The sequence below is a fragment of the Lepidochelys olivacea genome, assembly GCF_965140295.1.
Source record: "Lepidochelys olivacea isolate rLepOli2 genome assembly, chromosome: 4".
Classification (NCBI taxonomy): domain Eukaryota; kingdom Metazoa; phylum Chordata; order Testudines; family Cheloniidae; genus Lepidochelys; species Lepidochelys olivacea.
This window is the reverse complement of record NC_140414.1, coordinates 36606093-36849885: the sequence shown is the minus strand read 5'-3', so window position 1 is coordinate 36849885 and position 243793 is coordinate 36606093. Positions and strand designations below refer to the sequence as shown.

Genomic DNA, 243793 nt, shown 5'->3' with positions numbered 1-243793 from the left:
AGGTGGGGAGTGAGAAGAGCAGAAAGGGAAGGGCTGTGAGAAAAGATGGAACAAGTCCATGGAATATTTAAAAAACCAAAAAAGGTAGTTTGCGGATGGCACCAAAATTGGAGAGGTGCAAATAAAAGAAAAGTTCAGATTGTAAAGTGTCATGGATAGAGCAGTAGGGATATCAGCTAGCATGAGGAGGTTTGGAATTAACTAATATAAACTAATATATAAAATACTACAGAAAGGGAGAGGAGCTAGAGAGCACTGACACATAATAGGGAGAAATAGCCATGCCGCTGCCACTTGTCATATTTAATTGAGTTTATTTTCTCCTTAATACTAATACTTTTGAATGTAACCATGCAGGTTAGCTATAGCAAGGTATTAGGATTGGAAGATGGAAAGGGAAAAGTGCCCATGAAAAGATCTCCCTCAACCTTAGAAAGTGTTCTGCAATATGAAAGAGTTTGAGAACCACTGTCCAGACAACTCTCAAAATATATTGCAGAAATCTGAATAAGGAAGAATCAGCAAATTGGTAAAAAGGACCTTTAACTTTACAAAGATGTCAGTTCCTGAAGACACTGGGAAACAGTCCAAACAATGAGGTGTCATTTTGTTCTGGAGAAAGTAAAGAAGGAAGTGTTATTTACTCCTTCTCATAACACAAGAACTTGAGGGCACCAAATGAAATTAATTGGCATCAGATTTAAAACAAACAAAAGGCAGTATTTCTTCACACAATGCACAATTAATCTGTGGAACTCTTTACCACAGGATGTTGTGAAGGCCAAGACTATAACAGGGTTCAAAAAAGAACTAGATAAATTTATGGAGGATAGGTCCATCAATGGCTATTAGCAAGGATGGGCAGGGATAGTGTCCCTAGCTTCTGTTTGCCAGAAGCTGGGAATGAACAACAGGGGATGGATCACCTGATGATTACCTGTTCTGTTCATTTCCTCTGGGGCACCTGGCATTGGCCACTGTTGGAAGACAGGATACTGGGGTAGGTGGATCTTTGGTCTGACCCAGTATGGCCATTCTTATGTTCTCTTAGAGTTTAGCTAGAGAATGTTGTCTGCTCCTCAGGAGGCTAGAATGACAGACTTGTGAAATTCCCAGTTTCTGCTTCTAAAAAGGCTAATGGTAGTGAAATTATAGGGAGAACACAAATAGATTTTTAAATAAGAAAATTAGGAATAAAGCCAAAGATCAGCGAAAACCTATTTATATAGCGTCAGAGGTGCACCTTGTATTGTAAAAGAGGGAAACCATGCTAATAATTGGATTTTTTTCCCCGCTCCCCAATGTTTTTTTTAATGATCTTGGGTCCCAATACTACAAACATTTAGCATGTACCTAACTTTATGCACATGAGCAATCCCTTGGCTAGCCCAAGCCTGAACCTCTACATCACAATTAAACAGCCCCTTAGCCTGAGCCCTGCAAGCCTGAGTTCACTGGTATGGGTCAGCCACAGGTGTCTAACTGCACAGCAGACATATGGACAGTGTTCTATTGAATTGCTGAAAAGCTTCAGGAAGCAGGTGGGTTTTCAGACATTTTGCAGCACCCACTTAGGGGATCCAGCTGCTTTCCACTCCCTTTTGCACTATAACAGCAGCACAAAGCAGGGGCAGGGGAGGTGGGCGGGAAGGGGCCTCAGGGTTCAGGCCACTAATTTATCCTATTTGCCTCTTATTGCTATTTACTTTCATTCAGCATCACGGGGTCAAGTTCAGCTTTGATTTTATTGGTTTTATCCATTTGTTACAACAGCTACCTAATCTTGCTTGTCAGTCATCCTTAGGGAGAGTAAAGGCCTCCTTTTCTGGATGGGTCGAGCCTGAGGGCACAGAGAATAAATTTTACAATCTGGAAGATCACTAAAACAAAGGAGCATTTTCCACTTTTCTACAATGAAAGGAATTACCTGCACTCACATGAAAAGTAGACAATGTTTACAGAAAAGTTACATTACTTAACAAAAGCTATGAATTTTGGAGGGGTTGGCCACTCAAAAATTAGGTGTTAATGAGGACAACTAAATAGATTTTAAAATAGCTTTAAATGAAGTGATTAAATAACTCACAAAAACTGGTCATTGGTCACAAAATTGGGTGACTGGGCAACAAAATGGCAGATGAAATTCAATATAGATAAATGCAAAGTAATGCACATTGGAAAACATAATCCCAATTATACATATAAAATGATGGAGTCTAAAATTAGCTGTTACCACTCAAGAGAGAGATCTTGGATAGTTCTCTGAAAACATCCACTCAATGGGCAGCACCAGGCAAAAAAAACTAACAGAATGTTGGGAATCAGTAGAAAGGGATAGATGGAAAGACAGAAAATATCTAATGCCACTATATATATCCATGGTACATCCACACTGTGGGCAGTTCTGGTCACCTTATCTCAAAGAAGATGTATTAAAATTGGAAAAAGTACAGAGAAGAGCAAAAAATGATTAGGGGTAGGGAACAGCTTCCATATGGGGGGAGGGGGGGTGAGAGAGAAAGAAAGACTGGGACTGTTCAGCTTAGAAAGGAAACAACTAAGGGCAGGATATGATAGAAGTCTATAAAATCATGAATGGGGTGAGGAACATGAATAGGGAAGTATTATTTCCTCTGGGTCACCCAATGAAATTAATAGGCAGCAGGTTTAAAACTAAGAAAGTACTTCACACAAAACACAGTCAACTCTTTGCCAGGGGATGTTGTGAAGGACAAAAGTATAAATGGGTTAAAAAAAAGAATTAGATAAGTTCATGGAGGAGAGGTTCATCAATGGCTATAAGCCAAGACGGTCAGGGACGCAACCTCATTTTATGGGTATCTCTAAACCTCTGACTGCCAGAAACTAGGACTGGATGACAAGGAATGGATCACTCAATAATTGCCCTGTTCTGTTCATTCTCTCTGAAGCACCTGACATTGGCCACTGTCGGAAGACTGCATACTGGGCTAGATGGACCATTGGTCTGACCTAGTATGGCCGTTCTTATATTCTTAGCTTTGGTACTGGTCTTTTCTGCATTGCACTGGCTCTTCCTTTGCCCCCTTTTTTTTTTTAATATAACAGATAAGTAGGTCCATATTTCATGAAAATCATAGTGGTGGTGTTCTGTGCCTGAACATTTAAACCAACCTCTGCATGTAACAGTCAAAGAATTAGCTGAATACCCACATGCAAAAATAGGAAGTCTTGATTTGCATTCAATAGCCCAGGTAATTTATCCTGAAATCCTATTATCCCTATATGTAAGGGCTGTAAATCTACTTGCAACGTGAGTATTTGGCTAAAGCTACCCTCCAATATAAAGAGAAGCTTCTGTTCAGATTACTTAATGACAAAATTCAATGTCATTAATGCAACCAGAGGGCCATATTCAGGGAAAATGTGCCTTTTTAAAAACATGTTGTTTAACTCTTTATATTCAGATATAGATACTGAATACTCTGTAGTCCCTTACTGGGCAATAACAGAGCTGTAGACCGGTGGTTCTCAAAGCCGGTCCACCACTTGTGCAGGGAAAGCCCCTGGCGGGCTGGGCCGGTTTGTTTACCTGCCGCATCCACAGGTTCAGCCGATTGTGGCTCCCCCTGGCCGCGGTTTGCTGCTCCAGGCGAATGGGGGCTGCGGGAAGGGCAGCCAGCGCATCCCTTGGCCTGCGCTGCTTCCCGCAGCCCCATTGGCCTGGAGCAGCGAACCGTGGCCAGTGGGAGCCACGATTGGCCAAACCTGTGGATGCAGCAGGTAAACAAACTGGCCCAGCCCGCCAGGGGCTTTCCCTGCACAAGTGGTGGACCGGCTTTGAGAACCACTGCTGTAGACTATTCTATTATAAAGTCTGCTCATCTGATGTCAATGTTGCTCTAATGGTAGCCTGTAGACTCCACTGCACCAAAATGACTGTATATTCAAGAGTTATGTTGGGACTCAGACCACTGTTTGCACTGCAGACCCCAAAGGCAAGAGTGCTACATTGTCAAGAGATACAGACCATTGGAAAAGACACTAAAATATGGCTATTCTATAAGCCATGGTCAATGTTTAGGGATATGATTGAGATCTTGGGACACTGTTACATGAGCAGGGCATAATCTTGTGGTTTTAGAGCCTAACCCAACACTCAATGAAGTCTACCAATGACTTCACGGAGATCAGAATCAATATCTACTATTTTCAGTGAGATCACTATAGGTTAACTGTGAATAATAATAATAACAACAATACTTACAGCAGCATTTACATAGCGCTTTTAGTAGAGGATCACAAGCATATTGCAAACACTTAAGTTTATCAAAAAACTTCAGAAAGTCTCAGTTTCATCCAGAAGCAAAAATGGGAGGAAAAAAATCAAATACTCAAAAATATTCATTGGATGGGAAAACTGTTTCATGCCCAGCTCTCGTCAACACTTAGTCTCTTGCTTTAACGGCCAACCCATAATTCCTCATAAGATTATACATAAGATCACAGAAGAATGTGTAATATGTTCAGGCAATTATGGCATGTGTGTGACCGTATCCAGCCTCTGAACTATTATTTGTTCAGTGCTTACACAAGATACAGAATTCCGTGCAGTCCCCTGTGGCTGCGTGAACACAATTCAGAATTTGAAGCCATTTCTTTTTGTGAATATATTAAATCTGTGCTCCACAATCAGTCTATTGGTTTCTGGGTTGATTTTAAGATGTTGGATTTGATGTACAAAGTCCTGTTTGGCCTGAGACCCACTTATCTAACAGGCTGCCTCTCTCTCTGACATACAGTTGCAGTATGGAGGTCAGTAGAGGAGTCTAAATTTGAAATCTAGTGGTAAAACAGAGAAGCAATTATCCATTAGGTTGCTGAGCCTACAGAACTTGTTTCTACCCTTAGTCCACAACAACTTGAATTCGTTAGCCTGCGGCAAGGAACATCTTTTTTGCCTTGCCCATAAGGACATGGGTATTGAATAAGACTGGCCAATGCAGGGATGAGAGTCTGGTTGGGATTTTGTAGAGAGGTTAATTATTATTTGCTGGGTTATTTTATTTGATATTGGTGTAATTGACAACTCTCTTTATTTATACATGTACTTTTAAAAAATTGCCAAACGTGCCCCATTGGAGGGATGCTCTTTTGCAGCAGAGTAGAAAAATTTACAACACAACATGCACAGACCTAAAATGGGTATTTGCACATATACACAGGCAGTTGGACATCATAACGTGTACACATATTATAGGCATTCGTACATATTCGCTAGGAGCATGCAAAAATAATGTGCACAGTTGCATGCAGCTATTGTAACTACTGGCCGCTAGCTGAAGACACATAATGTTCTTTTTGAGTAGTTCTTGTTGAATGAACCTTTATTAAAAAAATTAAAAATTCCAGAATTATTGCCAGTCTGCTACACTCTCATAGCTTCCATCCTACCGTAATAACATATATTATAGTTCACGAACTCTAACAATTGGAGCATGAAAGCTAATATCCATCCATAAATAGAATCTACGATCTATGCTGAGGTACATGAAGAGAATGTTAGCCGTTCAAAAATTACAGTACATTAACAGGGAGCAGCACAGTTTAAAAAAAAAAAAAGGATCCGTTACTGTAGGCTCCAATTAGAGGGGCATTACAAAGAACAGAACACCGGAATTGCCGCAATGGATCAGACCATGGTCCATCTAGTCCAGTAGTTTATCTCCAACAGCAGCCAGCACTAGTGCCCTGCTTCAAAGACATGTCCCTTAATCTTTGTAATAGACAGTTGTGAAATAGCCAACCACTTCCAGTATGAGCATGAAGACTTATATCCCTCATAATTCTGTTCGCCTATCTATTGTAACAGTGGATGTTCTATATCCTTAAAGACTATTCCTTATTAAAAATCCTGCCAAGAATTCAGCCGCAATGATATCTTGTGGCAGTGAGTTCCACAGACTAAGTCTGCATTTTATTAAAAAAACATATGTTTACTATATACAATTCTTTTATTCTTTACCTTTTTCTTCTTTTTAGGACCTCAGGCTCATGACTTCACTCCATATGATGCCACGGTATCCACTATGTTGGCGATGTTACCACAGATCATCTTTTTGGGATATTTTCTTTGTAAAACTGTAAGAAGATCCATTGGATGTAAGCTGTTAAAATGCATATACATTATTTTATTTAATAATCTTTAATGTGCCATTGCATCTGCATGCATGACAGACTGAATACAACCAGATCTTAAATAAATCTAGTTATAAAACTGCATAAGCAGCCCTTCTCACTGTTCCAACTCCAACAGACATAAATAACCCACTACTGACCATAGTCCAGCAAATCGCAGAAAGCTATGTTTTTAAATGCACAATGAAAATCAGTAAAGCTGAGCTTTGCTAGAGAGCGTTCCTCTCAAACAACTTCCCTCCCTCCCACCTCCAATCCATATACAAGAAGCACCTCACCTCATGTGATCTCAGCTGTCTGGCAGCATAAAGGTCATGCAGTACATTTGAAAGATTCTCTTCAATGGAAAAGCAGTTGCTTTCTGGCTTTCTTCATTATCCATAGATATGACATTTTAATACCAGACTCTTCCACATTTATAACTTAACCATGAAAATCCATCCATTTCCTCCTTGCTTAAACACATTTCACATTAAGACCTCATATCTTAGCCATAACATGTTCACCCAAAGCCTGGGGAACCTTTAGAGTCCATCAATGCCTCTCTTTCAGAGTACAGAAGAGTCGCTATTGTGTGACACATTCTTTAATTCCTTCCTCCAAGGGACTGAGTATGCTCCTTGAGGGGAACGTAAGCCTGGATTGGGTTTTCCACACAGTGGGTCACAGTACTGCCATTGGGGATGGATTTACTGTCCCATCACTTCTCTCAAGAACTCTCCAAGGGTGACATGTAATGCTTTTGCAATTTTCTGCAACATATATTTTACATGTTTCTTTTGCATGTTTTGTCTTAGTTGTTTCTTAAGTCTTTCACATACTGTAATGTACTGTTTCTGTGTTAATTTTTATTAGCCTAAGGATGTATATATGAGATGTTTCCATTTCAGCTTTGTAGGGGCATGATTTTAGAATTGCACTATAAGAATTAATGTATAATTTGATTTCATCCTGCTAGCCACCCCATGTGAATAGCAGAAAGGAATGACCCTCTGGGACTATGAGATTCTGTTTTCCCATATCCATTACAAATTGGGCCCTCTTTCGTTGTTTTAAGGTTTAGTTAGTAAGAGACAGGATTCTGTATTGTGTCTATGTTAAGTAGGTTAGAGGAACATTGAAGGCCTGGGTCTCAATGTAAATTGTCTTGGTTATTGATTGTAAAACTTAGCAAGGTTTAATTTGCAATGCCTTTTTGCTCGATATAAAATACTACTGTTTGTATTCTCAAAGTCTCTGTAAAAAACTGTTTGGTCTCTGTAAGAGACTGCTTGTGTGAATAAGGAATGCATGGATCAGGAAAAGATAAGGTGCGAAGGCCATTGTTAACCAGATGATCAAGAAAGGAGGAGCGAAGACACTTATCAAGATTTGTTGACCCCAAAGAACCATCAACGCGTATCCATGATTGATGAAGGGCAAACTGAGAACCCTGAGGTGAAGGCTGGCACCCCTAAGACAATTGATTAAAGCGAAACCAGGACAGGATGACCCTCTCAGAGGTGTTTTGGAATGTTAACACCAAACAAGGAGTAACCGGTCAGACACTGACACAGCAAAATGTATAGACTTCAACAGAGAAAAAGGACTATAAGAACAGGGTGCTTTGCCATGGGACTTTGGGTTTGTCTTGCCACACTCCAGGAGCATCGGATTGCGACCGACAAAACCCTGCTCCCCTCTGCAACCAATCTGGCAGGCCACTAGATTGATCCAGACTCTGGACTGGTAACTATAAACATCAACTGGGCAGGACTGTGTGCGTGTGAGAGAGAGATTGAAAAGCATAAATGCAGCGTGCTGCCTTCTTCCCTACAAAGATCCCGTGTGCTTCTTATAAGTATAACAGCTTTACTGATATAACTTGGAATTTGGAGTATATAATCATTATGGATTGTGACTTCCAGTGTAAGGTTGGTATCAGTTCATGGTAGGCTAAGAGACACTCATGAGAATAACTTTCTCTTCTCTTTTTAAAATGTGTCTTCTACAAGCCTCCTGGTCAAATCCGAATTACAGTCTGAAAATAGAAAAGGAGTACTTGTGGCACCTTAGAGACTAACCAATTTATTTGAGCATGAGCTTTCGTGAGCTACAGCTCACTTCATCGGATGCATACCGTGGAAACTGCAGCAGACTTTATATATACACAGAGAATATGAAACAATACCTCCTCCCACCCCACTGTCCTGCTGGTAATAGCTTATGATCACTTTAGATAAGCTATTACCAGCAGGACAGTGGGGTGGGAGGAGGTATTGTTTCATATTCTCTGTGTATATATAAAGTCTGCTGCAGTTTCCACGGTATGCATCCGATGAAGTGAGCTGTAGCTCACGAAAGCTCATGCTCAAATAAATTGGTTAGTCTCTAAGGTGCCACAAGTACTCCTTTTCTTTTTGCGAATACAGACTAACACGGCTGTTACTCTGAAACCAGTCTGAAAATAATATACACAAATAGCAACAACCAAATACTTTTAAAAGTGTTACAAATTATGATTGCTAAGTAACAAAATGACTTGCTAAAATAAAATACAGTGCCCTACAAGTACATGGATGTGTTATCCTAAACTAAATCAGGCTTTTAATACTTAGAAAAACTGTTAACAATTAAAAAAATATTCATGGCATGAAATTTGGCTTAGAAAACATGTACTGTGAGAAGAAACCGCCCCCCACAACCACTATTCAAAAAGCACACCACCACTTTGCAGATGAAATTACAACCTATGTAGTTTGGTGGGAATTTTAACATGAACTAAATATGTTGATGCATTACAGTAAACAGACAGACAGACTGTCAAAGAGCTTTTCTGAAATTAGACTTAAATTACAGCAAGTGTGATATACATAGCTAGGAAGCGGAAATGCCTTTTCTTTTCTATGCACTGTATCCTAAGGCTTTTATGTCTATGAGACTTTAGTTTTTCATCAATTTAATCTCAGTTTCATAGCTACATGTATCGCTGCCTGAAAATCTAAATTGTTTTAGTGCGCAAACAAAAAACCTGATAGGGCTCGATTGTCCAATTACACTGTGTAACTCAAGTTGGACAAAGAAGGCATTTTTAGTACCAGAAGAGGATAATTAGCACCAAAACTGGTAACCTTGGCACATCAACCAAGGTGATAATGAGGAGCTAACCATGCTCTGAGAGGGCAAATGCACTGAAAAGAGGGTGTGATAAACACAACAGTAGGCATAACAACATAACATAACAGGGACAGCATTAAATTATTTCTGTGCTGTCAGATCAGATAATGATGATGTTGTTGCCAGATAATCATGATGAACTAGAGCTGGCAGAGGAAGTGTGCATACATAGTGGATCAACAATGACACTGTCCTGTCTTGTAGTATCTTACAATCCCAGACATCACCACAGAAAAAGTGAGCTGAAGTTGGGCTCTGTGCAATGTGCATCTGTGTCCTTGAATTGGTAGATATGATGGTCATTTTATGAGATTTCTATGGAAGATCTGGTTAAACAGAGTTGCAATACAATGTAATATATGTATGCCCCTAGATTATTTTATGATCGATCTGTGAAATAGCTAGGAATTGTTAATACATTATTGACTTTCCACTGTGTGCTTGTGTCTTATTTGCTTTGGCCACACTCTGTACACAGTTGCTGGCTGTGTTCTCCAGGTTGTCACTGTGTTACACATTAGCCTTGGTGCTTGTGTGAGCAATGGCCCATGTTGCTTGGGTGTCTGCTCCATTCTGGTATCTCATACTTTTTACCAGATTCAGCCATCTGTGACCGTGCTGAGAGCTTGTTCTGGGTTCATACCATTTTTTCCAGTTCCGCTGCATTCCAGGGCCATTTTCCTCTCCTCTTTCACTATTAGTCTTGGCAACCTGTTTGTTTAAGGGGAGAGGGTTTCTGGGTGATGCCATTTAGTCAAGACACTTTGCAACAATTCACACATGCTTTTAGCTCCTTATTGGAAATTCTGTGTTCTTTGTAATCCTTTGTTAATTTAACATCTCGTTTGTTTAAAGTCAAAGGGTGATATTATGGTCCCATTAAAGCCAATGGGAGTTTTGCCATTGACTTCAATGCAGCCAGGATTTCACCCATCGTATATACTGAATAGTACTGTTCTAACTCTTAAAACCAGAGGGAGGAATAAGAAAAGGAGTACTTGTAGCACCTTAGAGACTAACCAACTTATTTGAGCATAAGCTTTCGTGAGCTACAGCGACACTGACAGTTTATCCCTGTGACTTTAGCAGGGAAGCTACCAAAGCCATATGGGGAGTGCACTGGACAGGGGAAGGATAGAAGATGATATCTATTTGAAGCAGGAATGCATGAGGAGTATTGGAGGTTAATGGCTCAGGGCCTGTGATTGATAAACAAGACAGAGTTTTGGCAAACTTTCAACTCTGGTTCCTGGCTTACATTTCTGAAGGATATTGGACAACGCCTAGAAACTTATTTTTATTAAGTTAGTTACTTAATAGGTTAGTACTAGAATGACCACTAATTAATATTATTGGTATTCATTATTTGTATTAGTATCACGTAGGGACCCCATAGCAAGCATCAGGCCACACTGAAGTAGGTGCTGTACAAACTAGTAAAAAAGACAGCCCTTGACCTAGAGAGGTTCACAATCAAGGCTTATAACAATATGCAACAAGTAGACAAAACAGACCAATGGGTGAGGGCCAAAGAGTCAATGAAGAATTTAATCTCTGGAATCACTGACTGTTTAATCAGTTAACAGAAAAACCTCAAACTGTTCAATTTTGCTCCAAATGATCTCATCTCAACCACTAGTTCTAAGGAAATAAGAAAGTATGTACAAATTTAAACTCTTGAGCCCATGCTTGTTTTCAATTCCCAGTTAGCAAATAAACAATTTGACACACATTATAAAGTCAGAAGCCTGTCACTTTTCCACTCAAAAATGGTTTGAGTGATTTATTTTAATTTACCCAAAATATGTTTCCTCAAGCCTGAGATTAACCGGGAGAATTTTCAAACATTTTCAATCATTTTGAGTGGAACAAGGGATTGGGGGAAGGGGCAGCTTTTTACACCCTTAACTATGGAGTCAATAAGAGAGATAATTAAAAGTCAAATGAAAAAAGTTTTCAGCTTCACTTTTTGCATATAACTTTAATCAGTTATTCATTTAGGAGACCTAAAGCTTCATTTAATGTTTTGGTATAATTTTGGAACTTGCTAGAGACTACTGAATTTAACCCATGAAAGCCACTGATCGTTTCAGTGAAAGTTTCTGTATGTGGAATGTGTTTTTGTGTGCCTCCTTTTTGTTGAAAAGCTAGCCTTGTAAATAGGTAAAATGTTATTAATGGCCTTCATTCTTTTCAAAGTAATAATCTGGGGATAATCTAGAGCAGCGGTTCTCAATTTGTGGTCCGCAGGCCACATGCAGCCCAATTAGCACATAGCTGTGGCCCAGCTGTGTGCTAAAGACTGCTGGGCCACGCGACAGGATCCAGGTTCCCGCCGCCCAGGTCTGGGCTGCTGTCCGGCCCGACATGGCAGGTGTCCAGGGCTGCCAGCTGGCCCCACGGGGTCGGAGTCTGCTCCTGGCCCCACCCTGTGGAGGGGTCTCTGGGCGGGAGGCGCTAGGCATAGGGATCTGTCAGGGGCTATGTGGGGAGGGGCGGGGGGGGGCGCTGTGGTTCTCAATCTGGGGCCCACAATGATAAATAGGTTGAGAACCACTGATCTAGAAGAACTCAGATTGAGTCACACACCAGCAAACATGGAATCATACACAATGATCACAGGTTCATGGGCAAAAACATGGTTGCTGTAAAAATCACATATGGAATTTTCAACTTTACTATTATCTGTGCTTACAGAAAAGATTTAGGAACATTTGCAAAAGTGATGGACTGTCACCTTAGGTATCCAATAACCTTTCAAGGAACAACACATTTCTAGTTCAATATGGTTCTAATAAATGAAGAACGGAAATCATGGGCAGAGCATATTCACTAATCCCAAACAAAAATCTTAACTGAAAAACAGTTATAGTAGATTGTTTGTATAAGAAACAAGATTCATTTTTTTTACAATGAGAATAACTGCGCCTCTTGGCAGGACCTGCTGTTTGTCACAGTTATATCATTATATTACAATATCATATTAATCCTTTGAAGTCTGGTATCCAAAGTGCCATTTCTGCTATTGATTCCATAAGACTACTTTTGAAAACATGTTCCAGAGGTCCATCAGACAACTAACTCGAAGTCAAGCATTCACGTGCCTGGAAAAAATCCCAATCAAGAATTTTTGCAGCCCCACGAACAAAATGTTTTACATGCATCACTGTAGAAATAGCTAATAAATAATTTGACAACATATGTGTCTTTCATAATTAACTACTAGATCAGTTTAATGGAACAATATCAATGTCATCATCATGCATTTCATTAAGATTAAATTAAGAAGATAGTAAGGAGGCATATTGCCCGCACCCAGGATGTATGCATTTGTGCATTAGTTCCACATAAATACAGCAATGCTAAAATGTATTGAGAGATTTAGAAAGCAGCTAACTCACATAACAGAAACACAGAAAGAAAAGGGGCAGAAATAAAGACACCCGCACACAGATGACTACCTTGATGTTTGCCCAGAATTATCTCCCCTGCTTCCTAGGATTACTGTTCTTTTTTCCTTTTATTCAATGGCCATCTCCTAGGCAGATGTCTGCAGATGTTAACTCAATGTTAGCTCCCAGCCCCAGCCCCTTCTTGCTTATTGATGGATCCAAGACAAAATGACAGGTTATTCAAATAGAAACTCCAGAGATTTTATAAGTATGATATCAAATTATAAATGTAGGTTCATAGAAAACCATCTGTTACAGTAGGATACTAGACAAATGTGACCAGCAAAGTCTACTCCTTAAATCCACCTCTTAGCAATCACCAGGCTTAAAACCAACAGCATAGGGCTTGCCTAGATAGATGTCTCTCTCTGATGCAAGCCTCTAAAGTAGACAAAATGGAGCTTGCACCGTGTGACTTACCCTGGTGAGTCCTTCCTTCTGTGCAACATGCAGTAAATAACAAATTTCCTCTCTCCACACTTTATTCCTGGATTCAGCTGAAGTGAATTTAACTGAGATGGTATTCAGACTTGGAACAAGTTACTGCTGCCTCTAAAACTAACTTCTGTTTGAGTATGCTTGAGAAATTACAGGAGGCATCGGATGCTGTTATATATTTTGAGCTAGATTCTCAGCCCACAATGTGCAGTTTCTTTGCTGTTACTAGAATGATACAAGAATAAGATCACACTTCCTTCCCTGACCTGTCAAGAAGTTAGTGTAAAAGCATCATAGTGTAGTCAAAAATTCAAGATGCAGGTATGAAGTTATATCTGCTTGTGTAGGCCTGCATCTCTAAATGAAGCAGCATGTAGGCTTCCACTGCCATTCACACAGAAGGACACCTAGACCCTTTGGAGATGTAACCATAAAATAGAAAAAAATTCAGAGGATGGCTTTCCTTTCCCCATCTCTGCAAACATCGTGTAGATTCGTGTGCAACACTCATTGAGAGTTAAGGTGATAGCCACACTGACAAAACTTTAGTTATATTTTAAATTAACAAATTTCAAAATTCATAAATGCACCAAATCAGTAAACCTGTCAAGCAAATTCATTATATTCTATTTTGATTTGTGTTAATGTCAATGAATGATGCTACTAATTTAAATTAAGATATAAAGATGCTACTACACAAGAGGTTCATTTTCCTTTTACTGTAACACAGTGGTTCCCAAACTAGGGGTATCGCTTGTTCAGGGAAAGCCCCTGGCGGACAGGGCCGTTTGTTTACCTGCTGCGTCCGCAGGTTTGGCTGATTGCGGCTCCCACTGACCACGGTTCACCACTCCAGGCCAATGGGGGCTGCGGGAAGGGTGGCCAGCACGTCCCTTGGCCTGCGCCACTTCCCGCAGCCCCCATTGGCTGAGAACAGCGAACTGCAGCCACTGGGAGCCATGATCGACCGAACCTGTGGACGCAACAGTTAAGCAAACCGGCCCGGCCCGCCAGGGGCTTTCCCTGAACAAGTGGCGCCCCTAGTTTCAGAACAACTGCTGTAACATATATATGGGAGATATTTTCACAGGGTTCCCATAATGCATCTGTCTACACATTTTAAATTTAGTAAAAATAAGTGAAGATGACAGATAAAAATTCAGCATTTCCAAATATAACCATTACTCTGTTTTAGGAACAGCACAGACATCAGCCAGCACTGACAACGAGTTTCTCAATCTAAGATGAATAGCAATCCTTGCCAAGGTAAGTAGTGAGGTATCAGGCATAGGTAGGTATCTCTTTTGGTGAAAAATGCATAGTCAGCAACAAACACATTTTGTGAATTCATGTCAATTTTGCCAAAATTATTTTGTTTAAAAAATATCTAAAATATCTAAATGTTTTGTTTTGACATTTTTGAATGAAACATTTTGATCTTTTGATTCAAAATTACTTTTTGTTTAAAAATTTCCTTTAATTTTACTAAAAACATTAGATGCTCAAAATGGAAACACCACATTTCAATTCAGGACAAATAAAACATTTCATTCAACCCAAAATTATTATTATTGTTACTATTATTATTATATTAACCAAAAATATTGAATAATTTCATTTTCAAATCAATCCAAAACCTTTTTTTTTTTTTTTTTTTTTTTGCCAGCAACCAAAAAACTCTGTCATATATCCAGCTCTAATCAGGAGGCTCACACAGTGTCTGCCTCTGTCTGTCTGTTCAGTGGATAAACAGAAGGATTTTGTTCTAAGAGGCTGTCCACTCTTTCAGATTCCTCAGCACAGAATTCTCATGCCACACATCCAAAGAAATTTGAAATGTTAAAAACAAATTAAGAGATTAAAATATGTATTTTGATGAGTAGAATGATGCAGAAAGTATTTCAAGGATCTTTATCAAAAACAATACTGTTACAGCAGTGTAGATTTTTTATAACAAAAAGTCAACTAATGCCATACAGTATGTACGATCTATTATTGTACAGACTGCCCATAAAAAGTCACACCATAAATATGTGACTAGATTTTTCAAATGTAAGTACAAAACATTCAGCAACTCTTACTGTCCATCTGGAAACCTACATTGCTGTCAGATAAATACTCAACCTGTGAACATAAACATGGTTTTGAGTTGTAATTTCAAAATGTGAAAAACCAGCGGAGATGGCTGTACTGAAAAGAAAATCACCTTTCCAGCAATGAAACCAAAACTTTTCCAACCTTTACTGGTGGATATTACTCTGTGGACAGGTGAACACTTCTGAGGATTCTCATTATGAAAGGCAGCAGTCATTTAATAACATATTACAAGTAGGATTTGTGATGCTCTGTTGGCAGCCAACTTTCCAACCCTTTTCCTGCTACTTCCTCTTCTGAAGACCATGGGTTCAGGATGTTTGATGTCTGCTTCCCAGCAGTTTGAACCCCTGGATGTTATCAGGCGTTGATCATGATTGATGCCTAAATTAAAATTAAATATAAATCTCTTAACCTAAATAGGGACACCCACTACCATGTTGTTCTTTGGGGAGCAACTCTCTGGCTCCATGGACATCACTTGGACAGAGTAGTTGCCTCCTTCTGCAGCCCATGCCCGATCCAGATCCACCAGCCCCATACAGTGTTTTCCTAGAACACCAGAACAAAAACAGAAACATTAAAAGACCTCCTTAATTTTTAGTAGAAACATATGATGTACAAAGAAATGTACCCTTTGGCATAAGAATCATAGAAGATTAGGGTTGGAAGAAACCTCAGGAGGTTATCTAGTTCAACCACCTGCTCAAAGCAGGACCAACACCAACCAAATCAACCCAGCCAGGACTTTGACAAACCAGGCCTTAAAAACATCTAAGGATGGAGATTCTACCAACTCGCTAGGTAACCCATTCCAGTGCTTCACCACCCTCCTAGTGAAATAGTGTTTCCTAATATCCAACCTAGATCTCCCCCACTGCAACTTGAGACCATTGCTTCTTGTTCTGTCATCTGCCACCACTGAGAACAGCCTAGCTCCATCCTCTCTGGAACCCCCCTTCAGGTAGTTGAAGGCTGCTATCAAATCCCCTCTCACTCGTCTCTTCTGCAGACTAAACAAGCCCAGTTCCCTCAGCCTCTCCTTGTAAGTCATGTGCCCCAGCCCCCTGATCATTTTGGTTGCCCTCAGCTGGACTCTCTCCAATTTGTCCACATCCTTTCTGCAGCGGGGGGGCCAAAACTGGATGCAATACTCCAGATGTGGCCTCACCAGTGCATAATAGAAAGGAATAATCACTTCCCTCCATCTGCTGGCAATGCTCCTGCTAATGCAGCCCACTTTGCCGTTGGCCTTCTTGGCAACAAGGGCACACTGCTGACTCATATCCAGCTTCTCATCCACTGTAATCCCCAGGTCTTTTTCTGCAGAACTGCCGCTTAGCCAGTCGGTCCCCAGCCTGTAGCGGTGCATGGGATTCTTCCTTCCTAAGTGCAGGACTCTGCACATGTCCTTGTTGAACCTCATCAGATTTCTTTTGGCCCAATCCTCCAATCTGTCTAGGTCACTCTGGACCCTATCCCTACCCTCCAGCATATCTAACTCTCACCCCAGCTTAGTGTCATCCACGAACTTGCTGAGGGTGCAATCCATCCCATCATCCAGACATTAACAACATTAATGAACATTGTTCAGTTATTAGTGATGTCAGAAAAACATAGCAGTAAATAACTTAGAATCTAGAAGCAACCTAATCCAGATGTACCACATCTCTAAATCTGCTTTCCCCCATTTTACCTATATTTTTATTTATTTAATTAAATAATTAATATTTGTATGGCAACCATTATTTTACATGTGTGCCTCACAAACCTCACATGACAAAGAGGTTGGATTATTATCCTTTTTTATGGACGGAGAAACACAATGTGTTCTTTTCTATTACCCAAAATTACGGGGTGTGGGATACATCACGTGTACGTGGCAGGTAAAGACGGCTCCTGGTACTAGGGAAAGATTGGCACCAGCTCTCCTCATGGTGGGGTAGGGGTGGTCCCCACTTCCCATCAGCCATAGCCATTTTCCTAATCTCCTTCACGTCTTGTCTAAAATCTGGAAATCTTCAAGTGTTTAACAGAAATATTAGCCCATTTCCATAGAAAATACAAAAATAAAACAAAACAAAGTTTACTCAGGGTGACTTGCTCACCAGCAAGATCCAGAAATGTTCCACACCCACATCAATGGGCGGGGGAACTTGATGGGGCCAGTTATGAAAGGGGGACAGTCCTAGTAGAAGGGAGGGAGACACTCGCCAAGAGACAGTAGGTAACTCCGCCCCATGGGAGTCTCTGGAACCCACTGGCTGCGGGAGAAGGGTGCTGATTGGCCAGCACTCCCCAGCTCCCAGGATTTAACCCAATGCAGGGGCCATACAGAGCCTCTTTCAGCTCCGTTACAGCCCACTCTACCCACCTGAAGTAGGAATGGGAACTTGGCCTGACAGATGCTGCAGGTCTAGCTAATCGCCTGTTTAGGAGGTCAGGATGGAATTTTTCTGCAGTGAGGCAATTGGAAGGGCACCAGGGAGTTTTCTGATTTCCTTGCAGCATGTTCAAGCCAAAAGAGGTTGAGTAGGAACACACTTAATTTCTAACTGAGGTACTGGGGTGGAGTTGTTTATTCATTGCAACTTGCAGCCAGTTTCCAGTACAGTTAAGAGAATAAAATGAATGGTCCCCAACCTTGGGCTCATGTGATAAGGTGAACCTTTGTGGGTCAAGGTCCTCACCCTGCTGCAACTCCTGTCCCCCTTGCAGGGGGGGAAGGAGCTAGCACTGAGAGAGAGCAGAGTACTGGGGGGGGGTAGGCTGAGGAGAGCCTACCCTGCATTATGAGCCTACCTAAGGCAAATTATGATTAGAGCCTACATAATGCCAATTATGATTATATGGTAAAGAGCCCTGTAACCCTTCTATTGGAGCCAATTAAATGCCTGGTATTGGAGAGCATGGATAGTGGCAGGTAGTGCCCTCTCCCTTGTGTTAGAGTTTAATACAAATTGCGGACTGCCGCTTAATGCCATGCATGTGTCTGCCCTCATCAGTTACATAGAGTTTAATTACTTCTAGAGATCAGAACAAAAACTTCATTTTCAAAACATTTCGGAATAAATCTGAGCAACTGTAGAGGAAAAGACTGAATTGTTCTTGGTTTAGAATTTTGTAGCATAGTAAAATAAAGCCAAAGCCATCTGTTTTATTTATAGATTTCAGGTGATTGTTATTCAATACATTTGCTTCCTATCTATGTCCAAACTATCTGAACTGATACTTCACAGAAAAGTTAGAACTTTTAGCAGTTTCACAACCCTTACAAGAAAGTTTCACCAATATCTTGAGATGTATTAAAGATTCATAATTATAAAGTCCTGAACAAGATGCAAAAGGTACTATAGTCTCTCCTTTTCATACTCCAATGCTCTTATCTATGGCTTGATAAAATAACACAATTTAATGCATTTGGGATCAGCGAGTCACTACAGTACATTTCACAAAAGCTGACACACAGTTTTTTAGTCACAGATACCTGACAGTAATTGGTACTATATAACCACCATTGATAGATAAACAGACTGAACTGTTGTGACCAGGCCTTTAAGTTTGAGGTGTTTATCTGGTGTCACACGGGCAGCATGACAAGCCAATAAACCTGTACTATTTTACAGAAGTTGTGTGACCCACAGTAAGCATTACTACATATATAATTTTTTCTCAATCTTAAAAGACTGGAAAAAAAAGCAGAATAAGCCACTTTCTCACTATCTACAAATATAGAAAAAAAAGACACCCCGCCCCTCCAAAATTGTTTCCATGCTTTCAATCATTTAAAACGCTTCTTTAAAAAGAAAATCTGAAGTGCATTTGATGTAGCTTTTCAATACCTGATCTTGTCTTGTCAAAAGAACATGAATCTGACACAAATGTAGTCTGACTTAAACCACAGCAACCACACCCCTATAAAGATTTTCAGTAGAACAGAATAGTCTAATGGAATAGAATAGAATACAAAAATAATGTTCATTTTAAAATAGAAATCCCAATGAGGTTTTTTTTTTCTTGGGGAAACAAGTTTGTGAGGAAAAGTGTACAATTTCTATGAGACAGAGAACATACAAAAAGTTGAAATGATTCAAAAACACCTGACATTTTGTATCAAAACGCAGACAGAAGCTCATTTGATGTCCCTTCCCTCTCTTTTGAACTGGCAGTTTCCTTCCCATCTCCCATGGCTATCTCACAAGCAAAAGAGAAGACACCCTTCTCACTGGGTGGAGTATAATTGTCAGCTGTAACCCTGACCATTTTTTTTTTCCTGTCTAAATATAACAGGGATAGCAAAACAATCATATCTATTTTTAAGTAAAATTGGAAATTATCTCAGAATCTGCAGTATTTCCTTTAGTAGTCTGAACTATAGAAAATACCTTGAATACCGTAAGTGCAGCTTTTTAAAATGTATTTAGATTAGTTGTTCCTACTGCCTTTGACGTATTTCATAAGTGTTTTTGAGCCAAGAATATCTACCTGCACTCCCCAACAGTGTCTGCCCTACCTTGGCTTGAATCGTTTTTTTAACTTGAAAACTAGTTTGTAGTCTCCCTTTTCCCTTTGGAAGATTAAATATTGCAGATGAATGATACATCCATCTGCCACAGTTAAGCTAATTCTTTGTCCACTCTTGAACATCTGTCATTTGTAACTACCCTACACAAGAACGAGACATGGACTTAAGCTGTAAGATGTGGATCTAGGTTCAGATATCAACCTAGCGAATATCTATGTTTTTGGGGACATTTGCATCTGGGATCTAGTAAAAGCCTTTCCTTAAAAAAGTAATAGCCTTCCCCTTTACTTTGGATTAGCCTCTCCTTTTTAATTAATATATGGCTGACTTGAGCCATAACTGCCAACAGGTGAGGACATTTTCCAGCACTTAATGAGTAGCTGAAGGAAGCGAGAGACCAATGCACGTTAGTCCAGCTGGTCATTAATTGCATGGAAATGCTCAACCTGCAGATAGTTTTTGCTATTATATACCATGACAATATAAAAATGTAAAACAGAAAAACATAACTTACCATTTAATACATCAAATAGCTAAAACCTGAACTGCACATTGGCACAGACATATTATTGGTTTTTTTCCTAGGAGTTGGAAGCCAGTACACTAACCAAGTAGCTTCATTCTCAGAATGCTGCTAGATTTAATTATCCTTAGTCTTTAAAAACGCACTCTGACCAATGTATCTAGCTTGTTCTTACTAGTGAAGTTGAGTATATAGGTCTATCTTCCTGTATCTTTCCTTGATAATTCCCTTTATACAGGGGTTACAGCAACTTCCTTTCTGGTCACTTAAGTCCTTCAATTTCAAAGAAGTTTTAAATATCTCTGCTAAAGATATTCCTATCTTTGCTACTTTCTGCACAATTCTTGGACAGTTCCCATCTGGCCCTGGATGTTTGTCAGAGAGTTTTTTAAATGATTTATCACCAACTACTATATCATGTTTAATATATCTAGGGGTTTCATACTGCCACCCATTGCCAGAGTATCTAAATACTTTTCACAGGAGCTAGATTGGCTTCAGGAAGTCTTCTCCCTTTTCAGGGTATGGAGGGGGAAGGAGCTGGTGCAGAGACATAATGATCAATAAAATGTCAAATTATACTCTAGCTCATATTTTAAAAACTTCAACCAGGAAAAATGCTTCACTACCAGAGTGAAAAAAGATACAGCAAGAGAAACACTCAGTGCTGTAAGTGTGCTGAGAAAACAGCAATTTAATTCCCTATTGATTAATGTACCAGTGTTTCCCATATATCATAAGCTCAGCCCATCACTAAATATAGTGCATATATTCTACACAACAGCTGATCTGTGGAAATGCGTACCTATTAGTCTGCGTTCGGGTGGAAGCTGAACAGCTGTCTGATCTGCAAATCTGCAAAGAATCATGTGCTCCTAGAATTAAAAAAACACAGAAATATGGTTTTATTTCATTACTCTTTAAAAGTTATTTAATTTCAGCATAAAAAACCTATTTAAACATTCAATGGTACCAGAAAACTCTGTGTGTTGAATATTTTTCTATGACAATTAATTTATACTTGTACTTATTTCAGCTCCAAGTCAGCCTTTGAAAGTGTGTACCACTTAAGTTTGAATAACCACACCCATACTTCTACTTCCCTATATTTTTGGGGAAGTGAGTTTGTCTCTGGATCAGACTTCTCTATTTCCATTCAGCAGGGGACTTGGACACAGCCCCCAACAGCAAGGCAGTTTTCTTGAGTGGCATACTTCAGGCTGCTTAAGCCCTTCCCGTATGCACCAACCGGCAGCCAAGTCATCCTACTGCTACTGGGTCAGACTTGGACGTCCTCTCCCCATTTGTGGGTAGCATTCAAACTGCAGTGTGGAGGCACTCAAACATCCTGCGTCTTCTAGCGGTAATGATTCAGAAGCAGAAAAGAATCACCATCACTCTTGTTGGGGACAAGGCAACGTTCCACTGCTCAAATCCCACCCAAATCAGTGTAGAATCAATTTGAAATTGGAGTCCAGTGTTCCAGACCTTGACATGGGGAAACTCTCTCAACTCTATAGCACAAAATAAATTTAAACAAAAGTAGAAACTTCCCTATAAGATATCAAGAACTGACTCTGACTTCAATTTTTAGCCTTTGGCTAGCAAGACAAATGAAGCAGGGGTAGGTAAGTTAACCATTCTCACAGTGGGATGGGGAAAGATTGTGATGCAATGACAACTGAAAAGAATGCTCCTGAAAGCTATACTAAGTGGGACACCTGAAATTTCAAGTGCTAAGACCTAGCAACCACAACCAGAGCCAGCGCTAGCCATTAGCAGACTAAGCAACTGCTTAAGGCCCCAAGCAGCAAAACGGAGCCCCTATTCACTTTTTGTTATGTGTTGGGAGGAGCAAAATATTCCTGCTTAGGGTCCCCAGAGGGCTAGCACCAGCTCTGGCAAGAACTATTTCAGAATTGTCCAGCTTTATAGAGCCCTCTGTAACAACAGATGGCAATACAGACATGAGAAACTTTTCTACAGAACATAACAGAGAACCAAAGTTAGAGCTCTGAAAATGAGTACCTCTTTCTTAAATCAAACTAGGTTATCCTTTCATTCTTGGTTAATATAAAGAGATGATTTGTAAAGGTTCAGTCCCTGCATTAGGTGAAGGGACTGCAAGCTCAGATGTGTGTGTCTGACTTCTAACTTTTTACCAGCTATTCGGGCTGCTGGAGCAGCTGTTTGGGAAGCTTGAAGAAGCTGGAGCAGTTGGTCAGAGCAGGAAGAGCTGCTAAGAAAAAAACCCCAAATTAAGCCTCCAGGCAGAGGCTTCCAAAAGCACCTGGCTTTGGTACAGGAGGGGCAGTCAGAGCTAGTGGGAAAGGTACTGGAGGAGGCTCCAAGTAAGGGAAAGCAGCGGCAAGTAAAAACAACTCTGAGCTGGGAAGCTAAGCTATTGTCATTTCAGTGAATGAATGAAGGGTAGCTCCTATATCTCAGGCTGTAACATCGCCTCGGTAGGGTATGGGGCCACACTCAAAGTCTCCAAAGAAACAGGCTCAGCTCAGTTTTCTCATAGAAAAAATGAGCATACACAAAACTCCCTGCCTTCATCTGGTTACCCCACCCAACCCAGAGAGCCCACTGCCCCTGCCAGTTCTGCAGCCTGTTAAACCAGATCTGAACTCTGAGGTAAGCATCATCACTCAACTAACTTGAAAAATGAGGACTGGCTTGTGAATACACAAAAACATCTCACTTTGCTGTGGAGACAACCTGAAAGTTTAACTAGCGTCCAGGTAACGACTATATAATTTCCCCTTCAAAAGAACAGCAACCTGTCACATTTCCTGATGGTAGATATGGCGCAGCCATTATCAGGACAAAGAACATCATAATTAATACTATCCAGCTTTCTGTGTGGTTAACTTGCTCTCTAGAGAGAGCAAATTCTACTAAGTTGTCAAAGCTAAATATGAGAAGTAGTTTGGTTCCTACCTTCCAACCATCCCTCAGGGAAAGATAAAAAATGTGGCCATTGAGTGTCTTCTGGCGCAAGCCTACAACCACCATAGCCCTAGTTTTGCAACTTTAAACTCTAATGAATCAAGGCAAATGTTCCCATCAGAAAAGTAAAATGATAGCAGATAGACCAAGGTGACCAACAGTGAATGGATTCCATGTAGACTATATCCCTGTTGGTCTATTATAAGTCTTGTTATGTACAAATAAAGTAAATTGGTTTAAAAAAAATCAGATCTATCATTATATGGGAATTGTCATTCTTCTTGATGTCTCCTTTGATCTCTCAAAGGAAGTTAAGAAAAATGAATTTAAAATGGGAACTAAAGGACACAGGCAATGTCTGCCCACCACATTGAAACTTTAGTCACTAGTCAATAATTTTAACCAATATACTAACATGACATACAAAAATACTTATAGCTATCTGTATAACCAAAAGTTAATTATAATTAAGGCTGTACAAAAATCTCAGGCCATGATTTTGTTGTGGAAACCATAATTTCCAGCACTCACTGCAACTATTTTTGCAATGCCCCTCACTGAAATTTGGCCTGACCACCCCTCTGTTATGACAGGGGGGCAGCCAGGTGAAATTTTAGTGAATGATGTTGCGATGTGGCACCACCAGGGCTTCCCCTGGTCCTAGCCCTATTGGAGGCCCAAGCACTAGCACCGTCCCCACACACCAGCAGCCACGGTTGAAGTCTTCGAGGTTGTGCTTCTGCTCCACAGGCTTGGCATTGCGATCTGGCACATGGGGTCATAATGCCACTGAATCATGCCCTTCTGTCATGATGGCAGAGTGACCAGGCCAAATTTCAGTGAGTAGTGTTGTGCCAGCCTTCCACAGGGCCTCCAGAGGTCTCTGAGCTGAGAACTGTTCTAGGGTGCAGGGGTTCAGGCCCCCTCATACCCTGGGCATTGGAGGAAAGGGGCTGTATCCAGAGGTGTGGCCCCTCTCCCCCCCAACCACCAGGCCTCCAAGCATGGACGACAATCTCAAGGACTTTGCTTTCCACAGCTGCCAGTAAGAGGAGCTGGATGGAGGGACTTGTGCCTCCTGCATGGGTGGGAAAGGGGACTGGCAATACCAGCCCCCTCACAGGGGCTCCAGAAGTGGGGGCTGTGGGTAGATGACCTTGAGAGTTTCAGTCCTGCACCCACCTCCACTTCTGCCCAGAGTGGGCCCCTGCCACAGCAACACTGCAACTTTAACAAACTGGTTGCAACTTTTGGAACCTCTCCTCCCGACAAAAATCACAGCTTTCTTATAGCCTTATTTATAACCAAAGTTATTTGAGGTACAGTAAGCTGTATTTATTATGTTGTGGTTGACCTAGGCACTACGGCAAATACAAACAACAACAAGAACTAGCCAATACCTCTACACTAATTATAAGATTCCTTATCTAAACTTTCTAGGGATGAATTAATTTAAAAAAAAAAAAACATGTAAGGTAGAGTGGCTTGTTAACACCTCTGCAGTCATAGGACAAAAAGATGGGATAAGTGGATTAGTGCAATAAGCCATAAATCTAGTTTGTCTGTTCAGTCCATGATTTTTAGCGTCTTGCAGAGTTATGAATTCAATTTCCCAGGCTTGTCTTTTGAAAGTGTTGTGCAGTTTTTCTTTGAGGATGACTAAATGCAAGGTGGAAAAGATTGTTTAGCATAAATAGTTAGCATTTAGCTGTGACACTTGGAATACCTTTCCCTATATTTCTCAGACCTGAAGAAGAGGTTTGTGTGGCTCAAAAGCTTGCCTCCCTCACCAACAGAAGTTGGTCCAATAACAGGTATTACCTCACCCACTTCATCTTTCTAACATGCTGGGGATGACACAGCTACAACTACAATGCATGTGACAACTTAAAAGTCCTCAGACTTATTTGTAAATTTGTCCCAACATTGACAACTAGTTCGTCAAAGCACTATGAAAGTGACATTGACACAGATATTCAGATTATTTATTTATTTCTATGGACACAGAATGCTAGGGGCTGAAAGAAACATGTGGCGTTTTCTTCCTACTGTTCAAGTACGAGGAGGTTTCTCAAGGTTCTAGGGACTTTCTGCAGTTAAGTTACTGTACAACATCAAGAGTCCTAAGATGTCCACAGGGAGATCTGAGAAGACAAAGCAAAAATGCTGGTGAGCATTTCCAAGGTAGGTCCTCCAAATACAGGATCATGACAGACAGAGGCGACACATACCTGTTGGTAGTGGGAGGTAGGAGGGGAGAAGGGGAAGAATTTAAAGGTTTTGGTGGTATGCAGCGGGATTCAGGGAAAGGCATATAAGCCCTGGCAGAAATCTGAGAGAGCATGTTATCCCGCGTGACCCCCCACATCACCTCTGATTACAGAAGAGGTGAGAACTGGCTCAAAAATCACATATAAGGAAGCAAATTTAGGCAAAAGAAACAGTAAAATCCATTTGTCCATGAATGAGAATTCATTATTGAACAAAAAGTCCTCTCATTTTGAGATCAAAAATTTTAGTTAACACTACACCCAGTCACACACTGGAGAATGATTAGAGAAAGAGATACTACAACTATTCAAAGGTTTGTTGATCAATGACATTTTAAACTCATCTTAAATCATATATAACATATTAAATGTATATTAAATACTTTAATTTTAATTAAAATTTAATTAAAATAATTGCTAAAACAATCTTAGTAAAGAATTGTATTTATTATTTATTTCTATTTAAAAAAGTGCCTATCCAATGCTCGAGGTACAAATTAAGGAGAAGCACTATCATTAGATAGAGAAAAATCTGAAGCTTACAATAGAGTGTATTGACTTTAATAAATAAGTTGCTGTACAGAAAGCAAGCTAGTTCTTTAAATATTTTTCAGATAAGAGCTATTGGAAAATGAGTTCTCTAGAAGCAAGCAGTCTACAAAAATGCTCCTATACATTTAATTAGGTCTATATACCTAAGAACAATCAATACTTACACTAAAGTCTATAAAGTGAGTGGTATCCAGAAGATTTTAAATGAAGCATGTCAAAACACGAATCTTAGGGGTGTTTTACTTATCTTTACTAAGGGATAAAGTTCTTTTATGGAGAAATCATCTGATTTTATTTTACTGAAAATAAGCCTTTTTTTTTTAAAAGTGGAAGGAATGTGAGTAGATCTGAATTATTAAACATCATTTACATTGTGTGTTCATCCTCATAATTAAAAGATAAACACAGATTATTCATTCCACTACAAACCGCAGGGAAAATGCAGAAAAGGGCACACAAAGAAAACCTAACCACTGAAACACGTTTACATACCTTATAGGATAAAACTTCCTTGAACCGTTGACTGAAACAGAAAAGGAGATTGATTCAATCAACATTAGAAATAACCAAGATTGAAAACAGAAGTAATTTTTAAACACTTGATTGAATTCTAAACAAAATATTTTTATCTGGAGGCTGTGAAGCTATATTCAGAAGCAGAAACTATGACAGCTTTAGTTCACTTGAGTAGAAAAGGCACATTACAAGTAATTTTATGTTTTACTGTACTATTTATAGAAGTTTTTTCTTTAACCATTATAAATACTACACATTTTTATAAAACTGGCTTTGTCTATATTCTATATAAATACTCTGTGTCATAGCCACATATATCCCCTACAGCAGCCGTTCTCAAACTGTGGGTCAGGACCGCAATGTGGGTCACGACCCCGTTTTAATGGGATCGCCAAGGCTGATGTTAGACTTGCTGGGGCCCGGAGCCCAAGCCCAAGCCTCACCACTTGTGGCCAGAGATGAAGCCCGTCGTGGTGGGGCTTGGGCTTTGACCCCCTCTGCTTGGGTGGGGCTCAGGGGTCACACAGTAATTTTTGTTGTCAGAAGTGGGTTGCAGTGCAATGAAGTTTGAGAACCGCAGCCCTACAGTATATATACACATGCCTTTTGTGTCTGACGTACCACAAAACTGCATTATTTTTCACTAGAATTGAATTAAATACTTTGTGCCCAGTTACTGTGGAATGTTTTCTAATATTACCAACTTTAAAAAAATTAAATTGTAGTCCCCAAGCTGAGCTGCTGCATTGAGAGCTAGATAGTCTCCTATATGCTTTAGAGCCTTTAAAATTGTAAATGTTAATAAAAAAACACGACACTTGGCATTTCTACAGCACCTTTGAACAAAAGATCTCAAACATCTTCACAAACCTTAATGAATTTCCAGTCTAAAATTGTAATTAACTTGAAGTTAATGATAACTTATTTTTTAAAGGCTGACTAGATGCTGAAAGTAGTTTCCAGTATTACATCTGCCCCTATATCCCCCTGCCCATCTTTGCAACTTTACAATTGTATTATCCTGTTTTTTAAAATATGTTTTCCTCCTTCTTGCTATGTGAAAGATGCGAACAAACAAAAGAGGAAACATACTATACAGGATATAGAACACAACTGGAGGAACATAATGTGCTGTCAAATGCACAAAGTAATCAAACTGAAATAACAAATAGTTATTCTCTAATCACTTTCAGTTACAGCAATCTTAGATGTTTCTTGTAAAAGTAGTAAGAAAAATATTTTCAAACAAAAATATATTATTTTTAGGTTGATGAATCCCTTTTAAGATAGAAAGACTTATTTATGTCAGCCAATATAGATCCAAAGAGCATTGTATTTTCTAATAAAACCCGAATTTTATAACCTTGGAAATTCAAAAGGTAAAAGTCTACTTCAAACTATAAACCAGTCTGAAAGTATGAAAATACACGATTAAAGCTACTCAATCTCAACTCTGCCCTGAAACACTCTAGCCTTCATTCCCATATACCTACTTCTTAAAATGTGTTATTTTTGGATCAAGGGCGTTAAAAAGCCCAAAGCCTAAGGGTTATGAACATGAACATCTTAAATCTGGAGAAGACAATAAGTACAGTTTGTGGTAGAAATATCAAAAAGATTAACCTAAGAGCAGTGGGCTTGATTGACCAGGTATTACTTTAGTTTTATGCTAGTGTAAATCCACCTAAATCAATGGGGTTTCACTGGTGGTGAACTGCAGTAACATATTTGTCAATCAGTCCCATTGTAACTGACTGCATACACATTATGTGTCTAGCACTGAGCGTGATACTCCCCACACCACACACACACTTCATTATCCATTATTGTTTTAATGAAATTTCCATAAATTCATTATCTTGGAGTTGGAGGTTAGTACAGTACATGTTAATTCCCTAGCACTATATTTAATAACACTTATGTAATTGGTGGCATATAAAATCTTTGTGAACTGTGTTGAATGACTGTCTTTGACACGGAGTCAGGAATTAGTAAAGTATCCCCTTTCTCAGTGAAGTATGTATTTCTGGAAAGAAGGCTGTAGGTATCTTTGTGGTCACTGATGAGGTGAACCTGTTTGTCCTGGATAGTTAAAGTCAACTTACAGTTTTTCAGTGTTGGCACAGAAACTTTATGGGGCAGAGTTAAGATTCTTTGGGTGACATTGTCTATTTACATACTTTTGATTTTTTCCCCTCTTTATAGTGGAAATTTAACTTTACATTTCCAGTCCCTTGTACAACTAAATTCTTCACCTTCGTGGAAATGTAAATTTCACTGTATTCTGAATGAAACCATAACAGCAAGGGCAGATGACAAAGGCTGCATGAGCCTCGATGCAGTGCTCAATCACCATATCTGTTGCCACGCCACAAGCATGCAGAGCCACCTAAAATATATAAAAAAAGAAACCTTAACAGCACTGTTCTGTTAACTTACAACTCTATTTCTTAGCAGTTTTCTGGCTGACTGAATTATCTGAACATCTAAAGAAAATTCCCATCCAAGCTACCGGGTGAGGCAAAGGCCTATTCCCAACCACTCAGCTTCTGTGTCTCATGGCTCTGTCAGACATTTCTTTTGCTCATTTTAATGCCAAGGGAACTTCATGAACCATTCATGTTGGTGGAGAAGCTACAGATGCTGAACTAAAGTTACTTGCCAATGACATTTTACAGGACATACCATAACAATTCAACTGAAGATACACATAAAATACATTTTAAAACAAACTCTCATGTTAGTTAGTAAAGAATTTCAGTCCAAGTAAGAAATCCTTAGAAATGTACAGAAATATTTTAAAGCTAAATTTTATAATAAAAACAATGTGTGAAACACAATAATCAGGAACACACACTGTGACAGAGTTCCTCCTCTGCCTTGGTGGGTCCTGCGCTTATTGGTGGATTTGCTCGCCTCAGAGATTCACAGCAGCCCTCAGTTTGGCCAGTTTTGCTAGTGGCTCAAACCTGCCATTCACTCAGCTAACCTCATCACTGGTCAGCATGGGGAAAAGGAGGAGAACAATCCCCGCAGTCTCTGCTGACCCACCTAGTGGTTTGGGGGATAGGCCAGGGACCTTCCCCTCTGGTGGGACCCACAGTCCAGGTCACCTCCTCTTGTCTCAAATAGGGAGTTGAGGGGGTTGGGGGGAACCTGGGCCCACCCTCTACTCCAGGTTCCAGCCCAGGGCCCTGTGGATTGCAACTCTCTATAGTGTCTCTTGTAACAGCTGTGTGACAGCTACAACTCCCTGGGCTACTTCTCAATGGCCTCCTCCCAACACCTTCTTTATCCTCCCCACGGGACCTTCGTCCTGATGTCTGGTAACGCCTGTACTTCGCAGTCCTCCAGCAGTATGCCTACTCACTCTCAGCTTCTTTCGCCTCTTGCTCCCAGCTCCTCACACACGCCTCACTAACTAAAGTGAGGTCCTTTTTAAACCAGGTGCCCTGATTAGCCTGCCTGTCCTAATTGATTCTGGTAGCTTCTTAATTGGCTCCAGACATCCTAATTAGCTTGCCTTAATTGGTTCCAGCAACTTCCTGATTGTTCTGGAACGGCCCATTATCTTACTCAGGGGAAAGGGACCTGCTTAATCTGGGGCTAATATATCTACCTTCTATCACTCTCCTGTAGCTATCTGGCCTGGACCCTGTCACAACACATATAGGTCACATTATATAGCATCTCTCATTGTAAGAAAATCTTAATACACTTTTGACTACTTGGTTTCTGTAAAGCCAAGAAAGAGGAAAAATATATTTAATCAAATTTAGGTTTGTGAGACAGCACCTTCGTAGCTGAGGTAGTTGATAAACAGGTATCTGACTAGTGATTCCAGGTGTACTACTTGAGAAACCTTACCAAAGTTTGATTTTCAAATGTTGGGTGCTCAATACTTCCCACTTTGTCTGTCTTGTCTACTTGGACTGTGAGAGCCCTTGGGAAGGAACTGTGTCTTACTATGTGTTTGTACAGTGCTTTTCACAATAAGGGCTGCAATCTTGGTTGGGGCCTCTGGGCACCATCTCACTACATATAATCATATCCATATAAAATTTGCCAGTCTGTCACAATCTTTTTGTTACCAGACTAAATTTTAAAAATTAAAGGCCAGATTGTGCAACTAACGCAGAACCTGGCATTGAGGCAGCGTGGAACCACAGTGCCCTATTTGTCCTGGAGCTTCCCAGAATTCAGGAGGCACACACCCACTGCACCACCCCTAGTGTCCATTCCCCTCCATGACCAGTCATAACCCTATATCCTCTCCATGCTCTTTGGAATGAATAGTGCACCAGGGAGCACTTCCCACACTAGTGGAACTCAGAGACTGCAACTGGGCTTGGCCCCTGTGAAGGAAGCACCTGGTTCCTGTACAGGGAAAGATCCCTATGTGCCAGTCCCTATTATGTAGCCACACAGGGGACAGAAATAACCTGGCCCTAAACAAATATGTTACAGTGACATAGGCAGCTACTACTGACTGATTACATTGACTTTACCATTTTGACGAAGGCAAGTTAATCATATACAGTATCCACATAAATGGTAGACCTTGTTATGGTATTACATGCAATAACTATACAGGATTCCAGTCAACGTATTACTGAGACTGGTAATTAAATAATACCCCTCCCCGCCACTATAAAACATAAACCTAGGTACTACGGAAAAATATCTGCCCACAATAGACTACATCAAAAGAACATTAAGGCTAAGGATACCAATTGATACAAGCCATTCGCATGTAGAGGAGAAAAGGACCATATATGCTCAAATACTTGAGCACAATAGGTGACCATATTAATGGTTGTTAATTTTCTCTATGGTCTCTGAGCAGTGGAGAAATTACAATGTGTTTTCCCTTTAATTGAATATTGTGCACACAGACATGCATTTGTGTGTGCTTATATAAATGTGTTTTAATCAGTCTTTAGCATAGCAGTTTTGAAACAAGGTTTAAACTCATATTTAAAGGTTCACAATAAGATTTTTGACTACAGAAATCAGAAGGCAAAATAACTTAAATCCCAAATTGGTGTAAAATCAAAACAGAACAGATAATGTGCTACTGTTGTCTGCAAATTGCTTTATGTAAGCTCAGTGAACAAAGCAATCAATCAGTACCTGTAGTTAATACAGTTGCAAACAGAAGGATCAGAAATATGCTTGTTAGTGTAGGAAAAGGTGTTATGGCTGTATCAAACAGACTGTTCATCATTGTATATAAAAACAAAGTATTTGAACAAAAATAATTTAAAAACAAGAGAAGATTTTTAAAAATCACAGCTACCAGGTTCAACACTGACTAATTCCTGTCTTCTCCCAGTTCACTTGTGGGGGGCAGGAGCTCTTCTTTCAGTGTAGTGATAAAACACAGATCTGGTACATGTAAAAGAAACATTAACTGCTGCTAACTAATATAGTAGAGAATTATTTTATTGATCCTGCATGACCTTTAAGCCCACTGACTTCTCCTTTCAGCTCAGCAGAATCCACAGAGTTGAAAACTGGATGTCATTAACAACATCCAATATAGAGTTTTGTCATGATGTCCTATTCTATTGGACTTCATATGAATCTGTACAACTAATTCATTTAGTCCTTAATGTATGCCTTACAGTCACAAAATTGTATAATGATGGAGACACTTCCCCAAACACAGAAGCAACACAGCTGATGTAGTGGTAGTGTAAATCTACACGCTGTGCGTCACATATCCTGAATGTCGGGACACCTCAGCATGGTTTACCATCTGCAGACAAGTGGCAGGAAAAGGAGGACTTATCAGGAGACCATATTTCTCTTTAATCTTTAATTCTTTGCTGTATCTTTGCCAGATTGAAAGAGACTCTAATGAGCCAGAAAACCAAGCCAAACTTTTCAACTGTTTTGCTTAGGTCAGCTCTGACAGTATCAGTATCATCATTAAAAATAGCTAAGATCTTAAGGGGTATTCTGAATCTTGACATTTAAATGAGGACAATTCCGCATTACGAAGGCTTTTTCTACTTTTAGACTCCAGACCTTTGCTGTGCTTAGTAGCGTGAACTAGATCATATGTTAGAATACTCTGTTTTGGAACCGTGTTTTTCATTACTCCATGCATTTAAAATATTGCAATTTGATCTCATGAATAACAGCAATTATTTGGCAGACAAGTTCTTCTTAACTTACATTTGAAAATGTGAAGCTAACAATAAGCTAGCAACCAAATAGAACAGCACATCTTTATCTGAAGGTAGCTCAAAACAGTTACACATATTCCCCACTAATAAAAATCCGGACAGGTCAAGACTTCTTTGTCAGGTTTATACAAAATGTAATTTTTTGCCTCTTCCTTGTTTTCCAAGTACATAATATACAGCAACAAAATGAACAATGACAGGTTATTTTCTGCAGTGATAACAAAAACAATCTTTATTTTGATATTCATCTGGATGTCCACAACAAACTGAACAGCCTGCTTCCATGTTTATCCTCAAAGTCATGACCAATGACTGCCTCAATCAGGAATATTTCATTGAGCACAACTAAGTTACACAGTGCTTAAAGAACATTTGAGTTGTGGCGGATTGGTTTAAAATGTTCAGTATGCAAACACTGTCAAGTAGTCTATACTGTCTGTGCCGCTGCTATGCCATTTTATGAACAATACAAACAGTATTTCAAATAATATGCTACGAGAAACTTAAAATACTTCTTTCATAATCAACCATATTCAGGGTACATTGAATTATTTTATTTGAGAAAGTCTTTCTAGGACCTTTGAAGAACCGTATCAGTTGTCAATTATTTCTATACGGTTTTATTTCTGTGTAATGATATTACTTGGCTGTTGCATTGTGTTTAACATTTATCATTTGCAAATTATAACAATTTTGTCAATGTAACATGATTATTACTCATGAAATAAGAGTGCAAATGTATGTAATGTGAAATATTTGCACTACACTTCTGTTCCTTAAAGGCAAAATTAGCCAGCTTGAGTCTGAAGTGAAGCAGACTCTCTAGGAAAAATGACCTTATCCTGAGAAGTGAAGAGTAGCACATGATCTTATACTGCAGTCTTAGAGCCTAGGCTAAAACTTCTGAAGTGACATTGGACCCAATAAAAAAGCAATGTTCCAGGTTTTCTTTGTAAATAACTTACATAATCAAGTCACTGAAACATGAACGAAGACCAGCACTTGAATAATTTTCAGCTGAAGGTCTTCTGACATATCCTGTAAAATTCCTCTAGTCACAAAACTCAGAAGTATAACAATTACTCCTATAAAGTACAACTCTCATACAACTCTCACTCTCATTTAATTTAGCCTTAGAATCATAGAATCATAGAATATCAGGGTTGGAAGGGACCCCAGAAGGTCATCTAGTCCAACCCCCTGCTCGAAGCAGGACCAATTCCCAGTTAAATCATCCCAGCCAGGGCTTTGTCAAGCCTGACCTTAAAAACCTCTAAGGAAGGAGATTCTACCACCTCCCTAGGTAACGCATTCCAGGGTTTCACCACCCTCTTAGTGAAAAAGTTTTTCCTAATATCCAATCTAAACCTCCCCCACTGCAACTTGAGACCATTACTCCTCGTTCTGTCATCTGCTACCATTGAGAACAGTCTAGAGCCATCCTCTTTGGAACCCCCTTTCAGGTAGTTGAAAGCAGCTATCAAATCCCCCCTCATTCTTCTCTTCTGCAGGCTAAACAATCCCAGCTCCCTCAGCCTCTCCTCATAACTCATGTGTTCCAGACCCCTAATCATTTTTGTTGCCCTTCGCTGGACTCTCTCCAATTTATCCACATCCTTCTTGTAGTGTGGGGCCCAAAACTGGACACAGTACTCCAGATGAGGCCTCACCAATGTTGAATAGAGGGGGACGATCACGTCCCTCGATCTGCTCGCTATGCCCCTACTTATACATCCCAAAACGCCATTGGCCTTCTTGGCAACAAGGGCACACTGCTGACTCATATCCAGCTTCTCGTCCACTGTCACCCCTAGGTCCTTTTCCGCAGAACTGCTGCCTAGCCATTCGGTCCCTAGTCTGTAGCTGTGCATTGGGTTCTTCCGTCCTAAGTGCAGGACCCTGCACTTATCCTTCTTGAACCTCATCAGATTTCTTTTGGCCCAATCCTCCAATTTGTCTAGGTCCTTCTGTATCCTATCCCTCCCCTCCAGTGTATCTACCACTCCTCCCAGTTTAGTATCATCCGCAAATTTGCTGAGAGTACAATCCACACCATCCTCCAGATCATTTATGAAGATATTGAACAAAACCAGCCCCAGGACCGACCCTTGGGGCACTCCACTTGATACCGGCTGCCAACTAGACATGGAGCCATTGATCACTATCCGTTGAGCCCGACAATCTAGCCAGCTTTCTACCCACCTTATAGTGCATTCATCCAGCCCATACTTCCTTAACTTGCTGAGTAGAATACTGTGGGAGACTGTGTCAAAAGCTTTGCTAAAGTCAAGAAACCATACATCCACTGCTTTCCCTTCATCCACAGAACCAGTAATCTCATCATAAAAGGTGATTAGATTAGTCAGGCATGACCTTCCCTTGGTGAATCCATGCTGGCTGTTCTTGATCACTTTCCTCTCATGCAAGTGCTTCAGGATTGATTCTTTGAGGACCTGCTCCATGATTTTTCCAGGGACTGAGGTGAGGCTGACTGGCCTGTAGTTCCCAGGATCCTCCTTCTTCCCTTTTTTAAAGATTGGCACTACATTAGCCTTTTTCCAGTCATCCGGGACTTCCCCGGTTCGCCACGAGTTTTCAAAGATAATGGCCAATGGCTCTGTAATCACAGCCGCCAATTCCTTCAGCACTCTCAGATGCAACTCGTCCGGCCCCATGGACTTGTGCACGTCCAGTTTTTCTAAATAGTCCCTAACCACCTCTATCTTCACAGAGGGCTGGCCATCTCTTCCCCATTTTGTGATGCCCAGCGCAGCAGTCTGGGAGCTGACCTTGTTAGTGAAAACAGAGGCAAAAAAAGCATTGAGTACATTAGCTTTTTCCACATTCTCTGTCACTAGGTTGCCTCCCTCATTCAGTAAGGGGCCCACACTTTCCTTGGCTTTCTTCTTGTTGCCAACATACCTGAAGAAACCCTTCTTCTTGTTACTCTTAACATCTCTTGCTAGCTGCAGCTCCAGGTGCGATTTGGCCTTCCTGATATCATTCCTACATGCCCGAGCAATATTTTTATACTCTTCCCCGGTCATATGTCCAACCTTCCACTTCTTGTAAGCTTCTTTTTTATGTTTAAGATCCGCTAGGATTTCACCATTAAGCGAAGCTGGTCGCCTGCCATATTTACTATTCTTTCGACTCATTGGGATGGTTTGTCCCTGTAACCTCAACCTTAATCTCAATAACAGAAAAATTGAACAGAGATTACATTGAATGCAAAACCTAGTGATTAATTTAAATGATGAACTACAATTGCGTGTTTTGTGTACAAGTTCTGGATTGAAGTAAATTATAAAGGAGATTCTGGCTTTTGGAAAAACATCTTGGGCTCCCAGTGTGAGATTTCTGTGATTTACCATAGCACAAATAGTTCAGCTGTACAGCTGCAAATGAATGGGCCTAAATAATCAATCCTTCATACTTATTCCTGAATTACAAGATTAAAGAAAAAACAAAAACACACTGCAGAGCACTGAGGATGTACCACTGAGCCATATGAACCACAAACCTGCAGTTATGTAAGCAGCCTAAGCTGTGGCCAGGACTGGCCTGCAAAATGGGTGACTTGTATGGCAGTCAGAACACTGAAAACTAGGAGTATTCCAGCCTGGGTATAAAGTCTGAGCCTTTAAATGCAACCTTTCCCTTCTCACTCACTCTGATACATATCCACTTGTTCCTTCTCAACTTCACATCAAATTTAAGTTCTTTAAAGATCTTGACCTTTGAGGCCTTTCATAACTCCACTCTGATCTTGTCTTATTGTTCCCACTCTTCTGCTCCCTTTACTCTCCGAACACCTTACCACCCCTTTGCCACCTTACTACCCCTTTGCATCCTTCTCTGAATTCTCTCTATATTGAAAATATTTTTAAAGTTCACATCACCATATATAAAGGTAAGTTTTTTACACCATCTTCCATGCTGCACCTTTCATACCACCTTGAGTCCCGGTGCAGTGAATATTGCTTTTCCATCTTCAAATCCTTCCTCAAAAAAGTACTGTTCTTTCATGAACCACTCTAACCATGAAGTGCTATGATAAATTAAAAAACAAACAAAAATACTCACCCTGCTACATCACAATACATCTCCACCATATAATCACACAATGCTAATATACTTTAAAGATCTTCTTAGACACCAACCTCTTTGGAACAAGAATATCTTCCTCATCTGTATTTTGCACATTGCAGAGAATAGTGTGATCACTCAACAAACAACTAAGAGCAGGGGGATAATATTACCTTATCTCCTAACTGTAATAAATTCAAAGCTGATTTCCTGCTGACAGAAAAAAAGTTTGTATAGCATCAGAAATGCCTGGCTTCATATTCCCAAGTACTGGAATTGTTTGTAAGGATACTCAATCACCTACAGAAAGAAACATTTTTTCTTAATAATCAGTAGACTCTAACGTTGAAAAATCAATCACTTACCCCAATGTTAAAAGTTCCTTTAAAATAGTCCAGGTTTGCTTGAATGAACCAAATATTGTGTAATCCTAATTCATCACTTCTGTCTTTAGCACGTACCAATGACAACTCCTTATTTTCTATCAGCACGACCTGGATTTCATATACAGGAAAATAAGTCAGCAATATTGCTCTAAAATCAAAATAAAATGATACTCACTATACAGTACCTCAATATTCTGGTGTAAAATCTTTACTTAATTTCTTGAGACTGGTGATGAGATCTCCCCGAAAGTGATATGCTAGTGAAATAGACGGAAGGCGCTCAGTATCTGCCAGTACCAAGGGACTGACAGATATGATCTGTTTTTCTGAACAGAATTTTTCTTTTTGCAGTCAAGTCCCACATCTATTTGGAACTAACCAAACTTTGAAATTCTAATATTTGCATATGTTAGAAACTAAAGGTACTCTGCTGGTAGGGGTTTGTTTTTGTGAGGGTAGGTAACATTTTTTTTTTTTGGCACAAATATATTACAGAAACATGTTTAATAAGACTGTATGATACAATTCCACCAGCCCCTCCTTGTCTCCTGCACTAAGTTTGACATTAGAATACAGAACCATCTGTCTCTAAAAATCAGTGCTTTCAGTTGGGTCAGAGTTGATAGGGATTATTTGTGGCCCTGTAAAGTTCTTGGGGATACAGTACTGCAGTTTCAAACATTGTTAGTTTGCCCCTTTCACAACCATAAAACATATATATGAAAAAAGCACATCACAACACTATGTTTTGTGCATAAAAATATTGAGAACTGTATAAAATGGGTGGACTTTGCAATTAGTAATTACCTGATTAAAAAGTTCCACTGACAACTGCTTTCCAGAGGTAGCTTAATTTTATCTTCAGTTCTGTAACTCATAGTTCTGTTTTGTCTACACCATATATCAAGACAGAAGGTGTCATTTTGTTCTTTTGATGTAGCCTCCCTAACTCAATCACTTTTTAAAGCAGATATTCTCAATGTAATCTGTGTCCTGTTCCTTCACTGGGCATGACGACTACTCTGAGTTAGGGCCCTGTTAGAACAGTATACGTTACTATTAGTACTAATACTTAGCTCCTAGAAAAGGAGTAAACCTTGAAGGGATTTATAACAGCTATCATATATAGTATAAGTAAGCCACTTCGTTTTCAGTTTAAACTGATTTTTACTGAAAAAATCCTGGGTTTTACAAAAAGTATTGTTCGTTTTTTCCAATTTTCACTCTACTTTTGTATCATTCAAATATATAAAAAATAACTTGTTTTCTTAGAAAAATATAATACTTTGCATGAGATATATGCATTATGATAATACAATTGTCTGTGCATATACAAAGTTGCCTGTTGAAGTAAGGCAATATTAGTCTAGAAGATACACACAATAAACAAACAGGCATGCACACAAGCTCTGAAGTGCGTGCATATCTAAACATACTGATGAATCTCAAGCCCACCATGCACACTTTTCAAGCTTTTAGCACATAACTGTTTAAAGATTTAACACACGAAAACAGGAAGAAAACAAAGATCTGTATCATCTTCCATCCACCAAAATAGACCCTATTTGCCCAGAAAAATTACTAATAGTGTTTTGCACTGATTTTCACCTGTTTTTGTTGTTGTAGTAATAAAACAAACACCGATAAATTATTGGGAAAAATTAAATAAAAACCAAAAACAAAGGGCCATAAGTATAGGCTGCATCTAATCTCCACACAAGTTTGAGGAAATGGGGCTTGTGAGCAATTACAGGTTTTAGTTCCCAATGTCATTTGTTATCTGAACCCTACCGTTCGTGCTGAAAGTGGCTGGAAGTGAACCAACCCTTTCAGGTTCACTTGGAGCCTCAAGCACAATGATGGAAACATCCTCTCGAGACTTAGGACAGAGCTGCCCTCAAAGGGAAAGGCAGTGCTTACCTTTTTTTGCTGTCATGAGCATATGTAAGTTGGGGAGTCAGACTTTTTCCCACAAAATGACTTTAGGACTGATCAAAAAAGTGGGCCAGTGGTTCCTCCAGGAAGCCTTCAATTCAACACTTCAATTCAGCAGAGAACTTAAATGTGTACTTCAGTGCTTTGCTGAATAGGGATACAATTCACCATGTGCTGCTACAAGTTAAGCTTGTACTTAAATGCCTTGCACACCAATGAGATGATCAGGCCCTGAGGACTTGGCACTGTTTCTAGCATCTTTTGAAAGCTGATTCTTCGAAACTATCTTTTTCATGGGTGACACACACTGCACAATTCTGTAGTACAACAAATATTGATATATGCACAAATTCAGAGCCTCAAACTAGAGTATAAATAAAGTCTCTAAATCATCACTGTTAGCAGTCTTTGTGCTTTCCATGTAATGGAATTTTTTTAAAAAAAATGTTGTGAATTATCAAAGTCTGGAAGACTGCATTGTCCATATATTTTTATTGGGACTTTACCTGGCATGATGGCAACATGTGAGCAAGAACAATTCCGACATGGCCCTGTGAAAACCAAAAAAACATGAGTCACTTTTCAAACCCTATGCAGCTGACCCCCTTCACAATGATCCCCTTCAAGAGTGACAGAGTCTTTGTAAAGCAGCTCAGATTCCAAAGTTTGTACCTTTTCCCTATGTCATCCCCAAGAGCCACCCCTTCAAGCTCTCAGGATGGCTATGTAGGCATCCTTCCCCAGTTAACCGATTTCTGTACTCTTTAAATAACTCAACTCAGTTCAAAGTCCCCATTGGGGTCTACACTGAGTCCAAATATACCCCCAAAATAAAGTCTATTCCTTCTCTCTGCTCCAGCCTCAGGCTGTCACTCAACGACCTTCACTCTCCTCAAGTCAGAGACCTCAGCCTTCCTTCCTGGGGCTGGGTTCAGTTCAGTCTCTTTATTCCTTATTCCTTGTAGCACTCACCTGAAGCTGCTTTCTACAGCTATTTGAGCAGCCCAGGCTTTTGTGCTGTTGCTCAGCCAGCTCCTCTCTCTAGGAGCACACTTTCCAGGCTCCTTTCTCTGGTGAACTTGCCTACTGAGCTCTCATGGGAGCTCCTCTCCTCAGGAGCTTCCAGCCTCTAGCATCCACCTTAACAGGACCCTGGTAATTTTTTATCAGGTTTGTTAACTAATTAGCTGCCAGACAGCTGCCTAGCAATTTAATTATTTGCAGGTCGGTCTGAACTGGCTTGTTCTCCCTTACAGGCGCCTGTCACAGGTAGGCTGGTCCCTGACTCCCCTGAAAGTTCCATCCTCCATGAGACTCTGTTTTGTAGTCATGTCCTACTGGATTTGTAAAAGATTTTAAAAAAAAAAAAGTTGTATTTTATACAGAGAACATATATTACCCCTCCACTGCAAAAATCCACAATCACATCTCCGGGTTTAGATAATTTTGTCACCATGGACACCAGATTGTTCAATTGCTGCTGTTTCCTCAGAGCACGATCACTGGACATCTTTCCTGAGGATGATGACAAAGGAAATAAATTAATTTATTTGACTAATGTTTTGACTAATTTTTAATAACTATTCCACAATATTTCTAACTTTCTAAATAGTTATAAGAAAACTATCGTGGAAATCCTAACAATTAATTATGAGATTTTCAAAGATGTCTAGACAATTTAGACAACAAATCACATTTGGCAGATTTAAAAATCTTGGCCTAAATATTTTAAAATTGTTCAACGTATTTCTTTAGCACATTATGGAACTACGTATTCATGTTGTTCCTGTTAAGGCACCCAGATGGCTTTGTGCACCAACAATTACAAACTGAAGTGAATTGTTATTATATAGTAATCAAACCCTCCAACTCTACCTTAAAGCGTATTTTTACCTAGTTACGCAGACGCAGAAACTGAGCTTTGACTCAGATCAGAGATTTTACAGGATAAAATCACGCATGGTCTTTAAGCACCTTGTCTTAGATTGTGATGCTCTCACTCATGTTGAGTACCACCTTACACTACAAGTAGTAGACATTTATTTAAATGACTCTATTTGTAGAATAAGATGTTACTCGTAGCTGTCTGTAGAACAACTGGAATGTCCTACCTCCATACAAAAGAAAACTAAAACCTCACTTCTTTCAACAGTACTTGATAAAGGCCATGATATAGCTTCTTGAGATGGAATGAATTTGTTTGGCTAACATTTATATATTCCAGACATGCTCTTTGTATCAGTGAAACTAATGAAGTGTTGAGGGACCTTATTATTTGTTCAGATAAAGAAAAAGTCCATAACATCCCTTTTCTTTGCTCAAAAATATTCAGAGCTGTAGACATTTCTAGTAGTGAAAGTGTCATTCATAAGCTAATCTTTGAGGTAAGAAGAAAAAGTACATAGACAACTCTTCCTTCTTTTTTCTTCTCATTAAATTTTCATGCACATCACATCACATTTGTTCTACATCCTCAGAAATATAAATACAGGGCCTTCTTTGAGCTTTGCATTATGGTTTTGCGCGCTAGATATTGCTTATGAACTGCAGGCTCTGTTTGTACTTGAACCACTGAACAGATCTGTCTCTATTTTTCTGCAATATTCCTTGCTTGTCTAGTCTACAAAAAATAAGCTTCTTCTCAGAATTAAGGGAATAAAGTTTTAGGGATATCTTACTACAAGAGCAAAGTATCAAATAATGACTTCTAGCATGTTTCTAAAGAAAATGTAAGCTTCCTGATCACTGCATCCACAGGAGTATATTTCCCCTACCAAATTGGGGCAATGCCTTTGTAATTTAAGGCCAGATTGTGATATCTTTTCTCATGGTAAGTAAAGTCAATGGATCTACTTGTGGTAAAAGAGTATCATGATCTAGTTCTTATTTTTCAACTAAAATATAAAAGATCGACTTCTTACAGTGTCACATTCTATGCCATTTATGCAAAAAAAACAGAAAAAAGCTGTAGAAGATGCTACAATAAGCAATAATATTGAGATGCTTACAGTATTCATCTATGCTAAATAAAATATTCTGTGTTAAAAGTATTCTTTCAGAGTTTATAAATAACTTGAAGCAGCCTAGAAAGGAAAAGAAGAGTTCAAAAATTACTTACTGAAGTAGAGAAAGTAGTATTTTGAGAACTGTGACTAATTTCAAAAAGTTGAATGTTTATTTCTTTTTTTGGTCTGGTACTGATGCCTGAAACTCCAAAACACACTAATGAAAGAAAATGGCTTTACGATCCATTCCTGTCTTGGCTAGAACCAATTTTCTTGGTTTTCCAAAACAATCAATCTGAGAAAGTGCTGCTTTTGATGAAAGGTCCTCAAGTAGTCCCCTGGCATGTAACTTACCCTCCTTGGGTAATTTTCTTTTTCCCAGCCTGGCTTCCCAGAAAGTTAAATATAAACCATTTTTATTGTCATTCAGGCACTGTCCTTGATTTCCTGCAGAGCACGGGCCTTACTTTCAAAGTTAAGAGATTTTTTTTTTTTTTTTAAAAACAAGCACTTTTGCTCCAAAGTCAGAAAAATGCAAAGAAATTCTGCACATTCTGATCAAAAGTGGTAGCTCCAATTTGTAACACGAGAACTAGTGCCAGGCATAACATTTCATCCAACAATCTGGGCATTTGATTACATTTTTTTCATTTTTTTTTTTTTGCCTAAAACAATAAATCACCTTACAAATTTAATTTAATTTAATTGTGCATAGAGAAAGATAAGAAAACATAAATTACACTTCTGCGTTAGGAACATATTGTTGTGCTTTTTAAAATCATTCTTATGTGACATCATACCTCAATGACGTATTCTAACATTTGGCACTTCTTGATAGGAAGTCAAAAGGTAAAAACACAAACTCCAAAAATATATTAAAGAATATTTTTTCCCATTTCTGTGAGTGCCAGATATTGGGACTAAATGACAAGGGATGATGGATCACTTGATAATTGCCCTGTTCTGTTCATTCCCTTTGAAGCACCTGGCATTAACCATTGTCAGAAGAAAGGATACTAGGCTAGATGAACCTTTGGTCTGACCCAGTATGGCTGTTCTTATGTTGTTATGTAACAAAGAAAGACTCAACTACACTTTCTAAAAATGATCATGAACACCACACACACACGACTTTCCTTTTAGGATTCAAAACCCAACAGGTCTTTTTTCCTATTTTGACCTTGCTAGTTGAACTGTTGATACAAAAATCCAGAAAACTATGGTTTAACCTGTATAGAATGTTAAAATGGTTGCCTAGTGAAATACCAGTCTTTCCCTGAGTACAACAGACAATTAATTGAACTAAATCATGCATGCCTAAATACTCCTATTCATCTATTCTTTATTAGTCTTCATAGGCACTAGAAGTAAGCAATGTATATGTTTCTTAGAGCCCAATAAGACAGTCTCCTGACACGTTTTTCTTTGAAGTTTACTCCTACACAGTAAAACCTTCTTGAAGAATGTGACCTTTTCTCACAGTACATTGCAACACCAAAGTAAAACATTTTTCTCTTTTGTAAAACTCTGCTGACAGACTGCCATACATGCCCAGCAGGCTCTATTTTTCTTTTTCATTTGTGGTCACAACAAAAATAATTCTTTTGGATTCATAAGCTGAACATGGTTATTAATCCAGATCCTGTGATTAGGAATATAAAAGTCTACACAGCCTTAAAGGGCCTCTTGGTTTGGCCCAGAGAATTAGTACATTTTAGCATGCTGGAAAACTTACAATTTGACATTACTTTTTTTGCAACATTTGAGGCCATGTAAAAAGTCACTCAGTGCCCCAAAAATATTTTCAGATTTTCCCATACATACTTTGGTTCAGTATCACTTTTGTTTTCTTGAGTAGGCAAATTTCACTAATTATATGTTTGAGAGCTTAACTCTCTTTAATTTTAATTTTGAAATCATTTTCACTGAATGACATACCATACATGCAGTGTTGCTGCTCTCACAATTTTACCTCAAGTCTCAGAACAGCTTCTGGACTCATGTGATTACATAGGTATCTCAGTTTTATGGAGAAAAGCTTGAAAACATGACTCCAGTGTATCCTAAAGTCTCAAAAACCAGAAAGCAAATAAAAAGAACCCCAAATTTACATATTTATAAGTGGCATGATTTTTTGAAGCCCAACTCATGATTTTTTGACACTTGAGACTGGTAACACTGTACTTCTAATTATTCTCTAACACACAACCGTGCCTCTTTCACCTTGAAGATTTTACCTCACAACAATTGAAGTCATGGCTACCCATGCCTGTCAGTAGTTTCTACAAACACATCATTTGTCATTTCAAGCCACATCCACAATTCAATACCCCTTACAGTAATTTCCATGCAATAATTAAACAAAGCATCATTCATTCAGCGATTTTGCTAGGTAGCTGATGAAAACTGACAGCCCTGCTGACATTTAGCTGTAAATAAATATGCTTCCTGCTCAGAAGAAATACCACTTTAACAGAGTGTTCAGCTAACTTCAACAATTAAAGAAAGTCCATCTATCAATTACCTAAATGCAGCAAGAAGAATGTCCTTGCTATGATTTTTTGAGTAGATTTGGTGCTAAGTATGTATTACTCATGCACATATTCTTCCTTTGACTGCAATGAACTCCATATCCAGTATACATAAATTTGCAGAAGTAGTGTGAGGGGCATCTATTAATTTGTTTTCCTATTTACACAAAAACACTTTCTTTGGTATAGTTATAAAAAAGGAGGCAAAAAAGTACATTAAGCTGCACTTATTTAGAAACATTTACACTTTCTTCCTGATAAAAATGCTGGCTACGGTGATAATACAGCAGAGTGCGCAACAATTGCATGTGTTATACATCTGTCTGTGCTCATATACCCAGAGATGGGGGAAGAAGGTGAGTATCCATGTCAAAAGGTTGGCAGCATGCACTGTCTGGATTTTAATTTAAGTATCTACCACTTGATACAACAACCTAGCCCATTCCAAAAGCAAAAAATCTGTCCTTTAGAAGTATTTTATGAGCCTAAGGGTTCAGCCATTTCTGGATCCACAGAGTGGGTGAGAGTCCATCAGAGGCAGACAAATGACCTCAACCTGCCATTTACCTTCTGGGACAGTGCAGCTCTGTACTGACCCCCAATGCAGGGCTGTGCCTAAAAGGCACAGCATAGTCCTTAATGATTTTGGTAGTATGTTGCTTTTCTTATGTGTAATTATATTACTGTTGTATTGCTTTATGAGATATATCTTGATTTGAGTAAGGCTTTTGATATAGTCCACATGATACTCTCATAAGCAAACTAGGGAAATGTGGTCTAGATGAAATTACTATAAGGTGGGTGCACAACTGGTTGAAACATTATACTCAAAGAGTAGTAGTTCATTGTCAAACCGGGAAGGCGTATCTACTCAGGTTCCTCGGAGGTCAGTGCTGGGTTTGGTACTATTTTATGTTTTCATTAATGACTTGGATAATGGAGTGGAGAGCTGGGAGGGGTTGCAAGCACTTTGGACACAGGATCAGAATTCAAAACAACCCTGACAAAGTTGGAGAATTGGCCTGAATTCCATAAGATGAAATTCAATAACAGGTATAAAGCACTTCACTTAAGAAGGAAAAATCAAATGCACAACTACAAAAACAGGAATAACTGGCTAGGCAGCAGTACTGCTGTAAAGGATCTTGGGGTTATAATGGATCAGAAATTGAGGATGAGTCAACAATGTGATGCAGTTGCAAAAAAGTCTAATATTCTGGGTTGTAAAAAACATGGGAGGTAATTTTCCTGCCCTACTCAGCACTGGTGAGGCCTCCCCTGGAGTTCTGTAACCCATTCTGGGCTCCACAGAAAAGGAAAGCTGTGGACAAATTGGAGATTCCAAAGGAGAGCAAGAAAAATGCTAACAGGTTTAGAAAACCTGACCGCTGAGGAAAGGTTAAAAAAAGGGGCATGTTTAGTCTTGAGACGCCTGAGGGGGATCTGATAACAGTCTTCAAATATGTTAAGGGCTGTTATAAAGAGGACAAGGATCAAGGTAGGACAAGAAGTAATGGGATTTATCTGCAGCAAGGAAGATTTAGATTAGATATTAGGAAAAACTTTGTAACTATAAGCTTAGTTCATCCCTTCAGGTTTTTAAGAACAGGCTGAACACACACATCTGTCAGGGATAGTCCAGGTTTACTTGGTCCTGCTCAATGCTGGGGGCTGGACTTGATGACCTCTCAATGTCCCTTCTAGTCCTTCATTTCTATGAGTCTATGATTCATCCCTGGCTGTCCATGTTGGTGACGTATTAAAAAGGAGAGCTCTGCAAGCATGTCCCTTATTAGTATCAGATTACATATTTTGAAATTTGTAACAACTCTCTTACTCACATGAGTAACTGCTCACCACAGTGAGTAAAAGGTTCACAGATTACCCTGTATTGAGGGAATCAAATGGAGAGTTTGGAATGGGACATATGGGTGATTATATGATCGGAGAAGCTTACACTGATGTATGAAGTGATGTTACTAGCCAGTAAGATACCTGTCTCTTGACCTTGAGAAACATCTACCTCTTTGTTGCTAAAGGAATGATACCATAGGAAGGAAACAAAAAGAAAATCAAAAAACATTTGAAAACTGTGCATTTCTCAGTCACGTCCAGACCTTGAAGTCTGACACACATCAGTGCTAAAAACAATTTGGTTTGACATTTTTAATGTAATTTTAGAGGCCTATAAAGATGCAAAATAGACTGGAAAAATGCAAGAGGACAAGCTTATATCTGGACCAAATGTCCAGGATCAGAAAAAGTTACAAATTCTGCTGAGCTTGGCAGTAGTAAGAATATCCCAGAACAGGACAGGAATATAGTGTAACTTTGGAACTACACAAGTTCATACTGATAAAAGTCAAAGCCAGACACAAATTACCAAAAAAGGCTTTACTGATTGCAGTGTGGGCTTGCCTTTAACAATCTATAAAATTAACTTGTGAAATAGATGAATTTTCAGAATATTCCTCCTAGCATGCTAAATGGAAGCAATTCTAATCCTACAGAGCTTTTTTGCACTAACGTAATAATTTATCAAACACTTTCATGGGTAACACTGGATGCAGGAAATAAAAAAAAAAATCACACCTATATTTTTGGAGGGGTAAATATCAGGATTGCCCACAAAAAATAGCATTTTATACAGCCCCAAAACAAATACTTCCCTGGCCAAACTTCCTGGTGAAAAAGAGCATTTGTATTACAATAAAACATACCATGAAGCTTTGGTATTTGCTTTTCCCCTTGCTACTCCTTGTTGCTAGCTCCTTTCAGGGAATTTTCTGATTCAGCTTCCTTTACACTACATATACTGAAGAAGGAGGTATTGGTGGACTACGGCAAAGAAGTGCTTAGCATTAGCTAGCAACTTGCTTGCAAATCCATTGTAAAACTCCCATTGATTTTAACAGGAGCAGAGTTAGGCTAATGCTTGCCACCCTAACTGTTTAAACAAGTTAAATCTTTCATTTTTCAACATTGGAGTTTCAACAGATCAATGGTGCCATAAAACATTGTTTGGATTGTTTTATTACAATGATGGTCAAAGTGGAAAATAAGTGAATAAATAAAAATAGTAATATTCACTGAGAGACTTTACTTTTATTATTCTTCTGCCTCTCATCATATACTCTCGGAGCAAAAACATTATACAGAAAGGAGAAGTCATTTTTGTATAAAAGGGAGATAATTTTACTTACATCCAGAAACATAAAATAAACACGATCTTCCAAAATATCTACCAATGTTTTGCCATTTTATAAAATGAACTCCGTACTACAATATGCCTTTTTCATGCAGACAGAAAATTATGTTATGAATAAAAGTATCAATTTGCCTTCTAGGAAATACTTTTTCTTAATATAAGTAAATTGTTGGATTGAAGTACCCAGTCACTGACAAAATGATCCAAAAAGCTCTGAAGAACGCTTTTTCTGAATAGCAGTTTATTATGCACGGTGAAACTAAAAAGCTCTGAAGTCCTGAAAGGACAGAGGGCTTGTCTATACCATGGGGTAATGAGCTCTATGGGGATATCATTTCTAAAGTGCACTAACATGCATTAACTGATCCGTGTAGGCCCTGTTGGTGTGCACTACAAGTTCCCTAGTTCGCTTTAACATAGTACTGTTTCAAACAGCACTACAGTGAAGTGCACCAGCAGTGTCTACATGGACCAATTAACATGCAACAGATAAGTGTGCTTTAGAAATCACACCCCCATAGAGCACATTATCCCAACATGTAGACAAGTCCTTATCTGTCAGTAACAGAACAAAAGTCAATGCCTACTTCTTCTGAAACCTCTTGATTTCTTGCTCTCTATCACACACACACACTTTTCTCCAGCTTTAAACACTCCTAAAAGTCCCCCACTAAATGGAGAGAAGACAGTAACATGTGAATCTCCTTTAGACTGGCTTGACAATCGAAATTGTTTGGCTTCTTTTAGTTTTTGCTCACTGGACACCTTCCATGGTCATTGTGTGTCTAAGCCTTCACCACCTCATAAAAGTGAAATAGATACTTAGAGGAAAAACCCCGTGTTCTATACAAACCCAGCATTCTATACATCATCAACAGAAAGGCCAGCACGTGTTGCCAGCTGTCTCATTAGACATAAAGGTAGATGCCTGCCTAGTAGATACACACCAACTAGAATGCTTAGGCCCTGATTCTGCAAACACCTGAGTAACTTTACACACTTAAATATTCCCATTGACTTCTACAGAACTATTAATGTACATAAAGTGACTTGTGCACAAATGTTTGTTGGATCAGGGCCTTAGACTGCACACATTTAAATTTGTTTCAACATCACAAACAAGGAATGCAACAGAGGAAAAGGCCTAGGTAGGGAGCGTCGAATCGTGGAAGTCAACGAATGGCTACGCAGGTGGTGTCGGAAAGAAGGCTTTGGTTTCTTTGACCATGGGATGGTGTTCCATGAAGGAGGAGTGCTGGGCAGAGACGGGCTCCATCTTACGAAGAGAGGGAAGAGCATCTTTGCCAGCAGGCTGGCTAACCTAATGAGGAGGGCTTTAAACTAGGTTCACCGGGGGAAGGAGACCAAAGCCCTGAGGTAAGTGGGAAAGCGGGATACCGGGAGGAAGCACAGGCAGGAATGTCTGTGAGGGGAGGGCTCCTGCCTCATACTGGGAATGAGGGGCGATCAACAGGTTATCTCAAGTGCTTATATACAAATGCACAAAGCCTTGGAAACAAGCAGGGAGAACTGGAGGTCCTGGTGATGTCAAGGAACTATGACGTGATCGGAATAACAGAGACTTGGTGGGATAACTCACATGACTGGAGTACTGTCATGGATGGTTATAAACTGTTCAGGAAGGACAGGCAGGGCAGAAAAGGTGGGGGAGTAGCACTGTATGTAAGGGAGCAGTATGACTGCTCAGAGCTCCGGTACGAAACTGCAGAAAAACCTGAGTGTCTCTGGATTAAGTTTAGAAGTGTGTGCAACAAGAGTGATGTAGTGGTGGGAGTCTGCTATAGACCACCGGACCAGGGGGATGAGGTAGATGAGGCTTTCTTCCGGCAGCTCACGGAAGCTACTAGATCGCATGCCCTGATTCTCATGGGTGACTTTAATTTTCCTGATATCTGCTGGGAGAGCAATACAGCGGCGCATAGACAATCCAGGAAGTTTTTGGAAAGCGTAGGGGACAATTTCCTGATGCAAGTGCTAGAGGAGCCAACTAGGGGGGGCGCTTTTCTTGACCTGCTGCTCACAAACCGGGTAGAATTAGTGGGGGAAGCAAAAGTGGATGGGAATCTGGGAGGCAGTGACCATGAGTTGGTTGAGTTCAGGATCCTGACGCAGGGAAGAAAGGTAAGCAGCAGGATACGGACCCTGGACATCAGGAAAGCAGACTTCGACTCCCTCAGGGAACGGATGGCCAGGATCCCCTGGGGGACTAACTTGAAGGGGAAAGGAGTCCAGGAGAGCTGGCTGTATTTCAAGGAATCCCTGTTGAGGTTACAGGGACAAACCATCCCGATGAGTTGAAAGGATAGTAAATATGGCAGGCGACCAGCTTGGCTTAATGGTGAAATCCTAGCGGATCTTAAACATAAAAAAGAAGCTTACAAGAAGTGGAAGGTTGGACATATGACCAGGGAAGAGTATAAAAATATTGCTCGGGCATGTAGGAATGTTATCAGGAGGGCCAAATCGCACCTGGAGCTGCAGCTAGCCAGAGATGTCAAGAGTAACAAGAAGAGTTTCTTCAGGTATGTTGGCAACAAGAAGAAAGCCAAGGAATGTGTGGGCCCCTTACTGAATGAGGGAGGCAACCTAGTGACAGAGGATGTGGAAAAAGCTAATGTGCTCAATGCTTTTTTTGCCTCTGTTTTCACTAACAAGGTCAGCTCCCAGACTGCTGCGCTGGGCATCACAAAATGGGGAAGAGATGGCCAGCCCTCTGTGGAGATAGAGGTGGTTAGGGACTATTTAGAAAGCCTGGACGTGCACAAGTCCATGGGGCCGGACGAGTTGCATCCGAGAGTGCTGAAGGAATTGGCGGCTGTGATTGCAGAGCCATTGGCCATTATCTTTGAAAACTCGTGGCAAACCGGGGAAGTCCCGGATGACTGGAAAAAGGCTAATGTAGTGCCAATCTTTAAAAAAGGGAAGAAGGAGGATCCTGGGAACTACAGGCCAGTCAGCCTCACTTCAGTCCCTGGAAAAATCATGGAGAAGGTCCTCAAAGAATCAATCCTGAAGCACTTGCATGAGAGGAAAGTGATCAGGAACAGCCAGCATGGATTCACCAAGGGAAGGTCATGCCTGACTAATCTAATTGCCTTTTATGATGAGATTACTGGTTCTGTGGATGAAGGGAAAGCAGTGGATGTATTGTTTCTTGACTTTAGCAAAGCTTTTGACATGGTCTCCCACAGTATTCTTGTCAGCAAGTTAAGGAAGTATGGGCTGGATGAATGCACTACAAGGTGGGTAGAAAGCTGGCTAGATTGTCGGGCTCAACGGGTAGTGATCAATGGCTCCATATCTAGTTGGCAGCCGGTATCAAGTGGAGTACCCCAGGGGTCGGTCCTGGGGCCGGTTTTGTTCAATATCTTCATAAATGATCTGGAGGATGGTGTGGATTGCACTCTCAGCAAATTTGCGGATGATACTAAACTGGGAGGAGTGGTAGATACGCTGGAGGGGAGGGATAGGATACAGAAGGACCTAGACAAATTGGAGGATTGGGCCAAAAGAAATCTGATGAGGTTCAATAAGGATAAGTGCAGGGTCCTGCACTTAGGACGGAAGAACCCAATGCACAGCTACAGACTAGGGACCGAATGGCTAGGCAGCAGTTCTGCGGAAAAGGACCTAAGGGTGACAGTGGACGAGAAGCTGGATATGAGTCAGCAGTGTGTCCTTGTTGCCAAGAAGGCCAATGGCATTTTGGGATGTATAAGTAGGGGCATAGCGAGCAGATCGAGGGACGTGATCGTCCCCCTCTATTCAACATTGGTGAGGCCTCATCTGGAGTACTGTGTCCAGTTTTGGGCCCCACACTTCAAGAAGGATGTGGATAAATTGGAGAGAGTCCAGCGAAGGGCAACAAAAATGAGTAGGGGACTGGAACACATGAGTTATGAGGAGAGGCTGAGGGAGCTGGGATTGTTTAGCCTGCAGAAGAGAAGAATGAGGGGGGATTTGATAGCTGCTTTCAACTACCTGAAAGGGGGTTCCAAAGAGGATGGCTCTAGACTGTTCTCAATGGTAGCAGATGACAGAACGAGGAGTAATGGTCTCAAGTTGCAGTGGGGGAGGTTTAGATTGGATATTAGGAAAAACTTTTTCACTAAGAGGGTGGTGAAACCCTGGAATGCGTTACCTAGGGAGGTGGTAGAATCTCCTTCCTTAGAGGTTTTTAAGGTCAGGCTTGACAAAGCCCTGGCCGGGATGATTTAACTGGGAATTGGTCCTGCTTCGAGCAGGGGGTTGGACTAGATGACCTTCTGGGGTCCCTTCCAACCCTGATATTCTATGATTCTATGATTCAGAGGACTTAACACATCTTGCTGGAAAACATATAACATGCACTGTCAAAATGTTAAGCTAGAGGAAAAACCTTAAAGCATGTAGTGTTATAGTATTTGTTTATTATTATTTTTTACAGTCAAACTAAGTAATATTTTTAGACAACCAAGAGGAAAAACAAACTACAAATCATGATTTTTGAATAAGTGGGTCAATAATCAAAAGGTCAAGAGGGACAACTGAACAACATGAGAATTTTTTCTAATTTTTAAACTTACTTGTCATCCCTTTTGATCCTGTTAGTCAACCTGATCTCTGTTAAGCTAAGCTTTGTAAAATGGTTCATCATTTCAGGCATAAAAAATTAACCTTGTCTCATGTATACCTTTTTCATGATTTCCTGAAACGCCCAAGCAGCTATTAAACTGCCCTTAAACAACCCAAACAGGAACTTGGGCAGATTCTTTTTATAATTTAACTGTATTAGAGGAACTTATTTGGACAAAAACAAACCAAATCAATCTATAAAGAAACAAGTACCAGTGGGAGCCATTAAAGAGGCATGAAGACTTATGCTAAGCTTCCACAAAATTAAATGTAGCTAATTCATGCTTGTAAAATTTTTTTTCTCAAATTGACATCTTCATGTTTCCCAAAAGACATCTGTTTAACAGCTGACAAGAAGCAAACTAAACAAAACATGCTGCTAACATTCATTTTAGATTTTGCTCTCACTGCAGCACTTTTTATCCTCTGTAGTTTTTGGTCTATACTTCAGCTGATTATGAAGAATCCTAACTGAGAAAAGTCAGTGAGTATTATCCCCACTAGCATGTACCTGTGAAAAAGTCACAGGTTAGTGGGACTGTGACATTACATGTACAACATTGTCAATCGCAAAGTTTCAAAAATTGTAAGTCAGGGCACACTGGAAATCATGAGATTGGTCTAAAACTCCTCAGATTTTATAACAACTATTGGCATCTTTTTGTCTGCTTCCTGATCCATTGAAGTTCATATTTTCAAACTTTTCTCCACAACCATGAGGACTAGGAATTGACTGTTTTAAAATGAAAGCTGAACATTTCATATAATCATGTGACTCCTTCTTCATCCCTTCTCTTTCTCCTTCCTTCTCTCGATTCTCTTCTCTCTCCATCTTCATCTCTCCTACCGTCTCTTCTTCAGAGCTCCATGAGCTGCAGCCACCAGAAGGCAACATAGTCAGACATCTTCAGGAATTGACAGTGTTTGTGAGGAGAAACAGACACACATGAACCTATACATTATATTTTACAGAGGCTAAACTGAGCCAGAGTTTAAATGGCTCGCTCAGCGAATCGTTATCAGAGCTGGAATTTAGATCTCAGAAAGCTTAATTCTGATCTCACAACAACTTTTCGCCAATCTAACACCACTGACAACAATTACTTTTGATTTACATCAGTGTAAATGAGATCAGAATGAGACCAAGTGATCCTGGCTTCCAGTCTCAAACTGTATTCAAGAACATATCCCTCCCTCTTTTTATTCAGTCAGTGTTTCATAGAATCATAGAATATGAGGGTTGGAAGGGACCTCAGGAGGTCATCTAGTCCAACCCCCTGCTCAAAGCAGGACCAATCCCCAATTAAATCAAGTTTATATGGGCTTACAGTGTAGGTGTTAAAAATTATCAGTCCTATAATGCCCAACCTTTCAGATAGAGAAGTTACACTAAATTAAACTCTCTGAGTTACACCTTATGCTAGTTCCAATCTTATAATCCCTTTATGACCCATTTTATTAGACTTTGGAAAGGGCATGTTGTTTGATTTTGGTATTAGCTTTTAAGCAGCTTAAGCTCCAGTCAACTAAAGAAGTTTACTTTTTAAGAGAAAACCCTTATAAACTACCAGAACATGATTTACCCCTTACAAAAAACCAAAAACAACCCCCCCATTAACCCTTAATATTAAGAGCAATTAAAAAAAACTATTTTTTGGAAATAATACTAAGGGAAAATATTCAAGTAAAGGATTGCCAAAATTTTTCCATTCAAGTTAAAATAAACTAAGACTCTTAGCTTAAACAAGTAAGCAAAATTGATCTGCATTAGTTTATTAAATAAGAATGCAAACAGTACTGAAGAAATCTACATAGCTCTTCAACCAATTTAATTTACTTGTTTTATGAAACAACATGTTGCTGTTAGGGAGAAGATTAAAAACAGTAGCATAGAGCATACACTGTAAGACTTGTTCTTACGTATAGGTGAACACTCCTGTGCAGAGAGAGAGCACAAGGCCTGTATACCACTTTAGTCCCACTAAATGGGACTTAAATGAGGCACAGACATCATGCTGGCCTTCTGCATTGAGGTGTATTTTATTACACTGTAAAGCAAAACATTAACCAATGCACTTTACTGCAACACTGCAGCTTTATGTTAGCTTACTTATATTCCAACACTTTAAATGTTATTTTTAAATACTGATTTTATTAAATGACTTACTTGGGTATTTTAATGCATTAGCTTTTTAGCCAATGGAGACCTATATATTTATTATTATTTAGATTGCATCTGGCGATAGTTTGAAAAATAATCATCTTCCGAGTCTTTAGATGAAATGGCTTTTCCACATTAGAAAATTTTTACTTAAAATTTCCCACGGTTGCTATGATCAATTCACTTGCACCAATGGCGGTAATAGCAGGAGTTATAGTACACAAGGCACCTGCCTCATCTGCCATTTTAAGATAGACTGAACATGGTTAGAAAATGAACCAGTGCTTTAACACTGGCAGCTGCTTGGAGCCCTGTATACACTAGCCCTGCCATAGTTGCTATCACTAGCAAAGCTGAACCCAATGTAGCAAAACAGCATTTGGTATCTGAACAGATTGTAGCAAAAATTTTCTAGCATGGACATAGCCTATAAGAAACAATGCTTCATACAGATATTATTTCAGTTTTACAGATATGTAAAGAGAGACTTGCCAGGAACAGAACTCAGATATTTTCATACCATCTGCTGATCTAACTACTAGAGTGTTTATCATTACTGAATATTAAATATATTTAAATATGTATTTTTGTGTAACAATTTAAGCATTCATGTATCTACAAGACAGTACCTAAGCACGTAATTTAGTATTCTGTATCTCCTTTCCTTTTGTTTTCTCTTTTTATTTTTCCCTTCCATTATATAAATTTGAATTTCTCTTCCTCATTTTGTCCTTGTCTGTCTTCTCTTCCATTTTCTTTTTCATCCCTCCCTTTCCTCTCCTGTCTTCATAGTTTCTCAGTATCATCGTCTTATTCCTATCAGTTTCTGTTCCTCATTCCTAATCTCTCTTCTGTGCCACATTCTGTCATTTCTCTTCCCCAGACCCATAAATCTCACTACTTTTTGGTAACCAGTGCTCTTACTCTTTCCTTTTGCTTCTAATCTTGCCAATCCACCCTCCATTTATGATGATTTAGCAAAGGTGCTTGAGTCAAGAGGTAAAAGGGAAAAAAGGAAAATCAACACAAACAAGAAAAAAGACTCAAAGGGGAGAAACAAAACCTTAATCTAGGTTTAAAGTAAAATGTAGTCCTCAGTAATAATGAAAGAAATAAAGCATATCGCATGAAAAGATGAAACAGAAGTCCATGCAGTACACCTTCACATAAGATAAGAAAAGCCATATGCAATGAGAAACGTCATCTCACCAGTACTGGATGAAAGGTCTGAAAGATACCTTACAATCCTACAGTCATCCACTGAGTCTCACCACACATTTAACATACAAATCACTTTAATAGGTTTTTTTGTTGTTTTTGCTCAAACAGACTCTCACCATTTTGAATTCTCCTCAGCAGAGAGCACCGAAGAGTTTGGGAGACAGAAGAAAAGGTGGGTGTGGAACAGTTACCGTATTTGCAGCTATAATGGCATGAAAAATCTTGGATAGTGACAGAGAATCTTCAGTCACTACCAAATGAAAACTCAGTGTGTGAAGTGTTGTTGAACATAGAAATTTGAAATTAACTGGGCCATTCCAACAACTGAACAATATATGCAACATGTCAATAGGGCTGTTTTTTTATACACAGACTTCAGAATGAGACACTTCAGTTACACATGTTGCATGAATTAAACCAAATGCTCCTTATCTTCATATTCTGTGGAGAATCCAAACTAGTCTGCCATCTCATTCAGTGCACCACTGCAATTATCAATGCTTGTTTAGCATGATCCTGTGTAAATATGAGATTTATGGAAACTGTTAGGCTGGATCAATACTGATCTATAAAATATAAAATACTGTTTAATTAATAGTAAAACTGTTATTTATATAGTTTTAATTAGTTAAAAGGATCAAAACACTGTTTCAAAGTTCATGTGAAATTTTCAGTAATGAAATGCTTCCATCATACAATTTTCATTTAACATGCAATAACTGATTGGCTACTTGTAGCTTTTTATATTTTTTGTCCAGTTTGAAAGAAAAAATACTGTAAACACCTAATAAAAGCTAGGAATGTTTTCTAAGTGGTTTTAAACAACACCACTGAGCTTTGACAAGTGCTTTGTGATCCTATGACTTCTAACAGCAGAATCTGTTTTCTCTTGTGCCACCTACTCCTACTGTAAAAGCAGGCCTTCAGTATTAAAGCTTGAATCACCTCCGGGATTGTATCCTGAAATAAATCAGTTTGTATCACAAAAAGTATGCATCAAAGTGTGTTTTTGATTCGTACTTTTCTTTTCCTCACCCTTACTTAGGCCTGTGTTTTCTGACTCTCCTTCATATTACGAAAGGGATGCTGAATGTGTAAGAAGGGCCAATACCAAGTGAGATGGCAGAGTGTCATTTGGGTATAATTAAGTTCTTAAATTCAGCTACTGAATGCTGGACATATACTTTTTCATATCGTTTACCACAGCTGGGTATGGTTACCTGGTATTCCTCAGATATTTTAGTTTCTCTGTGAGTATCCAGGTTGGGTCAGAATCAACATTTTAATACCTATCCATTTTAATATTTATCTTAAGAACTTTTTGAATAATATCTCTCTGTCTTGACTCTTCTGATCCAAGGGTTTGCCAAACCACCTTGGTACACAGCTTCCCTGCAAGAATGCTCAGAGGCCTTAATACATTAACATTTATTCAGAAAGATAACCTGTAACTATCTCTGCTGCATTTATATTTGCCATTAATACAGTAATTATCCATATGAATAGAATCAAGACATTTGGGGGGTTCATTTGTTCAGCCTTCCCCCTCCCCACATTAGTTTTTTCATTGTCTTCAGTTTGCATATATTACACCTGCACATCTGATACACCACACCCAGAACCAGATAAAGCATACTAATAATTCAAAAACCACAAATGATTAGAATCTATTTGACAACAAACTAGTGCAAGAAACTTAAAACAAATATTTCCTTGTTCTGTTTAAATACATTACAAAACCAAAGTAATATATGGTTAAACTACAGTTCCGTGTACTATGTGTCAATTGATGCTTTCCAGTGTCTCTTGGCTAATACACATTGTCTCATTGTGCATCCTTCAAAGGAAAGGCTGTGAAACAAGACAATTCTTTCACACAAAGGAAGCAAGAGGTGATTTTACTGATTAGCCACAAACCAACCAATGTGTGAAAACTAAATATTTTATGCCTTTCCTTTTTCAGAAAAGCGTATTTTTTTTAAACATGTAAAATTTTCAAATAGTAGCTTTGTTTTATTTTTTAAAATTATATGTGCCGTACTCCAGACAGGGGGAAAATACCTCATATCCATAACATAGATTATGCAGAGTATGCTATCCCTGATTTATTTAAAAAAAATCACAATTAGCTATTCTTTAAGAAAATTTTAGTATAAGCATAAAGAGCCAATTAAATAGGGAGAAACTTTGTGTATATCATTTCTGAATGGTGCATGAAGATAACAGTGGTATTTCTGATATTTCTGGTATTGTTACACAGGATTAATACTGATTAAAAATACTTTCAAAGAAGCTAATTGTATTTGGGAAACACATAGACAAACACGTATTTTTTTTTTTTTTTTACATAAAAGCAAAGAAGAGTCATCCTTATTGATATAAATTTAACAGATTTTCAAAAGAACATAACTCATAGCTCACACAAATTTCCACAGGTTAGCTAATCCTGTTAAAATCCAAAATAAAGACAAAAATCAGCCCAAGTTTCCAAGACTGAGTTTATACAATTATAATTTAATAGGTACTCCCTGCCTAGCTAACAGCTAATCCAACTTCAAAAAGATTATAGCTCTCTTGCATTGCACAGCTTTTTTCAGGGTGGGCCTTTGCATTACTTTTAGACAATTTATGAAAACAAAGTGTCAAGAAATCCATAAATCTCTTTATTGGCCTTTGAAATAGAGACAAGGGTCTGGATGGAAATAAAAACTGTGTGCTCTGCTGCAAATGTGGACACCACCCCAGTTCTGTACTCAAATCCTCTTAACTTCACATTTAAAAACTGAAGGAAGAATGGAAAGACTTGGACAGTTTGGTCCTCATATAGCAAGCTTTTCCAAATAAAAGCTGGCTGATGAACAATGTAGCAATTCTTTACGTGTCCATTTTCATGCTAGTTACGGATGTCCCTAACTGCACCATTTCTATCTGTGGCTAAAATGTAACTAATTTCCATAAATTGCCGCAAATGCAATATACTTAATAAAACCGCATTGTGAACATATTGCACTAGTGCTCCACAAACTCCACTGGCTGCCTATCCACTTCCAGATTGAATTAAAAGGCCTGGTCTGCACCTAGAAGGCCCATAAAGCACAAGGCTATCTCAAAGTCTATTATCCCACAAAGACAGCTATGATCTACAGGGATGATGCAACTAAACTGATCTATGACAAGACTCTTTGGTCAATAGGGCAGGCTATTTTCAAGAGGCAGGAGCCTAGCTATGGAACACTTTACCACAGATCATCAGACTAAACCTAATCCTGACCATGTTTGGGTCTAAATGCAAACTTACCTTTTTGAGGGGGACCATCTTCTCTCAGGACCAAACAACAACAGGGAGTATGGATGGAAGTAGAAGAAGGTGGAATGGTAAGAAGAAACATCCCAAGAGGAATAGTTGATTTCCCTGACTGGTTTTATGAAGGCCCACTCTTTCATCTGGTTATGTTGTAATTTTGTTTTGTGGGAACCTTTCGTTTTACCAGCTGTTGACTCTTCTAATAGGTCTTATATGAAGTATATATTTATGGACCATCTGCTCAATATCCTTCTTTGTTGGAACCCATTGCCTATTTCAACAGCAAGAGATAATTAACTCAAGTAACTTAACAAAGAGGTTTGGCCCTCACTTACCAAACAATGCCAGAAATGACAGGAAACAGGACACCTCTCAAGCCACCTTTCCCTCTTTGGCTCTCTCATCCCTCCAGCAATGTAACTTACTGCACCCAGGCACCCAAATGCTTACTCATTGCATTGATCTCAGGAGTTGAGGAACCACTGGATGTAGGGACATGGAGGCCTCAAGAGTTGTACTGGGGTGGCGAGGATACCGCAGCTGATTTCCTCTTGTAGAGGGACGGGAGGCTGCTGTATTAGACCAAACCTTGGATTCCACATCCTTTTAAACGTACAGTGTGACCAGCATCCAGACACTGGCTATATATCTGGCCTTCAAGTGCACTCCTGGCATACACATTCCAATGTTGCTATCCCTTCTTAGGAATGGGGCCCCCACTAGCTGTCCTAAGGCTCAAAACCATTAAAGACCCTCCAACTCTCCTTAATAGCTCTCTCACATGCTCTTTCCCCCATAGGTACTCTTGGTTACTGTTTCACCCTTCAGAAACTTCGTGACAGTTAAAGCAAGAGGGACACAGATTTTACAATGGTACTTCTAAACTACACCCTTTTCCCTCATAGACAAAACACAAAAGTTATACAGATCTACAGAAAAATGAACACTTATATGCAAGATCCTGCCCTCAGCTTCCTCACCCCTCCCGAGACTCCTTTGAATCTTAGTAAAAAGAAAAGGAGTACTTATGGCACCTTAGAGACTAACCAATTTATTTGAGCATGAGCTTTCTTGAGCTACAGCTCACTTCATCGGATGTATGCCGTGGAAACCGCAGCAGACATTATATACACACACACAGATCATGAAACAATACCTCCTCCCACCCCACTGTCCTGCTGGTAATAGCTTATCTAAAGTGATCATCAAGTTGGGCCATTTCCAGCACAAATCCAGGTTCTCTCACCCTCCGCCCCCCCGCCCCCACAAACTCACTCTCCAGCTGGTAATAGCCCAGCAGGTAATGGATGGGCTTTTACCAGCAGGAGAGTGAGTTTGTGTGTGGGGTGGGGGGGGGGGGAAGGGTGAGAAAACCTGGATTTGTGCTGGAAATGGCCCAACTTGATGATCACTTTAGATAAGCTATTACCAGCAGGACAGTGGGGTGGGAGGAGGTATTGTTTCATGATCTGTGTGTGTATATAATGTCTACTGCAGTTTCCACGATATGCATCCGATGAAGTGAGCTGTAGCTCACAAAAGCTCATGCTCAAATAAATTGGTTAGTCTCTAAGGTGCCACAAGTACTCCTTTTCTTTTTGTGAATACAGACTAACACGGCTGCTACTCTGAAACCTGTCATTGAATCTTAGTGCCTTCCAAGGGGGCCAGGATTCTTTTGCACTCCCCATCCTACCCACTCTTCTCTTCTGGCTCTGGTCTCCCCAAGGATGGCCAGTGAGAGAAACAGCTCAGAGCAGAATTTTCCGTTTTATAAAGTTCCAGTTCCCTCCTGAGTGGCTTCAAGGTCTTTATCAGGTGATTTGCTGGTTAGTTCCAGACCACCTGCAGTATCAGACTGGGAAAACTGGTTCCCCTGGGCTGCCGCCAGCCCCTTGAACTAGAGTACTTCCATCTGAATGGAAGACTATCCAGGCTGACAACTCTTAATTGCTCTCCATTATTAGCCCTGTGCTAGATGCAAGACACCTTTTGGGTGTTTCAAGACTTCAATGTCAAAGTGAAGGCACAGTGCAGTTTTACAGTCAAAGTAGTGTTCACAGAACAGAAAGGATTTGCATATTAATATAAGCATACAGAATTACACTCATCTATCACAGATGCTTTGGCAGGATGCATCTGAGGTTACCATGCCAGCTACCCACTGCACAATCCCCACATCCCTGACCTTACCTCTTGCAGCCAGGTCCCCCACTCACTGACGAGAAATAAGAGTCCCTGGCAAAGATGGTAGCCCAAGGAAAAGATCGGTTCCCTTCCCAACAAGGGCTGACTTATGGGACCAGCAGTAGAGTGCTCAAAATGCTTCAGATTCAAAATTCCTAGAGACGAAAAGCCAAATGCTTGTATCTCCAGCAAAATTTTGGAGACTTGGTATGAAGAGATATGTGGAAGGAGGAATAAGTTTGAACGTCCTCACACTCTCCCATCTAGCACTGGGTTCTCTCCATCAGAGAAGGGAGGAAGGACAACAGAGTCCACACCCATCTCTCTCTAATGTATTTTAATTGTTGTGTGGCATTAAGATAGTATGGTGACAGATGCATTAGAAATACTTTCACAGGGAGAAACTGGACCTGAGTCTTTAGTGGGGAATTACAGATTGATATATTATGAATGAATTGCATATATTCAGTCATTCATACATTATCTGCTGCATTTTTATAAGCACTTCTGGAATTGATTAGAAGCCAGCAGAAATTAACAAACTCCTTTTCAGCAGAAATGAATTTCTCATTACCATACAGCTTTCTAACTTTTCCATTGGCTAGATTCCTGATAGCAAATGGGGTCCTAGTGGTATGCCCACCCATTTAACTTCAGAAATCAATTCTGAGATAAAATTCAGAAATAAACACTAACAAAGTGATAGGTCTAAGCAGACTTGGTCTAACTTTCAGCACATAGTTTGAACTTTGCAAAATATCCACCTTCTGGAAAAGAACACTACATCCTTTCTACGGACAGTGAGAAGACATGGTCCACCAGTCCACCTGTCAAAATGAAATGAACACACACAAAATTATGGATTAAATAAAAGATCTGTAGCTATATACCACTTGACTACCTCAAATTCTATCTGATTTCTAACACTGGTAAATTAATGGCTTATACTCTCTCCATCTATCAATTATCATTTTAAAATGTAATTTCTGATTAAAAGATTCATGGAGCTAATGACCACTTATTCTTATACATATCTGGTATTCTATAAATTGAATAAATATTAAGATATAATTTATTAATAAATTAGATTATACATATCTGTTCAGCTAATTATTTGATTCCATCTTGTGGTAGTGCCTATTATAATTATTTATAAATCAAGAAGTTTTTCAAAATTCATGTATAAAACTCCATTTAAATGAAAAGTGAAAGATATTCATTCCTTTTGCAGAGAACCTTATTTAATTTTTACTTTTAAGTTTATGGATTGTTAGTAATATGTTTAGCATCTGTAGTTTTCCCCGGACACTTATTTATATTGTTTTTGTATTTATGATGTGAAGTTATAAATAAATATCTCAATAAAAATAAATTACAATTAGTCTAAATATGGACCCCACAATATTGGCCAAAACAATAACCAGCAGGACACAAATGCTATTCGAAGGAGATCAAGGAATGTTTCTACAAGGAAGATCAGACTATAAACATCTCAAAATATCCACATTTCAACCAAAATGGAATGTGTATCATCATAACAGATTAGGCCTAATAAGGAATCAAAGACAAAAGTAAGTTTAGACACATAAAGGCTATTTGTCATAGGGACTTTTGTTTGGCATATTTGATGGGAAGAACTTTGGCCTTAATATATACAATTGGATTAAACAAATGTACACAAAGCTAAATTTAGAATTAATTAAACTGCCTATACAAGTTTTGTTCTTGGGGAGCATGCTGTCACCTCTTTTCTGTCAAAGATTCTCTCACTAACCCAGAATGCATGGGAAGACATGCAACACCTGTACTTCAACTATACAACTCATCAGATCTGGAGTTTAGGCACAGAGAAAGAATTAGCTGTAAATAAAATATGCTTGTAGGTTCATAAACCAATTTATAACTAGACATAGTAGAGGCATTAGTATGAACTTCCAACAACAGTTATGAGGACAGTATATATAGTTCTCCCTCAGTGATTGTATCTAACGTATAGAAGACCTCTCAATATCCCTTATCCATTCTTTTAATATGCTACTGAATCATTTTAGCTTTGGGAAGAGGGAGAAAAGACTCCAAGAAAAAAAGTAGCTACTATGATATTTACATCACAGGCAAACTAGCTAGCCTCAGGGTCCAGATATAAATCTGTATGCTAGTGGATAACAAAGACGCAACACATAGTGTGGTATAAAACCCTGTCTACACTAGTAAGTGTTACCAGTTATACCAATAAAGCTATACAGCGATAACCCCTCATGTGGGCACTCTTATTCCAATATAAGGGTGGGCTCTTTCTGGCATGAGAGACTACATGGGGTTTTTACCAATATAACGATAATAAGTTTACATTCACATGTCAGATTCAATTACAAAAAAAATTTCCATTCTAGACAAGGGCTAAATTAGGAGAATGAACACCATTTGTAGAAATAGGATGTGCACTGAACCTTCAATAGAATTAAAAAAATCAAGTGATATTCAACTCTAAGAGAATGTATTTGTTGCAATGGTATTTGGCCAGAAGGCCACCTTGCCTTCCACAGATATCACACAGTAGTGAACTCTAACAGTCTCTACACAGAAAATTCTGGGGAGAGGTAGTAAAAAAGTCTCAATGTCCTCAACTCTGGAAATCACTTCCCCCTTTGATTCAACAGAGACCAAGTCTCCTGACCTTCAAGAGATATTGTAAAGCTCATCTGATCTCTCATGATTTTGCTTCAGTCGAGTAGTGGGCAAAAGAGCGGGTAGGTTAGTATAATGCTTGTTTGGGAAAGGTCGTATTTATCCCTAATTTATTTTCATGGTTATAACAGGCAAGTATAACAATTCATCATCTTGTGTAGTCAACTGGAATTCAGTTGTGGATTAGGTGAGCATTTTGAAGCTGATTCCGTGGTTTAATCAAGCAATAAAAATTGTCACAATGGCAAAACATTCCTAAAATAAATTCTACTTATTAGGTGCATAGGTCTTATGCTGGCTCTCTGCTCAAAGGTCAGTTTCACCCAAGATGATCCACATGCACAAAGGCTTTGCAAATGTTTGTTGGCGGAAATACAATACTTGCCTGGTAACCAGGTTCCCAAAGAAATATTTGATGTTTTATTTTTCCTCTTCCCAACCTATCCACATATACATATCAACTACAGCTGATAAGTAACATTTCATTAAATCTAAAAAAATTAATCACAGGATCATAAAAATTCTGCATTTTCCCCATGTTCCCTTGCAAAACACTTCACGTTATTTTACAATGCTCACACCATAAAAATGACAATGAATTTTCCCCTTATTTGCATGTCTGCCAATGGGCATGACAGCATGGAATAAATGTTCACTTCTGAGGTAATATTTTTTTTAAAAGGTCGGGGAGATTTGTAGTAAAAAGGCTCTCAATTTGTAGAAAATTGTAAGTATAAAGGGTATTTCATACTACTAGATAAATTCACAGTTCAATATCTTACAAAGAGCTTGAGCATTCAACTGCTATCAAAGTGAGAAGAGAGCTCATTGGATTTATTTGCTGCTTGTACTATATTCTCATTTTTTAAGTGTTTAAAAATTTATTTATTACAGGAAGAAGCAGGGGAAACAGCTTCAGAAAGCTCTGTCTGGGAGTTACAAGACTGGGTATGAATTGCATTCCAAATCCTGATTTCCAGATGGCATAGATATAAATCTATTGTGGATAACAAATTATTACTACAACAGTCTTCTTGTTTTTATACTGAAATTACATTCACTTGCTGCAACTACTCAATTTCAGGAAAATAAATTTTCAATTTAAATATGACCTGCAAATAATTTCTATAAATGCAGCAGTGACAGTCAGGTTTAGAGGGGCCTTCTGTATATAATTAGTTTAAAAGTTAATGCAACATAAGCATATTTTAAATTTGAGGTCCATATTTTACTCCTAATCTATGTTGACATTAGTGGAAATTTGGAGTAGAATGTGACCCAAAATATGTTGAACGTTTCTCTTAGCTATTGGTGACATACAAAACATAATTCTAAAGCAGAGGAAATGTTTAAAAAATGCAAAATCATCTTCATTCAAAAAAGAGAAAATGCCACAAGGATATTAATACTGCACTTTTCTTCAGTGTTATCAGTGTACTGTAAATGCATGAAAAACTAGCAAGCAAAATACACTGGTGATCACAAATATGGAAAAGGAATGGCAAAGAAGGAGAAACTGTAAATGATAGAAATATCCCCCTCAATCCCTCTCCAGGAGGCAGCGCGGGCTTGGGATCTCTTTTTACTCCCCCTCCCCTCATCACTGGTGGCAGCCCAGGCTCAGGCTCTCCTTCCCCTGCCCTTCAATCCCCCCCCGGGAGGCGGCGGCAGCAGCAGGGCTCCAGCTGTCAGCCCCAGAGTGGCAGCAGCAGCGCAGAAGTAAGCGCCCCATTGCCACCCTTACTTCTGCCAGAGGTGAAAGTAAGCCGGTATGGCCCGGTACAGCGTACCGGGACCAGCTTTCCCAGACGGCAATTTAAAGCCCTGGGGTAGCGGCGGCGGGGCTCCAGCACGGATTTAAAGGGCCCCGGAGCTCCAGCCGCCGCTACCGCCCTGGGATCCTTTGAATCCCCGCCTGAGCCCTGCTGCCCGAGTCCTGAGGTAGCGGCGGCAGGGCTCTGGTGGGAATTTAAAGGGCCAGAGCAGTAGTGGTGGCTGGAGCCCTGGAGCCCTTTAAATTCCCGATGGAGCCCGGCCACTGCTACCCCAGGGCTCGGGCAGCAGGGCTCAGGCGGGGATTGAAAGGGCTCGGGGATCCAGCAGCTGCTACCACAGCGGAGCCACAGGCCCTTTAAAGCTCTGCCAGAGCCCAGAGCCCCAGGGTAGCGGTGGAAGCTGGGAGTCCCCAGGGCTCCTCAGTGATTTAAAGGGCTGCGGTAGCTGAAGCCCTGGACCCTTTAAGTCGCCCCTGAGCCTTGGGGCTCCCAGCCGCCTCTGCAGCTGGAGCCCCAGGCCCTTTAAATCAAGATGTAAAGGGCCCCGGGGATTTAAGGCCCTGCCTCTTCCGGTTGAGGCCACACCTCTTCCAGTTGATGCCACGCCCCCCGCTCAGGACTCCAGCGTACCGTAAATCCCCTAACTTACTTTCACCCCTGACTTCTGCACTGCTGTTGGTGCGGTATTGCCTTCAGAGCTGGGCACCCAGCCAGCAGCTGCTGCTGTCCACTCTGCCTTCAGAGCTGGGCAGCGGTATATGTACTTGTGGAGGGGGTAGGGCATAAGCAACTATAGACACAAAGAAGGGAGGCATGATCAAATAAGTCTGAGAACCACTGCTTTATATAGTTGCCTGTGATAGTTTGCTATCCAACACTGGTATAGCTGGATGCAATTTAAAAACACAGATTAAGGGTGTTGTAAGAATTTAACAAGTGATTTGACCTTACTTAAACATCAGATTCATTATTTTTAAAACAAAAACTATATTATATAGTCTTAGTTTCCTTGGCTGTTCTGTTGTCTAAGAATGTTAATCTTCAGACATTCATTATGTTTAAAGTAATATTATGAACGTGTAGTTAATTAGTTTCATAACAGAGATTTACAGGAGTCTGTCCTAAAATCAATCCTGCATGCACGAGTGACTTCATATAATATCCAGTTCAATTCAATGAGAGTACTCATATGAACATGTGTTTTCAAGATTGAGGCCTTAGTATTTGTCATGAAAGCATACTACCATACCTAACTGATTAAAATGATACAACAGTTGGCCCTATATAGGATGAAGTCTAGCATTCAAGTAGTCTCATTTTATTTTAAATCAACTATCTTGCTTTGTTTCATTTTTAGATATGAGGTGACAAACACTGATAATGTGTATACAGTTGGCTGTTTAGTCCTAAACCTACATGCTATCTTTCTAGGGAAAAAAATATTTTCAAGTTTAGATTTCTGAAATGGCAGGGTTTGTTTTTTGTTTTGTTTTTGATTGTTTGATAAATATGTTTGGGCCTTTTATTTTCATTGAGTCTATAAATTATTTCTGGTAAATATAAAGTAAGCCACAGTATAAATAAAATAATCTTCACTGGTTAAATGTTTTAGAACCAATATTTTAAGTTGTACATACTGTTTTAAAGGACGTATTGTGACAGCAAAACCATCCATGACAAACAACAAAATGGAAAATACATTTGTTTGAAATATTTTTGCAAAACACAATTCAACAAATTAGTTCAGAGATGAAGTGTCTGAAATGTAATTACAAACTGAGAATTTAATAGATCTATTATTAAAAACTAATACATGTAAGTTAAACATTTATTAGGAATGGGCATCAGCTGTCTAGCCCACTATATTTTAACTCACCATCCATCTCAATCTCTGTGGGGATGAAATCTGGGGCATTATTATTGACTCCAGCTTTTAAACAGAACTCACAACTGGCTTCAAAGAGAAGTTCTACTTAAAGACTGACAACATGATACAGCCCCAACGCTCACAGAAGACAATGGAAAGACTCCTATTGACTTCAGAAGGTTTTAGATGGGCCCTAAAACTTTGCCTGTGGAATACTGGGATCTACAGAGTACTTTATACAGTAAAAGTATCACCTTGTTTCTGATTCTACCTGTCTGCTAGAAGAACTCTCTTTTAACATGACTAAAGGGAAGCTTTCATTGATTTTCGCAATAACTCCACAATACTCTTTCTTAGCAAGGTTCTATATAGTCGTTCTGTTTAACACAGTACAATGCAGATCCTTGCTCCCCACCTAATTATGTTACATTTTTCTACAATCAACTGCTTTTGCCAAAAGCTGGCCCAAAGCTCCTTTGAATCTGATTACATATCCTCATTATCTGCTCTGTGTCTGAGCTTTATTTTTGTAACAGTTCAATTGGCACAGCAATTGCTGTTGTGTGTCAAATGAGATGTTTGACTACTCTGTCTCTACTTGCAAGAAGGTAAAGGATGGTCTTGCAAGTGGGGAGTACAATGTTAGGTGTTCTTGCTCTGACCTGCCCAATGTAAATGCAACTGCTGATTTGTTTTCCAAATGGCAGGAAGAGGACTCTTAACATGGTGATTCTCTATTGCAACTTCCAATACTTGCAGTGTGTAGACATCTGTGAAGCTTTTTTATTTTTAATGTGATTCCACGATACCTGAGACAAATTTTTAACGATGATAATCACCAAGCATAAAGCTTCTGGAATCAGAATTTAGCTGACTGATGGTACACGAGACAAAGTAGAATACAGTTTTTCTTCTGCAGCTAACAGGTCCCAGTCCTGCAGCTTGTGACTGGGAGAACACTATGCCCAGTTGGAGCCCACTGAAGTTAATGCGTGTCTGGCTGCATGCGAGAAGTTGCAAAATCAGGGCCAGAGACTGCAATGAAGTGCTGGGAGGAAATATTCAGAAGCTGATTAAGCCGTCTTTATGGCCACTGGAACAGGGGCCAATGATTTGGTCCTTTGTTTTTGAAGTATGGCTAATTATTCAGCTACTATTTAGTTATGACTGAGAATGTTGTTATAGCTTCAAAAATACAGTTCTTTGAAATAAAAAAAATCCATTACTATATTATAATCCTAAAAACATTTTAAATGAAGGGAAAAAACTGCACATGCAAGATGCTGAAAAAACAGATACAAGTCTGACTGTAGGAAATCTGATTATAAAGTTTTCCAAATATAATAAAAGTCTGCATAAAAGCAGAGAAGACAGTAGGTTTTGTTTGTTTGTTTGTTTTATGTTTGTTTGTTTTTCTGCAAAGTAATTCCCCCTGGAGGAATCCTGGACTACTGTTTACTTTTAAACAACAACAAAAGTCTATAGTGTGTTTGCGTGCATACATAAACACACTCCCAAAGCCAGCTCCTCAGCTGGAGTAAACTGATATAGCTTCACTGCAGCCAGTGGAGCTTTACTGATTTATACCAGCAGAGGATATGGCCTATACACACTCTTTTTCAAAGCTAACAAATTGTCTTAAATTACTTGAAAACAACAAGATTTGCTACAAACAGGCCTCATTATTGTAAGAGTTTATTATTTATTTCATCATATTTATTCACTTGGAGGTTGACACATTCCATTTTAGCAACTCTTGCACACACACAAAAATTGCTGGAATGACAGAAGATAAGTATGCATTTCATTATCACAAGCATCAGTAAAAAATTCACAAAATATGCTTTTAATTTTATTCATGCAGCATCAGCTAGATGTGTTATGACAGGACTAAGTAGCCTTTTGTGATACTTAATTTCACCCTAAAGCTGGTTTTAGTTAATTTTAAAAACAAAGTAATCTTCTCATCAGTAACAAATATCACTGCTAAATTTAAGAGACCAGAAATAACATAGCAAACAGAAGTTAAATGAACACTATGCTAGATACATAGAAAGATGAAATCCAATAGGAAATTAATATATTTTGGAGCACTTCAATATGTGGCATATTTTAGGTACAAAACAGACATTGTGTATTAAATAAAAAGTAGACCTTAAAATTATCTCACAATTTTTTAAATATGTTACACAGATATTATTTTAGATAGATACATTTAAATGGACACTAATAAATTAAGGCCCTGATTCTACTAGCACTCACTTGCTTAAATTTTACACATGAACTCAATGGCACTACTCGTGTATAAACCTAAGCACATGCATGTTTGCAGAACTGAGGCATTAATTAAGCTCAAAGCAACCATTTTATAAAAGAAAACTTTAAAAAAAAGCTAAGAATAAAATAAATGTTTCTATGCATTTTTCTGAAATTTTTAAATATACTCTGTTCTTAAAGAAATATTTCCCCAAAGTGTTTGAAACACTACAGTACTAATGTGAAACGGTCCTGATTCATTTTCATTGTTCAAGCTGAGAAAAATGAAAAAAGTTAATAAAAGGCATACATGTTGACAAGTAAAATATACTGTAAAAATTCTTTCACTTTAATAACTTTTCAGTGTTACTAATGAATTTTGTTTTCTTACAATATATGAGTTTCCAAGCTAGAAGTATCCCTTTAAACATATTCAAATAAACTAATATTGGCAAGTAGAAATATGATGCTGTAGAAACCAGAATGTTTTGATGCACCATCAAAACGTTCAACATACTCTAGGCCAAGCAATGGTTAGGTCTGTGTTAAAATAATAAACTCCAAAGAAACTGCATTTATGAGAAAGATAAAAATGTATATATTCATAAACTCTCTTCCTAGAAGTTAACTTAAGCTTGCAAGAGAGTCAGGAAAGATTACAAACAGAGGCATAAAATCTTCTCACCAGCCCCAATGATGAAAAATTAGTGAAGACATTTTAGAGGGCCCAATTCTTGGGACTCAAAAGACTGGCCACATGTGGTGAAGTGAAGTGTGAACAACCAATGAGTTTTAGGATAAATCATTGTGTTAACTATACTGATCATTTTATATTGTGAAGGCTAGTTCCACAACACAAATAGCTACAAACTTTGTTTTTTTAGGTTCTTTTTTAAACAACCCTGATACCATGCCCTGGGTGAGAGTATACAGTACACAATGTTCTCTATCATATACTCTACAATGAACAATGCTCACCCGCTAACTGGAGTGTGTAATTGGTAGACCCATAAGTAATGGAGACACACACCCCACTCCCTTTCGGTGTGGGGCTCCCCTCATCTCTCCTACCTGTGGCATGGATGAGCGGGACAGGTTGGGACTCTGGGATCCACTGGGGTCCCTGAGCAGGCCAGGAGGTGTAGAAGTGGCATTGCCTTCATATCCTTCCTCAAGTTTGTAGAACTGGGGGCCACTTGAGCCCAGCTGAATTCTGTAGTAGAATGACCCTGCTGACTAGTTCAGGAAGGACTCCTCACTGGTTAACAGTTTAATAAAGTTGTGGACTCTGCATTTAACCATACTCTGGCTTGTGTGCCTTGTTGCTTCAGTGTCTGTGTCAATATACCCTGTCCACTGTATGCATGTCCTATCTCTGGTAAAATATTTACACCACAGTTTATAAGCATCAGTAAGGCACAGATGGTGGAAAGTAAACAAATCTGTTAACTATTAAACAACAAAGAAGATTTTGGTGGTAGAATATGAAAATAATACCACCTCAATTATTTTGTTTACAAAGCACTTAAACTCTAAGATCTAAAAAAAGCCTGACAGTCTTGAAGATTTGATATATCATCTCTACAAATGTAAGTAACTTCATCCAAATAAATCACTTCAACCTATATTCCAACATAGATCAACAGGGATCACAACTGCATCAAAGTGTCCAGCACAAGTATACAAGGAGGAATGCCAGATATGTATTGCAGATAAGTTGTAAAGTTGTATGTCTGGCACAACTGTTTTTCAGTATCACATAACACTGGCTAAAAATTGTTCCATGTCAGCTCAAGTTTATTACAGTGAGGTCTTCTGAGTGTGTCTAATTTTGTAATCAATAAATCATTTCTAGTCTTTCAAAAAAGGAAGCATGAATGAACTAGAAGGATAAAATGAAAGGAATTAAGATCTGACTACATCCACCATGAGACCTATATACAGCATTACACCACATTTAGGTCTTTTCATTCAGCTCATTCTTATTCTCCTTCCTCTTTTCCAACAGCACACTGTAAAAATAAAATAAACATGAATAAATGTAACTTCAGGTCAATGGTAGCCTCAGACTAACGGTTGAATCCCCAGTTATATTGGCTTTTATGATTTGAAAAAGCTAAACTCAAAGTCGTCACAAGACCAAATAAAGCCCTGTAACTAGCCCCCTAAAAACTCAATTTCTACTTCTATTTTTTTATCACTATGTTTTTCTATTGCCATAGTAACACTATCTACACAGTAAAGGGCTTGATTTTCAAAAGTGATTGTGGTTAAATTGCATACTAATTTCCATAAGCAGATGCACAAACTAATATTTTCAAGCGCAAATGGCCATTCAGGGAACAGACTATTTGCATGTGCGAGTGGACAGTTTGCATATACAATTGCTGTAATTGTACATTAAAAATAAAAATGACTGAGTTACTTTTTTCATCATGATCTTCATTTAGGCACATCAAAAATCACCCATTACTGTAGTTTCTGAGTGCATCACAATATTTAAAGTATCGCAAATGTAAAATGGAGATAATAATATTTCCCTATTGCAAGGATAAATACATTAAAGACTGAGAGGTGCTCATATACTACAATAATGGGGGTCACATGAATACTTAAGTTAGACAGACCATTTTATTAACACTAAATAAATCAGATTGAGGATCTAACACAGTGGTGGGCAACCTGCAGCCCGCCCATCAGGGTAATTTGCTGGCGGGCTGCGAGACAGTTTGTTTACATTGACTGTCCGCAGGCATGGCCACCCGTAGTTCCCAGTGGCCACGGTTCACCGTTCCCAGCCAATGGGAGCTGCGGGAAGCGGCACTGACCATGGGGAAGTCTAGCTGTCGCTTCCCGCAGCTCCCATTGGCCGGGAACTGGATAATAGTACTTCACTCTCCAGGGCCTTATGAGGATGAATACATTAAAGATTATGAGACATTCAGACACTATGGTGACAGGGCCACAAAATATTTAAGATAGATAGAAGGAGAATTAAAACATGTAGATCCCATTTACACTGTAATACAAGTAATAATGACAAATCCCTCACCTTAGAACTCTAGTCCAACAGATATGTAAGGGTACAGAATAACCTACAAACAATGAATCCACAGTACATTACTACAGATGAACTTTGGATACAGAGTACCTATAAGTTTATTTTGTATTTTTTTTTTAAATTATAAAATTATATTAGAGCACCACCTTCAGGTCAGCTCAAATCACTAGACCTAATTGGCCAGATTCTAACTTACATTACCGTGATGTAAATACAGAGTACTTCCAGAGAGCTGAATGGAAACACTATAGATTCCAACCAGTGTAACTGAGATCAAAATCTGGTCCAATGCCTCAAATTAAAATGCAACAATGAAATATTTTGGTGATGGTCTGAATTATCTTCTGCAAAGAAACAGCTTAGCTAGAAGTAAGGTCACACAGGTTGCGCTAAGTAACTATTACAGAAGTGTATAGACCTACTTGTGTTGAAGAAAATGAATTAATGATCATGCACATCCAATTAAATGGAAGTGTTAAATACAGCTATTCATAAAAATTGAACAAAGCAATAAAAGGGAAGAGGCTTAGTGATTACCCTTGAAAAATGAGGAGAAATTGTAAGTGCCTTATACTGATTTGGTAAAACAAAAGTTATGTAATTCAACAGCTAGCTTGTTCCCTCTGTGGGAAAAATTCTCATGGGGCAGAACTCTCATTGTTTTCCCTTCAGAAGTTCCTCCAAATTGTCCTATTGGTAGAGGTGACAAGTATAATGGGGCTTTTCCTTTGAATGGTCTGACGGAGCATTCAGACTCCAAACCTGTGACTATCCAGAGACACATGCCAAAACCAAGGGCCACTATGTGGATTTTCAGTTCCCCATGGCAGCAGAACTCCTGCAGGAACTCTGCATCCACTTAGACCCTCCTTGCCACTTTCCAAACAATACCATTTGGACAATGGGGGCTTCGCTCAGCAAAGCTGGTTAACCAAGAGAATGGTTACAGGGTCAAAACAAACTTACTCTGTACAATGCCCACAGGCTTTCAAGGAGTGAGTGGCACACTGTCACACAGAGCAACAGTTTCTCCTCCCCACATCTGGGAACCACTCATTCCTGATGCTTCTGTGATACTAGAAGCAGAAAAGAGGAGACAGACCTTGTGATTCATTTGCTTGTACATGTCGTTTATACAATATATTATAGTTTACTGAAAATATGAGTACGAATGTTTGAAAATACGTTGAAGATGGATATCAAAGATTTTTGCAGGTTATTAGACTTCATAACTTGAACTTGCAAAAGTTATTCTTTAACAGGCAGAATTTTGTAGATTCTCAATTACAAATTTTAAAGGGGGGAATACATATATTTTGGTTTGAAATTATCCTTGTTTTTTCTCTCTCATAGATAACTAAATATTTTTGGAGTTTGTTGCTTTGGGCCTAGTTTCTTTTCTTAGTATATAAATTATAAATTTTCTTAATATATTTTTTCTTTAGAAACATTGACCTATTCCATAAGAAAATAAAACATTTAAAGACTAGTAGTCCATATAATCAAATCTCTGGAGTTCTTAATAATTGTTAAGACTGCAAAATAGGGTGCATTAATATTTTACATAGATTTAAAGTTTCCATATCCCAAATTCCAAATTTTATTCTCATGTAAATAAGGAAAAAACCTCCTCAAGATTTCTCTCTGCCGCATCTTTTTTGATCAAACAAGTATTCTCAGTAATATTCAGTCTTTACAAAGGGAAACCCTGCCTACTGAAAAAAGTTATTCCCTTAAACTTGCAGTTTGATAAATACTGTGGACCACTTAATGACAGAAAAACCAAAAGCATTCATTCTCCAGTGCTGTCATTTCCCATTTAAAAGGATCTCTTGCCAACAAGAATGGCAGATTTACAGTAACCTCTTTGTTTTTGTTATCTGTCAGGTAATGAGCCACGAAACTCTGCTACATATCAAACCCATCTCATCATCTGTTGCCACAGGCTTTAAACTTTTCATTGGATGGTCTTTGTCTATGTTCAGATATGTTCAAGATACAATTTAGTCACAAATATACCTAGGAAATTATTGGACTTTTGTCAAGTTATTGCCAAAGAAACCAATATCTTGTAATGACTGTCTTAACCTTTTACTAATTTAGCTCTCTGTCTCTTTATATATAAATATATTCACATTCAAAAGAATGAAAACACATATTTCTGACCAAAATTCAATATAAAGCTGCTACTACAAATATTCAAGCTGTTATGGAGAGATTTACCATTGATGTTAAAGTAATTTGTCCTATGATTTTCTGATTTGAGTAATAAAGATTTTTTCTTCATAACTTTCTTGACAAGTAACTATAACAGAAGTTGAAGTACCTGAATAGAAAAACATCTGCTTAGTTTTAAACACAATGAAGTTGCATTTGATCTCACAAAGTCCCATATGTAGGCAACTTTTTTACCTACCACCCTAAGCAGTAATAGCATGTTCTTAGAGTCATATTCCAACAGGACTTTTGAAGTTCTCTTACTTATAGTTCTAGAGTAGTCTCAGTACATACTACGACTGAAATATTTTGGGGTATCAGAATGACAATGTCTATCAAAATCAAAAAACAACATTCACACTGCACAATACCTGGTAAATACTGTCTGTATAACTAATTATTTTATTTGTATAGTACCCCTTCTTCCCTGCTGCACAATAAGATCCTCCAAGCTGCTTTATGAGGACCATCACTTCTTAGGTAATAGCACAGTGATCCTCCCTTAAAAGTCTTGACTAGCTTCAGATAGTCAGATCCCGACTCCCACTAGGAGCTGGGTTGTGGAATATGGGTTGTGGAATATGTGGATCTGTTTAGGACTCTGGGTGAAAACTTGCCCCCCTGAAGTCCATGCCAAAACAACCCACTGATTTCACTGGGGGGTCAGGATTGCACCCAGTACCTTATGCTGATTAACGTACAGTTAGAGGTAGGGTGAAGCCAAACTTCTCAAGTGGAGTCTGGAAAGCTGATTATGTATTTCAGATCCATTTACAAACTGAGCCAGGTTTCTTTTATATAAATCAAGATATTAAAATCAAGGTCTATATTAGCAATGAGTGTAGTATCCTGCTGGGAAGTTTGAGTTTTTTTCAACCTACACTTGTTTAGAAAAGAAGGCTTGCAAGAGCATGGAAAGCAGTTGAGAAGTGAGATTAGAGTTTTGTCCAATTCATCATATTCCCCTTGTTCCAGAATAAGCGTTGGCCTCTTTCAGCATTCTTTGTGGAGACTGTCAGAACAGACCAAAAAGCTCTAAAGATCTAAGTTTGTAGGGCCAAGAGGTATCAGAGTCAAAAATTAATCAATAAATGAAATAGTCCATGTCCCATAAGGTCCAAAAACACAGGAATGAGTTTAGGGGTAGGATTTTCTAAAACATCTAAATGACTTTCTACCTTTGGTGTTCATGGGGTTAGTGGATTAATGTTGACCAAGTGACTTCAACACCAGTGCAAAGCCCAACATCCCAGTCCTAGATGTATTAAAGGCTTAAAGCAAATTGCTAGCATAAACTGAAGTACAGGCTTCATGTCATCTCCTCCTGCATCAATGGGATTTAAAAAAAAAAAAAAAAAAAGCAAGCATGTCCTACTGCTTTAGATTATAATATAATTGTTTTTAATACTATTACTATTTTCCCATTTCTCTATAATTCAAGGTGATCATATATGGGACTAGCTCAATTTCCTGTTTGTTTGTCTTTGCTCTTGAATACTTTAAAAGTCAAAAAAGGATGTGAACTCCTTCTGATAGTGCTATGGGAAGATGCCAGACATGAGCCAACAATTAACTTTTCAGAAGCTATTCCAGAGCATCTGGTCAAGAGTGTTTTAACTAGGAAATAATTAATACCACCTTCACTAAAAAATACTGAACACACAGTAGTCTGGACTTTACTTAGCACAATTAAAAGCTTTAGAATAACGAAGACTACTTGGAACATATTATGAACTGTTCATAATAAAATACTTACATAAATTTGATATGTTCTTACAACAACATTGCCTTCTCCAAAACTACTGATTAGAATTCTAAATGCACACACAGTTTAAGACCTCACTTTCAGGAAAAGCCAGGACAAAACTCCTGACCTTGTCTAATGTGGGATTGTACCCCGTTCAAGCAATGTATTCGTGCTTCTTAATGTAGAAATCTAAAAATACTGCAAATGCAGATGGAAATAATAAGTAAACTTTAACAAGCAGAAGAACTCTTCTTGATCTCAGACATTGTCATAAATGATTGAGAGTTTGAAACAAAATCTGTCCCTGAATTTTTAACAAAGACCAAGCTAAATGAAAAAAAAAATGTATGTACAGCCATTTGTATAATGCTTGCATTTACAGCATCTATTAAACCTACATTTCTAGCATAAGCATCAAATTACAAACTAAGTATATTTTAGATACAAAAGGCCTTGTACTATGAGATTTGTTTTACTTCAGTAAAATGCAATATACAATATATGATTCATAAACTCCTGACCAAATTTTAATAAACAGTCCACACAAATCTATTGACATTGCACAAAACTGAATGGTAACTAGGACTTTTCAACAGATGCCAGCTCATGCCAGCTAGGAATACTTTCCAAATAAGGAGAATTAAGTTGAAAAATTAAGTCTTTTGAAGCAAATCTTCCCACCTCTCTCAGAGAAACAGGCTAATTTTTAAAGAATTTAAATATTTCTAATTACTGTGATTATATATGTCTCTAGTAAAGAGTCAGGACAACTACATGTGATAAAAGTAAACAATAGCTTTACAAATAACTTCCTTTTTCAGATGTTGGAAGTACTAAATAAAGTAAAGGAGGAGTCAAATAGAACTTCATTAATCCAGCAAAGACCCCAGCAAAAAAAAGGTTTCACTGTTAAAAAAATGTTCTGACAATTCAAAAATTGCTTTTATTTTGAACTGGGGAACCTGAAAACCCTCAGAAAAAGTACTGTCAGCTACTTATTAAGCTAATATTTATTCATAAAACTGTCCCAATGTTACATATATACTGTACTTATCAATCAATTGTAGTGTTTCACAATGTTTTTTCTATAAAAATTTTTTATAGTTCACTAAAAACAAACAATAGAAAAAAATCCACATTTTTTCTCAGTTTGAGAATAAATTCACATCAATAATTATTTGATAACCTGACATGGTGTAATCCTGTTGAACAGATGATAGATAGTGAAACATGTTAATAAGGTTAAAAAGATTAACACAGAACACCCAAGTCACACAAATTACCATGTTCTCTGAGCTATGATCAAAATTCTCAAACTCCAGCGCTATATGTAGAGCCGTGCGCAGATACAAAATTTGTATCCGCATCCAATACACAGCCATGGTCTGCGGATATAAAGTGGATATCCGCAGATCTGCAGGGCTCTACCTATATGAGAGCCTGACCATGCTCCCTGTGAAGTAAGCTAGAGTTACACCATTCACCTGAATGGGAACAGGATTAGACCCTGAATTTGCAATGAAAGGGATATTTTTTCCTTAATACCATTTCAGGAGATCTAGACAAAACATTAAATTTAAGAGGTGCCTACTGCCTCGAAGATCCAATGCACTGCTATGAAATTCTTAAATATAATTAAATTACCCTCACCACAACTTTCACAAATTCTTCTGCGTATTTCAGATATGGATACACCCTAATACATGCTGAAAATACAGTAAGGTGGCTCAAAATGTTAGCTACCACCTGCAACATTGAGAGAGACTTAAGAGATGCTAAGAATTGCTTTTTAAACAAAGTGAAGCTTTTAAAATGCCCAACTACAAATAACAGTAACTGATCCTTTCTTGGCTACCTCTGGAGAGAGGCCCAGGATTGGAATTGGAGACTGTAATATTCTCTCTCTCTACAAGCAGCCCTTCCAGGACAGGGGAAGTGAGTATTAAAATGCAGTAAAGTTGATGTAAGACACACACAAAGCACTGTAATCCTCAACAACAACAAAGCCCAAACATACATGTGGTCTTTAAAAAGCTCCCCCCGAAGAGGTCATGAGTTCTATCAAATAAATAAGTTTGAATTTGTCCCATATGACATTTGTTCCTTTCGACATGTTTGGAGTATTTTATTAGCCAGGAAGGGAGGGAGCAGTGTTTTTCATTTATCTTTAGTCAGTTATGCACAGATTATTAAAGGTATTTAGGCATTGCAGTGTTCGGTGTTGCAACGCCTAAATAATTTAGGAACCTGAATCTCATTTTCAAATCTTCAAATCTCATTTTACCTCTTGTCTTATACTAAATTGTCAGCTCTTCAGGGCAGGGAGCATCTTTCTATTCTGTGTTTGTACAGCACCTGGCACAAGAGGGCCCTGAGCCATGATTAGGACAACAGGAGCTACCTCAATACATAATTGTTTAAGGCACCAACTGTACCGACAAAAAAATCTTGCAAGCATTCTCAACAAATGGACACAAATGGTTGCTGCAGCAAGAATTGCAGCTAGCCCCATTAAAATGTGGCACGTCCTTTGGAGAGTTCTTTGTCTGCATAGATGTTGTTTTCCATTTATCTCTGTATTAACAGCTTGTCATCCAAATAGATCTTGCTGCCCTCTAGTGGCTTGTGAAGATATATAAACTATAAAAGTTAGATTCCCGGAGGCTCATGGAAACTCTAAAAATCCACTCTTAATTTGTCGTTCAGCTTGAAGCAATTTATATTTTTCTCTCGCTTCTATTTAAGAATAAATTGTGCATAGTTGGACACTATACCTACAGGGATCAGGAAGCCTGATGTCTTGATGCCTTTTCTAAAAAAGGACTGCTTCAGGCACTATAGCAGAAATACAGAGAATGACTACCCTCAGATAGCTGTTGCACTGATAAATGAAAGGATTACATGAATATACTTGCGTCTACCACACCATATGGAAAAAATGAAGTTTAAACAAGCCAGGGAAAAACTGTGAAGAGTCAAAGAAAAAATCTTGATTTAAAGACTTTTTGTGCTGGTAATTAAATGTTGCCATACCAGCCTGTAAATGATGGGACCTCATGAAATGAACACAGCCAGAAGTGTCAGTGGGTGACACAGAATGCCTCGAAGAAAGGAGAGTCAGAATAATTTTGGACTTAGTTATATAGTAGTTAACTCCAAAACATCAGTAAAGCTGGATTTGAAAATCTGATGAATGAATATAAACAAAAATGCTCAGAAAAACAGGAAGGCTCTTTATAGCAGTAAATATCACAGCACTAATGGAAAACAACCATGAAGTGGGCAGAGTAACTCATTTAAAATGAACACTGCCAGAGCAACGTTTTGCATTAAATTATATAGCATCCAGAATACTCAGGTCATTACAACATCACAGCAGAATGTAAAGGAAATTAATGTTCTTAACACTTCAACGTTTTTCATCAGATAATAAATAGTATATTCCAAATCTTTTGCGACAAAATAAAGATAGACATTAAACATAACAGATTTTTTATCGGAAACAATAATATTCAGGTACTTATATGGTCTTAATCACCAGTATCTGAATACCTCATGCAAGTTACAATGGAGCTTAAGTAAAGTATCAAAGATCAAATCCTGATCCTGAAGTGGCAACACTCTCATTGACGTCAATGAAGTCAGGGTTCAACCCAAAATGTGCAGAAGGATTTAAGTGAGTTCATGCCCCCATAAGAGGATACCCCATTTCTAAAGAGTCAAACTGTATGTTAAATTTTATTCCACAGTTTAAAAACACAGAAGATAAATATATCCCAATTAAAGATCTGATTAAAGGAATCTTGAACTATACAGGATATTTACATAAAAATCAGTTTCCTGTAAGCTGGAAAGGATGATACATGATCATCAAACTGCCAGAAGAATGTTCACACCTACTACTGGAAAGTGTCTTGATGGCTGATCTAAGTCCAGGTCAGGCGGCCTGGTACAAGGTAGAGACTAGCGAGGCCTAACTACATAAGCATTAGAGACCGTAATTACTTCCCAGACCATTTGCCCATTCTGCCAAGATCACATGCTCCTGTCTGACTAGGAAGAAATAGCTGATCCCACCAGTCATAAACATACCGCTAAGGGTAGCATAAAATCCCTCCTTTACTGTAAAGGGTTAAGAAGCTCAGATAACCTGGTTGGCACCTGACCAAAAGGACCAATAAGGGGAGAAGATACTTTCAAATCTGTGGGGGAAGGTTTTTGTTTTGTGTTTCTGTGTGTCCTCTAGGGAGGCAGAGAGGCATCAGGTCAGGGAAATCCATCTCCTCCAAACAATCCTGAAAGGAGTCTCTGATATTACAAAAAGTGTAAGTAAACAAGGCAAGGTACGTTAGGTTATCTTTCGTTTTAGCTTGTGAATTTTCCCTTTGCTAGAGGGAGATGTATTCCTGTTTTCTGTAACTTTGAAGTTAAACCTAGAGGCAAATTCCTCTGTGTTTCAAATTTTTTGTTACCCTGTAAAGTTACCTTCCACCCTGATTTTACAGAGGTGATTCTTTTACCTGTTTTTAAAATAAAATTCTTCTTTTAAGAACCTGATTGATTTTCAGTGTCCTAAAGACCCAGGGGGTTGGGTCTGTGCTCACTTTGTAACCAATTGGTTAGGATATTATTCTCAAGCCTCCCCAGGAAAGGGGGTGTAGGGGTTTGGGAGATATTTTGGGGGAGATAGGGCTCCAAGTGGTCCTCCCTGAATGTTTGTTTAAATCAGTTAGTGGTGGCAGCGATACCAAAGGCAAGGAAGAAATTTGTGCCTTGGGGAAGTTTTTAACCTAAGCTGGTAGAAATAGGCTTACGGGGTCTTTAATGTGGGTCCCCACATCTGTACCCCAGAGTTCAGAGTGGGGGGAAACCCTGACACTAAAATCCATAGTGGGCAGGCATTAGGTCCCTGTGAGCCAGTTAGAGGAAAGCTGGAGAAGGGGATACACACTGGACGTAAGTGAATGAATCAGAAGTGATAAAGGATGTATTGTATGCATGTGTGTATACACTTGGTTAGGGAGCAAGCCTAACAACTGATGCCTTCATCTGGCTTTGTACATACTTTGCTAGTGATGTATGTACTTTTCTAATTATGAGCTTTTCACTTTTTGCTGCATTCGATGGAAGTGCAGTTCTGAAGAAGGGCAGACAGTTGCTGATTTTATATGAGGACCTTATGGAGGAAGTAAGACAAACAAGACTGCGTCTTTGTAGTTCTTAATACACTATTCCAGCTGGACAGCATATGAAGCCAACGCTATGAAATTACAGCATTGCAGGAAGGGCCCCACTGAGAACAATCAAAGTTTTCCATTAGCAGTGCACTGTCTCCTTAAGAGTAGGGATTCCGCCCTGGATAAAGAGACCCAAAACAGTATGTTTCACCACCATTTTTCTACAAGCTTATGCGCCATGCCACAGCACTACCTCTGCATGCTGCTGTTCCGCTGTACCAAGGTAGCACCATGTTAATGAAGTTGGTCTCACTGTTTTCTGGCTCCATCTAACCTGCCAGGCTGTCATTATAGTTCAGCCATACTTAGCAGAAGGCTTCTTTGCAGAACAGATTTGTCATTTTCCCTGGTTGTCCATTTTCCAACCACTAGACTCCTGGAATCAGTCTCTTTCCCTGATTGCTATCCTCTGCATCAACTGAGTCAGGTTCTCTCTGCATTGCAAAAGCAGAGCTAGACCAGCCAGCAAACCCCCTTCCTTTAGATATTTGGCTTAAAAGAGACCTTACAATAGCTATATAAGTACACGAATTCTAATAAATACTCATTCAAATAATCACATTTTGGGACATAGAGCCCTAGAAATGTGCAAGGAACAACGCAATTTAGAGTATGAAACATATAAAGACAACAAAAGGACACCAGGTATGCTGGAATCATAACAGTACCATCCAAAGGAGGGGAGGAAGAAAGGTTTAAGATATTTCATTACTCAATCCCACAACATACATGTCATAATATCGAATATCAAATCTACTAAATTATATCTAAAATTAAAGAAAATAGATATTTCTTTATTATATTGTCCATATTATATTTGCTGTATAGTATGTCATGTTGCCCTAACAGGTGGAATTGTAATGCATGTATTTAAGGTCAGAGATCAGGTTCCCGTGAGAACTTCAACTCTGAATTTCCTCAGTATTGTGACTAAAATCTCAGTAACTTAACCTTATAATAATATAGGGCTTTTTTTTTTCTGGATGCAAAATCCAGGTGTATGAACTTTACTGACAAACAACCAGGACTAATTATCATCTTGGGAGAAGACCTGAAAAAGTGCTTTTCCAGAAAAGGAAACGTGTCACTTTCACAACAGGAACTGAAGAAATGAAACTCTAGTAATGAGAAAGCTTGAATAATTCAGAGTCCTCAGAAATGCCAGCAGCAGCTAATAAAAGCATCACCACATCATCAGGGACTAAATAAAGGAAGTCATCATTCAGTAAGAAAGGAGCCACCAAAAATGTGAAAAATATCATTCTTAGCAACTAATCTAGAAATACCATACACTGTGTACAAAAACACTGAATAAATTAAGGGAATCAAAGGCTGGAGATAAATAGCAGACTATTTGTTTAACATTTATCAAATATTTATGAGGAGGATAAGAAGTTTATGAACCAGAGCAAAGACTGGGCTATAGTTTAAAAAAAAAAAAATCAAAAAAATCTCCTCGCAATCTCTGATGGATGAGCCCTCCCAATGAAGATCATACCAAAACTTTATTTCAATTGGTCTAATCATGTCTACACATTACAACTTATTTTAAAGTCTCAAGATGTAATTTCAATTCTGCAATGAATGATAATAAGAATATTGTTTAAGAAATACCAAAGGATTTTAGAGCAGATTATCTTAATATTTAACAAGTCCACCGACTAAAACCTAGTCCTGCAAACATTTAAGGACATGCATAACACTTATGCAAGGACTCTTGATGCCAATTGGCAGAGGGTACAGGGCAGTGATACTCAATAGGCGGCCCACAGGCCAAATGTGGCTTTCTGCGTGGCCCACCAGCTCACCTTATAAAAATAAGGCAGCTCTCATGCCTCACTGCACAGCCCACATAGAGAAACTGACCTGGATGCATAGAGCGCCTGGTGTTGCCATTCAACCCCCACCCCATGAATGTCCCTCCATGCCCCCTAGATACATCCCTGCCTGCACACAGCCCTTAGCTACCCCCTTCCTGAACTTCACCCTCCCACCACACAGCCCCTAGCTACCCCTGCCTACACCCTGAGCTACTCTCTGCACACAACCCCTAGCCCTGCCCCTTGCTACACCCTAAGTGGTTTTCATACTTTTTTAGCTGAGTTCCCGTCCCCCCCTTTGAATTATAATTTTTGGTTGTGCCCCCCCCAATCCAAACAAGTTGGGTGGCCTGCTGAGATGAGTCAGGGGGTGGAGGTGGTGCTCCCTCCCTGGACCCTGCTGCATGGGGCTGGACCGAGCCCCACCGGGCTCTGCCCCCACAAATACAGAAGTCAAACTATGCCTATGCCCACCACCCAGGGCTGACAACTTGAGCCCTGCTCCCTGGGGCTGAACTCAAAGAAAGGGCACCAAAATATAAGTTTGCCCAGGGTCCAGATGTGGACACTGCCCATTTTTTCATTAGTGATGGGACATGAAGCAAAAAATGAATGCGAATGTGAGTAAACGTCACAAAGTTGACAGTGAAAAACAAGCTTTTAACCCAAACTGAACAGTGGATTTCCTTTTTATTATGCCACCTCATTTAAACACAAAACCTTTGTGTTTAATATGCCAGACCGCTGTATCCATCTGTAAGGTTGTCAACACAAGGTGCCATTTTGAATCAAGCACAGTAACTTCAGCGTGGCCTAGCCTCCTGGCAGTGCTGCAAGACGTGACAAAATTGAAAAATCTGAAGTAGTCTTTGGATCACACTTCAAATGTTGTTCTCACAACATCAGTGACTGTTTAGGAAAAAGCAACAGCTGCTTTTCTTCGGATAACGTGGAGCTAGCTAAAAAGAAAAAGCCTTTTAATGTAAAGGAGTGCACACTGGAAATGCTGGAGCAGCTTTATGCTGGAGATAAAAACAAATATGACATTGTGACCCATGTGAAGTAAGTTCCCCTGTCTGTTTCCATGGCAGTGCAAAAATTGGAGGTAATTTATGAGGATTGTTTGTCGACACTGCTTTCTGATTTAAAAAATGGCAAATATATGCCTTTTGCAGGGGATAAATCAAGCTATTTAAGTGACACTGCCCACTGTCGCTATTGTTAGATTTTATGATGGTGAAATTTTCAAGGAAGAATTTTTGCACTTAATACCATTAGAAACCTACCCCACAGGAGATGTCGTTTTAAAAAAGGTAAAAGGCTTTTTTGAAAAAAATGGTTTAGATCTGCAGAAAGTAAACTTGCTTGTTGCTTGTCTTACAGAGGTCCCTCCATGACAGGGATAGAAAAGGTCTTTGCTTCATGTTTGGCAGCGATACACCCTTCATTAAATACATTTCACCACATCATTCACCAGACAGTCCTGTGCGGTGAATTGTCTGGGGACTTGAAAAAAACAATAGGTATAATGATGAGTAGTAAATTATATACACTCAACTTCTAGCTTGCAACATTGTCTTTTTAGAACTCTTTTGCAAGACATTTCAGCCAAATACAGTGACCTGTTGCAGCACAACATTCACTGGTTAAGTAGGGGGCACATGTTAGAGACATTTTGTGCAGTTCAAAAAGAAACAGAATTTCTTTCAAATCACAAGACCAACAAGGCTTGCGAGTTCCTGGAATTTTTATGAATGATGTCCCCTCTGTGTCACAGATAGCTTTTCTGTGAGATATTACTGGTCACTTGAATTCCCTCAAGTTGCAGCTTCAAGGCCATGCAAGCAGTGTCGGGGATCTGTATGTGTCTTTCAGAGGAATCTTGAACGCTTTCAGACAATCAGAAAGATGTTGCATTTTCCCACACTGTGTGTAGTTGCTACAGATGATACTTTGATGAAACCAATACAAGAACTCCTGAACACTCTGACAAAAATCTTTAAAATGCAAATTGAGAACTTTAAAATTCCAAAGGATTTGCTTTTATTCGTTCTTGATCAGTTTGTTGTCTCAGCTGATGGACCTTGCCCTTCTGAAGCAAAGAACATTCTTGATTCAATTGATGAGGGTGCTTTTCAATTAGAAACTATAAGGTGCCAGAGCTCAGATGTCTTGCAGGCAAAATCCAGAGAAGTGGGGCTTTGTGATTTCTGGACTGAATATGCTGACCAGTTTCAGAATACCCAGAATCTAGCCGTCTATCTTTTAACAACGTTCGGCTCAATGTACTTCTGCGAATCTGGGGTTTTCTACCAAGAACATTATAAAAAACCAACACCACAATCACCTGACAGATAAGCGCTTCACTTGGGCATGCGCCTTGCCCTGACTTCTGACAAACCACTCTTCACAAAGCTTTTCAGAGATCATCAATGTTACTTTTCTGATTAGAGATTGCCACAAACACAGATAAAAATGTTGATTTATAAAATTTGTTAAAAGATCGAAACACTAATACTTATGTTGCAATCAAGGTCTTTATTTATTGGTAGCTGAACTTTTCTTTGGGGTGGGGAGGGGAGGTCAGCCTTCTGCGCAAGTGACGCGCCTCTTGTCATAAAATTCTCAAACTGGCCCACGATAGATCTAATTGAGTGTCACTTGCACAGGGGGTATACGGGTTACAGGGATTCTCGGGGCCTGGTATTTTCTACTGAAAGTTTGTGTCACACTGGCTATCATAACCTTTATTAAATGTATGTGTGGATAATGTGTAAGGAGATACCTATCTATCTATAGAAATTATGTTCTTAAGGCCTTGTAGTTAAAGGCAAGTCACACACAGGTAGTGTGTCTTGAGACATTTTTCCAAACGGAGGCAGGAGACACTTATCTCCCTAGCTGACCGTTGTGTATTGTGTGCCTTACAACAGAAATCTATTGGCATACTGATTTAAATGCTAATTAGCAGCTTGCGGTAAACTTCAAAAGAAAATTAACAAGAGTGGGGGACACCCTGTTTTCAGGTGAAGATCAGTGGCCTTGTCTGGTATATCTGGGGGTGCAGAAAGACACTCTGGGATTTTTCATCTGGGGAGAAAAGCTGCCAGTGAACTTAGCTTCATGAAAGAAGGATCTCAATCACCCTGGTAAAAAATGCTATGAAAAGCATTTAGGTTAAGGAGTCCCTTATTAGACAAGCGGGCATTTCGTTACTTGAGTTTAGGCACTGCAATGCAATGATTTTGTTTTATATGTAACCAGTTATTGTCTTTGCTATCGTATGCATCTCTGACTTTGCTAAGCAAATGTATACTTGATTTCTCCATGAACATGTGTTAAATGGAGCTATGTTCTAAGATATAACTAGTAAACTCAGTGTACTGTTCCTTTGGGAACAGCAGGACTGGTAATTTTGTGAGTGTTTAGTGGATAAGGAGCTGGACACCACAGGGGGATACTTGGAAGACTCAGGGGTTGGAGTATGCTTATCATAGTCTGCGTGAGGGATAGTGAAGTCCACAGGGGCTGAGAGGGGAGTTCTTGTGTTGCCTTTGGCTGGGAGAGTCTGGGAGCTGACCCTTATAGGTACAGAGAAGGCTTCCTCATGCAAGGAACAGATGGTAGTGAGAAGACTCATAACCCCGGGTACCCCTGGGAAGCATCATAAACATTCACTGCACATGTGAGTAAAGTTGTGTGTGAACAGGATTGGAGCCTACATTCAAAGCAACCAAAAAGTGTATCTTCTATATTTTTAAAAACAAGCATTTTTTTACTCTTTTAGTTTTAACAGAAATGTGAGATAGGCAACAAACATGGAAGTTATTTTTACTAAATATGAAATGTAAAATAATAATATAAATATGAAATGGTTCTATACAACACAAACATTCATTCTAAACCATCCAAAATGCTTCTTAAATTGAAGACATAATTGCACAAACTTAAGACCTTATATCGTAAATACTGAGGTACATGAGTAAAATTACATTTTATTCAATAGAAGTAAAAATAACATGACGTGTGTATATATATACATATATACATATATATATATTATAAAATTACATATACATATAAAATTTCACATAGAAAAAGCTATGAAATCATCTTGCCCACCCCCGTACCTATGCAGAATTATTTGCTAAAATATGTGCTCTCTCTGTCTTTAAAATGTCTCAAATGACTGGATTTCCTTGGGAGAATATCATATTCCCCATGTCTTTGTTTAGTCAGGCTATTCATTTTTAGCTCTTTTAATCCTTCATCGTAAGTAAACCTCTCCAGATCTTTAACCAACTGGAGGCAATTCAGAGAACAGCAACAAGAAAATTTAGTATCTTTGAGGCTGACATGCCCAAAGCCCAGCACAGCATTCAGGTGCCCTGTTCACTAGGTGCTCTTCGACCAGCATCACACAGAAAAGCACTGCCACCACAGCACCAACCGTTTTCCTGCTACCGCACATCACAAACTGTCCACTACACCCTTTCATTGCTTTTTGGCATGACTCCATTGCTACCCAACTATCTCCTTCCCACTGATTAGCTAGTTTTTGGATTATTATTATTATTATTATTTGTATTACAGTAAAAGCTAGGGGCCCCACGACCAGGATTCCATTGTTCTAGGCACTGTACAAACAGAACAAAAAAGACAGTGCCTGTATTCTCTAGATATTCCTACTGCGTTTTTCCCAAGCTGAAATCTCATTTTGTTACTTACCGTCCATATTGCCAACTTCTCTAAACCTCTGGATTTTTCTTTTCTTGCTCGTGCTTGCATCACTCCTGTTTGTCTGCATCTTTGAGTTTCATTAAGATGTTGGTTAACCCCTCTTCTGCACCACTAATAACGTTTTAAACAAGAACTGACTTAACTCAGTCTTGAGTCTGTCATTCATTGGCCAAACTCCTCAAATCAAGCCATTACCATTTATCATTACCCATTATCTAGAATTTTTCAGTCATTTTTCAGCCCACATGACATTATTTAATATCCAAGCCTATCTGAATATATTTTGTGAGGAAGTTTGCATGAGACATTATATCACACACTTCACTGAAGTCTAGTTCTGTTACTGTATAAGTGCATATGTTATACATTACATCTACAGTACTGCATTCCTTCTGTCCACTATTTATAATTTAATCAGATTGTCTAGCATGATTTGTTCTTAAAAACCATAATGCTTATTGCTCATAATTCTTATGACCTATAGCGGAAGTAATGTTAAGGGGTGCTGAACCTCAGTAGAGCCCTTTGACTTGAAACAAAGCTGTCAGTGCTCAGTGCTTTCGAAAATCAGGCCCTAGATTTTTATGGATTTCTTTTCAATAAGTTCCATGATTTTACTAAGGACTGAAGTTAACACTTTAGACATATAGAGCAAAATATTTCTGTATTGTTATTACAATACAGTACTTTAAGACTAAATTATCTTCTACATATTACAAATTGTATTACAAAAGCTATTGCATTAAAATAATCCTAAATCTTCATTCCAAATTCTCCAATAATCTTTCCCCAGCCTTATCTCCAAGTAAGTGAAGTTGTTACTATCCCCTCAGAAAAATAAGATCTACTACAGCAAATATCTTTCCTCATCATTCACATTTTTGATTGCACAATATTTTCCAATTTTTTTGCTTTGTTTTTAATACGAAAACCAGCTACATCTATTCAGTGGCAGATGTGGCCTAGAAGATACAGGATAAAAGAGAACATTCAAGGAGACATTTTCAAAAGCACCTAAGGATTTTAGGAGCACAAGTCCCCTTCAAAGTCAACAGCATTTGGGCTCCTAAGTCCTTTAAGTGCTTCTAAAATCTACTCTGAAGTTTCAAAGTGAAAAAGCATTTTTAAAACAAACTTTACAAATGAATATGCAATTATTACCACCCCACTCCACCCCTCAAAAATCAACAGTTTATTGTGAAGGAATTTGGTGGGGGGGGGGGTTAAACTATTGTGCTGGGGTTATAGAATGAGGATTCTTAACATTTGTCAGAAATATTAACTCACATTCACTATGCCAAGAGCTAATCATTTTATTGTGTTGTAGTTGTCTCTGTTTGACAAAGAATAGCATTTTCTGGTGCTCACATCTAAGCACGTACATTTGCAAAATAGCACTAATAGTGAGTAAAAAGCACAATATGCTGCATTCAGAATTTTTAAGTAATGAAATATGATTGCATCAAGCATTTATTACTACTTTGTACATATATATGTTCCAAAGATGAGTGCCAGAAATTGTTTTCACTTGTAAATTCTGCTATTGTATGGCATTTTCCCCAGTCAGAGTTCCCTTTTACAGAAAAAGGGCAGTGATTAACTTCAATTCCTTAGATATATGCGGTACAAGCATAACACTGCACAAAGGCCAGAAAGAATATACTTCCTACTCTGTATATAAGAAACTTCTGGGAAACATGATCTTTTACACAGTTGTGAAAACAACTTGTGAATCGTAAATGCTCACTTGTGGTGATTAGCAAATTTCAGATTATCAAGAATTTAATCTTGCATTAGAGCATAACTCACATGAAGAATTGATCCTCAACATTCCTCTATGGATTTAAAATTACTCCCCAAAGCATTCCATTAAAACAGACACAATGCTTTTCAGATGTGTCACAGCATGACTGGTCATCCTACGTACAAACTGTGAACCATTCAACCTCATCACAGTACTATTCCACCTCCTCCCCTCTCACAGTTCAGACCAAATACCACCAATGAATTTGCCACTAAGTCTACAAATATAAATCTTCAAAATATGGGCACTAGAACTTACTAATACTCTTTCTAGCTTGGTTTTCAACACGATATTTTAGCAACTTGTATATTATACTGAGACTATGAATATTTTCAATGGTAGATAAGAACCATTTAGTTTGCATCAAATCTTCATTTGACCACTAATTTTCATCCCCAGTAATGTAGATCCATTTACTTTCTTTTGTAACAAGGATTATTTCCAGTGAAACAACATGATTAATGGATCACTAGTCCCCACACCTTTAAGTAACAGACTCTGGGCTGATCAGGTTGGCATGTAATGCCTGGTACCATGTAGCCCAGTACAACCTGCTGAGAGTCGCGTCCCCAGCAACTAAACTGGAAAGACCACTGGTCACTGCATGAGGGCGGCACACCAAACTCTCACTGGAATGAAAATAAAGGAGTAATCTCCATCTTGTGCTGCTGACTTCCAGCTGGTTCTTGGTTGAACAAAGGCTAGGAGAAGAAACCCTGAACCCAATCTGCTGTGAAGAAAACATTACGTATTTGGCACTGCAACTCAGTTATGTCATCTGGCATCTCCTGCAGCTGTCCTGGCTTCCAAAGGTCTTGGTCTTCAAGCCTTTGGGTCCAGTCAGCAATGCTGAAAGTGGGACTTTGATCCTAAGACAAGCATTTGCCTCCTTATATGCATTGCCTACACATACACACAAAAGACTCGGGTACGATGGTTGCCCTCTTCAAACTTTGCTTGTGGGAATGCAAGGACAATGTGCACTCAAATGACTTAGAGGAGGTCAATGACCCTAGAAAGTCTGCCATCATCAACAGAGAGCTGGAGAAGTTTGACATCGACATGGCCACTCTCTGTGAAACCAGACTAGCTGACACAGGTTCTCTACATGAGACGCATTATACCTTTTTCGGGCACGGAAAAAACAAAACTGCTGTGAACATGGCATGGGTTTTGCAGTCAAAAATTCATTAGCATTCAAAGTTGAATCTCCCTTTACCACATCAGAATGTATATCACTAACAATATGTATATCACTAACAATAGGTGGCTTTGCCAATATCATCAGTATATATAAACCAACATTTCCTCCGTTTCTGAAGGGAAGGACTTGCTCTGTCATAACTCAATAACATCATTACTAAGCTACCATCGGCCACACAACTCTATCTGTTGGGATTCTTCAGGGCTAGAGTCAGCTCAGATCACAAGATGTAGCCACTATGCATTGGCCACCACTGAGTGGGAAAAATAAATGGCAATGGGAAAAGACTACTGGAGCTCTGCCAAGGAATATGCATTACTAACACCTTCTTCCAAGGCAGTCACTGCTGGAAGGTCTCAAGGAGACACCACATATCTGGACACTGGCACAAACTGAATTTAATGATCACCCATAGAAAACACCCCAGGCTGTGCTCCAAGGTTGCATTTTTCAGAGTGCAAACTGTGACACAGACCATGGGCTTCTATCCTGAAAAATAAGGCTTTCACTGCAGAAATCTCATTGTACTAAACAAAGATGTTGTCCATACATTAACATCAACAAGATAAAGACTGGTTTGCAGCATACCCTGAAGAAATGCTCCCAGTCACTGAAGTAAAACACTCTCCAGCATACCTCCACCACAACATGAACCCCCCTCCAGAGAAGTGTTTATTCATAGTGGCCAAGAACATAGTGGCCAAGAACATATGAACAGTAAGGCAATGTGCTCAATCACCCTTGCTTGATACAAGCATCCTTTGAGAATGGAGATCTAGAAGTTATGTGATGGAATCAACAAAGCAATACGTCCTTTAGCCAAAAGATTAGCTTTACTTAAATTTCTTAATGGAGTTATCATAATTTCCAGAAGCAAACAGATGCAACACTGGGTGGAACACTATCACAAACTTTATTCACATGAAACCACTGTTTCTGAAGTGGCTTCAACTGTGAACCCCAGGCTCCAAACTATCTAAGTGCTTGATCTAGAACCACCTATAAATGAGTTTGAAAAGGCAATCTCCTTCCTAGCAGCAGGAAAGGCCACAGGAAAAGATGGAATTTCAGCTGATAAGTACTAAGGACAACAGGTTGTGCTTAAATAACTGCACAACAACATCTTGATTGCCTGCTGAAGGGAAGGAGGTGTACCACAAGACATGAAGGATGCCATCATAAGATTATATAAAAATAAAGGAAATGAGAGTGATTGCAACAACAAAAGAACCTCTCTCCTTACTATTACATAGGTCATTCTCAACGAACCAAATTCTTGATTCATAGATATCAAGGTCAGAAGGGACCATTATGATCATCTAGTCCGACCTCCTGCACAACGCAGGCCACAGAATCTCACCCACCCACTCCTGCAAAAAACCTCTCACCTATGTCTGAAGTCCTCAAATCGTGGTTAAAAGACTTCAAGGAGCAGAGAATCCTCCGGCAAGTGATCTGTGCCCCATGCTACAGAGGAAGGTGAAAAACCTCCAGGGCCTCTTCCAATCTGCCCTGGAGGAAAATTCCTTCCCGACCCCAAATATGGTGATCAGCTAAACCCTGAGCATATGGGAAAGATTCACCAGCCAGATACCCAGGAAAGAATTTTCTGTAGTAACTCAGATCCCACCCCATCTCACATCCCATCGGGCCTATTTACCATGAAGATTTAAAGATCAATTAATCGCCAAAATCACGTTAACCCATCATACCATCTCCTCCATAAACTTATCGAGTCTAATCTTAAAGCCAGATAGATCCTTTGCCCCCCACTGCTTCCCTTAGAAGATGTATATCCAGAAAGTCAGCACGTTTTCTCTCTATGACCTCCATAGATATTCCAAACACTTCTGACTAGGTTAGCAAAAAGGACCTTTTTCAATTGCTAGAGAATTGGCTTCCCCCTAATTCCCCACAGTATGGTTCAATATTTTCATGATGGCATGAAGGCTACAGTCCAGTATGATGGTGGTCAATCTAACAGCTTTGAAATCTACAGCAGAGTAAAACAAGGGTATGTTTTGGCACCAGTGCTCTTCAATGTATTTTTCCTTCTGTTCATTCACCATGCTTTCTCATCTAGCACTGAGAATATATATCTCCATATAGGAACAGATAGAAATCTATTTAACATTGCACATCTAAGAGCAAAAATCAATGTTAAACATCTGTTGATAAGAGAATTTATTTTCACCCATGATGCAGTGCTCAATGTACATACTGAAGAGAAGCTCCAGAAACTTTGCAATAGCATTGTGATAGCTTGTGATGAATTTGGACTAACCATCAGTCTAAAGAAGACAATGACTATGGCACAAATATATTGACTGCACCAGAAGTTTTAATAGCTGGCACTACACTAGAAATTTTGTACAAGTTCCGCAATTTAGAATCAACTATACTGAATAACCTAATAACTTGTCTCCAGGCTAACTCTTGCATCAGAAAGGCAGCTACCACATTTGGTCAACTGAGCAAGAACATGAGAGGTAACAGGAAACTGACACTGAACACCAACATATGAGTTTACCAGATTTTCATCTTGAGCATGCTGCTGTATGGTCACGAGACCATCTACAGCAGACATGAGAGAAGGAAGGCTAACCACATTCCATTCCTGCTGTCTTTGTCATATTTTAAGAAGCAAGTGAGAAACCCAAGTTACTGATACTGAAGTACTTGAAAAAGCAAGATTGCCAAGCATCTTTAACAGATGTCTGGGCTGGCTTGGCCATGGTTTGGATGAATGCATTCCATAGGACCTCCTATCTGGAGTGCTTGTGGACCCTCCACCTTAGGATCAAGGATGTTTGCAAGAGGAATTGAAAACTTTCAACACTGACACTGCAAGCTGGGAAGAGACAGCTAGCAACAGGCTACAAAGAGGCAGAAAAGGGGCAGCTGAGAGAGAAAAAAGTTGAGAGAGAAAAGAGGAAAGTGCAGAAGGCCTCAAGCATTAGTAGTGTGCCAGTTTCATCATCTGGCTCTGCACCTTACGCCTGCACATCTGCAGCAAGGACTGCCACTCAAGAATTGGACTTTTTAGCCACTCATGACACTGCAGCATGACACTTAGTAACTGAACTGCTTTGGTGCTTACACCATTGTCCTTTGAGATGGAGGGATGCCTTCTATACATCTAGTAACAGACAAATTTAACTATTATTATAAATTATTTATATTGCAGCATCACCAAGAGGTCCCAGACAGGTTGAAGTCCCATTGTGTTAGGCACCGCATAAATATAATATAAACAACAGTCCCTGTCCCAGAGAGCTTGCAGACTAAAAGACAAGGATAAAACAGGTTGGGCAAACAAACAAGAGTTGGATGGGTGAAGATAGGATGGAAGAGCAGTAGTAATAGAACATTTTAGAAGAGATTAGCTGCATACAATCCATAGGTGTATGTGCAATTCATAACTTTAAACTGCTTAGAGAAAAGTTAGTACTGTATGTATCTGAAATTAGGAGGAGGTATCAGATAGGGCTTGTCTACACAGCACAGCAAAGCATGCTACAAAGGTCCAATTTGTAAAGCATACTTAACATGCTGTGTTCCACGGGCCCAGTGGCATCCTCTATAAGGGACCTAGTTTGCTTTAACATCAGAACTGTTAAGATTAAATTAATCTGAACTAGGTACCTTTTAGAGCACGCCAACAGGGTCTAAACAGGGCATGTAGACCACAGCACATTAGTGCATTTAACTAATCACACCCCACGGCCATGCTTTGCCAGCGCCATGTAGACAGGCACTCAGTTACAAACAAAGTCTCACCCTGCCAAAGGCCAGATGTGGGGCACAATATGTAACAAAGTGACAAAATGAAGAACAAAAAAAAAATCATGCACAAAACTAAAATTCTGTGGGAATCATTCCTTAAGGATAAATAAAATAATAAAGAAACTGAGGTGATAAGAGTTATTTCAGATAAATAATTTTCAATAATAAAAGTGAGGGGGCAACAAATTCGTGTGGACCACAGGTAACTTGGGGATCTGAAATGATGGATATCTGCGAGTTATTGTTACAGAAAGGGCTTATTAAGAATTTCTGTCATGATGGATGCAACTTTCCTAGGGTGATAGACTGAGTTTTCCAGACTTCAGACTGGAAAAATACAATGCAACTGTAAAAGTCGTTCAGACTTTTAAAATAAGTATGGAACTGAACTGCAGCAGTAGGGAGAGGTTAATGAGAAGCAGTTCTTCATTCATTTAAGCTTCACTGGGATTGTTACCCATGTGGTTTGCAGGCAAAGAAGTGACTGATATGGAAAAATCAGCTGAAGAAGAAGGATGGAGTTCCTGCTTTAGGATCCCTGAGATGGAAAAAGGCTAGTAAAACTATAAAAACAAAACTTCAAAGCCCTTCAAAAGTTCTGACAGGTTTGGAAGGGAAATAGAGAACTTTCAAGTGCTTCTTTTAACTCTTTTTTTTAATAGAATAAATGACTTCCTGGATCTCATTTTAGAAGCACTGTTAGACTTGATTTTTAAAGCAAAACACCACATTTTAGACTCTTCTGCTGCAATCCTGCTATATTTTTCTTGATTGGCAGGAATTTTAATAAAAGATCAATACCTTCATGTATTATGTGCCCTGAAAGCCTCTCCCATGTCTAACTTGTGCTAAAAATGCCAAAATAAAACAGTTTAATCTGTGACACTAAGTAAAATGGTGTTACTGTGTGACGTATTATCAACTTCAGTAGGTATTCAAAAGTCACCTATATTTAACAGACTAGAAAAATTATTTTTGGTTTTTTTTTCGACCAACCCTCTAGCACTCTCAGTCAAGGTTAGTACAGCAATCTGCAAGCAGAAGTGCCTTTTCTTGAGTGGAAGACTTATACACACACAACTTTTCTGATGTGTCTGAGGTTTGGGGAATGTGACTTGAGTCAGTTTTTCATGACCTGAATTCAAAGCCCACTGAAGTCAATGGAACAACTCCCATATTCAGACACAAGTCCTCGCATGAAAACACCAATGAAATAAATTCCTTTGTTGACCAGCCTTAACTGAAATTATTTTACCACTTCCAAGTTTTTCTTGCATAGGTTTATTTTCAGCTACTTATGGGAGGCAGTAACAGATATCTGTGCATTTAAATACAAAGACCAAAAACTCTACAGGTGTAAATAGGTCATTACAATCAATGGAGCAGCAGCCATTTACCTCAGCAGAGAATTTGGCCCAGTAGGTGTTAAACTAGTTAAAATGACAACAGAATTACTCTTTTAGGTTTGTTTATTTTATTTTCCTATCTTATCTCTGCAGCATTATTTCTTCCATTACTCTAAATTTCTACTAGATAAAAACTGGAGGCAGCTTATTATCTATCCAGAATGGATATTCTCCAAAGCATTTGGGAGCTGTCAGTCACTGAGGTTATTATGTTGCCTTAAGACCTCTCTCTATACAAATTAAGTTTATAGTCAATATAGCAACAATATGAATTGACATTAAAATAACAGTAATCTAGAATAAAAGTGAAGTTCCACATAAGAGAAAGATTGTTCAACTAAGGTAAATCCTTAGGAATATAGGACCAGATCAAAAGTTCATAGAAGTCAACAGGAGTTTTTTCATCCATTCCAGTGAATGACTGATCAGGCCCATAGTCTCTTCTTGATTCATGAACATTTCACCACCACCACTAAGGCTAATGCTGTGAGTACTGAGAAAAGGATTAAAATTATGCCAAGGTTCAGTCTTGGCAAATTAAGAAGCCTCAGTACTTCTTCCAGTTGAAAGGTCAGACTAAATTAAAGTGATCCCATACTTCACAGTACTGGAAGCTGAAGTCTAGCAATGGTCCTAGAGGAAAATATACGACTTAGATTGTTTTAGTGGAATGTTATTTACTTCTGTAAAACCACATCTCCTCTTTCCTGCCTGCTTGTTATCCACCAGTGTTTTTCATTTTTTACAAACATTTCTACATTAGAACACTTTAAACACTTTAAACTATGTACTTATTGTTCTGAACACTTCATATATATGGACTTAAAATATGTCTATTTACCAATCAATTCTCATAAGTCTATCAGTATATTATTTGATATTGTACTTCCTATATGGTAGCTATACCTGCATTAGATGTTTCCCCCGAAAATATCCAAATTAGAAGTATATTCTCCCACATGTGAGATTAATTGAATATCATGATCACATAGCCGTATCTCTTATTTTTCATTCTTTAATGAGGCAACATACAATTATTATTTAAATCAAGATTTGATGTCTTTCTAAAAATACATATTCTAGTTCAACCACAAATTGGGATGGGTGCAAGCTGTGGGGGTTTTCCCTTGTTATGTTGTACGTTAGTCTTACTGTTGAGTCTATGTGAGTTTTACTGTTTTGCATGAATACTGTGTGTGCCTCAGTTTCCCTGTGTGCTACAGCAATACCTTGGTGGTGGGAATAGGGGTGTGTGACTTTGGCGGAGACCTCTTGGGCAGGTGAGGCTGCTCCAGCTGCCTGCACATATTCTATGACCAATGCCCTTCATAACCGGAGAACCAGAAGGGGAATGTAACTAGGTGACGACCAGGTGACTCTTTGCCCGGGAAGCGAGACAAAGACAAGGAGAAGGAGCAACGGGGGTGTCTGAAAGCTGGCAGTCTGCTTGTGGGGACTGGAAGAGGGGGAGTCCAGGGCTTCTGGCCCAGGACTCCCCAAGATGGACTTGGCTGAAAGTCACTGATTTCTGTACTAACAAGTTCTGTTCTACACTGTGTTGCTGTCGACTAATAAACCTTCTGTTTTACCAGCTGGCTGAAAGTCACATCTGACTGTGGAGTTGGGATGCAGGGCCCTCTGGCTTCCCCAGGAGCCCTGCCCAGGCTGACTCGCTATGGGAAGCACACGGTATGGAAGGGGATGCGGAATGCTGAGGTCAGACCCAGGAAGGTCGAAGCTGTGTAAGCTTCTTGCCCTGATGACAGTATGCTCAGAGAGAGGAGGCATGCTCCCTCAGAGTCCTGACTGGCTTCACACAGAGTAGTTCCAGAGCATCACCTGGTGACTCCGTGACACAACCATTACTCACTAACATTTTATGGCCCATATTAGGCAGGGGGTTGGGCTAGGTGATTGCACCGGCCCTTTTAATCTTAAAATTCATGAATCTATGAACATAAGAGAGACAAAAATCAGTCAAGAAATGAAATATAAGTTAATATTGCTGATGCAACCAGGTCAAGAAGTTGTTGCCATCTGGTGGTTTTTGGTGTCCGGTGCCCAATCAGTTGATTCTACCAGACCACTAGCAGACAAGTATAGAAATCATAAAAAGCACAATCACTTGCCCTGTTGACAGTCTCTTCAAACACTAAAGGCTGCATAGAGGCCAAGTTCTCTGATGACATAACTAATGGAGTTATGCCAGCAAAAAATAGCCCAGAGACTGAACTACAGAGCGGGTTGTCTAATCTAGGTCTGGCCTGAAGCACATCGGCAGAGCAGTGTTGGGAAGCTGGCAAGGTTGCTGCTTTTGCTGCATCTCTTCTGTGGTTAAACAGAGCCCTTCAGTCTCCAGAGTTGTCAATCTGACAATTTTAACATGCACTACATCCAGTTTTTTAAAACACAATCTTAGAAAAAACAAGTCCGACTACTAATATTTATTTTATTTTTTACTGGCTACCTCTAAACAAAGAGCAAACCAAGTATTCATATGCCCTCACACAAACCTATTCCATTCCTCACCTGAACATTTTACTTTATTTTCAAGCTACCTCCTAATATAAGAGACCTCCACGTACTTTATCTAAAATCTTGGAATCTGAAGTTTCCCTATGGAATCAGCACTTAGGGTGAGGATATGTGAATGTGTGTATGGGGAAAAATAACTGATATGATGCTCTGTATTTACAAAACACTAAAGGTGGTCAATAAGTTCAGTCCTTGAGAACTGACCTCAGAGGAGAAAACAAATTGCTTTGCAATACTGAATCTTAAAAGAATGAGAAATCTGCCTCCAAGATCAATGGTTGCCTGACCTTCAAAAAGCATTTTTTGCCCTCCAAAGCTAAATGCTCTTCTGTTTGGTAGAGATTATTGTTCCTGATGGATGCCATTCTAGTGCCTTGAAAAATACAAATCAAGATGACCATGTGCTAGGCAAATATCTCTAATAAATTTTTCCTTTTGTTGGAAAAAACCCTAACTTTATTACGTCTTTAAATGCTGATCGCCAGAGCATAATTTACAAATAACCCAACGCCACATACAGATAATATCAGGTAAGCAAACGCTGTGTGGGACCCAGGAGGTGAGTTTTACTTCCTCAGGGCTGTAGTGATGTTTTTTTTTAAAGGTGCAACTTTAAATGCCGTCAATGTCGAGGCAGAAAGATTTGTGGCCTAAAAACCTTGATAATGTCTCTGTAAATATATAGTGCCAAATTCTCTAGCAGTGTAAATGAGAAGCCAGTGGATTTTTTTGCCCTTCCATATTCAGAATTCATAACTACTTTGACTACGGATAAGAAAGGGGCAAGGGAAAATTATACACACTTCACCTACTTATTAATATTCTATTTAATGCCTCTTCTCAAAGCATAGACATCCTGGACTTAATCATTTAAATCAACAATTCATTTCACATCATATACAAATAATTTGAGACTAGTAGCGACCCCTACATCATCATATGTTCACAAACAGCTTCAACATATTTTTTGCTACAGACATGCTAGCAGGAAAGAATCCTAAAATCAGACGAGCAGTTCCCTCTAGAAAAAATATTGAAGCACATACCAAATGAAAAGGAGAAGGAAAGTAAGAAGTATCTTCTGCTCTAAAAATTTATGTATAAGGCATTAAGTTAAACTTTCTCCAGTCCACAGTATTTGCCAATATTTCTACTCAACATGCCTATGACTAACCAATTCTGGAACCGTTAATGAGAACTAAGTTACTGTAAAACATTACAATAAAGTAAGCTTTCTCCCCAAAAGACATTCAGGACCAGAGCCTCATCTGGTGTAAAGCATGGTTTATTAAAAGAAAAGATAGACTACAGCTACCTTTAATATGTTGGATTACTCAGGTTTCCTGAATTCTGCTTCTTACAGAAGTTCAGTTACAATATGATATGAGCAAAAAGAAAAGGAGGACTTGTGGCACCTTAGAGACTAACAAATTTATTTGAGCATAAGCTTTCTTGAGCTACAGCTCACTTCATCGGATGCATTCAGTGGAAAATACAGTGGGGAGATTTATATACACAGAGAACATAAAACAATGGGTGTTATCACACACACTGTAATGACAGTGATCAGGTAAGGTGAGCTACTACCAGCAGGAGAGCGGAGGGACGGGATAGGGACGGGGGGGGGGTTATCACCTTTTGTCATGATAATCAAGGTGGAGGCTGCTAGGCAGCTCTCCAACACACTTTCTACAAGCCATTACCCTCTGATCCCACTGAGAAAAGAAACTACAGCATTTGCTCAAGAAACTCCCTGAAAAAGCACAAGAACAAATCTGCACAGACACATCCCTGGAACCCCGACCGGGGTATTCTATCTGCTGCTACCCAAGATCCATAAACCTGAAAATCCTGGACGCCCCATCATCTCAGGCATTGGCACCCTGTCAGCAGGATTGTCTGGCTATGTAGACTCCCTCCTCAGGCCCTACGCTACCAGCACTCCAGCTATCTTCGAGACACCACTGACTTCCTGAGGAAACTACAATCCATCGGTGATCTTCCTGAAAATACCATCCTAGCCACGCTGGATGGAGAAGCCCTCTGCACCAACATTCCACACAAAGATGGACTACAAGCCGTCAGGAACAGTATCCCTGATAATGTCATGGCAAACCTGGTGGCTGAACTTTGTCCTCACCCATAACTATTTCATGTTTGGGGACAATGTATACCTTCAAATCAGCAGCACTGCAATAGGTACCCACATGGCCCCACAGTATGCCAACATTTTTATGGCTGACTTAGAACAACGCTTCCTCAGCTCTTGTCCCCTAATGCCCCTACTCTACTTGCGCTACATTGATGACATCTTCATCATCTGGACCAATGGAAAAGAATCCCTTGAGGAATTCCACCATGATTTCAACAATTTCCATCCCACCATCAACCTCAGCCTGGACCAGTCCACACAAGAGATCCACTTCCTGGACACTAGGGTGCTAATAAGCGATGATCACATAAACACCACCCTGTACCGGAAACCTACTGACCGCTATGCCTACCTACATGCCTCCAGCTTTCATCCAGACCACACCACATGATCCATCGTCTACAGCCAAGCTCTACGATACAATCGCATTTGCTCCAACCCCTCAGACAGAGACAAACACCTACAAGATCTCTATCAAGCGTTCTTACAACTACAATACCCACCTGCTGAAGTGAAGAAACAGATTGACAGTGCCAGAAGAGTACCAAGAAGTTACCTACTACAGGACAGGCCCAACAAAGAAAACAACAGAACGCCACTAGCCATCACCTTCAGCCCCCATCTAAAACCTCTCCAACGGATCATCAAGGATCTACAACCTACCCTGAAGGACAACCCATCACTCTCAGATCTTTGGAGACAGACCAGTCATTGCTTACAGATAGCCCCCCCAACCTGAAGCAAATACTCACCAGCAACCACACAACAGAACCACTAACCCAGGAACCTATCCTTGCCACAAAGCCCGTTGCCAACTGTGTCCACATATCTATTGATGGAACACCATCCTAGGGCCTAATCACATCAGCCACACTATCAGAGGCTCGTTCACCTGCACATCTACCAATATGATATATACCATCATGTGCCAGCAATGCCCCTCTGCCATGTACATTGGCCAAACTGCACAGTCTCTACGTAAAAGAATAAATGGACACAAATCAGACGTCAAGAATTATAACATTAAAAAAACAGTTGGAGAACACTTCAATCTCTTTGGTCACTCGATTACAGACCTAAAAGTGGCAATTCTTCAATAAAAAAACTTCAAAAACAGACCCCAACGAGAAACTGCTGAATTGGAATTAATTTGCAAACTGGATACTATTAACTTAGGCTTGAATAAAGACTGGGAGTGGATGGGTCATTACACAAAGTAAAACTATTTCCCCATGTTTATTCCCCCCCGCTGTTCCTCAGATGTTCTTGTCAACTGCTGGAAATGGCCCACCTTGGTTATCACTACAAAAGGTTCCCCCCCACCCACCCCCACTCTCCTGCTGGTAATAGCTCACCTTACTTGATCACTCTCGTTACAGTGTGTATGGTAACACCCATTGTTACATGTTCTCTGTGTATAGAAATCTCCCCACTGTATTTTCCACTGCATGCATCCGATGAAGTGAGCTGTAGCTCACGAAAGCTTATGCTCAAATAAATTTGTTAATCTCTAAGGTGCCACAAGTCCTCCTTTTCTTTTTGCGGATACAGACTAACACGGCTGCTACTCTAAAATAGGATATGAGGTAATTCAATGAACTCTACCCATATGTGAAGGACAAATATCTATTAATGACAACCACTTTGAAGAGTAATCTTCTCTTTCAATCTTGGAATTGTTTCAGAGTAACAGCCGTGTTAGTCTGTATTTGCAAAAAGAAAAGGAGTACTTGTGGCACCTTAGAGACTAACCAATTTATTTGAGCATAAGCCTTCATGAGCTACAGCTCACTTCATCGGATGCATACTGTGGAAAGTACAGAAGACCTTTTTATACACACAAACCATGAAAACATGGGTGTTTACCACTATAAAAGATTTTCTCTCCCCCCACCCCACTCTCCTGCTGGTAATAGCTTATGTAAAGTGATCACTCTCCTTGGAATTAGTGTTCTCCAAATTTTGTTGTTTTTAAAAAAATTATTGAAGTACTTTACAAATCTAGCAACGCCCTTAGAGGCCAGCAAGGTTAAACATATACAAAGGATGAGCATCAATCAATACTTTCTCTCTTTTCTAAGATGAACAGTTCCAGTTATTTTAGTCTCTCTTAATATGGAAGCTGTTCCATACCCCTAATCATTTTTGTCGCTCTACTTGTTTCCCCCGCCCTCCCCGTTCTAATTTTTTGAGATGAGGTGACTGGAACTGCACACAGCATTCAAACTGTGGGCATACCATGGATTTATACAGTGGCAAAATCTTCTGTCTTATTATCTATCCTGTGCCTAATGATTCCTAACTTTGTTAGCTTTTTTGACTGCCACTGCACATTGAAAACGTTTGCTCAGAGAACTATCCAGGATGACTCCAAAATAATTTTCCTGAGTGATAATAGCTAATTTAGAACCCATTGTTTTGTATGTATAGTTGGGATCATGTTTTCCAATGTGCAGTAACTTGTATTTATGAACAGTGGATTTCACCTGACATTTTGTCACACAGTTTAGTGAGATCCTTTTGTAACTCTTTAGTCAGCTTTGGACTTAACTATCTTGAGTAATTTTGTATCAGCAGCAAACTTTGCCACCTCACTGTTTTACCCCCTTTTCCAGATCATTTATGAATATATTGAACAGCACAGGTCCCGGTACAGAGTCTTGTGGGACTGTGCTATTTACCTCTTTCCATTCTGAAAACTGACCATTTATTATCATCCCCTATATCCTGTCTTTTAACCGAAGAGAACCTGCCCTCTTCTCCCATGACTGCTTACTTTGCTTAAGAGCCTTTGGTGTGAGATCTTGTCAAAGGCTTTCACATGCTTGTTGACATACCCAAAGAATTCTAATTGACTAGTAAGGCATGATTTCCCTTTACAAAAGTTGTGCTGACTCTTCCCCCACATATTGTGTTCATCTATGTGTCTGTTCTGCTCTTTGCTACAGTTTCAACCAATTTGCCTGTACTGAAGTTGGGTTTACAGGCCTGTAATTGACATGAGTGCCCCTGGAGCTTTTTTTTAAAAATCAGTGTCACATTAGCTATCTACCAGTTATCCACTACAAACAACGATGAGTACTTGTGGCAACTTAGAGACTAACAAATGTATCTGGGCATAAGCTTTCATGGGCTAAGACCCACTTCGCCGGATGCATAGAGTGGAAATACAGTAGGAAGATATATATACATAGTACATGAGAAGATGGGAGTTGCCGTACCAATTCTAATGAGACAATTCAATTAAAGTGGGCTACTATCAGCAGGGGGAAAAATCACTTTTATAGTGGTGATCAGGTGGCCCATTTCAAACAGCTGACAAGGAGGTGTGAGTAACAGTAAGGGGAAAAATAGCATAGGGAAATTAGTTTTTATAGTTCTTATAGTGACCCATCCACTCCCAGTCTTTATTCAGGCCTAATTAGATGGTATCCAGTTTGCAAATTAATTCCAGTTCTGCAGTCTCTCATTGGAGTCTGTATTTGAAGTTTCTTTGTTGAAGAATTGCCACTTTTAAATCTGTTATTGAGTGTCCAGGGAAGTTGAAGTGTTCTCTGACTGTTTTTTTAATGTTATAATTCTTGACGTCTGATTTGTGTCCATTTATTCTTTTGCGCAGAGATTGTCCAGTTTGACCAATGTACATGGCAGAGGGGCACTGCTGGCACACGATGGCATATATCACATTGGTAGGCATATATCACCCATTATTATTGGCTTTTCTGTTTTTGTAGTCTCCCTAATCTCCCTAAGCATTTCACAATCACCATCACCATCATGGTCAGTAGTGTATTCCTACTGCTTTACTCTTATTATTCAAGTATGGAATTTCGATCCATAGAAATTCTATAGGACTCTAGGAATAGTTTGATTCATTTAAGATTTTTACTATATTTGACTATATGATCTTTTTCCCCTCTCCTGCACTAGCGCAATATAGTCTGTCATTCCTATGTATTTTGCACCCCAATATTACCATGTCCCATTCATTATCATCATTCCACCAAGTTTTTGTGAAGCCTCTTATATCAATATCCTCATTTAATACCAGGCACTCAAGTTCACCCATTTTAGTATTTAGATTTCTGGCATTTGTATACAAACACTTACAAAATTTGTCAACCTTTAGTTGTCTGCCTTCATGTGACGTAACTGAATGGGACTCTTTTTCATTTGACTGTCTCGCTTCAGTTCCTATCTGTACGTTATCAACTTCTATCCTATCCTCTTTACTAGGATATAGAGTATTTCTTTTAATAAATCCTCCCCTACAGGATGTCTCTGTCCTAACTGTGTACTCCTCCACACCAGTCAGCTTTCCCCCAGCCCTTAGTCTAAAACACTGTCTACAACCTTTTAAATTTTACATGCCAGCAATCTGGTTCTTTTTTGGTTTAGGTGGAGCCCATCCTTCCTGTATACGGTCCTCCTTTCCCAAAAGGTTCCCGAGGTCCTAATGAGCTAAATCCCTCCTTTTAATGCCAGGATCTCATTCATCATTGAGACCCTGTATTTCTTCCTGTCTAACTGGCTCTGCAAATGAACTGGAAGCATTTAAGAGAATGCTACCAAGGTGGTCCTGGACTTTAATCTCTTACTTAAGAAGCCTAAATTTGGCCTCCAGGACCTTTCTCTATATCACTGGTACCTACATATACCATGACCACCAGCTCTGCCCAAGCACATAAGTCTGTCTAGATGTCTCGAGAGATCCACAACCTTCACACAAAGTATGCAATTTAACATGAGGTTCTTTCAGTCATCAAAAACCCAACTATTTGTATTTCTGATAATCAAATCCTGCATTACTTTTACCTGTCTCTTCTGAAGAACATGAGTCTCTTCCCCCAGAGGGGTAACCTCAGTGTGAAAGGATGCAATGATATCATCTGGAAGGAGAGCCCCAACAGTGGGATTGTTTCCCTCCACTCCAGCTCGATGCTCTCATTTCCCAAGACTTTCATCCTCCTCAACAGCCCAGAGGCTGTCAGCCTGGAGGTGAGACCTCTCTACTGCATCCCTGAAAGTCTCCTCTATGTATCTCTCTGTCTCTCTCAGCTCTGCCAGTTCAGCCACACTGGTTTCAAATGCCCATTCTCGGTCTCAGAGGGCCATGAGTTGCTAGCACTGAATATACATCACCTACCCACGAAGTAGGTAATAGTATATGCTGCGTTCAGTGCAATAAACAAGACAGTCCTCACACTGCTCTTCTGCCTGCTTTATTTTTTCTCCTGCAGTATTTTTTTTTTTTAGGACAGTTATTGACTTAAATTTAGAGTATGTTTTTTAGTTGTATTTGCCACTAACACTCCCTCACAAAACTCCTGTTTGTTGCTCCTATTCGCTAGCTCCACTGGTAGCTGGAGCTGGCTTTTTAACCCCCTGTTCTCCCTGAATAAGCCCAGCCTCCTTGTCAAGGGGTCATAAAAGGGCTATGGATCAAAGGATGGCAGGCTAGTCTCATTAATTAGCTCTTAGCCTAGTCTAGCAAGCTGCTTGGCTCAGCGCACAGACCCACAACAGACTACACTATAATCTTCAAGCAAGCAAGCCATTATACAAACTATCAGACAACAAGCTAATAGACAGTCATCCCAAAAGACACAGTCTCTCCTTCACTAGGAAAACTGCCTCGCAAAACTCCTGTTTGCTGAGCTGGTTTGCCAAATTTCAAGTTTTAATTAAAAAAACTACACTCATTACAAACTATGTTATGAAATCTACTACCTCTATGCCTTGCCTCTCCAAGCTGCAAAGTTTAGCTAGCACTTCATCCACTGTTTCAGCGCACCGTTCATTCATTCATTTGCTAGAAAATTTCATTTAAGGAAAGCAATTCCCTCTTGCCTGGGCTCCATCTGCCATGGTAATGGCTGTGCCTTCTGAGGAAATTTAAGGCACTCAGCTCTGTCCAGAAGGACCCCCTAAGACATTCACAAACTTACTAACTGCAGTTTCTATATGTTACATACAGCTTGTAGTCCTACACCCAGGTAAAGTATGTCCCAAGCAAGCAGACTGAGTTAGTTACTGTCTGGTTTTGAATTTCACAACGGAATTAAAAACAAAGAGAAATGAAAAATGTTTGTTTTGAAAAAAAATGCTTTCCTTCTAAAAATAATTATAGCCTCTCTCTCCTTAACCTCCCCTTCTCCTTTCTCTTTTCAAAGTGAATTTAGTGCTTAGGAAAGGTGATAGCCTTGGAGACTCAAATCACCTATCTCCCAGTAGAACAAGGGCAGTTGTTGTGAAAGCTCCCCATACTTCCAATATGCTTCAGGTGAACCTAAAGGAATCACCAATACTAGTTCCAGGGTAGCTCAGTGACCCTGGCTCTCCCAATCTTCTTCTTGGAGACAAGGTCTGGCATAAAAAAAAATGAAATTCAAGGTAAAAACACTTCCACAAAAACAGAGCCAGGAGCACAGACAACAACTCAAATTAAGACTTCAGGATCCAGCTCAAGACCAATTACAATGCTAATAGGGTAGAGAACCCTGCACTGCTGCCTACCAGAGACTAAGTCTCCCTTAGTTCTTCATCTGGGTGAGAAGCCTGTTCAAATATAAAAAGAAAAGAAAAAGGAGGATTTGTGGCACCTTAGAGACTAACAAATTTATTTGAGCATAAGCTTTCGTGAGCTACAGCATCCAAGCTGTAGCTCACGAAAGCTTATGCTCAAATAAATGTGTTAGTCTCTAAGATGCCACAAATCCTCCTTTTCTTTTTGCGGATACAGACTAACATGGCTGCTACTCTGAAACCTGTTCAAATATAGTCTCCTACCTCTCATCCATCATCTTAAATCTTCCAGAGAATACCATCATCACACATACAGTTATTTCACAAAAATTAACTTTTCAGACACCACCCTGTCAGAAGAAATTTTTCAAACAATGTCACATGACACTTTAAGCTTGCTCACAACTGATTTTGCATTCTTATTGAGCTCAGTATTGTTTTATTTTATGACACTCTGCTTCCACTGTTGCTACTAATCTATATATTGCACGATTTGCTGATGTATTTTGTAATACACCCTCTATTCTCATCTTTACCACCTCCACCATGTTATCCCATCCTTCTATTTACTCTCTACAACTCTTATATCCTCTTACTTCCTCTCCTCCCACCATCCTAGCCTTCTAATCTATTCACATCTACTGGGCTAAAATGCCCGATGTGACGCTTCTTGGGGCACCAAGAGGTTTGAGTCATTTTACCACCTGAGGGGGAGTCTTGCATGTGCCACCTGGTTGTTAGCACAGTCAGCCACTCAAGCACACTCCTCTAGGCTACACCAGCCCTGTCTTTTCCTTGCAGATTGACAACAGAAGCCCCCCAGCCCACGAGTCCCTTCAAAATGTCCCCTGATCACTGGATACTCACAGGAATCCCACATCCTCTGTTCCCAAAGGAACAGTGTGCCACATTGAATCAGTTTTACCTTGGACCACTGTTCCTGTATCACACACAGCACTTGAGTTCAATTACAAAACAAAAGGAAATGTATTTAAGACAGAATAGAGATTCAAATAAATATCAGTGAGAGACAGGAACAAATGGTTACATATAAAAAGTCATAAACACATATTCTTGAGCTTAAATATAACTAACAAGTTATGGTCCTATCTAAAGGAGCTTATCTCACCCCAAAGTTCTTTCCAGTGTTTTCAACCAAGCTTGGCTAAGATTCCTTTTTCATGAAGCAAACCCACTGTTAGTTTACTTGCTAGGTGAAGGATGCTAGAGTATCTCTCTGCACTCTCAAACATACCAGAATAGACCTCTGATGTTCACCTCAAATTAGAGGTCCCTTCACTGTTTACTTCTTACTGTTAAATTATTTCTGAATTCCCTACCAGATGGTCATTAGCATTTGACTTAGAATGCTAACAGACTCCTAATGTATGACATACAATACATACTGGTCCACCATGGATATAAGCATCTCCCATCTCCTGTCTGGAGAAGTTTGTCTCAAGACACACTAGCTATGAGTGATCTGCTTTTAACCACAGACCTATAAAACATAATTTTTAGAATACATACATTACCCCTCACATATATTCCATATATACATCTCTCAATGATTATGATGACCAGTATGAAACAGGCTTTCAGTTGAGAATTTACATGACTGCTCTGGTGAACCCATGGGATCTCTGTACCCCATGCCCTCTGCCAGCTGGCATCAGAGATCCTGGAGTCACAACCAGGCCCCATGGCTCCTGAATGCCTAATTCATCTCATCTTTGCTCGCATTTCTCTACTTAACTTCTCTTCTTCTTCTGCCTCACCAATAAGACAGAGCAAGGGCACAGTTTGAATGAAGAGCAAAAAAGCATTTAATTATAAATTTTGCAATGTAAGAACCATGTCTACTTTTATTTTTGTACAGCACTTACCACGGCAGGGTACCTGATCTTGGGTGGGGCTTCTGGATGCCACAGTAATATAAATGTTTAATACAAAGCAATAATATCAGGTTTCAGAGGAGCAGCCGTGTTAGTCTGTATTGGCAAAAAGAAAAGGAGGACTTGTGGCACCTTAGAGACTGACCCATTTATTTGAGCGTGAGCTTTCAACCTAAATAAAATGTGCTAGTACTGCCATCCTCAAAAGCTCCTTGCTGTAATGAGGAGCTATGACAGCAAGGCGGTCCAATTAAACCTCTGTAGTGAAAAATGCATTCTACGAACTTCAGTATGTTCACAACAGAATACAAAGTATGAATGTTTAATTTAAGATAGTTTAAAGCTAGTACCAAGTATATTTTTCATACTATTAAATGAAAATACTATTTGGCAGCAAATTAAATTAACTGTGGATAAAAACAAAGTGTATCTGAATTGAAACATTTGCTCCCATTTCTCAAATTTATGAACATTAATAAAAGGAACTTTATTTACCAAACTATAGGAGTAATCTGTTTGAAAGCCACTTTATACAATAGAAATGCATTATTCAAACCCAGATTTAAAATCTTGTCACATCCAATCACTTTGTTTTCCTACATGTCAAGTAGGGTCTAATAATAAAACACTGAGAATTTATATAGCCCCAATCAGTCTCCATCTGTAAAAAAAAAAAAAGCAGATGACATACAGTGTAGTAACAGTCAGAACAGCAGAGCTGAACTGGTAGCTAAATCTAATCGAAAGGCAACACTAGTTCTCTAACCTATATATTTTTTTCTTCAGTATGGTTCCACTGTTCTGTACAGAAATCATAATCCATGGGGTCCCTCTCCAATCTTGCTAAAGAAGGTAGAGTTGTTTTGGGAGGGAAGGGAGGCAGAAACCTCCCACTGCTGGCACACTTGGTGAGCTAGCTACGCATTCCCTAAATAATATTTCCAAAGATGATACAAAACTAGAAATGTTGGAGGTTTTTTTGGCAAACTAGGATTGAATAAAACACTCATAACCATTGTGCAGATGCCATTATTGTGACTATTTCAGCAAGCCTGCCAGCAGGAAAAGGTATCCACTTCCAAAAAACCCCAGAAAAACCTCCAACTCTTCCTCCATTTAGCTATCCAGCTCTCCAGATGTTTTAATCCAGCCCTCGAGTTCCTGCCGGGGTGGGGTCTGGGGTTTGCCCTGCTCCGCATGGCTCCCAGAAACAGTGGCATGTCCTCCCCACTATGGCTCCTACACATAGGAGCAGCCAAGGGGCTCTGCATACTGCCCCCGCAGCTCCCACTGGCTGGGAACCGTGGCCGATGGGAGCTTCAGGGGCAGCGCCTGCAGACAGGGCGTTGCGCAGAGCCTCCTGGCTGCACCTCCATGTAGAAGCTGGAGGGGGGACATGCCACTGCTTCTGGGAGCGGCTTGAGGTAAGCGCTGCCTGGAACCTGCACCCCTGACCCTCTCCCGCACCCCAACCCGCTGCCCCAGCCCTGATCCCCCTCCCTACACCTCAGTCCCAGCCCTCCTGCACCCCCAACCCCTCATCCCCAGCCCTCACCGCCCTCCCCACCCCCCACAAACACCTGAACACCCAATTTCGTGAACATTCATGGCCCTCCATACAATTGCCATACCCAGATGTGGCCCTCAGGCCAAAACGTTTGCCCACCCCTGAATTAGCTGGATGGGCAGGATACCCTGTCAATTATGACTGCTTTTTTCCCCCCCAGAAAACTGGATCCAGCACAAGAGAAATTTCCAAAAAATAATGGCCCCTATGAATCACCTCTTCAGACGTTTTCCTATCCAAAAGAAGGAATCAGCCACCTAGATACAGTGTGAATGGAAACTGCCAATCCAATATTCAAAGACAGGAAGCAAACAAAAAAATCAATTTGACTTCCACAAACGTTAGACTCTTTTAATATAACTTTTACCTGTCACCTTTATGCAATTTATCAGCCAAACTAGAAAATTATTTTAACACAAGGGCTCTATCCACAAACTGACAAGAAGTCTGAAACAGCATTATGTAATACTGAGAGATTCTATCTTAAAGGTTAGGAGTACTTGTGGCACCTTAGAGACTAACAAATTTATTAGAGCATAAGGTTTCGTGAACGACAGCTCATTCACTGGATGCATACCGATGAAGTGAGCTGTAGCTCACGAAAGCTTGTGCTCTAATAAATTTGTCAGTCTCTAAGGTGCCACAAGTACTACTTGTCTTTTTACGGATACAGACTAACACGGCTGCTACTCTGAAACCTATCTTAAAGGTTATTTTTCTTTCAAATATTAAAAGAAACTGGGCAACAATAATGCAAGCAGTTGCATAACTTTCCAGCAAGAGAATTTCTCAGCAGGAAACCAGCAACAGAAAGTTAATCTTAGGAAGACAGATATATTAAATTATAAACCATAAATCTATTCATGAAGCAGCTCAGGGCTATCAGGACTTTGAGGATCGCACCTACATCAAACACAGGTGCCACCAATTTCTGAACTGAAGGGCACCACAAAATAATATTACATGGCAAGAGATCTTATTTCCACATAAAGAGGAAATGTTTGCATATACGCCCTTGTGGGTCTTAAGTGGATTGAATTTGTTATTTCAGTGTGCTGGCCATTCAACCAGTCTCTAAAATGATGTTTGTGCTTTTCAAAAAAGAAAGCAAACCTTTCCCACTTTTGCAGAGGGATGTTACCTTTCACTAGCTTCATGGGGGTTGGCAGTATATGTAGGACTTAAGAGAAACTCTATTATACAAGTTTATATACAAATATATAAACTCTATTATACAGCAGTCAAACCGCCCATGAAAAGCCTAAAAGTACTTCAGGACCAGTGACCTGTTTCTAAGTGCTCTCTGCCTACACAGAATCCATGTACAGCAGACTGCCAAGGTCCTAGCAAGGCAGGGGTGCTGGAACAATTTTTATAGTGGGGGTGCCGAGAACCAAAACTGTAAACCCTGTAAATAATGGAAACCACTACAAGCCAGGGGGTGCAGCAACACCCAGAATTCCAGCACCTATGTTTCAAGGTAAAATAATATTGTTAGGAAAGGGCCAAAATTATCATCATGATTCCAACAGTCTGTTTAGAAAGCTCACATAAATACAGAAGCAGTATACTGGCATTAAGATTCTAATATGCTCTTAGGCCATCATCTTTAGAGTACCTTCCCTGAGAATTCCCCATTATCTGGATATGTATTTCTTCATTTTGCAGTTGTAAATCTGGAATAGGCATGTCCCAACAGCTGTTTTACGACATCCTAATGCAATTCCCATTCAGAATCCACATGTTCTGGAAATGTCTGCTCAGGAAACTAGCCTGTAAATTAGAATCTCAAGAACAACCATCACCAGCAGGGTGGTGGTGTGAATAAAAAAATTCCAGAGGTTACTAACCTACATGAACAAACACAGAACCTGCTACCTGTATCAGTTGATATAGTACAAGTCCATGACATCACCTGCAAGCCTGTAAGTGAACTAGATTCACACAAAAATTCCCTGCAATTCCAATGGCTTTATGAATAGTTTATGGTAAGTGTGTAACCATCTGGAAGACAATGGATAGTATATGAGATGCCTGCAAAACGTCACCATGACTTCTAACATTACAAACTGTTTTAGTGCACTCCTGAAAACACATTGTATCCTTCTGGCCACTGGGTTAAGCAATCTAGATAAAAAACTAGGTACATAAAATAATGTGGGGTGGTCAACCACATGCAGCTCTTCAGAAGTTAATATGCGGCTCCTTGTATAGGCACCAACTCGGGGCTGGAGCTACAGACGCCAACTTTCCAACGTGCCAGGGGGTACTCACTGCTCAACCTCTGTCTCTGCCGCAGGCCCTGTTCCCAGTCCACCCCTTCCCGGCCCCTGCCCTGAGCCTGCAGTGCCCTCACTCCTCCTCCCTCCCTCCAGAGCCTCCTGCACACCACGAAACAGCTCATCAGGAGGTGCAGTAAAGGAGGGAGCTGCTGATCGGTGGGGCTGCCAGTGGGTGGGAGACGCTGGGAGCGGCAATGGGGGGGAAGCCGATGGGGAGGCAGCTGACGTATTACTGTGGCTCTTTGGCAATGTCCATTGGTAATTTCTGGCTCCTTCTCAGGCTCAGCTTGGCCACCCCTGAAATAATGTATCAGTTGGAGACAAGATGTCATACATCTCAGAAAGAATAAGATGACAATCATGTTCCTGTTCTGAATTCAAACACCCAGTTGCCAAAAAGCACAAGTCTTTCCTTCTAGCAAACACTAGCAGCTCATTTTTTGTGGCTGAAAGCAAGACCTAGATTTTTTTTTTAAGATTTGGTGGGCATTTTCTGTTGGCACTGCCTAATTTTCTCTGGCCTTGCCCAAAACTGAAGCCTTGCCAATGTAACTAGATAGCCATCACAACTATACTTTTAATGAAGATGCACAGCAAGTCCTTGAGACCACAGAGAACACTTTAAACTGACAGATTCTTCCTGGTTTCAGAGTAACAGCCGTGTTAGTCTGTATTCGCAAAAAGAAAAGGAGTACTTGTGGCACCTTGGAGACTAACCAGTTTATTTGAGCATAAGCTTTTGTGAGCTAAGTGAGCTGTAGGGCACGAAAGCTTATGCTCAGATAAATTGGTTAGTCTCTAAGGTGCCACAAGTACTCCTTTAGATTCTTCTTGGTGTTGACAGCCTGGGGAACTTCCTCTGGGATTACATCACAGTGACATCAGAGAACATAAACCTTTTCAATCTATTCCTGTATCCAGTCCCTAGCTTGCATTTGAAGCAACTGGAAATTATTCCATTTTATGTGGCAATTAAGGTTTCTAATATTCAAGATAAAACTCAGAAGTTCAAGGGAGTTTTGTGGACAAGGAAATACTAGGATTAATGCCTTAAGACAGACTGATTTACACTTCTGTCCACGCCTCCTCCAGTGGAGGTTTGGCAGTTTACTTTTTACTTCCTTATTTTTAAAGCAGTACCGGTAAAACAATGTTGAAGAATTACTTATCTGAGGAAAATTTGCCTTAGCCACAGGACACAGGAGAAAAAGGAAATAGACAGCAATGATTTTTGTGAAACAACACTATGTCTGGCAGACTGAGGAGCTATCTCCCATGAAGGGAAAAAAGTCTGAATCCTTGAAGAAAACACATTTGTAGTCTGAGTAACTAGAAGCCTCAAGAGGTTCCAAACACATTTGTCAAGGGTCTGAGAAGAGATCGTTTTCTGAAATACTGCTGTTTTGAACCAGACAAAAACATTCAGAGTCCCAGGAAAATTCAGTATGCAGGTATTTGGGCTCACAGGAATTTACAAATGCGAATAAGAATTAAAGGGCCCAGCGGTGCATGGAACTGTACACATTCAAAACAACCTACCAACTCTTCTATGGAGTCAGAGAACGCTACCTAATGTGCTGGAGGAGTTGAAGAGGAAATCGTAAACCTACACAAGAGAAAAATGGTGTAAAGTTTCCAAGTCTAATTAATGTAAGATTTCTTGTGCAAGGGACTAGAATCTGCTGATGCTTCAGGGGGGGGTGTATAATTCATAACAACACTCACCATACTGATTAGTATGCCATCACGAAGTTGCAGTGGAAAACATAGCATTGGACATAAATGGAAAAACATTTAATAGTTTTCTTCCCCAATTTAACTGAGTCTGTCTGGGCAACAATTAAATTGGGGAAGAAAACTATTAGAGCCTCCCCTGGGATAGTGCTTGGGGTGTGCTATAGACCGCCGGGATCTAATTTGGATATGGATAGAGCCCTTTTTAATGTTTTTAATAAAGTAAATACTAATGGAAACTCTGTGATCATGGGAGACTTTAACTTCCCAGATATAGACTGGAGGACGAGTGCTAGTAATAATAATAGGGCTCAGATTTTCCTAGATGCGATAGCTGATGGATTCCTTCAGCAAGTAGTTGCTGAACCGACTAGAGGGGATGCCATTTTAGATTTGGTCTTGGTGAGTAATGAGGACCTCATAGAGGAAATGGTTGTAGGGGATAATCTTGGCTCAAGTGATCATGAGCTAATTCAGTTCAAATTGAATGGAAGGATTAACAAAAATAAATCTGCAACTAGGGTTTTTGATTTCAAAAGGGCTGACTTTCAAAAATTAAGGAAATTAGTTAGGGAAGTGGATTGGACTGAAGAATTTATGGGTTTAAAGGTAGAGGAGGCCTGGGATTATTTTAAATTAAAGCTGCAGAAGCTATCGGAAGCCTGCATCCCAAGAAAGGGGAAAAAATTCATAGGCAGGAGTTGTAGACCAAGCTGGATGAGCAAGCATCTTAGAGAGGTAATTAAGAAAAAGCAGAAAGCATATAGGGAGTGGAAGAAGGGAGGGATCAGTAAGGAAAGCTACCTTATTGAGGTCAGAATATGTAGGGATAAAGTGAGACAGGCTAAAAGTCAAGTAGAGTTGGACCTTGCAAAGGGAATTAAAACCAATAGTAAAAGGTTCTATAGTCATATAAATAGGAAGAAAACAAAGAAAGAAGAAGTGGGACCGCTAAAAACTGAGGATGGAGTGGAGGTCAAGGATAATCTAGGCATGGCCCAATATCTAAACAAATACTTTGCCTCAGTCTTTAATAAGACTAAAGAGGATCTTAGGGATAATGGTAGCATGATAAATGGGAATGAGGATATGGAGGTAGACATCACCATATCTGAGGTAGAAGCGAAACTCAAACAGCTTAATGGGACTAAATCGGGGGGCCCAGATAATCTTCATCCAAGATTATTAAAAGAATTGGCACAAGAAATTGCAAGCCCATTAGCAAGAATTTTTAATGAATCTGTAAACACAGGGGTTGTACCGTATGATTGGAGAATTGCTAACATAGTTCCTATTTTTAAGAAAGGGAAAAAAAGTGATCCAAGTAATTATAGGCCTGTTAGTTTGACATCTGTAGTATGCAAGGTCTTGGAAAAAATTTTGAAGGAGAAGGTAGTTAAGGACATTGAAGTCAATGGTAAATGGGACAAAATACAACATGGTTTTACAAAAGGTAGATCGTGCCAAACCAACCTGATCTCCTTCTTTGAGAGAGTAACAGATTTTTTAGATAAAGGAAACGCAGTGGATCTAATTTACTTAGATTTTAGTAAGGCGTTTGATACTGTGCCACATGGGGAATTATTAGTTAAATTGGATAAGATGGGCATCAATAGGAAAATTGAAAGGTGGATAGGGAATTGGTTAAAGGGGAGACTACAACGGGTCCTACTGAAAGGTGAACTGTCAAGTTGGAGGGAGGTTACCAGTGGAGTTCCTCAAGGATCAGTTTTGGGACCAATCTTATTTAATCTTTTTATTACTGACCTGGGCACAAAAAGTGGGAGTGTGCTAATAAAGTTTGCAGATGATACAAAGCTGGGAGGTATTGCTAATTTAGAGAAGGACAGGGATACCCTACAGGAGGATCTGGATGACCTTGTAAACTGGAGTAATAGGAATAGGATGAAATTTAATAGTGAGAAGTGTAAGGTCATGCATTTAGGGATTAATAACAAGAATTTTAGTTATAAGCTAGGGACGCATCAACTAGAAGTAACGGAGGAGGAAAAGGACCTTGGAGTATTGGTTGATCATAGGATGACTATGAGCTGCCAATGTGATATGGCTGTGAAAAAAGCTAATGTCGTCTTGGGATGCATCAGGAGAGGTATTTCCAGTAGGGATAAGGAGGTTTTAGTACCGTTATATAAGGCACTGGTGAGACCTCACCTGGAATACTGTGTGCAGTTCTGGTCTCCCATGTTTAAGAAGGATGAATTCAAACTGGAACAGGTACAGAGAAGGGCTACTAGGATGATCCGAGGAATGGAAAACTTGTCTTATGAAAGGAGACTCAGGGAGCTTGGCTTGTTTAGCCTAACTAAAAGAAGGTTGAGGGAAGATATGATTGCTCTCTATAAATATATCAGAGGGATAAATACCAGAGAGGGAGAGGAATTATTTAAACTCAGTACCAATGTGGACACAAGAACAAATGGATATAAACTGGCCACTAGGAAATTTAGATTAGAAATTAGACGAAGGTTTCTAACCATCAGAGGAGTGAAGTTTTGGAATAGCCTTCCGAGGGAAGTAGTGGGGGCAAAAGATCTATCTTGCTTTAAGATTAAACTCGATAAGTTTATGGAGGAGATGGTATGATGGGATAACATGGTTTTGGTAATTAAATATTCATGGTAAATAGGCCCAATGGCCTGTGATGGGTTTTTAGATGGGGTAAGATCCAAGTTACCCGGGAAAGAATTTTCTGTAGTATCTGGCTGATGAATCTTGCCCATATGCTCAGGGTTTAGCTGATCGCCATATTTGGGGTCGGGAAGGAATTTTCCTCCAGGGCAGATTGGAAGGCCCTGGAGGTTTTTCGCCTTCCTCTGTAGCATGGGGCACGGGTCACTTGCTGGAGGATTCTCTGCTCCTTGAGGTCTTCAAACTACAATTTGAGGACTTCAATAGCACAGATATAGGTGTGAGGTCTTTTTTAGGAGTGGTGGGTGAAATTCTGTGGCCTGCATTGTGCAGGAGGTCAGACTAGATGATCATAATGGTCCCTTCTGACCTAAATATCTATGAAAACACAACATACATTCAAGGAAAGTACTGTACACTTCCATTGTTCCTACTAAAACCATTATGTAGTTTTATTAAAAGAAGTATATTTTTTATAGGAATAGCTTGAAGAAAAAGAAAAGGAAAAAAGAAAGACCCTACCTTCTCCAGGACTGACTGCTGCTGGTAGACTGTTCCAATCTAGGGTCCACCTAGGGCAGGGATGAGGAGAAAACTTTGCTTCAATACCGCTTTCCTGTGGGTAAGAAAAAAAACTGATCTCTCAAAGACAGATTCAAACAGGCCTTATGGTTTAAGCCTATGCCCACTGAAGTCAGTAGCAAAGTTCCCATCAACTTTAATGGTGCAGGATCAAGATCTAAGATGCCCTTAGCTACATGGTTGGGCTACTGCCATTCCATACCATGGAGTTATATTTTCTTTCGCTTTCATCTTCCTATGCATATCTTTTACGCAGAAATGAATGTAGATTTTTAAATTTTCTTTGACAAAACTTACTTGGGTTTTAAGGTACTCAGAGCTCTGAACAAAACTGAAAAAATCATAGAAGACAGAATATTAAAACTAAATACCAAAGGACCATTTTATTTTTGGTTCTGTAACAGCCTAATTTTGTTTGCTTGTTTCATAATATATATACCAATACCATTGTGTACTTTAATAATTTTATAATCTGGTTTCCTCCGGTCACAAACTTTATCATTTTTTATTCAGAGGTTAAATTACAAATATATATATATAAATAAAAAATTATAGCTCAATAGTTCTGAGACAGAAGCCAGAATATAGAAATAGCCCTTAATGAGCTGATTAAGGCTTCCAACGGTGTTTTCCAAGCACTTCTAATTAGTTACTACTTAGAGGTCTGTATTATCCTAAATTCAGAACTGTAATAATATCATCATCATCATCGAAAACAATAAATTAAAATGCTGAATTACCATTAACTTTGTCATGGTTGGCCTTGGACCACCTATAAACTGATTGTCTTCATGTTCTTCCTCTAAGTCATCAGGAATTGTATCGAAGTCTCTCAGCTGCTCATCTGGGAAAGACAGCAAATCTGGAAATTGGAGAAACTGCATATTGCACTTGACAGCAGCGCTCTTTACTCCAGGCACTTCCTGAACTCTGTGGTACCAACTGGATATCAAAGGCAAATCTAATAGATTTTTGTTGTGCTTCTTACTGAAAACCTAGACAATAAAGCAGAAATCTTACTTAGTAATGCAATTTTTTGCACTAAATGCACAGAATAAAAGAGCTGTACTATAGAGCAAAGCTCTGCTCCTCCCTTTTCCCCAACATGTTATGGATGCTGGTGGACAGGTGGATGGGGCAGAAGCTGGCTTCACAGCACCTGGAAGCTCCCCGCACCTTCCCTCACACCTGGAATTTTTTGCTGTCCATTTGCAGACAGATTCTGTAACACCTTTGTGTTGCCCAAATATTGGATCATAATTATGAGTCTGGCCCCTGGGAGTCTCCCTACTGTAACAGTTATAACTTTGGTTTGTAATGATGTTTCTGCTTTAAAAGGGTGCAGAAGAAGGAAGAAGAACCCAGGATTAAATAGTGAAAAGTAAAGTATGAATGGTCAGCCAAAATCCTTATACCACCTGTTTGGACCAAGTAGCCACTTAGTAGTTCCAAAAAGCAGAAGAAAGGGAGAGAAAACAAAGCTGAGTGTAGTTCATCATAATTAATTCTGGTTCATATTTTAAACTGATCTTGAAGGGAAAAGGGGCTTCAAAATAACTAAGATACACCGTTAAAATAGATAAGAGTTTTATTTTGTTATTTATATAGCACTCAAAAAGCATGCTGTCCATTTTACGGACAATATTTCAACTCTGAAGAGCTTACCTGACAGAGCCATTTCTAAGTGTGGTAGAAAGGAAATCTTGCATTCGCTCTTGCTGACTTGGAGATGCGGTGTGCAAGTGTTTAAATTGAGATAGGACAATTTATTTCAGTCTTAGTTTTCAGTGGTTAGATGGTCTAAAATGAGGACCAATTAGTGTACATCTCTCCTTACACATACAATTCAGATAGTGCCAATGGGAATTACATGTATAGGATACATTACATAGGTTAAGGTCACAGTGTATAAACACTTGGGAGAATTACTGTGAGTGTAAATAACAAGGAAGGGTTTAATGTCAAAATCAGATAAAATACTTTGTCGTCTTTAGAGCTGGCTGTATCTGGATTTTTAAATTACTAGTTTGTAATTTTTATTTTGCATCTTCATCAAATAATCTGTACTGAAACAATCTGTTCATTTTAAATTGATTTTCTGCATTTAGAATGGGCTGTTTAAACAATGTACTATGGTCTTTCTGGGGCAGCAGTGGATCTAGGATTTTTCAAAGGTCAGTTGGTAGGACTGACATGCAAATAAGTAATATCATGTAGGACTGTGGATTAATCACAGCTAACTCACGCAATTAACTCAAAAAAATTGCAATTAATCACAGTTTTAATTGCATCTTTAAACAACAGAACATCAATTGACATTTAAATATTTTTGGATGTTTTTCTACATTTTCAAATATATTGATTTCAATTACAACACAGGACACAAAGTGTACACTGATCACTTTATATTATTTTTTATTACAAATATTTGCACTGTAAAAATGATAAACAAAAGAAACAGTATTTTTCAATACACCTCTTGCCATCCTTGGTTCTCTTCACACTTACCCATTGTGCCCCCTTTCCACTTACTCCTAGTCTTTATACTTTATTTACCCCCTCAGTTTTCTTCCTTTCACATCTCATTGTTTTCTTTTACTTCCCTGAGCAGACACAAGGACTAGATTTTTACTGGATTACTGAAATCCACCGAGCATCTGATCCAGAATCCTTCCCAGGCATGGAATCAATAAGTCAAACAATCATAAAAAATTATGCTACGCTTATTTAGAAAGGTCTCGGAAAAATGAATGAGGCTAGAAGATCTGATCATTCTTAAAATATTAAGAAAACATTTTGTTTTGTAGCTTTTATTGGTTGAAACAATCCTTATAAAGGTAATTGATTATCCTCAATTACCTATGGTTGCAAAACAAAAACAAAAAAATACTGATGTATTTCTAATCTGGAGTCTACTGTAAAATAACTTCTTCACAACTCAAAGGAACAACCTTATTGCTACTCTTGGGTGGAAATTCTTGTGACAATACACAGAGTCATCTGGAGATCATGTTTTTACTGCAAAGAGCTATATAGCGGGTTTTACTACATGTACCAATGTGAGTAAGTGCTTTTCTTGATTTTGGAGATTACTTCTATGAACCTGATAAAAGCAGTTCTGGGAGAACATACTGTCTGTTTTCAACCACCAGCAAAAAAATTTAGCAAAATACAAAGCTTAAACTCACACAACTCTCCTTTTGGCAATAGACTCTAACAGGCATTCCATGGACCAGTTCAGATATCAAACTTTCCTGAAGTATAAATACTGAACATGGCCAATGAAACAAATATCATTGCTATGTTCTTTCAAGTGCATTTTACATGTGTGGGGCTGCACTAGTGTAAAAAGTGACTTGCAGAGGTATGGTTTATCTTGGTTTCAATGGTATAGCTAAACTGATGCAAAGAAATCCCAGCATAGACAATCTCTTAGTTTTAACCCCTCAAAATGTTCTCTCTCAGGACCTCCTATATATGGACATCTTAGCAACAAGTGCTACAGTAGTGTACTTGTCGCAAAACCAACCTTGGACAGGTAATAAATCAGTGGCACCTCCACAACAGAGCCAAAAGAGATATTTCCTCCATCCCACAGGAAATGTACCAGGAAGTACCCAATAATGATAGAATAGTAGAAAAGAAAAATTAGGTATAAAAAAATTAAAAAGGAGAACAAATAGTCTGGCTGTCAGAAGTCAAAATGAATAAGGTATTATAAAAGGATACATTTTTAAAGAAAAAAAATCTGAAAGTTTAGCTCCAAGAAAATCTCAAGAAATTTGAGATCACCAGAGGGCAAACTTTAATACTAACCTCTGAGGAAGTTTGCCATTGGATGATACTTGAATAACACTTAAATTTTGCTGTGTGAAAGGAAAGACAAGGTGCTATATCACTAAAATGCCATTGTCATCTCTGCATTCCTTTCCTTTCACTTCCTCCATAAAAAACACACTCACTTTTCTAAGAGACATTCATTTTCTTTTAGACCTGTCCACCCACATCCTGATAAGATCACATAAAGATTCATGTTTCATCTGAAAAATGTTTCAATTCAGGGTAACATTTATATAAACAAGAGAAACAACAAAACTGTATCAAAATCAAATTTTGCCTTGCTCCACCAATATGCTGTTGTCAGAATTAGCATGCAGGAAAATTATAGCTGTGACTCTCTCACTCCTACTTACTTTTGTTTTACCTTCATTACAATGCACTTTTATTAATTGAACGTCCATTAAAAAGCTGCCTAAGACATCCTGATTTTGGCTCCTAATCTTGTTAAATTATTCATTTTATAATTCTATCCCCATTTATAATTTGCACTTAATGAGAGCATACAGATTCCATGATCATAAAGTGGGTGTATTCAACTTTAGTAAATATTCACTCTGCTAGGCTACAACTCAACCAGCTGAATTAAAACTACAAAGTATTATCTTCCATTTATAGTAGGAAAAAGGTTGAGTTTAAGGTTAGGTTTAACTAGCACATCTTAGACCTAAACTTGATCACTTTTCCTAGGCAAGACAAACTCTACTAAAACATTTTGAAATTTTAACTATTGCTGGGGAATTGTCTCATAAGACTGTTCTGAATCTGATTACCGTCAGTAAAGATACAGACACGTCTCTTTCTGTCAGTTGTGTCTGGTTTTAAAGACAGGACTTGTTTGCTGTAGCAATGTAAGAGATGAACTTAGGTTTAAATGTTACAGCAGTGTAGAATCAGTTATCAACAAGCAAAAAATAATTTAGTTTGATTCATGCTAACTGTTTGGTGTAACAGATGAGATAAAGATGTGTTTTGTTGAAAACAGGAGTATCTCCTGATTTGGGGGTATCCTCGGCGTAGAGAGGCAAAATTAAGATTAATTGAGCACACAGAGTGATGGTGGTTGATTTTATGAGTAACTTTAACTTTGAATTTACAAGTTACCCTTAGTAACTGAGAAAAGCATAGTATTCTCTTAATAAGGGTTTTTTTACCCATTAAGTATTTGGTATTTACAGATGTAAACCCAGTTTAACAAGTTTTTAGCTTGGGAATCTACATACATTTAAAAAAATATTTAGGATTTGCTTCGTGACAGGAGTCTTCTGGAATTTGCAAACTTCACAGTGATGGACTCCAGCCCCCCCACATAAACATAGCTTCCTCTCTCCTGATCCCCAGATTAGACTTCTCTAATCTTCCATGTAGTGCTCTCACTTGCCACACCCCTCAGATTGGATCACAACTGATTCCCAACCTATTGCTTCCCCCTCTCCTTGGTATGCTGCTTCAGGTATGGAAGAGGCTACTGTCTGAGATGTCACAGCTTTTCACGTGAGTTTCATGGAGCATCTCTGGCCGCTGCTGGCCCTGTGTGACTCTGCAGGCACTCCCTGCCTGAGTTTCCTCCTCCCCAGGATTTTCTGTCTCTCTTGGCAGGTCATGTGGCTCAGTCCTTCAGATGGGTCATTCTGACCTCAATTCTCTTTTGAGGTAGGAAGTCCAAACAAAAAAAAGTACTTTCTCCCCACCTGGGCTCCTTTCTAGCCTGTTCCGGGCTCAGTTTCTAGTCCCTTCCAGGTTATCTTTAAAGTCTCTGGCTCTAACTCTCAGACTTCTTCCCCGGAGTTTCTAGCACCCCTCAGTCTACTGCAGACCCTCACTCAGAACCTTCCAAAGAAGCCTGCTCACTCTCTGTGGTTCCGCCCAAGTTGAGCTTTTTAGCCCTCTTACATGGCCTGGTGTCCATTAAGTATCACCTAAACCTCCTTAGTCCCACCTTCTCAGTCTGGGAAACAGCTAATTAATTATGGCATAAGTGTGGCTGGCCCCATCTCCCCTTAAAGGAGCCCGACACCAAGTTTCAAATGGCAGATGTGACAGAAGTCATGCTCTACTTTGCTTTAGCAGACCCAGCCCATTGTGAAGACACACACAGCACAAAAATATATGGCTAATGAAAGTGCTTAAAATAAGTATTAAAAGAAACACTTTTTGAACATCCTGTGTCCAGAAGTATATTTCAGTATACTCTAATAGTAATATATAGGATTCATCTGGCCCCTTACCAACAACTGTCTCTCATATATTTTACCTTTTAGTTATAGATAGAGAAAACTCTTCATTTCCTGTGATACACATACAAAACAATTAACAGAAACTATTCTGTGCTGTGTAGGGTTACGTAGTAAATATTTTGCTTGACTGTGTCTTATATCAAGTAGTTATGTAACTTTTCAGACTCTAACAGACATGGACACTATTTATTAATTACAGAAGCTGTTTTCTTACCAAGAATTGATGGATGCATGGCAAAAGCACTACATCTGCCAGAGTGAAATAAAGCCCCTCAGCAAAAACATGCTCCAGAGGTGGGAGATCAGAGGTTTTTGTTTTCCTGATGTGAGAGGGCTCCCTGTTGGTTGTAGCAGGTATTTCCTGCACAACTAATTTTGAGAAAGCTACTCTCAGTTCCAGACTTGCAGGTTCTTGGTCCTTGATTTCTTCTGGGCTAAGATTTTTTGTTGCTCTTTTAGCGAGGGCAGGTACTACAGTCTTATCACCTGCCTTTTGCTGTTGAAGTTTCTGCCGTCGAATTTTGTCATCATTGTGCACTCTCACAGGTTCTCCTAGCTTCTTCTCAAGAAGCAAAACCTCAGGTGGAATGGCCTGATACTGATCAGGAGATGCATTCAATAAGCTCTCAACAGCCTGAGGGATGCTGATCTCACAAAGTCTGGTCCACTGACTAACCTGTCGTATAAACATAAAAAAGCACAGTCTCATTAGAACTGTTTGGATTATAACGCAGACATTCAAAATTAAGGGCATAACTTAAATCCTGTAAAGAGCTTCATGGAAAGGCTGAAACTCCATCCTTAACATGCCATGCATGCCATGCCTTCCCATGTGTACTTGCAATGTCAGAAACTCAAGGTACATATACACATATATATATGCATGCTACATTGTTTTATGTGAACAGGATGAAGTTTAAGCTCTCTGAATTTCCTTGCTTTTGTTAGTTTACATTAAACCCTTAATAGACTAATTTCCAGTATAAGTCTGGAAACTAAATTTTATATATAAAAAGAATTAATGTTGGTCTGGTGTGGTATATATGTCTTTCATCAGCATCAATTTGGGATGGCTGTATTATCCAGAAGAGATGAAGCCATGACTAAATTACATTGGTCATCTCAAGTGAGTACCAGTAAAAACAGAATATCGCACCATCTATGAATCCCACAAATGCCATTTATTTTACAGAAAATCTATTTCAGAAATGTTTTACACAATGTTGGAATTGCTTTTCTGCTTGTGATGGCAGAAATTTAAGATATAGGAGTCCAACTGTAATGATATCTTAACAAAATTCCAATTTTTCTAATTCTTGCCCCACTTTCCTCCATTATTTCTACCCAATTTTTTTACAACTGTCTTTAAACTCAAACTTCTCCTCTTCTCCTCATTCACCAGTGCAATAATCCTGAATTTATGGCATCAAATACTCTTCTTTAGCAGAGTCTCTTAATTCACTCCCATCACTCTTTTGGGGGCTATGGGAAATAGAAGTCATAACTTCCATAAAAATTATTTCACCATTGCAACATCTTTCTACACACACACACACAAAATTAGTTGCATAATCTCAGATTATAATCTCTTTTCACTGGAATGTTATGGATTTTCATGGAAATTGTTTCCCCAATTTATTTGTAATAATCTGCAAACTACACACTTAAATGCTGCCCCTTTTTAGGAATGGCACGATATATCAAGCCAAAATTTGATCTCTACCTGTGTCCTTGTTTTTTTTCAAACTATCTCTAAACAATCTTATATCCGTGAAATCCAATTCTTACCAGTGCCACAAGTGAAAAAAAAAGTCCCTTAACACTTCAAATGACAGAACAAAAAGCTCTTCACATCCTTTGTTTATATATAAACGCTGATAAGAGTACATACTCTTGAAATAGCAATAGTCATAATTAACAGTAATAATTAGGAAGTACAAGTTTATTATTAGTCAAGTCTGCACCAAGTACTATGTCCAGTGGACAATTCCACTTCGTAGAATAGTTTACAGTAGCCCAATCTTGACAGTACAATTTAGTTTGATAGTTAAAGACCCTTTCCACCCTGAAACTAATTTTTGTTTGGTCTCTTGGCTTATTGCTTAAATTTCATAACTTCTTAAAATACCAAATTTTAGGAGTTTATGTAATTTATAGTGTATTAAAATTAAAGGTTAACAGAAATTATTGTTAAATAAAAAAAACTTCTAAGATCCTAAATTAACAACTGTATACATGGATAGACTTAAAAGATACAACTCCCCTATCTACCCCCACTCACTGTATTTTAGTATCATCTATAGGGCCTCATTTACCATTATGTTACTCTAGTTTTACACAATTATAATGGTATTTCAAAGGAATTATACCAATGTAAAAGGAGGATAAAATGTAGTAATGGATGGAATGAAGGGGTTTACCTATGGAAAGGTTTAACAAAATTGAGATCCAGGGAAAATATTTCAAAAACATCTAACTAACTTAGAAAAACCTAAGTCCCATTAATGAAAGTTAGGAGCCTAAATACCTAAATCTATTTTAAAAATGGGATTTTGGCATTTTCAATAATTTTATCCCGAGTTTTGGGATTATAGATTTAAGCTCTGATCCTGCTTTCCTTGCAAACCCAAAATGGCCACTGACTTCAGTTCATACAGCCTCATTGATACCTGTTGGCTTCAAAGGGAGTTTTGGATGTTCAAGGTACACAAGAGATCAGAACCTAATAGATTATGTGCTTGAAGTATTTTATCTTTCTCAGGGCAAGGCCCTGCACATTCCACAGCCATGGAATTTATTGCATTCTCATTAAAAATAAATATTGTTTCCAGTCTTTATGGTTGTAAGAAAACCTCTAAAATGTGCACCAAGTGTAAACCAATGTATTGTCATCTGTCTGGATCTGCAGAAAATCTGAAATAATAGTTTGAGCGTGAACAGTCCCATCCATCTAACACAGAACACTAAGACTCCACAATTACATGGCTGCATCATCTGGCATTTTCCCAAGATGCTACGGAATTCAATATTTTACTGCAGCCAGACACCCAACATTTTGTTTACCTTCTGTCAAACCGTGCTACTGGGAAATGCCGGCAGCTGTCTATTGCCCTGCAGTTTTCCTCACATGAAGAAATTAATTAGATTAGTGTATGCTCCCTGCAATGAATCCTGGACCTAGGCAACAAGCAGGAGCCTGGTCCAGCTTGTAGCCTGGGAGCAGAGGAGACAGAAATGTAGGCTTGACCTGGGAAGCTGGAGAATAGCACAGCAGCCACGGACCTGATAAGCTGCTGAAGACAGCTAAATAAAAGGAGGATCTGTGCTGGGTCTTCAGGACATTATGGGAACCGAAGGCAGGAGACAGGGTACTTGGAGAGTGTAATGAAAAACCCATCTTCAAAAATAATCAGGATTGAAAATAAGCACCAATAAATTTTACATCAATGAGTATTTTCATATGCAATAGTTGTATTTGTTTTGGGGAACAGGAATGAAGGATATTTCATGGTGATAGAACAAATTAATGTCACAGAATTTGGTCCAGAGTAAATATGGCCATGACTAAGGTTTATTATACAATTAAACTTGAATGAGCTGAGGTCACTGGACAGACCAGAACTAAAGACTATAAGGTTACCCTATGACGGAATATATGTAGGAACAGTTTAAGAAGCTATTATTTTTCAAAGTGGTGAACAAGCAAGCAGATCTTCTAAATAAGGTGGTTTAGACAAGTAATATTCATATTGAAAAATTAAATGAGTACATGGAATTTCAAAATGGCATTAAAGAGTTTCACAGCTTAGAGTACCTGACCTCCCTTTCTGGGATGTAAGGAGTAGGCTCTTCATTGAACATGTTCTGCCCCATATCTACATTGCCCATAGGAGTTTCATTTGTTGGATTTTTTTGCACAGCAGTGCCTTTCCCTTTCTATGGTATAAAACAAAGGGATTTTGTTGTTTTGCTTTTACATTTAACTTCTTTAATGTTAGAACTAGACTGACTCGAGTTGTAAATTATCAAGCCTTTCCTAGCACAAGCAGCCCATAAGGTTGGTTCTGGACCTAAACTACTATGTAACTAGATTTAAATATTATCTTCTCTTTTACACACCTTCCAAGACCTTAGTTCAGGATTCTGTATTTATCTTAGAAGAACTGAGGTCATCCTGAACATCTGTGTATAAAGAATGAAATTCACTGATTTGATTTAGGGGTGAGTAATAACACCAGCTCTCACACACAACCCTAAAATCTGAGCATGGCAGATAAAAAAAACCCTGAATTTCTTTTAAAACACATGGCGGCAGCTTCTCAATGGGTCTAAAATGGAATAGCTCCATTGATTTCTATGAAACTACACCTCATTATACCACCTGAGGATCTAGTCCATATTTTTAATCTTAAGGCTGCTTATATTGTTAAATATTTAGGGTAGTTTTGTTTTTGTTTTAAATCATTACCATTCACTTTTATGCCAAAATCAATACAGCTGCTGTTGTATCAACAATAGGAAACCGTACTATAAAATATCTTAACTGGATATTCCAGCAGACATCCACATTGAAACCCAATTATTAGTGTGAACTATATTTAAACATGTAACAGAAAAAGATGCACTCACTTCAGCACAGGCTTTTAGGCAGGTCTTTTTAAACCCCAAAAGTTCCAAAACCAACTTCTTTGATGGATCTATCTCATATGTTTTCTGTATTATGTGCCTCAACACAACAGAAAGCCCAGCTCGACAGAATTTGCCATTTTCTTCAACTATAGCAGGCAAACAGCAGCTCTGGACAACCAAAGGGAGTTGACACCTTGAGATGAAGTGGACCTCTAGGTCATCAGGCTGTGCTTTACCAAATAAATGGTCATCTGTATTGTCACTAGAAGGTACTAAGAAAACTTTGAATAATTTGCGGTCACAATAGGACAGCAAAAACAAGGATATTGATGTGTGGAGAGGAAAGATGCAATCTTCAGACTGGTGGGAGTAGGCCAGGTACATATGTTCTTCAGTAACACCACCTTTCATTTTCCTTCAGAGCTGAAGTACCTGAAACAGAAGTCAGAATAACATTTATAAAGACTTGAAATAATGACCGCTGCACTTGTTTGAGACAGGTGATTTTAACTTCAGACAGGCATTCCTTTAAATATTTGCCAGTTCAAATAACAAGAAGTGTACTGCAGTCCCCTCTGAGATATGAGTGGTTGCAGATGTGTATTTATATATCTTTAATACCTCACAAATGAGCCCCACTCACACTCAATGACTAAGGCCCCAATCCTTTAGCTGTATGCGCACAGGTCTACTCATGTGTATGCATTTGCACTATCAAGGCCTAAGTGTGGAACAGGCACTGTATTAAGCCACCCATTCTGCATTTTAACTCATCTATTCTCTGCTGGGGAAGTGGTGTGTTAAGAGATGCTCACCCCCAAAAGCTTGTGGGAGTACATTAGCAGTTATCTGTCATGAAAGAAAACAAACTGATCATGAACTAGAAATGAATAAGACTGAACTGTTAGAAATGGGTCTAGACCAGTGGTTCTCAAACTTATTTGACCCTTGTGTCTGTAGTTGTTTACGCCCTCCTCCCCAAGAACATACATCACCACCAAGCTCTAAAGGCAGAGCAGAGGCTGCTGGCTGGGGGCCCAGCTCTGAAGGCAGTGCCGCACCAGAAGCAACACAGAAGTAATGGTAGCAATGTGGAAAGTGATATTCAGCAATATAAATTTTCACAGCAGACATAGCGTCCCATTACCACCCTTACTTCTGTACTGCTGCTGCTACTCCGAGGCTGACAGACAGAGCCCTGCCACCTCCAGGTGTGGGATTTGGGGAGGGTGGGGGGAAGGAGAGCCTGATCCCAGGTGGCGAGGTTCCCTGTTTATCCCCAGCTCCCGAGTATGCATGGTCCTTCTGCACAAGCCTCAGACACCTGGAGCTGACAGCCAGAGCAATTAAACAAAACAAAACACACAGCTTGTGCCTCTCCTGACACATTCACGGGCCTCTCTTGGAAGGCCCACCCCATAGTTTGATAACTGCTGGTCTAGACTCTTTTGATTTCCCATTTGTCTCCTATCCTTTCAAAATTTCTTCTGACCCTCCTTCTTCGTATGGCTGAGGTAAATGTAGAGCAACAACTATAATTTTATGTTTAGATAGTTAAGCCAGATAATTGCATCTGGAGTAGCAGAGTGTACTGCTGGCGACACCTCCTTTGTATTTGTGAATTGGGCACTGAGTTCCATGGTCTGTTCTGGGTGATGACAGTCACACATTGGAGAGTCTTTAATTTTCCATTACTGCAGCAAGTATCCACATCTGCCATGGTTTGTACAGATATGGTTTAGGGCTGCTCATAACCTTTGTGGGAGATCGAAGCCAGAGATCTTCCTCATGGAGTCTTCCATGAAGTGTTTATTTGTGATTTCTTGTGAATTCCATTCAGCTTTGTAAGCTTCATCAGGGTTGAAGTTGCATTATTGAAGATTAAATGCATGGGTCCAAAAAGGCTTGTGCGATTTCAAGTGGTGGTGAAGAACATTGTTTAGGTCCTGGTGGATGGGAAAACGCTCATTTTCCACGATCCTCTGAAATTTCTGAAGGGTTGTGGCATCATGGCAAATGGAGGGGGGCGCAATGTGCGACAACACTGGCAGCCAAGGTGTTGGGGTCAAGCTGAGGGTTCCAGTGATGAACCACATTGCAGTGTTTAGTTGGACATCAACAAGTCGAGTATGGCTGCTTCTGGTCCATACCAGTGCATAGGCTTTGGCTAAGGAGTACACAAGGGCCATCGCTGATGTCTGTAACACTGATGCTGACGCTCCCCAGCTTGTGCTTGCCGGTTTCTGGACCAGGTTGACCCTTGTCTTCGTCTTGGCAGCTACCTTCTTCAGATGGTCATGGAAGGTTAGCATGTGGTCCAGCTTCACTCTGAGATTTGCTGGAGTGAGGTCATGTAGCACCGTGTTGCCACAGAAGGTCACTTTCAGGATGTGCTTAGTGTTCCTGGTATCAAGATGGAATGTAGTGACTGTTGTTTTGTGAGGATTTGGCTTAAGTCTCCATTTCTGGAAATATTCCTCTCTGATGTTTAGGTCCCTGTTCAAGGTGGACTTGAAGTCACTGAAGGTGGCTACTTGAGTTGCCAGGGCAAGGTCATCCGCACATGCAAATTTGCATAACTTTGTTGGAGGCATGTTGCTCATGTAAACATTGAAAACCATCAGCGCAACTACTGGACCTTATGGCAGTCCGTTGTTCAGGAACTGGGGCAAACTGACTTTGTTGCTCAAGAGGACACGTAGCTGCCTATTGCTCAGCATCATCCATAGCAGACAGTGTGTTTCGTCAGGGGATGATCCTTGTGAGCTCCAGCATCAGACCTTTAATCCAGACTGCCCCGAAGCAGCATGAATTAAAAAACTAAATAACTCGCTGTAATTTATAATTACAAGTCTACTTCCTCCATACATGTGATCTTGATATAATTATATTAAAATATTTTTATGTGTGTTAACATTTGTGCATTTTATTTTATTCCTGACAAAAGGACATTGGTTTTCTTAAAGCCCAGGGCAGAAAAATTCAATAATTAAAAAAACAACAATAAAAATGGATTTTTAATTACATACATTTTTCTTTTTCAAAATAACCTATTTTATTTAAACTGTAAATTACAACCTATACTTAAATTACAACAACCTATTAAGGCCTATGCTTGTTTTCTTCTTCCAATCTATGAATAAAAATAATGAGAGAGGATGAATCTACTAGTTCTAAAAAACTGAAGGGCATGGTGGCCAGAAACAAGTACTTCGATTCACTAACTACAGATATAGTTTAAAAATCTGTGCCATCAAGCATCCTCCTGGTTAGCAAAAAGAAGTACGAAATTTAGTGTAAAACCTATGTCTAGTTGCAAATCAACATGTCTTAATGATTACCAATCAATGTTTCTTTAGGAAAATAATTACAAAGTACAAATGCAAAACAAGATTAAAATTAATTATGTAAATCAAGGTGTCCTGCCCACTGATTTAAATCCCGATTAAAATGCTAATTTAAATCACTTTGATCAAACTGATTTAACTCAATCAACTTTGAGCCTTTGAATGGTTTTATGCAATTTACTATTTGGTATTCTTAAAAATGTGTAAGCAAGCACTTAGCAATTATGGGAACAGGCGCTTTAAAATTCAATAAATATATAGTAGTTAGATCTCTCCCACTATTACCATGCATTTTTAAAAAATCTGGTACTGCTCATATGTGCATGACTATAGCAGCTGATTTTATCAGGCACAGATTTGTGTTTCTGAGATCACTATAAGGCCAATACAACATATTCATGTAACCAGAAGACAGCATTAGTTTCTATACTACAAATGAAATCCAACTTCTGTAGGGTCATTCGCTGAAGGCATGAGCAAGCAAAAAACAGACAAGCGGAATGGACCTCAAGAATGCTATATATGTGCATCTCAAACACACACAATTCATTTAAAGAGAAGTTTGACTTAATTAAAATAATACTCATGGCTCACATTAATATTCTTGTCATCAGATGAAAAAAAATCAATTCAATTTCCTTAATACTTCATTCAAGAGTCACAGTTTCCTCTATCAATCTTACACTATTCCAGGGCAGTTTAAGAATTATGATGTAATAATTGTTCTGCACCACCACCTAATAAAATTCTCATCTACTGCCTTATAAATCGCAATTCATATTTCAATCTTTAGACACTAGATGGCACCCTTTTGAAGCAATCATTGTAGAAGCACATAACACCAGCAGAGAAAGGGTATCTTAACAGAACGAAAAGATGCCACTATGAATGTTTTGTATAGAAAGCAAATGACTCTGGATCAATACTATTCCTGTAAAAAAATTATCTAGGTTAATAAGAGATCCTGGAGCAATTACATGAATATGCTGTAATTATTTACTTCCACAATAAAAAGGGTTTGGCTTTGACACACACACAGTTAATGGATATACATGGGTCAAATTAACCATTTAATAACATCACTATAACTGGGCCAAAACTGTTGTTCTAGGACTTATGTATGAAAAAATTTCTAGTCTACCTTTGAGACTAAAGTAAAGAGCCAAATTACTGCAATGGTTATATTACAATTTTTTTTAAAGTGATTGATCACACACTTAGTGCAGCACTAGGGAGGACACTGTAAAGAGTATCGCTGTGCACTATGGCTGCTCACACCTGGTTGTCAATCAACCAAGTTAACTCTGCAGTGAAGGCATATCTTTAGTTGATTTCTAACAAGGTTCTGAAAGCAGCTACTCAGTGAAGATGTAATGCCTACCCGTGCCGCTGCTATTGCTTGCACAGTTTTCTGAAACGTAAGGAAAGCTATTTCCACAATCAAGTAGTGACAGAAACTGGGTTGGGTTTTTTGTTGATAAATGATCATTTTAAGTCTCTACAAGTCTCATAAAAGAAAGACCATAAAAACATAAACTCTGGATTTTCCACTAGCTATCCTAACTAATTTTTTTAAAGCCATAATTATCCAGTGCAACAAGAGACCTTTGAGTGTCAGTCATATTTAGGATATGTGCCATTCATATAAAATGCCTTTATGTAAGTCTTCAGAGTACATTTACATTTAACTGTTTTTACACCTTCATGTGACAGTTGTTTGAGAAGTCTATTCCCTTCTCCTGGAAGGAAGCAGCTATCAGAGACCACACTGAAAAAAGATGATGATAAGCAATTGCTGGCTGCAGCAAGGAAAAACACATTGCCCTCCAGACTGAAGCTCAGACTGAGGGGTAGATGCAGGTGCTGAGAGGTGTTTCCCTTAAAATAATCATCAGTGTACTAACTGACAATGTTGATATTAACGTGTCATCATTAGGCTTCTGAGAGAACACTATGTTCACTTGAACAGTGGCACATAACATTTCTCAGAGCTATTTTGGAGATTTTCAGAATTCTTTGTCTGCAAAGAAGATGACACTATATTGGTACATATTTGGAAAGTTATTTTTGCAACCAGAGTGGCTAAGAAAATGTTTTTAAATTAAATCTCAAATTCTCCAGACTGTTTAACAGACAGAGGGAAAAAAAAACTCATACCTTTTTAGGTACCAGAGTAACAGCCGTGTTAGTCTGTGTTCGCAAAAAGAAAAGGAGTACTTGTGGCACCTTAGAGACTAACCAATTTATTAGAGCATAAGCTTTCGTGAGCTACAGCTCACTTCATCAGTGAGCTGTAGCTCACGAAAGCTTATGCTCTAATAAATTGGTTAGTCTCTAAGGTGCCACAAGTACTCCTTTTCTTTTTAGGTACATTATCACTGTCCATTTCATATCTATGCTTTAGACAACATCTTTCCAGCAGAGAAAAAACATTGTGCCATAAAATTACTCCAGTCCTTAATATCTTAAAATAGAATTAATTTTCAAAATATCGTTCAAACAAAGTTAAATCAAAGCAATTTGTTAGAGAAAAAGAATAAACATTTCTAAAGAGATATAATAGGTCACCACAGAGAGTTTTGGTTGTTTCTGACTTTATGATATGTAAAGCTGGTCTGAAAGTGGGGTTTGGGGTTTGTTTAATTTTATTTAATTTAATTCTTCTTGTTTTTCATATAAAACGTTCAGGTCATGGCAAGGCTGGAAGACTCCGTGATGACTGGAAAACTACCAAAATGGTGACATCACAAGAGCCAACAGAAATCTGAGCAATGGAGAGGGGAAGAAATTTTTAGTCAGTCTGTTTCAAACTTTTTGTTTTTAATTTTTACAGCTACGTCATTTCAGTTACTAAAATCCCAAATAAAGTGAGCACTGTTAAAGATTCAACCTCAATTAAGGTGTTAGAAGTCTCAATAAACATCCCTGAGACCTCCCAGAGGGTCCTCCAGCATAACCAAAGACGACCACATTAGACATACTTGATATTTATAACAAAACAAAAAAATTAGGGAAAAAAACCTTCAAACACAACAAACTTTTCAGGCCTTCTTTATATATCATAAAAGAGCCCAAAAAGGCAAAAAGCCAATTGTTGAAAAATATCCGTTGGAGGTCATCTTTAACAAACCTCCGACTTCTACAAGCAGGTAATCTATTATAATTCCCGTTTCAGAGAGGAGTGCTAGAAAAACCTTCCTCCCTTGCTTACACAAACTGGTTTGCAAAGAATTCTGCAGTATAATTTCTGACCTCTAACTTCCACACTCAACCGTACCAACTGCACAATTATATGCTCAGCTTGGTCTCTCAGTTATATTTTCCATTCATCTTTGAAGTCTGAAGGCTTAGATTAATCCAGCAGGTTTCTCTTGCTCTCACTTTCCTAGCCATCAAAAACTTTTCCGTCATGAAACAGATCATTCATTACCTCAAACATTTATCTAGGAAATTTCTTATTCAGCCTCAGACAGATGGTGGTGATCAATGCAAACCCAACTGCTATATTCAAAAGCACCTGTTTTTTATTCCCAGTTAACTGTTCTCTCAAATAGCTTTTCCTCTCTCCCTTTAACACTGCAGTTTCTATAGTTAATGATACTGCCTTCATCTTACTTTTAAAAAATGACAACTGTACATGAAAACTATACAGGACACATTAAATATGGTCAAAAATGTAGTAGTTCACATAACCTACACTAGAAAAGTTACCATATTGCTGACAAGGGCTTCAGTTGAACACAGTAAAAGTACACATGTAGACCAGTACAAGCTAAATTCAGCATGATTTCAGAAAAGAAAATGACTGTTTCTGTTGTTTATCCTGGTCTATAATTGCTGTTCAACCATGTAGAGATGCTGCTGATACTCACTGCAGCAAAAGTTAATTTTCCAAGGTTACACTAGGCCATAGTGAGTTTCACTGGCTCCTCCTGCTGGAAGCACTAACCCCTTGCCTCATGTCATTCAAACCACATGCTCAAGGTGATCTAAATCAGATGCTCATTAACTGGCATTTTCCTCCTCTTCTTCCAGCTTTAAATTTTTTTTTCTGTCTCTTAGCAGAATTGAGCAATAATAAATTTAAGCAAAATTGGACAGAAAATAATTATGGGGAATAGATATGCATTTTCAAATAGTTGTCATCCCTTTGAAAATCAGAATGGAGTAATGTGAAAAGAACTAAGAGGAGGAAGGATTTTTTGCTGATCACCTTCTTCTTCCAGATTGGTTTGGTCGTTATTTAACATGGGACTTTTTACATTTCCTCTAGCACAAGAAGTTTGAAAGTGTGTAAGACAGAGATGGCAGAGTCATTATTAAACTGTTCCAGACATGACGGGCTCTCACACATGCCTCTAATTACTGTTCAACACATTATATAAAGTTGTACTTGGGTCTTGTTTCAGTAAAGAAGCAAAGTATTTTTATTAAGTGTCAATAAGTGACATAGGGATGGGACTAGTGGATTTTCCATTCCAGCTTATCACATTCATTAATGAATTAAACATAAAAAAGGTTTTAACAGATATTGTCAGTTCAAGTTTTGTCCCAAATTCAGGGCTCTTCTGAAAAAAATAAGACCATGAAAAATATGTCCATGAACTTGTCTTTAAGAAAACAGTGGAAAAAATTATTTTGAACAAATCTCTGTAGTGTTTGCATTTTGAGTGTTCTTAGTAGTGCATGAGAACCAAAAGGAAACACTAACTAGAAAGAAAGTGAAACTGATTAATGCTAGTGTTGTCAAGCGATTAAAAAAATTAATCACAATTAATCGCACTGTTAATAATAGAATACCATTTATTTAAATATTTATGGATTTTTTCTACATAGTATAGTGCAATCTCTATCATGAAAGTGGAACTTACAAATGTAGAATTATGTACAAAAAACTACATTCAAAAATAAAACAATGTAAAATTTTAGAGCCTGCAACCCACTCAGTCCTACTTCTTGTTCAGCCAATCGCTCAAACAAGTTTGTTTACATTTGCAGGAGATATGCTGCCTGCTTCTTGTTTACGTCACCTGAAAGTAAGAACAGGCATTCTCATGGCACTGTTGTAGCCAGTGTCGCAAGATATTTACATGCCAGATGTGCTAAAGCCTCAGATGTCCCTTCATGCTTCAACCACCATTCCAGGAGACATGCGTCCATGCTGATGACGGGTTCTGCTCGATAACAATCCAAAGCAGTGCGGACTGATGCATGTTCATTTTCATCATCTGAGTCAGATGCCACGAGCAGAAGGTTGATTTTCTTTTTTGGTGGTTCAGGTTCTGTAGTTTCCGCATCCAAGTGTTGCTCTTTTAAGACTTCTGAAAGCATGCTCGACACCTCTTCCCTCTCAGATTTTGGAAGGCACTTCAGATTCTTAAACCTTTGGTCAAGTGCCGTAGCTATTTTTAGACATCTCCCATTGGTATCTTCTTTGCATTTTGTCAAATCTGCAGTGGAAGTATTCTTAAAATGCACATGTGCTGGGTCACCATTGGAGACTGCCATAACATGAAATATATGGCAGAATGTGAGTAAAACAGAGCAGGGGACATACAATTCTCCCCCAAGGAGTTCAGTCACAAATTTAATTAATGCGTTATTTTTTTAATGAGCATCATCGGCATGGAAGCATGTCCTCTGGAATGGTGGCCGAAGCATGAAGGGGCATACGAATCTTTAGCATATCTGGCACGTAAATACCTTGCAGTGCCGGCGACAGAAGTGCCATGCAAATGCCTGTTCTCACTTTCTGTGGCATTGTAAATAAGAAGAGGCAGCATTATCTCCTGTAAAGGTAAACAAACTTGTTTCTCTTAGTAACAGGCTGAACAAGAAGTAGGACTGAGTGGACATATAGGATCTAAAGTTTTACATTGTTTTGTTTTTGAGTGCAGTTATGTAACAAACAAAATCTACATTTGTAAGTTGCACTTTCATGACAAAGAGACTGCATTACAGTACTTATATGAGGTGACTGAAAAAACTATTTCTTGTTTATCATTTTTACAGCGCAAATTTTTGTAATCAAAAATAATATACACTTTGATTTCAATTACAACACAGAATATATATGAACATGTAGAATAATGTCCAAAATATTTAATACATTTAAATTGGTATTCTAGTGTTTCACAGTGTGATTAAAACTGAGATTAATCACAATTTTTTTTAATTGGGATTAATTTTTTTAGTTAATTCCGTGAGTTTACTGCGATTAATCAACAGCCCTAATTAGTGCCTAGTCTCACAATCCAAGACAAGAGAAATGCAAAATATGAATATCATTAACAGTGAAAAGTAAATTAGATTTTTAACAGGGCTGTCGATTAATCGAGGTTAACTCACAAAGGCTCTAAAATTTTACATTGTTTCATTTTTGAATGCAGGGGTGTTTTTTTTTAAAACATAAATTCTACATTTTTAAGTTCAACTTTCATGATAAAGAGGTTGCATTACAGTATTTGTATTAGATGAACTGAAAAATACTATTTTGTTTTTTTACAGTGCAAATACTTGTAATCAAAAATAAAGATAAAGTGATACTGTACACTTCGTATTCCATTTTGTAATTGAAATCAATATATTTGAAAATGTAGAAAACATCCAAAGATATTTCAAATACAATACCACTTTTTAATCGCAAAAGGAACAGGAGTACTTGTGGCACCTTAGAGACTAACAAATTCATTTGAGCCACAAGTACTCCTGTTCCTTCTTTGGATACAGACTAACACGGCTGCTACTCTGAAACCTTTTTAATTGCGCGATTAGTCATGATTAATTTTTTTAATCGCTTGACAGCCCTAATTTTTAAGTTATTTCAGTTTTAATAATCAAAAGTGTGTGTTAAATTACACAGGTAAGGAAAAATGTACTCCAATCCTGCAAATGACTCCTTCCTCACAGAACCAGCTGCAGGACTGAGACAGGACTTTGTGGCCATCCTGAATGTCACATCAGCCAAACTTTGAATCATCCATCTGAAATCATTTTCTCAGTACTGTTACAACTTATAAGCAACTGCAGCATGCCTTTGGGCACCAGCGATATCATCAGACATATGTTTAACTTCCTCTCCCCTGTGCAGACTGGCTGCTTGATCAAACTCCTCCTGCAGTTTCTTCACATCAGCCTTTATGTACCTGCACTCCATGTTCTCCTTCTTCCTTATCTTTCCTATATATCCTTCCACCACCCTTCCTTTGTCTTATCCTTTAGCTGATGCTCCTTATAAAACCACACCCAAAACATTAAAAAAAATCACAGAATTAACACAATGTTTTCAAACCATCATGTTGTTCACTCTGCTTGTATATTATCTTCTCCCTTCTCTCCATTCCCTTTTCTATTTAGATACATATACACTACAATAAAAGACCAGCAGCACAGCTGCAGCTGGCCCAGATCAGCTGAGTTGGGTTTGTGGGACTCAGACTGCGGTGCTAACAGCTGCACTATAATGTTCAAGCTCAGGCTGGAGCACAGGCTCTGAGATCCATCCCCCTCACAATAGTGCCTGGGCTCCAGCTGAGGCCCAAACATCTACATGCAATTTTTAGCCCCACAGCCCAAGCCCTGCAAGCCTGAGCCAATTGACCCAGGCTTTGAGACCCAGTGCTGTAGGCTTTTTATTGCAGCGTAGACTTAGAGTGCAAAATCTTTGGGACAGGGATTGCCATTTACTCTGTACTAGTACTAGACACAACAGAGCCCCAGTCTCAGTTAGGGCCTCTAGCTGCTGCTGCAATACAAATAATTAACAACATCTGCTATACTGCATAGCTTGAAGAGCAGATATTGTAAACAAACAAATTTATTTACCTATGGAACTAAGACAAGCTTAGTTGGTCAGAACTAAAAGAACGTTAAAAATCCAATTTACTTTAACAAATTATGCTGTTCACTTTTTAAAATTTCTCCAACATGGGCTAAATATCAATTAAGTCTGTTTCACTGTGCTACAAATTTGGGTTTCACCACAGAGGACTGTTTATTTGTTTAAAAACATGTTTCCAGGAAAATATAAACAAAATATGGAAACATTTCTATTGCTCTTAGTTTCTGCAAAATGTTTTGTTTGTTTGTTTTGTTATGGAAAAAATAAAACTCCGGACAACATTTAACAAGGTTTCTTTTTCATTTAACATGTATCATATCACATTAAGTTATTTACAAATGTAATGGTTATTCCAATAAATATGTAGAACACCAAAAATAGTACCTGTGTTTTTAAGACATCAGACTCGGGAGATATAATTTATATTCCCATTTACGTCAATTTGCTGTGTGACCAGGGAGAAGTCACCTAACCTCTGTGCCTCAGTTTCCCCATCAATAAATAGGAATATTCAGAGGGTTTTATATCATTTGTGAAGTTCTTTGAGTATCTCAGATGAAAAATGCTATAAAAACAACAACAACAGAATTTAGGATGGGCACACTGATATAACTAAAATTACCTAGTCACCAGATATACTTCAGGAATATAAGGGACACGTGAAAAATTAAAGACAAACTTATTTTTAGTCTCTCTTCATATAAGAATTACTGCTGAAATTAAGGCACAAATCCTCTTCTCTACATTCAAACCTCACTTAATGTGCAATGGCAGTCAAAAAATACCACAAAAAAACCAACAACAATCCATAATCAAACAAAAAAGTTGACATACTGTGAGGCCCCCAACCCTAGAAAATTTGAGCATGGGAGTAATTTACTCACATGAACAGCCCCTTAAGTAGTTGAGGGAATAGGATTTTAAGCATAGAAAGAATGGATAGAAAAAATACATTAAATATTTACACTACACAAATTGGTGGTATGTCCTCACTTGGAATACCGTGTTTAGTTCTGGTCACCTTATTTCAAAAAGAATGTTACAAAAATAGAGTATACAATACAGCTATTAAAAAAGTGAAAGTGTTACATTTAAAGAATTAACTTTCTGGGAAAAAGTTAAACATTTTTAGTTTTCTGATGAAATATTTTTAAAAAATTCAAAGAAAGCACACGCTTTCTGTAAAAATTTTCATTTAATTTTGTTCAAAAACGGTTTCCATGCATAATTTTCAATGAACCCTAGTTCACAAAAAGCTCACAAGAATGACCAGATAAATAGAAAATATTTTTATATGAAGAGAGATTAAAAACACTGGGTATCAGAGGGGTATCCATGTAGGTGTAGCCACAAAAACAACAAGGAGTCTGGTGGCACCTTAAAGACTAACAGATTTATTTGGGCATAAGCTTTCGTAGTTAAAATAGCCCACTTATTCAGATGCATGGAGTGAAAATTACAGATACAGGCATAAATATACTGGCACATGAAGAGAAGGCTCACTACAAAAGCAATTTTCCCTCTCTTGGTACTGACAACCCCTCATCAATTATTGGGAGTGGACCACATCCACCCTGATTGAATTGGCCTTGTCAACACTGGTTCTCCACTTGTAAGGTAACTCCCTTCTCTTCCTGTGCCAGTATATTTATGCCTGTATTTGTAATTTTCACTCCATGCATCTGAAAAAGTGAGGCTTTTTACCCACAAAAGCTTATGCCCAAATAAATCTGTTCGTCTTTCAGGTGCCACCGGACTCTTTGTTGTTTTTTTAAAAATACCAGGACTGTTTATTTGAGAGAGGAGACAAGATAGAGGTATACAGAATAATTAAAGGTATAAAGAAGCTGAATTGAGAGTATAAATTAACGAGTAACTTGTGGAGATTTGGAGAACATCTCCCACAGGCAGGTTATTCCATAATTATTCACTGTGGATTTTATTGCCCTTTTCTCTGATGCTTCTGCCCTTGGCCATTCTAAGAGATCACAGGATACTGGATTAGATAGAACACTGGTCTGATCCAGTATTGCAAACCTATGTTCCCAAAAAGCTTCCTTTTTCAGAACAGATCAACCTATTTGTTGCAAACCATTGATCTGTCACCCTTTTATTTGGTTCATTTGGTGATTTCCCTATGTATTCATTGCTAATAGCTCTGCAGTGAATGCCAGTTATAACCATATCTGGATCTTTTAGCTATTCATGTATCGTACTGGCAAGGACTGTGTTGCTGCCTTCTGCCTTGTCCCCTTTAACAGAAGATAACAACTGACTACTGTTACCTAGTAGTGGAGAGTCTCCATTAGCTCATATAGTAGAAATCTGTGCTGCAGGGCTTAACATCCAGGATTCAAACCCTGTTGACAGACCTTCCTGAAGGCTGCCACATTCATAGCCTGGACTATGGTCTCTGCCATGCATCCATGGCAGTGGGGGCTGTGGAATTAGTTACCAAATATAGAGGGTGTAGGTCATTCTCCCAGGGAGTGGGGGACAGTTCCCCAAGCCCACACCAGCAAAACCCATGGGAAAGTAAATGAGAAATTGAGGGTGAATGTCCCAGAGCCCTGTGATGAGTGACCACAGTGACCCCAGGTAACAGAGGACTCACCCCATGTCCTCAATACCTGTCCCTCACAAAGATCCCTGTGCCTCAGGGGTTCACCCCACATACTCAGCATCTGCCCCACACTGCGATCCCTGTGTCCCGGGGAGGCTTCACCCCCCCCCCCAGCCTCAGCACCTGCCCCTCCCTGTGTCCTGGGGAGGCTTCACCCCCCCCGCCCCCAGCCTCAGCACCTGCCCCTCCCTGTGTCCCGGGGAGGCTTCACCCCCCCCGCCCCCAGCCTCAGCACCTGCCCCTCCCTGTGTCCCGGGGAGGCTTCACCCCCCCCGCCCCCAGCCTCAGCACCTGCCCCTCCCTGTGTCCCGGGGAGGCTTCACCCCCCCCCGCCCCCACCCTCAGCACCTGCCCCCCCTGTGTCCCGGGGAGGCTTCACCCCCCCCACCCTCAGCACCTGCCCCCCCTGTGTCCCGGGGAGGCTTCACCCCCCCCACCCTCAGCACCTGCCCCCCCTGTGTCCCGGGGAGGCTTCACCCCCCCCACCCTCAGCACCTGCCCCTCCCTGTGTCCCGGGGAGGCTTCATCCCACATCCTCATCCCGTCAGTGCCCTGGGCCCGGCTCCGCGGCCCCACACGCTCCCAACCCCGCTTACCCCGGCCCGGCCCGGCCCCGGCCCCACGCGGCAGATTCCCCGCTCCCCCGCCTCAGTCCGCTCAGCCGCCTCCTCCCCGGCTCCGCCTCTTCCTCCGCACGCTGCCTCCCGCCGCCGGTCCTTCCTGCCGCTCCGCGGGCTTGCGAGCGCGGCCGGCGCCCGGGCTCCGCTCTGCGTCACGAGCCGCGCGCCGGGGAGCGGTGAACGGGACGGAGCCGGGCCAGCGGCGAGGGGTAAGGAGCGGGCGGAGGCTCCTGGGAGGGGCCGGGTGAGGTGGGCCCAGGGCAGGGACAGGAGCCGGGGCACAGGCTGCGCCCCGCACCCCCCAATGCCGTCCCTGAGTCCCGCGGGCTCCCCAGCCTGCCCGGCGGTAGCGCTGGGCCTAACCCGCGAGCGGCCGGGCCGAGCTCGGCGCTGCACAGCCCGGGTAGGGACGGAGCCCGCGGGTTCACTGCAGACGTGCAGAGAAACCCCTCCGGTGCCGGGGGCCGGGCGAGCTGCCCCGACCCAAAGCCGAGGCCTCCCTCCGGGCCCGCTCAGGCTGTCGGCCCGGGGGGGAGGGTGGTGTTATTGCAGTGCCGGGGGGCTGATCACTGGGCCGAGCCACTCCCTCTCTTTGACTGGCTGGTTTCCTGACGATGCGATTATGCTTTCAGGCTTTTAGGAAACTTACCACTGTACAAACCAACGGTTTATTCTCCACCTAGTGATGAGACCCTTTCCCTGCCCCCTGGCAGTGCTGAAGTTTCCCTGTAGGAGAATAAATGGCCACTTTATTTTGCTTTAATCATCCGTGCCGTTTTGTTTTTTTGCTGTACACAATGAGTAATTCCCCTATCCTGCCACACAGATGCGAGCACTTGATTTTTGTAGGTTTCAGAGTAGCAGCCGTGTTAGTCTGTATTCGCAAAAAGAAAAGGAGGACTTGTGGCACCTTAGAGACTAACCAATTTATTAGAGCATAAGCTTTCGTGAGCTACAGCTCACTTCCTCAGATGCATATCGTGGAATGCATATCGTGATTTTTGTAGACAGTGCTGAGTTTAGGTCATTATAGTGACTGATAATGGAAGGTTCTCATTAGCTGTGCTTCTGGGCGCTGTTGGTGGGCAAACCCTTTGGCCTGAGGGCCATGTCGGGGCTCCAAAGCTGTACAGAGGGAGGGGTAGGGAATTCTGTGCCTCCCCAAACAGCCTGGCCCCCGCCTTTATCTGCCCCCTCCCACTTCCTGCCCCCAACTGCCCCCCTCAGAACCACTGACCCATCCAACCCCCACTCCTGGGACCCGCCGCCCCTAACCGTCCCCACCCCACCCCCGGAGTCCCACGCCCTATCCAACTCCCCCAACTGCCCCACCCCTATCCACACCCCTGTGCCCTGACAGGACCCCTGGGACTCCCACACCTATCCAACCCCCCATTTCCCATCCCCTGACCGCCCCCCACCCCAGAATCTCCGCCCCATCCAACCACCCCTGCTCCCTGTCCCTTGACTTCCCCCTGGGACCTCCTACCCCTTATCCAATGCCCCCGCTCCCTGCCCCCTTATCATGCCGCTCAGAGCAGCAGGACTGGCAGCCATGCGGCCCGGCCTGAGCCAGCCACGCCGTGGCACTGCCCTGCAGGAGCTCGCAGCCCACCGCCCAGAGTGCTGGTGGCACGGCAAGCTGAGGCTGCACGGAAGAGCAGGGGAGGGGCCAGAGACTAGCCTCCCCGGGAGCTCAAGAGCCAGGCAGGACACTCCCGCGGCCGGTAAACGCTAGCAGGAAATTGTTTCTGTCAGGGAACTGGTCCTAGTAGGTCTTTTCCAACTCTGATAGTATGATTTTTGAACTTCACTTGAATACTGAATCTCTTTCCAGATTAAAACACGTTTTCCTTTGAAGACGCAGCCTGTATATTCACACCTGAGTTAAATGTAAACTAGTTAAATGGTTAACATTGGAATAAAACTGAAGGATTTGGCTGTGGACAGTTATTCTTTATTTGTGGTAGCACCCCATCATGTGATACGTGCTTTCCATATAGAGAAGAAGGCATAATGCCTGCCCCCAGGCTACTCACAATCTAAAACCAGACAGAGAGCGGGTTGAGGGATTAGATCGACAAATATTCAGTTAAGAAATGAATGCATGTAATTTTGGCATAATTTATCTTCATGTGTAGTATAGTCAGCCTATGGTTTAAAATTTGCAGTGGTGAAAGACTATAGTCACTTTTTGACCTTTATATTTTGATTTTGTATATTTAAATAATTCTCAAGACAAGGAATTAGTAGATTTGAGATCACTGCTCTCTTCTTAAAGGGAATCTAATATAAAGCCTTACTTGGCACTGGCATAACTTTTGTTGGTATACTCTGTCCAGTTCTGGTATCCAGAGTTCAAGAATGATATTGGTACATTGGAAAGGGTTCAGAGAAGAACCACAGGAATGAATAACGAATTAGAAAACATGCCATATAATGAGAGACTCAAGGACTCTTAATCTGTTTATCTTAACAGAGATTTAAGGGGTGATTTGACTGCAGCAGTCTATGACTACTTGGTGAACAAATACTTAATAATGGGCTCTTCAATGTAGCAGAGAAAGGTATGACACGATCCAATGGCTGGAAATTAAAACTAGACAAATTCAAATTGGAAATAAGGTATAATTTTTAGCAGTTGGAACAATTTACCATGGGGTCATGGTGGAGTCTTCATCACTAGAAATTTTTAAATCAAGATTGGATGTTTTTCTAAGAGAGATGCTCCAGAAATTATGGAGAAGTTCTATGGCCTGTGCTATACGGGAAGTCAGACTAGATAATCACAACAGTCCCTTCTGGCCTTGGAATCTATGAATGTAAATAATTCTTACGTCCAAAGTGGGTATATTACAGAGGTTAAAATTGTGCCTTTGTGATTGGTCCCAGAGTTCAGTTTTGATCCTCCACCTGAAAATCTCCATGAAGACAATATCTAAGGGCTTTCCAGAACCTGGTGAACTTCAGTTTATTAAACAAGGTGATGCATTAATTAGAAATGGTTGGAGAGGATAAACAATTGAGTATAAACCATGAAACAATTAACCAGTGACCTAAATCAACAAACCATAACGCGCACTTAGGCAGTGTCCAGTATCTTTATGTCCACTTCCCCGAAGTGAGGCAGCTTTTAGGCAGCAATCAGTAAGTCATGGTTATATGAATGCAGAAACAAAGTCTGTCCTCAATCCAGGTTCCCTGTCAGCATGTCTGTCTCCATACCCTCCTTTCCAGAAAAATCTCCTCAAGATAGACACCGCGGGATCACCTCAACCCCTTAACCATGCACCTTCCCCGGTGCCCACTGGTGAAAGACATGGACCAGTACAATGGCATGTGAACTAGGAGCAAGAAAATTAGAGAATAGGAGCTAAAACTGAATCTGAACAGCAATTAGCTAATACAAAGATGAAAATATATAATTGTTAGAAGCAGGTAGCCTCCAAGAGAATTGGTGGGTTTCCTGGGCTAGCAGGGGGAGAAGGGAGCAATTATGGAAAAGCTCAACTGATTCTTTGCATCTTTCTTAATCACAAAGACCATAGTTTTCATATAATAAAGCTTGAGGTATTCTTTGGGACTGAGGTTTCAGAAGAGGAGGTCCTGGAATAAACTGATAAAGAACAAGAAGTCAGTGGATCAAATAGTAAAAATCAGAGTTCTGAAGGAACTTATGTGGCTGAGCTGCTAACAAAAAATTCAGTCTCATGAACATAATTCTCTCTGTGGGAGGACTGGAGAGTAGCAAATTTCACTTTCATATAAAAAGGCATTGGGATGGTCCTGGAAATGACAGACCAATGAACTGCACTGAAGTACAATGAACGTGAGTTATGAGGAGAGGCTGAGGGAACTGGGGATGTTTAGTCTACAGAAGAGAATAAAAGGAAGAGAAGAGAAGAAAGAGGGGGGATTTGATAGCTGCTTTCAACTACCTGAAAAGGGGTTCCAAAGAGGATGGATCTAGACTGTTCTCAGTGGTAGCAGATGGTAGCAGATGACAGAACAAGGAGTAATGGTCTCAAGTTGCAGTGGGGGAGGTTTAGGTTGGATATTAGGAAAAACTTTTTCACTAGAAGGGTGGTGAAACACTGGAATGCGTTACCTAGGGAGGTGGTGGAATCTCCTTCCTTAGAAGTTTTTAAGGTCAGGCTTGACAAAGCCCTGGCTGGGATGATTTAATTGGGGATCGGTCCTACTTTGAGCAGGGGGTTAGACTAGATGACCTCCTGAGGTCCCTTCCAACCCTCATATTCTATGATTCTATGAAACTTGAATATAAAACACAAACAAACTAGCACTTATTCTTCAGTGGAAAATTATTAGGGCTGTCAAGCTATTAAAAAATTGAATCATGATTAATCGCATGATTAAAAAAATTAATCGCACAATTAATTGCATGGTTAAACAATAATAGAATACCATTTATTTTTGGGTGTTTTCTACATTTTCCAATATAGTGATTTCAATTACAATGCAGAATACCAAGCGTACAGGGCTCACTTTATTTTTATTACAAACATTTCTACTGTAAAAAATGAAAGAAATAGTATATTTCAATTCACCTAATACAAGCACTGTAATGCAATTTCTTTATAATGAAAGTTGAACTTACAAGTGTAGAATTATGTACAAAAAATAACTGCATTCAAAAATAAAACAATGTAAAAGAACCTACAAGTCCACTCAGTCCGACTTCAGTCAAATCTGCTGTGACAGTGTTCTTAAAATGGAAATGTGCTGGGTCATCATCCGAGATTGCTATAACATGAAATATATGGCAGAATGCGGGTAAAACAGAACAGGAGACATACAATTCTTCCCCAAGGAGTGCAGTCACAAATTTAATTAACGCATTATTTTTTTAACGAGCACCATCAGCATGGAAGGATGTCCTCTGGAATGGTGGCCGAAGCATGAAGGGGCGTATGAATGTTTAGCATATCTGACATGTAAATACCTTGCAACGCCGGCTACAAAAGTACCATGAGAACGCCTGTTCTCACTTTCAGGTGACACTGTAAATAAGAAGCAGTCAGCAGTATCTCCCGTAAATGTAAACAAACTTGTTTGTCTTAGCAATTGGCTGAACAAGAAGTAGGACTGAGTGGACTTGTATGATCTAAAGTTTTGCATTGTTTTGTTTTTGAGTGCAGTTATGTAACAAACAAAAAAAATCTACATTTGTAAGTTACAGTTTCACGGTAAAGAGATTACACTACCGTACTTGTATGAGGTAAATTGAATCAAATTTCTTTTGTTTAACAGTGCAAACATTTGTAATTAAAAATAATATAAAGTGAGCATTGTACCCTTTGTATTCTGTGTTGTAATAAAAATCAATATATTTGAAAATGTAGAAAAACATCCAAAAATATTTAATAAATTTCAATTGGTATTCTATTCTTTAACAGTGTGATTAATCATGATTAATTTTTTTAATTGCAGTTAATTTTTTTGAGTTAATCACATGAGTTAACTGCGATTAATCAACAGTCTTAAAAAATATGTTGCTCTAATTTACTAAATAATGGATAAAGGAGAACTGGTTAATATAATTTATTTGGACTTCCAAAAAGCTTTTAAGGTCCCTAATGAGAGGCTAAAAGCCTTTCTGTGAAAGGCCGTGCTCTGTCATAGAGCTAAAACTGTAAACAAAGAGTAAGAATAAAAGGTCAATTTTTAGCCAGGCGATATGTTATATTGGGGAATGGGTGCATGCAGTGTGCTAGGGTAGGTATTTAATATATTGGTGATCTGCAAAAAGGGTGGGGTGTCAGTGAGAGCAAAAATTGCAGACATAAAATTATTTAATTAGTCAAAACCAGAGAAGACTGTGATGAAGTGGAACCAAAAAAACACAGGTGAACTGTCAGCATGTTGACAAGTGAAATGTAGTATTGACAACTACAACGTGAAACATATTGGAAGGAAAATTTTGAACTATTAATTGACATTTCTGGATTCTAAGGCCTGGTCTACAGTATGCGTTTATTTCGGAATTAGCCGAGTTAATTCGAAATAGAACTGATTCCGTCCACACGACCAAACCGTTTTTTTCTATTTAAATTGCTCTTTAATCCAATTTCTGTACTCCACCTCGGCAAGTGGAGTAGCGCTAAAATCGAGATCGCAGTTCCGGGTTACAGGTAATGTGGACGCAAGTCAATGTTATTGGCCTCCGGGAGCTGTCCCAGAATGCTCCCTTGTGACCGCTCTGGACAACACTCTCAACTCTGATGCACTAGCCAGGTAGGCAGTAAAAGCCCCAGGAACTTTTGAATTTCATTTCCTCTTTGGTCACCATCAGCACAGGCGACCATCAGCACAGTCCACCATCATATGCAACCGGGCAGAGTCCACCATCACAGGAGACCTCGCAGACTCGGATTCATAGACGAGCTCCAGCATGGTCCGAACGGTCACTGCATGTTGGGGAGACAAATCTGTTACGGCAGAAGTACGTTCCAAAAAAAGAAACACAAATACGTATGCTAAAGTCTCCAGGGCCATGACAGAAAGAGGCTACTCCAGGGACACAGAGCAGTGTCGTACAAAAATCAAGGATCTCAGGCAAATGTTCCAAAAAGCCAGGGAGGCGAACGGGCGCTCTGGGTCACAGCCCCATACATGCCGCTTCTACCATGAGCTGCATGCAATTATAGGGGGTGACGCCACCAGTACCCCACCACTGTCCATGGACACCTGCAAGGGGGGAGTTGCATGGAGCGAGGAGGATGAGTTATTGGAGGATGAAGAGGAGGAGGAGGACAGTGCACAGGCGGCAAGTGGAGAATCCGTTTTCCCCCTAGACAGGAACTATTCTTAATGCTGGACCCAATAGCCTCCCCCCACTCCCAGTGCGGGCTCCTGGACCATGACCCTGGAGAAGGCACTTCTGGTGAGTGAGAGCCTGATCAGAGCCACGCGGTGTGGGGAAACCCAGCTGCGCTGGGCTGTTCGCATTTAAAGGGCTCATTCCTGCTCAGAGCCTCATCGGAGCCACACAGTGGGTGTGGGTGGGTGGGTGTTGTGTTAAGTGATCATCCCACAGAGCCCGCAGGTGCTCCTATTATATGGCAAATCCACCAGGCATTGCTTGCAATGGGAAAGGGGGCCCAGCAGTTTGAAAGCATTGAAATGAATGCAGAAGAAGCAGAACCCCGCATGCCCCTAGGGCTTACCATGGCTGCCTGCAAGCTGAATTCTGTTGGCCGGCCATGTGTGATGGCTTAGTCACACCAAAATGGCAGGCACTTCAGTATAAGAGGCAAAATGCAACCTTGTACAGAAAAAACATGTGCTGTGTATTATGAATTGCCTGTTTCACTGAGAAAGTGTCCCCTTTGTTCTCTAAAATGTATCTTTTAAAATACTACCCTCCCTTTTTCTCCTCCCGCAGGTGCAAATATTTCAACGTGGCTCCTATCTACTCCATCCCAGAGGCTGATCCAGATTAAAAGGTGGAAAAAACGAAGTCAGGACGACATGTTCGCCGAGCTCATGCAGTCCTCCCGCACTGATAGGGCCCAGCTGAATGCATGGAGGCAAACAATTGCCAAGTCCCGTAAAGCATTACATGAACACAAAGAGAGGAGGGACATGCGCGATGAGAACAGGCAGGCTGCTATGGTCAAGCTCATGGGGGAGCAAACTGACATGCTCTGCTGTATGGTGGATCTAATACGGGAAAGGCAGCAAGACCACAAATTGCCACTGCAGCCCCTGTATAACCGTTCTCCCTCCTCCCCAAGTTCCATAGCCTCTTCACCCAGACGTCCAAGAACATGGCGGGGGGACGCTACGGGGACCCCCACACTCAACCCCAGAGGATTGCACAAGCAGCAGAAAGCTGGCATATCCGAAGTTTTGATTTGGTTTCTGGACTTGTCCTTCCCTCCTCCTCTACCCCCCATCCCCCAGTTACTCCTTCCCCTCCAGTGTACCTTCTTATTTCTCTCAGTGTGTTGTGCAACTAATAATAAAGAACAGTTTTTAAACAATTGTGACTTTATTTCCTTTCATATATATAGGGGGTGGGTAACTTCAAGAGAAACAAACACAACTCTCACACCGTACCCTGGCCAGTCATGAAACTGGCTTTCAAAGCCTCTCTGATGTGCAGCGCGCCCTGCTGCGCTCTTCTAATTGCCCTGTTGTCTGGCTGTGTGAAATTGGCCGCCAGGTGACTTGCCTCAACCTTCCACCCCGCCATAAACATCTCCCCCTTACTCTCACAGATATTGTGGAGCACACAACAAGCAGCAATTTCAGTTGGAATATTGGTTTGTGCTGAGATCTAACCGAGTCAGTAAACTGCACCAGCGTGCTTTCAAACGTCCAAAAGCACATTCTACCACCATTCTGCACTTGCTCAGCCTATAGTTGAACTGCTCCTTACTACTGTCCAGGGTGCCTGTGTATGGCTTCATGAGCCATGGCATTAAGGGGTAGGCTGGGTCCCCAAGGATAACTATAGGCATTTCAACATCCCCAACAGTAATTTTCTGGTCTGGGAAGTAAGTCCTTTCCTGCAGTTGTTCAAACAGACCAGAGTTCCTGAACTTGCGTCATGCACCTTTCCCGACCATCCCACGTTGATGTCGGTGAAATGCCCCTTGTGATCCACCAGTGCTTGCAGCACCATGGAAAAGTACCCCTTGCGGTTTATGTACTGGCCGCCTCAGTGTTCCGGGGCCAAGATAGGGATATGCGTTACATCTATCACCCCACCGCAGTTAGGGAAGCCCAGCGCATTAAAGCCATCCACAATGGTCTGCACATTTCCCAAAGTCACTACCCTTGATAGCAGCTGGTCAATGATTGCGTTGGCTAATTGCACCACAGCAGCCCCCACAGTAGATTTGCCCACTCCAAACTGATTCCCGACTGACTGGTAGCTATCAGGCATTGTAAGCTTCCACAGGGCTATGGCCATTCGCTTCTCGACTGTGAGGGCTGCTCTCATTTTTGGGTCTTTGCACTTCAGGGCAGGGGACAGCAAGTCACAAAGTTCCATGAAAGTGGCCCTACGCATATGAAAGTTTCACAGCCACTGGGAATCATCCCGTACCCGCAACACTGTGCGGTCCCACCAGTCTGTGCTTGTTTCCCGGGCCCAGAATCGGCGTTCCACGGCATGAACTTGGCTCAAAGCCACCATGATCTCCCAATTGCCACATGCCGTGCTTCTAGGAATGTCTGTGTCCATGTCCTCACCACTATTGTAATCGCGCTGTCGTTGCTTCCTCGCCTGGTTTTGCAGGTACTGCACATACTGCTGGATAATGCGCGAGATATTTACAATGGTCAGAACTGCAGTGGAGATCTGAGCGGGCTCCATGGTTGCCACACTATGGCGCCTGCATAGGTAATCATGGAAAAAGGGCTCAAAACGTAGGAGAGCAGAGTGGCAGCGGAAGAGGTGCTGTTCGGTTCACGATAGCCGAAAAAAAGGTGGGAAACAGTTGTCTTCTGTAGCTTTCACGGAGGCGGGAGCCCAGGACAGACAACATGGAGAGTCTTGGTAGCGCAGCAATGGCAGGAGAGCAGAGTTGGCGGCAGAAGCTGTGCTGCTCGGTTCACGATGGCCGAGCAGAGTTGGCAGTGGAAGCGGTCGATGAGGCAGAGAAAGAGTAGATACTTATAGAGATTACGTGGAAAGACGAGAGGAAATGCGTGGTGGATTCATAGTACCAGGAGAGAAGCGGTGCACCGTACTGCACTGTCTGCTGAAAGCAGTATGGCATCTGCACGCCAAAAAGGCGTGAAACGATTGTCTGCCGTAGCTTTCATGGCGGGAGGAGCGACTGACGACACACAGCCAGAAACACTTGCGAGAATGTTTTTCCCCCATCATGCACTGGGAGCTTAACCCAGAATGCCAATGGGCGGTTAGGACTGTGGGATAGCTACCCACAGTGCAGCGCTCCGACATTCAATGCTAGCCTCAGTACTGTGGGCGCACTCTGTCGAATTCACACATTTGAGTGGGGACACACAAGACCGAATGTATAAAATCGCTTCCGAAAATCCGAATAGAATAATTTCAAAATAATTTCATACTGTAGACGTACCCTCAGTTGCTATTTCTGAGGACAACCTAGGTTGTTATCGTAAATGAAAAAGGGCTTCTTGATAATTAGTGGTAGTCAAAATAGTAAGCAGTGTTAGGTTTTATAAAGAATGGGATTGATTATACTGCACTGTTATAATACTGTCATATAAATCAGTGGTGTGCCATTTCTCAGAATATTGTGTTCAGGTCTGGCACCCTATCTCAAAAAAGATATGACATAAATAGGAGTTCAGCAACAGGTGATGCAAATAATTAGAGGAGTGGCGAGACTTCCATGTGAAGAGACATGAGAGAGGAGATGAATAAGAAGAGACATAAAAGGGATATACAAATAATGAGTAGAATATGAACAGTAAAGTTGGTGCTTCTGTTTAGCCTTTTCAATAATATAAGAACAAGAGGACCTTTAAACTGAAAAACAATAAATTTAAAATGATAAAAGCAAATACTTTTTGCATATAGTACATAATTAGTGTGGAACTCATTGCCACAAGATACCATTGAAGCCAGGAGGTATAGGCTTCAGAGGAGTATTAGACATACATATGAATGAGAATATCCTTGTTTTCACTATATGGAGTGGAGGGTTTTTTGTATAAGCTCTCAGGCCTTACTCAGCCAACCACTGACAGCAGTTAAGAAACCTCCCATAGTGGGAGGTTATTTTATAATTGTCCATTATTGGTTTCTTGCATATTATCTAAAATACTACTTATATCACCCACATTACTATAGTATTTTAGTGCTTCACTGTCTTTATTTCTCCTCAGAACTGTGCAGTATGGAAATATTGTTATCCCCATTGTACAGATAGGGAACTGAGGCACAGAGTGACTAAGTGATAGGCGCAAGGCACTCTGTGACAGAGCGGGAAATTGAACCCCAGTCTGCCAAGCCCCAGTCTAGTGACCTAACCACTGGATCATCCTTCCTTTCATTACTGTAATGTTTGTAGTATTGGCCACTGTAAATGGCAAGATGCTGGACCAGACAGACAACTGGCCAGTATAAAACTCCCTATGTTATTGTGTTCCAATCAGAGAGCTGTGCATGGAAGGAGAGCAGATCATCAACCTTATTTTTGCGTATCACATCCATTTTTAAGTTAGCATATGAGCATCTCACTCTGGTAAATAAATTTTCCCACTTTCTTTATCTTAAAAAGCAACAAAATAGATCTTTTTAAATTTAAAATTCATTTCCAAGTTTCAGCCTGCTGCACATTTTAAATAGCCTTATAAAACCCCTGAAAATGGGAGATTATAGTAGAGACAGACAAATTCTTAACTGTGACAATACTGGCATGCAGCATTATGATGATATTAACCTTGAGATCAGAAGAGAGTTAGAAAGCCATGGTATGCAGATCAAAGGATTGAATATAAAGAGTGCTCTTTTTTTAACAGTTCCTTGACAGTAGAGTTCTTAAAACCTGAAGTTAGAATTAGATCTACAAACTGTTACCTGTTAGAAAACAAAATTGTCCTTGTGCTGTTGGACTCAACATTGCTTATAGTCATTTTCTCAGAGTTCTTTTAATTCAAGAAATCGCATTTAGCCTGATGGCATCCTGAGTTTGGCTGGTTTCTAGTATCTGTTCTGACTATGTCAGTATGTTATATGGAGACTTGTAAACAGGAAAACTCACAAGAAAGGAACTTCAAGTTCCTCAAGCAGTGCATTATTCCAATATCTGTGATAAGGGTTCTGTTATCCCGCATACTTTATATCTTTGTGGATTTAAGAGAGACCTAGAGATACAGTGTATGCTACTGAAACACAGACTGTAAATACTGAACAAAGAAAAAGAGCAGGTAATACAGCCCACACAGATCACAAGAGTGGCCTGAGCAGTTACCATAGGTGGATGTATGAGAGAGGAGGATAACCACTTTCCACGTGCATTGAATTCCATTTTTATAGACATCAGAGCGAAACTGAGTTGCCCTGAGATGGGCTTACACTGTAGTCTTTGCTTGATCAGTACAAAACCAGAGTTACTGGTGTTTAGGAGATAATAGTAGAAGTTCTGTGGCCACTGAGATATGATTTGACAAGAAGCAAAGATTAAGGAACAGAGAAAAGGTTCTGAATAGAATTCTTAGCTCTCTGCTGGGTCCATTGATAAAATCCTTATGAAGTCTATTATATGCTGAACTCCTTGATGATCTTGGTAGAGTGATTCTCTAGTGTCTTGTGAAAGCCCAGCATGAAATAAAGACTCCTGGAGACTTCCAGGCAAGCAATGATGGAGCAGCTTGCCACTGCTGGTGGATTGTCCAGAGAGGTTAAAGTTCACTATTTTCACTGTGCTTAACATAAAAAAAAAATTCAGTCAGGCAAGACTCTGCAAGCTAGAACCAGAGTACCTGTCCAAGCTGTGCTTTTTAGGAGAGTGGCATGAAAGCTCCTTTAAAAGAGTTTTCTAAATTATAAGATTGGAAATAAGAAATCCCAATAAATGTGGCATGATGATAAAAGAGATTAAGAATACTTACATCTCATGCTTTTTGGAAAAGACCAGAAGCCATTATTTGCTGTAGCTTTCCTTAAACTGAAATAATAAAGATATATTGCTGATTTGGGAGAATTTCTTCTTTTGTAAGGAGGATCTCTTATGTAATTGCCCTTTCCTGGAATTTATGTTGCTGAGACTGACAGCTCCTTGCTTATCTAGGTAGAAAGAATTAGTTATGTAGCTTAACTAAGTGGAGAAAACTCAGATGTGGAAAAAAATTGCTGCTATCAAGAAAAGATGTTTTAAAATGAATTCTGTCCCTTTCCCTCATTTCACCTCATTATATATTGTGGCATCTCAAACCCTAGATAATTTTTACTTGTCATAAAATGCGATCAGTAATCACAAAGGAACTTGGACAAATAATTGCCTGGATACTTAATTTCCTTGCTTTGTAAGTTAAAATTAAGCAATTGACATCTAGATTTTGTCATTTTGTAAACCAAAAATTGTGAAGTAACTGTTCTAAGTACTATAATGAGAAGCTATTGTTCTGAAAAGTTCAAAAAGTGAAATTGTGTCTGCAAAGAAAATTGTTTTTCCAAATGTACATTGGTGTTAGTGAGCAACCAGATGAAAGGCAGTGTGCATGCAATGAAAGTTTAGTACAGTATTTTATTATATAAGGAGGAAATCTACAACCTATTGGTTTCCCTTCTTGAAGCTGTCACTCATTTTTAATTTATTACACTTGAATTGTGCTCATGTTCTGAATAACAATATTCTGAAATACATGTTGCATTCTCATAAATACAGTACATTTTGTTTTCTGACTTTGTTTGCCAAATTCAGAATCTGACATTACTTCAGCTGTGGGATAAGATGCTGCTACTCTGTCTTTCTAGAAGGCAGCAAATTCATTGTCTCCTAATGGAGGTGGTAGTTGGCTTTTGTGACTGTGTTTATCTGTTTTGTTTTTTAAATTCATATCTATGCCTAGAACTCATGTGATAAATAATGTGCCCATTTCTTCTCCCCAAAAGAGTTTTCTTTGAGATTATTAGCTCTTGTGTTATTTGAGTTGTACTCCATATGAATAAAGTTCAATGTCTTCTTTTTCATTTCCTTTCAAAGAAGCTACTATGGCTGCTACAGTGAACCTGGAACTTGATCCCATCTTTTTGAAAGCCCTGGGCTTCCTGCATTCAAAGAGTAAAGATTCTGCTGAAAAGCTAAAAGCTCTGCTTGATGAGTCTTTGGCCAGAGGAATTGATTCAAGCTATCGTCCTTCACAAAAGGTATTCACATGAATAGAACACGTAGGTCATTTTTATATGCAGTATTAAAGCTCCAGCTATTCCTGTTTCAAGTTTTATAGCTGAAGAACTATGAGAGCCAGAAAGGGGGGAAAAACAGACTTGCGGAGTAGCTATGTTATTACTTGATCACTGACCTTTATGCATTTGTTCCTGGTGCCATTGAAGTTAGAGGAAAACTTCGTATTGACTTCAATGGCACAGTGTCTGGTCCTGGAAGAGAGCTGTTCCTTGTTAAGGTGGGAGGGGCTCTTTGTAACCTGGTGCTTTCTGAATACTTTTATCCTGGCTTTGGTGGTGGTATGTCTGTTACTTCTGTATCATGTTGCTCATCCATCCTGAATCAAAATTAGAACTAAAAGCACATAAAAATGCAGGTTAATTATTGTTGCTGAGCATAAATCTTAAGCAATGTAGCCAGATAATGGTAAAACCACATCAGTTTTCTGAACATTCTGTTGATTAATTTGTATGCGGCAAGAAGAGAAAAAAAAAGTTGAAGGGCAGGTTTTAAAGCCAAAATGATTTGCAGAACCAAAACAACTAGCATACATGACAAATGGAAAAAATTGTGTGTCATGTTCTGTTCTGTATAGGTTCTTATATCGTGCTCATCACTGCAGTATGTGAACTTCTTCCAGTAGGACATTAAGCTAACAAGTACCAAACACTAAAAACACACTAACTAGAATATTTAAGATGGAGAATATTATATTAAAGGGACCCCGCCAGTAACCTACTGATACTGCTTTCCACTGCCAAGTGGATAACCTGCGTTAAGTGCCCAGTTGTTGTTTCTTGTTCCCAAAGGAACTGAGATTTCAGTCATGGCACCTTGCTCAGTCTCTGATTTTCACATATATTGCTATGGCTTTGGGGACTAATTTAATCACTTATGTTCAAAATTGACCTGATTATTATCTATCACTGACACAAATAAGCAGCTATTGACTTGTGTTGAGATGCATATCAAGATTTATTGACCCAAGAGGTAAATATTGACCAAGATTAAGCAAAGGTCAATATTTTCCTCCCAGAAGGAATGAAATATTGATGTTCACTGACACCAGAAGTCAATTTATATATGGTTACGTAGATTGAATTTTGTCATCAGAACTATCTGAAAATATCTGCTCGTTGTGGCTGTGAATTTTGGAAGTATGAAAGTTTTACCTTTGATATTAGTGTTTCAAAGGGAAGATGCACTTAGGGATCCAGAAAAATAAACAAACCTCTCTCTGAAAAGGTGACTAGTCAGAGGAGATGGAGGTGGGTTAGAATTCACTGCAGAGGGCCAAGGTACACTTATGTGATTTGATTCATTAATGTTGTTCACACTTATGTGATTTGATTTGTTAATGTTGTTCTAGATCCCAGTAATATTTACCTCTGTGAAGATAAAAAAAAATTGAAACACTTGTTACACGACTGGTTATGCAATGTTGTGCCATTTTTTAAATGAGTATATAGAAAATGTAATGTTTACCTAGATTTGTGACCTAAGCAGTTGCAAAGTAGCAAGTGTCTTATGTGTTATGTTTGTTATCAGCATTTTTTTCATTTATTTAGGAAGTAGAGCAACCCAAAGTGTCTATTACCAAGCCGATTTCCAGTAAGCAGGAGCCTAAAGCTTCGTCCAGTCTGCCTTCAGGCAACAATAATGGCAAGCCCGTCACAACAGAAAAGGTGAAAAAAGAAACAGAAAAGAGGACTGCTGATAAAGTAAGGCCAATTTTGGTTCTAATCATGAAATAATTATGGACTAAAAGAGCTCCATTTGTGCTTGAATTTAAAATTATTATTCAGCCAAAACCAAATTGTTCATGCAGAACTTCGTTAATCTGACCCATTTTAGTTGCATCTGCAGCATGTCACCTTTCGCTCCATAGGATCATAAGTTAGCACAGGCCAGACAGTACAACAGAGGATTTATCATAACTTTTCCCAAATGTCTTTATATACTACTTTTTATTGGGAGGAGAAGAATCAATGAAAATATGCTAAACTGTTATCTCCCCCACTCTCTCTCTCTCTCTCAAGACCACTGAATCTTTTACAAATCATTGTGAGTTGTACAACTGATGACTTTTCTACGCTTTTAGTTCACAAATGTTTTGGTGGGAATGTATTTCTATCTCTAGGAAAAAGTGCCAGATGTATTGTGCAGATCCACAGTACATAATTTACCTACTTGTATTTGTAATTAATTATGCCAGTTAGTTGCTTAGATTAAAACTAACCACTAACTTTTCACATTTTCACCATCTCCATGTGTGGTGTTTAATAGATGAAAGTAGAAATTGGTGAAGGAGTTGATGTTCCAAAGAAACCCAGACTAGAGAAACAAGAGGCTCGTTCTTCCCCGATCACAGTCCAGACTAGCAAAGATTTAACCATGCCTGATCTATCTAGTTTTGATGAAACCAGTGCCGATGATTTTGCCATGGAAATGGGCTTAGCTTGCGTTGTTTGTCGGTAAGTGACTTATGCTTTGTCAGACACACAACTCCTTCTAATGTGTTCTTCTGTGAAAATGACAAATTATGTTTATCGTCTCTCAGTGTCTCCATATCAAATTAGACCAGGGTGTTTTTTATTTTATAAATAATCTTAGACCTGATTGTAGAAAGCACTTAAGCACATACTTCAAATTAATCATATGCTTAAGTGGCTTCCTGAATAAAGATGCTTTTCTAAAATGCGAGGTCTTTAAGAAGAAAAATATCTAAGTCACAGTAAGTCAAATATCAAGTCTTTGGAGAAATTATTTACCATAACAATGTTTTGCTAATTATAAGACTACTGTACATCTTACGGGGAGGGGGAGAATCATTGAACATCTTAAGTAGCCAGGATAGAAATACAGCACAAGTATTCATTTTAATTACTGGTAGCCAAACTTTAGAATTAATCACTACCTGTGAGCAGTGCACTTCAAGTTAGGGTCTATTCTGAAGTGTTTTTTAAAAGTGACATTGATAACATTCTATGTTTGTTTTTCCATGTTTCCCAAATGATTTTCAATTGGTTTACAAGTAAAAATGGTTTGTTTTTTGGTCTGTTTTTTGAATGGCCAGCCCTGAAAATTTATCTTGGAATGCATGCGTCAAGATAGGTTTGTCTGACTCATACATCTTCACTATTAATAATGACTTTGAAATTGGAACTTAATTGACAGTTCTGTTTGTGACGTACAAGCTTTGCAGTGCTGGTAGAAGGGAAAAGTAGCAAGCATGTATTTTGTGAATACACACTCACACAGGAATCAAAGTTGTTGAATAAGAAAATTTATCTTATTTATTTACTTACTTACTCAGTCACTTTTCAGGCTCTTGCTATGTTAATTAAGGAGTATCTTGGGTCCAACAATGGATAAGTTGTTGCAGTTACAACTTCATACAGTTAATTATGGTTTTAATTTTCATGTCAAGTTATTGCAGACTTTTCTGATGATTGTTATAAATGGGAGAAAGTCTTTTTAATCTTTTATTAAAGACACAGAAAAAGAAGGAAAAACCGTTAACGCATTTGAAATGCAAAGTATTAAGTAAAGCTTTCATTTTAACAATTTACCTTATTCCCTTTTAGCTGAATAGAGTCTTTTACCCCAACTTGACAGACTTTTTAGATGGTATTAACTGTCCTTTTGAAGGGAAAAGAGAAAAGATGTGTTTAAATGGTCTTGAGCTGTTGCTGCTGCTGTTGTCCATGAAGTCAGATCCCATTTCTTTTAAGACAAAAGACATGCACAAAAGAAGAGATAAAAGAACAGCCAACAGTCTGTGGATCTGATTTTCGCTTGCAGCCTTGCTGCTGGAGAAGCACAAGCCCAGCATATGTTTTTTTTAGCCACTCCATGACTTGGAAAACTTTTACCATTGTCAGGCTTGTTAAGGCATTGCTTTTAGCTAGCCTTTTTTGTTACAGGTTTATAGCTCTGTTGCAAAAGATGGAACTCCCTTGGCCATGTAAGGCAGATCCTTATTAAACAGATGAGAGAGAAAGAAGAGGAGAAATGAGATGGGGGGTGGGGGAAATGACACACTAGAGAGGCAGTGAAAGCAGAAACCCAAGGTTCAGGTGATTATCCAGGATTTAGTTGTAGCCATTGGAGGTGTTGAAGTCATCTGGTTCCCCCTTTCTGGCTCATCCTGATCAGAACATATTTCAGGATCAGGATGATGAAGGTCCAACAGTGTTACGGTGGATTCCCACAAGATAGTGGGGAGGGCAGTATCCATGAAGGTAAAGATTTTTTTCTTCCACTCCACCTGTCCCTTTAAGTGACCCTCAAATAAACATTGTCCAAAAAGGCATGACAATCTCATTCCTTAAAATAAGCAGTCAAAATACGTTTTGGTGAATTCAGCTATAAACATTTCTTCACATTTCTTTCTCAATTTATTGGTATTCCAACTCATGACTTTTCCAGGAGCCTTGAATACTCTTTTGTCACCATTTCAGGTAACTATACCTATATTCCCCCCACTCATGGTCCACCAAAGCACCCACTCTAGGCTCCTGGCTCCTCAGCCATCATCTCTCTTAGGCAGAGACTTGAATTCCCTTATTTACACTGTGATATCCCCAGCAAGCCAGACTACCTAAAAGACCACCAGCTGCACTTAGTTCTCTCTGCGAAGGCTATGCCCAGTGTAATTGCCAGCAGTTACAAGTTACCACACAGCTCTTTCTAAGCAAGCATATTATTCTTAAAGTGAAAGCATTACAGAGAAAACATGTTAAAAACAATAAAAGAAACCACATGCATGCTAAAGAGCTAACTAGAGGTCATCCCCGAATCCAACCTCAGGCAGTGAGTGGCGTCAGTCCTTCAAAACCCACAACTGGGTTTCACCATAGTTACAAGTCTATAACTGTCTTAGATTCAGAACTAGAACAAAGACTGGCCACTTCAGCTGTTTCTTTATATAGCTCAGGCTACGTACACACTACACCTTATGTCGGTATAAATTATGTCACTCAGAGGTGTGAATAAGGGTGTGAGCAATGTAAGTTACACTGACATAAGCACCAGTGTGGACAGCGCTATGTCAGCGGGGAGGTCTCTCCTGTCGGCTTAGGGCTACTGCACTAGCAGCGCTATAGTGACACAGCTGCAAGCTCTGTAGTGTAGCCATAGCCTCAGCCTTTATTCACCAGTCTCTGGGCACAGATAATTGGCAGACAGAAGCCCTCTGCTCAGGGCATAGCTTCAAAAATCAGATTTTTTGCATAACTAGAGGTGGGGAATTTACATTAACTTCCCGCTAGGTATTTCCCAAGAAATCCACTTAACACTTAAACTTTCCGTTTAGTACAACAGACTCCAAAGATACTTAAACTGAATTCAATAAGATTTTTCAAGAAAATTGCAAGAAGCTGCCATATCTGTCACAACTTTATCCCAGTTCTTTTAACAAAACCAATACAGTTTGGACCAATCTTTCTATCTTCAACTTTTGCTTACCTTTATAAAAATTGTATTTAATAGTCAGAGTTGAACTTTTTTTTTACGTGGGGCAACTTAGAATACAGTCCTGTGCACAACATCCCAACCATATTTTAAGACAGCAGATACGATGCTGTTTATTAGTTTTATTACAACTATGTAAGACGTGTTCTTACTCTGTCAGATGTTTTATTTACCTGTCCTTGCTTCCTCAGTACTACTCAAAGACACTCATTGGTTGTGCCCTGCTATAGTCTTGAATTAGAAAGTTTGTTTATTTTATTTAAGGCTTACTGAGTGAGGCTTCAGTTGCTAGGGCTGGGATTTCCAGTATTAACTAATGTTTCAACATTGGTGCTTTTTTGTTTAATCTGAGCAGAAATACTGAATACTGTAAACAGATATGGTTTAGACACTTCTAAAAACCTAAAAAAAAGTGTCAATGTTAAACACAACATTTTAACAATGAGTTGTCGAATTCTTCTGTAAAATAAAGCAAATATGTATAGTGTTTTGAAAGTGAAATTTCATAATATTTGGCTAACTGCTAATGAAAGCTTCATATCCAAATGTGAAACACTTATCTAAACTGAATTATGAAAAAAAGGAGAGCCCAAATATTATTATTATGACTTACATGCATTGCAATAGCACTGAGGCACCCCAGTCCTGGCAAAGACCCTGTTGTGTGAGGCAGTGTACAAACACAGAACAAAAAGACAGTCACTTGCCAGTTTATCTGTACTGCTATCTGTATTATTTCCATTTTACACATAGGGAATCTGAAGTGCACAGAGATGAAGTGACTTGCTCAATGACACAGAGCAAGTCACTGCAGAGCCAGCATTAGAATGGAAGTGTTCTAACTCCCTGAAACCTGCACTAACAGTGAGACTGCATATTCACTTTTTGCACTAGTATAGAGTGGGATCTGAGTGCAGCTTTGCTAATTATAGGAGTGCAAGTAGAAATTCCAGAGTGACCCCCATTTTCTTTTCTTTTCTTTTCTTTTTTTTTTTTAATGGGAGGGTGGGAGGTAAAAAATCCCCTCCCTCTAATTCCTGGCCGTCCCTTCTGCATACAGATCTTTAAGGAAAAAACACAAGTCACTAATTATGGGAACCTTAAAGAATCAAAAGTAAAAATATTATAAAGGAAAATGTTGTGTGTGACTTGCAGGTGACATTGAAGTCCTGTCAAAGAGAGAGCGTTTAGGAAAAATCTGCATTCTCTTTGCAAGACCAGCCTTCTAAACTGTAATGAATAAATTAATTTTGTCTTCATTTTTAAAAGATACAAAACCATTCAGGCTGTCTCTTGATTTAAAGACTAGCTTAAAGTACGTCTGGCTTTGACTTTTCTTGGCATAAAAAGTTTATTTTTTTGTAATCCATCCAAAATTATCCTTTATAGTTTTAAAATATGGAGATTAGTCTGTTCCCTTGTCACATGCAGTTGAAACTGAGATGCTTTGTTCTGACCCAATCTATTTTTCAAGAATCAAATGGCTTCTGAAATATCCTGAATTTAAATAATGTGCTCCAGAATTTCTGAAACATCTCCTCCTTTGTTTTTAAATAGCCTAGTTAAAAAAAAAAAGATATTTTTCAAAAATTGTTCTTACAGCTATATTGACAACATCTTCTGATTTCATTTCCTTGTTATATAAAGAAATAAAGTACTATGTTTCCCCACCCATCCTCAAATAGAGTTTCCATGGTTACCTAGGTACCTGCTCCTCAGGGAGATGAGCAAAAGCAGCTTAGCAATTAAATAGCCTGATTTGTCATCTGAAAGAGGAAGTCATTAGGAAAATGCAATTTGGCTATTTCACAGATATACTTCCAGTCATGTGTACGTCACTAATTTGTCACATACACAATGTGATTCTTTTCAGCAGAGGCCCACGCAAAACTAAGTCCTCATCACCAGCTTACATGCTTGTTTCAAGGCAGAACTGCATAGCTAATCCTTTCTGTTCCATCTCTCTATGATGTTGGTATTATGTTATGTTTCTAATGTCTGTCTGTGATGGGGAGCGAAGGATGGTTACTAAAAGTTCCACAAAGAAGCGTGCTACTTGCATCCTGTTTTTTTGAATCCTTTAACTAAAAGAATTAGTCGTGGGGGAATTCCATGCAAAAAAAATTAAAATTCCACACACGCTATTTTAAAATTCTGCATATTTCATTTGTCAAAATAGCACAATATAATCACGCCAGTTTCAGTTATTTTGGTAATTTATTTCAGAATACCTGTCAGCAACTATGTCTGTAACAATACAGACAACAAAAAAGATGCAGGAAATGTTTTGTGACAAATAGATTCCTTACTAGGCATACTAATACATAACTCTGAGTAATAATTCATTGAAACTACAGTACAGAAACCTATTTCCAACCTCCCTCAGAAGCAGAGAAGTCAAGGATAACAGAGGAGCTGAGCGAGAGGGAAGTAATTGCTGGGAAGGAGCCTGGGTGTAAACTTGGAGGGTTATTGAGTGTGGGTGGGAGAAGTATGGAACAGATTTTGGGGGCGGGGGAGGATTGTTAGGGAGCCTCTGCCATGCTCTCTCATTCAGTCAGGCACATTTGCCCCTATCCCTATGTGTCCCTGCACCCCCCCATCCCCTGTGTCCTTGCACCTCCACTCAGCCACTTCCCTCTCCTCATGTGTCCCTGCACCCCACTCCCATCCAGCCCCCGCCCCAGTCTGTCCTCCACACTAGCCCTTCTGATTCCCAGTCTGACACACACACCCCCAGCAGTCCCACGTGCCCCATGCTGTCCATCCCCCCATATTCTGTGCCTCCTGACCAGGCCCCACGGGCAGGGTGCTGTGAGGAAAGCAGCCTCTTTCTCTTCCATATCTGCTGCTGGGGCTGTTCCTGTCCAGGAGTGGCGGCTCTCTGTTCTGGTGCCACAGCAGCCCTTTGTGGTTGAAAGGAGTAACTGCAACTCCTTTCTGGCAGAATGTATTTTCTGCGGGGAGAGGGGAATTCTGAATAGCACATGTATTCTTCACGGGCACAGTGGCACAGAATTCCCCCAGGAGTATAAGAATGGTTGTCATTGAGACACTATTTGTTGTTGAGCAATACAATTCAACCTCTTACAGCAATATTATTCCCTAGGCACTCAGATACTACAGTAATAGTACTAGTAATAGTAATAGAACATTTTTCAGAGCTTTATACATCATAAGGGAACAAACCAAATGACTTTTTCCTTTACAGGTGACTTGTAGATGTGTTTATAATAATAATCTAAAATTCTTAGATTTTCTTTAGAATCTACTTTAAAGCAACAAAAAGTTTGCAAGACAGTTATTAGGAAGAACTCATACAGTAGAAAAGGGATCTTTTTCATTTTGCCAAGAATAGAAAGTGTATCCGTAGCGTAAGAATATTTCTAATTTTTTATATTAAGCCTTGCAGCGATTACAATGACTAGATAACCTTAAAGTGCTTTATTCAGTAACCTGTTCTCAACTCTTTGTTCTGCAGGCAAATGACAGTTACTTCTGGAAATCAGTTAGTAGAGTGTCAGGAGTGCCATAATCTCTACCACCAGGATTGTCATAAACCTCAGGTGACAGACAAAGAAGTCAATGATCCTCGCCTTGTATGGTATTGTGCCCGCTGTACCAGGCAGATGAAGAGAATGGTAAGAGTCAGCTTTTTGTCTAACATGAGTAGTATTGGGAGACAGCAATTCATTTGGGCTGTTTTAAAACAGGATTTGCAGAAACTTTTAGAAGATGTTGGAAAATCATTTTTCACAGCTGCATTTCCTTTTGCTGCTGCTCTGGTTATTTTAACTGTAGTCTCAAAGAACATTCAGTAATGTTCCTATTAACAAAATAAAATAAATCACAGAATTAAAAGTCAGGCACGATCAAACAAGTTTATTTCTTCCTCACTGGTAGGCAATGGAACAAATAATTAGGCTTATTTAATTTATCATCTAGTTGTTATACTGATCTACTAAATAGTCTCATATTTGTCATTTTCTTCTCAAATTTAGGGCCTGAATGAATTGCTCCTCTGGAACTTAACATTTCTCTAACAAAGGTCTACACATTTTGGGCCAGGTCTTGTTCAGCAATGAGTGACCTCAATTTCTGTTGAAGTTGATGATGAGACCCATTATTTTCATTGAGCTGTGTGTTAATTTCTTTAGTAAGCAGGCTGTTGACTTCTGAGTTTCATAATGAGTCAAAATCTGTTGTTAAAAAGTGTCTTTTGCTATTAGAAACAATTTACAAAAGCTGAAGATAACTTACTTTTATGTTATCACTGGAGTAAGAAAACATCTTTATTTTCACTAAACATAAATCATTAGCCCATTCATCTTTAATTCTGAGACCTTTTAAAACTGAGATGTTATACAGAAGAAATTTTGTTAAATTTTGAAGCTATTTTGTGATAACCCGGCAAAATGTTACCTGTTGAAATGACCTTTCTATTAGGAAAATCTCATTTAAAATGTTTTTGCTATAACCAATGAAAGTTATTAATTGATTTCAGTAGTTGTTTTAGTACTTTGATTATCTCCAGTCCTTTGAACTCAGGACTGCTTTCTTGTGCTCAGTAAATTGCACTGAAGTACCATACTCATCCACAGCTATAAATATTTCACGCTCACTGTGATGTTCCCCTCTGGTGTTACCTGGACTGGTAGTCTGCTAGATCACTCCAATCTTTGACTCTGGGAGCCAGCCTTACCCTGTTCTGCTGTGAGAACCCCTATTCCTGAGCTGTTTACACATGGCCTCTGGCACGTAAGCTGCTCCTTGGATTGTGCAACCGAATGACACGAGCCAATATCTTAGGTCGTGGACACAACCCTAGGAACCTCCATCTTGCAGTGTCCAGTTATGCCGACTGGACGCTGCAAGTTTATATGAGTTTGTCAGTTTAACAAAGAAATTGATATGCACCAGGCTTGTTATCCCAAGGGGAGTTTCAGACACGCTTCAAGCCAAATGCACTGCTTCAAATAGAATAAACAAACAGATTTATTAACTACAAAGATAAATTTTAAGTGATTATAAGTCAAAGCATAACAAGTCAGATTTGGTCAAATGAAATAAAAGTAAAACGCATTCTAAGCTGATCTTAACACTTTCAATGCTTACAAATTTAGATGCTTCTCACCACAGGCCGCTGGTTGCTCTTCAGCCAGGCTCTCCCCTTTGATCAGCACTTCAGTCGCTTGGTGTGGTGTCTGTAGTTGTAGGTGGAAGAGAGAGGAAGAGCATGGCAAACGTCTCTCTCTTTTATCATGTTCTTTCTTCCCTCTTGGCTTTGCCCCTCCCCCTTTCAGAGTCAGGTGAGCATTACCTCATTGCAGTTCCAAACTGACCAAGGAAGGGGGCGTGACTCACTCGAGAGTCTAACAGATCCTTTTGTTGTTGCCTAGGCCAGTGTCCTTTTTTCCTGTGAGGCTGGGCTGGATTTGTTCCATACATGCCCTGATAAGGTGTGAATTGCCTCTCTGTTCTTTGCCTGGGCTTGCTTTAAGCCATTTTCAGCCTCATTAACTATATACATGAAATTATAACCTATAACCTTACTATAACATTACTGTAACAATTACTATAGCATCACTATAACAGCCATGCTTAGTGCATCATGAGCCTTCTGAAGACACCCAACATGACAAACTTTGCATTGGATACCAACCACACAATCATTTTATAAAGATGAACATGGGGGTGTAGAGTGTTCCGCCGAGGTACAGAGCGTCACACTCACCTCCCCGTCAAACTGCCATACGTCAGCATTCCCTTTGCAGGCCACAGTTTCCTTTTGCTCTCTCAGCATAAATGCTGCCACCTTACCAGCTTTCTCTGAAAAGAGCCCTGCAATCTGCTTCCCAGAAGCTGGTTTCTAACCATAACCTTTCCCAATATTTTCCTTCTCTGTCCCTCCATCCACCAGTTCCCTACACTCCTCCATCAGGCCTAACTCCTGACTCCTCCTCCCACCTATGTTTACCCACTCAAATATATGGTCACACCCATGCCTTTTAGCTGCTGGAATCTTCCCATTTTATGTGACTCAATCCCACCTACCTGTCAGCTGGAAACTACCTACAAATCCAAGTTGTGTTTCCACCTGACCTGTTTTCTAAATGCTTAATTTCCAGATCTCATCTAAGATAGTATTCGAAGGGCTAATGTTGTGATCTCATAATGCTCATGTTTTCTATTGTCACTCTGATGAAATCTTCGTCGTTAGTACAGAAACATAACTAATTTGAGTTTAATTATTATTTATGCAGGCTCAAAAGACTCAGAAACCACCTCAGAAACCAGCTCCTGCAGTAGTTTCAGTAGCACCAACTGTGAAAGATCCATTAGTGAAGAAACCTGAAATTAAGCTCAAGCTGGATACCCCAACAACTTTCCTAGCATTCAAGAGGACAGAAGTCAAGGTGCTGTACATTAAACTCTCTCTCTCTAAGTGCTTTTATTTTATTGCGTATATGAAACATTCTTGCTTAAATGTCGTACAGCTGTTTTTTCCCTTTTCAGAACCCCACCTTGCTCTTTCACGTGATCAAAACCCCAAATGAAAATACAGGCCCTTATTCTGTCTGTATTCAGTAATGCTGTAACATAGTGGATTTTCAGTTTCTTGACTTTTTTATTTTATAAGAAGGAAAAAAATTAGATTTTTCTGGTTTGTTTTTTTTAAATGGCATTTCTATAAAAGTAAGAAATCTTCATACTCATAGAAAGGATGTGAATTGCTGTCCATTCTTATGTAACATGCATACATTTGCAATTGCAAGACTCTTCTTATGATACTGTTGCTTCTGTAAGATCTAATTTGTGAGATCCCTTCCTCTTTTATATCGTGTCTCATGTTTCTCCTTCTCTGGGTTATTCTTCTGTGTTAAAGATTGTCATGAGGTGGTAAAAGGAGATAAACCGGAAGCCGTAGCAACAGCATAATAAATATCTTCAGTAGCCTAACAAACTGTGACCCCAGTCCAGGAAAGCACTTAAGTGCATGTAAAACTGTAAGGCTGTGTCAGTCAGGCTGTCTGGAGTGGCCCACGAGCGTGGGTGCCAACTTCAGGCCAGACTGTCAAGAAGCAGGGCACAAAACCTCAAATTGGTTATATATTCTATAGTTAGATTTCACCAGCCAAGTAACAAATGGGAACTCCACAAGCTCTATAACAGCCTTACCATGGAGTCACAGACTGTTCTCTTGGGCAGTCTGATCTATCTTGCCACCCAGGCAAGCCTGCCTTTGTGATAGATGATCTTTTACACCAAAAGTCGAAACAATATTCAAATTACTCGCAGTCCCAACGGACCAGTCACTTACCCCAGGTCAGTTGCACCTCAGATCTCTTACCAAAGAGAGTGCTGATAGTCAGTCCTGTAATAAACTAAGGATTTATTAACTAAGAAAAAGAAACAAGAGTTATTTACAAGGTTAAAGTAGGTAAACATACACACACGAATGAGATACAGTCTTAGGTTCCAAAACGTAATAGTAGCTCTTATAATATGCAAGCTCGATATATCCTTTAGGGCTAATCCAAACCAATCAGCTTGGGGATCTCTTGCTCTTGCTTAGAAATTTTGCCCTCTCTGAATTTCAAGCAGCATAGTGATCACAATTTCTCTTTAACAGTAATTTTTATTCCCTTCCCCCAGCATTCAAGATGTGGTGGGATGAGGGCTTGTATGGGTACCCACTTCATGGGTGTTGGGGGAAGCAATCAACAAAGTCTTTTGTTCATTGATGCCTCACAATGGTTTGACTAGTGTCTATAGGCCTTCCTTTTGGGGGGAGGAGACAACACCTCTTGTAGTATTTCACACCTGGTAATGCTTCTCTGTTTACAGTCTTAGCAAGCATTTTTATAGTTATAGAGCAAACACTTAAATATTACCTTATAACATGGGATACAGATGTTATAATTAAGATTAATACAGGTAGCATCCTACAAGCATTTCATGAAGTCTAAACACATTCTTGTAACTCTAATATCTATTTTAACAATGCTAACACACAGGCAAGCCAGACTGGTTTCCAGCTAGGCATTTGTCAGCATTCAGTGAGGCCCAGTGGCCTTGGCATAAGCTGGCACCTGGTCTGCCAGTGTCACAATGTCTTCCTTACGGGGGGCTATGCCAGCATAGCTAGTGTAGTTGCAGCATACACTGACAGAAGTTTTGCTGCTGGTTTACGAATACCACCTCTCCGAATGACGTTGGCCATGTCGACAGAAACATTCTTCTGTCGGCATAGCTGCGTCAGCAAGGGGGATTTTATTGGCATAACTGTTTCCTTAGGGGGTCGTTTTTTTCACACCCTGGCTAACATAATTGTGCTGATGTAAGTGTTAGGTGTAGACCGAGCCTAAGCATGCTGAAATCAGAAGAACTATTCACATGCATAAAGTAATTCATATGTTTAACTGCTTTCCATGTGTGGGAGCCCATATGGATAATATGATGCCTATGATGCAAACAAGTATTCACGTGAATAACTTTATACATCCGAAAAGTTACTTGTATAAATGATTGCAGGATCAATGCCTAATTTCAGTCATAATTCTCAGCATTTAGAAACTGCATGGATGTGCTGTGGGGGGGAAAAATGTGGTTTGAGCAGAGGATTGGAGCTGAGAACCTCTACACCTTAACTCAGACTCACTGAATAACTTTGGGTGAATTATTTAATATCCATGTATCAATTTTCCCCAAATGTAAACAAAGGCTAACTATTCATGAGGTGTTGTGAAGATTAATTACTGTTTAAAAGCTATTTGAAGATGAAGAACACTACAGAAGTGCTGAATATTATTCATTGTAGCTCATTAACAGAAACACTAAATGGAAACAAATCCAGTAACTTTTGTGGACAGTTTAAGTGTGTATGTGGTGGGGGCATGGCAGGTATAGGGAGACAGGAATCAGGAGGGCTGGGGGAAAATACTGTTTTTTATAAAATGATCAAGAGACTCTGGTATCTGCATTATTTTCATTGCCTGGGGTCTGACTATGTGATAGACCATCTCTCATCTTCTTAAAAGCTGCTCAGGGTAACAGAATCACACACAATCTAGTGGACTGCCTTTCTCGTTTATACTTCACAAGTGTTGATCTTTTTAATTACTTTAGATAGACTGCCTTTTATAGAGTTTAGTGAAGGATCATTGTGCCATATGGTATCTGGTTCGCTGGTTAGAAAAAAGGGAAGAAATGATAATATTAACTTCATTTTCAGTGAAGACAAAGGCTCTGCACCTGTCTCCTTTCCTTTCTCTGTGTTGCTTTTGACTGAGATGATCCAGGATAAAATATCAGAATATTGTCTAATGGATATTTTTGTGTAAAGAATCTGAAACTGAAGTTTGATCATAACCATTCCTGCTATTTGTTGAAACATTGCTAATATAGGATTGATTGATTTTAGACCGCAGCAGCAGTTTCGGGGAACTCAACCAGTACCAGTGTTTCCTCTTCAGCAACCAGTGGCCTTACTGGATGGGCGGCTTTTGCAGCCAAAACCTCCTCCACGGGTCCATCAACTGCCAAACTGGGATCAACAGCACAGAGTACCAGCGGAAAACCTGTAGCCTCCTCTAATAACCAGAAACCTGTGGGTTTGTCAGGGTTAACAACATCTAAAACAGGACTAGGGTCAAAAATAGCTTCCAGTAACAACAACACAAACCCTGTTCAACTAAAACCTCTTCCACCTCTGACCTTGGGGAAAACAGGTCTGAGTCGTTCAGTTAGCAGTGACAACGTCAGCAAAGTAGGTCTTCCTAGTCCAAGCAGTACCGCCTCAGGCAGCAGCAGCCAGGTGAATAGTGGGAATGGAAGCAGTAGCACAACAGGTAACAGTGGGAGCAGCACCACCAAATCAAGTGCAGATTCTGGCAATCAGTCACTATCCCTAAAGGGCCCAACTTCTCAGGAATCACAGCTCAACGCTATGAAAAGGTTACAAATGGTCAAGAAGAAGGCTGCCCAAAAGAAACTGAAGAAGTAATAGAGCTGTCTGTTAATCTTCTTTCTTTGTTTCTTCAAAACAAAGATATGTGTGAGGTATAACATACTTCATTTAATAAATATCCATGCAGATAATTTCTAGATTGGCTTTTTTTCCTTATAATATGCTTAACAATGTAAATCTGTGTATTTTCTCCATCTACAACAGACTGTAAATATACTGTATGCTTCAGATCTAGCGGACTAACATGTTCCCTTTCCTTTCTCATGTTTGAAGAAATGTTTGTTCATATTTGTTTAAAGTTTGCGTAGACAATGTATTATAGCATTTGCCAGTGGTGATGTAATAACTAAGGATATGATTTAGTAATGGAGGTCATGGATTTACTGGCCGTGACTTTACTGGATTTCCGTACTTCGGCTTCAGCTGTCAATGGCAGGGGCGGAGCCCGGAGCTCCCGAACTGCAGCTGGAGCAGGGGCTGTGTTGCCGCCTCGGCCCCTGTGGCAGTGGGGCTGAGGCTGTCAGTCCCCTCCATGGGGTCCCGGTGTCATTTCTACCCTCCCTCCTCTCCCCGTTATTTTTAGTGATAGTCACAGATCCCGTGAATTTTTTTTTTTATTGCCTGCAAACTTTCCACTCCTTTTTCTAAAAATAACTGTGACAAAATCTTAATCTTACTTATAATTAAGGATGCAGATTGGTTTACAATGTTACATTTGTTTATACATGTGCATAACTTTTCTAACAATTCTCCTTTGAGGCCAAAACTTTATTTGGTCTCTGTGAATGACTTTGGGAAGTTTGAAAAACCTTTAAGGAAGTTGTATTCTGTATTTCGCACTACTGTGACCACTCCTGAAATACTGTGTCCAGTTCTGGGGTCCACACTTCGAGAAGGATGTTGAAAAATTGGAGAGGGTTCAGAGGAGAGCCACGAGAATGGTTAAAGGTTTGGAAAACATGCCTTCTAGTGAGAGACTCAAAGGGTGAATCTATTTAGCTTATCAAAAAGAAGGTTATTCACCGTCTATAAGTACCTACATGGGGAACAATAATTTTAATAATGGAGATGTTATTTAATCTAGCAGACAAAGGAGAAATAAAATGGAAGGTCTGGAAGTTGAAGCTAGATAAATTCAGACTATAGATAAGGCAAAAAAATTTAAGTGAGAATAATTAACTATTGGAACAATTTACCCAGGGTTGTGGTGGATTCTCTGTTATGAGGTTTACATCAGGATTGGATATTTTTCTAAAAGATGTGCTGTAATTCAATCACAGGTATTGGACTCAAACAGGAATTAATTCAGGGAAGTCCTATGGCCAGTGCTATGCAAGAGCTCAGACTGAATTATCCATAATGGTCCCTTCTGGCCTTAAAACATAACATGCTTTTTTTTTTTCTAAGCTCAAATCACTTAAACTTCGGTATTTGTAAGTATTATATGTAGGGAAACACATTTTTATATATACACTTCATGAATTATACTCGATGCGTTATCATTTTCAATCAGCATGTTAATATAAGTATTATACATCTATTAAACTGTTACTTTCCTGAAGCTACAGCATTTCTCTCACAGTGAGTTTTCAATGGAGAAGTTGTGCAGAATTAATGAAATTCCAAATGAGAAAGTTCCTTAGGAAAAGCTATTATCTGAAACGGATTCCATGAAGAAACTATTTAAACATATATACCTCTATTGAAAGTGACCATTTGAAAGAGTGCATTTCATTTTCAGCTATCAAGGAAGCTTATTAGCAGCCGTGTTTTGTTTCTTTCCATAAGTCACCGTGGCACAGAGGGGAGCAAGAGCATTAGAAAAGAGACATATAGGCTCCCTCAGCTGAAAAATATGGAGGAGCAAATATAAAATATTAGTATGAATGTTCTTTTGAGTTCACTGATGCTACAGAAAACCTTAAGAGATTCTGGTTTTAAGAGGAATGAAAAAATAGAAGTAAAGGTGTGGTAGAGACAACTATCTGCAGGCTTAGATCTTGAACTAAACACTTATATAACACTTTACTTTCTCCAGTAACTGCAAAAGTATAAGCCATTGAATCAATTTCTTGTGTTTTGGTGACGTGAGGAGGGGAAAGCTGAAGAAAAGAAGACATGCCAATTGTTAGCTTTCTTATGTGTATTTCTAAAGCACCTAAAATCATGAGATTATTTTAAGTATTCCACACTTTATCTACGAGCTACAAAACTCACAAGTTTTGCTTGTTGCAAGGGAATAACACACCAGCATAGCCCAGGAAATGAGGCCTCTATCCCCTTAACTGTTCACCTTCCATCATAACAAACATGATGATGATTTAAAATGTGTGATTTGTTGAATTCAGCTTTTTCCTAGAAAAGATGAGCTAAGATACCTTTCTGATTCTCAAGTAGTAGTTTTATTTACAGAACTAAAGAAAAACCACTGTCAGGTGCTAGTCGAACTTACATTCTTTTTCAACTGTACTATTTTCTGAAAGAATAAACATTTTCTTTTCTCTCCTTTTTATTGTCTGTTAACTGCCAAAATAGTTTGAGTAACAGCACAGATGATAAGAAATAAAGAAATGTGTATGGCCTCTGCATCATCCCTATTTCCACCCTCATTCTAGCATAGAAGGTTTTTTAATGACAACATGGTGGGGGAGTGGAGACTGTGACAAAGTTCTTGCTCTACCTTGGTGGGTCTTGCGCTTATTGGCGGATTTGCTCGCCTTGGAGCTTCACGGCAGCCCTCAGCTTGGCCGTTTTCTGAATTCACAGTCCAGGTCGACGACTCCTGTGTCTGACCAGGAGTTGGGAGGATTTGGGGGGAACCCGGGCCCGCCCTCTACTCCGGGTTCCAGCCCAGGGCCCTGTGGAATACAGCTGTCTAGAGTGCCTCCTGGAACAGCTGTGCGACAGCTACAATTCCCTGGGCTACTTCCCCATGGCCTCCTCCCAACACCTTCTTTATCCTCACCATAGGACCTTCTTCCTGGTGTCTGATAATGCTTGTACACCTCAGTCCTCCAACAGTCTGCGTTCTCACTCTCAGCTCCTAGTGCCTTTTCCTCCCGGCTCCTCACACGCACACCACAAGCTGAAGTGAGCTCCTTTTTAAAACCCAGGTGCCCTGATTAGCCTGCCTTAATTGATTCTAGCAGCTTCTTGATTGGCTGCAGGTGTTCTAATCAGCCTGTCTTAATTGTCTCCTGAAGGTTCGTGATTGTTCTGGAACCTTCCCTGTTACCTTACCCAGGGTAAGGGGACCTACTTAGCCTGGGGCTAATATATCTGCCTTCTGTTACTCTCCTGTAGCAATCTGGCCTGACCCTGTCACAAGACATTAAACTAGATTTTTTGTGCAGATAAGGAATTTTTTTCCTTGTAAATGGTGTTCTATGGGAATGGCACATATACTATGAAATGAAACATAAAAAATAGATTTCTTTAATGGCAAGTTTACACCTAAGTAAAGCATTTACTTCATTGGTAAAATTTATTCTGGCAGGAAAGCATCAAAATCCTAATTTGCAAAGTGGTCTCAGCACAGCCTCTGAACATGTGTATAGTTTTGCTCATGGATAAATGTGAGGGCCTAAAACCTTGAAACTTCAAATTATGTGATTTGCTTTAGGTTTGTCTGGACTAGAAAGAAAAAGAAGTGTACAGTTTATTTGTTTTTATTAGCTAGTTTGAGATAACTAACCCAATTTGCAATACCACTAAAGCAGCTCACCTAGATATAGTTTAATGCTGTTACAATTGTATTATCTGATAGGGAGTTGGTGCTAAGTTGCCTCTCTCCTCTTTCTTTTTGGAATATTAATGAGGCTAAATCCTTAATACAAGTCTGTCTCTTCCCATCTAGGTAGGCCAGGTCTACCTTTGAAAGAATTTGCTGATATAACGATACCAGTAAACTCCGCCAGTAGAGAGACAGATAATATCAGCAAAAGAGTTCTTTGGTATAGATTGTACCAGTTCCCTAAATGAAATAAGCTATACTAGCAAAAGAGCATGTAACTGCATCAACACTAGGGAGGCGTTTTGCTGGTATAAATGTGTAAAGATTAACTCCCCTAACTGACGTTACATCATCAACAGTTTCTAGTATAGACCTGGCCTAGGGCAAATGCTTAACCTGAACTCATCACACACAAACTGTTGGAAAACAATAGAATGCAGGAAACAATGGCTTCTCTGCTTTAGGAAGCATAGTCAGGACAGAAGGAATAAAAATTCCATCTGTCTGCAAGAAGAGAACGTTCATTTTACAGTGTTGTTCAATGGAACCTACCTTACCAAGGAATCTGTTCCATGAGAAGTACAAGGCTCCAGAACTGTCATAAAGTGTGATCTATTATTTAGAGACTGGAGAGCAGGACTTTGAGGTTCTAGGTTGACTCTGCATTACTATGTGGTTTAGAAGTAACAGCATCTCCCTGCCTTAGTCCAGATCTACACTACAAATGTTTGTCAGCATAGCTGTGTGGTTGGGATGTGGAAAAAACTCACCCTCTAGCTGACATAGCTATGCTAGCAAAATGCCGTGTAGATGTAGTCATGCCAACAGAAGAGCACTGCTTTTGGCATAGGCATTTGGGGAGGTGCTGTTACTGTACTGACAGGTAAAACTCCTTCTTGTCTATGTAAGCTGTGTCTGCAATAGGGAGCTTCTGCTGGTACAAGTATACCAATAGAGCTATACTGGCAAAGCATTTGTAGTGTGGCTGTTGCCTTAGCTTATCCATCTTGTAAATAGGTGGTCTACTATTTTCCTTCCTCTGAGAGGTGTTGGGAGGCTTATTCTTCAGAAATGGCCATGTTCTGATCACTTTGCTTTCACTGAATGCTACTTTATAAGTGGTTCTGCAGGAAGTAATTGGGAATCTTACAGTGCAAAGTGCTATTCATTGTGAGTAAGCGTATCAGAATCTGGCACAAAGTTCTCTGAAAACTGGGAGTGAAACATGCTTTTCGCTATTACAACTCATGATTGATCCTAGAGTAAGACAGAGAACTAATAATATTCACAAATTAGGAGCCTAGATTACAGCTAGGGAAGGACAGAACCAAACTAACTGCTCCCCAGCAGTTTTCTCAGAATATTTTTAAACCTTGTTCAGTGCCTAAATGGAACTTTATAAATACTGATAGATTGACAAGATAGATAGGTATAGACAAGTGCAGTGTATTATCTGTTTGAAGCAACTGTTCATTTCCTCTGCTCTGCTACCATCGTGATCACAGCATGATCTCTAGTTGATAACAGAACGGAAAATAGGTCTTGGATCTGTGTTCTATTGTGACACCATGCTTCAGGCAGAAATGTATTATTTTTAAAAGAAGACAACACAAAAGTGCAAAAATAATGTTTATTATTACAATAATTTAAAAGGAGAATTTAAAAATTTGTGTGCAAACAATATTGCTATAAATGGAATTTACAATAATAAATCTGGATTCACTCAGCATTGTCAGAACTATATTTTCTATTGCAATTATTGAGTCTATTCCTGAAGCCCTTTCTCATACAGGAAACCCAACCCCACTACAGCACTGGGCCTATTATGTGCATTTTTTCTGAGCTTTCATAAAGTAAAAGCAGGAGTGTTTTTGAAGTTTACACATAGATGCTAACACACTGAAATGTATTAATTTAAAAACAAGTATTGGAAGGAATAATTCTCAATGTTTTCCCAGAAAAAGTGAATAATATCCTGTCTAGGACAGGGACCGCGAACACCCCCAAACAAAAGGAAGATAGTCAAGTAGGTGGTTGCCAAAGATAAAACTTGAGTCCCTGTGTCACTGTTTGGCTTTGGAATCTACTGGGCTTGAAATTGCTGTGCAGAGCACAATGGCATCACTTTTAAAAAAAAATCCTATCAAAGAAGAAACACTGTGACAATGTTGGCGCCAAGGTCTACAAACACTTAAGCAAGTTCATAATCCCCTTGACTTAAAGTAAGTACAGTGCCGTGCTTAAGTGTTTGCAGGATTCGTGCCTTATTGGTTTACTAAACTGGAGCCTACTCTTACTCCACTGAGGTCAATGAAAGTTTTGTCATTGATTAACAGGAGCAGGCCCTTGGAATACTGAAGTCATGTCTGCATTAGAGAAAAATTGCCCCTCCCCCCCATCACACCTTTACTAAAACCAGATTGCCTCCACTGATGTAAGCGATGTAGGGAACCCTAATGTAGATGGGTCTCTAGTGTTTTAAGCACTGTCTCAACTAGATCTGCTTTAGGCAGGTCCCATTAGAATTTTTGCCAAATTCCTCCAGTGTAGGCAAGGCATTAATTCAGACAGCGTCTCATCATCATCTTGGCAATGCTCTTGGCTTGAATTTATTTTAAAAACAGATAAAAGTTGGAAAAATAAATATATTTTCATTCATTTATAATAATTAAAATTGAACAAGGTTTCAGAAATGATCAAAGTCAATCCCATGAGTTAATACGGAGTACATTACAAATGAAACTTTTTGTGACTCCAAAGTGATTGTGGTTGATGGAAGAAAGCGGATATAATTCAAGCTATATAGATTTTTTTTATCCTAAAATATACAAAATATATTCTATGCACCAGCAGTTAAGGCTGGAGTTTTCAAAAGGGCGTGAGGGAATAGGCTCCCAAATCCCAGTGAAATTCAGTAGGGCTTAGGTGTCCAACTCCCTCAGATTCCTTTGAAAAGCCCATCCTTTAATACTAGAGTACAGTCCTTCATTCCTTGTGAAATCAAGACACTTAGGCCAAGATTTTCAAAAGTGACTAGTGATTTTGGCTGCAATTTTTTTAAATCAATTTGAGACACCTGAAAACTGGCTGATATTCAGAGACCTTTAAGAGGCTCAAGCTAGGCACCCAAACACTGAGGCATCCAAAATCACTAGTCCCTTTTAAATATCTTGCTCCCTAGTTCTTTCATTTAACTACAGTCCTGAGCATACAAAGCTTCATCACTGCGTTTCTAGGAGTTTATTAAGCCTATTACACAATTCAGCTACTTTAAAAAACTTTCCAGCTACTGCAGATAGCAGATCCTCTCTAATTAAGATATTCTGAAATATAAGACATGCTGAAAAACTTCTTGTGCGGGATCTTTCCAATAACAAAACTTTTTTTTGTTTTTAGTGCAAAATTAGTGCAATTTGTTATTGGAGTATATTCAACTCTACGCGCTGGGCTTTGAGCCCCATAGTCCCCATTAAATATAATGAAGGTTGCGGAGCACCAAGCTGACATAACAATCGACCCAAAGGTTTTTTTTGTTTTTTACTTGACAGAAAGACAATATTTACAATATCAACTGCATTCTGAACGGATCAAATGGGATGGTAACATTTGTTGAAGGGATAGGCACATTCCTCTAATGGAAATTGCAACAGCTAGGTACAGTCCTGTGCATCACAAATAAGGCAGTGTAACCACATTGTTAATTATTTATCATTTGGATTGTGATCGATCACAGAAGTTCAAATACCAAAATCTGTATGTCCACACCAGTGAACTTTTCTCAAGCCTTTTCTGTCATACAATGTACAGAGCGCTAAAGTACTTCAATGACCTGCCACACTTCTCCTCTTCTGAGAATTCAACAAGTTTCTCTCCCTGGGAAAAATTAAAGCTAGATTTTTCTTTTAAGAGACCTCTTTGTTTGCAGTTCATGAGCAATCCTAACCTCTCTCATCCTTCCTCCGCTGGTAGTCTCCTTTTATTCTGAATCCTGTTAAATGGATTTTATCTTTAAATGCTACATTTGGGCTCGGGGAGCAGGAAACTTGCAGTCAGTGGCTTTATTATGACAGTTGCCTATATGTATTGTTGACCATGCAGTCTGATAATCAATTTTCATAGTATTGTCACTATCACGGTCAGTCATCAATGATGTTGTGGGACAGAAAATACCTAACGGGCTTATGTTAGTAGGTCACCATTTCAGGTCAGAGGTGGGCTACAGGTCTTATCTGATGACTACGGTAGTCCATAGGAGTCTTTCCACTGATTTCCATGTGTAATTGATAGGAACCTATAAGAGCAGTACTGCAGTGATCACATCTTTCCTCATAATTTTGAATTTCTGTGTTCACTGGTGATATCAAAGTATTTAAAGCTACTTTAGTGATCAAAGGTTGGCCCCTAATCCTGCAAACACTAGAAAATCTAATTATTGCACAGTCAAATACATTGTTTTTTTCCACTGTCCAGTCTAATGGTCATATAGTCCAAGACTAATAGAAACATCTGAAGGAGATACTGTGTCACACTGTGAGTCCTGGCACTTAGATGCACTTCCTCAAGGCTGTTGTCTCAATGATTAGTCATGCACCCCCAAAGGGGTCACATACGCAATAAAGCAGTGGTTTTCAACCTTTTTTTATTTGTGGTCCACTAAAAAATGTTAAATGGAGGTGTGGACCCCTCTGAAAATTCAATCTGTGGTCCATGGACCGTACCATAGAAGTCTTAGACTGAAAACTGACTGAACAGAATTCAACTATAAATGTTGCATGTGCTCTCAGCACAGCATTTGACGCAATGTGAGAACGGGCACTAAACTGTGGGCTTCTATGGTAACAACAACACTTCCAGGTTTTGACCTGTAGGTGGGAGTAGTCGCATACTTTTGATTGATCAGAAAAACTGAATGCCTTTTCTGGAATCTGAAACTGTATTTTCATAGTCACCTTTTGCAGACCCCTTAGACATAGTCTGGGGACCCCTAGGGGTCCACAGACTTCAGATTGGAAACCACTGCAATAAGGCATTCAAATGAAGTCACCACTTGATTTTATTTTAAAGTCTAATAATTGCGAAAAAATCAGGATTTGTCAATGTGCAGATCTCCAAATATAAACATATTAGTGGGGCATATATCTAAAGCTGTATGGTACAGATTTAAGTTATGAAAAATTACACATTGTGCATACTACATATGTCATTATCAAAAGATAACTTGCTTATTTCTCAACCAATTTTTTTTATTCCAAATTTGGCAAAGTGCACTTCTCTGAGTGAAGGCTAGGTACTTGCCAGGTTTTAAGTTTTAAAACAGCTCTTTTTGAGTGATCAAGTACCAAAAAGGACAATGTTCTTAAAAGACAACTTTTTTCACCTCTAATAATTGATAAATGGCTTCATGGACTTCCTATAAATGTTCACAGCCCAAAAGTAAAGTTCTGAGAATTAATAGGGAGTTGGGGAATAGGGAATAGTCATCTCAATCTGAACAACAGAGTCTTTACGGCAATTCTGATGACACAATTTATCCTTTTCCAAGGTTAATTCTCTTGGGTTCACATATTATTTGCTAAATATGTTGGAGAGGCACCCCTAGAAAGGTATACGTTTAGCTGTGCTTTTTATTTATGTGTTAACTCCTGACTTATGAAGTATAGTACTAAGAGAGTGAATGAATGAGTAAAGAAATAGCAAGCTCTCCAGGACATTCATCAGAGAGAATCTTGTTAAACACTTCCTCTTCCTCAGGTCTTGACAAAGTAATGGTTTTTAGCATGCAGGAGTTCTCAGTGTAGCTTATGTACCTCTCCAGATATTATAGCTGGGTTATAAATCACTTGTGCGTTCACTCTGCTTGCTGTAAATTAGAACAAATTATTATTTTGACTATGAGTCACTATTTCAGAGAAAATGATCACAACAATCCTTTCTGTTCCTATGCATATGTCATCTTCCCAAGGTAATTAGCAGGTACATATCCTTTCTGTCCTTTGGCTTCTGCTAACCACCATTCTTTATTGCCGCTCAGGTCAGAAAACTGGAGTATCCGAACCCGCTGGTACTCCTGAAGGCTGAGTTCCTGATGGCTTCTTGCTTGAAATGCATAAACAGCATAGAAAGTCTGAAAAAAGAACCAACCAGCAGAAGGGGTACATTTTATATAAAAAAAGGCAATTAATACAAAATAAACTTGATAATTTCAACAAAAAGACCCAACAAAATCTGCTGTAACAGGGTATTCTGGCCTTGTAAGAGTAGAGGGGGCCAGAAGACCCCATTCCAGGGAGTTGGAATGAACAAAGGCCCAGAAAATGGCCTGGTAGCAGAAGAAGGGAAGTGGTCCCAGGGAATTAGGAGTTGGATGGGAGGGAAATCCCAGGACACTATTCCTTTAAGGGCCTGGTGTCAGGAGCCCTGTAGTGTGGGTTAGGGGTCCCCTCTGTTTCAGTGTATCAAGAGGAATTTTCTGGTGAGGGGGCAGCATATAGGCTACCTTCTCCCTCAGAACAAAGATGAGCCAAGCTGCTTCGGCTGGCCCCCAGCTGTAAGGAGGTTGAACATTGAAATTGTCAATGGAGGATGTGGGGAGAGAGAAAGTTGCCTTGGTCTACGAAGGAGAAGAAGTAGGGGGATGAGGAATGGCCTTAGATAAGGAGAAAGGGGAAAAAAACACTCAATATAATCAGGATTTAAAAAAGTAATTAAATGAAAAACAGGATAAAAGTCAACATTTCATAATAGTCATATCAGTGACAGAAGATGTGAAAATAGGAGATGTTAACCCAACCAAAATGGCAGAATGGATAAAACAAAGTGTTGGTGATGTACAAAAAGCTAAAAGAATGCAGGGTGGAGCTCTATTGATAAAATGTGCACATAAGGAGCAAGCTGAAAAACTTCTTAAAAATGTAACCTTAGAGAAAATGAAGGTTACTCATCAACTGGCTAAATTCCTGACTGAAGCAAGAGGGTGACGTATGGAGTGCCACTAGGATCGTCTGAGGATGATATAAAAAAGACAACAGGCAAAGAACGTATTGTTTGTTAAATGACTATTTAGTGGGAGAAAACCAGCCATTTTATTTACAGCTGTACACACAACACTTTGTCAGTCATAATGGGGCAGCCTGACCTAATGGTCAGAGCCAGGGGGCAGCATCAGGGTCACATTCAAAAGTCATACCATAGATCAAAGCCAGAGTCAGGAGACATGCCAAATGGGTCAATGCTGGGGTCAGAATCAATAGCCACACCAAGGATTTAGACAGAATTCGAGTGAGGTGAGACACCAAGGGTAAAGTTGGAGTCACTGGAATTCGGATGAGGAACCAGCAGCAGGAACTTGGACTCAGGAGTCTGTTCAGCAGCAAGCCCAACAACTAGTTGCTCAGCCATAGAGCGGGACAGCAGCAGGAAGCTTCATGCCTGTGTGGTGGCTGGGCAAAAGTCTGCTGCCAATCACTTGACCCAGCTGAGTAAGTGGGTGTAGCCTCTGGCAGGGAGATGTTAGCTGCAGGTCCCTCTGACTTCGTGGTGCAGCAGGTAAGTCAACCCCACCGGTGGAGTCTGAGTATTAGACCACCTGGCATGCTTAATGGAGGGATGATCCTTTCTGGGATCCAACTGTGGTATATATTGTTCTGTATTTCCCCTTCCCCACCCTTGTGAAGAGCTATGATTGTTAGAGATTTAGGCATGCACCAGCCATTTGTAAGGGAACAATGAGGTGGAAAAAACAGAACCTAGTTGCACAGTGCTGTATATAAAGGATGTACAGTAGGAGAAGGAGCTCAGGAAATACAAACAATTATAATTATTCAAAAATTGTCATATGTTGAGGCTGCCAAAAGGTAGGCACTGCAGAAAATAAAAAAAGAAAAATATGTAAGTAAGAGAAAAGATGTACATGGGCAGCAGAACACATCTCTGGGCAGGGAGGAGAGTATGAGAGGAATGGTAGATGATATATTGCTTATAGATAAAGGGAAGTTTATAACATTCATTAAGAAGTAATTAACTGCACCTTACAGACGTGGAGAAAAAAAAAGAAAGGATTAAAATCATAGCAAAAGCAGCAGAAAAATATCTAAAAATAGGCAATCTCTCCATAGACCGTATTCACCCACTTTTAAATGAAGGCACTAATACAGCTTATTAAAGGTTTTAATGATCCTTAGCTGGTATCCTTATAGTTTAATAATGTATGGAGAGGAATTTCAGAAAGCCAGCTTTGAAATGGGAAAAAAGCCTAATGTGATATGTGTGCAAGAAACATAGCTAATAAGTAAACTTGTGTTCAATCTACCAGGATATGATATACTCTAGAGGAATCAAGTGGCCACCAGAAGAAGGGGTAGGGGGGTCTGTATTTTTATAAAAGACTTAGCTATGTCAAAAGCGTGTGCAGAAACTAAGTTTTTAGTATAATGCTACTGAGATTCCCATGCAGAACAAAAACACTTATATATGGATTTTTGTTTATAATCCATGTAAAAATTAGTTATCTTAGAACTAGAAAAAATAGTTATTAATGTAGAAAACCTACTCCCAATTTGTGGAGATTATAATAGTCATAATGAGCAATGGGAAAGTAAGAAAACTACGCTTAAAACAATTTATTGATCTGCATAACCTGGTGCTACTGAATGCAGAAGCACCTTCTAGATTTAATTCAGTAAATAGCTCTGTTCTGTTTTGGATCCAGGAACTACAACAAATAACGTAGTGAGTAAATGCAGCTGGGAATTTTATAAAGAAGACAAAATGGGAAGTGTACCAAGGTTCAGGAAATGTCAAAAACACAAGAGTTACTAGATTGAATTTTCAAAGAGTTGACTGGGACTTTTTCAAAATTAAATGTGATGAATATTTTTTCCAGTAAGTATACAAGTAGCAACCTAGGAGAATTCTATGCAGATATAATAAAAAGAATTACAGCAGCAGCTGATCTGGCCCCCCAATGTAGAAACCCTGTTCCCTGGTGGAATGAGAATTGCAAAGTAGCAATCAAGGAAAAAAATAAGGCATACAAGCAAACAAAACACACAATTAGTAAAGACTGATAAAAGGTGTAAGGTGGTGGCACAAAGAATTATAAAAAAAAAATACAAAAAAAGTTGGAGAAATTTCTGTGGGAAATTGACAAAGATTCAAATCTTTCAGAAATATAAGCAAACTCACCGAATGAATGGAATTCAAAGTAAAAGTAAATGTATAGCTGTTCTTATTGTAAACAATGAAACTGAGGTCTCCAATTTAGGAAAAGCAGACATTTTAGCAAAAGAATTCCAAAAGGTCAGTACTGATCTGATTCAAAACAATGAGTTTCATGAAAAAAAAAAAAAAGAGGAGGTTTATTGAGGATAACTGTGAACTATTAAATGCCTGGAGAGAATATACTGATGATGCATTAAAAAAATGTAGCATGCAGGAGCTTATTGTAGCCATAAGGAAAAGGAAAAATACAGCTCCAGGTAAAGATAATATAAGTAATGAAATGCTTCGACACAGGTCAGACGGGAGTCTAAAGATTCTTTCGCAGTTAATATAATGATACAAGGGAAAAGGAGTGCTGCCAACAGAATAGAAACAAGTTTTGCTGAGACCAGTTAGGAAACCAGGCAAGGTACACACAAGACCAGATACTTATAGGCCTATTGCCCTCACATCATATGTGGGGAAAATAAGGGGGGAAATGATAAATGTAGGATAGTGAAATGCTTGGAGAAGAATGAGGTACAAAGTGGTTTCAGGAAAGGAAGATGCACAGTTGAGACTAGAAATGGAGGTATGAAAAAATATAAGGACTAAGAACTTTATGATAATCTGCCTAGACAGTGGAGAAGCAGATTACATGTTATGGAGGGAAGGGAAGGCCTCCTATATAAAGAAGCCAAAATTGGAATAAAAGGGAGAATGTTTGGTGGATAAGGGACTTTTTAAGTGACAGAACTATACAAGTCAAAGTGGGAACAGCTTTATCAAAAATGTACAGGCTTACCTTACAAATGGAACTCTACAAGGGAGAGTTATCAGCCCTACTTTGTGTTCCATTAGGATAAATGACCTCCCAGAAAGTATGCAATGGGAATAGGTATTTCCTTTTTCACAGACGACTATGCTATATGGACTAAACATAAAAGACTTAGAGTAGCCATGGAAAAGACAAATGAAGCACTCCAGAGAATTTCCAAGTGGGGAAATAGGGATTTAAATTCTCACTTGCAAAAACCAAGAGAATACTTACTTTTAACAAGGAAGAAAATTAGGGAAGAATGGTGAAAAAGTCAGATAGTTCAAAAGTTTATGTTCCTTGGAGCAATGTTTGATAATAAATTAACTTGGAAAGGACACATAGATAATATCATACAAAAATGTAAAGTAGGATGAACTTACTTAAAAATGTAGCTGGAAACAAATGGGGTACCGATAAGACTGTATTGACGATGAACAGAGCATTGATAAGAGATGTGCAATGGGCTGCAACTGTAATTTTATCTGATTCCTGGTCAGTCATAATGACAATCAGAACAGGAACTTCAGAAAGTCAAAATGCCATAATAAATGAAATAATGTTCCTAACTATGGAAATAATGCAAGCAGATATCTCTATAACAATAGCCATGGGCAGCGAGTATAATAGGCCAGACTCCCGGTTGCGGGGTTTGGTAGCAAAATTTTTGTTTTATTATGCCCCATGTAGGTTCCGGAGGGCCTGAGAAGGCACATACCCCTCCTCAGCTGCCCTGGAACCTGCATGGGGCCTATCAAAAGCATCTTCTAACAGATGCTTTTCCCCTGGGTGGGTTGGGTCTGGGGAGGGGAGGCATGGCACAGCATGGCTTTGGCCAGCCCAGGGCTCCTCTTGGCTGGGGAAGGAGGGTGCTTGGGGCTTCGGCCAGCGCAGGGCTCAGGGCTGGGGGGAGCTTAGAGCTGCGGCCAGCCCGGGTCTCCTCCAGCTGAGGGGAGGGAGACACTCTGGGCTGCACTGTGGCCAGCCCAGGGCTCCTCCAGGTGGGGGGCAGGGCACTCCAGGCTGCACCGGCCTGGGGCTCCTCCAGCTGAGGGGGAGGTGCTCAGGGCTTCTCTGGGTGGGGGAAGAGGGGACAGGGGGTCTCGGGACTCTGGCCGTGGGCAGAAGGGGCGGAGCAAGGGACTAGGCTCCCCAAAGGGGGGCTCCACCCACCGCTCATGACAATAGCATGGATTCCAGTACATAGTATAATACCTAGAAATGAGATGGCTGACAGAACAGCAAAACATGCTCTAAAAAATGAGGAGGTACATATTAAGATAACCTTAAATAGACAAGAATTCAAAACTGTGTCATGAAGGAGGTTGCAAAGGAGTGGCAAGAACTATGAACTAAGGAAACAAAAGGATGAAGGTTCTATGATGTATGCTAAAAAATCAAAGATAGTACTATACTCCACAATCATGGTAGAAAAGAATGAAGCAGTAATTTTTAAAGTGTTAACAGGTCATTGTGCCTTAAATGGTAAGTTAAACTTATTAAAAAGACATAAAGACAGGCTGTGTAAAGTGTGCAAAACCAAAGAAACTGTTGATCATGTTCTCTGGCACTGTTGGCAACATTCTATGCAAAGAAATTTTCTTTATAAAAAATTGAGTTGGCTTGAAATCAAAGATTTTTTCCCTAAAGGGACTAGTGAGAATGTCAGGGAAATGGAATAGTGCAAAAAAGGCCTTGCTGTGTTTTCTTAAGGATACTAGAGAGTGAATAGATTTAAAAAAAAAAAAAAAACTTGGCCAATAATGAATTAAGAAAGTGGTGGCCATAGCCCCAGGTAATGAGGGTGCTGCACCAAAAACAACAAAGGAGACAGTGAAAAAGAAGGAAGCCAGGGTTAGAGAGCTGAGCTCCAGCCTGAAAGCCTGGGACTGGTGGCTTTGGGTAGTGCAGACTGGGAAAGAGGAAGAGCTATAGGTATGTCAGAAGAACCATGGCTGAGTATGAATTTTTATGTTATTGTTATGGACTTTATTTTGGGAACTCTAAGGATTGCTTGAACATTTTCTGTTATTAAACTAGCCCTAGGTTTAGGGTGCTGTGAGCCATAATGGAGACTATGTGTAGTTCTTTTAAGGGGTCCACAAGTGGGGGGCCAACAGGAGCAAAATGCCTGCTGCGCCACCCATGGCCACAAGAGGGCACATAATACATCCCCAGAAAAATGAAATTCATACCCTTAAGTCACTGCTGAAAAAGAACCTTAAGTCACTGCTGAAAAAGAACCAGACAAAATAAGTAAGAATGAGCTAGGGTAGGTCCCAGGCATTTAAATCTAGCAGCTGCTAACTTGAGCGCTTCAATTCTCTCAACCACCAGATGTTCTATAAGGCACACATTGCAGCAATCTGTTGTAGATAAAGGCATAGGGTTCCTTATCAAAAGAATCGTCATGACCTTCTTGCTAAAAATAGATGAAAACAGCAGAAGGCAGAACTAACTGCTTTAGTGGGGATTAACCCGGCTCTCTTTGTAAGGGTGGGGAGGTGGCTTTACTGCCCAGGAGCAGTTAGAGGCATTGGGTCCCCATGCGGTGTTTCAGCTCCACTCTTCTTTCAATTCAGGATTATGGATAAATCCCACAATTTAACCGTTAAACATTTATTACCTTTTCACACATTGTGTGGTTCATTAAAAACCCAATGAACATTACATCAGAGAGCTGGAAGGTAAGAATGTTGTGTGAAATCCTATGGCATCCTAATAGATTAGAACAGTCCTTTTATAAACTAAGGTTGCCCCTTTAAATTGTAAGCAGTAGTGCACAACTTTTATATTTGGAATAGGAAAAACAGATATAGATAGATATGCTGCATGTATTATGCTTACATGTTGATCATCCACATCATGATCAGTCTCTGTCCCATTAATTGCAGGTTTTTCACATAGGCTATTACTAGATGAGCTGCTGTCACTCCTCTTATGTCCTAGATTTCTTGCACTGCTATCATTGGTAGGCCGTGAAGAGACAAAAAGGCTGATGTTATCGAAATCATCATCACAGAAACTGGTTTCTGCTACATCCTTCTGCACCTTGGCTGGATTGTAGGGTTTCAGGAAGGAGGAATACACATACCCTTTAAGAACTAGATATCAGATTAAAAAGAAAAGAAAAATTATTTCAAATATTTTTCAGTCACCTGTTTTTTACAAACTGTTGAGATAAACAGATGGGCCCAGACTGAAAAGAAAATCAATAGCCAAAAGGAAAGCTGTTATTGGGATAAGCAAAGGACTTACTTCCTGTGTCAACAAGCCACCTGCTTGTACTTCCAAAAGGATCCTTTTGCTCAACAACAGCCACCAGCTCACCTTCATATAAATCAATATCAAATTCCTGTGTGGCATTGCATTTGCGCTTAGCTTGATATAGTGATTCTGTGCTGTATGTGGACAATAGCTTGGATCTCTGGATCTCTGTCTGACGTGGAGACTCAGGCTAAAAATGGGGAAAAGAGAGACACTATTAATTGGGAGCAGTGTATTTAAGACTTCTGGATTAACAGCTGGGTACAAAAGAAACTAATGCACACCCCATCTGATTGCAGCAATCTACATTTGAACAGGCAGAGCATGCAATTACATGCCTATTGGATAGTTAGGAGTATAATTTCCTAAACTGTGCCCTCAAACCTGTGAGTTTTGTGTGCACAGTAGGTGTGTGTGTTCACCTGTTCCACTAATGGCTGAAACTATAGTCACTGAAGGATAAAAAAAAACTTACTGGATGTTAACTGTCAGGTATTGGTTTATGCAGTGTTGTTGTAGCTGTGTTGGTCCCAGAATATTAGAGAAACGAGGTGGGTAGGGTAATATCTTTTATTGGACCAACTTCTGTTGGTGAGGGAGACAAGCTCTGAGCTTACACATAGCTGTTCTTCAGGTCTGGGAAATGTACTCAAAGTGTCACAGCTAAATACAATGTGGAACAGATTGTATAAGTAGTTAACATATATTTCAAGGGACCATTCAAGGTGAAATGACTCATTAACACCCCTCCAAGTCATAGGAGGAAAAGAAAAAAAAGGTGGGTGGGGGGTTAAGTGGGTTATAGATTGTAAACCATAAATCCAAGGTCTTTAATAAATTTGCTAGATACTAATAATGATGGACAGAATAATTTAAGCTTCCAGGCTCATCTTTCAAAGGTGTTGTGCGGGTTTCCTTTGAGAATGAAGATGGATGGGTCAGATACAGAGGGATCACTGTGTGAAAAGTGTTCACCCACTGTTTTTGTCTTTTATCATTTTTCTTTGTGAGTTCACTCAAGAGCATAGTGAAATGAGACAATTACTACTCTCTCAAATGAAGTCACACAGAAAAATTATTAAAAGACAAAAACCTGTGGGTGAACCCTTTCACAAAGCGATCGCAGACCTGTTGAGGTTACAGGGACAAACCATCCCGATGAGTCGAAAGAATAGTAAATATGGCAGGCGACCAGCTTGGCTTAATGGTGAAATCCTAGCGGATCTTAAACATAAAAAAGAAGCTTACAAGAAGTGGAAGGTTGGACATATGACCAGGGAAGAGTATAAAAATATTGCTCGGGCATGTAGGAATGTTATCAGGAGGGCCAAATCGCACCTGGAGCTGCAGCTAGCCAGAGATGTCAAGAGTAACAAGAAGGGTTTCTTCAGGTATGTTGGCAACAAGAAGAAAGCCAAGGAATGTGTGGGCCCCTTACTGAATGAGGGAGGCAACCTAGTGACAGAGGATGTGGAAAAAGCTAATGTACTCAATGCTTTTTTTGCCTCTGTTTTCACTAACAAGGTCAGCTCCCAGACTGCTGCGCTGGGCATCACAAAATGGGGAAGAGATGGCCAGCCCTCTGTGGAGATAGAGGTGGTTAGGGACTATTTAGAAAAGCTGGACGTGCACAAGTCCATGGGGCCGGACGAGTTGCATCCGAGAGTGCTGAAGGAATTGGCGGCTGTGATTGCAGAGCCATTGGCCATTATCTTTGAAAACTCGTGGCGAACCGGGGAAGTCCCGGATGACTGGAAAAAGGCTAATGTAGTGCCAATCTTTAAAAAAGGGAAGAAGGAGGATCCTGGGAACTACCGGCCAGTCAGCCTCACTTCAGTCCCTGGAAAAATCATGGAGCAGGTCCTCAAAGAATCAATCCTGAAGCACTTGCATGAGAGGAAAGTGATCAGGAACAGCCAGCATGGATTCACCAAGGGAAGGTCATGCCTGGCTAATCTAATTGCCTTTTATGATGAGATTACTGGTTCTGTGGATGAAGGGAAAGCAGTGGATGTATTGTTTCTTGACTTTAGCAAAGCTTTTGACACGGTCTCCCACAGTATTCTTGTCAGCAAGTTAAAGAAGTACGGGCTGGATGAATGCACTATAAGGTGGGTAGAAAGTTGGCTAGATTGTCGGGCTCAACGGGTAGTGATCAATGGCTCCATATCTAGTTGGCAGCCGGTATCAAGTGGAGTACCCCAAGGGTCGGTCCTGGGGCCGATTTTGTTCAATATCTTCATAAATGATCTGGAGGATGGTGTGGATTGCACTCTCAGCAAATTTGCGGATGATACTAAACTGGGAGGAGTGGTAGATACGCTGGAGGGGAGGGATAGGATACAGAAGGACCTAGACAAATTGGAGGATTGGGCCAAAAGAAATCTGATGAGGTTCAATAAGGATAAGTGCAGGGTCCTGCACTTAGGACGGAAGAACCCAATGCACAGCTACAGACTAGGGACCGAATGGCTAGGCAGCAGTTCTGCGGAAAAGGACCTAGGGGTGACAGTGGACGAGAAGCTGGATATGAGTCAGCAGTGTGCCCTTGTTGCCAAGAAGGCCAATGGCATTTTGGGATGTATAAGTAGGGGCATAGCGAGCAGATCGAGGGACGTGATCGTTCCCCTCTATTCGACATTGGTGAGGCCTCATCTGGAGTACTGTGTCCAGTTTTGGACCCCACACTTCAAGAAGGATGTGGATAAATTGGAGAGAGTCCAGCGAAGGGCAACAAAAATGATTAAGGGACTGGAACACATGAGTTATGAGGAGAGGCTGAGGGAGCTGGGATTGTTTAGCCTGCAGAAGAGAAGAATGAGGGGGGATTTGATAGCTGCTTTCAACTACCTGAAAGGGGGTTCCAAAGAGGATGGCTCTAGACTGTTCTCAATGGTAGCAGATGACAGAACGAGGAGTAATGGTCTCAAGTTGCAGTGAGGAACGTTTAGATTGGATATTAGGAAAAACTTTTTCACTAAGAGGGTGGTGAAACCCTGGAATGCATTACCTAGGGAGGTGGTAGAATCTCCTTCCTTAGAGGTTTTTAAGGTCAGGCTTGACAAAGCCCTGGCTGGGATGATTTAACTGGGAATTGGTCCTGCTTTGAGCAGGGGGTTGGACTAGATGACCTTCTGGGGTCCCTTCCAACCCTGATATTCTATGATTCTAAGAAGAATTCTGTGTAAGCTCAAAAGCTTCTCTCTTTCACCAACTGAATTTGGTCCAAAAAGAGGTATTACCTAACTCACCTTGTCTCTCTGTATCAGTGCACTTACAATTCTCATGTAAAATGACTGAAAGCATTTTGAAGTAACCCAAAAATTGGCAGAGCTGTACTGAGGTCATATAACCCCTTACAAGGCAGGAGCCATATGACCAGTAATCCCTGGACCATGATATTATATGAAATGACTTTGCTATATAAAAGGCAAGGTATTAATTATTATTATATTAAGTGGGGCTCCTGCAGTTCTGTAGCTTCTGGAGTACTCTGTGTGCTAGGTATGTCTGAATTCCATGGTAGATTTTTCAGCTCCTGCTCTAGCTATATAAAACCATCAAACCCACTCACAAAACTTCAACAAAATAAACTTCACAAGATTAATATATGTGTGAGAATATTTAACAAGTGAAATAAACTATAACTTGCATGCTTAGTCTTAGGCTGGGTCTAGACTACAGAGTTAGTGCCTGGGCTTAAATGCTTTATGTGGAACTAACTATGTCAGTGTCTTCGCTACACTACTGCCTTGCTCCCGCTGATGTAAGTGCCCTACTACTCAACATAATAACTCCACCTCCACAAGAGGCGTAGGGCTAATGTCGGTGTATTTATGGCGACACAGAGTCTGTGTGGCAAATCAATGCCCAGGCCCCAGGAGAATAAAAAGACGATGCGTTTGACACACATTAAATTTTCATTGACAGAGGCATGATACTCACCTGGGTAGGGGCAGGTTTCTTCTTTTCAAAGCTCAGTTTTCTCTCAATAAATGTAGCACTGCTGTTTTCTTTTACAAAATTTAGATTGTGAAACTCTTCCATCACCTGATTTTGTAATTCACAGATACTTGAGGAAGACAGCTGTAAATACACAAGAAGATTAGATCTCATGTACATTACATAGGATAGGGAGGTAAGGAACAGTAGCTCTAATCTAGTGGATCAAGCACTAGGACTCATGAAATCTGAGTTATTATTTTGATTTCTGGTAGTGCCCACAAGGAGCTTGGCATCAGGCAGATATAAAAGAAGGTATGATCCCAGCCTCAAAGAGCTTAAAATCATTGCTGTTTAGGGCTTGTCTATACACAGAAGTGTTATCAGTTTAACTTAAATCAGTTTAAAAACCAGTATCTATTTAACTCAATATGATTTAAACTGGTCATGTCAGTTTAACTTGCCACTGTGGTGTTGGATCTGTGGATTTGGCTCAGGTCCATGCCTAATTTTAAACATGATGTAAACAGCAAAACTCAAAAGTGACAATGGGAAAATCCCCAGTGAAAACAATGCCTGGTATAAGCAGCTTCCCAAGAAACATAAAGCCCTCTTTAATGATATAGGGCTTGTCTACAGAAGCAAGTTGCACAGGGGTAGCTAAAAGTGTAAATTTATACTGATGTATTTAAACTGCTGTGGAAGGCTTATTTTGGTTTAATTAAATCTGTTTTCTAATTGACTTAAGCTAAATGGAATACGCCACTCTTGTAATGAACTGTGTGTGTCCACACTGTCTTTTGCACTGGTTTGTTATATCAATGTAAAAGTCAATTCAAGTTGTACTGGTGAAAATTCCTCATGTAGGAAAAGCCCTCACTTTCCCCTTAAATTGCAAAGCTCTGTGTTGAACCCTTGCATGGATTCTCACTTCTAGCTTGACAGGGAGTGGGAAATAGCCTGATCCTCCCCTGGAAGGAGTGCAGTACAGCACCCAACAGTAACCTCTATGGCTTACTAAGGAGTGGGGTGGAATCTTGTCCAGATGTCAGCCAGGAGAACATGGCTTCTTCAGAGTGTGGGGGGTTGGAACTGTGGGGACAACCTTCGGACTCTCTGAGTCAAAGAGAGGACTCATTTCCTCTGGGGGGGGGAAATACAACAAAACTGTAGCATTGTTTGATATTCACCCCAAGTCAGTCATTATATTTAGATGGAGTGTGGGATCCATATCTTAGAGTTCTGATTAATGCTGTGTATGAATAGAATGTTATGCAAACCAATACACTTCCATGCAGCTCAGTAGGCACTGTCTAAATACACCTCAAAATATTAAAAGTGTTGATGTAGCTCATATTGTAGCCGAAAAAGAAAGCTGTTCCTTACTCTGAAGGAGGCGTCTGCAGTAGGCTTTTGTGACAACAGCATTGCCCTACCATTTCCAACACGCCCCAGCTCCACCAGAATTAGCAGTGGTGGGAGCATACACGTAGAAGGGATTCCAGTGGCTGCTGGCATTCTTCCCAGTGGGTTGTCTAACACTGCTCAGGGCAGCGGTAAATAATACTGGGGTTAAAATGCTAGCAACTGCTGACTCCTGCCATTGCTACTTCCAGAGGAACAGCAGCAGCAGCAACAACACTGGGGTCATTCTCGGCAAAAAAAAAAGTTCCAAAGCAGACAAGGGTCAAGGACATGAAATGTGAAAAAATATCCACTGTGATCCCCAGAACAGACAGTAGGGGGGGTTGATGTATGTGGATTTTTAAGTACCTCTGGCCAAATACCGTACACACACATGCACACAGTCTGCTCACCGGAACAGGCACCACAATGGTCGAATATGACTGAAATGCTGAGGACATTGTGTCCCTGAGGAGAGTGATGAAGCAATGCAGACAGTTCATCGCAATCTTCTTGGCTGTCCTGTTGAACACCTGAAGTTCCTCCACGAGCTGTGCATTGAGAGCCTCATAGTCCTTCTTTGTCAGATCCAGTTCATCTCCTGCTGACCTTTCAAGGCAGCCATTGTAATCCAGCAACTTGTCATAACGCTTCTGGATAAGCTTCTGGGGGCCTGAAAACAAGGCTTGCAGAGCTGAGAGAGGGGTCAAAACCAGCTTTTCCAATTGATCCACCTGGGAAGGGGAAAACAAAGCAAAAAATCAGTCCAACAAATAATACTTCATTCTCCCATTTGTAGCACTTACAATTGTGTTCTAATGTTAAAAACAAAGCAAAAATAATACTGCATTCACCCATTTGTAGCCCCCACATTGCTTTCCAACAGTAACTAATTAAGCCTGACAGCACCCCTATCAAACAGCCGAGTAACAATTCTAACTGCACAGGGCGTTGTTATTATCCTCATGGGGAAACTGAGGCACAGACAAGTTAAATGGGCACACAAAGGATGAGTGTTAGAGCTGGGATCAGAAAGCAGGAATTCCTGCCTCCAGTCACCTGTGCTAGCCACGGGTATTAATATTGTGAAGCTTCATTGGGACTGGGACCTTTAAACTGGGAAGGACCATCCGAGGCAAGAGGCAGTGCAGTTTCAATTAAACGGCAGTCTTTCCCACTGAATAAAATAAAGGAACAACCACTTTCCTGGGGATAACTCTAATATCCTGATGATGCAGTATAAATGCCTATACAGACAGATAGAAAGATTTGATTTGATTAAAATGTGGTATGCTTTCTTGTAAGGTTTCCTTTAGTTTACTGAAAGTGAGTCATACATTCACAGTGCTGGAGGCTAAATAAAATATATTTTAAAAAAAACCAAAACATGCCTATGGGTGTCTGGATGGCTCAAGGGATTAGTATCAGGCTTAAAGATAATTTCACCTATAAGTCATTGGTTCATATCCAGCACAGACTGCTAGCGACTGAAACTCATTGCCATCTAAAGGCTGCTGGATAGTCTTGTGAAATGAATTGCTGGACTCAGTGCATTAACAAGATCTCCTGCATAACAAAAACCACGGCTGCAAAAGGCTGTATGTCCATCGTCCCCAGGAGTGGTCCCTCAAGGTGAGGACTGACGTACAGTGGTAGTTTCACATTGGTACTGCCTTTGATATCTAATTGTTCTGTGGAGAAAGCTTTCCATGACAAATGCTTAGGTAAGCAATTTTTTAGCACCTTAAACAATTGTTTATTGGAACTGTTCGTTCTGGAGCACAGAAAAGGAGAGGCTATTCTTGATTTGGCCCTAACTAAGAGGGCTAGGGAGATGATTCAGTATTGACAAATGCAAGGTAATGCACATGGAAAGAAATAATTTAAACTATTCATCCCCATAGCTGGGTTCTCAACTATAAGCACTCAGGAAAAAAACATGAAACAGCACAATGATAATCTGTGCTCCTGGTGAAATGGTGGTCAAAAGTGCAAACAAAATGTTGGGATGTATAACTAATTGGATTGAAAATATTGTAATTCTATCATATAAATCAGTGATATGCCCTTGCTTGGTATACTGCATTCAGTTCTGGTCAGAATACATCAGAAATAGATATAACAGTAATAGAAGGGGTCAGAGACAGGAAACAAAAATGATTACGGGCATAGAAAAACTTCCATATAGGGAGACATTGAAAAGACTAGGACTTTTCTCAAAGGAGATGAATAAAAGAGAACATGATTCAGGTATACAAAATAATGAATGGGATCGAGAAGGTAAATCAGGCACTTCTATTTACCTAGTCTCACAATATAAAAGCAAGGGGCTATTTAAACTGAAAGGCAGCAGTTTCAAACTCATAAAAGGAAATACCCTTTTACCTAATGCATAATTAATCCCTGGAACGTATTGCTCTAGATATCCTTGTTGCCAAACTCCTACTAGGATTAAAAGGAGAATAGATCTGTATGGATATTGTAAACATTTACAGTTATAGTAGATAGAATAAAAAAAATTTAGAAGGGATATGAACCTTCATGCTTCAGGTCATGAGCCCAACTTCTAACCTACAGAGGTTAGGCAGAAACTTCCCCTTTGCACAGGTTATGCCATAATTGTCCACTGAGAAGATTCTTGTGCCTTCTTCTGAAACATCTCATACCAGCCACTATTGCAAAACCAACTGCACTCAGTGGACCATTGTGATGGGCCAGAATGGCGATTCCTGTGTTCCTTTCTTCACTGTATTCATTTTATTTATTTTTTAAAATATACTTTTAAATGATGCAATTATTTTAAATGGTGGAATTAGAAAGGAAATAGAATTGCAGTTACAGAGCCAGTTTTGGTGGTTTGGTTTTGGCATGGAACAACTTATCTTTTAGGAAAAAAATATAACTAGTAGTCCTTTCATTGGTTGCGATGGAGTGATCTGTCACTGAGCGTATATGCTGTTAGTACGGGGACTCCATTTTGAGTTAGGTGGAGGGAACTGGAGGGCTTTTTGGAGTTTAGGAGGGGTAAGAGTAAGGAGATATAAAATTTGCCCCTGGCTTGAAAGTGTTAGTTTAGCTTGAGAGCCTGGTTCAGGCAGAAGTTTTCCCTACCTTGAAAGATGTACTCCAGCCTGTATTGCCAATCCCAGGAATTCAAAAATCACAAGTCAGACCGCAAAAATCATGAGATTTAAAAATTATATGTATACTGGGTTCTTTTTTATTTGCCTTCTGTTTTTTTTTTAAATGTTAGAGCTCACGTTTTCAATCTTTTTCTCTGCAACCACCAGAGATAGAAATGTACATAAGAAAAGTAAAGAAAAGCTTGCAATTCTTGTGGACACATTCATATGATTCCAGGAGCTGGGGGTTTAAGTAAACACCAGATATCATAAGACTCATGATAAAATTGTGTGAATTGGCAACACTGCAAGTTTAAGCAGAGGCCTGATCCAGCTTACGTTGTACTTAAACTGACAGGAATTTTTGTAACTTAAATTATTTTATTTCCTACAGAAACTTAACTGAAAAGTTATATTTTTCTCAGTATTTCTAATGGAGTCCTACATTTTTCTGCTCTTTTCCCTTCACTGTATTTGTATGTATGACCCACAGCCCATACATTTTGACAGCTGTGTGATATTGGCATGTTTCATGAACTTACAAATCCTTCACAGGGGTTTCCAATGTTATTCAGCATTTTTGAACAGCCATTGTCTTCATCATCTTTGTTGTGTAAAATACCTTGTAGTTCAGTTATATTCTGTGCAGCTAGAAGCATGGAATCCTAGAAAGGAAAAAGGTGGGAAAATTAAAATAGATTGATAATTTGCTGTAGTACAGTATACTTGTTCATGCAAACCCTGCCATAATATTCACTGAATTATAGGCCTTTTCCATTTCTTACATCTCTTTGGTTATCTAGACCATCCCTTACCAGTGCAAGATTGTTTCCTATGATATATTATCCCGTGTTTTGTCCAGTTTTGTTGTACATTTCTCAAGGAACAAGGTTATCACCATTCAATTTAGCAGATTATTCCACACCATTAGGGCTTACTCAGAAAATGTGAAATTCACCTTTGTTCATTTCTGCTGCATTTTGGGTCATATACATGTGTGCAGGGCCATTTAGGATTTGGTATTACATGACACTGTGAGAAGTGTGTATTAAACTGCTCACATATATGTTTTATGTGTGCTTAGCTCATATTGATGTGGGTGTATGGTATACCCACCTGTAGATGTTGTAGGGAGAATGAAATATTCTTCACACAAAATTTCACAGTCTTTTCTAAACTTCTAAATAGCTTTTCCTCCTTATTAAAGGTCTGGTCTTTCACCTGAAATAGATGTTTACATGATGGTTAGGGCAGCAGTGAACTAATGAAATGAGTGGACAGAGATCTGCTAGAAAAAAATCTAAAGAAAAGCCTATGAATTCCTCTCTGTGAAGCTGGATCACTGTACTGCAGTAACTCTTCCAAACCCACTTACAATTATCAGGTCTAAAGAGAGGAAAAAGCAAGGATACTGGAATGTGTATGATAAAGATATTGATTTTTGCAGCGCATTAAGGTAGCATGAAGTTATTTAATTGTAGGCACATCTATGTTTATCAGTGACTCCCTCCTTTTTTATGTTTACACAATTTGGGCAAGAAATTATAGATAACAACATAAGTCTTTTCACATCATAGCCATGCTTCCTCCAGTGTTCCCTAATGCAGATGTGGGCAACTGCCTGTGCAGAAATTTTGTTGCTATTATTTCTGTAGCACTGTGCGACCATGTATATGTTACAGTCCCATTATCTCTAAAGGGGTTGTTTTACTTCTTTATGGTATATAAAGAAAGTCTGGATTTTTTTTAAATTCTTCCTTTCTGCTTGCTTTTTACCTTAGAAATATGAGAACTGTCAAGTCTAGTCTTCACTGCTTTCACTGTCAGAGTCATGGAAAGACTCAGAGATGTGCGTCATGAGTTCTCAGCTTCCAATTATAGGAGAGGGAACGCTGAATCTTTAACAAAGGCATCTTTTTTCCAAAGTGATTCTCAAGTTTTTAGAATTCAAAAGGTGTTAACAAAAACAAATAGTAAATAGGAAGTTCTAACAGACTGAATAAAAATAATTTCCCCTCTCAGTCAATTTCACTGTATGGTTATCTCTGATATCATAATCCTATTAATCCTCCAGTCTGCCATAGGAAAAACAGAAGTAAATCTGAATTTCTAGTGTAAAAAAAAATGGGAAGTGGGGGTGGGGGATGGGGATGGGGAGGGAGAAATGTCTCCTCAAAAAGAAAGAAAACAGAAAAAAGGCACAAGGCTGCAGGTAACCTTTCAAAGGGCAAATGTTCTTGTATAAGCAATCATAGTAAAGTATACAGGGTAAAATGTTCAAAAGCACCTAAGCCATTTAGGAGGTTAAGTCCCATTGAGTTTCATTGAGACACAATGTCCTAAGCACCCAAGATACTTTTGAAAATGGGGCTTGAGTGCAAAGAATTCAAACACTTCTTTATAGTTTCATTGCCCTAATTAAATTATTTATTGTGATAACATTTTCAAAGGCATCTAAGTCACTTAGGAGCCTAAGTCTCAGTGAAAGTCAATGGGACTTAGCCTCCTAAATGGCGTAGGTGCTTCTGAAATTTTTTTCCAATAAACCAATAATTATTTAATTAGGGCAATGGAACAATAAAGTAGTGTTTTGATTCTTTGCATTCAACACACTGCAGCAGATTTATTTTAAAAAATGTGTAGTCATCTATTCATTTTGACAGTCAAAGGTTTTTATGTTTTATTTCTTTATGGTATATAAAGGAAGTCTGTAGGGGAAAACTCATTGCCCATACTAATCAGCATATAAGTCTTGTTTGGTGGTCTTGGTGTATGTACTAGGGCCTGAATGATGCTGAATAAAATGTACAGAAAATGCCCTCTGTAGCTATCCCGCACCTACAATATCTTCTACAAACCCATCTGTTGAGCATTGACCTCCATATTCATTTTGGTGAGAACTGCTGACCAGTATGTGCTGCAGGTCAGAGATTTGTAGAAAAGGCTAGATCCAAAAGAAAAGATGGAGGACACATTGAGAGGTTTTCCTTTCAATCTAGGGTCATAGTATCTTTTCTTCTTTGATGTGACACATGGGAAATTACATGATAAATACCATAAAACAAGTGACATTATGAAGTCCTCAATGCAAATTTGCAAATGGCTGACTAAGTACCTGAGGCTCTCCCCCCGTCAGAATTTTCAGATGGCTAGTAACCCTCTTGGATTTCTTGCTAATGGAGTGAATATTCAGTTTGGAAAACTTCTCTTTAAGAGATTCTTCTTCATCATTCTTCTTATACTTCAACACTGCAGAGAGAGAATTTCACAACACTAATAATCTAAATTCATTGGGCTCTAACACAGCTCTGCACTCTAATATAAGACCATTTGAGACAAGAGACTTTGATGTCCCTTGCTGTAATCTTGTGTGAAACTGCTGGAAAGAGGTAGTAAAGTTAAGGCTTAAATATGGCAGGTCTTTAAAAATATCTTTATTAACTATTATTAGTGTTAGCAGTAGCATCACTGACGTTAGTTTAATGTATTATATGCAATACTGTACTATATTCATTTTCACATTTTTGAAGTTTACATCCCTAGTGATCCAACCTGGATGTTTGTTTTTAAGTTTGAGACTACAATGCAGTATATACACCAGTTATGTATCTCAAAACCCAGCATGTTTTGTAGCCCAGATAAAGCCAGAAAACAATATCATAATTGGTAACATAATTGGAGCTGAAACCATCTCCCATAATCACCAGCCAAAATCTACAATGTGTGAATACAATTAATAGGAGAAAGGAATATACCATCTCTGTTCCCTACCTAAATCTTTCCTTCTTTTAAGTTCATTGATGTTCACATTAATGTCTTTCACAGCAGCAAAGGCATCTTGCAGTGCCTTGTGGTCAGGGTGGGAAGCAGGAGTTGAATTCAAAAGCTCACACAGTAACAATGGGTATTTCATCACACGCTGTATTGGTTTGATCATCAGGGATCCCATGTCCATTAAATTAGGTTTTCCTCTATTATTTACACAAACAAACAGAACTGTCATGTAAAATGGCAACCCTAAGAAGAAAAAAATGCATAGTCCTATCTAGTCAGTGAAGTTATTACCTTTTTAAACCTACAGTTGAGTTTTTAATTACTGAAGATGTCAAAACTGGGGCCTAGTTTTACATTCAGTGACACAGGTGCAATTCCCATTTAAATTGAAAGATTAGGAGACACAGTCAGTGGGGAGTCTGGGTTGGGGTAAATTGAAAACCTTTTCTGGCTCCCTCATTATGAAAGTTATACCAGCTTAGACTTTCTTAGACTCACATCTACTCACTAACATATAATTTCTACCTAACCTCTGAATTTGGCCCACTGAGGCTAAAGGAGTCTGTATGGTACACTTTACACACCAAGGAGCTGGGAGATAGGGATGCAGTAGGAAAAATAACTAACATTTAAGTATTAAAGTAGGCATATTACACCTCATTTTGGCACCTCAATGTGAAAGTGACATCAATTCAAAGTTCCTTATTTACACCCACTATTGTGTACCTTACACCGCTGAGCTTGCCTCTGTAACCATAGTCCTTTGTTATACTTTCTGCTGCAGTAGTGATAAGGTCGATTCTAGTAGCTGTGGTTGCTGATTGGTGGATTACAGCTAGTGATGGGCGAATTTGAAAAGGATTCAAAATTTGGTCTGGATTCTCCAGTTTGGATGTTTACCCCAGGCTTATCGAAGCCATCTGGATCTCTTGACCCCATTCCTATCATGCTGTGACTCCCTCCTTTCCCACACAAGCCATCCCACCGAGTGGCAAACATTCTAAAGCCCTGCTCCCACCTCTTTCTGCAGGTTCTTTTATGGAAAGATATTGGGGTAATTTGCTTCCTCTGCAGCACATGGGTAAAAAGGGCCTGTTTGCCTTTTCACTCATGACAGTGTTTCCAAGGGGAAAGAGAAGGAAAGAAATTTCTGGACACACTGGGAAACTGCGACAACCCCATGTTGGTAGCAATCATATATAAACTGCTGGGACCTTCTTGTAGGTTTGCACTTTAAAGGAGGGAGGGAGCTATTGATAATAGTCTGAAGACGACAGGATCCCTAGCTGTAATGCAGCTTTTTATGACAGAAACACAGAGCAGTGCTTCCATTACATCCTAAAGAAAGAATTTCTGGAAGGAAAAAAGTTCTATGAGATTAACTACGTGAGATTTAATGAGAGGTGAGCAAGAATGTTTGAGCATGGGAAGGGACTGGGTTAATGGAAAATAAAGGGAACATAGAGGGAATACCCACTGAATATTGCCAACTGCCAACTTTTGTTGTGGTCAGCCACAAACACAGCTGAAGAAAGAAAGAAAGAAAACTTTGGCTTCCACTTATAAAAATATACTGGAGCACTATTGACTAATTAAGTAATGATTTGGATGCTTTGGAAAAGAGGCATCTGCATATTTAAGCCATCTCTCACACGCAGGCACTCAGTATAAAAAGTCCTACATGAAAAAAGGAGTTTTAACAGTAAATGCTTTTTAAAGCCTCTTGATGTCCCCAAACCTTTTCATCATTTCTCTTTTCTCTTCCTCCTCCCCATTTATTCTGCATCAAATATAAAGCTGTTTTCCCTTCTTTTAGCTTCTGGCAGCAGGAATAAAAATAATCTTAAATTGTTATTGTTTTTCCTGAAAAGCTCCATGAATGCAAATCTTTTAAAAGCTGCCTCATGAATGGAAATCTTCAAGTGTCTTCTCTCCATACAGTTGCACTTTGGACAGCCGCCCAAGTGATAAACAGCCCTCTGTTCACATATCTGCATGACACAGTCTAGCAATATGGTTTGAAAGATAGTAGGTTTGTTATGAGATGATGACTCCCTGCGGCACAAAATGCCACAAAGTTCAACTCATCTAATTCTACTCAGTAAGATCATTTTATGATAACCACTCTCCCTCGATTAGTCCTGTTTCTAATACACCCCTTTAGAATACACTGCAGCCAATGAGAACACTGCATTGCCACACAATTTAAACAAATGTGTAATGACTTGTGACATCTTCTGTGCAGAAAATTAAGCTGATAATTCATTTGTAATGCCACTACAGCCACCCAGTCTTATCATGAATTTAGCAAGTAGTTTAGTGCCATGAATAGCTGCAGTAATCTCATTGCAAATCATCGCTGTTGTTTTGCAGTCATGTAAACACAGCTGGTTTAAATGCATCAGGTTCCACTGCACAACCCTCCGCATTGCATGCAACAAAATAAAGTCACGGATGGGGTGGGGGCATGGATACGTACGTCTAAATAGTCGTGGTGTCAATCTAGGAAAAATATACTATTCAATTTTAAGTTTGGCATGCTCTCTTTATGAAATATATAATTCTTTTGTGGAACACACTAGCAGAAAATGTGTTAAGGTGGAGTTGGGGTCACATTAAGTTTGACAGTTTTTATTGCTGTGTGTGTTTGTCATAACTTGTAATGTTACTTAAACATTATTTTTGTGTGTGCAAATTCACTGTTTCACAAAATCTACAGGGCATAAATCACTATGGCCCATATTTTGCTGTCACTTACACCATGCAACACTAGTGAACTCAATGAGGTTGTACAGGTATAAGTGAGGGCAGAATTCGGTTATATTTGATTGTCCAGCTGGAGTAACCCATCCAACTGATGGCGAAGTGGAGAATGCTTTAATACTGAAGACTATGTTTTTCCCTGTTATACTACAGTGAAAAGCAATCTGTAGCCTCACTGTTCCAGTGACCTCAGAGATGCTTGGGGTAAACACCAGTGTACTTTCTAAATCAAGATAAACCAGCTGTGTAGAGCAGGAATGGAAGAAGAAGCAATGGATCCCATTGAGACAATCCTTCTTTTTATAGGCTCCCAGACTTTAAGACCAGAAGGGATCATCTAGTCTGATCTCCTTCACATTGCAGGCCACAGAACCTCCTTCAAATTGCTACAAGGTAAGGGCTCAGTGGGTAACCACAGTCCTGAGGAAGGGATGGCATGACACTGTAACACCCCAGGAGAAGGTATTTGCTGTGCTCCCTGCACATACTACAATATTCCTTAGCATTCCTAAGCACCTGGACTATGATTATGTCTGGTCCTTACGCAGGAGAATGGCTCCTTGCACCTGTCACAAGCACAACCACACGAGCACCAGGCACAGTTTGGCAACTCAGAGGTAACTGCTTATGAATCCTTGATCAATTTAAACTCAGTGAGAAACTCACAATTTAGTGTTTCTACGGGACATTCTTTGAGGGATATAAGAGCATGTTAATTTATGATAGTGCAGTGCAAGTCAGTGTGGCCAGTTCACACTATAAACACACACACTCACACTTTCAACTATTTGCTTTTTTTATTTCATAACTGTAGCCTTAACTTAGAATTTCCTGGCTTTCAAGTGTTCCTTCTCCACCCCGATAAGGTCTTTAAAACAGCAATTTTAGCAGAGCAATATAACTTTACCTCTTCTCTATCAGAATTAGTATTTTTGCCTAAGATTGTAAATTTTGTTTTCAGTTTAAGCACTTTCTTCTCCCACTCCTCTCCCAAGATATCTTCAGAATTGTCCCATTTTGATGGCCCTGGGTTTGTGGGTCTCCCAAAACTACAGTCTAGGAATGTACCCTTCTTTATGGCCTTATTTAAGGCAGGAGAGACAGTCAGTAGCTCAGAAAGAATTTTATTCTGAGAAGAGTCTAGAGGGGTTTTGAATCCAGAGCTCAAATCTCTATCACCTGGATCACTGTTGTGCTAGTGTAGGATTTCAAAGGACAGCACTGTTGTTGGTTTATTTGAGAAGCATGCTTTAGAATCACAGAAATACATCTGTTCTGAAGGGAGGCGATAAAATTAAGGACTCTGGCAGGATTGGGAACCAGATTAAGTAGCTTCATAAACCAGTTTTGAAAAATACTGCAAAGCAGGTACAGTAGTAATTAGAAAACCAGATTGACTTTTAATTTTTCCTAATCTAAGACTTTTTCACCAATGTCTAGGAGAAATCTAATTTCTGTTGCTGCACAGGATTACCTGGTACTAAAATGATGCTCTTGTTCTGAACATTTCCATACATGCAATTTTAAACATTTTTAAACATTTTTTGTTTTCTAAAAAACAACAAAAAAGTTGGCATGATACTTACTCTTCCTCATATATCTTTCTGCAAAAGGAGAAAAACAAAACAAGTATTAGCTTCCCCCTAAGAAAAATATATACAGACTATGGGCGAAATTCACTAATGTGTTCAGTGACACAAAGCAACTGTAATTGGCCAGTTGAGCTAGGTACTTCACAAAGCAGCCAGTGGATACCAGTGAATCTGGCCCTACATCTTCTTGAAAATACAGCCCTTAATGGGTAAGGACTTTAATAAACCAGGATTTGGTGATAAAACTCAACCATCTCATAGATAGTTTATATAAGGGAGTTGCTGTACTGTGCGAGCAGTAATTAATGCTTAAGTCCTAGCTACAAAATCACTAATCAATAAAAGAAAGAGTGTAAATTCTTGGGCTCTATATATGTCCACTCTATTCTTTTTAAATAGAAATAAAATTTTAAAGAATGAAAGATGGACGGTGTATTTTAGTCTTTTTGAATATACGTTTCCTTGTATTTTTATTAGGATTCCCTTTTTTTTTTCAATTAAAGATTTACTTCCTGAAAGACTCTTTTTGTAGATTAACTTTCAAAAGCAGTCAACAGATGTGTATATACTATGAATTTATACACCAAAAATATGCAGGGATATGTGCTAATGTTTTGGAAACAAACACACATAGATACATTAACATGGGATATTTTATTAAAGGTATGATTTAACATACAGAAGAAGTTTGGCCATTGGACAGGATGGTATGTGTAGTGAAACAACACATTAGAATCAGAAATTCAGCATCTCTTAATACCTGACTTCTCTGTTGCCCAGAGCTGAGCAATATTCCCTCCCAATATCATCACCCACTGCGGTCTGGCTGTCCACCACAAAGCCCCCTCAACTGCAGCTGACTAACTGAGCATCAGGAAGCTGATATAGTAGTGCTGCAGTGTTCCTGCAGTGACAGCTTTGGGAGAGCTCTCTTTGGTAACCAAGATGCTTCTGACTAAAAGTAAAGCAGGTGATCACCAGCAACATTTAATGTATACAAAATTAATTTCATAGGCTAAGCTAATGCACAATATCACTACTGGATTATAAGATTCTACAGAATTTACTAATGCTGATGTCTCCAAGGCATGCCCTACAATTTGGATGGAATTTCTGGCATGTTGGAACTCCTCTGCAATCAGCATGCGGTGTAAGAGACTGAACAAGGGTAATTAAATACAGTGTGCCTGCACAGGTGTGCAGAGTACAAACCTCACAACAGTCCTAATATGGAAGTCTTTTAATACTGTACAATACAGCTCAGCTGAGAAGCAGCAGCTCCGCCCCTTAATCATTTGGATCCAGTTTCAGTATTTTTTTTTAATTTAGCAATTCTTTGCTCAAACAAAAATGTCTTTGTTTTTAAGAAGTGAAATTTTGCAAGAATAACAGTTGTGGGCACCTGAATGTGTTATGCTGCATGGAGGAAAGGAGTCTAAGCCTTATTTAGTAGGAACTCTAGTTAATTCCTCCTTCTGAGCCATACTCTCTACAGGATAGTTACAGATTCAGATGAATACAGCTATACATTTTGATTGTGTTCTTTCAACTCTTTTTTTTTTACTAACATTTCTGACACTTGCTGAAGTGGATATAAATGTTCTGCTTGCTACCTTTAGTCACTGTAAACAAAACCAAGGAAGAGAAAAAGCAAAACCCACAATGCAATACACATAGTGATTTTTTTTCTATTAGTTCCTGAAAAAAGATTAAGGATTAAGCAGGAAAGAACAAAGTGGGGGAAAAAGACATCATAGTGATATAGTTTAGAGCCACTTCCAGCTATGAAAAGCTTAGCAAAGCTCTGAATTGGGGAATCCAGTAACTAAATGCATTATGGTGGTTTCCTCCCACAGAAGCATCCTGCAATGGCCAGGATCAGAGATAGGCCATTGGACTAGATGGCACAATAGAGACGGAAAGTGAATTTGGGGGTTGGGATTGAGGTGCTCTACATCAAGAGATGACAGATTCATATGGCTAGGTTTAGGATTAAGTCACATTATCCTGTTCCATGCCAACTCTGAATAGAACTTCTCTAAAGAACTGGAAATTGAAGCTGTGGAACTGAGCAAATTCACTTGCCATTCAGGCAGTCACAGCATGTCTTAACTGTGAATTCTAACACCCACAACACAAAGTAGCTAATAGTGCAGTCACTTCTAATCCCTGTAGCCTGAGAAAGCTGTAGGGAGACAGAAGCACAAGTATGTTGTCCGAGAAAGCAAATAGCTACAATCACGTGACATTTTAATTCCAGTGACGTTATTCTGTGCACGCACATTTGACAGAATTACAGCAGATGGGGGAGTGTGTGACAGGTCTTTGGGGGTCTTGGGCAAGGTTCTCTCAACACCGTTTATGATACTGCATTTCTCCTAAGGGAAGAGAAACCTTCCTTGTGCTATTTTTTGGCCATCCTAGAGAGAAAGAAATCTAATCATGGCCCCTGGCTTGTCATCTTTTCATGAAAGCAGCTTAAGCCAGAGCTCCCAGCAAGCCTCATAAAACTCCAGATTTACAGGGGACCTTTCATCTACATCCATTTAAAATGTTCCCTGCTAGACAGCTGACTATGGACGGAAATCATCATTTGAAAAGATCTTACTTTAAGGACTGTACACAGTGTTTTAAATGCTGTTTCAGTTCTTCATCCTTTTCATAGAATTCAAGCATGGCGTGCGCATCGTCATGGTGGTAGCAGTAGATTTTATATGTGTCTTCTAGTGGGCCTTTAATCTGCAAGAACACTTCCCCTGTTAAAGAGAAAAATAAAGCATGTCAAGCCAGACAGCAGCATCTCAGAAGGCGTTTTCCACAACATTAGTCATGAGCTAAAAATGCTGGTTTCCACTTTACTCTCCTTAGAAGCTACCTTGTGTGTGTATGTGCATTATTTATCATATGCCTTTCTCAGTTGCTCATCTTTGTCATAGCTGGGCAGCATTATAACAGTTTGAAAGAACAAAAATTCCCTCAGGGAAAGGTATGAAATGCTCTCTTCCTCCCCCGCTTCCCCCACTTCCCCCAACGTGCCCAATCCCCATCAGTTTACAAGTAAACCAGACTGGGTGGTTTAGCTCTTAAAAGAAGAATGGTGGTGTGTGTGGGCATCAGGGGGAAGGAACGTAAGCATGCTAATTTTCTTTTTGATGCTTTTTCAGCTGCATATAAACCTAAATGGGTCATAACAGGAATAATGACTCCAGCCTCCTGTTAGTCTATTTGTTTGTCTCTTTTGATTTGTTCTGCAGAATACTGAAGTAACAACAGTTGAGGCCCAGGATAGAGTTTTTCTTCACATCACTGAGAACCAAAGAAATACTGTGGACTGGAGTCATTATTATATACCATTTAGGTTTACATGCAACCAAAATGGAAAAGGATAAAGGAACACGCTTACATACCCTTCCCTGCACACTCCACACCCTACACTATTCTACCATTAAGAATTATATTTGGGATTTTCAAATGTGCTTCCATCTCCTATTGAATATAAATTGGATTTGTGTGCCTAACTCCCTCAGCCTGCACCCCCACCATAAACCTCCTAGCTTGGTTTCCTTGTTAGAAAGAGACAGTAAGCTGAGTACATCTGTTTTCCTGAGTGGCTTTATTGTTTGTAATTCTAACCCTAAGTAATGGTGCCAGGATCAACAGCAAGATGTACCTTATAATGCACATAATAAATAATAATTATAATGTGAACTACTGTATAGGGCATTTATAGAAAAATTACACCTGTGTGGCAACCAGTCAGATTCTTCTCCTTTTATAAACAAGAAGGCTCCATTGGAGTTATAGTAATAATGACTAAAGTTAAAAGCAGAATGATACATTAATTGGAATCCATCGCCCCATTCACAGGTCAAGCACAGTGCTGTCAAGTGCAGTGTATGTGTTGCCTTTCAGCCTGACCACTGCATTCCATCTCATAATTCATTGTATGAACCACTCTGTCTTGAAGTGAAAGTGATTCCGTTTCCACAGTAACAACAACTCTGTTTTTTTCCTCATATCAGAGAAGGTTAACTGGGCTGTCTAATATGTGTTGGTTTTAAGGTGTGAATAGGGAAAGAACAATGACTGAGATAAGACCACCAAAGTTCATTTCACTTAGTGTAGGACCACAAATCAGAAATCTACCAGAATCCTGTAGGCCAGTGGTTCCCAAACTTGTTCCGCCGCTTGTGCAGGGAAAGCCCCTGCCGAGCCAGGCCGGTTTGTTTACCTGCCACATCCGCAGGTTCGGCTGATCGCGGCTCCCACTGGTTGCAGTTCGCTGCTCCAGGCCAATAGGGGCTGCTGGAAGAGGGGGCCAGTACATCCCTCGGCCCAAACTGCTTCCAGCAGCTCCCATTGGCCTGGAGCAGTGAACCGCAGCCAGTGGGAGCTGCGATTGGCCAAACCTGCGGACGCGGCAGGTAAACAAACCGGCCCGGCCCGGCAGGGGCTTTCCCTGCACAAGCGGCAGAATAAGTTTGGGAACCACTGCTGTAGGCAAAGGTACTTACATCATCTCTGTTCTGTATCCTCTGTGATAAATGATAATACCAACAGCTAGCAACATTCATTGAAGACTGACTTTCCTATTAACCCTGTATAGACCATTATTATCCAGCAGTGCAAGGAAAACCATATAAACATTCACTGGGTCCTGTTCCCTTAGTTCTGATTTGGGCTGGTCTATACTATGGGGGGGAAATCGATCTAAGTTTCGTAACTTCAGCTATGTTATTCACGTGCTGAACACTTGCAGACAAGCCTTGAGATGCTGACTATTCAATTTCCACTGACTTCAATAGGAGCTGCGAGTGTTCAGCACAACCTTTAGTGTATTAGCCTCTGATAAGAGCAACAGTTTTGTTGTCTGCACCACAAATGCCAAATACAGGCTCACAGTTCATCTCAGCAAATTCCCAAATACGACCAAAAGTGTTACTCACTTCCACAAAATAAATGAGCTCCACAAAATCTGTGCATTAGTACAGTGTGCCACTATGTCAGATTAATTCATTGGAGTTTATGTTGTTGCTAAACAAGAGATTATGTACTGATTTGACTCAAATGATAGATGTATTTCCTAAGTCTAAAGTTCTTCTCTGTCCCAGACCATATGAACTGAAGCAACCAACACAGACATAGGTAAATTATTATGGCAGCTTCCAGTATACTCTATATCAGAGTTGGGCAAACTATGGCCCACGGGCCACAACTGGCCCGCGGGACCCTCCTGCCCTGCCCCTGAGCTCCTGGCCCAGGAGGCTAGTCCCTGGCCCCTCCCCGCAGCCTCAGCTCACTGCGCTGCCGGCACAATGCTCTGGGTGGCAGGGCTGCAGAGCCGCAGCTGCCTGTCCTGGCAGTCTGGGCGATGCGGCTGTAGCATCGCCAGCCACCAGGCAGCGTGGTAAAGGGGCAGGGAGCAAGGGGCATTGGATAGAGGGCAGGGAAGTTCGGGGATGTGGTCAGGGGGCGGGGCTGTGGATAGGGGTCAGGGCGGTCAGAGGGCGGGGAACAGGGGGTTGAATGGGGGCAGGGGTCGGGGGGGAAGTCAGGAAGGGGGGGGTTGGATGGGGCAGCAGGGGGCAGTCAGGGGCAGGGGTTCCGGGGGCAGTCAGGGGACAGGGAGTGAGGGTAGGGGGGTGGATGGGGCACGAGTCCAGGGAGGGCCATCAGGGAACAGGGGGGGTTGGATGGGGCAGGAGTCCTGGGGAGGGGGCTGTCAGGGGGTGAGAAACAGGGGTGTTGGATAAGGGGCGGGGCCCAGGCCACGCCTGGCTGTTTGGGAAGGCTCAGCCTCCCCTATCCAGCCCTCCCTACAATTTCGGAAACCCAATGAGGCCCTCAGGCCAAAAAGTTTGCCCGCCCCTGCTCTATATAGTCCAAACTATTGGGTTGTCTTTGAGGACTGGTATTACTTCCAGTCTCAGTCTTCTGAGTAATCTGGGGACTCCAAAGCTGACTGCTCTCCTGTACTGCATTCTAGAGTGCTCTGGTAAATTGGTCTTGGAGATGAAACCCCAGAAAGGCTTGAATGAGGGAAACAACCTTTCCCCAGAGCTTTCAGGGGTGCTTCCTGTGTCTACAACAAAGGGAAGGGGTCAAATGGTAAATTGAAGCCTTGCTGAAATTTCTAAAACTTCATATTCCTATGTGAATGGGGAGAGAAAAAAAATATACAGGAGGAGGAGAACTGGAAAATGTGTATTATCTCTGCTCAATATATTCAAAAGGGTGAATAATATTTTATGATGTGTGGAATGTGACAGAAAATAATATAAGGTCATTATGTAGATCAATGGTACCTCCCCACTTGGAATACTGTGTTTAGTTCTAGTCACCCAGTCTAAAAAAAGATACACGAAAAGAAGAGGGTCCAGAGACAGATACCAGTAATAATTAGAGGCATGAAGAGACTGAGGCATGGAGAGAGAATAAGGCCTTGTCTGCACCACAGGGGAAATTCGATCTAAGCTAGCAATTTGAGTTACGTGAACAGCATTACTCAAATCGACATAGCTTAAATCTACTTACCGCGGGGTCCACACTACACGATGTCAACAGGAGACGCTTTCCCGTTGACTCCCCCTACTCTTCTCAATCTGGTGGAGTACAGGAGTAGAAGGGAGAGTGATCTGCGGTCGATTTAGCGGGCCTTCACTAGACCCACTAAATTGACTGCTGATGGATCGAACGCCGCTCGTCAATCCCCCGATAAGTGTAGACAAGCCCTAAGAAGACTAGGGCATGGTTTACACTAGGAAATTCGGTAAATATAACTACTACACCCCTGAATGACACAGTTAAGCCGAGCTAACCCCCAGCGTAGATTGATGAGACAATTCTTCCTGAGGGAGGTGTAATACTTGCACTGACAGGAGAAGCCCTCCAGTTGGCATAGGTTGGTGTAGCTGCTCCGCTACAGTGTTTTAAGTGTAGACAAGGACTAGGGCTGGTTAGTTTAGAGGAGATGAATAAGAGGGGACATGATGGAGGTACACAAAATAAGGAATATCATTAGAGAAGGTAAAGTGAGGTGCTCCTATTTGCCTTTTCTCTTAATACAAGAACCAGGGGACATTAAAATGGAAACCAACTACATTATGGTCCTTTCTACAATAGAGAAATAGGCAACTTTAATGTAGTTTTACCAGGCCAAACCCCTAGTGAGCACACTGCACTGATATAAGGTAGAGTTTATGCTGGTACAATTTACTTGGGTAAGTGTGTCCATGTTAGGGATTTACCCTGGTGTAACTAACTACATTGATGTTATTACACGAGTGAAAATTTCTCAAATATAGACAGGACCTATCTCATTTCTGGTGTCAGACTGGTGAATTAGCACTGCAGCCCAACCTCACACTGACTGGTTAGATTCAAGAGAAAGATTGTACATTGGGAAAATGTCTACATTAAATATATATATTTTTAGCCCCTAGCCACTGGAGAATGGGTTAAAGAGTCAGAAATTATTTTTGGGATCCTCTTTTGTTCCCTTTCCTCAAGACAATTGTTTTTTCAGGGGCTTGTTTTTACACCCCGTACAGTGAATATTAGAACCCCACAAACAAAGCTATCTTCACATGTTATCCCTTTGAGATGGCAAAGGCTCTCTAATGATATTACTACCTCTTTTCAGAAACTAATGTCACAAGAAGGAATCACTCTTTCACCTTTTCTCAGCTCTATCCTGCCCACTCTAGTCATTGACACAATATGGTTTAGCCATCCATCTGAACCAGACCCACATATATTTTCATAACTAACTCTTATGTCCATACTGCTTCCATAGCTAAATTGAAATAGCTAAATACCTAATAAATTGATGACATTGTTTGTCTTTTCTCCCAGACACGGTAGGAACTCAAAACACTGACTCCCTTTGCTGCGTAGGAAACAACTGCCTGATACAATGCAACATTTTTTATTAGGTGTGTGAATCACCATGACGCACAGTTATTGAAATACCATCAAACAGCACAGTCTCATCAAATTACATTGAGCTGGGTGCCTTGGCAAACAGGATACAGACTTACTAAAATCAGTACTTTGGCCAAGCATCATCTGCGTTAAAATCTGTGGCAAATTATAGTTTCTTTTCAATTCTCTTGCAAGAACATGGGGCTTCTCTATAGCATGTTGCCTCAGGCTTATGACTAATTTGGAAAAAACAAAACAAAAAACAAAAAACCCCAAACTACCCTTTGACTACTCTTTGTGCGTAATGGCTTGGTTGAGTTCTGAGTATGGGAGGTGAGCACATTTGCTAAGCAACGTGCACAGCTTTCATTAAAGTGGGTCTGCAAAAGGTTTCTGAATTAAGCTTGGTATGAAGGGATGTACCAGGCATTTGATGCCTCCCTGCTAGAGGCTCTCTCACCTTGACACCCCGTACCCAAAAGAGGTACCTTTTGGGAGAAAACAGCAGTCAGTTTAGACCTTCAGGAGCTGCCTAGAGAGACCATGCAGGATCAGCTGCTAGCAGAACCAATGAGAATTGGTCTTCCAGAAGCTAGAAGAGCCACGCCCAGAAGGCAATTTAAAAAGAGCTCGTGCTGCCTACTGGGGGCAATTCTGAGACAGGAGAAGAAGGATCTCCTCTGTCTTAATCGAAAACCCAACGAATGCCAAATTTGATCTTCTCTGGTTTTGTTGGAGGATCTTCTGGCTGACTCAGAGCCTACATAAAGAATTATCATATACCTTGGGCAATGGTGTTGCATATTTAACAAAAACTTATTTCCCCCAAAATGTTTATTAGTCATTGAAATTAAGTAGCTGTTGACAAAATACAAAGATGGTTAAATAGTCTGGCTAAGAATTCTTTCCCATCTCTGCTGCTCAGGTTTCATTCTCTTGACTTTTGGAAAGCACTAACAGATTTTGGAAGCTGAAACTACAGAATAATAAATGTTACTTCTTTTTCTGTGTTTTAATACTAATCAAGCTTTTCTCTTCTGCTAACTCCTATTTTTTATAGGTTGGTCCACTACACCTGGAAGGAGATTTAAGCTTGAAAAACAAGCACTAATTGATTGTGAAGCCCAGCTGGGCAGGGGCAGGGGCAGGGGCAGGCTGAACTTGTATAAAGCCACCAGGATGAGAAGTAGAAGGGTGCTGCAGAGGAAATAGTTTGCAGTCACTCCCTGGGAGAAGGGAGGTGTGTTTGAGGCTACAGAGTTTGGCAAGTAGTCAAAGAGGGAAGTAGGAAAGAATCTAGGAGAACAGCAACAGGGTTTTGGAGCAAGCAAACAAGAGTTGCTAGACATAGAGTGGCTACTGGCCACTGGGGAAGTGGCATGGGACCTGGCCATGGAGCAGAAGACTGTCTGAAACAGCATATGAACAGCTGATACAGTGGGCCTTTGATACCCTGGAAAGGGAGGACTAGACAGTGACTTGGCTAGAGGGCTGAGTCATGAAGAGGGAGCTCCATGAGGAGGAGAAGAGCGAGGAGGAATGTGGCTTGAACAAGTATTAGCAGGGGGCATCAGACCTGACTGGTGCTAATCCTCAGATGTTGCCACAAAGAGGGGTCCAATGCTGAGCAAGCCCTCACAGATTTGCGAGGAAGTGATGTAGAAAATAAATGGGACTTAAAAGTGAAATCTCTCTTCAAGTATATGAAATTTTTTATAGAATTTTTATTATCCAAAATTGGATTTCTTATCCAATAAAACTGTTGCATATATATTTAGGGGTAAATTATGGCTGGCTGTGAAGGGAAGACAGCACAAGGAAACCCTCTGTCCCTCCCAGTGCACCTATGCAGGAGACAGCCATAATGTGGTGGGTTGTGCTTAGGAATGCAAGCAGTAGGAGTCTGCTCCAGTGCTTTAGGAAGCACTTTTTGGCCAAGACGGGGTGAGGGGGTGGAATTGTCCTTCCTATGCACCAGTAAGCACTAGCAGGTTTTCACTGATGGGAGTGCTGCCTCCATGCTTTTAGAAGTGTAGCAAGTGCCACAGCTGAGCACACATACCCTAGTGCCCTTGGAGATTTTGTGCCTTATGGAGGCAAAACACCTTCCTCTCCCAGTATGGGAGCACAGTAGGTGCTTCCCATACTCCAGGGTTCCAGCAGCTTGCATCGGCATAATGGGCCTGTAATGTCTAATAACCTAAAGAGCGGATTTATCACATCCTTAAAACCACACAAGAACTCTTGAACGTGTGACTGTCATGATGTATGTAATCAGTCCATCTGATTAAAACAACTGCAAACTACAGGCATAAATGCACAGCTTGTCTTCTGCTTTACCTTCCCTTGTTGACCATGAGCCACACCCTGTTTGGAACTCTATTCCAGAAGTTCTCAAACTGTGGTCGGCAAGCTCCACTGAGGCGGTCTACAGATAGTTCCCTCTAGGGTGTGTGCCTGGGTGGCCGCACACAAGAGAATGAAGGGCCACCCACCTAATTAGTGGAGCCGCGCAGGCGTGGTTTCACTCATGAGGTGCCTGGACCTTGGAGAAGATGCACATGTAAAGTGAGGTGGTGGCCTTTGGGGGAATAGGGGGTAGATGGGAGGGGGAAGTGGGGTGAGGTGGGGGAAGTATGAGGTAGGTGGGGAGGCAGTGGGGTGAGAAGAGGGAGTGGGGGGAATTTGGGACGTGCAGGGCTGTGGCGGCCAGAGAAAGAGGCGACTTTCACCAGCACCAGGGCTGCGGCTGCTGAGGAGTGACGGCCCTCCTTCCCAGCCTCAGCTTGGGGGCTGCCGCAGCAGGTGAGAGAGGGAGAGACCCTGCCCCCCCCTTCCCAGCTTGGGGGCTGCCATGGTGGGGGAGAGAAGGCACATGCATTGCATCAGAAAGGTAAGACTACTGATATTAAAATGAGTTGTGTGCTTTTATTTGAAGAACAAAAAAATGTTAATTATTATTATGGTTTTTTATATACAACTTTTATCCAAAGCGCTTTACAATAGTTAGCTAACGGTACAAACAACATTTGGAAAGATCATTAAATGGTCCACCAAGACCCTCAGCAATTTTCAAGTGGTCCACAAAAAAAAAAAAAGTTTGAGAACCACTGCTCTATTCACCATGCTCACATCTGAATAATTCTTGGCTGAATAATATATTGCAGGTAAACATCAGTACGACGATGTTTTGATATTTTTATTTTTCCAATCATTTTTTAATTCTTTACTATCACAGTACTATATGAAAGTTTGCCTAATTACCTTAGTAGGAAATACCAAATGGGGGGAGTGGGCCCTGTGGTTAGTACCTGTGGCATTGTAGTCAGGACTCCCTTTCACAGTTTTTACTCCCCCACTGAAATCAAGTAAAGATGGAGTAAGGGCTACAGGATCCAGCCTTTAATGTGAATGTAATACATCACTAGATAGGCTGTACATTTTTTATTTTTATGTATTATCATGGGAATTTAGTAAGGGCCTGCTCCCAATGGAAGTGGCACTAGATTAGAACAAAGGCTGGTGAGGGTATGGGGTGGACGAATGTTCTTATATTATCCTTCATACCATTTTGTAGGATTCAAAAAGACAATAAACATACCAATTACTTGCATGGGTGGTTCCACGTCTGCTGTGGCTTCTTCCAACAATGACAGCAGTTTGGCTGATATTTGATGGACTGTTTCAATGTTGCTAAACAAGCCAGCCACGTCAAACCTAACAATCTGATGGAAAACAAATATTGAGCAACTAATAGAAGCATAAGGAGGGACACTGAATAGTGCAGGCTTTTTCCTGCTTAGCCTCAAGTGTTCAAAACTCCAGGACATGCCACTTTTTGCAAAAGCCTATGTAAACATCCTTGCTGCAATTTCAAGGACACATGTGCAGTGTTTTAATTAATACAACTGGGCTAAAGCAGTTAACAAGGGGCACTTTATCAAGTGTATTTAAACTTATTTTGAACAATTCCTAAAGGAATATGTGTGTCTTGGAGAGAGGTAAATATTATTAGCTAGCTAAAGGAAGAGCTGTAGCTGGCTAAAATGTTTACTTACTTCCTCACAAAGAAAAAAGACAGTAAAACTGAAAGTGACAATTATGAGAGAATCTGATCCCTTTATGGTGTTACCCATAGAGACTGCATAAATTGAGCCCTGATTGTTTGTTTACATAGGTGCCACATATCAGGCAAATAACCTTTCTGTACTAGAAGAGGCCATTTTATGTGAGGAGATAGGAGTAAAATCAAGGCAGTGTATTTTGGCTAAAATAAACAGATTTATGGTTATTACAGAGACAAAGTGGGTGAGGTAATACCTTTTATTGGACCAACTTCTGGCCTGAGAGCTCTTCCTAGCCTGAAAGCTTGTCTCTCTAACCAAGTTGGTCCAATAAAAAATTACCTCACCCACCTTGTCTCTAATATCCTGGGACCAACACAGCTACAACAACACTGCATATGTAGATTTATGATTAGTCATTAATATAATCTGTGTGCCAAACCCTCTGCTGATGCAAACTGGCACAACTTCATTGACTTCAATGAAGCTAAACCAATTTACACTAACAGGAAATCTTAATACATAGGGCAAAATTATCTCACTGCTTATTTTGAAATAGGCAAAAAAAAAATTTTTTTTGAAAATATACTCTTCACACTGGCAACTTGCTTCCATGGACAGAAGGACAGTCATTAAGGTTATGGAACAATTAGAGTTACCCAGTATGTGGAAAGGCAGAAAACTAAAGGCAGTGTTGATTTTGGCAGATATGCTAGTCCTTCTGAACATGCCTAACCATTAGTAATAGAACTGTGTGTTTACATAGCAGCTTACAGAAGGAGTCCAGGAGAATCAAATTGCATGTTACCGTAACAGAATCAACATCATGTTTTAATTGCTTGTGTAGTTAATTTCTGATTATAGAGATTAACAACATTTTTGCTCCATTAGGAAATGTGAAATATTCATCTCTAGCTCAATCTTCTAGACACAATTTTTTTTCCTGTTGAAGCAGTCTGCCCTCAAATAAATAAAAAACAAGCTTTCAAATGTGGTTATTCACCTCAAAAATAATCTTAAAAGCGTATGACATTCTTAAAGCCTTCTTTTAAAAAATTGAGATTATGTTAAATTAAAAATGTAGGGTTGTGATCTTGTTTTTATAAGATTTTGTCTTTTATCAGTGGATCTCTGATACCTTACCTACTGCAATATGCACGTGGTATTCAGAAATACATGGGCACATAATGACAAAGGTGCAAACTAGTATATGTGCCTAACTGATAAAAGTAGCAAACAATGGAAAAAGTGTCTTCAGTATGAAGAGCAGCAAATGGATACATAAGGTGGTTCCAAATGCCAGGAGCTGCAGAGAAGAAAGCTCTCACATCAACATTGGCAAGACTGTAATTGGTGAGTGCAGCTAGAGAGGAGAGGAAGAGAGACAAGGAGCAATGTTGTCCTCTCAGTAACACCAGCAGGTGCCAGGGTTTCTACGGGCTTGTCTACATGGTGCCAGCAAAGCACATAAGAGCACTTTACAGATCACACCCCTCTAATGTGTTGTGCTACAGGCCCTACGGGCGCAGGTTAAAATGAACTAAATACCTTACAGAGCACACCAGCAGGGTCTACATCAGGCTGTAATTGAGCAACATGTTAGAGTGGTTCACAAATCACAACCCTCTAATGCACTTTGCCATGCCTAAAATAGATAGGATTCCAGGAGAGATGGAGTCAAGGCAGTTGAAAAATAGTTTGGCACAACTTAAGCAGGCAAATTGTTTCATATGGAACCATACATACACAGTTCAGATAACTGGCTAAAGACCCAGTGTGGATTCTGAGCTGTGCTAGTAGCATATAGCAGCTGCCTGGCCTGGTAGACTGTGAGGTAGGAGGACAACTTAAATTTGTCTGCCAGAACCTGTTGCATAACCAGCATGTGAGTGCTCCCACCTGCAGGGAATGCTGGTACTCCAGCACACAGTTTGCCCAAAACTGCAAAGGTTTTTGGGGGAAAATGTGCTCTCTCTGAATAGCAGCCAAGCAAGTTTGAAGTTTCTGTGGAAAAGCAGAATGGGTATAAACTGAGCTGTAAGACCCGCAGGAAAGATGTAATCTGATCCATCCTGCTTACATGTAGCTTCACTATCTAAAATGCAAATACCTCAGGACTCACTGGGTTGCCTTGCCTAGCATTTTCCCACAACAGCTGTTCAAGCAACCAGGATGAGTTTGTTTGAATAAAAGCGGTCTTCAAGGGTGAAATTCACCATGGTGTGAATAACATTCAAGCCCCTTACTAGGGAAGTTGGTGTAGTGGAGCTTCCATAATGATGGGACAAAGTCAGGGGAGGGGACGTGTAATCTGTGATTACACAGGAGGCTGCCCAAGCAGCATGGAAGAGCTGAGGCTGCTATTCTATTTCACAGCCTGGAATAATGGCCATGGGGTTCAGGGTGAGGAGGTCTGTGCTGCAGTCCTGTTTCTGCCCCATTTATTCCAGCTTTATGCAGGTGAAATGAGCTTCACCCTGAAAGCCTTTAGCATTTAAAGTATTCCTGCTTGCCCTCCCTGCAGAAAGACCTACCCCCTCCAAAAAGTCAGGCCTAGAATTGTACCTTTTCTATTCACTTTTCTATTCACTTTTTCACCATTCCTGCATATCCCTTAGCAGACATTTGTGTTTATTGTTGATTGCAGACAGAGCAGTGGTGAATGCAGATCTCTGTCAAATCAGCCTTTCCTCCGAAACACAAAACAAATAAACCCAACACTTTATTACCTGCTTGTTTCTCAAGGGCTGAACCACTTCCCTGATGCACAGCTCCAGGTCACTGAGGTAGTCTTTCTCTGTCTGCACCAGTTCTGCAATGATTTTTACCCTCTTGGCCATCATTCGCCTGGTCAGCTGCTCTTCATTCTCCTGCAGTGAAGTGACGGGTGACAAGGACCCAGCTTGTGGGGCCATCTTTTCTGTTAAAATTTAGCACAGAAAACTTATGAGAACTGTAGTGTAAGAACCTTTATTCCCACTGTCATACCTACTCCGGTTCAAGTCACTGATATATGTTTAGTCTATTCAGAGTCATGGAAGATGCTTGGTGTATCTCAGACAAGGATAAACCCTGCCTCATTGGCCAAAGCAAGGAAAGCCAAACAAGCAGCAGACTCGTGGTTTCATTGCCCTGGAATGGGGAGCTTCACTGTCGGAATCCTGTGCACCGAGCAGCATAGCTCCTTCCAGGGTTTGCTCTGTGTTAGTGCAGGGGGAGAATATGGAGTCAGAAACAATGCTAGTGTCCACTGAAGACTCCCCTAGCCACATGGGCAATGAGGGGAAAAGTATATTCAGCAGAGTAGCTACATAGGAATTGCTATACAGGATCAGGCCAGTGGTCCATGTAGCCCAATTAACCTGTCTCTGAGTGCCCAGTAGCAATTGCTTTGGTGGAAGAAACCCTGCAACCGGCAGTTATGGGATAAGGCTGTGGTCATCTGGGGCAGGTTACTATCTTAAATTTAGGCTGGGACTTTTGAAAGAGCTGAAGGACTTAGATGCATATCTCCCATTTAAAATTATTAGGATTTGTGCATTTGACTCCTTTAGAAATAAAATCTTGGCCCTAGATTAACTCTTTGGGGCAGGAAAAATTTCACTTCCTATGTAAGGTGAAGATTGCGTTTAACTGAGCCTCACTGGAATAACCTTTGCCCTGTTGAAAGAGATGAATGTGTGGCTCAGGGATACAGGAAGTTGTGCTACAAATTCATCTGTCCATGATGATGATGAAGTCTGTAATTCTATCTGATTAGGTTCCGTTGCCCATTGCTGAGAAATTCTAGGAGAATTAGGTCAGCTGTGAGATCCAGTAACAAAGGATCCCAAGGGCAGGAGACACGGGGATGCAGCCACTCATGGCTAATTTTCCTGATAATAAACCCAAAATACCTATTTTATCCCAGACATTCGGAAATGTTCCTTTGATATTGGTGAGTCACATATATGTGTTACAGGTAGAGAAGAAGGAAATTTGCATGTTTCACAGAGCATGTAAGTCTGTAATGAGGTTCCTTCCTTTCATAGGTTCATAAGGCATTCGGTTTGCCAAACTGGCAGATACACTATGTGTGAGCTGCGTAGACAGGTTGTGTATTTTATCTGTAGGCACAGATCTACCTCTTTTTCACCAGGAAAAAACACTTGATAGGAAGAGAGACTTTGGAGGGTGTTTAAGATACTGCTAGCCACAAGATGGTGTATAGAACCACCAAAAAATGGACATACCGTTACTGAGTGTCAGTGCAATACTCCTATAACAGTTTGACAGCAGAGAGACTTACAGCTGAGTGGCAATGCAGTGGCACCCTCTGTTGAGACCCAGACTCTTATGCTATTTGTGTCTACATTTTGTATACACCCTATTGCCTAACAAGCCAGTAACAAGATGTATCTTTCATTTTTGCAAGGTGATAACCAATATTGAATCTTCTGTAGTTTATGAATGAACTGCTTAGCAGGAGAAGAGTCATAAACATCCAGCAATGCCTGCATAAGACAATGAAGGACTAGGTCTCTGATACTTGTGATAATGTTTATGAAAGAACCAACAAGCTTGCAAGATGGAATATTCTGAGTTGTTCATCATCATGGGTCATAAATTGTTATTGATCCGACATGTCATCATCATCTTCTATAATTATGCTGAGTGCTGACCCTGGATATTCTGAAAGGGCAGTTGTGTTGCTAATCTTACCCTCATTATATGACACACTTACTAGTAAGCCTGTGTGGCCATGGGTTTTTTTAATCAGAGCATTTCTTTGCCTCAATTTTGATATTTTCAAACACAAAGGATGAGCCTGAATAAATGTGTAGCCCTATCCAGTTAGGGACTTTTCTGCTTAGATTTTTTTTTATTCTCTTGGGCAATCATTATTTCCACCATTGAGCTTCTCAGCCTTGGTGTGAAAATAGAAGAGGGGTGATCAGGAGGGGTGAATATTTTCTTCTTCAGGTTGAAACGTTGCCATCAAAATGGCAAACTAGGCAAAGGATGTTTATCCTCTCCAGGCCTAATTGATCCAGATTTTTAGATCAAATTCAGCCCTGACGTGAGCAGGTGCAATTTTACTGACTTCAGTGAAGCAGCATCCACTTGTAATACCCATTCATCATGAATGCTGCAAAGTGGAATAAATGAACAGGCTGTTGCTATACCCAGCAATTGGCCCACACCGGTAAAGAGGAGAACAAAGGGATCATTTGTACCTTTTCATGGCCTCCTTCCAATTACTTCTCATTTCCCAGCTAAAAACATAGGGCCAGAGCTTTCCGTCTGCTTCCTCTATGCAATAGTGCACTCATTTTTTAAATAGAAATCTTGATTTGTGACTATACTTAAAACTTCAGAGTGAACCACTGAAAATACTGCAGAATTGAATCCATTTAAGTTCTATGTGTAGTGATCTCTGTGCAAAAATCAACATTTCCACTGAGGTGGCATGTGAAAATAATTTAGTTTCTGAAAATGCGCATAAAGCACCGGACAACATGGAAAATCCCACTAGTATCACTCTGCCTGGCTATCAGGACTAATAGGACATTATTGGAAATGTGAATGTAAACAGACTTATTGAAGAGAAACATTCTAACCTTACACTATAATTTTTTTTCTAATGAACAAAATAAACTATTGCATTCCATTTTGGGCTTCAAGATGTAACCCTTGAGTTGTTCTTTTCGTTTGTCATTCAAATTGCTTGATCAAATTCAATCCTTGTATTGTCAGTACTCACTTATTAGTCTTAATATATGGTACATAATATAGGTACCAGGAAATAACTATACTCAACCTCAACACTAAGAAATAGCTAGGAGAAATTTCAGTATATCTTGTTTTCTTTGTATTTTTGTAATATAACTTTACATTTTTGCTAAATATATTTACTTTTTCACTTTGGATATGCCTGTCTCTATACAATGCAAAAGGGAGCTACTGAATCAATGATTACAGCAGAACTTGTGGTTTTATGTTCAGCTGATTGCTTTTGAGCCCTTTGAGGATATTAATAGGATTCTATGGTCAGAAGGGAAAGAGGGAAAGCTTGAGGAATGCAGCTATAGCAAACACATACTTCAAATACAAGCAGACTTTCTTTTCTATCAGGCACCTGCATCAACAGTGGTATAAGTCTGGTGACGGCTGGGGGAGGAGAAAGAAGAAGCATTGCTTAGGCGCAGTGCCATTGCTAAAAACATAGGGCCAGAGTCTCTTTGTCCTTAGAGATGTTAGGTTATAAGAGCATAACATTCTCCAAGTAATGATACTGTCAAAGCAGCTACCTGTGTTTTACTTGTTCCTTTTGTGAATATACAGTCTAAAAACATCCCTCAAAGATAATCACAAAGAAGCAAATCCCTGCACTTACCTCCACGGGTACAGAGGGTCTCCTGGCAATAGGAGGGTCTGGGTAGGATTTGTGGAACTATATGCCTTGTGTGCAATACACAGTAGATCCCTCCTCTGCAATAGCTCCCTCACAGAACAGCAACTTGCAGGAGGTGTTGAGGCCTGCTTCGGGAGAAGCCAGAACCAGAAGATCCACCATCCTCCAGTCCTTCTACTTCATAGAACGGGCAGCCCTGGGAGTAGGAGTCTTCCTAATTTCCCAGATAAGGTAGTCAAGTTGGATGCTAGATGTGCTCCAAGGGCCCTGTCCTTACTTCCTGTGTACATACCCAATATTCTCATTGAAGGAGAGTCGGACAATTGAGTTGATGGTGTGTTACATGTCAGTGAGTATAATGTTGTAAAACAAAACTAGTGGTCCTACAGGATGAAATTGCCCCCTCTGCAGAAGGTCAGTACATAAGCCTTATGCTGACACTCTGCAGTCAGGGGCATTTCACCCAAGTAATGACAGAGAGAAGCTATGAAAATAACCAGTGCGTAAGAAGAAAAAAAAATACAGTATTTAGAACACAAGAAGAGGAATATTATAGTATATGTGAGTTTGCATGAGTTGCCAGGGCAATGAAATTTCTCAGAACATCAGGACCAGAGATAGTTTGTAATTAGGTAATTCAACCCTCAGTCATTATTTGTTTTGCATCAGGTATAGAAAAAAATCCACATATTATATGAAATTCCTTTCTTCAGTTCCTTGACATTAGACTGTTAATTCTGTGTGTGCTGACAGGAGAATAGAGATATCCCCATGGGAATGTGCAGGAAGAGAAAGCTTATTGCTGTGTGACAGAAGAATGCCTTGACTGTTAGTGCTATTACCTGCAAATAAACCTTTCCAATATGTCATGGACTGGTGTATTTATATCAGTCTTATGCTACTTGGTTAATGTTGGTAATGGAAGACCTGAGGAAGGGCTACATCCAATGATATGCACATGTCAAGCTTTGGCATGGATAGTCTGAAAGGATTGTCAGGTGTCTCTGACCCAGGATCTAACAATTTTGATTAATAAAATGTTTATTCGTGGGTCTGACCGTGTGTATGGAGATAGATATCCTATACACTTTAAAAACATTGGGTCTTAGTCTTCACTCCCTTAGAGTATGTCTATTTCAGTAGCCCTTTGGAGCCTCAGTCATGGTCCCCATTGTGCTAGGTGCTGTACAAACATAGAACACAAAAATGGTTCCCCAAAGAGGTTACCTCAGTGAAACTCCAAAGAGTTCAACAGAGTTGCTCCGGATTTACACTGGGGCAAGTAAAGGAGACTTACGCCCACTGAATAGAAATTTGAGCATGGAAGGACAAGTGGACTTGTTGTCTGATATGATCTCAAGACAATGGGTATATTTACTGCACTAGTGTAATCTATGTAAATTTTTAGCCCTAATTGGACTTTAATTCAATCAAGAAAACAGTGTGTATGATAACACCCATTGTTTCATGTTCTCTGTGTATATAAATCTCCCCACTGTATTTTCCACTGAATGCATCCGATGAAGTGAGCTGTAGCTCACGAAAGCTTATGCTCAAATAAATTTGTTAGTCTCTATGGTGCCACAAGTCCTCCTTTTCTTTTTAAGAAACCAGCTGTTTCAAAGAGCAACAAATTTTGCAGTGCAATAAGAAATTAGCTCTATGTATATTTAAAATCTAAATATAGTCCAAAGCATATAAGGGAATTGGGGAGAAATATGTGGGCTTTCAGTGAGGAGATGCAGTAGCAGGGGGTTGGAAAAGCTGTCAGCTGACAGGAAGAAGAGGCGTACAGTTCAGTGAGGGTTAGAAGAAAGAAAAAGGCTGGGGGAGGGGTTGTTCTCTGACTTCTTATAACATCAAAGGGTAGTGCTGCTACCCTCCAAAAATACTGCAAACAATCTGATATTACAGCTGATCAGTACAGCACTAAAATGACAAGTCAAAACCAAGGGTATTAATACTAGATAGACTTCCAACATGAAGATTTTTCAAAAATATTTATTACCTTCAGGTGAAATACTGCAAATCCCTACATCAGATACTTTCTGGAAACCCACCTTTTCCATAATCCCTCAAACAATAATTCATCCCCTTATGCCAAGCTCTTATCTAGCTAGTTTTAAAAGAAACAAACGTAACATAAGTAATCTCTTCCAATATTTTGTGTGTTCCTCCTACGTTTACACGACTGCAGCTCAACTACAGTACTGTAGCTGATGGAGGTAATCCATCTTTCTTAAAGGGGGTAAGGCCAATGGAAGAATTTTTCTGTTGACCTAGCTGCATCTATACAGGAAGTTAGGTCAACCTAACTGTGTTGAACAGGGTGCAAAAATTTTCACAGCCCTGAGCAACATAGCTAGGTCAATCTAATTTCTAAGGGCATGGCTACACGTGCAAGTTAGAGCACATTAAAGCAGCCCCGGGCACCCTACCTCACGACGAGTCCACACTAGCAAGGCACGTAGAGCGCACTGACTCCGCGGCTAGAGCGCTCCTGGTACTCCACCTCAGCGAGTGGAATAACATTTTGGGTACCCCCACCGGAGTACCATGGTGCCAGTGTGGACTTTCTGGGCCTGTTAATGCGCTCTGATCAGCCTCCAGAAGTGTCCCACAATGCCTGTTCTAGCCACTCTGGTCATCAGTTTGAACTCTACTGCCCTGTCCTCAGGTGACCAACCATCAGACCTGCCCTTTAAATTCTCTGGGAATTTTGAAAATCCCCTTCCTGTTTGCTCAGCTAGGCGTGGAGTGCTCTCAGCGCATCTTTCCAGGTGACCATGCCTCCATGAGCCAGGCAATCCCCTGAATGGAGCAATGGCGAGGTGCTGGACCTCATCAGTGTTTGGGGGGAGGAAGCTGTCTAGTCCCAGCTGCACTCCAGCCGTAGGAATTACGATACCTTCGAGCAGATATCAAGGTGACATGATGGAAAGGGGCCATGACCGGGACACACTGCAGTGCCGGGTTAAAGTGAAGGAGCTGCGGAATGCCTACCGCAAAGCCCACGAGGCAAACAGCCGCTCCGGTGCTGCCCCTGCGACCTGTGGTTTCTACAAAGAGTTCGATGCGATACTCGGAGGCAACCCCACCTCCATTCCAAGTACCACCATGGACACTTCAGAGCCCAGTTCAACAAGGCAGGAGGAGGAGGAGGAAAGCAGGAGCAAGGGTGCTGAGGTGGAGGAAGACACCCCCCCCATCCCTAGACGTATGCAGCCAGGAGCTGCTGTCAAGCCAGGAGGAAGGTAGCCAGTCGCGGCAGCCAGTGCTTGGGGAAGGACAAACACCAGAGGAGGTTCCCGGTAAGCAGCTTTTATTTTGGGAAGGAAGTTATTCGGTGTGGGCTCTTGGGGCGAGGAGGGTTAGGGCTCCATGCATGCTTAGATGCGGAGTAGGGCGTTGATGTGCTCTCTCACATCGCAGTAATCGGCCTCAGTGATTTCTTCAAAGGTCTCATCCAGAAGTTGGGCAATGCGCTTGAGCAGGTTTCTTGGGAGAGCCACTGTGGTCCTTGCCCTAGTCAGGCTAACTGTGCCATGAGGGGCGGGGGGACAATTGCTGCACACAGGCAAGCTGCATATGGGCCAGGGCAGAAGCCGTACTGTAGTAGAAGACCCTCCCTTGCTTCCCAGGTCACCCTCAGCAGCGAGATATCTTCCAGGACGAACTCCTGTGGAAAATGTGGGGAGAGTGTTCAGTATAGGGGCCTGCTGCAGCTGTTGGCTCTCCCCAAGGCACAGAAACCTAGAGGACAGTACAGCTGTGAAACAATCAGTCCCCCTTGACCCTGTGCTTACTCACCATTTTGGGGCTCCCGTGGGTTATGTGCGCTAGCTTTGGGATGGGCAAATTATGCTATTGTGTAGACTGTGCTTGCCCTTAAGTACGGGGGAATCATTGCTCTGTCTGGTGTGAACAATGTTGCCTCTGTTAAGTGTTGCATTTTGCCTTTACAGATGCAACCTTGAGATCTCAGCCGTCCGTGTTATCACCAGCTGAAAGACTTTAACGAATTAGGAAGAGGCCATGTAAAAGCAAAGAAGACATGCTGCATGAAGTCATGCAGCAGTCCCTTAATGAGAATCTAAAAGTGCAGGGGTGGCGGGACAGTGAAAGGAGGATCCACCAGCAGACTGAGGAGCGCCGGCACAAAAGCACGGTGCTCTAGCAGCAAAGCACGGATCGGCTGATAAGCATAACGGAGCGCCAAACGGACTCAATCCAGGTGCTCGTAGCCATGCAGGCGGAGCACTACTGTGCCCGCCTCACCCTAGACCCCTTGTCCAAAAACCTCTTTCCCTTGTGCCCCCATGTCACCTCCAACCCACTTTCTCCAGCATCTGGGTTCTTATCCCACCAGCTGCCTCCAGCACCTGTAGCTTCACCACCCAGCCCTGAAAACTATGACCCTTACCCAGTGCACTCAATGCCCATCACCATGCAGTAGAGCCATCCTGAAGTGCAGCACTCGTTGCACACCACTCCAGACAGGAAGGCTGAGTATGAGAACAGGGCATATGCAAATCTGTGATTGTACCGTTCCCCACCCCATCCCCTTGCCCTTTCTGTTTCCCAAGCAGTTGTGTTTCTTTTCAATAAATGAATTTTCTTTTCAATAAATGGATTTTTTGGCTTTGAAAACATTCTTTATTATTGCATAAAGTAAAGGATACCTTAGCCCAGGAAAGCAACAGGCACTGCAAGTCAGGGTAGCAAACACCGGTTCCTACAAACATTGGAGTCACTGCACTTCACGCCTCTGCAGGGCACCAGACATTACTGATGGCTCTCAGCCTCAAATTGCTCCTTCAAGGCATCCCTAATCCTTGCAGCCCCGCGCTGGGCCCCTCTAATAGCCCTGCTCTCTGGCTGTTCATATTTAGCCTCCGGGTTCCATGCCTGAGGGAATCTTTCACCCTTCCCTTCACAAATGTTATGGAGGGTACAGCACACGGATATAACTGAGGGGATGTTGTCATCGGCCAGGTCCAGCTTCCCATACAGAGACTGCCAGCGGCCCTTTAAATGGCCAAAAGCACACTCCACAGTCATTCTGCACTGGCTCAGCCTGTTGTTGAACCACTCCTTGCTGCTGTCAAGGCTCCCTGTGTAGGGTTTCATGAGCCATGGCATTAAAGGGTAAGTGGGGTCGCCAAGGATCACAATGGGCATTTCGACTTCCCCTATGGTGATCTTCTGGTCTGGGGAAAAAGTCCCGGCTTGCAGCTTCCTGAACAGGCCAGTGTTCCGAAAGATGCGTGTGTCATGCACCTTTCTGGGCCAGCCTGCATTAATGTCAATGAAACACCCATGGTGATCCACAAGCACCTGGAGAACCATAGAGAAATACCCCTTCCGATTAATGTATTCGGAGGCTAGGTGGGCTGGTGCCAGAATTGGAATATGCGTGCCATGATCGCCCCTCCGCAGTTAGGGAAACCCATTTGTGCAAAGCCGGCCACAATGTCATGCACGTTACCCAGAGTCACAATTCTTCTGAGCAGGATGCGATTAATAGTCCTGCAAACTTGCATCAACACGATTCCACCGGTTAATTTTCCCACTCCAAACTGGTTAGCGACCGATCGGTAGCTGTCTGGAGTTGACAGCTTCCAGATTGCAATAGCCACCCACTTCTCCACTGTCAGGGCAGCTTTCAATTTTGTGTCCTTGCGCCGCAGGGTGGGGGCAAGCTCTGCACACAGTCCCATGGAAGTGGCTTTTCTCACCCCAAAGTTCTGCAGCCGCTGCTCGTCATCCCAGACGTGCATGACGATGTGATCCCACCACTCAGTGCTTGTTTCCCGAGCCCAAAAGTGGCGTTCCACGGTGGTGAGCATGTCCATGAATGCCACAAGCAAACTTGTGTCGTATGTATTACTTGAGTCGATATCATCGTCTGAGTCCTCACTGTCAGTTTGGAGCTTAAGGAGTAACTCGACTTCCAAACATGACGTGCTGGCAAGACTCGTCAGCATACTCCTTAGCAGTTCAGGCTCCATTCCCGCAGACGGAAAGGAAAGACAGAGCACGCAGTACAAAAAATGTTGAAAGATGGTGCCAAACGTGGACGGAAGCACAGGGATTGCTGGGATGTGAACTGATGCATCACGGGGCATTGGGACAGGACCCAGAATGCCCCACACCCTCCGCCCCCTTCCCACAAGCCACAGCGCCAGAATGGGGAAGAGGTGCTCTGTGGGATAGCTGCCCATAATGCACTAGTCCCAATGCTGCTGCAAGTGTGGCAAATGTGGCCACGCCAGTGCGCTTGTAGCTGTCAGTGTGGACAGACTGCAGCGCTTTCCCTACTGCACTCTCCGAAGGCTGGTTTAACTCAAAGCGCTCTACATCTGCAAGTGTAGCCATACCCTAAGTGTAGACTTGGCTTCGCTTAAGCCCGGATCCTGCAGACACTTATGCATGTGAGTAACTACACTCACTGAACTCGAGTCACTGAGGTACAAAAGTGTTTGCAGGATGGAGGCCTTAGAGTAGTCCAAGCCCAGCTATGATGCAATACATAAATGTTTACATAGATAACAATGATTTTCACTGCTGTTGGTCCAAGTTTTATAGGAAAGACCATATCTTACTAGAAGGGAGACCAACAATTTGTTTTAAAAACTGACAAACTAACCATTTTATATGATTGTTAAGGACAGTAGTAATTTCCTCACTTATTCAGTCAAAAGCAAATGACATTATTTGCAGGGGACTGGGAGTCAGAAGTCCTAAGATGCATCTAAGCACATATAAGAACCCCACCAATGTTTCTAAATAAATCACAAGCATTAATTAATTATCTTCATGACATCCATGTACTGTAGTAACATATTACCCCCCAGCTTTACCAGGGAGAGAACTGTGGTATAGAGAAATGACTTAGCCAAGGAATCTGTGGCAGATCCAGGAACCAAACTCAGATCTCCTGAATTCCAACCAAGTTCCTTTTTATTTTGGTTCTGCCACTGACTGAGGTGCTCTGTGACATCAATCAGTAGGTGCCTAGGTTTACCCATATGTAAAATGGGGCTAATAGTACCTTACAGAAGATACTGAGAGACTTGACTGTGAAATTTAAGAATGAAATGATGCTATTGAAGTGCAAAATGTGCAGCCTTTCTCAAAAGGAATTTTTTAAATGAATGAAACATCAAGATGTTGAATGACCACTCATACTAGATAAGTGCATTAACTGGATGTTTCTGGTATAATCATTAGTTAACATTTCCATAGCTATGTTGCTAATTAAGTGATTAAGTTTTAAAGTGAAAAGCCTTTACAATGAGAAGTTCACACCTCTTGTAATCCTTTTGTTTCAATATCTCGATTCACAAAGCTAACTGAGTGCCCCTGGTTATCTTTGCAACCAGAGATCCAGTAACTCTTTTTAGATAAAAGTTTAGATTCTGTAGAAAATGGCAAAATCTAATGGAAATCCATGGGGAGGCCCTAAATCCTTAAGAATTATGGATTTTTCATGTCTGTAATTCTACTCATACAAATTGCACGCACTTTTCTTTGGTCCTAACAACCTTTTAAAAGTACATTCTAGTGCCTGTGAAAGGGCTGGAATGACAACAGCACAGTCATAGCATGGGTTATAGCTGCTCTCATCATCTTCTAGGCCATGTCTATGCTACGGAAGCACAGCAAGGGTGCAGCTGCTGTAGCACCTTAGTGTAGACGCTTCCTACATTGATAGAAGGAGTTTCTACATCAATTGTAGTTAATCCACCTCTTTGAGAAGTGGAGAGAACTCTTGGGTCAATCTAGCCATGTCTACACTGGGGGTAGATCAACCTGACTATGATTCTCAGAACATAGGATGATATCACTTTTAACTGTGGCCACACCCCAGTGAATATTCTGCTTCGATTGATGTGGCTACCATCACTCAGAGATGGTGTCCGTTCAGCAACGGAAAAACCCCTTCCATTGACATAGGCTGCGTCTACACTATGGGGTTATATAGTGACATAGCTAGGTCAGTCTAAGGGCTTGTCTACACTGGCACTTTACAGCGCAGCAACTTTCTTGCTTAGGGGTGTGAAAAAACACCCCCTGAGCGCTGCAAGTTTAAGCGCTGTAACGTGCCAGTATAGACAGTGCATCAGCGCTGGGTAGCTAGGCCCCTCATGGAGGTGGTGTTTTTAGAGAGCCCTATTTTGCACCAGTACAGTGCACCTACCTTAGGGGTTTCAACTGGTGTTGCACAGTCAAAACTCTCACAAATTTTCCTAATATAAACAGGCTTCACTTAAATACAAGTTCTTCACTTGTAGACAAGATCTTTCATGTGTGAGGCCTTCTCAACAGGATTGAGTGCCCAGATCTGTCAAGCTATCATTTTTCACTTAAACTAAAATTTCTTAAACCCTGCCTCTGCCCCCCCCAAAAAAACACTATCAGAGAATGTTTGATAAGACACTGTTAACTGTCAGATCAGTGCTTCTGTAGATCTTCTACAAGCCATTACCCTCTGATCCCACTGAGAGTTACCAAAAGCAACTACAGCATTTGCTCAAGAAACTTCCTGAAAAAGCACAAGATCAAATCCGCACAGACACACCCCTGGAACCCCGACCTGGGATATTCTATCTACTACCCAAGATCCATAAACCTGGAAATCCTGGGCGCCCCATCATCTCAGGCATTGGCACCCTGACAGCAGGATTGTCTGGCTATGTAGACTCCCTCCTCAGGCCCTACGCTACCAGCACTCCCAGCTACCTTCGAGACACCACTGACTTCCTGAGGAAACTTCAATCCATCGGTGATCTTCCTGATAACACCATCCTGGCCACTATGGATGTAGAAGCCCTCTACACCAACATTCCACACAAAGATGGACTACAAGCCATCAAGAACACTATCCCCGATAATGTCACGGCTAACCTGGTGGCTGAACTTTATGACTTTGTCCTTACCCATAACTACTTCACATTTGGGGACAATGTATACCTTCAGATCAGCGGCACTGCTATGGGTACCCGCATGGCCCCACAGTATGCCAACATTTTTATGGCTGATTTAGAACAACGCTTCCTCAGCTCTCGTCCCCTAAAGCCCCTACTCTACTTGCGCTATATTGATGACATCTTCATCATCTGGACCCATGGAAAAGAAGCCCTTGAGGAATTCCACCATGATTTCAACAATTTCCATCCCACCACCAACCTCAGCCTGGTCCAGTCCACACAAGAGATCCACTTCCTGGACACTACAGTGCTAATAAACAATGGTCACATAAACACCACCCTATACCGGAAACCTACTGACCGCTATTCCGACCTGCATGCCTCCAGCTTTCACCCTGACCACACCACACAATCCATCGTCTACAGCCAAGCTCTGCGATACAACCGCATTTGCTCCAACCCCTCAGACAGAGACAAACACCTACAAGATCTCTGTCAAGCTTTCTTACAACTACAATACCCACCTGCAGAAGTAAAGAAACAGATTGATAGATCCAGAAGAGTTCCCAGAAGTTACCTACTACAGGACAGGCCTAACAAAGAAAATAACAGAACGCCACTAGCCGTCACCTTCAGCCCCCAACTAAAACCCCTCCAACGCATTATTAAGGATCTACAACCTATCCTAAAGGATGACCCAACACTCTCACAAATCTTGGGAGACAGGCCAGTCCTTGCCTACAGACAGCCCCGCAACCTGAAGCAAATACTCACCAACAACCACATACCACACAACAGAACCACTAACCCAGGAACTTATCCTTGCAACAAAGCCTGTTGCCAATTGTGCCCACATATCTATTCAGGGGACACCATCACAGGGCCTAATAACATCAGCCACACTATCAGAGGCTCATTCACCTGCACATCCACCAATGTGATATATGCCATCATGTGCCAGCAATGCCCCTCTGCCATGTACATTGGTCAAACTGGACAGTCTCTACGTAAAAGAATAAATGGACACAAATCAGATGTCAAGAATTATAACATTCATAAACCAGTCGGAGAACACTTCAATCTCTCTGGTCACGCAATCACAGACATGAAGGTCGCTATCTTAAAACAAAATAACTTCAAATCCAGACTCCAGCGAGAAACTGCTGAATTGGAATTCATTTGCAAATTGGATACTATTAATTTAGGCTTAAATAGAGACTGGGAGTGGCTAAGTCATTATGCAAGGTAGCCTGTTTCCTCTTGTTTTTTCCTACCCCCCCCCCCCCAGATGTTCTGGTTTAACTTGGATTTAAACTTGAAGAGTGGTCAGTTTGGATGAGCTATTACCAGCAGGAGAGTGAGTTTGTGTGTGTATGGGGGTGGGGGGGATGTGAGAAAACCTGGATTTGTGCAGGAAATAGCCCAACTTGATTGTCATGCACATTGTGTAAAGAGTTGTCACTTTGGATGGGCTATCACCAGCAGGAGAGTGAATTTGTGTGGGGGGGTGGAGGGTGAGAAAACCTGGATTTGTGCTGGAAATGGCCCACCTGATGATCACTTTAGATAAGCTATTACCAGCAGGACAGTGGGGTGGGAGGAGGTATTGTTTCATATTCTCTGTGTATATATAAAGTCTGCTGCAGTTTCCACGATATGCATCTGATGAAGTGAGCTGTAGCTCACAAAAGCTTATGCTCTAATAAATTGGTTAGTCTCTAAGGTGCCACAAGTACTCCTTTTCTTTTTGCGAATACAGACTAACACGGCTGTTACTCTGAAATCTGTAGATCTTATTTTTATTAACAAGTTTGACCAGCCCTGCAGATTTCCTTCCCCACAAATAAACCCTGAATTATCTCTGATAAAGATCTGCTAAGTGTAAACTTGCATGGCCCTTTCCAAACTGGTTACAGTTCATTTTGCTATCAAGAATGACAATTCACTAGAAGAGGAGTATAGTTCTGAAACCCAGTAGCCCTGATCTTCTCTCACTTTGTTAGTTTTGCACTGCTGTAACTCCATAGACTTCTGTGACTTCCTCACTCCTGATTTACAGTAGTATAAGTCAGAAGAGACTCAAGCCTAATGTGTGAGAAAAGAAGGAGCAGCAACTTCAACAAAGATCACCTATCATGTATCCTGGTATATACTAATAATTAAGTTCCTTTTCTCTCTGGACAGAACAATTAAGTTAGATTTTTCCCACTTTACTAATACAGTTATATTAGTAATACTGTTTTTTCAAAATATTAAGCTGTAAGTAACTCAAATTCCAAAGCATGATTTGTTTTTCACAAAGCAGCAGCAAATTAACTAATAGTGAATTCTTCCTTAAAGTCAGTATTGCAGAGAGGAAAAATTAACCTAAGAAATTAACCTAAAGCTCTTCATACTTCTTACTACATCTGAATAGGTTGCATTTTAGTCACTGAAAGGGAATATCACCAAATCTGTTAACTGCATTTCAACAGATCAGTAGCTATGTACATTATATTTTCTGTTTGAGGGAATGCTATTCCTTTATTAAACGCACCAAAACCATACATATTGTAGTAAAACACATTACTGTTTTATTCCCTGATACAAGAATATTGCCATGAATGGTATTCTGATGTCATAGTTCATCTATTAGTGGTTTGAGCATTGGCCTGCTAAACTCAGGGTTGGGGGTTCAATCCTTGAGGGGGCCATTTAGGGATCTGGGTCAAAAATTGGGGCTAGGTCCTGCTTTGAGCAGGGGTTGGACTAGATGACCTCCTGAGGTCCCTTCCAACCCTGATATTCTATGATTCTATGATTAGTACTGTTATAGTAGTACCCAAAAGCCCCAACTAGGAACTGAACAAACACAGAAATAAGACAATTCCTGTCCCCATTGGTTTATATAAAACATTTATGTAATTTTACAGGTTTCTGCATAATTTGAAGAACTGGGCTGAATTTCCAACCAATTCAGAGATTGACAAAATTTTGGAGTCAGATAATTCATGGATTTGAAAAGTCATTGTAGGTTTATAATTTGAATCAGAGTCACCATTAAAGGCACGTAGTTGGATATACTTGAAATTCAGACGTGCAATCTAGATAAGAGATGAACACACAATTTTTCTTTTCAATTGAATCAAGATTTAATTTAAACAAAAATATCCCTTGCCACCTCTATTAGTTTGACAGTGTATATCCCATTCCACAAAATACTATCAGCTCATGCGGAGACATATTTTCAAAATACTGAAGAACTGGTAGATAATATGGCTAACATGTAGAGTAGGATTTCAGTTCCATGTATATTTTGTACATAGGCTTTAAAAAGCTGGGCGACATTATGAATCCCATTTGGAATCCTGTGCAAGTGGCATTATTTATAAATATAAAACCAGCCAGGAATGGTTACCACAGTGGGGGGCTGGGAGGGGGGGAGGGATGGTCACTTAGATTTTAAGCTTTTTGAGAGAGGGACTTCTGGCTTGTTCCCTATTTCTAGGGCGCCTAGCACAATGGGGTCCTGGGGTCCTGGTTTGTGATAGGGCTGCAATACAAATAATAAATAAGTCATTTTCTTCCCGTTACCTTGTAACTTCTGGCTGTATTCCGTCCTGTCAGACTGGCTCCTCCTCAAAGTGCCAGAGTTACCCTGGTCCCCAGAAACGCTGTTCTCAACAACGGTGTCCGTCTTCCTTCTCTCCAGCATGTACAGCCTGTGCTTCAAGAAGGTCAAATTCTTCCTCTTGGCTCCCATGCCTTCTTTCCCAGGGGCTTCTTTGGTTTCCATTTTCAGCAGTGACAACCCTCTTCCTTGGGAGACTGTCGATTCTTAGGGAGCTGAGTTGAGTGCTTGTTTCCCAGGCGAGTGCAAAAGCTGCCTATCAGCTCCGCTCACCTGTCTTTGACTCCACAAGTTCACTTGTTCCCTGGCTCAGGTTGCCTGCCACCTCGACTACAAGGCTCCACCCCTATGAAGTCATCCTCTGCTGCCCTTGGAGCCTGACTGGGCAACCTGCCACCTGCTACCTGAGAGGCCAGCAGCCCGGGCTCGGGCAAAGGGAAGGGCTGCGCTAGCAAGCCGCGCTCGGGGTGACCCCGATGTCTGGGGGCAGTGGGCCCCTTCTGAACACAGAGGTATGCCCCAGGGACAAAGGAGGCTTTAAAAATCGCTGTTTGGGTAGTGACAGGAAAGAGTCTCTGAAACCCTCCCCGCCGTCTCCTGGGGCTTTGCGCTGGGGAAGCCCGTGCACGCTGTTCCGCTGGGCAGGCAGCGATCACACACAGCAGGCTCGCGCTCTGCTCCCCATCCCTTGGGAGCCGAGCAAACCACAGCTGGGGTGAATCCGTTTACAATGGCTGCCCTGAAGGCTTTCCCCTTCTCTGTGTTCATGCGACAGTAACTTAGTGCACCAGGAACTTGCTCCATGGCTTTTCCTTTCTCCATTGTCAGTGCGAACAGGCAACTCAGCACAGGAGACCTCATTCCTCTCCCACCCAACCCCTTCTCCCTCCCAGGGACGAGAGGGGAGACACTCTCTCGTGCAGTGGTTTCCAACCTGTGGTCCGCAGAATATGTCTAAGGTTTTCAATGGGGTCGACACCTCCATCTGAAATATTTTAGGGGTCCGCAAATGTAAAAAGGCTGAAAACCACTGGTCTAGAACTAGAAAGGAAACTGTTGGTGTGGGTGTGTGAAATGGGTAATGAAAAAGTTGTCTGAGGTGGGACACTGAATCCACCTGAGGGCTTGCCTAGATTAGGGAAACTGGCGGGTTTCGGACTGGTACCCTGTGACTATGTGTGGGGGATTGTACGGGGAGGACTATTACACCACTGCAGATATCCCTGACCTACATAAGCCCTAAGGCAGCCAAGATAAAAGTAACACGGAACATGAGGAAGGACCAAGAAAAATATAAGTGCCACGAAGGGAGAGAAGAAGGGATAGTGGAACTAGGGGAAAGATATACACAAAGGACTGTACTCCTAATGATTTCCTCCTGGTGTCCCACTTTGAGATCTCTGGATGAAAAGCATTATATAAACTTGCTTCAGTACATATGGGCAGACTCCCACCTGCACTGACTTCAGTGGCTATTGTGTCAGGCCCTGTAAGCGACTATAGTGTTATTTTCCATTGTGCCTGGCATTTTGAACACTGACATGTAACCTGTCTGAGAGGGTCTAATCAACAGAGTTAAAAACACCGGCAGCTGGTAAATCATCTGCATTAGGACCTTGCCTACACTAGGGACCCAACTCCACCATTGGTGGCAAGCAATGGATGTAGCTGCACTGATACTCTGGCCTAAGGCCTCATCCTCACAAAGAGATGGGGGTTATAGCACCCATCTTATACTGTCTGCATAGGTTCTTATATTGCATTTAACACTGTAGTATCTGAGCACCTTCCTACAGTCCATAAGTAATGTGACTACTGCCATACTATAAACTATAGCATGCCTATAGTTTGATCACTGCAGCTGACATTGTGAAGGACTGCAGGGAAACAGCAAAAAGAAAAGATGCAGTGCCGCAGTTCTTGTGCCTCATTTCAACATTTATTTTTCCTCAAAAGCCTCAGGCTGTGAAGCAGCAGGAGTCCATTGTCCTGTGATAATTGTTCTTATTTCATTGACATTACCTCTTAATTAAAGCTCCTAGTTTCTTCCAAGTGATTAAACTAAAGGATTACAAAACTATTAAATGAATTAGCATGCTAAATGCAGCAGTTTGTTGGTGCTGCGTGAAATGCCCACCCCTAACACCTAACAGAAGAATAAAGCAGTTAAAGGTTTACTGTGAAGACTTTGTGTATACCAAGAGCATACATATAAGAGATCGCTCTTACATTTTAAATTGCCCTAAATACCTCTGTCAATATGTTAAATAATACAAGTTTCTTAAAGGTGACAACTGCTCTGGATGCACTGGTAAGAAAAGTATGAAGGTGCTAGCTAGCACTGTGATAAATTGCAGAGCCTTAAGGATCTCAACAGTGAACAATAGATTAAGGTGGGGGAGCTCACTGGCCCATTCTTTTCATTTGATGCTTTATGAACTCTCCCTGATCATGGCTGTCAGGGTCCATGACTTCCACCATTTTCATGTGGTTTTATTATATTTATAAGTAACGAATTTTGGGGGAAGAGACTACTTTCCACGTAGGCAGGTAGATGTGATAGTAAACTATGGAACAAACGTTATTCAGTCCTGGGCTTCATTGGGGGCTCTGCCCAACTTACCAAGGGTTATGACCAAGTTTCACGTTTAATAAAGTTTAGTCAGCTGTTTACTGTTACAGCTACCTACCCAGAAGCAAATATATTCTCCCCCTTCCTAAAAATCATTCTCCAGAATAAAAGTGTCTTCCCTTTGCAAGGATGCTGTTTCAGGGACCTTGGTTGCATTATGCTGTTTGCTGCATTATTTGTCCTTAAAATGGTTTAAGGATCTACACAACACCATTACTTTTGATGGAACCCTTCTGAAGTATCCACATACAAGACAGCTTTCTGGGACTCCTGAAGTACCTGCTGCATTCTTTCCAGCACTGTTATTGAAAATAGGAACTTTTAGGTAATTTCTCAACTCAAAGGCATTGCACTGTGGGTTGAAATTAGGGATTGTGACTTCCTGTCCACACTGCAGACAAACCATTGTAGATTGTCCTGGTTCAGCCAGCCATGAGCCAAAGGACTTCATCACAGGGGCTTCCACAACTGGTACAACCAATGTTTGGTAAAAACAAAAGTCCTGTGTGATAGCCCAGATTAGAGGATGGAGGTTTGGGGTATGTAACAACAAGACACCAGGTTTTAACTAGACACCCTTGTAAACTATTTATTCTCCTTCATTCTACAATACTTTATCTGGCTTGCAATAAAACTTACACAAAACATTACCAGAACTCTCTGTGAACTGCTTCAATTTAGCTGCTAAACACAATGCATGATAGAACTAAAGAAATAACTCAAACTCTAGAAATTATTCCTGTTCCATTCCAACTTTAAGACCAATTAATGAATGGATTATATTAAAGTTTAAACAAATTACATGTGTTTTTTTAAATTAAGGTGAAATCTGCCTAATCCCCCCCACACCTTGTCTTCATGTAATTCTTAGAAAATTGGAATCTAGTTGATGTTTGCATTCATATGAGTTATTTATAAATTGTGCTATTTAAGAGACAGAACAGGTGCTGATCTCAACATGGAAAATATTGGCATTGTGTTCCCAAGCAACGGTATTAGGTTATTGTTGTGTGGTCAATGATAATCTTTATCTGGATCCAGAGACATAAATGAACCAGAAGCACCATCAAGACTCTGATAGCCAGTAAGTAAGCAAACTGTTATTTGTTTTTGTGACTCCTCACAGCTGTTACATAATATTTCTTTATAAACTACTGAAAATAATGTATTTGGACTTCTGTGCATTTATATAAAATAATGGGCTTGGTTAACTACCATTTTTAATTTCAATGAATTTATACCTGTTTAAAGCTGTAGTAATGCAGTGGTGAACCATTTTCAATTTTATTATTGAAACTGGACCATCTAAACCATGGACTATTTTAATCTAATCAGGGCTAAGGGACAAACTCTGTTACATTACACCAGGACAACTCCACTATTGTTACTGCAGTTACAATGACTTAATTTGTCCGGGATCACCATGGTGAAATACCCCTTTCTGTTGAACTCAAATGCCTAGGTTGGAAAGGCAAATAATAGGCATGTCGGTTCCATCAGTAGTCCCAATACTATTTGGTAGCCCCAACCATGCAAATCCATCAGTAACCCACTTGGCATTGCTAAGATGTATGATCGAGGGCAGCAGCACCTCTTGATAGATGGGGGCACTGAATGGCTAGGGACCGAAGGGCTTGGCAGCAGTTCTGCAGAAAAGGACCTAGGGGTTACAGTGGACGAGAAGCTGGATATGAGTCAACAGTGTGCCGTAGTTGCTAAGAAGGCTAACGGCATTTTGGGCTGTTTAAGTAGGGGCATTGCCAGCAGATCGAGGGATGTGATCATTCCCCTCTATTCATCACTGGTGAGGCCGCATCTGGAGTACTGTGTCCAGTTTTGGGCCCCACACTACAAGAAGGATGTGGAAAAATTGGAAAGAGTCCAGCGGAGGGCAACAAAAATGATTAGGGGACTGGAGCACATGACTTATGAGGAGAGGCTGAGGGAACTGGGATTGTTTAGTCTGCAGAAGAGAAGAATGAGGGGGGATTTGATAGCTACTTTCAAGTACCTGAAGCAGAGTTCCAAAGAGGATGGATCTAGACTGTTCTTAGTGGTACCAGATGACAGAACAAGGAATAAAGGTCTCAAGTTGCAGTGAGGGAGGTTTAGGTTGGATGTTAGGAAAAACTTTTTCACTAGGAGGGTGGTGAAGCACTGGAATGGATTACCTAGGGAGGTGGTGGAATCTCCTTCCTTAGAGGTTTCCAAGGTCAGGCTTGACCAAGCCCTGGCTGGGATGATTTAGTTGGGGATTGGTCCTGCTTTGAGCAGGTGGTTGGACTAGACGACCTCCTGAGGTCCCTTCCAACCCTGATATTCTATGATTCTATGATGTGCACACCAAACTGGTAAGATAGGGACTGGTAACAATTGGGGGTGGTAACCTTCCATATAGCAACAGCCAAATGCTCCTCCACACTGAGAAGAACTCCCATTTTGGTATTCTGACATTGCAGCTTCAGGGTGAGCTCTGCACAGATACTTAAACTGTAAATTCTTTGGAGCAGGGGCTGCCTTTTTGTTCTGTGTTTGCACAATGCCTAGCACAACGGAGTCCTAGTCTGCTCCTGGGACTCTTAGGCACTATGATACAAGTCACCCCGCTCCAGCGCTGAAGGGGTTAAAACAGCCCTGGGAAAGGGCTGCTTGGGGAGCCAATAGGAAAAGACTGGGAGGCAGCCAATCAGGGCCAGGCTGGGCCCTATAAAAGAGCTGCAAGGCCAGAGGTGCTGAGGAGTTTCACTCTAGCCCTAGAGTGGGAAGGGCTAGCTGCTTGAGAGGAAGGTACCTGAAGTAGAGCAGTGCTGGGGAAGGCAAGAGTAGCTGGGGAGCTCCAGCCTGGTAAACCCCCAGGCTGCAGGCCTTGTTAAAGGCCCAAAAAGGTACTGGGGCTGCAGAGGGGCAGCCTGGGAATAGGCAAAGGCAGAAGGTCCTAACCCTTTGCCAATGATGAGCAGCCATGACAGACTGCAGTCTGCCCCAGTGAGTGGAGGCTAGATGACAACTAGCAGTAGCCACTGAGGCAAGGTGGGTTTACAGGGTTGGGGGTTCCCCTGGGAGGGGAAACCCAGAGTATGGGGGTACTGCTGGGGGCAGAACCCTGAGGTAAAGGGTTACTGGGGTTTGGCAGGGATATGGGGCCTGA

General features: G+C 40.2%; 3 protein-coding genes and 1 long non-coding RNA gene across 5 annotated transcripts; 1 reads left to right on the top strand and 3 right to left on the bottom strand.

Annotated features, from left to right (window-relative positions):
- Positions 1-14753: 14753 nt before the first annotated feature.
- On the bottom strand, positions 14754-144222 carry GSTCD (glutathione S-transferase C-terminal domain containing). 2 transcript variants are annotated; one of them, XM_084626668.1, is made up of 14 exons: positions 144052-144090; positions 143219-143372; positions 141318-141498; positions 129747-130178; positions 125332-125793; positions 119784-120038; positions 118984-119077; positions 40662-40777; positions 39769-39813; positions 37307-37435; positions 28914-29047; positions 26635-26665; positions 21171-21240; positions 14754-15869 (listed from the first exon to the last, which is right to left on the bottom strand). In XM_084626668.1, the coding sequence occupies exons 4-14, from the start codon at positions 130155-130157 to the stop codon at positions 15733-15735; spliced, it is 1884 nt and encodes a 627-aa protein (XP_084482794.1). In that variant the 5' UTR covers positions 130158-130178; positions 141318-141498; positions 143219-143372; positions 144052-144090; the 3' UTR covers positions 14754-15732. The 2 variants fall into 2 exon arrangements, with proteins under 2 accessions (XP_084482794.1, XP_084482795.1); XM_084626669.1 differs by lacking the exons at positions 141318-141498; positions 143219-143372; positions 144052-144090 and adding an exon at positions 144153-144222.
- Positions 72075-74281, bottom strand: LOC311519771. The gene is made up of 3 exons (XR_014711366.1): positions 74128-74281; positions 73153-73195; positions 72075-72112 (listed from the first exon to the last, which is right to left on the bottom strand). It is a non-coding gene; the product is annotated as an uncharacterized lncRNA (long non-coding RNA).
- A 33-nt stretch (positions 144223-144255) lies between the features above and the next one.
- INTS12 (integrator complex subunit 12) lies at positions 144256-175983 on the top strand. Its single transcript, XM_084626670.1, has 7 exons — positions 144256-144385; positions 157850-158013; positions 159601-159753; positions 160319-160506; positions 166989-167148; positions 169771-169923; positions 172932-175983. Exons 2-7 carry the CDS (start codon positions 157858-157860, stop codon positions 173511-173513), a joined length of 1392 nt encoding a protein of 463 aa, XP_084482796.1. The 5' UTR covers positions 144256-144385; positions 157850-157857; the 3' UTR covers positions 173514-175983.
- Positions 175984-183148: 7165 nt separating this feature from the next.
- Positions 183149-238178, bottom strand: ARHGEF38 (Rho guanine nucleotide exchange factor 38; the record flags this gene model as incomplete). Its single annotated transcript, XM_084627331.1, has 14 exons — positions 183149-183334; positions 190073-190329; positions 190484-190682; positions 194438-194578; positions 196252-196572; positions 199503-199625; positions 200077-200181; positions 202076-202209; positions 202732-202931; positions 207084-207101; positions 209698-209845; positions 218614-218737; positions 221806-221996; positions 237977-238178. The coding sequence occupies 14 exons, from the start codon at positions 238176-238178 to the stop codon at positions 183149-183151; spliced, it is 2349 nt and encodes a 782-aa protein (XP_084483457.1).
- Between the last annotated feature and the right edge of the window lie 5615 nt (positions 238179-243793).

Excerpts from the sequence above, each read along its gene's own strand:
- GSTCD (XM_084626669.1), bottom strand. The coding sequence starts at position 130,157 with ATGAAAGGTGGTGTTACTGAAGAACATATGTACCTGGCCTACTCCCAC. Across the intron at positions 120,039-125,331 it reads CATGCATCCATCAATTCTTG|GTTTTCAGTAAGAAGCACAA; the intron begins GTAAGAAAACAG and ends TTTATTGTCTAG. Across the intron at positions 15,870-21,170 it reads ACCCGAACGCAGACTAATAG|GAAAACACTGTATGGGGCTG; the intron begins GTACGCATTTCC and ends CTGGTGTTCTAG.
- INTS12 (XM_084626670.1), top strand. The coding sequence starts at position 157,858 with ATGGCTGCTACAGTGAACCTGGAACTTGATCCCATCTTTTTGAAAGCC. Across the intron at positions 159,754-160,318 it reads AAAAGAGGACTGCTGATAAA|ATGAAAGTAGAAATTGGTGA; the intron begins GTAAGGCCAATT and ends GGTGTTTAATAG. Across the intron at positions 167,149-169,770 it reads CCAGGCAGATGAAGAGAATG|GCTCAAAAGACTCAGAAACC; the intron begins GTAAGAGTCAGC and ends TTATTTATGCAG.